Here is a 284,864-nt window from a genome sequence, read left to right on the forward strand (position 1 = left end):
CGACTTCGGGCGAAAGGCGGACTACACCCTGAACTGGTCGCCAGTTCAGGGTGTAGGGCACATATAGACACGGACAACCATTCGCACCCACATTCACACCGTCACTGAGTGGGAACTGAACCCACGCTGCCTGCACCAAAGTCAGGTAAGTGTACCACTACAACTATATATATACGTTATATTTTTAAACGATAAATTCCCAAACAAATATAAATGGGACAGTCTAAGACCAGGAGTCGCTGTATATAGTGGCACTGTGATAACTTGGTTTATAACCTTGGCTTAACTCAAATCATTCGTGTCTCAAATCATTATTGTAACATGTTTTTAAATGGAAGAAAAAAAAAACACTCTACAGCACAGGTGTCAAACTCAAGGCCCGGGGGCCAGATCTGACCCGCCCCATTATTTTATGCAGCCCGCTAAAGCACATCGTGTGCGTCAACTTCCATGATTCTTGCTCAATTTTGTACCAACATTTTAAATTGTCATATTTAATTAATTTAAATTGTAATAAACAACAATTTAGTAAAGAATGTTGAGATATTTCAAGCATGTTTTTTGTTATCAAGCTCCTTTTTACAGTAATTTGAACAGTAATTGAGCAAACTATCATCCTTGACTTGTCATTCCAAAAGTAGTTATGCATCAATTTGTTGTGCATATTTAATAATATGAGAGTATTTATATAATTTCACAGTCCTAACCGTAACTACAATGTGGTCCGTGACAAAAATGAGTATGACACCCCTGCTCAACAGTATTGTACTGTATACAAGCATACAGTAATAACATAATGAAATCAAATATAAATAATGGAGCAGTTTCAGCTCTATTCAGTGGACATTGTGCCACTCCTTCTGCTGTGTGCGCCTTAGCAACCAGAAACAGTATAATACAAACAGTATGTATAATGAGTGGCGGGCGGTGCATTTCCTTCAGTGGGAACCACTATCACAGCTACCACTACTACCACTATATGCCACCACTATCGTTTCATTTCATCATCATCAAATATTATGTCTTTATTTGTGTAAAACGTTGACTTTTTCACCTATTACGGCTTCTCGTCTTACAGCTTTTTTACAATAATACTTTGTTGTCATAATTTTCTTGTACTGGTAGTGATAACAGTATTTCTACAGCCTGAATAGTTCTTAGTAGAATGCAGCAAGAACCAAGTTAACTGGTGGCAGGATGGTTTGCAAACACAGCAATATTTAAAACAATCTTTAAAATGTATCCATTATGGTGAATGTCTCGTCAGCATTTAAGAAATAGTTGTACATCGTATGAAATATTTAATCACTCTCGATGCTATGCGGTCTAAACGTTCCACTATAGCTTGTGAAATGTGCTGCATCTTGCTGGTATTACGTTCTAAGCTATCAAACACCAAGCCTTTTTGGTTACGCTGATGGATTCTCACAAGTATTTTCATTTTTCATCATGTGTGCTTCATTTTTGTACCCTTTTGAGTCTGTTTGAAAGGGTACATTGATTTCATTGTATTTGTGAGGAAAATCCATCGGGTATGGTGCAAACAAAACAAGGTTAACAGAGGTGTGAATGCGAGGCGGTGCTCCACTAGCAGAACAAAGATCAACTTGTTATCTGCGTTATTCGCCACCGGCCTCTGCTGACTCCTGAAGCTTTCATCGACTCTCTTGATTATGTGCTATAACAGCCTGGTGCCTCTAAGACTGCAATCGATGGACTGATTTCAAAACTTCAGCTGACTGTCAGTCTCAGTGCATCCTCCAGAATACAACCATGACGATTTCTGTGTGAGGACAGAAAAACATTATGGCAGTCGGCAGTGGTTCACCAGTGAGTGGAAAGTGGGGATACTCTAAGGTAGAGTATGTTTTAGTAACATTCTAATCAATGTATAAAGACAAGAATGCATTATATGTATGTATGTATGTATGTATATTATATGTGTATGGGGACAACTGTACTAGTGCCCTAAGCATTTTGGGGGGCCCCAACCATTTAACACCGGTTTGAGTGCGTCCCCAATTATACGAGGGTGTACACACTTGTGCAAGCGCAGGTTATCGGTCACATTAATGGTGGGGGGAAAAAAAGTTTGAAAAGGATTTCACACTCCGGGTCCCACTTCCACAAGTAAGAGTTGCTAGCTTTGTCACAACTACCTAGGACTCAAAAGAGGTTGTGTTCTAAGATGCTTCACAAAATAGGCTGTGTGGCCCACTCCAAATGTTTACATTATCAAGAGTCCCGTATTATTTATTGCGTTGATTCATATTTACTGAAAAATGCGAATTTTAAAAAGCACAAAAGACTAGAGTACGGCTCTGTAGTTTCTTGATATCATGTAGCCCACGTACTGTAAAGTTTGGTTCCCGCACCATTTTTCCCCTGACATTGATTCATTGAGAACACATGGGGGGGAACAGTCATGGAGGCGGAGTTGCAATGGGACATGCAGGGGAAGCGGCTTCGACATTTGCAGATGCAGTATGGAGCAAGCCAGAAGTTGACAAGCAATTTAGCACGTTTAAGAAATGTTGTTGTTCAGATTACATATGCACTTGGACAGCCATGAAATCGGTGTACTTATCTTTTGTCTTTTTGAAAATAGGACTTCAATCATGGCTGTTTCAGCATGGGAGACATTTACACATTAAAGATATGTGCTGCAGTGGGGGGGGGGGGGGGGGGGGGGATTGCTAAATTAGAAAAATAATTTCTTACATGAAAATGACCCATACAACTTGCTGTCCAATATCACTCAACGTGCAAGTAAATGATTCTAACTCGGGTCTATGTACTATATCTCCTCCTTCCTTTCCACGTCTCTAGCATGCCAGTTCTTATGCCCTGTTGTTTTCCAACCGCCACGACACGTAGGAGTCTGAACACGTGTGTTGTTTATTGTTAAATTCCGCGAGGATGTGTGACGTGCGTTTGTGCACGTGTTGGGCAAGCGCAAGGGCGTGCACGTCGAAGCACGACGATGAAAGGAGTACTCCTCCCGCACAATGCAAATCACTGAGAGCCTCGAGTAGACAAGATCAAGATGCTCAGTAAATCCCTGTGTCATGGTGACACAGGAACATCCCCCACCTGCAATCCCGTCCATCATTTGAATTTACAGTGGAAACTGCAACGTCAAACGCAAGTTGTTCTAATTTCAAAACAACATTGGACAAAATGCAAAGTACAGTATTTGTGGGGGCAACTAGATTTGAAATTTGGCGCCGCAATGTTGCAAACATAACAGCCAGTCAAATGTCACGTGGTGTCACATGAGCTTCTACAGCAAAAATTACATTTCCAGCAATGAAGTGAGATCCGACCGGCCACTGCCAAGCCATACCAACACAATATACAGAGCTGCCAACCTATAGACATTCACTTCCAGAACAATTTGTCTACGTTTGCCTGAATTTCCATATTTTCTAAATGTTCTCAAGAATATTACCGTGGGACAGTAAATTACATTATATTATGTAATAGGATAAAAATAACTCGGCATACTGTTCAATTGCACCACATGATCATTACTCTATAATTGTATTCGTTCATAAATTATTGATTTTTATTATGGATGACATTTCCATTCATTTCAATGGGAAAATATGATTTGACATATGAATGCTTTGAGCTACGAGCATGGTCGCCGAACAAATTCAACTTGGTTAAAAAAAAAAGAAAAAGAAAAACAAGGCTAGTTGGTGTCTAAGTTTAGGTCTAAGGCACCACTGCACTTATAATTTCATATGTATATGTCTTTAAAAAGCAAAGCGACATGTACGAGTGCAATAAATGAATGGGGACAGTAAAAGCATAATTTTCATATAATTTAATCAATAACGGTAAAGCCCACTGAATTTTATTGATATGAGTATTTGAATTATTCGGGCGGCATGGTGGACAACTGCCTCACAGTTCTGAGGACCAGGGTTCAAATCCTGGTCCTACCTGTGTGGAGTTAGCATGTTCTCCCCGTGCCTGCGTGGGTTTTCTCCGGGTAGGTAGGTTGAGTGAAAACTCTAAATTGCCCGAAGGTGTGAATGTGTGTGCGAATGGTTGTTTGTTTCTATGTGCCCTGCGAGTGGCTGGGCACCCAGTTCAGGGAGTACCCCGCCTCTCGCCCGAACATAGCTGGGATATTATGATAGTCTAAATTTTGATATTATCAATAACTTTTTGGAACCAAGACTTGCAAGCGTGGCTTGTTTCAGCATGGGAGACATTTACACATCCTGTATAAAACCAAGGTGGCAAAAAGAAGAAAAATGCTAAATTATGGGGGAAAAACAGTTTTTTTTTTTAACAAGTGTCTTTACAGTTATTAATCAAATTACATGAAATTGACCCATAAATATAATGATCATTATTTGAGAACAGCACTACAATGGCTGGATTAATAATTAGTATTTCAATGAATGCCCTTTAATGGGTTAAAGCATATAATTTTCATAACATGCATGAATTTTCTTATTTTTCAAATACCCAACTATTTCTATTTCAAAGAGCATTACTTTTCATACATACGTGATTGCAACTGTAGATCTTGAAGAGATTATCATGGAAACTAGCATAGCAGGCAGCACGGTGAGCTAGTGGTGAGCGCATCTGTCTCACAGTTCTGAGGTTACTGGGTTGGAATCTCCACTCAGGGCTTCTTCCTGTGTGGCGTTGTTTATGTTCTGCCCGTCCTTGCATGTGTTTTCTCCTGGTACTCTCCGGCTTCCTCCCACACTGGAAATGTAATTGATTTTAAATTGTGTGTGTATGAGTGCAAATGGTTGTTTGTCTCCATATGCCCTGCGATTGGCTGATGAACAAATTGATAAATGGACTATAACCATAGCAGCATTTCTAACAGAACTTTCCTTAGCGTGTCCTTATTTGACAAGCAAATAACTCCACCGATGGCTTTTCTCAACGGACAGGATGTTTTTATGCAAACAACCCCCCCCCACCGAGGCCTTCTTGTCCCTAATGGCTGTGACTGTCCAAACGCTGTGTAAGCGACTAATGAGGTGAGCCCTTTTTATGGCGCGAACCATCTGCTTGTGTGTACAAGTAGCTGCAAATGAGCACAGTACTTGAGCACTTTGCCCACGGTCGCGGGACATACTTTGGTTAGCGCAGACGATTACAACATCATCTCCATGGCAACGGCAGCCTCCCACACTGAATCCGCCGGCCCTCAAGGCTCCCTCTGGCTTTGTGCAGTGGGGACGTACCGGTGGTAATGTGAGCACGAGGTTTTTAATTGACCTATTTTTCAGACAGTTGAATTGGCATGAAGGGAGAAGACGATTGGGTTTAGTAATGATAGCGCTGGGCAATTGTGCGCCGCTTCCTCCCCTAGCAGGACTCCTACTGCTGCCACTTCTATGACACTACCTGGGAGTCCTCAGCACAAGCACCTTCCCACTGTCTTCCTTTCTCTCCGTCTGATGTTTTGTCTCTTTCCAAATCTGAAGCTCTTCGCCCCGTATTATTATGGATGAGACAAGGCTCCTTTGTGTGTGTGTGTTGGGGGCTGTGTGCATTTAAGTGTGTGGCCCCCCATGGCAATGTGGAGGCGGTCAAGAAGTAAACGGACAGCCCAGAGCACTCCCACTTGTTAGGCTTTTCCACTGCAAAGCTGTCCGGGTGCTAATATTCTTTTCCAGCAGAATTATTCTAAGTCTCATCGATTCCTCTTCATTGCGTAACTCCAGCAACACAACAAGTGCCTACATTTTATTCTGCTTTTCTATTTGCTTTTCACAGTGTTTTAAAAAAAAAAAAAAGACAAAAAAATGTTGTTGTTCTTTTTCAAAATGCAATTATAATGGATTTCAATTATCTGAAGATTTTCGCTATTTGCAGTCTGGCGCAGTCCCGAACCTCCCGGTTCTAGGGGGAGGCCAGGTGGGACAGTGCCCCACTAAAACGTGCACAAAAAAAGAATAGTCTGCAGTTTCTGTGTGCTGCTGTGACCAAGGTTGGCTTTGCAGGGAGAATGTAGGTCAGGTGAGCCTTACACTTGAAATAGTTGAATGTGTTTGTGTGCCCCTCAATGTTTGCACATACAGTTAAGTGAATGGGATAAATAAAAGCAACAAAAAGGGTGTTCGTAAAATGCCATTAATTAAAGGACCAGTGGTTTTCAAACTTTTTACACCACGGACAACCTCAAAAAACTACAGTACCTCTCCAAGTACCCGTAAAACGACTAACATTAAAATACACATGAACATTTTGCTCCCGAAATCTTATCGTCAGCCTGGGTGTGGGCTGAGAGAAATTTTCGATTCCTGAAAATGGGATATTGTGGCCGAACAAAAGGAGGGGGACATCACGCACATTGGGGCACATGGGGTAAAAAGGTGAGGGGCCTCGTGCCCGCTCAGTTCCGCCGCTTCTGATCTAGCGGTTTTTTATAGCGATGGTGAGCTGGTGCCCGTCCCAGCGTCCTCACCAGCCAGTGAAAAGGCAGATATACTGTAGAGAAACAACAATTTACACTCCACACTGGAAGGCCAGAGGCGAGATTGAAACTCTTGACTTGTAGAACAGAATGGCGGACATGCTAACCACTACGACTACTGACCTGCCCGCTGTCAAAAAATAACAAATAAAAAAATAAAAGGATTCAAACAAAATTTACCAAATACAAGTACAGCGGTGCCTTGAAACACAAGTGACCCGACCTGTTTTTTTGAGATACGAGCTGTTGTTCGGCTGAATTTTTGCTTGCGAGCAAAAATTTGAGATAAGAGAGCTGTATGGTGGCAGTGAAGTCAAGTGAACTCATATCTCACCAAGCAAGTTTGGCAGATAGTGGGCAATTCTTCAAAGAAGAGGCTTCAAGCGGTTTATTGCCTCTCCCTGTTGCGGTTTCATGTCAAACGAAACAGAAAACAAAGAGAATTACACATATTTAAAACAACCAGACAGCTAAGCCTTAACGTTGTTAAAGTAATGCTGAGTCGTGGTGTTCTAACCCTGTAATGGACATGTTTGATCACAAATGATGGAGGAACACATTTAGATAGAAAATATAACAATACTCGTATATATTCATTATCCTCTGCAAAGGACTAATAGATATAGACTAATAGATTAGCTGAGTACATCTCCATGTACGGTATATTCGAATGCCTGTATTATACTGCCTCCAAGTGGCCAAGGTACACACACCGGAAGGAGCAGCACAATGTCCATTGAAGTGAATTGTAAGCCAAAGAATAAATAAACAAAATGTGGCCAAAACGGTTTACTTTCTTTACAAGCTATTTAATTTTATCATTACTGTATCTTTATAGAGCAAAATATTATAGGGTGCTATTTTTCTTATTAAAAAACACATTACAAAGTACAAACATTTTTGTTTTTTCAGGGAGGCTGAAATGACAATGGCATTTCCTTTCATGTCAGTGCGTGGCGATGATTTGAGAGATGACTGTTTTGTGTTACACTCGTGGTCACAGAACAAATTAAACTTGTATCTCGAGGCATCACTGTATACAAATGCAGTGTGTGTGTGTGTGTGTCACTTTGTTGAAGCAGACATGCGGTCAAGCGTGTCACAACATGCAACATATTAGTGTGGACACACTGAGATTTCTGACAAGGGCTCATTCACTGCGAGAGTCATCCAGCCATCAAGTATCAAGACTTTTGTTTTTCTGCTCTTTTGTATTAAGCTGCAGTGGACATATTTGTGTCACGAACCTTTTGTGTTTTGTGACAAATTAAGTTATTTAAAACATTGGGGTAATTCAATTAATTTTAAGAGTATAAAATGCATCATTTGGCAAGAAATAATAGTCTTACCTTTGACCGCATGGAGACATGTGTAGCAAACTTATTTAAAATTACTACTACGTTGGGTACGATCATGTTAAAGCCAACAACAATCAGCATTAAGAAAAACTGGCACAATGGTGATGTTTCAATAACCATCAATGATGAATATAGTAATATAGTAACTGATAAGAGTCAATCAAAACAGCATCATCTTTGTAGGGGTGCTTAAAAAAAAAAAAGCATCTCGTTTGTGATTGCATTTCATTAGGCTCCTACTTCATCACAAGAAACTGCTACCGAATCAGTTGAATGCAATCCAGACAAGGAAATAACTTGAATGAGTGACATGATCAACCAGTGGAGATTTAAATATGCATGAGGATTTTGGAAGTGCGAGGGGATGGAAACAGATGGAACGTAATCACAATCAGATTCAATATCAGCTATATTTATTTCATTTTCATTTGGTCAACGAACAGGACAGCAACATTAAACACTACAGCAACATGAAAAACTGCATGAGAGCATAATTCAAAATTTAGTTTACAATTTGAAATAAACGACTGAAATGGCCAAAACCAAGCCATTGAAGAATGTTCATGTTTTAAAAACCAGATTCCAGCAAATGATTTTGTGCAACTTTATAACTATTCCCAGAAAGCACATGCAAAAATAGCCCCAAAAATGTATTAGTATGTCTTAAGCAAGCCTATATCAAAACTCAAGACAGGTCCTCCTCTGAACCAACCAGGGCGAAAAGGAAAAAAAAGGCCAATGAACAAACAGAACGAAGGTTGCGACGTCCAAGTCAAATGTTGACTTAACTGTTGCATTAATTTGGCAGGTATTAAGTAATAGTCTTTAATGAATCATGCAAAGTGCTGTACACACCAACATGATTGGAGCAAGGAACTGTCATTTCCAAGTGGAGCCACAGTGCGTCTCCCTTTGCATTGTTATTTAGAGCAGCTTTTCTCAACTGCAATTTTCCTACTGTTGCAAAGTCACAACACACTTTCATAGAATGATTTTTTTTTTAAACCCTGTTTGCGTTTGTGACACCACCAAAGGCATAGCCATGCCAAGCCTTGATATGTCTGCCAGCCAAAGGCTGAGCTGCACTGTATTTGTTTACACAGTGGCTAGAGAACAAGGAAGTAACATTTCTTGTCACTTTCGTACTATGCTCCGTGTGGTAACTTGGTACACTTTTGTACTGTACGTGAAAAATCAGAATAGAAATACATGTAATTTTATTACTAGTCATCTGTGACACAGTCATTGGTCCTGACACACCAGTTGAGAATCACTGATTTAGAGGTTGCGCTGAGGGAGCTCTCTCATCCCCTCAACCTTTCACATTAATAGTTTTGCTAATCTGAACTCATTTTAGCAAGTACATACAAAGCACTTTGGCAATAATAAAGATTAAATGTATTGGGTTTAGTTTTTAAAACAATGATTAAATGACAGGCGTGTAGCAGTAAAGGTCAAACATCCCTGTTTAACTTGTGTCACACGCTCTTGCTTTCCTGGGCTCCATTGCTCGACGCCACAGCAACAGCGCTGAATGAAAAACGTTGGGTCATTTTCAACCGCGTCGCTCCGATCCAAGTTAGTGTTGTTTCCTTCTGAACGAACATCCTGGGAAGACACGGAGACACAGATAGACATTTAGTCTAATCAATAGTCAAATAAAAAACCTCAGTGGAACACTTACAAATAGCCCTCAGAACATTTCAAGAATAAATGTACAATGTGATTGCCTCTGGAGGACTTTGTAAGTCATTTCACCTTAAGATGCCTTTGAGACTTTCCCATTTCACCCCCAAACATACAGTACTTGAGATTTTTCACAGAACTTCATATTCACTGCAACACTATATTGCCAAAAGTATTCGCTCACCCATCCAAATAATCGGAACTAGGTGTTCCAATAACTTCCATGGCCACTGGTGTATAAAATCAAGCACCTAGGCATGCAGACTATTTTTACAAACATTGGTGAAAGAATGGTTCGTTCTCAGGTGCTCAGTGAATTCCAGCGTGGAATTGTGATTGGATGGCACCTGTGCAACAAGTACAGTCATTAGACTTCCTCGCACCTAAATATTCCACACTCGACTGGCAGCTCTCTTATGAGAATGTGGAAGTGTTTGTGAATGACAGCAACTCAACCACAAAGCTGTAGGCCGCATAAACCGACAGAGCGGGGTCAGCGGATGCTGACGCACATAGTGCGAAGAGGTCGCCAACTTTCTGCCAAACCAATCGCTACAGACCTCCAAACTTCATGTGGCCTTCAGATTACCACAAGAACAGTGCGTAAAGAGCAGTGGTGCAAAGCACGCCCGCCACTGGACTCCGGAGCAGTGGAGACGAGTTCTCTGGAGTGACGAATCACGCTTCTCCATCTGGCAACCCAAAAAGACTGTGCACCTGTGTACAAAGCAAGGTCCACTAAGACATAGATGACAGAGTCTGGTGTGGATGAATTTGACTGGCCTCCACAGAGTCCTGATCTCAACCCGATAGAACACCTTTGGGATGAATTAAGAGTTTAGATTGAGAGCCAGACCTTCTCTACCAACATCACTTTGTGACCTCACAAATGCGCTTCTGGAAGAATGATCCAAAATTCCCATTAAACACACTCCTAAACCTTGTGGGCAGCCTTCCTAGAAGAGTTGAAGCTGTTATAGCTGCAAAGGGTGGACTGACGTCATTATTGAAACCTATGGATTGGGAATGGGACGTCACTTAAATTCATGTGAGTCAAAGCAGGTGAGCGAATACTTTTAGCAATATAGAGTATAAATAGATGTTATGCTGTTAGAACTAATTGTTTGTCAAGCTCACATTTTTTAAATAAATTAACCACAGCAGACAATGCACATGCAAACAGCAAAATAAGTGACCTTCCTGACAGGGTGGACATTTTTGGTTGTTAGCATTTAATGAGGACACAGTGGACCTTCACTTCGCAAACAGGTTCCGAGGTAAACCAATTAGGAGGTTTTTTTTTTTTGTTTGTTTTGTTTTTTTTAATAGAGATCATCTCCTTTTAAGTTTTCACATTGTGGTCATGTGAAGACTGAATGTGATGCCCACTTTAAATTCCCCAAAGTCTGCGCACTTATTTGGTGTGCAAACTGTGTCACAGTATAAATCGATAACAGACACTAATTCAATCTACCCGATAAGAGTGACATCTAGACAAATGTGCTCTCTCCAGTGACTGGTCCACTTTCCAGAAAGGAAAGGGGCGCGTCAGGTGAACCATTACCGTCAACAAGTGCAGCTCACCGGGAAGGCCACGGTTTCCATGGCAGCAATACACTGACAAAGGGAGCCAGGATGCTCCAGTACAAACAAACCTGGATCTGTGGCTGTCTTGCAGTGTCAAGTGCTACAAAGCTTCTTCCGGTGCAGCCACATTTCTTTATAACCACCTTTACACACCATCAGCCTTCTGCTCTCCGCTCTCTTTCATCCACATAAAACCCACACCTTGTTTGTGCTTGCAGCTGAATGTGTTCGAAATGCATCGGTGATGATGAATTTCCACCACAGCTGCAAGAATCAATGTCTGCCTTAGTTGACACCCTTTTCACAACGGATGCAATGAAAGGGCAACACAAAGGCAATGATTTACGATGGACTGGGTATAGATCGGTTGTGTCACGCCGCCCAAACACATCATAGCAAAACACTGAAAGCTTCAGGGTGAAGTGAAGTTTCGATTCCTTTCGAAATTCTAAGGCCCTGTAATGCTTGTTTAAATTTGCATGTAAGCCCTTTGCAATACTGTTGTAAGCATCTTTAGTAAAAGGAACCCTGCTTTTTTTTTTTTTTTTTATTCCCGACCCCCCCTATAGTGCACAAACGTATTTTTTTTTAATCCATCAGCAGCAAACTAGTACTGCTAACACTAATAATAAATTGGAATGTCAAGATTTTTCTCACACACACACAAAACAAATGTCTCCAAAATGTTCTTGTACCCATGTCATTTAGAACACAATGTTTTAACATCTGAATAACATTGACGGTGGGTAACTAATCTTTACACTTGTATAGCAGTTAAGAATGTTATGCATTAAATACAGATTATTTTAAGCAATTTTTTTTAATCTTCATTCATCACAGTGGAAAAAATTTTTCACAGTTAGCCCTTTGAGCTTCCACTATATTTTACACTAAAGTTGGGTGATACACTTTCAACAAACCAGTGTCATAACTATATTAAAGGCCCAAAAGTAGTTTAATAGTGGGGTTTTTTTTTTTTTTTTTTAGACCTACAAGTGTGCGGTTGTGTGCAGACTGTACTTAAAATATTGCATACCTTCTGTCAGGCGAGCTTTACCACCTGTAGGCTGACAGAGGACCGTGGAGCAGCCGACACACAACACCACAGTCTGAGCGTGACTGAATACGGTGGTGATCTTGTAGCAACCTGAAAGCACAAGCCAGTATTACACTATCGTGTGTGTGTGTGTGTGTGTGTGTGTGCGCGCGCGTGTGCTCGTGCGCATGTGCTCGTGGGAGCACTTGCAAAGGAGTCATTTCAAACTCAATTCAGTGGCTGCCACGAGAGTCAGTGTGTGCCTTATCTGACACCCCCATCACGACACAGATCAATGAGAGGGCAACACATAAAGGCAAAGTATGTGTATCAAATATATGTTTGCTAAATACTTAATTTGCTCTCGACAGCAGTGATTCTGAAAATGTGGTACGGATACCACTAGTGGTACGCACTGAATCACTGCATTCAATGTTCAAACTGTTCATAATGTTACACAGGCTTACATTTTTTTTTAATTTCTTAAGCACAGTTCAGTTGTATTTAACTTATACATTTACATTTGTAAATGTATAAGTTATACAAATAATACATTTGTTATTTAATATTTGAGAACTTTATTATTAAACAGAGCTTTATTTTCAAACACTTATTGAGGTACAACTATTTAACTTGCAACACATTTTCAAGTTTTTGATTTTCCTATATTATTTAAGCACAGTGTTAATGTTCAAACTGTTCATGTTAGAGTGGAATACAATCACATCCAATGTAGTTTATAGGAACAAAACATTTATGAACACTTGAGACTTCTACACAACTGCATTTTTTAAATATACTGATCATGACGGTGGTACTTGGAGAGAAATATATTGTTAGGTGGTACATGATAGAAACCATGTTAACAAACAGACCTGGGCATTTGACGTCCATAAAATAGGAATTTGGACTCTGGACTAGACGTTTCTTCTTGTGTCTCCTCTTCTCCTCCTCAGAGGAGGGATGCAACAGATCCTTTGCAAGCTGCAAGTTCAAACAGATTTTTATTTTTTTCCCCCCAGCTAAATCAAGAGTAAATAACCACCATAATTATTGGACGTGAAAAGCCAACATGAAGATACTGTATGAAAGTTTAATTTTGGCAACCTGAAAAGAACAACTATGTTTGAGTAACGAAGCAATATAATCATGTTAAAATAATGTCTGTGTTACGGCTCAAGGACACGGACGCACACATCGCCAATCGACAACGCGTGCTGCTTTGTCGTCCACGTGTCTCGCCATATTGCGTCCTTTCTCGGCTCATTATTTGTGCATCACGCGCGGAGACTCGACGTAAATGGAAAAGAACAAAAACACACATTTATCCCGAAGTAATTCTAGCAGTTTACACACTTTTAAACGACGGACGACTACTTGCGTGATCGTAACGGCACTTACGGGCATGTCTGGACTTGTTTGGACTCGAGCCGGAAGAAGACACAAAATGACGCGCCGGAAGTTGTTAGCTAATGGGGCGGCATACTTCACGTGACCCCGGAACAATTATAAAAATGTTACTCTGGGTTTGGTATACTGTACTAAAGTTTGATATTTAAGAGGTACCTTATGTTTTAGTAATTATTATTATTATTCATATTGATATATATATTCATATTGACTAAATATATGACAATATATATTCATATTGACTAAAGCTAGAAGCCATTTACCTCTCGTGAGATATTTTAATGACTGAGAAATGATAGCATGTAAACTAGGTTAATCAACAAACTTGTTTTAGCTAGTTGCCAAACATTTATTGAAGGGAAATATTACCGATTTTTTTTTTTTTTTAATGGTTCTATACCAATAGTTGTCCAAAGAACCACGAGAATCCCAAGTTATCCAACTATTTCTGAAAATGTGTCACCCTCACAAGTGTCTCCACCGATGACTTGGCAGTCAGGCTCGCCAAAGTTCCAGAAAGAACCACTTTCACGCACACTCATCAAAGCCTAAGGGTAAGCAGAGCTGCAGTGTTATGCAAAGATCAGAGTAACCCTTACCACCATCCCTTTTTGGAACCGCTTACAGTCTTAACAGTGTTACGTGTTTGGCCCTCATAGATTAGCATTATAACAGCGTTAGTCCCTAATAAACGACAGTTCGTTGACCGGTGAATTGGTTGACAGGATGGCTTTGTAGGTTATAGGTGGTTGTGTTCGGTGATGTTTCCAATGCGCTACAAAAATGCTTTTATTATCTTTTATTATCTTTGATTTCCACACTTGCATGCAGCAGGCCAACACTTGCCACCAAGCGAAAGCCGAAACAACGGCGTGCAACTCACAGTCAGAGGAGGCAGACCACCTATGAGCCCACATATAATCTAGATTTATTTTACAGCAGTGGTGCAACGAGTGATTGGTTAACCGAAAACTAATCCACTATGAAATGAATCAGTAACTATTTTGATAAACGTTTAGAGACCTTGTTTAACTTAAAATGCAAATCCTCAGAATTTTAGCCTGTAGTCCTCCATGAAAGCACACTGATTATCTTCATGTTTAATCGAAATAAGACATCACAAAATCACAAAAACATCTGTTTTTACTTATGAAAACAGTGGTCAACATTTTTGCCTAATTTCTGACATTTTACTGACCAAAGGAGTAACCGAATCATGATACATTTATGCTTGTGCATTTTCTGCACTGTCAATTTGAAATAATTTTCAAATGTTTCTTTCTTTAAAAAATAACAGATTAATCGATTATTAAAAATAATCATTAGTTGCAGCCCAACTTTGCAGACTGCGTTATCTTTCTCTGCCTAATAATGTCCACATTTCAGCCTAAAAGAACTCACACTTTGAATTTAAGAAAACATGTTGCATTTTTTTTCTTTATGTAATCTCTGCCTGGTAGACAATATTGTACTGTTGTTTATAAGTGTGAAAAATAAATTAATTCACGACCATTTATTGTGGCAGAATTTTCCTTGATTTATGTGATTATACTAATATTTAGTTTTTGTTTTTTTTAGTTAGTGTTTTTGTTGGGCCATATCTGAAGTTGTGCATCCCTATTTTATAATTTAGTCATGTAAAAATAATGATAAATTGGAAGATACCAGTAACTGGGAAGGGGGAAGTCTGGGCATCCCTGCTAAAGCTACTGCCCCCGCGACCCGACCCGGATAAGCGGTATAAAATGGATGGATGGACCAGTAACTCAGTATTTATTATTATTATTTATTATGGCGGCATGGTGTACGACTGGTTAGCACCTCTGCCTCCAGTTCTGGGGACCGGGGTCAAATCCCCGGCCCCGCTTGTGTGAAGTTTGCATGTTCTCCCCGTGCCTGCGTGGGTTTTCTCCGGGCATTCCGGTTTCCTCCCACATCCCAAAAACATGCATGGTAGGTTGATTGGAGACTCTAAATTGCCCGTAGGTGTGAAGGTGAGTGCGAATGGTTGTTTGTTTGTATGTGCCCTGCGATTGACCAGTTCAGGGTGTACCCCGCCTCCTGCCCGAAAATAGCTGGGATAGGCTCCAGCATGCCCGCGACCCTAGTGAGGGGGTAATGTAATGCGTAATGGAAAATTTATGAATATTATTATTATTATTACTTTTTTTTTATTAAACTGACTACTTAATTGCTTTTACTCGAGAAATTATTTGGAAGACTTTTTTTTTCTAATTTTACTTTTCCAATATTATTCCGAAGGCTCTTACTTGAATGCAATTGTGGTTACTCTACATTATAAACACCTCATGTGTTTCCTACCAAGCTCTTATTGAAGCGATCCCCAAGTTAGTAGCCATTCAAATGACGCCATCTAGTGTATTTTGCAAGTAATGCGCGTCTGAGAGATACTCCCACGAAGCTCCCACCACGGAAGCTCTGGGCTGACTGTAAATTTTGTGTGTGTGTGTGTGTGTGCGTGTGTGTGTGTGTGTGTGGGAGGGGGGGGGGGGTAGGCAGAAAAAACACGTATACACTTTGGAATGTTTGCAAAGGGAGACAAAAGAGATTTTTGTTGAAAGTAAGGCGACTTTTGCGCGGTGATGTGTGCGGATGTGAAGTACTGGTCAACAACGCTGCTCAACCCAAACGGGACAGAAGAGAGGCGCTGAGGGGGATCCGAGTTTGCCGGCGTCAAGTTTGACAAGGGAGGGGAGCGGAGGCGAGGGGAGGGGGGAGTTTTGCAACAACAACAAAAAAGACGAAGGAATTCTGTTAACTTCTCAATTTGCAGGAGCTTCTCTAAACCATGGCGAAAAAGTATGATTTTCTGTTCAAGTTGCTGCTCATCGGGGACAGTGGAGTCGGCAAAACATGTCTGATCATTCGCTTTGCTGAGGACAATTTCAACTCCACCTACATCTCAACTATCGGTAGGTCTACAAAAATATTCTGTTTTTCTTTTAGTGTGTGCGCGTGTCACCTTTTACGATTGACACACTCCCGATCTACTTTTGTTGTTGTTGTTGTGTCTAGACTGGCCCGTGCCTTCTTTTTCACAATTTGTTCTTCTCCTGATTCATGATGTGAACTGACGCACGCACGCACGCGTACACGCAAATCCCATTCTTCCACCCACACTCATTCCAATCTTTCTAACCATCTCTCCCTGTGAGTTTGAACCAGTCTCCACCCATGCGGACTGTGACCTATATATGCTACACTGTGTACGTGTGTATGTGTGGGTGTGTTCAAATCTAAGGCATTTTACTGATTGTTTTGCCCCAACCACCCCACTCTCCACCCCCCACCCCCCACCCCTCTGCTCCCAGGCATCGACTTTAAAGTTAAAACGATTGAAGTGGACGGAAAGAAAGTGAAACTGCAAGTATGGTAAGGGATGATGCTGCGTTTTGACTGTTTTGAAATGTACATCACATGACACTTGTTTGGATTCTGTATATACACCGTCATGAGCACACGCGCAATAGTAAGACTTATTAAAATAGTTACAAATATATTATTAAATGTTAAAACGTCTGTCATTACATCGATAATAAAGCTAATCCAAGGGGCAGTCTTATATGATGTAGCGCAAATCTATACTTGAGTAAAAGAACAAGTATCTTAACAGAAAATAATTTTGGTAGAAGTTGAAGTCACATTGTAGAATAATATTCGAGTAAAAGTTTTAAGGTTTCCGACATTTGCTCTGCTGAAGTATAGATTTATTTTCCGATATTAGATGGACTCACCTAGTATTGGAAGTAAACAGAAATGTATTACAAAAAAAGTGAGTGGGTAGAATGTTTATTTTTTATTTTTTATTGCCTCTAGCACTACCCGATAGACCTCTATCCCTACCACATCAGACAGACAGTACTATTCTTCATCTTAGTTTTTTCCGGTTCAGCCATGACGTTCAACCAACAATTTCTTCAGATTTTATTTTGTCATAACGAGTAACAAAGATGGTTATGGGAAATGTATTGGAGTCAAATTATACATTTTATTTAGGAAATTTAGTGGAGTAGAAGTGGAAGTTGCCAGAAATATAAATGGCGAATTAAAGTACAGATACGTGAAATTCTACTTAAGTGCCAAATTATTTGTACTCCATTACATTACAAGCCTGTGGACGGGTATTAACCTGACACAGTGATCATTATTGTGGTTGTACTGGTATCCAACTACTGCACCATGAGAGCTATTTCTTGTATAATTCATGCATATTTTTATTCGATTTATTCAAATTGCAAAAAAATCTATTTTTCCCATTGAAAAGGGAAATAATCTTTTCTAGGGTGAACCTATCACTTTCACAAAACCTTTATTAACTGTACAGACAATGTTCAAAGAAACATTTTAAGATTGGTAACTGTCATAAAAGTGTAAAAATAAGAAGAATTGGATTGAGATGTACAACTGTAAGACAGATGTACAACTGTAAAACAGTTTTAACTTTAAAGACAATCTGAAAATTATTTATGCGGCATACCTCAAAGTCATCTAATCTTTTACAGTAAATACTGATTCATGTCAAATAAATGTGTTTCATCTTTGTAAAATAAAAAAAAGAATACAAAAAAAACTCTTAACTTGGCTAACAACAAAATGTCATGTACTGTATGCTGGACAGCTGGAGTCATAGCGCTTTCAATGTGACTCTGCTTACTTCACCTCACTTCCTCCATATTCTTCTTTTCTTACCTTCTTCTCTTAACACCCCTTGTTTGGGAGTGTTGCTTAGAAAGCCAAAGAAAAAGCAAAACACAGGCACAGAGTTAGTTCTTCAGTGCTCACTGAATTTGGCACTCTCATGAGGGGCGCTGAGGTTTTGCGAGATTCGATTGTGGAGTCTTCATTAGTGGTCCTAGCCAATTGCAAACCGTCCCTGCCTTTAACATTTTGTTTCTGAATTATTATTTTTTTTTAAACTTACGTCTTCTTTTTAAAAATCTAATGTCAGTTAATTAGCATGCTAATAAAAGATAGACATTACAAGGGGTCGTAGAGCACAGTGTGCCTAACACTAACATTAGAGGTTATTGAAGATTTGAAGTTGGAACCTCCCCTCGCCATAATATGACAACATACTATAGTCATTAAGAATAAAGCTGTCTTAATACCTGCATCATTTGCTTGTATCTCCTCTTCTTATTTTCTTTTACAATTTGAAGCCATCAGGTACTTTGACCTTTTTCTCTCCATGCTTCCAATATGTGTAACTTAAATTTGTCATCATTCCCCAAGACCCCCACCCAGCCGTGCATCTCTTCAACAGAGGAAGACTCCTCAAGGGGGTGCAAATTCCCCCTACACGTCAATGATTAACAGCATGCTATTACTCAAAAGAACGGAGCAATTTTTAAAAATTATTATTTTGTCGTGTGTCCCCCCCCCCCCCCCCCCCCCCCCCCAATGCCACCCTGTGCAGCCTCCCGAAATATACATGCCTGAAACCAACAATTGGATGTCATCCATGTCAGCAACTCTTCATTGGGAAATAAAGTGCCACAAAAAGCCAAACAAACACCCATATTTAATACTTTGGTGTGGTGCTCATGCACGACTGTGGTTCAAACACCGAAATTTAATGCGACTTTAGAGAGGTCAAATTCTGAATTCCTCAGTGGTTCCACTGTGCTTTATAATGACATGATTTCCTTTTCTGCTTGTAACCTCTCTGCTGCCACTTCAAGTCAGATTCATTGCTTGTGTCTGCACACATTCTTGGCAACACGATGACAGCCATTTTGTTCCCTGCCAAAATTTTAATAATGCACCCCGCAGATGCAAAGTGCAGCCCTGCTTTCTGTCCACTCTGTTTTGACCACTTTCGCCTCACGCAGGGACACGGCGGGGCAAGAGAGGTTTAAGACCATCACCACAGCCTACTACAGAGGAGCCATGGTAAGCCCTGGAGTTGCAGGCCTTTGTGTTCACAACATACTGTCAAGTAGATGACCTCTCTTACACTCTCTGCCAGGGCATCATCCTGGTGTACGACATCACAGACGAGAAATCCTTCGAAAACATCCAGAACTGGATGAAGAGCATCAAAGAAGTGAGGTTATTTCGCTTGCAGGAAACATATAAAAATAGTGCTTTCAGTGAGTAGCGTCCATGTTAGTCATGAGTGTCTGGCTTGACTCACTCCAAGTACTGCACTACTGTTAAAGAAACACTTCTGCTTTAGTTGAAATACTTTTAATGAAATATTCTAAACAAGTGGAGGTGTACGTCAAACAATACATGGATCACAAGACATTTGCGCTCACTGGGCTTCACAATTCATCAAATGAGATCCAATACAAGAGTTGTACAATATTCGGCATCACAATGAGTGGCATTGCAGATTGCAGCATTACTATTTGATTGACAGTTGACTATTGAGCAGGGCGTGGTTTCAACGCATTCAGCGGACACACCCACAGAGTTCGGAGCTGAGAGAATGGCTTGATTTCTCACGATTTTGAAGCCTTGTTTTTATTTTTTTTTCTATATCTGATGATTACTTGAATCAATTCCATTTGGCAGGGTTGTTAACAACACACTTCTCTGTGGTGTGTCAAATTTAAATATTTCTTTTCACTTTACAAGGTGTTTAAGCCCTGTACATGACGTGTGACTTTCGAAACAGATGCAAATCCACTCACCTTCTATCAAATGCTATCAGCAATCTAGCCTTCGAAATAAAAATTGGGATTGTGTTTGAAACATCCATCATCTTGTTTGTTTGTTGGCTTGCAATATCGGTACTGTCTGTTTCTCCCTTGAATGCAGCGCCCTGCCAACATCTGATGCAGCTGAACTCAGCCTAATCAATCTATTTCACCCCTTCTTTCCCAGAATGCATCCGCAGGGGTGAGTCGAATGTTGCTTGGTAATAAGTGTGACATTGAAGCAAAGCGCAAAGTTACCAAGGAGACAGGAGAAAAGGTGAGCTGACCCTGACAGAAATGGCCATTTGTGTGCAATTTCGTTTTGCTTTTTTTCTACATTTTTCAGTATGAGTGACATATATGAGAGCTTGTTGACAGTGATGATTACAGGGAGGGATTGTTTGCGTAACGTGCACGCATTTGGTAGCTCGCCGTTCTGTTTACTTGCGATAAGAAACGGGAAGCGATTACGATCTATATCCTGGCACTGCGTAATTATGCCATGCTTGTTGTTTACAGCTGGCTAAGGATCACGGCATCAGGTTCTTTGAAACCAGCGCCAAGTCCAGTATTAATGTTGAGGAGGTCAGCTGCAATGCAACAAACCTTAACCATATCGAGCTGTGTAAAAGACATTAACATTCATTTTTGTCTGTGTCTATTTCCATTTTGTAGTCCTTCTTGTCGTTGGCAAGAGACATACTTCACAAATCCAGCAAGAAACACGTAAGTCAAACATTACAGCAGGCGTGGGCAAAATTTTGTGCTCCAGGGTCACATTTGAATTTATGTAACGGACAGCTTTTACCTAATTCATAGATGAGGTAGAAAAAAACACATACCGTAATTTCTCGTGTATAATGCGCATTTCTTTCCCCCAAAAATGGTCAAAAGTCAATAGTGCGCATTATATATATAGTGGGAAAAAAAAGTATTTAGTCAGCCACCAATTGTGCGTTCTCCCACTTAAAAAGATGAGAGAGCTCTGTAATTTATATCAAAGGTATACCTCACCGGCGGCACGGTGGACAACTGGTTAGAGCGTCAGCCTCACAGTTCTGAGGACCGGGGTTCAATCCCCGGCCCCGCCTGTGTGGAGTTTGCATGTTCTCCCCGTGGCTGCGTGGGTTTTCTCCGGGCACTCCGGTTTCCTCCCACATCCCAAAAACATGCATGGTAGGTTAATTGAAAACTCTAAATTGCCCGTAGGTGTGAAGGTGAGTGCAAATGGTTGTTTGTTTGTATGTGCCCTGCGTTTGGCTGGCATCCAGTTCAGGGTGTACCCCGCCTCCTGCCCAATGATAGCTGGGATAGGCTCCAGCACGCCCGCGACCCTAGTGAGGGGAAGCGGCTCAGAAAATGGATGGATGGATGGTATACCTCACCAATGAGAGACAAAATAAGGAGAAAAAAAATCCCGAAAATCACATTGTCTGATTTTGAAATAATTTATTAGAAAATTAAGAAAATATGTATTTGGTCAATAACAAAAGTTCATCTCAATACTTTGTTATGTACCCTTTGTTGGCAATGACAGAGGTCAAACGTTTTCTGTAAGTCTTCCCAAGGTTTTCACACACTGTTGCTAGTATTTTGGCCCCTTCCTCCATGCAGATCTCCTCTAGAGCAGTGATGTTTTGGGGCTGTCGCTGGGCAACACAGACTTTCAACTCCCTCCAAAGATTTTCTATGGGGTTGAGATCTGTAGACTGGCTAGGCCACTCCAGGACCTTGAAATGCTTCTTACGAAGCCACTCCTTCGTTGCCCGGGCGGTGTGTTTGGGATCATTGTCATGCTGAAAGACCCACCCCCTTTTCATCTTCAATGCCCTTGCTGATGGAAGGCGATTTTCACTCCAAATCTCACGATACATGTCCCCATTCATTCTTTCCTTTACACGGATCAGTCGTCCTGGTCCCTTTGCAGAAAAACAGCCCCAAAGCATGATGTTTCCATGCCAATGCTTGACAGTAGGTATGGTGTTCTTTGGATGCAACTCGGCATTCATTCTCCTCCAAACACGACAAGTTGAGTTTTTACCAAAAAGTTCTATTTTGGTTTCATCTGACTATATGACATTCTCCCTGTCCTCTTCTAGATCATCCAAATGCCCTCTAGCAAACTTCAGATGGGCCTGGACTTGTACTAGCTTAAGCAGGGGGACACGTCTGGCACTGCAGGATTTGAGTCCCTGGCGGCGTAGTGTGTTACTGATGGTAGCCGTTGTTACTTTGGTCCCAGCTCTCTGCCGGTCATTCACTAGGCCCCCCACCCCCCCCCGGTTCGGGGATTTTTGCTCACTGTTCTTGTGATCATTTTGACCCCGCAGGGAGATCTTGCATGAGAGTCGCAGATCGAGGGAGATTATCAGTGGTCTTGTATGTGTTCCATTTTCTAATAATTGCTCCCACAGTTGATTTCTTCACACCAAACTGCTTACCTATTGCAGATTCAGTCTTCCCAGCCTGGTGCAGGTCTACAATTTTGTTTCTGGTTTCCTTTGACAGCTCTTTGGTCTTGGCCATAGTGGAGTTTGGAGTGTGACTGCTTGAGGTTGTGGACAGGTGTCTTTTATACTGATGAGTTCAAACAGGTGCCATTAATACAGCTAACAAGTGGAGGACAGAGGAGCCTCTTAAAGAAGAAGTTACAGGTCTGTGAGAGACAGAAATCTTGCTTGTTTGTAGGTGACCAAATAACTTATTGTTCACCATAATTTGCTAATAGATTCTTTAAAAATCAGACAATGTGATTTTCGGGATTTTTTTCTCATTTTTAGGCGAGGTATACCTATGATAAAAATTACAGGCCTCTCTCACAATTGGTGGCTGACTAAATACTTTTTTGCCCCACTGTAGGTATAGGAAAAGGAAAAAAAACTTTCACATTTTATAAATGTATGTATGTAAATGACGAGAAATTACCTGAAATTGATCAAATTTGGCCCGATTGTCGGTTTGTGTGTACCCTGCTTAACATTCATTTAAAAAAGCATCAAACAATAAAGAACATCAGATAAAAAAACAACAAGCAATATTTACAGATTACATTTTAAACAGGTGAATTTTGAGGGAGGAGTTGAGTAATTCTGAGCAGGTCCTTCATGTCCTTATTCTTTTTTACCTCTGTTCAAAAGGGTCCCACAGGCCGTGAGGTGAAGATCACCAGCAGCACACAGAAAAAAACTTCCAAATGTGCTCTTCTCTAGACACGGAACACACACACACACACACACACACACACACACACACACACACACACACACACACACACTGTGCCAGTTGCTTTTCAATTTAAAGGAACACATCATTATGAATCTGACACACAACTAGTCTCATGTCTCCATCTGCTGGCGAATGTCACCAATATGTATGGCACATTTCTTGATCTTTGCAGTGTCTCCACACAAGTGCATTGGATTCCATTTCCCATCATAAAACTGTAGGTGGCAAATCATTTCAACAAGGATTTTTAATCCGTTCCACACATTTCTACTTGTAGCCTGGGCAATATGTGTTACCACCCTATCACCAAATGCTAAAACAGAGGGCAAGTGAGTGTTTGTGAGATGCGATTGTGTTGTTTTTAAGACGCTCCCAATGTGGCCTCCAATATGCTCAACTCTTGATGTGGGCCTTGAGCATTTCATTCATTCATGTTACATGTTTAGAATCAAGCACAAGTAGCAAATAGAGGGAAGGTAAGACATCATGAAACTAAATATGTGAAAAAGTAAACATTATATGAAAAGACTGGTTATGTGGACGTTTGAGGCAGTCATAAGTGCAACATCGAAGATGTGAGGAGAGAGGATGGATGAAGCAAGTGAATGAGTCAGATGTGTGATTTGTGAGACCGTTTGAGCGCATTTCCCGTTCACTCAAAAGTACTGTGATGACAGCACCTCACCATTTTTCAAAAACACATCCTGCATCTTGGTAGGCTTCACTATATTTGGATTTGGTTTGTGGCCACACTTGTGGGATTAAAAAATTAACAAAAAATGAAGGCATTGGTATTTTTTTGTGTGTGATTTGAAAACAACTAACAAAAACGACTGCTTGATCAATACTCAACCGTTAGGGCTCTTTCCACTTTATTTTTCTAGACCCTTTATCCATTGTTCGGGAAGTGACATTTTTCACACAGATATGCAGCAAAGTGTAGCATTAGAGCCATATCCATCACCAAAATGATTCAAGCAATTAGAAATAAACAAGCTTCCATTGTTTTTTTTCTGTTGACACAGTCAGAAATAAAACTATAATATATATATATATATACACTATAGTGAATGGGCTGCATATGTGAGCCGCAGATCAATGAGGAGCACAACTCTCACAAGGACTCAACTAAATGCCCATCAGATATCAAAAGACTTTGAGGGAGAATTAATGACAGAGTGGGGAATTGTTGTTGTTGTTTTTTAAATGATGAGTGGAGAAACAAAATGGGCTCCAGCATAAAGAGCACTTTTTTTCATCCAGGGCAAAGGATGAAAAAAAGCATCACTGGAGCATCACTTGGGGGTCTATCTGTGCACGTGCCTGATGATCACACTGTGATTGAATGGCGAGCTGTCCAGGGTGTTGTTTTGTCACGCAATCGTCATATGCGTTAGCTGTAGTTCTTCTGCAACAAACTCTTGTCTTTGTGGACCTTATTTTGTGCACGGGGCATTATCATGCTGTATGCCAAGTATGGAACCCTAAAGCGTTACATTATTTGTAATTTTTTTTCTCGAAGCGACATTGGACATTTTGTTTTAATGGATATCCCCAAAACAAAACGATGATACTTTAATCATTTTGTTTAGTTTGGTGTTGCATATGCTGAAGCTTGTTGCGAGCCAACTATCGGCCGGGCCCTTCCTTCCTTCCATCCACCCTTCCTTTCTTCCTTGCTTCCTTCCTTCTTTCCTCCCTCTCTCCCTCCCAGCATCAGCACCCACCTCCTCTGCCGCATCTCACGCACGCTTTACGTGCCTTGTCATCACGCACTGGGACAGGTTCGGGCTTCCATCTCGCACGATGAGGCGGATCCACGCAAGAAAACACGTAGAGGCGTTTTTCAAACGTGGACTTAAGATGGTGATTTCAAGTGCGGCGCGTTGCTAAAAATGTATCCTGTGGACGGCGGAGGAGGGTGCAGTGAGCGAAACGTGAACGTGATGCCCGCGTGACTGCGGGGAGGCAAAGCGGCGGCACACCAGGCGGACTTGTCAGCGTTCGATCTCCGTGAGGTGTGCGTGGAGCGTCTACTTTGGTGCATTTTTTCCAATCGACGGAAAGCCGGTTCGCGGTGACGAGGTGAGAGATCGACGTGGTTTTTCTCTCAGTGGTCCAAACGGAAGGTCGGCTGATGCTCCGCACGGGAGGAGAACACACACAGTCGAGCGGCCCACAAGCTGAGAGAGATGCTCGTCTTTCCATTTTTCTCGTTTTTTCCCCTGTTTGACAACGCGAGGCCTGCTGCTGATTGCCGCAATGTCACCAGCGAGAGAGTGGAAGTAGGAGAAAGAAGGAAAGAAATTCAAATAAGCGAGTAAAAGTGTCAATATGAGCCACACAGAGGAGTCTCATTGCAGGAGGAGGTGCTGTGAGCTGTATTGACTTATGCAGCCATGGCCGAGACAGTCAAATGAGCTGTTCGTGTGCTTCATTCTCAACTTTCTGCTGACCGGGGTCAGAATGTTCCGCCAGCCTTGAACTTTGCCTCAAGAACTATAAATTGAATCCCAACCTCGTCCCATCACATCTCCGATATGCCCTCGCCGTCAGACTCCAGCAGCGTGGCGTCGGCTTCGGGGTCTCGGGGCTGGTCGGACAGCCGTCGGGGCATCTCGGGTCGAGGCCCCGGGGGAGCGCGGTTGCTCCTCTACCTGGGTCTGTGCCACCTGGGCCTGGGCGCCATGGTGCTGGCCTTCTCCTTCACCAGCATGGCCTTCACCTCATCTGCTCGTGTGAGGCAGTCCTGTCCCTTCTGGGCTGGATTTTTTGTAAGTCTAAAGCAACTCACTGCATCATTCTCTACAATGGAATCTCCAACTTGAACAGGTGACGCCGGTTGACTCAAACGACGAATGACGTAACCTGAATAAATCTGTTCTCGGGTCAAACTGTCACCGTCATAATACCTTTACAAGGGGTCCTTAGTTTATGAACGGCGAGCAACATAGTTTACACAGCGGTGTAATCGTATACGAATATGTTGTCATGGCCTACAAGTGTTTTTCATAAAAATACAGTTGTGCCTCTACATATATACTTTTAATTACGTTCCAACCTCCCAAAAAGACGAAAAGAATCTTTGTGTTTTCAGTCAGGAAAATAGCATTCTATTATATTGTATTTTACAAAAATATCTAGATAGAATGGTAGAATTGGTGCATCATGATTAACACTGGTGAACACAATTTTTGTCTGACAGCTTTTTTAAACAAATGTTTGGGTGTGGAATCCAAAACTGATCTCAGTTTTTCTCTATCACGTCAAGTGTTTGAACTATAGGATCCCCATTTTCTTAGAAAATATGCTAAATCTATGTAAATAAAACACTAAGATGGAATAGTTGCACGCTTTGAAAACTAAAAAAAACAGCATAAAAGCAAATAGAACTTACAACAGTATGCCTATGGTTACAAGGTTAAGCAAAAAGCCACCACAAATCCCCTTAATTCCTACTATGCTAGCTTTCTGTATGCAGATATCGATAGTAATAACCTATTGGGAGCTGCACACACCTCTCACCGCACTGTCTCAATTGTGACTGCACAAACAAGATGCCGCCTAGATGTAGATGAGTCCAATCGTAATCAACTGGCAAGTCTTACTACAGCTAATCTGGAGGGTACACTTGACGTGCTAGAAAAAAAAAATGGCTGCAATGTTGGAATCAGCGTGCGAATTTTAGTTTTAATCAGCATAAAACTGGAACTCAACAGAAAACAAATTTCAAATTGTTCCCCAGTGTAAGTCATTGTGGCTCCTCTTGGTGTGTGTGACATGGCCACCGGGGCCAGCATAATACCGTCATGCAGACAAAACGAAGATGTTCACCACCACTGGAAGTGACTCAGTAATCTGCAGTAATATTAGTTGTTTTTCACAGAGGATAAATAATATACGCCTGTGAGCATTGTAAGCTTGTCGGTCTACATGTGTTGACGCACCATTTGTATTCAAATATCCATTGCTTCAAGCATGAGAACACCGCCTCATAGATGCTATTCATTAGCCCGACTTTGGTGCTTCCCATTATCTGTTAACATCAAACTAGCAGACTTTTGAAGAATTTGTCAAACTGCAGCTTGTTGTGAAGTGAGTTGAGTTGCGTTCACTGCCACCATACTGCGCTTGTATCTCAAATTTCGGCACGCAAATGACAGCAAAAACTCAGCCGAACGACAGCTCGTATCTCGAAAAACCTGTCAGGTCACCCGTTTCTGCAGCCACTTATAGTATTGACTGTAATTATGACTTTACTGCTGCTTTACTGTAGACTATGTAGACTACATAGAATCTTTCCAAATTCGTGTTACAGCCGTAATGTCATAAAAGAACCCATATTAATATTTTTGTGCCATAATTTAACATTCCTAACTGTCATACAAGTGAAAAAGGAAAAAGTGAAACATTGTGGAGCACCTTATTTATGTTAGCTTGACGCGTTAGTTTCCGCAATCAGCAACATGCGCTCTGATGAGTAAAGAAAATCACGTGTAATAGACTAAGGAAGACGTAAGATGACAAGGCCGTAACATTTTTTTTTTCTGGGCCAGTTGGAAACGACTAATTTTTACCGCGCTATACAAGGGAAGCTCCTAAATTGACCATATGCTGCTATCTAATGCCGGTTGAGTGACTTGATAATGGGGATGAGCAGTGTTGTGTTTGCACCAAACATATCATAGTTCAACCTTGGTTTCATTAGACCACAACACATTTTCCCACATGTGTTTGGGAGATTTTGATCTAGTTTCGAAACCAAGGTTTGGTCATCATTCCAAAAGTTATGTTTGGCGCAAACACTACACTGCTCATCACCAAAAGAAAACGTTGCCCACGGGGAAGCAAGGTGGCGGCAGGATCGTGCTTTGCGACTGTTCTTTCTTCAGCTGGTCAGTCTGAGTCGAGGAGGAGGGAATTATGAACAGTTCCGAATATCAGTCAGCGTTAGCATAAAACCTTCAAACTTCTGCTAGGAAGTTAAACAAATAAATGGAAAACGTTAGGAAAAGTTTACGAGAACAACTGAACTTTATATGGGATTAATCAGAGGCCCCTTCAATAGTGGCATTTGTGTGCTGACTCCCATTTAACATCTGTTTGAATGTCATTTCTTAATTCTGAACACATCCACATCCCCAGTTTTCAGAAGGTGTGTACACTTGTGCAAGCACATTATGTCAGTTTTCTCTTTTCACTTGCCCTCTCATCAAGATTTCAGGTTTTACAGCTCACATTCGTGATGGACAAAGTTTTGAAATGACTTATTTTGGTCTCGTGTTTTTGATATGACAAAAATGTGGCAATTTAAACAGCGGTGTGTAGACTTTTTACATCCACTGTGGGTAAGGTGGTGGAGCGTGTGTTTATTTGTGTGTATCTTTGTTTATAGGTGGTGGCATCCGGAATAGTTGGCATTATCTCGTGGAGGAGACCTTTAACGCTGGTGGTATGTCTAGTTTCCTTTTGTACGTTGGAGAACAACTCTTTTCACAGAGATGTAAGACCACTTGCAGGGGTTCGAAGACCTTCGCATGCATTGGGAGAACATACGAGCGCCACCACGGGAGGGCCTGAGCTGAGATTCAAACCCGGTACCTCTTTCCTGCAAGGCAGATGTGCTAACCACGAGCCTGCCATGCTGCCAGGAGAAGAAAAATGTTATATTATTTGCAATGATAAATAAATGTGAAGTAATGTGACTCTTTAAGAAAGAAATGTACACCGGCTGATGCTATGATGCTAACAGAGTGAAAGTGTTAGCTCGGCTAACGGCTAACCACAGAACATTTTAAACATCTCTTTTCCGTCCAACACAATGAATCTGATGAGTCTGGAAAAGAAGCTCCAATAAGATGAAAACCAACTGTGAATATTCCCGTATGAAACATTGACTTAGCCAAGAGTGCTGATGCTATTGAAGCGGCCCGCTGGTGTCTTTGCAGTTGCCGGGTAATGAAATTGCAAACAAACTGACTGACACCCTGTCACAGTCTTAAGAAACAAGTTCGCCTTTTAGACGTAGGTCCACAAGAAACTCTTCTTCCACTGTTCCCATCCAGCCTTACCCTCCTTAAGGAGTAGCTCCACTTATCAACAGAACCACACGAAAAAGAAAAAGGATTCACCTCACATTACCTTAAAGGGGACATATTTTGCCAAACCAACTTTTTCTACTATTTGGAAAGTAAATACTGTCTCTACGGTGCCTCAGCAAACATGTGAAATATGAATTCAAATTGTCCACGCATTCCTGCGTTCCAAACCTTTTTCTTCCAAGAGGCCTGCAATCGGGTCACTCCAATTTTGCGAGCTTTTCTACGTAACTGGCGAAGAGCTCTGCCTACCTCTCCGCTCTCGAGCCAGCGCTGTCGACATAACAAACACGTGTGCTCTCACAAGTGGGTCTTCTACACAGAGGCAACCAATCAGAGGGAAAGGAGCGGTCTTAGCCAAATATGGACAAAGCGGATCCAAAACTGGGTCAAACAGAAAAAGCTGTCAGAGGGGTGTTTCCTGGACACCCATATGACAATACCAAGGTGTTTTTTTAAATGAAATTGGCACTTTTATAATAAGTCCATGTTAGAGAGTCACTCAATTGGTCGATTTCAGGGTTTTTGTGCACCCGGAGCCACCATTTTCTTCTATTCATCAGTTCTAAAGCGTCTTCTTTTCAACACTCATTATTTTCTGCTCCTTTGTCCGCCGTTGCCTTTTAGTGCCGGGTCGTTTTTGTCGCACAGTTGTGACGTTTGTCGCACTTTGATGACGTACGCGACGGATGCGCGTCCACGCTTCTTCTCTCGCGTCGGATACATATCCGATTTATAGCCACATATGAAAGAGGCATGGGTCGGATATGAAAAAAAATTGGAATTATACTGATCACATTGACATGAAAAATTCAGATACGTCACATTGGGCAAAGAAATCAGAATTGACCTGCAGTGCGAACATAGCCGTAGTCCCAAGGTGTGGGGTTCGAATCTCGGCTGCGACATGTTGCATGTTCTCCCCGTGCCTGTGTTGGTTTTACTCAGGCTCACTCCCACATTCAAAAACATGCATGTTATGTTCATTAAAGACACAAAATTGCCCATCGTTGTGAATGTGAGTGTGGAAGGTTGTTTGTCTAAATGTGGTTTGCGATTGGCTGGCGCCCAGTCCGGGATGTACCCCGCCTCTCGACCAAAGTCAGCAGGGTTATGGATAGACCCTAATGAATGGTATAGAAAATATATATATATATATATTTTTTTTAAATATAGCTAGAAGAGACAGTGGGGAAGTGGTTTGATTTCACAGGGAATAATCAACAGGGCACTTAGTCCTTCCGATGGATGTCATGCAACGGCACTTTTTTCTTTTTAATAGACACCATAAACAACAATTGAACGTGACAGTCCACACGAGGGGTCTTGTATAATTAATCGATCTGGCAACCCCTTGCAGATGGATCCTCTTGTAGCTGTAAATGATTGATACATTCCTGTAAAATATGCCTTACATATTTGCAAAGATATTCCAGGCTGGAAATGCATTTGTCTTAGCCCTGGAAGAATGCATGTGCTTTCATGACTATGTTAAATGGATAAAACATTCATGATAGCTTCAGTTTGGTCCATATTGACATTATGATGCTGCCTTATCCCCACCAAAAAAAGCAGGCAAAACAGGATGAAAGCTTTTTTTTTTTTTTTTTTTCCTGCATCAGCTACAGCCAACCTAGTACTGTATATAAATGAGAGACCTTTGATTCACCATGTGGACAAAAGTATTTAATTTGATGAATTGGGACACAACAAAAGTACTACAGGAAAATGGGCCCTAAATATTAAATTACGCTCCCTAGTTGCATCTACAGCAGCTTTCACTTATCTGAGAAGACTTTCTTCAGGACGACGTGGTGTCAGTGGGAATTTCTGTCCAGTTATGAGGGCTATGACATTTTTTCTTACGCCGGATGCGTCGCCATGCAAAAGTGCACATACCCCGTGTTGTGGGTTCTGTGTATGAGGCATGGCCTGACGAATGCCCAATCTTCTGTGAACGCTGCGGTGTTGCTATTTTGCAGGATTGCTGTGTGAAAGAGGCTTTAGTTCAGAAGTGGCCTGTCATTTGTGTGAAAGGGCAAAATAGATTTTTAAAAGTGACAGATGTGACTATTAGATGACGTAAAAGGGAAAAGAAAAAAGTATATGAATGTAAAACCGGTAAAATTGTTGATTTTAATAATACAATAACAGTCTTGCATTATTTGTGGTGTTTAATGGGGTTCTTTTGCACCAAATTCATCCAAGCATGCCTTTATAGACCTTGCAAATGAGTCCAAGGGGGAGAAAAAGTCATGGTAAGATCAAGAATTAAGATTCAGTGCCAAGACCTTTGTTCATATCAACTATCCTCATTATGAGTACCTCAAGCTCTGTAATTCTTTTAATGAATGTCAAAGCTTATGATGTGAAACTGTAGGCATTATGGTGTGGTAGCATTTATTGTCAGTCTTCAATATCATGTGAAACATACAGAGGGCTGAAATTACTTTTCCCAGAGGCCACTGGCACAAAAAAAACCCAATACATACAGCAAAAAAAACAAGACGAAAGAATAAAAGTCTGGCGGCGCGTCCTTCCACAGGTGTCTCTGTTCATGCTGCTGTCTGCAGTGTGCGTGATCCTCAGTCTGGCTGGCTCTATGCTCTCCTGTCAAAACGCACAGATGGTCAAGTCCATGCTCACATGTCAGGTACAAACACGACGCAAGGCTCATGCTAGAATGCCCTTCGAAACAGATGCGCCATGAAACATTCCAGGAATAGATTTGAGTTGGGGTCTGACAGTTCTGCCGTGCCTGACTTCACACTCTTTCTCTGTGTGTAGGTTGAGAATGGCCGATGCGTGTGTTGCGCACCCACTGAATCCTGCTCCAGCAAAGAGGATGGAACCCTCGTCCTCAACCTAAATTCGGACTGCCACTCAGTCAGACATCAACTGAAGGTAAGGGGGCGGGGGGGGATACAGCTCCCGATTGTGGTTGTTTTACACGTTCCAGCTAAAAATTGCTGAAAATGTTCTATACTGTTCTACAGGACTTGTTGTTTAGCGCATGTGGTCTTAGCATTCTTTCTACCATCATCTGCACTCTGTCCACGGTCACTTGCAGCATCCACATTTTCTCCCTGGACCTCGTGCACCTGGTGAGTGCACACGCAGACACTGAAGATAAGACCCAAATGATTCATATCCTGACCAAGTTTTGAGTATTTGGTCGATGACAGGTAATGGCGCAAGAAAGCGGCCTTTTACATTCAAAAGGATCCTTCTACTTTCTAGCAAAATCTCGATCGGGGAGTCTCAAAGTGTCGTACTGTTTGAAGTACCACCTCCCTCGAGTGGTACATGAAAGAATCACCAAGCAAGTACGGTTTCGTAGTATTTAACTTTTTGCTTCAATACATGCATTTAATCTGAAAGAACGGTTTGGTTTTAAGCTTTTATTTAGGTACAATTTGTATTTAACTTTTATGTGCAATATATTTGTATGAAATTGTTATCACCGGAGTAGTTTTATTTCCCGACTGTATATTCAAGCACAGTGTTCAAACTCTGCGCAATGTTGCAGCGGCTTGATATTAAATATGATTAAAAGCTTTTGTCAAGTTTTTTTATTAACTCTTAGGCCTAATATATTGTAATGTTGGTCGTAATGGTGGTACTTGGAGAGGCACATATGTTTTTAGGACCCCTGCTCAAGCTCAATCTAATTACCTACACATTTACAACATCTGGATGTACCAGTATTTATTGAGAAACAAGATGGATCATTTCGATTTATTTATATATTTTTATCTTGTTTTAGCTTTGTCCAAATTCAAAAAAAAAAAAAAAAAGAAAGAAAATGTCGTTCTAAAAAGTCTTATATTCTTTTGGCATGTTATTGTAAAATCTATTTTGGATTGGTTTTATTCTTCCCCCGATAATATTCAAACTTTATTCTCATAAGAAGACAAGTTTTTTTCATGTAATATTTATTGATTGTATTCTGATTTCATTCTTGGCTCCCCAAAAGGCTCGATGGGATAACAATAGAAGATATAATAGAGAGTGTGTAATACACTGTCGCTCCAAACAGAACATTGATCCTTTTTCACTTCCTTGTGTCATTTTCAGCTAAAAGATACGCATTCAACAAGGACAAATGCACTTTAACTCACAATTTGGCCAGGGTATGAACCCTGTTGCATATATGTTAAACATGCTTGCATGCATTACCCCCACCTAGCTGGCGCCTCATCGTTCTCGTTCCGTCAACCCGGAATGCACCACGCCTCAGGACGCCTTCCTGACCAACATCATGGACTTCGAAGAGTTTGTTCCACCCATTCCGCCACCCCCTTACTATCCTCCTGAGTACACTTGCAGCTCTGAGACAGACGCCCAAAGGTAATAATGGGAAAACAACAGACACTTTATTAGGAACACCTTTGATTGCGAGTCCGAGCCATGCTAATTTAACAATCAGATTATCATTGTGGTTGTAGTTTGCTGCGGTGTCGAAACTAAACATAAAGAGAATCGCATGTTGTGTATGTAACCAAACCAAATCTAAAGCAAGTCCGTTAGCTTCATGCTAAAACACCATGCAAAACTCTGTAGACAGGCTAAGGAAACTAGCATTGATGTTGCCATAGCTTAGTTATAACTGACTCTGGGCGAGAGGCGGGTTACACTTTGCACTGGTCACCAACCAATCGCAGGGCACATATAAATAAACAACCATTCGCACTCACATTCACACCTACGAGCAATTTAGAGTCTTCAATTAACCCACAACGCATGTTTTCTGTATGTGGGAGGAAACCGGAGTACTCGGAGAAAACCCACGCAGGCACGGGGAGAACATGCAAACTCCACACAGGCGAGGGTAGATTTGAACCCGGGTCCTGAGAACTGTGAGGCAGATGTGCTAACCCGTCACCCACTGTGCCACCTTAGTATAATATTGTAAAACGTGATTTTTCTCATTAAAATACACATGACATTTTTTGCTTGGTGTTTTATTGGGGTCTGGATCGTATTAATAGCATTTCCAATCATTTCAGTGGAGAATGGTGAGTTGAGAGTTGGTCTTATTCTAAGCGTGGTCATGGAGTGAATAAACTCGTAAGTCAAGGCACCACTATAGTGTTATTATTATCTTTCTAAAGGCACAATATTTGACACAGTTTATTTTATTCAGGTTTCCTTAATGTTGTGCCTGTTGAGCATTTATGCTGTCAATGTTATAGGAAAATACTGAATGGAATAAATAATTGAATATTTTTCATGTGGAGTATCACCTACAATGGCTCCATGGAGAGCCCCATTCCGCTCTACCCGACGGACTGTCCTCCTCCTTACGAGGCCGTGATGGGACAAAGAGCTGCCAGCCAGGTGAGCGTGACTGTGGATAGATATAGCTTTTATTATATATATTTTTATATACGTAAGTGGCACTTATAGTGGTGCTTTCGGTGACCCTTTTGTGTTTGTCAAGGCAACAATGTTCGACCAACACGGTGTTGAGCTGTCTGGGGAGCGAGTGACTTCGACAGCTTTTAGCGGAGAAGGTGAGCAATGATTAAGGACATATGGTATAAAATATAACAATACAATCAATTCATTGATCGTTAAGAAGTCTGTCAATTGAGTGTTGATTGATGGTCTCCTGAAGCAGTCGAGACAGGCAAAACAGTAAAGCGTTGTTGATTCATTCTCAACTGGTTTGCTTGTTTGAAGAAGTCAACTGGACATCAGCTATGGGATGTTGAGCTACAGCCAAGCTATGGCACAACATGTGTGGGCAGCATTGACATGGAAACAGGAGTTCAGAACATTCCCAGAGATATTCTTGCATCCCGTGTTTAAAAAATACAAATATATCAATTCATTGATTATTGATTTTCATCACAATTAATCAAGGAAATGTAGCCAAATGCTCATTTGTTGTTCGAGTAGCATTCCGGTGTTTCAAAACAGAGCTGAAACATTCGTGTTGGCAGCTACAGTAAATGAGCCTCTGTGCCTCTCACTCTTACACAGCTACTGATCCAGTTCTTCTACTGCTACACCTCAGTTTTGTAAAGGTCGGTAGTATTATGTTTCTGAGCAGTTAAAAACAAATAGCGGGGCATAGCAGTGATAGCAGCAATTTTCCAGCCCTTCGATTTCAGTACAGAAGAAGCAAGCAACAATTTTGAAAATGTGTTCAGAACAGGGGTGTTACGAGAGCAGATACGGAAAGGCAGGTCAGAATTCAGAGAGGTTATTTAGTTCAACAAGTGGCCGCAGGGTTAGGAGACTGCGACTCTGGCAGGTGGCAGTGTCTTGCGGTGGGAGTTCTGGGTCAGGTGACGATTTCAGGGGACAGGAGTGCAGGCAAGGAAAGAGGCGTGGAGATTCCGGACAGGAGTACTGGCAATGAAGGTTCTGGACAGGAAACAAAAGACTGATTAGGATACTGCGTACAGTAGTAGCGATCCGAGCGAGACGCGACTGACAGCGTGACTGCTAAAGTCGATCTGGCGACGAGGTGGAGTTCGGGACTGCCTTAAGTACACTGCTGATGATGATGCGTCGCAGCTCTCCAGCTCGTCTCCTCCCACTTGCACAGACACACACCAGACATAAAGTGTAGTTCAGGGTGCCGAGGCAGCAGCCCTGTCAAACTCATATTTAGTTCAGGAGCCACATTCATTGCAGTTTGATCGGAACTGGGGCAGAAATTCGTGGCCTAACAAGCTTTGAATAACGACTGTTCCAAAATGTTCCCATTGTTTTGGTGCAAATAATTACAAGTACATTCTGAAAATATTCACATTCATTGATTATTATCTTGTTGCAAATCATACGAGCAATTTAAAATTTCTTAACAAAGCTGATTGCAATTTCAACAATATTATGAACCATTTTTTTCATTTACACATGTGCTACTTATACATCACAGTTGATCTATACATGTTTTATTATGTACCTTTTATAAAACAAAATATCGAGGAATTAATTTAAATGTAGATACATTTTCATATCTATCTGGAAATCTTGACCACCTCAACTGACTGACAAAAGCGTTCCACGGACCCAACCTCATTTGAACTGAAGCTGTTGACTGACATTTTGCAATATTATTGTGTCTTAAAGTATTTCTACAGTAGGTATTCATTTTCACAGAAATAAAATTTAGCGTCTGTGCGACCTCCCCTGGAAAGAAATTTGACTAGAACAGACTACAATACACGAGACTAAAATAGAATCGAATAAAAGAGAGCAACGACAGTTACTTTTATTCAAAAATGTTCAGTTCATGTGTTAAGTTTGAAAAAAAAAGTATCCCCACAGGCCGGACCAGACCCCCTGACCGGCTAGATCTGGCCCGCGGGCTGTAGATTTGACACCCCTGTATTAGCATCGGCTAAATTTTAATTTTCATAGTTTTTGAAAGAATGCCTCACAGAGTTCGACACATAATATGTCCTTCATTCTTGTATTCAGTCTCCATGGACAGTGGATCTCTGCTCATGTCAGAGATCGTGGACATCCCAGATGATTCGTCCCCGTCCGAGGACTCCTGTCTGTTGGAGGTGGCGCTGAGGAATCAAGGCGGCAGGGCCAACAGGGCGGCCAGCAGGGGGGCAAGCGAGGCGAGCGACGGGCCGGACAGCGGAGCGGAGCGTCCCGGCCTCCGTGGTCCTCGCTCGCAGACACCGGAGAGCCCTCTGGCAGGAGGACCCAGAGCCAGACGTTTCCTCAGGGGAGAGAGGTCCAATTCTTGCTCTTCGCCCAGTACTGCAACCACCACGTACAGGTGGGCAGATGGCCATTTTATTTGGTACACCAGCAAGATCTAATGAGATCCAAATGCACAGCAGGCTTTTTTCACCATCGTTCAATCAGGAAGCTGCCTCGTTGAGCTTACTTTAGTCGTAGTAGCCTGCAAAAAAAAAAAAAATAATAATAATATATATATCCATAACAGACAACTTAAAACAATGATATTTCAAAATAAATTCCTTTTAAAAAATAATCCAAAATTAATTTGTCAAACATGTTATTACTAAAGTGGCACGGTAGTCGGCCGGTTAGCACATCTGCCTCACAGTTCTGAGGACCGGGGTTCGCATCCCGGCCCCACCTGTGTGGAGTTTGCATGTTCTCCCCGTGCCTGCGTGGGTTTTCTCCGGGCACTCCGGTTTCCTCCCACATCCCAAAAACGTGTAGACTTTTTTTTGTAGACTTTAAATTGCCGTAGGTGTGAATGTGAGTGCGAATGGTTGTTTGTTTGTATGCGCCCTGCGATTGGCTGGCGACCAGTTCAGGGTGTACCCCGCCTCTCTGCGACCCTAGTGAGGATAAGCAGAATGGAAGATGAATGAGTGAATGTTATTTCTAAATTTATGTGACTTCAAATATAATCAATTGATAAATAAAAGACCAATTCAATCAAATCAAACAGGAATAACTCAATAATAAAAGACATGATAAATTAGTCAAATTAATAAAAGAAGAAAATTGATTTAGCAAAGGTTTAATTAGCATTTGTTTTACATTTAAATGTAATAGTTTTTAATAGAATACTAATGCATTATATATGTATGCATACAGTATATTTATTTCATATATTTATTAATTTAGACTAATAAACAAACATGAACAATTAGTTCATCAATTATGATTTTCAAATTTTCTATAAATTTAAATGTAATCAAATATTTTTGTGTATTCACAAAACCCAATAATGCACTAAGACCTTTTCATCAAACATTCTATTACCTAATTTATATACAATGTATTTATTTATTTACCTATTCATTCATTCATTTATCAAAAGACAATGCAATAGATGTGTACTTATTCAGTCCCTACTCCTCAGTTTGGAGCCCCTGCATTTCGTTAGCCTAATAGCATATTTGTCCAAGTCATTGCCATAAACCAAAAAAAAATCTAACGAACAAGAGGAGTCAAGTTGCCTCAATTGAACCTTTGTGGATAACTGAGAATTTAACACAGACATACAGAAGAAATCACATTTTTAGCAAGCATGTTGGTATTTTTTATTGATATTGTAACAGTAACTTGAAAATGACCTAGGCAATACGGCTATTAGGCAAACAGATTTAGAATTTGAAGTGCAACGTGCAATGTTGTTGACCCAATTAGCGTATGCTAAAAAGAACATTTGCATTACTATACATAGAGTCGACGGTGTTATTGGCAGTGTTATTCGCTACTGTTTGCTCCTCCAGGTCTCCAGTGTTGCGGCGGCAGGCCTCGCTAGCTCGGAGCTGTTCCCAGCTGGAGGCCGTAGCGGGGTCCGCCGCGCGACAGAAAACATGCATACCGGACATCCGCGTTCGCCCCTCCACGCCTTTACACCAAGCAACTGCCCGTGACTCCTCCGCTCCCCTTAACAGCGAGCAGTGTGTGGGTCAGAGCGAAGGACCTCCATTACAGCGTCAGCCTCTGTACCTGCGACGGCGGGCCGGCAGGAATAACGGCGAGGGGGGCAGAAATGACAACGAAGACCTCCCACGCATCATGAGGTCACACAGTGAGCCAGGCCTCAGCTCCTCTACAGGTACAGGTAATTAAAGCATGGTGCTCCTAACATGTTCAACATTTTATTTCCACACGAGTTATTGTTAAGTGTCCTTCGCTCCCTTAAAAGGCACTGCATATATTGAAGCTAATTTAATTATTGTCATCATCAGCAGGAGTAGTAGCATTAATAATACTAATTGCAGCCACATTTGGTAGTTAAGTGGGCAGGGGCACAATACACACAATACACAATACAGAGATGTAGGTGTTTTAAACGTTTTAAAAGGTTTCAAAACCCACACATTTTGTCACAAATGCGGGAAATGTGGGCGTTTCAACAACCACACTTTTTTCAAACCTGCAAGGAATGTGGGAGTTTCAACAGCCTAACGTTTCCTGGTGAAAGATTTCAACAAACACCCACACTTTTTGTCACACATGCTGGTCATGTGGAAGTTTCAACACCCACACTTTGACAGGTGTAAAGTTTTAGCACGCACACTTTTCACTGTGAAAGGGTTCAACAGCCACACTTTTTGTCACACCTGTGGGGAATGCGGGGATTCAGCACCCAAATGATTCCCTGTGTAATGCTTCATCACCCACACTTTTCTTGGTGTAGGGCTTCAACAACCACACGTTTTGTTGCTTTTGTGGGGCCTGCAATAGTTTGAAAACCCACACTTATCCCTGTGAAAGGGTTCAACACCCACACTTTTCCCAGTCTCAGGGTTCAATACTCACAGTTTTTGTCATACTGTGGGGCAATGTGAAGGTTTCAGAACCCACATTTTTCCCGATGAAAGAGTTCACACCCAGAGTTTCCCTGGTGAAAGGTTTCAACACCCACACTTTCTGTATGTCACAGACACTGGGCACCAGGGAGTTTTCAATACCCACACTTTACGCTGTGAAAAGAGTTCAACACTCACACTTTCTTTTTTAAGTTCTTTTTTAACATCCCAAACATTTCACAGCCACAGGGAATGTGGAGGTTTCAACACCCACACTTTTACCTGTAAAAGATTTGAACACCCACAGTTTTTGTCACAACCACTGGGCATGTTGCAGTTTCAACACTCACAATTTTCCCACTGAAAGGATTCAACACCCACACTTTTCCTGGTGTAAGATTTTAACACTCACACTCTTTGTCACACCCGCAAGGAATGTGGGGTTTTAAACACCCGCACTTTTCTCACTGTGATTGCACTGTGAATAAGTTAGCAGTTATTGAAAAATCGTGATAACAAATTTAGAAACAGCATGGTGGACCTAGTGGTTAGCACATCTCCCTGACACTTGTAAGGTTCGGAGTTCTCATCTGGGCTTGAGTACCTTCCTTTGTAGAGTATGCATGTCTATTGTTTGTTTATCTATATGTACCCTGCGATTGCCTGGCAACCAGTTCAGGGTGTACTTCTTCAGTCTTATTTCTTAGATGTATTTATTTATTTATTTTTGTAAAATGATGGGTGCCCAATAAAAATGTGTCTTTTTGCCCTCTCCCCTCCAGCTGACTTGAGCTTTGGGTGCAGCAAAGCTTCTCCAGACATAGGTAACACTGGCTAAACGTATGCCACCTTTATAATGATCGTTTCAAATGTGCTAGCATGAGCAAACGACATTTTTCTGGATCTCTGGAAGATATTTAAGTCGGTTTCTGCCTAATGACAAAAATGAATAAATGTGAAGTTACTTGGTGTATTTGTGGGGGTTGACGGTAAAAAAAAAAAAAAAAAATTACTTTTGTTTTCTCCTAAGGTCCGTCCTCTGAGGCGTTGCTGGTGCCCCGTACATCTTTGCCTCCAGCTACCGCTTTGCCAAGAAAAGACAACATGACGTCCACAGATCCGGGTGTGCAAGTTCCCTCCAAAGCCCCACCTGTTTCCCCCCTCCGTTTACCCAGAGAATACCACCGCTCCCTCGGAGACCTTAAGGTTTGTCTGAAAGGCTTTCAAATATCTATACTCGTGCATACAGTTGAACCTTGTATATAAAGACATAATAAAACGTCTATAAAGCCCAGTTCAGATGTCAGGTTTTTCTGATAAAAAAAAATAAAAAATAGACCAACTTAAGAGGAAATAAAGACAAAACAACTGAGATCAAGTTGTTGCGCAAGTGCGCACACCCTCTTGTAATTGAGCCTGTGGCTGTGTTCGGAAATAATCACATTCACACTCATATTAAATATGTTAAACATCCCTGCCTCTGATGAACTCCAAATAAAGTTCAGATGTTCTAGTAAGCTTTTCCCGATGTTTTTTGTTTTCTATCAGAAGCATTGGTGTTTCGTACTAACACTGACTGGTATTTGGAGCTGTTCATAATTCCCTCCACCTTGACTAAGGCCCAGCTGAAGAAAAACAGCCTCAAAGCATGATGCTGCATTCAGCATGCTTCACTGTAGGTATGGTTTTCTTTTGGTGATGACCATTGTTGTGTTTGTGCCAAACATACTTATTATGGCCAGAAAGTTCATCCTTGGTTTCATCAGATCATAACACATGTTCCCACATGGATTTGGGAGGGTTCAACTTTTGTTTTTGCAAAATGTAACTGGGTTTGGATTGTCACATACAGTAAACTCTAAACAGCCAGTACTTGTTTTTTCATACATTTTGGAGGGATGTCCAGTTTTTCGTAAAGTCACTGTTCTGCCATGTTTTCTCCACTTGATGACTGTCTTCACTGTGTTTAATGGTCCATTTAATGTCTTGGAAATTCCTTTGTACCCTTGTCCTGACCGATACCTTTGAACAATGAGATACTGTACCTCTGATGTTGTGAAAGCTCTCTATGGACCATGACTACAAAAATGTCAGGAAAAGCCTTTATTTGGGGTTAAGCAGAGGCACTTTAAGTGGTGATAGGTGTGTGCTGACTGCCGTTTAACATGAGTTTAAATGTCATTGGTTAATTCTCAACACAGCCACATCCCCAGTTATAAGAGGGTGTGCACATATTATCTCAGTTTTTCTATTTTTAGTTCCCCTCTTGAACTGTCATCTTCGTAAAATGTTTAGTAACTGCACAGGCAATTTTAGGTAACGTTTTTTAATTGGTGATGAATTTTAAAATCTTGCATGACTACAGTCTATTTCACAGGTTCCACTGTACATGAAACTCCATGTGTCCCGGTTTAAGCTTTCATATTCATATTTCTGTACTGATCTTGTAACCTGTCTCCCGCAAGGTGACTCGAGTTCTGGTCGCTCGCTTCCTGCAGCGCTCCAAACGAAACCTGGCGCCATCCTCGGAGCACGCTGGGGGTGCAGGGCAGATACCTAAAAGGAGGGGAGGGGCCGAGGGCACCGCCACAAACCATCTGTCTTTGGAGCAAGTACGTCCACTCAATTACAGCCCACCTTATTCCCTCAAATTGTGGTCTCTCACCCTGTGACACGGTACCCAAAATAGGGGATATTGTTCTCACGGAGACATGAAAGGCTTCTTTATACTCGCGCGGGCGACGACTGCGCTGACGTCACTGTGGCAATCTCGCGTGTAGTTTGCCTTTATACTGCGCTGTTTTGAAAATGTGCTGCAGTTAAAATTTGAGATTTTTTCACGTTCCACTTTGAATGAGTTGCACAGTGTTCTGGCTGTCAACTATATTTAAAAGAAATTAAAAATGAAAGAGAGAATACTCTTATACTGTTCAACCTTGTCATGGTTTTTAAGATAGATTTGTATGGCTTTGGTCTTGTCTCGGTCTCGGCTTGTCTCAGTCTTGGTCTTGACTCGGTCTCGACTTCCAAAAGTCTCGGTCTTGTCTTGGTCTCGAGTTCTGGTCTCGGGCAAGTCTTGGTCTCAGATACTATGGTCTTGATCACAACACTAGTAAGCTTCAGCGAATGACGGCATGCATCTCGAAAAACACGCAAGTGGAGTCACTCATATCTCAAGGCACCACTGTATTAGGTTCACTGAAAATTCTAAATTATCCATAGGTCTGAATGTAGGTGTGAACAGCTGGTTGTTTGTGCCATGAGATTGGCTAACAACCAGTCCAGGGTGTACCCCACCTCTCACCCAAAGTAAACCGAGCCAAGTTCCTTCCCACCTGCAACCCAAATGAGAACAAGCACTATAGAAGACGCATTGGTAATGTTGTTCTATATTATTCCAAAAATGAATCTGATAAATGTCTACCCCTGATCTAAAACACTCCTTGGCCACTATTTGCGGAAATACGGTCATTCCAAACGTGACATTACTTTATATTAATCATAATAATAACCATGTTGTTTTTGTACATCCCTGCTTGAAAAAAATACCGTTCAGGTTTGGCGGGCTCCTTGGAGCACCAGTCGAGGTCAACCCAACCACCACACCCACCATCACTCCCACAGCGACAGCAGACACAACCGCAGGCACAGTGGCCGCGCCCTGGAGGGCATCCACCTGCGCAGCTGCGGGGATCTAAACTCCTCGTCCTCCGTGTCCGTACGCCGATTAGTGTCGCCTCACCTTCATCGTGGATCGTCGGGAGCACTCTACTCAGAGTCTGCACTGTGAGGAGGAGGAGGAGGTTGAAGAATTATTGAGTATCAGTCAGACATTTGAGACCTATCAACTCCAAAGTCTACTGGCCTGATTCAGTAGGTTCTGTACATCACTCTGAATAGCAGACTAGATGCTCGTCCGGCCTCATCAAAACATTGTTAGCCAAGACCGACTTTCCATTCTATTGCAGCTTTCCCAGTGGAAAGATCCCGGACACTGACAGGCCTTCAAGCAATCAACATAATGGATTGCAATATGCTAAAGGACCTTTTGTACATTGTAGTTCAACATAATGGGTTGGCAGGTTGAATGATGATTAAAACAATTATTTTGTCTTCCATGTAAAAAAAAAAAAAAAAAAAAAAAAAAAATGAAGAGTCTGACCATGCATATTTTGCTGAGTGTAATATATGATAAGCAAACATGTTGATTTTCTTTTTTTTTTTTTAGAAATTCTACACATCTGCTGCTCCTAACGCATTTGCCGGCATACATAATATGAATGCATGCCTTGTATTCTGTATGGCTGGCCCCTTTGAAACATAGTTTGGTGTTTCTGCATGTTTTGCGACCCCCACAAACATCAGACAGGGTATATCACGTTCTTGAAATGTCTTTATTTGCATGGGTTGACACTTTTGCCCTTCGTCCACACAAAACATACAGGAAGTGTTAAAGGACAGATACATACTTTATGTGTCTTATAAAGTGTTGCAAACAAATATGTCTATGCAGCACACTCGTTTTGGTGTGCAAGTATGTGCATATCTGATTGTGGCTTTAGCAGTCAGATTGTGTAAGACAAATACAAATTCATTGCACGGTGACTAACAAAATGAGTCTCTTGCAATAAATGTACATATTTGTAAGGACACTACAGTGTTGGGCTCACACTAAGGGCATCAATGTTTTTTATTTTCCCTTCAAAAAGTACCAAAGTGATGGTGACAATAATATCAACAACGGCCCATTTTGCATACTTATGAAATTAGTTTTCAATGTTATGTACTGTACAAGTATACACACACATACAGGCACTCGCCACCGAGATGTGTTTCTACCTCCTCTTGTCTTGCATTATGTCTTGCATTATTTATTTGGAGAAATGTTTATCTGTATGACAGGCTCTGCAGGATACAGTCTTAAAACCTGAATAAATTGTCTGTAAATATAAAACATATTTATTGGGCCCACTTTGTGAACTGCAGTTAGGAAAGTTGGGACTTAAAACACAGTGGCAAATAAAAAAATACATAAAAAAATTTCATATTTTTAAAAAGAAACCCAAATCGAACGCTTATATTTTCTTTATTCATGTTTTCGTGTTGTTGTTTTTTCCCCCAGTCTTCTTATTCTCTCGGTAAAACCAATGAAGGCTCACCATTTGGTTCACAGTCGCCCCACTCCACTTGAAACCCCTCCCCTTTTCAAATTCTATTGGCCAGTCTGTGTCAAAACCCATCCTGGTTCGATTCAATCGACCAATGAGAAAGCAGAGTGTCAAATCGTACCTTTGTATTCCCCGCCCATATCCACCCGCCGCAAGAGATGACGGGAACCTTAGTTTTGCTGCTTCGTAATAAAACGGCCGCAATCGTCAAGGGGAACTACAATCTGCACATCCTGAGACTATGAGACGTTCAGGGTCCTCGGTTTGACTAAAAGTGAAAAATCCGACGGGACGCAACTTCGGTGTGTTTTACGTTACAGTTTGGGAGACGAGGACAAAAGAAGTATGGTACGTGTAGGCGTGTGCGACAGTAGGAAAACATTCAATATGATGACTACGGCTCGCGTGGCTGACAAGCAGTTTGAAGAAAAACGATACCGGCTAGCGTCAGCCAACGTTACTTCTGACAAGAAAAGCTGCTGGCTAATAATAGCACTTTTCGCTCAATCCTTTGCTCTTGTTGTTTGTTTAGCTGTGTGAGTCTAGCTAACTTCACCCCAGTAAAAAACAGTAATTTGCCTTCAAAGTAACGAATGGCGAAGTGTTAAGTCTTACTTCTCACTGGGAAGGAGGGCACCTTATTTTTCCCCCTTAAGGGATGAGACACTTTTTCCGTTTGCCTATTAATGTCCGGAAAATGACCCGAATCATGCGGCCAGGCACGACTTCGCTTAAGCTACTACACCGAGCATCTCTGCTATCGTCTGCCCAGGGAGACGGCACCTGCAACGGCTGGCAAAACAAGACGACGCTGTTCTCGGACTCGCGGCTGTTCGAAGCTCAGTTCGAGGAGCTGGTTCGGGAGCTGACGGAGCAGGACCTCACCGACCCCGTACTGCTCGACGCCCTGAACCGACTCAAAGAGGTGACTTGGCGGCTACATTTTCACCAGAGTTGCGACCGCGTCGAGTGATTTCGAGGGTCGAGTGTACCTTGCGTTTGTCTGCTAGGTTTTGCTCTACAATGCCCCAGGAGGCAAAAGGAACCGCGGCCTGTCGGTGATTGGCTCCTTGCGGGAGCTCGTCCCACCGACTCGGCTCACGCAGGACGACGTGCAGCGGGCTCTGGTGGTCGGCTGGTGTATTGAACTGGTAAGCTGTGTCACAAACTGTGGACTGTTGTGGGGGATAAAATGCATTCTCCGTTAAGCCCCAAAAGATGAATACATTGAACAAATATTAGGTTGAAGTGAACGTGTTTGTTGAATTTTTTTAGTGTGATTGGAAATAACACAAGAAAGTGATGAAAGACTGAAAGGAGCGACGTTATTGAAGGGTCCACAAGTACCCGTAAAAGGATTAATCCAAACCTACACACTTGCTTTTCCTGAAACTTTGTGGTTATCACGTAGCGACGAAGAACCCATTTAGATCTGAATAAAAATGCAAATAGAATCCATTGTTACAATATGATTTGCCTCCTTTTTTGTCAGTGCACACGCTGCTGATTGCATGAAACGCAGCTTGCTGGAATTTTGTCAAACAAAAGCTGATAAGGGCGGCATGGTGGGCGACTGGTTAGCACAGCTGCCTCACAGTTCTGAGGACCTGAGGACCTGGGTTCAAATCCAGCCTCGCCTGTGTGCCGTTTGCATGTTCTCCCCGTGCCTGCGTGGGTTTTCTCCAGGTACTCCGGTTTCCTCCCACATCCCCAAAACATGCATGGTAGGTTAATTGAAGACTCTAAATTGTGTGGATGTGAGTGTTAATGGTTGTTTGTCTCTATGTACCCTGTGATGGTTGTTTGTCTCTATGTACCCTGTGATTGCCTGGTGACCAGTTCAGAGTGTACTCCGCCTCCAGCCCACAGTAAGCTGGGATAGGCTCCAGCACGCCCGCGACCCTAGTGGGGAAAAAGCGGTACGGAAAGTGAATGAATAAAAAACTGATAAGCTGCTCCACAGTTAGACCTTACGTTCTTAATTTCAGGGATAGAAATAAAACTTGTGTTGCTGTAGTTGAAATGAGAAAGCTCACAGTTTTAAAATGAAGAGCCAGCCTTGTAAACCACATGCATTTTAACATTTGTGTCCATCGAAGCTTGTATATGACTGAGATGTGACTACATATACAAACCATTATCTTAACGGGTGTTGTTTGCAGCTTCAGGCCTTTTTCCTTGTCGCCGATGACATCATGGATGCATCCGTGACCCGCAGAGGACAGCCATGCTGGTACAAGAAGGTGAGGCTTGATCCATTTGGAAAGGAATTGTCTTTATGGAGGCATTCCTCCTTTTTTCACCTGAATTCTTTTGCGTTTTGTTTTTACAGGACAGCATCGGTTTGGATGCTATCAATGATGCCTTCCTCTTGGAGGGCTCCATTTACAGGCTGCTCCGCAGACACTGCAGGGACCAGCCCTACTATGTACACCTACTAGAGCTATTCAATGAGGTATTTCTAGGTTTTATATTCTAATATATTGGAAGGTATGCAGGGGAGTTTAGCACTTCTGCCTCAGAGTTGAGAGGCCATTGATTAAAATCTTTCCTGCTGCATATAAAAAAACATGCATGTTAGTTTTTTTCAAGACTAAATTATCCGTAGCTGTGAGTGTGACTGGCTTTGTTTGTCAAATTGTGCCCTGCAATTGGCTGGCGACCAGTGCAGCAGAGTGTACCCTGCCTCTCGAAGTCAACAGGGTTACATAGAAGTACGTGGAGGGCGAAAATAAACTTGCAAAGGCGTGTGAATGAACTCATAATTTTGCAAATGTACAGTCTGAATGTTCAGAGAATAAAGCCCAAATATCTTGAGAAAAATGTTTTTAAGTTACCCAAATTAAGTCATAATACCAGTATTACAAAAAGATATGCAATTTGTTTTTTAGAAAAAAAAGTTGTATTGTGTGTGTATATGAGAGTATGAATATAAAATAAGGAATTACATGTCTTCAAAAACGACCACATCACTTTGCCAAAGGAAAGTCTGCTAGCTTTAACTCTTAAGATCCAATGCAAAACACCATAGATGGGCTAAAAATTAACATTCACTTTGTGGTATTCTAACACTTGATGCAACATATATATAAACAGAAACGGTGCAGCAACACACATAGACAAACAATAGAACAAACCTCAGAGGCATACATTCTTTATCCTTAAAAAACAACTAATATTACTGCAGCTTACTGAGCACTTTTTCATTCGTGTACGTCACGCACACCAGAAGGGACCACAATTAATGAATCCTTATGCACATTCTTTATTTAATGTGTTATTACTGTATGTTTTTATGAAGTATTATAGTATAGTGCTTTTTTTTTTCTTCTTTAAAACAAACATGTTACTAAATTTTTTGGGGGTGTGTTATGGAGGTCTGTAGCAAATTAGTGGAATTTCCATTCATTTCAGTGAGGAAAGGTGGTTTGGGTATGAGTGTTGTACATTATGACTCGAGCGTAGTTATGGATGTGTTTACTGTGCATTAATCTGGTAATATCATTGAAAATTTGTTAAAACACTGGCTAGCGACCAGTTCAGGTTTTACCCTGACTCTTTCCCAAAGACTGGGTCGGCGCCAGCTCAAGCGTGACCCTAATAAGGACATGCTATATAAAAAAAGGATGGATGGAAAGGCTGCACACAGGAATTTCACAGCATCGCTCTCCTTGCTGCAGACTTCCTTCCAGACAGAACTGGGCCAAGCCCTGGACCTCATGACGGCGCCCCCTGATCACATTGACCTCAACAGATTCACCATGGAGAGGCAAGTAGAGGACATAGAGGGAATGGAACCCCGAGAGCAGCGATTTCCAAACACTGTGCCACGAATATATCCAATTTCACTGAATCAGTTTGAAAATGTTTGTTTACTCCAAAACAATGTATATTTAGCTATCTAGGCCAGGCGGAACAATTAAAGGCTCTTCCACTATATGGCAGAATGTACAATTAATGTGTATCAACCTGTTGTCATTCGTACAGCAGAATACTACCTTAGTGTTCAACTAAACAGGCAGCCCAGCTTTCCCATTGAGTTTGTAAATGTGTCAGTAAATTGAGACGAGGTCATCGTTATTTCAGTATATATACATGGTGATTGAAAGGTAACTCCCTATTTTAAAATACTTCTAATTTATTCACAAGTTGTAATATTGTTCTCATTTTTGTGTGTGTATGTTCCATGATTAAAGGAGCAACTCTATTCTACCAAACCAACAACTTTGGAAGTCTTGCATCCCACAAGAGTTCCCTGTGAAGTCAGTTAATGCGTACAAGGTTTTGAAGTTTTTTTTTTTTTTTTTTTCCCAGGTACAAAGCTATTGTGAAATACAAGACTGCCTTCTACTCCTTCTACCTCCCGGTAGCAGCAGCGATGTACATGGTAAGCAAGGCAGTTGTTGAGCCTGCAGTTACGTAAAGACACTCACTCCTCCTGAAAACTCTTATCACATCTACATAGGCTGGAATCAAGGACGAAGGGGAGCACAAAAATGCTAAACTCATCTTACTGGAAATGGGAGAGTTCTTCCAAATACAGGTGAGTGTACTTGGTGTGGATATTGTTTTTAAATGGAGACACAAACAAACAAACAAACTTCGGGCTCCTGTTGCAGGACGATTACCTGGACTGTTACGGAGACCCTGCCGTGACGGGAAAGGTCGGCACGGACATCCAAGATAACAAGTGCAGTTGGCTTGTCGTCACGGCAATGGAGATCCTGACCCCTGAACAGAGAGCAGAGTTAGAGGTTAGTTTACTTTCAGTACAGCCAACAGCAACAGTTTTGTTTGTGTGTTATAATATATGTAAGGACTTTTCAGGTCACAGGGGTGTCAAACTCATACCGCTAACTGCAAAGATTGCCTGCTTTATTTCTCTCATTTGCATTTCACTCATTCTAAAAAAACACAGTCTTGTCCAAAGGTTTTAGTAACTTTATGAAGCAACAACTCTAACAAATATATCTATTAATCTAATCTATCTAAACCTAGCTACACCCTGAACTGGTCGTCAGCCAATCCTTAAGCCGTTTGCAAATAAATAGTGACCCATTGCTACACAGGCTAGATCAGATGAACTTCTCTCCCCGCCTCAACTGGTTAAAAGTTGTCGGTTCTCCCCCTCAGGCGTGTTATGGGCGCCACGACGGCGCCAGCATGGAAAAGGTCAAAGCGTTGTACGACGCCCTGCAGATGCCGAGCCTCTACCACAAGTACGAAGACGAGAGCTACCAGCGGTTGCAGAAACTCATTGCATGTCACGCTCAGAACCTTCCTCACGACGTATTCCTCAACTTTGCCAAGAAGATCTACAAGAGGAACAAGTGAGGAGGAACATGGGAAAATGTCAACGGACTTGAGACGCCAGGAGGGGTGGAAAGTTCTAAACCATGGAGGCAGTGGTTTAAATCTATTAACACGTCATCTTATTATCTATTTATTGCAGCATCCCCAGTCATTTCTCTGCTGAGTGATAGCTTTAGGTTTCAGTTGTGATGTATAGATGTATTAATTTTACTATACTGTATGAATGAGAGCTATACATCCAGGCAGACCTTCTTTCTTAATTCTGTATTTTCATATTTGTTGCTTTACGTATAGGCTGCCCTAGACTGATTGTTTATTGCCTAGATGTACTTATTATTTTGATCTCTGCCCTGACTTGTTGAAACAAGCACACAGTTACATTCACACCTATGGACAATTTGGAGCAGCGATTCCAAAGTGTGGTTGGTACATGACACACTTGACTACACTGGCTCCCTCTAGTGGTACAACAACCAAAATGATCTGCAAACTGCACAATGTTAACTGCCAATCATTTTTAAGCAGATGCAGTGTATTTGTTAGGTGCATTTCAGTTGTTTTTACCTTATAAGTAATATACATTGCATTTAATCTTATAGGATCGTTTGTTTGCAAACATTTTGGTACAATCTTTGTTTTCAGCAATCATTGAAGTAGTTTTTAGGTTCCTATATTGAAGCTCAGTGTTGACTGTATAATTTTACAGCAGCTTACAATATATTTTATGAACAAAGCCTCTGTCTTGTTTTTGTTGAATACACTTATGTAGGTCTTCCTACGACATAACGATTTTTGGGGGGGGAATCCGGTTGAAAGCCGGAGTACCCGGAGCAGCGTGCTGCCTTAATTCTCAGTGTTGCAGGAAACCGGAGGCTGTTGTTTCCCCACATCCATTTTTATCATTAATATTACCCGAAGAAACCCCACACAAGCACCGGGCGAACATGCAAACTCCACACTCAAACTCAGAACCTCTCCACTGTGAGGCACACGTGGCTACCACGAGAGTCCACCATGCTGGCCTAAAATGAACCTGCTCCTTCAATTTAAATAGGAAAAGTAACTCGTTGCAATTAAGTTCGAATGAAAGCCAGTTGGAGGGTTAGAAAGTCATTACTCCAAACAGAATGAGATGTTCTGACAAAACAAGTAGCCTGAAGAGGTATGGTCAGCGTGTCTCAACGGACCGCTACACCTCTTGCGGGAGTCACGTGACACACGGGGCGAGCAGTGCTGACCACGTGACTGAGCCCCGCCCTCCCTCCCTCCCTCTCTCTCTCTCTCTCTCTCTCTCTCTCTCTCTCTCTCTCTCCTCTTTCGGTCGTAGCGGTCCGCGGACTCTCGACGCTCGCGAGAGGACCTGGAGTCTGACGCTTTTCGCGTCCGGGAGAGAGCCACTCCGACACGGACTGAAGCGAACGAGATGGACGCCTTCTTCCTGGAGGTGAGTACTCAACTATGTCATGTTAATTCTACATTGTTTGTTGACTAGTGCATCTAAAATACCAGGATGGTCGTCGGGGTGGTGAATCCTTCTCTCACGAATCACATCCACCGCTTTAACGCTGTCATTAAAAAAAAAAAAAAAACGAAAAATGTAAATACCGTGACATTATTTTAGAGTGTACTGTAAATATGAGCACCATTAAAGCGGACGGGCCTTCATATGAGGGCGATGCGGATGGTACCTCCCCTCCTCTCTCCGTTCCTCTCTCTTCCTCCCAGTCTCCATCATGTCTATAGGATCAATAGATGCAGGCTCAATACAGTACACAGTCAGCAGAGTCAAATTACATGGCATTACTTCCTATTTTTCAAGGAGCTTGCGTTCTCTCTTTTGTTGTCCTCGACGTGACAATCAAGAATGAGGCGTGTGTGTGATTTATATTCCGGTGACGTGAAAAGGGGACAGTGCAGCAATGAGCAATAGCCTCGCTGCTCGCTGCTGCCTGATTATTTCATGCTCCACTTAAAGCAGCCCTTCATCGCTGTAAGGGATGCTGTGCTTCTCTTTTCTCTCTTTACAAGAAAAAAAAATTACATTCATATTCATTATCATATGAGCTGGGGAGGGTGGCTGCACAGACGGAGACGGGCAACACCAGCAGCGAGAAGGCCGAACAGATGATGATGATGATGATGATGATGATGATGATGAATAGCGTTAGGGTATAAATTGGATTGTAATTTTAATAAAGGAGGATTAGTTTAATCTTACCGGCTACAACATAAGTAACATTTATAATACCTTAAATCCTTCCTTTATTTAAGGAAAATTGAAGTAGTAGTTTAATTTTGTTTTATAATTTTTTTTTATGAACTGTATATTTCATATATTGTATGTATATTATTTATTGTGTTAATTATTCCTGCAATACGTTTTTTTTTTTTATCTCCTAGCTTTCTTAGGTGCTTTTCACATTCCAAAAACCTGCATGTTAGGTTCAGTGAAGACTCAAAATGATCCCTAGATGTGACTCTTCGTGTGAATGGTTGTTTGTGTATGTTTGTGTGATTGGCTGACGACCAGTGCAGGGTGTACTCATTTGTAGGTTACATTTTTCTTTTCATAACAGTTCTGAGGTTTTATTTATTTATATGGCACGCTGGATCAAATCCGCTTGCTCTATGGCACAGAACCTGGAGGTTGCCCACCCCTGCTGTAGATAATTGCTTAATCTTGAAAAGAGTGATGCAAAAACATCATATATTGCACATTATTAATATTCACCTTATGTCTGCTTTGATATTTCAGGGCCTTCGAAGTCAGTCCAAGATGTGACCATCACAATGCATCAGAATTCGGCTTGGCCCAGCGTTTGTTACAATAGCAGCCAAAACATCTTTTAAAAAAATCCCATTACCAGAATGCAGTCCTCCAGCCGCTCCTCTCAGCCCGCCAAACCGCGGCATTTCGATACCAGCAGGCGGGCCGCGACCCACGCTGGACCAAAGTCTCGCGTTGTTCAGAAGGAGGATAAAAACAAGAACACCATCGCTTCGTCCTCCCCCAGACAGGTGACTAAAGTTCCCGTCGCTCCCTCCAGGACCAGGCCGGCGGTGCAGCCTCGAGCACCGTTCAGTCAAAGCCGGTTTGGTGCACAAAAACAGAACTCTGTTCCCTTTAAATCAGCTAAGCCCAAACCGAAGAGTGTCCGTACGGTGGCAGCGGCGACCAAAATCTCATCTCCCCTTTCCCCAGCTCCTTCCCTTCTCCCTCTTGACCCCAATTGCAACGAGCCGAGCCTGCCGTGCTTGTGCTGTGATGGCCGTTCGCCGCAGGACAACAACAGCATGTTCAACCATAACCACAACAACAACAACACTATTTCTCTCAGGCACCAACTGCAGCTTCCTCCTCCGCCTCCGGTCGTGGCGCCCCAGAGGGAAGATGAGACGGGGGCCAAGGAGCAGCCTCGGGCATCCTCTCAAGTGAAGCCGGAGCCTCCTCCCCAACTCGCCGCCAATGAAGAGATGTTAGAAAAAGCAGATCTCGATGACAAGAAAGATATCAAATCAGAGGAAGAGGATGATGAGAGCAGCAGCGGGGACATTGATATCGATGACGAAGACGACGACGATGGCGACCACGATGACGAGGATGACGACGACACCCTGGTGCCCTCGTGCTGCGATTGCCCTCCCTCCCTGCTGGAGTTCTCGCTTTCCTCCTCTACCTCATCCTCCTCCACTTCCATTAGCTCCTGCTCCGATCTGGAGTCGGACTGCACCGATCAATACACTCCCCAACACCAAGAGCATTTGTCGGTGTCAATCAAAGAGTCTTCTTCGCAATGTCAGCCGCCTGCACGTTCTCTCCCTTCCTTACCAATCAGGCGCATTCCCTTCACTTTGACGTCACACACCCCCATTTCATCCCCAGATGAGGGCTATCCCTCAGCCTTGGACACCCCTTCTCCAGACTACTTGGGAGTCAAAGATGATCCAGAAGTCACAAAGCTGGGTTTGCTTGACTTCCTGGAATCAGTCGGGGAGTTTGGGAAAATGGAGCGTTTCAGTCAGTTGATCCAAGTGGCCCGTTGGGATTTGGAGGGCGAGCAGAATTGGGATGTCTTGAGGGATCGCTTGGACCATCTGGATCACTTGGAGAAGGTCAACAGGGAGATCAAACTGGCGTACGTAGCCAGACTCCATGAGAAGGGGCTTGATCTTGGCGATCTGGAGGAGCAGAACCTCGCTGACATCATGGATGAAATGGGGAGCGTTGGCATGGGCTGGAAGCTGTACAAGAGCAGCGGGGGATTCATGGGAGAATCTCAGGAGTTTTCAGACGCCGGCGTGGACCTGAGCGCGCCGTCAGACTGTGACGATCCTCTTGCTCCGGACTCCCACACCCCATCCCCCGCGGAGCTACCTCCTCGCCCACCGAAGCCTCCGACCCGTCACGCCAGCGTCAACTCCGACCTCCACACCTACATCAACATCAGCCGGGAGACCACATCCATGGCTGTCTCCACCTCACCCATCTTGTCAACCTTCACGCCCAACTCTTCCTCTCCCACGTTCACCACCTTTCGCTGCGAGAAACCTTTGCCCCCATCTCCGCCATCCATCCCTCCCCTCCCCACCTCCAAACCTGTCCCGTACCTCACCCTTTACACCACCTCCTCTCCATCCATCCCCACCCCGACTCCTCCCATTCCTCCACCTCGGAGGCGACACCTGGCCAGGAAGGAGGCCCAACGCCTTGCCGTCCTTCAAGCAGAACAGGAAAAGACTCCCCTCTCCTTACCGCCTCCTACCACACGCCCACCACCTTTGCCTCCTCCGCCTGTTATCTCCTCCGCCCTGCCCCCTCCAGGTGTACCCCCACCACTGCCACCAACACTGCCTCCTCCTCCTCCTTCCTTCCACGCTCTGGATGTGGAGATCCGCAAGTTGTTGATGCTCGCAGGGTTGACCCAAGCTGAGCTCCTCAAACTGAGCCCAGAGCTTGGCGACTGCGTTGGGACGTTGGAGGAGGAAGATGGAGAGTTCAGAATACACGGAGAGGAGAAGGAATGTGATCCTGAATTAATGGGAAAAGATGCATATAGCAGCAGAGCCACGTTGGCAGGGGATAGAAGGGCAGATATACCCAGGGAGTGTCAGACAGAGGAGGGCAAAGAGGCCCAGAGAACCACCTCATTCTCAGAGATGGCTCGAAGACGGAAGAAGAGCAGCATTATGACATCGGACACTTATTACAGCACCACCTTAAGTCACACGCAGGACACTAAGGCAAAAATAAGCTTCGAGTCCCGCCTCTATCCATGTGAGGCACTAGATTCACCTCCCCCTCCTCCTCCACCTCGCCCCTTACCCCCAATCCCGCCAAGCGTGCCACCTCTTAGAGTCAGCACCCTCCTGGCTAACTCCGCACGGCCCGAGCGCTTCGATTGGCTCATAGCATTCACGCCCGACGCTGATCTCCTGCCGCAGCCCACTCAATTAAGAAAATCGCACATGGAAATGGTGAAAAAGAGCTCCCCAGTTCCAAAGGTCACCAGTTTCAAAGAGCTGCGTTACCGCAACAAGAGCGGCGCACCTACAACGAAGGTGATCACCGACCCTGACCCCGACCCCTCAGTTACCACCCCGGACCCCGACATACTGTACAACTTGAAGTGGAGACGGGCGAAGGAGGGCAGCGAAGGCAGCCAGTGGGAGTATACCTCTCAGGCCCAAGCCCTGTTCATGCAGCCGCCGCCAGCGCTCACCTCCATGGCGGCGCTGAAGGAGATGCTGCAGAGGGTGGACGAGGCGAGTGGAAGAGGCGACAAGATGGGCTCCTCACTCAGTGACAGCAGCCTGTGGATGACTGGCAAAGAGTGGGAGCGTGAAGACATGGTGAAGATGGAGGACAAGGAGAAGCGGGAAGAAGAGGAGGCGGAGGTGCGAGGACAGGCCGATGGAGGGAAGACACGTGAACCCAGAACCGCTGGTGAGAAGCCATTTTCATGGTATAGTCTTATATTTAAGGATTATGTGTGTACAATGGTGAAGGACAGATCGTGTGTGACTGACTATACAGGGGATCCTCGGTTTACATACATGGTCCTGAGATGACGAGTAGCAAGTATTCAAACACACGACAAATATTGAATCAATCAGGAGTTGGCCCGATACTTTTGTCCATATACTGTATTGTATCTTTGTACTGCGTTGCACAAACACTCAGTATAATAAAACAGCACAGAAGAGTTGTCAAGTACAATTAGAATAATTCAATAAAACACCAGAGAAGGAAGTGTGGTTAAGCACTTATGCATTACAGTTTTGAATGTTCTGGGTCCGAATCTCAGCTTGAGCCTTCCTGTGTGGAGTTTGAATGTTCTCATACTTACGTGCGTGTTCAGTATTTCATCCATCCGGAAATGTTCTTGAGCACTTGTTCTCGTAAGGTTGAGCTGAATCTTTATCCCGGCTGATTTATGGCGAGAGGTCAACTACAACTACCTGGTCGCCACTTTATCGCAGGGCACATACAGATAAACAGCCATTCACACTCACGTTCAAAAATATGGTCAATTTAGAATTTTCAATTCATCAAACATGCATGTTTTTGGGATGCTGGCGAACATGCAAATTCCACACAGTGGGGCCTGAGCTGAGATTTTAACTCGAGATCGCTGAACTGTGAGGCAGATGTGCTAACCACTATTTCACTTTTCTGCCGAGGGTGTATTCACATGGTCCCCATTTTAAGACTCATTTTGAGACTGACAATATAATTTAAGGTAACAGTTAAGAACATATTGGAGGGAACAGGAGTGGTAAGATGGAGGATGAGCATGAGTCACAGAATGGCATGCTGCACTATGCTTAAAGATAGTGAGGGGACAAACTGTGAGGGATGACTGTGTGTGTGAAAAGGGGATGGATGCTGGAGGTAATATGAGGAGAAGGTTGGAAAGTCTCCAGTTCCTGGTTATCTGAGTGTGATGTCATCACTGTCTCATTCAATTATTCATTGCCTCTGGCGGCCAAGAGAAGGAAGAAGGTGGAAAGTCTTCCGGTAAAGTCACCACATTTCTTTTACCTCCCTTTAAAAAACTATAATGTGTGTTATCTCGTTTGCTGCCAATCATTGTTACCACAATTACTGAGTCATTTAAACTGAGAATCTAATATGTTTTAAGGCTAATTTGCAGCATATACGTGTCCACATGATTTGAACCTTTTTAGGTGTGTACATCTTTAAGTTTTGTACGGGCGGGGCTTAGAATCTCGACCAATTACCGACAACTTCGCCCCGAAACAGGAAGTGTTGCGTGTTTAATTTCAAATAACCTGAGTCAAAACGAGGTACTGTATTGTTAAACTTGTTCTTGCTCTTTCTTTCAGAACCGCTAGTTATTGAGTAGAATTACATGGTTAACTTGTGGTGTCATTTACTCGTGTTCTGTAGGGACGTTTACTGTTAATTGAGACGGATTAGACTCGTGAACGTTGCTGTCCTAGCTGACGTCTGACTCAGCGTGTGGAGGAACTCAAAATGCAAGTGGAGGGAGGGAAGGACACGAGAAGTACTCATTAGAATCCTTGTTTTATTTTTATTTTTGCTGCTTGTGCTTAACATACAATAGGCAAATATGAAAAGTGCAACCGAGAGCTGTAGCTTGTTTGTTGATTGACACATGGACTAGTTCGCCTGTAGTTTGCGTGTCGTCTTTTGTCGTGTCCAGCCAGCTAAAATGCAAATGTCCCGCTTTTCATGAATCACTGTAACTGTTGAAATGATGTGAAGACTGTGTCTTTTCTGCTGTGTTACACTCATAAGTGTGCATTTTTCTCTCAACAGACACTAACATTATCTGCATCTCTCTCCTTCCCGTTTGTTTACCACTTTTTTTTTTTTTTTTTTTGCTTCTTCCTATCCAATCCCATTCTGATGTCTCCATTGTTTGTACACTGTGCTCCTGCATTCCTCCTGCACCTTTGCATTAAGCAGTTTCCTCCCCCCCACTGTCCCTTACCCGGCCTCCCGAGCCCTACTTCCTCCACGCTGCCCCTACTTCCTGTCAAGAGAGGCACTTGCATATAAATTCCAGGCCGCAAGCCCACATCGGCCGAGAGTCTTCAGAGACGCAAGGAGCCCCGCAGTGGGCTCATTCTGGTGCTGTGTTTAGCTACCAGTCCAGGGTTGGTTTTGGCTCTCCCAACCCTGGGAAGAAAGTAAGGCAAAATACAGCAACTCAATTTCCCAGTGGTAGCAGAATCGATGACAGTTTGGGCTCTCAGTGTAATTCGGACTCGCTATACTGCAGTGACAGGCAGAGTATTGCGGATGCTTCAGAATGCACCACCCCTTATAAGAACATAGATGTCATGATGACGAATCCATGCGCTCAAAAAAAGCAAACAGACCGTAACGCTAACAACACCAAGACGTCCAAAGAGCTGCCCCCTCTGCCCACTTATTACCTACACCGCTCCAAGCACTGCCCACTGCACGGGGGCTCGCCTCCTCGCCTCTCCCCTATTGGAGCCCTTTCGCCTCCCCAACGCACGGGGGCGCTACCTCCTGGCGTGGCGGGCTCCGGCCTAAGCTCTCCCCTTTTCCCCCGCTCTCACACTCTGCCTGCCCTTGCCGCCCCGCCCTACTACCCGCACCTGTACCCTGCAATACCCCTCTGTGCTCCCCCTCTACCCCCAAAACTCTACCAGTCTTCTCAGCAGCCGCGCGTGGCCAGTAAGATCTTTCTTTCTCTTCTTCCGCCTTCTGCCATGTCTGTTGTTCTCTCCTTAGTTAATTGTCCTTATTCCCTACTGTGTCGTGATTGCAATCAGAAATCAATGTTAAAGAATATCAATGAGTCGTCTTATGTCGCGTCCTTTTTAAAGCTGCAAAAATAGGCTTCCGAGGGTTGACATCTGCTTCTGTCAGATTGATTGGGTACCGCCACTCACTGTCCCTTTTCTGTCCATCTGTCTTCTGTGTGACTCGTCTGTTCTGTTAGAGTCCTGAGTTGTGGCAGGGTTGTGTATTCAGAACACAGGCAAGACAAATGTTGTTAAAACAATAACAACCCTCAGCTTTTTTGCTCCATATTTCCTGAATGTTCACATATTACAGTACATTACTGCTCACAACAAAATTAGGGATATGCGGCTTTTGGGGGAAATTTTAGCATGAACTTTAAATGCACTATTACCTCGAAAGGTGACGTTAATTTGACCTCTAAACATTTGAATGCACATGTCCACCTGTTCAATGTTCCAGTACTTTTCGCACAACTTGATGTTCGCTAATCAGGAGCTGATTTCACAACAGGTATTTGATTCATGAATCAACTAATAAATGTCATGATTCAATTCGAATTGAAATTTAAATTGTCCTCTTCATCATGCTGTTCACATTTTAACATCATGAGATCAAAACAACATCTAAAAATGGATCAACAGTACCTTGGCAGTGGCCGCAGAGCTGAGAGTATCACAGTGTCATCAGCGGGTTGCAACAAAGAGACTGGAAGAGTCACAGAAAGGTATGGATGTGGACGTCCTAGGAAATGTTTAGGTGGAAAGTCAAGTTGTTCAAAAAGTACTGAAATATTGGCCAGTCGGGCATGTGCCTTCAAAAGTTAAAAGGAGGTCAATTAACTTCACCTGTAAAAGATTATTGTGCCTGTTAGGTTCATCATGAAATTTCACCCAAAAGCCAAATCCACCCCCAACCTGCACTGTGGAGTGTATACAAGAGTAACACTGCCTCTTTGTCTGTTGCTGACGTTCTGCACAATTAACAGCAACATGACGACCCCTCTGTATGCTTTGCTTCCCAAACAACAAAAAAACAAAAACAACAAATAGCCAATTGTGCGACACACTCTACCAAATGGCAGACATTACCGAAAATATTGTGAGTTTTCTATCGTTTAAAATTAATTCGGGGTTTAGGGCATACTAGAGTGGAACCTCTTAGGGTTGAATTGGTTAACCTCCAATTTGCTCATATTTGGAAACTATTTTTCCTCAAAGAATGAATGGAAATAGAAATCTGTGGTATAACGTCATGCATGTTGACCGTGATGGCACCACATATTTGGTTACATTTTGAGGTGTATGTTTCCCGAAAGTTAACACCCCCCCCCCCCCCATTTGTTTTCAAACTCTGAGGTTCCACTGTATTTTGCCACCAAACCCTGTAGTTAGAGCCGCACTGTAATTTCAATCCCAGTACTGTAGTTACGTTTAGTTAGTGTAGGTTTAATTCCATAATTTTTTTTTTTATTAGGGTTTGATTGACATAGTAAAACAAAGTTTAGATATTCCCCAGTTTTATTTATATCAGATCCTATTTTTTGTGAAAACAGATTGTCAGAATCTATTGTATACCTATATATACACTAATATAATACAAGAAGAACCATATAATGGAGAACTATGCTATGCTATGACTCACTCCCTCTTCTAATCATCTGTAGTACCATCTGCTTTTTTTCTGACTCCTCTTCATCGCTGAGGACACCTAGTAACATTTTTAGTTATGAAATTTCTCTCTGCCATAGCTTCTTTTGCGCATGTTAAATTTGAGTTTTTATTCCTCTAAGTCATTCCTCATTTATTTATTTATTTGTTACCGCTGCCAGCTGTTCGCAGTGCGTCGTTCGCTGGAGCCGTGCAGAGAGGTGACGCGGTCTGGATGGGCGAAGATGTGCTGCATCCAATGACGGGATACCGCCTCTCCTCTCTGCACCTGCTGGAAAAGAGAGGTATTGGTGTTACACTTTTGTGTGTGTTTGTGATTTTGCAGTGTCAACCTCTTTGTGTTTTTACTGTACACTGATACTCCTGTTCCAGCTCTCGTCAGTGCGGTCGGTGTGGCGGTGGAAGCCGTCTTGGCCCAGTTCAGTTCTTCGCGGACACTAGTTCAGAAGGTGAGCCACTGCGCTGTTTTAGAGTCTCGTGTGTCTCAACATGCTGACTAAAATGTCACTCAATAAAGCACACACCTTCACCAGGAACAAAAAAAAAAAACAATTGTGGCGTGATGTCATATTTGTGTTAGCACTCAAGTTGCAACAATTAATCGATTCATTGACAACTCATTGATTATCAAATGAACAATGAACATTTTGGCCTGTTTTCTGACATGTTATAGACCAAACCAGTCACTGAATCACCATTATTATGAAAAAGAAAGTCATAGTTTAATCTATTTAGAAAATAAATATTATTTGCAGCCATAGTATAAAGAACCTGTAATTGACATGTAGTTGAACCTGAAGCAGCTTCAGAAGTGTTTAGCAAGCTAGAAGCCGTTTGCATTAATCGGTTTGAAAAAGGCTGGCTGGTACCACATCGCTCCCTCTTGTGTGATATTGCTTAACTGTTGTTTATTTGTTTTTTTTGTAATCCGTAAACTATACCAAATAAACAATAATGAGTTAATAAACCGCAATTTGACAAAACATTATTTTGAAATTAAAATTTGCAAAAATGTTTATCCGATTACTCGATTAAGCGATCAAATAATCAGTAGAATAATCGATTCTAGATATATTTTCTAGCTGCAGCCCTAGTTAGCGCCTTCTTAGTTCAAGGATGGGTCATACCATTATGCTTCGAAGGGTTTATCAGTGCAATTGATGCCACTATGATGCTGGAGCTTCTTTAAAGCTGTGATGTGTCTGTTTTGTGTGATTTATTTGTAAAAGAGGCTACTGATTGCTGTACAAAAAGGTCATTAAAACAACTTTTCCGCGTGCATTCCATCTCAAAGCAAATGATGCATTGGATTTGCCGTATCTTGCGTGCTTTCTCCTCCCATCAACTAACGTATTGTCCTCCTCCCCTCCTGTCTCCAGGCTTTATCAGGAGACAGCACAGTAAATCCATCGCTGGGCCGTCTGGTGCTGCAGTGCCTCTGCCCCGCCCTCCACAGCCTGCTGACGGACGGTCTAAAGCCTCACCAGAGTGATCTGATTGCAGGCAGGAGGCCAAATTCAGCCTGGAATTTGGTTCTGGCTTCAACACGGCCAGGTTGGAGAATGCATAAGTGAAATAGAGCTGCACAGTATATTCAGCTATAATTCTCACTATAAATGGCCTGAGAGTTTGTTGTTTCTTTTTCCCCACACACAAGAGCAATTATACTGTTCCCCTCCTTCTGTCTTTTATGCACTCGATCCATTTCTCCCGATCATTCAGGTCCTAAAACGCAAGCCCTTTTCAATCTTCAAGTTCGAGTTGGCGAACTGCCTCAGCTGAAACAGAGCAAACACCGCTTCAATGCCTTCGTCCTTGGATTACTCAAGTGCGTGCTTTGTTTTTTACAGAAATAAATGGTGTCTTTATTTAGATCTATCAATCAGTCTCTTGTTTTTTTTTTCTAGTTCAAAGCAGCTTGATTTCTGGGTGTCTCACCTTCAGTCTAGCAGCGGTAAGTGCATTTGTTGTTTTAATGGCATTTTTCCCCACAGTCATTTTGACACTGGGAAACACTAAAGAGTAGTACAAATACAGGCCTTAACAATGACGTTATTTAGGCTTCAATTCCATTTCGGTTTGAGGTAGCCGCAACATCCATCCATCCATCCAGTTTCTGAGCCGCTTCTCCTCACAAGGGTCGCGGGCGTGCTGGAGCCTATCCCAGCTATCATCGGGCAGGAGGCGGGCTACACCCTGAACTGGTTGCCAGCCAATCGCAGGGCACATACAAACAAGCAACCATTCGCACTCACATTCACACCTATGGGCAATTTAGAGTCTCCAATGCATGCATGCATGTTTTTGGGATGTGGGAGGAAACCGGAGTGCCCGGAGAAAACCCACGCAGGCACGGGGAGAACATGCAAACTCCACACGGGCGGAACCGGGGATTGAACCCCGGTCCTCAGAACTGTGAGGCTGACGCTCTAACCAGTCGGCCACCGTGCCGCGTAGCCGCAACATAGTTGTGCAATTTGATATTCAATTGTTTTATTTTGCTTGTAAATTACAGTATAGTCACCTTTGTCACGCAGACAAGAGTGATCCGGCCGAACAGTCATGCAGTGTTCGGGGTTCTGCAACTAGTTTTCACAGGTAACCTATTGATTCGCAGATGTGTTGGACGCGTACTACCGTCCGTCCTCCTTCATGCATCTGTCGCTGAGCGCCTGCCAGCACCTGTTCGACGAGCTGCTGCTCATGCTGCAGCCTCTCAGCCTGCTCACCTTCAACCTCGACCTGCTCTTCCAGCACCACCACCTGGAGCCCCACAACCCCGCCCCACAGGTGCGCAGTCCCCCCGTTCAGGATTCGGGTCAATCGACAAAGGCGACCCGGTCTGAAAAGAGAGGTGGCAGACACGTGGAACGTCTCTCGGAGGTAGACTTTACGGGTCCTGGACATCTGGCAGCCGAAGAGGGTCAAACTACTCCTAGTAATGCAGGGTGGTCACTCACTCTGGGCCACACAAGTCCCCAGCTCCGGTGGGTCCAGGACAAGAGGATTGGGGAACTACCTCCTCCGAACATGGAGGAGGACAGCTTCGCTCAGCAGGCTGGACAGGTACTCGCATCCTGACAGTCATGCATGACTATTCAGAGCTCACATTTGTCTTCAAAATCCCAGGTGATCCAGCAGGGTTGGGGTGCTGTGATGCGGTGGGGAGGACGATTGAGCCAGAACTTGGCCGAGCTCAACCTGGCCACCGGGAAAACTGAAGAGGCGAGGACCAGTCTGCAGGATCACCAGGCCCAGACAGAGAGCGACTTCGCCCCAGTTAATTCTGTCGCACAGGTGCCCTGGAGTCTGGGTCGCCTCTTTGGCTCTACTTCTTCAAAAAGCCCCAATACTCCAGTGGCTCAAGGACCACTGAGCAAGTGAGTCCATTTTATTGTTCTGGGTGGGTTCCACAGATGAGATATCATTTCTATCTGTACATGCAACCATCCAGGCGTCCCTCGCAGTGGTTGGCTCCTGGTGTCACGGCGCTGACCCGAATGGTGAGCACCACTTCGTTCCCGGTTTTAAGGGCGACCCCAGAACCAATGGAAGAAAGTCACACTGTGTCAGAACGTGCGGCTGATACTCCAGAGACGACAGACAAACCACACAGGTACTTTTTTACACCAGGTCTTTTACTTTATCAACCAACCAAAATGCAGCTTTTCTATTGCACCTTTGAATCGCACATTTATTTAATTTTCAATAGCCAAGTAAAAAAACATGTTAGTATTCAGTTGACCGCATATTTGCGGTTTGGCAATTTTTTTTCCCCCCTGTGATTGCCGGAAAACCCCGCTTATTTGTGGGTTTTTTTCCCCCCAATCCCCCACTTATTGAAGTTTTTTCGGAATTGTATTTTTTTTCAGGACGTTCTAAGGGAGCATTAATTATTCTCAGATTTTCGCTTGTCGCGGTCAGGCTCGGTCCCTATCCCCCTGCGAATAGCGGGGCTTAAATGTATATGAAAAAAAATGTCAACAAATGAAGAATACTGATTATTTTGCCGCAATACTATTTCTATTTTAGTCACAAATTTTAAACTGCTATGTGACAACATTATTATTTCATATGCTTCTTAATTCAGACTATTAGCAGTTGGCAGGGAGGGAGTGGAACACAATGTTGAAAAATTGCAGCATGAGTTTTGTTTTTTGCCTTTTTGGTCTTTATTTTATGACACAGATTTCAAAAGAACAAGCAGCCACAAGGGATGATGAGACTGTGAGAAGAATAAAATCTCCTTTGCACATTATAAATCTGATTCCAAGTGTTGCACTGAGGCGACTGGTCATTTATTTCAACAAATGTAAAACACACTTTTGTTTGCCGCCGCCGTTGGGCACAAACAAGCACGTGTTTGTGCGCGTTCTTTGTTGGTTTACGCCGCCACTTTTTCGCGGCTGGAGGACTAGGCATCGAAACTGGGAACCGAAATGTTTCAATTTGAACGGTTGAGGGAGAACCGGAACGTTAGTCGTGGTTCCAATCGGTTCTCGATTCTCCATGCCCAACCCTATACATGATTGACTGTTAGTAATGTTAACATGTTACTTAATATTAGGGCTAAAAACTAACAATTAGTAATCAATTAATCATTTTTTTTTTTTTTTTTTTTTTTTTTTCAATGAGTCATAAAAATATTTTTATTTTCCATCCATTTTTTCAAAAACAGGACGTTATTCCAAATTGACAGTGCAGAAAATGCACAAAAATAGATTATGATTCAGTTGCTGGTTTGGTCTGTCAGAAAATAGCCAAAAATGTAGTAAGTAAGTAAAAGCAGATTTTTACAAATGTCTCATTTTGATTAAATACAAAGAACATCAATTTGAATGCCAGTGCTAAAGTTAGTGAAATATTCGAAACAAAGGAAAAATAATCAGCAACAAATAAAATATAACATAATATTGTCCACCACTCTTTTTTTGCTGAATATAATTCAAGGTCAAGTCAGTAAGGTTATCAAACTTGTCATGGTAAAATAACATCACCAGCACATACAATTGAAATCTAAACTGTATGTAAGCTTTTCACTGTTGCAATACAGTAGTTTTGTTTCCATAAAACTACGAACCAAGTGGCGCTCTGTGTACTTTTGGAAATGTTGCAATATTTTTGAGTCACTCCACAAATGAAATGCTCGCCTCCCCCAGCCTCAGGTTAGAATTTTATAGCCTCCGGTAATAGGGATGATGTCATTGCCTGCATTTGTTTGGCTCACACGGCGCCTCTGGCCGCTCCTCAGGTCTGTGCGAACGCTGTGCGACCACGCCGGAGCGGGCTCCGAGCTCAGCTTCCGCAAGGGCGAGGAGCTCGTAGTCTTGGAGGGCGTCGGCCAAGACTGGATCCGCTGTCGTCAGGGAGACCGAGAGGGCCTGGTACCGATTGGCTACACCTCGCTCATCATGTGACGCCGCAACAGCTGGACTCCGTGAATTAAGGATGAAAAACAAAACATTCAAAAAATACCTATTCTTGGGCAAATACTGATAGAGGTTCGCACGAGGTTCCAGTACTCTTAGAGGGATATTTCACCATAAAGTGAGTCAAATCACGACTTTTGAGTAAAATATCACGTTAAATGCCCTTCCCGCGTTGTCCGCTTTCCTCGGCAGCCGCTGATCTAAGGGCACTTAATCACTCGCGGATCAGCGACCGCCACCTGGTCGACAGTACGGGGGCGGTCACGTTGGGAGTACTGACCCAGAACCTCCTGTTGCATACGTGATCATGTAGTGAACTGTAGCTGTGTGTACATGTGTGTTGTATTGCCCTTACACCCCCTCATTTACCTTTTCCCCCCTTCGGTTCACACGTGTTTGACATTTTACTGCTGTATAAATATAGATATATATAAAGCATATAAATACATATATAAATATCCCTGTCTATATATATAAAGTGATATTGATATTGCATTAAACACAAAGCGCAAACGTAACGCTGTTGCTACAGCGACGATACAGGTGGAATCGTTCTCGAGCGGTCGTCATGCAAACAACGAGGTGTACGTGTTTGAAATCCAATATCTTCCTTCCTGCGTGCGTCACGTCTTGAAATCACTTCAAAACGCATCTTCCGCATTTCCTCAAATAGTGGCCTCCGCCCCAATCGACGCCGGGCCTCAATGAATCTTCGTCATCCAGCCGTTTTCTCCAGCGCTTAGACCCGGAGCCTATCCTGGCTGACTTTGGGCGAGAGAGGCCCTGGACTGGTTGCCAGTCGTCCTCATTCCCAAAAAAAACAAAAAACAAAAAAAAAACCACCTCCTTTTTTTCAGGTGACACAGTAAATGCTGCCTCAAATTGACGTGACGCAAAAGAAGAAACTGCAACGATACTATTGTGAAGCAGCTACACAGCCTATTCCTCGTCGAACAATCAGTGGACAAGCGTAAAGGCCTCTTCCGTCAAATAAAGGTCGAGTACTCTCTGCAGTTGAGCCTATGGCTGCTATTTGAGGAAATATAATAGCACCCTCCGATTATCACAAAGTTATTAAGGCTAACTAATTTCCTACTGGTTCAACCTGGCATGGGCTCATTAATCTTTGCGCTCTCACTATCTGAAGTGAATGCAGCAGGCAAACCGCCTCATGTATGTTGGCGCTGATGATGATGATGATAATGTCTGCTGGTTTGTTGGCTTATGCATCCACTTTTAACCCGTGAAGCTGCCATATTTTAAGCGCGCACCCCCCCCACACTTCATCGATATTAGCTACAGTGGTAGTAGAAAATGCTCATGCGGTGGCAGCGGTTATGTTCATACACAGTACTTTGCCGTCTTTTAGTCATTATTCTCATGTTTAGAATTGGCGAGGCATAAAACGTCGGTTAATACAGTTGAGTTGTTCAGTTTGCTGGAAAGTCGTCGGTTGCAGCCCCTGCAGGGTTGAGGGCTCAATCGTTTCATTTCAGGTTGAAAGAAAAGAGTGAGAGAGAGAGAGAGATGGAGTGAAATGTTTACCAATGAGGGAATGTTTTATTTGTATCTCTTACTGATCAAATCAGGGAACACTTTTGTTTCGGTGTCGAATGGCAGTGTAGCATTACTGTCCCCGTGGCAACAGTAGCATTAAGTTAGACCGGTGCTCCTCACTGACGACTCACGTTGTTGCCGTCATATGGACGAGTTGGCAAGAAATAATCCGTCTCGCTAGAACATGAAACGACACGTTTATGATTTTGCCATTATCCCAATGTGAGGTAATGAGCGCCATGCATTCGTTTGCACGTTATTTCTTTCTTGGATGTACTATTTATTGCTCTTTCTGAGTCCAATTCCTGGGTTGTGAAAGCTGTGAGGGTACGTGTTCATGTCAGGGAAAGCACAGCCTGTGGGAGTGCAACCATGGGTAGTAAGTCAGTAGCTCCCCCCTCCTCGTCTCTGGTGTCATGTAGCCTGTAGACCTGCCCTGTGTCCTATTACTATGATTGCTGCACAATAGTGTCCCTGTCACTGTCCACTTCCTGCATGTGCTTGTTTGTAAATACACCAAATAAAACTAGTATCCGTATGAACCAAACTTGTTGGTCTGTCATTTTTAAAATGTATTATTTTATTTTTATTTTTTTCAAAATCGAATCATTCTCCGTACCGCTTATCCTCACTAGGGTCGAATAATTTTGAAATGAAAAATAGTCAATGCCGTAGAAAATAAAGTCAGTCACCGCACTCGTCTGCCATTGGTTAAATCCACGTCACATGGGTTAGGGATGCCAAGTTGCCAACCAGGGTCCTGGCATGGGCAAGTGTTATGGCCTTTTTAAAATGGGATCTTTGGGGGCGGGGATGTTTTGGTGTGTGCCTCTACAGCTGCTGCAGTTACACAGCGAGAGAAATGTGTAACAAATTACCATGATATAGCAAACAAAAGATGTTTGTTTGTTTGTTTGTTTGTTTTTCAATCTGTTTGCTGTAGTAGTTGGCAATGGGAGTCCATTGCTGACAACAGGTCAAACGTTGCTGATATTTAGCATTTTGATTAAACTGTGTGCAATTAATTGTCAAAAATATTTACTAAAAATCATGAATAACACTTTTCTCAACAAATCACCATTATAGCAAACAAAATATGTTTGCTTTGTTTGTTTGTTTGTTTTTTCAATCTGTTTGCTGCAGTAGTTGGCAATGGGAGTCCACTACTTAACTGCAGGTCAAATTTTGCGGATATCTTGCATTTTTGTTAAACTGTGTGCAATAAAAAAATAAAAAAATATATCATCACAAATACACACCAAAAATCAATAAAAGCACTTTTTTCCTCATTTCGATTGCTGTAGTAGTTGGTAATGGACGTTCACTACTTACTTACTACAGGTCAAACTTTGCGGATATTTTGCGTTGTCGAGATACTGTGCAATTAATTGTCTAAAATATTTACAGTATTTATTCTTTTTTGGGGTGGCACGGTGTGCAACTGGTTAGAGCGTTTGCCTCACAGTTCTGAGGACAGGGGTTCAATCCCCGGCCCCGCCCGTGTGGAGTTTGCATGTTCTCCCCGTGCCTGCTTGGGTTTTCTCCGGGCACTCCGGTTTCCTCCCACATCCCAAAAACATGCATGAATTGGAGACTCTAAATTGCCCGTGTGAATGGTTGTTTGTTCATATGTGCCCTGCGATTGGTTGGTGACCAGTTTACACTGCCTCTCGCGCGAAGATAGCTGGGATAGGCTCCAGCATGCTCGCGACCCTTGTGAGGATGAAGCGGTACAGAAAATGGATGGATGGATGGATATTCCTTTTTTTTTTTTTTTAATTTATAAACCTGTCCTGTTCAGCTGCATTGCCATGCAGAATGGTGGCTCTGTATTCCTTTCGTGCTGTAGCCGTTTTGCTGTGCAAGAGGGGAGTTTAAAATATTGCCTCTGCTTATTTTGTTATTATTTTTGTAATAATAATAATAGTTTTTTTTTTTTATAGGGGGGCGGTACGCTCCTCGCCTTCTTTACCCCTATGGTCATTTTGCAAATACTGTACAGTGGTTAACGCGTTCTATTGCGTCACATAGGACGTCACTGTGCGGTCTTTTTTCGACGACTGCGACGTTCATTCTTTTTGGGAGAGGCGCCCTCAGCATAAAATCTAAAGTTGTCTCCCGCCAAAGCTGTTTTGACGGCGACATTTACGCGCATGCGCACAGCCTGTCACGGTGGTAACTGGAGCGCCGTCGTTTTTAAAAGCGTCGAACATTTCCACCCATTTTTTTTTTTTTTTTTTTTTACAAACAAATATTTTGCCTCCTCCGGCTTCCAAACGACGATATTGTATCTGTTTCGTCACTAAGCCGGTGCTTTCGAAGACGAGAGGACGCTTGGAAAACACAACGCCCTTTGAAATGTCCTCGGGAGGGTTCTGCGCTATAAATAGTGGCCATGGTTGTTTTTGAAGGGCAGAAGAGGAGAAACGATTCCCGAGAGCGATCCGCAGCCCTCCCCCACACCTTACAGCTATGATCACACATCCTCTTATTATGGGTCATTATGGAGGACAAACACTGCCCAAGCAACGTAAACACCGCTAGGTGCCGCTGTTAGGCCGAAATGGAATCTTTCCCCGTCGAGCCATTGCATGGTGTTAACCCATACACCAAGAGAGTTGGCAGGGTTTTCAGTTGGTAGACATAAAATGCTTTTTATTATTAGATATATAAGCAAAAACAAAATACAAATCTGATCGTACTTTCTATGACGTTTTTTTCTTTCTTTTTTTCCCCCCAGATGCACATCGTTAGAGGCAACAGGCAAAGGTTACAAGTCATGCAAACTAGATAACTCTTTTTAAATGTACCTTTGCTATAAAGTTTATAATACACTTGCAGCGATGCACTTTAAAAAAAAAAAAAAAGATGAAAGAGGGGAGGGGGGGGGTATATATGTAGGGTATGTAAACAGTCAAAGAAATTGCACTTTCTTGGCTTTTTTTTTAAGCCACAAAACTTAAAAATCACTGACCAATAAAACCATGCTTGTTAAAAAAAACATTACAAATAAAAAAGGTATACAATCATAGTCTAATGTATTGGTCAGCTGTAAAAAAAAAAAAAAAAAAAACTCGGATGATTAACTCTTGTGTGTAAGTCATATAGTATTGTTATGTACATAAAACTAAATGTTATGTATTGTACATACTGAGCAAATACCCATAAAGTGAGAACAACCTATGAACAATCTGTACACAAAAATTACTAATTTAACATGATGTGATAATGTATCATATAGTGCTTATTAGGAGAGATATTGCTTGGACACAAGACAGCATGGCACTTCTACTTAGCATTTCATGTTTGCCATCTTTTTCTTTTTGTTGTTGTTGTTTAAAACAGCTTGGGACATTCTGATTGTCAATGAAACATTCTCAAAGGCAGTCTGAAGTACACGAAGACAAATTTGACCCTCCCTTCTTCCCAGGAAGCGATACTTGAAGAAAATAGTTCACAATAAACATTCCTAGTGTTCGTAGATTTCTTTAGCACGCAAAAAATAACATCTTTCTTAAAACCTTATTAGAAATTCTTTTGCAGCAGTGCCAAAATTCCTCTAATCATTCCGACCCCCCCCCCCTTTATTTTCCTATTCACTGGCTTGTCACGTGAAGAAAAGCCAAACAAGTGCTTTTAGAGCTGAAGCGCTTCCTCCCTTTTCCAAAAGGTTAGCACTCCCCGCCCGAAGCCCAAGAACCTACCATGGGTCTGTGTTCCTTCCCCAGTTTGCTTTAAGGTGCCCAAGGAGGAGCAATCCAAGTGTGTGTTGTTGTTTTTTCTGGGGGGGGGCACACACACTTGTTTAGTGTCTTTACTGTGCTCGGGCACTAGTGCAAATTAATTTCAGCTGGTCTGTTTCAGTTGATCCTCCCTCATCTCGCAATCACGCTCTCTTTTTTTTCTCTCTCTTTCATCCCAGGACAAAAGATGTGTTGCCATGGTTTCATCCTTGGTGTGATGCCCTTCAGCGCGCTCGGTTCAGTGGCTGTCAGAGCGCGCAGTGATGTCTTTCTCGTGGTTTGAAATTCTCCTCCTCACTCCTCTCTGCCGTGTTGTTGTTGTTGTTGTTGTTTTCCGATTCAAAAGCAGCACCTGCCCGTGTCCTGCGGCGAGCCTGGTCCCTTTTCCTCTTGAGTGCTCCTTCCTACACAGAGGGGAGATACTGTCAATTAATCTGTGCACGCACAGTGGGTATTAGGGGGTTGAACCGATTAGTCGACAAGTCGATTCTACTACTTCGACGTCGTTTTAACAGTTGAAATCGCTAATTACGTTTTTGGCAACTTGTCCTTCAATCAGCCAATTTACAGAGCACTTTCGACTCGCCCATCTACTGCTGTCGCCTGAGGTATAAACACATAAACTTACAAACGTCTGACCAACAAGGCGAAACGGTCTTCATACGTTGCGATGGTCAGAGAGTATGAAAATAAGATGGGTGTGGATGAGAAAAGCGGTTGGCCTTCACAAGCTTCAATTATTCCAATTGCAGCTAGTCCTAAAAGATTCCGAAGAGTGGTACCTTGGGACTGGTGCCGAGGAACGACGTAAGTAGTGCAAAGTGAAACTCCATCTTCATCGTCAAAATATTATGTCTCATATTAATTGCAACAAATACAATTATCATAATGGTGACTTGCATTTTTAATCATTTGTTTTTATTTGTGTCTATGCAGGTCTGTCGAAATATGTCTTTATGTGAAACCGGTCTGTGGTGTAAAAATGATTGGGGACCGCTCTGATATGCTGATAAAATATCAATGATATCAACTCGACATTCGTCACATTATAGTTGAGTGCAAAAAAATCGTTTGTCATTCAAGCCCTAGTGCAGGGGTCACCAATGTGGTAGAAGTGATCCTTTGAAAACAAACACTTGCAGAGATTAATAGAAATGGGACTATTACTGTTGTTGATATGACTGCTGTTACGCTCATTGTTCGCGCTCGATGAATATTAATAATATAATGTAATTTGAGACAATGTGTTATTTCAGAAGTGTGTATGACACTCGGCAAAGTAGTTCAGAGCATACCGGGCAAAGAGAGTAGTGATTGGTGTAGATTGTAATCGGCATGTTGGTAAAGGAAACGGGGGTGATGAAGAAGTGATGGGTAAGTTTGGCATCCAGGAACAGAACTTGGAGGGACAGACAGCGGTAGACTTTGCCAAAAGGATGGAAATGGCTGAAGTGAACACTTTCTTCCAGAAGAGGCAGGAACATAGGGTGACCCACAAGAGCGGTGGTAGAAGCACGCAGGCGGGTTACATCTTATGCAGACGATGTAACCTGAAGGAGGTTACTGACTGCAAGGTAGGGGAGCGTGTGGCTAGACAGCATAGGATGGTGGTGTGTAAGATGACTCTGGTGGTGGGGAGGAAGATTAAAAAGACAAAGGCAGAGCAGAAAACCGTGCAGTGGAAGCTGAGAAAGGAAGAGTTTTGTGCGGATTTTCGAGAAGATGTGAGACAGGTTCTTGGTGGGCAGAAGAAGCTTCCAGACGACTTCACCACTATAGCCAAGGTGATTAGAGAGACAGGCAGGAGAGTACTTGGTGTATCTTCTGGTAGGAAAGGGGAGAAGGGGACTTGGTGGTAAAACCTTAAAGTGCAGGAAAGCATACAAGGAAAGAGGTTAGCTAAGAAGTGGGACACTGAGAGGACTGAGGAGAGGAGAAAGGAATACATGGAGATGTGACGTAGGGCAAAGGTAGCGGTGGCAAAGGCCAAACAAGAGGCATATGCACAGTGGGGCAAAAAAGTATTTAGTCATCCACCAATTGTGCAAGTTCTCACACTTAAAAAGATGAGAGAGGCCTGTAATTTTCATCATAGGTATACCTCACCTGTGAGAGACAAAATGAGAGAAAAATTTTTTAAAAAAAAATCTAGAAACTCACATTGTCTGATTTTTAAAGAATGTGTCATTAAATTATGGTGGAAATAAGTATTTGATCACCGAGAAACAAGCAAGACTTCTGCCTCTCACAGACCTGTAACTTCTTCTTTAAGAGGCTCCTCTGTCCTCCACTTGTTACCTGTATTAATGGCACCTGTTTGAACTCATCAGTATAAAAGACACCTGCCCACAACCTCAAGCAGTCACACTCCAAACTCCACTTTGGCCAAGACCAAAGAGCTGTCAAAGGACACCAGAAACACAATTGTAGACCTGCACCAGGCTGGGAAGACTGAATCTGCAATAGGTAAGTCGCTCGGTGTGAATGACCTGCAGAGAGCTGAGACTAAAGTAACAAAGGCTACCATCAGTAACACACTACGCCGAAGAGGATTGGGAGAATGTCATATGGTCAGATGAAACCAAAATAGAACTTTTTTTTTTTTTTTTTTTTTTTTTAAACTCAACTTGTCGTGTTTGGAGGAGAAAGAATGGCGAGTTGCATCCAAAGAACACCGTACCTACTGTGAAGCATGGGGGTGGAAACATCATGCTTTGGGGCTGTTTTTCTGCAAAGGGACAAGGACGACTGATCCGTCCGTGTATAGGAAAAACTGAATGGTGGCATGTATCGTGAGATTTGGAGTGAAAACCTCCTTCCATCAGCAAGGGCATTGAAGATGAAACGTGGCTGGGTCTTTCGGCATGACAATGATCCCAAACACACACCCCCGGCAACGAAAGAGTGGCTTCGTAGGAAGCATTTCGAGGTCCTGGAGTGGCCTAGCCAGTCTCCAGATCTCAACCCCACAGAAAATCTTTGGAGGGAGTTGAAAGTCTGTGTTGCCCAGCGACAGCCCCAAAACATCACTGCCTCTAGAGGAGATCTGCATGGAGGAATGGGCCAAAATACTAGCAACAGTGTGTGAAAACCTTGGGAAGACTTACGGAAAATGATCCGTGCCCTGCAGTTCCTCCTTTGGAGCTTGGGTGGCACTTTGCGCCTTGCCTCTCTCTCTCTCGCTCTCTCTCCCTCTCTCTCCCCAGCAATCACCATCACCTTGAGCACGCACCTGTCTTCAATCAGCACTCATTATTGCTTATAAGCCAGCCAGATCCAGGATTCCACCGCAAGAGTATTATCACTCAATTGTTGTACACAGGCCGACTCTCGCACTCTTGTAAGTTACTCGACTTCCTGGAATCGCACTTACCTCCTTGTGTTCTTCTTCGTCTCCAGTTTGTAACGATAACATAGCTGTGGCGGTATGGGAGCATCGAGGCGAGGTGGCTGTGGAGTTTTTGATCAGCTCTTTCAACGGAATTTTAGCGGGTGAGAAGATGCCTGTGGAATGGAGGAAAAGTGTGCTGGTGCCCAATTTTAAGCACAAGGGTGATGTGCAGAGTTGTAGGAAATATAGAAGAATAAAGCCGATGAGCCGCACAATGAAGTTATGGGAAAGAGTAGTGGAGGCTAGATTCAGGACAGAAGTGAGTATTTGCGAGCAACAGTATGGTAAAGTCAGAAGGAGCTACATTGTGTGTTTGTAGATCTAGAGAAAGCCTAACGACAGAGTACCCATTTTCACTGACCACACCCAAGCCTGATTATCAGACTCTGTAACAGATAAAAAAAAATCTTTTAAGGTTTGAAAAATCCTTACGTGTACCAGGCCTATGGGCAGTTTAGAGTTTTCAATGACCCTAACATGCATGTTTTGGGAATGTTTGAGGAAGCTGGAGTATGTGGAGGAAACCCACGCAAGCACGGGGACGGATGTGATTTAAAACCAAGATCTTCTTGACTGGAGTCTTGCCACATGCTTTGGCAAGACCAGATATTTTTGATTGTTTTTTGCAAAAGTTGCCAGAAAAGGATGGCATGGCATACAGTATGTTTTAAACGTTTTAAAGTTCCACGTACAGTATCAGTAAGGTTTAGCCCAAAAGAGGAATTCCATATTTCAGCATGACATCGAGCCAAAGCATACAGTATATCCAAATCAACAAAAGAATGACTTTGCCAGGAGAAAATTCTAGTTTTGGAATGTCCAAGCCAGAGCACAGATCTAAATCCAACTGCGGGGTGATTACAAGGTTTTCAACTGTGTACCAAGCCCAAAATGACTGAATGTCGTCATTAAAGCAAAACGTGCTTCAACATATCATAGTATCAGGTGTAAAAGTATAACAGGCTGATTGCATAAATGTGCCACCAAACAGTTACGCAATCAGCCTGTTATACTTTTACACCCCCTCTAAACTGAGTTATTTCCTTCAATTGAATTCTACGTTATAGTTTTTTGAAAACGTTTTTGAAAAGATTTTTTTTTTGTACCTGCTACTTTCACAAGGCCGTGTTGATTTTGTACAACCACTACAACGTTTCCCATTACGTCTCCCGCGCCACTTGCCTTTATGGGTGTGTTAGCTTATGAATGCTGCAGGGTCAAAAGTAAATCGTTCAGCCGCTTTCTCCTCTGCTCTCTGCTGCATTCTCCCACTTTGCCTTCCTCGCCCTCCTCCTCATCATCATCTTCATCATCTTCTTCTCTGTTCTGGCTCTCTGTGGGCTGCAATGAACAAGACCACTTGGATAAACAACTACGACCCATGGATACAAATTGGAAAATTGATCGTATAAATCATCTACTTCGCATGTGTGTAATCACTTACGCGGGGGCTCGCGGTGAGCGAGTGGGGGGTGTCGTGACCGCCCGGGTGGGGGTCACTGCTGGAAATAGTCACCTCCACCACCCCCACTGGTATATCTGGTAAGAGAATAGAGAGAAGTAGTACAGTATTTTAGTCCAGGCGATCCAGGAAGGAAGGAATTTTGATGACATAAGACTGGACAAAAGATTAGGTACACCTTACAGCTAATGCTCTGTTGTGATTGACACTGTCAGAGAGGTATTAATTTATGTGTGCATTATTGTGGTTGTACTTTGAAGTGTCGCAAAACTGCACCGCATCATACTGAGAGCTGCCTCTAATACTTTGATTGCCATTTCCAACAAAGTTTAAGGACTGTTGGACTGTGTGTTCAATGTTAACAGTGCACCAGGCGATTTATTGGGGCATGGCATCAATTAAATAATTCCTCAAAAGGAGGGAAATTGCTAGCACAACTTTGTCTCACCATTCTGCGTGGATGCCATTTATACAGAACAGCGACATGGGAAAAGCTAGAAAATGGCAGTCACAGACAGTGTGAAAGAGGCTTTTGAAACAATAGAGCTCTTGTATTAAATATAATTCTCTTGAAGTGGTGTACCTAAACTTGTCATCCTTATTTGCTCTTCATTGCAAGCTCTCGCAGGGAGACTTTGGTGCAAAACTTGGGGAAAGCCCGCCGGCTCGCTTCTTCACAGCGGATGACGGAGACGGAGAGAGTTTTCTGCGCGCTTAAGCATTCTGTGGTTGGAAAAGCACTTAAGTTTGTGCTGCAGCCCGTGATGTAGCGAGCCAACAATGAGGATGGTGGGCTGTGAGAGCAGCACACGAGCATGCTTTTAAAGGAAAAGGCACAGGACACCCACATCTACATCCACATCTCATGAACCCTATCCTATACGCATAGTACCAGGCAAAAGTTTGGACACACTTTCTCATTAATAGCATGGGAAAGTGTCCAAATCCTGTATAGAACCTCCATCATCATAAGGGACGTCATGCAAGACCGAAGAGTTTTTGTAGTGTCAACACAAAAGGGCACCCGTTTTGGTAGAGGGAAAATTTGATGATAACTATATGACCAAAACTGTCACTGTGATGTATTGATGATAATAGTAGACGTGTCTCTGTTGTAGCCGATCAGTAAAAAATGGCTAAAGTGGCAATAAATCCTAATAAAGTCAGCTATATTTAGTCTTTATGTGACAGGACTCCCCTCCCAGGCTTTACGCCATAATCCTCCATCTGCACGTAACCAAATCACATCGTCAGTTAATGGTGAGTACCCAATTTAAGATTTTTAAGTTTTATGACATAGCGGTTAACTTCTTTTCCCACTTGTATGACAGTTAAAACGCATGATGCAAGCCTTCAACAAGCCTCCCTTCCTGATTAATTATCAAAGGGTGAGTAGTTTTATTTGATTCCCCTTTTATTTAGTTTATTTGAGGGCTAGGCGATTAATCGATTTTCCACAATCGTTTACAAAAGCAGTCAGTGTTGATGGTCACTAAATTTAGCAAATTTTCCAACCCCTATTGTGACTGTTTATCATAAAAGCGACTTGCAACTTTAATTCTCACAAAATAACAGACAACATGAGCGGTATGGGTTTCGCATTGTTTAGTATATGATAAGAAAGGAGCCCAGTGGAAGGCAGTCAGACTCAAAAAGAGCTGAACTTTGCCAATGACATAGTTAGACCATTTATTGTGATTTACCGACATCTTGGAACCGTTTGACCCAAAGATGATCTTCCAAGCAGCATTTTGCGGAGGCCGCCTTGCCTCACCTGTACAACTCTACATAAGAAAAGACCGCCAGAGAGCTGGAAGGGGTGCGACGTAACTCTTTCTCTTGCAAATGGACTAGCTGAGCCCTGCAGTTTGATGATTCCTTTTTTTATGTTAAATTGCAAATTTATTAGGGATCGTTTGTAAATACCCTCTGACTCAAGCGGACATTTGTTTCAAGAGGAACCACTTTCCTTATCTGTAAAGAAAAACAATATGTATTTCTATTTCTGTGGAAGTTGGTGCAAGTTAATGATCGGAAAATAAGCAAAATGGAGGAAATTGATAAAAATCGGAAATTCAATTTTTGGGGGCAAAACATTTTGAGATTTTATTTTAAGGCCATATCGCCCAGCCTAGTTTATTTATAAGGTTATAAGGTATCTTTTACCATAATTTCCGATTGGAAAATTTGTTTTGACATATGAACAAATTGGTCGGCCAGTGTCCCTGAACAACCTGTATATCTAAATGTAGAAAGGAAGCATGTACTGAGCGTGTGACACCTACAGAAACAAAAACTAACACACACACTTGCTTCATGGACCTGACTTGATGTGGCTATCGTCCCCACTGGCTCCGTCCCCGCACACGACACGCCAGTCCCTCTCCTCCGCCTCGCTGTCCCCCTCTCGCCTCCCCTCCATCCTCAGTCGGATCTGTCGCTCCCTCACCAGTTCCCAGTTCCTCACCAGGAACACGCGATGTGTCACCACGAAGCTCCTGACCCACATTGCAACACATCAGCCATGAGTGAGTAACATGGCATCAGATAGCGCTTGCCGAAATGCGGGTTGCTGTTTGATTCCCGTACCGCTCACTGTTGCTCAAAGGGTCCATGTCGAGGTGAGGAAAGAGGCTGGCCAAGTCACTCGAGCTCTCCTCCTGAGTGAGGAAAAAAAGGGAAGTGTTGAGGTTGCATCCTATACAATTATGAAAAAACTTGTCATTGACTCTCACCGCAGTGTGCTGGGAGGGAAATGTCCTCTCCTTCAGTCGGCCTGTGTGTGACACGTTCACAGTGAAATTTTATTTGAGTCCATTCATTTGAAAACATACAGTACATAGTTCTCCAGTACTCACAGTAGCGCCGTTTCCTCTTCAGCGGGAAAGCAGGTTGCCTCTGAAGCTATTGGGGAAATAACATGATTCAAAATTGAAGTTGCAGCAGAAGTTGTGACTGCTGAGGTGCAGTCACGATAAAAGACATGAATTGTTGACATCACAGCATATACAGGCTGGCCTCCGTTTATGTCAGAATTCCATTCCTATGAGCGTGTAACCCAAATTTGGACATAAGTCGGGAACCCGCCATAGTCTTACATTAACCTATGCTAACGCAGTGGTTTATAAAAACTTTATCCATTCATTTTCTATACCACATTACTCACTAGGGTCGTGGGTGACTTGGAGCCTATCCCCGCTGACTTTAGCCAAAAGCGGGCCACATGCAGACTGGTTGCTAGCCAATCACAGGGCACAAATAGCAAAACAACAATTTACACTCACATTCGCACCCATAGACAACGTATAGTCATCAGTTAACCTAATATGGATCTTTTTGGAGTGCAGGAGGAAGCCGGTGTACCCAGAGTAAACCCGCTGGGAGAAAATGAAAACTCCACACAGGAATGCCGGATTGGAAACCCCAACCTCAGAACTATGAGCCGAATGTGCTAACCACTCATCAATCAGATATGAAAACAAGCAAATGAAAAACTGTAAGTACGGTGGCATGGTAACTGAGAGTACAAAACAGTTGTGCACCATTCATAACCTCGAAAGTGTGTATGTCTGGACCGTCAACCTGGCAATCCCCAGATACCATGTGAATATGGTCCCTACCGGCTGTGATATTTAGAAACTGAAATGTTAGGACGGAGAAAAGTAATAGCTCACCCACCCCGATTGACCCTCACGTTTGTTCTTTGATCGAGTTTAAATCCATTGAGTAATGACAACACCATTTCGTGACATTCAAATGTCAGACAGAAATAACCAGAAACTGCAGTCTTCTCTGGCGCAAATGTTGGAAAAAAATCAGTCACAGAGCGGGAATTCCAAATAAATGAATTGAGCACCATAAACGCTGCTTAATCAATCACACAAATTGTGTCCCTGATCTCACCTTTCATATTCTTGCAGAAAGAAAGAGTGAGTGTTAGGACTAAGAAATGTTTTATAACTCACCACATTTTGTTGTTTGTGTCAAGTTGCAATCCGATGGGAAATGACAACGATATTATTACCAGCAATCTCAGTTGTTGAGCAAAAATAACCACAAACCGCAATCCTATCGGAAATGACGAGCAAGGGCTACCAATTGCATCACGGTATAGCATGGCAGAAAAATTCCAATATTTCGGTTCTTATCACATGGAAAAGTAATCATTTTGTTCTTTAAATCAGTTTGAATCTGTTGACAAACGATAAGGTTATTAACGCACCATTAAAGAAATAACAAGAAACATTGTAAACACTGAAGAAATAAAGAACTTACGGTATTTCCTGTCATATCATGTGTAATTGTGTGTTGGTACAACAAATACATTCCTTGAACAGACGACTATAACACTGCTTAATACATCACAGCGTATCATAGTTATCCCCAGATGCACAATGAAACGCCCTGCCAAGCTGAGGATTTAAATTTGGTTCAGTGTGCTGGAGTTGCGTTTGTACCTGATTGTGCTGCCAAAGCCACATGACATCATAGGGTAACTGGAAATGTATTCTCTTCATCCTCAAGTACTTCCCTGTAGGACACTGAGCATGAGCGTTTGAATGAATGGTCATGCTGACACTGAACCCCAATCACCTCATCTTCTCCTCCACTCTTGTCTAGACTCACCAACATGAATGGGTGCTGGTAAAAGGCTGTAGTCCCGCTCACCTGGTTGGTACTCTGCGCTCGCTCTGGAGGAGAGCTGCGACTGGGAGGGGGGACTGAAAACAAAAGTTGAACAAATGAACACAATTAGAGCATTGCGGAACCTCCAAGGGGCTCGACCAGTTCGGAATTTGACCAAAATCTGCAAAATGATGCTAATGATGCTAAACTTGCAGAAAAACAGAACGACAAGAACTCGGTTTAGTGCAGTGGTGTCAAACATACGGCCTGCGGGCCAGAACCGGGACGTCAGGGGGTCCAATCCGGCCCGTGGGGATGGAGAACACAGTCACAGCTATTTTTCAATAAAAGTAACTTTTGTTGCTAATTTTGTCCATTGGAGCGTGCACTGACAACACTTAAATGACATTGATGCACTTGTGAAGACCAAACAATGCAAAGTTTCAGGAGCACACTAATATAAAATGGTGTGCCATGTTCACACTGTGAAAATAAATACCTCCTGTAGCAATGTTTTAAGACATTGAATATTACAAAATTTCAGTCAAGAGAGGTTGGTTTGTTGGAACTTTGTTTTTTTTCCCTTGGACTGCCACAACTTCAATTTTTATGTACACATTTACAAAGGATGCATAACTGAATGGTGCACGCTCACTGACTCATAATACTGTTGAAATAATCTTTGTCTAAAAATTTCAAACTGCTCATTTGATTTGCACCAAAATTTGCAACAAGATAATAATGAATAAATGTGAATATTTTCCGAAAGCACTTGTAATTATTTGCACCAAAACAATGAGGAAGATTTTGAATAGCTGTTATTTATGGATTTTGAAGCCACAAATATTGTGGTCCGCCCCGCTTAACATCTAATTAGGGGGTAAATGTGGCCCACAAACTAAAATGAGTTTGACACCCCTGGTTTAGTGAGTATCAAAAGATTAACTTTTAAGTTTCTTTGGCTTTTTTTCCCCGTTAAAGGTAAGGTAGTGTTTTGTTATCTTTGCATTTTACTTATTTTTACACTTGTTTGACTTAAGTGAAATTGGATACTTTCCCGCAGCACGCTCGATGGTCTCTCACAGCACAGTGGTTGGGAATCGATGCCCTAATTCAATCATGCATGTAAATGGACCGATAGCACTGGGTTACAAAAAAATCTTTTGTAAGTTTTCTGTTTTTTCAACTGATTTAGGAAAAATTTGCATCGCTGAATTTGAGAATGACATCAGTTTCTCTTGTTCAGGGCCGGCTTTGATGCCAAGTTGTTGACAGTTTATTAATCAAATGTTATAAACTTTGCTTACTGTAAATTCAATAGTAGACGATGGTAAAAGTAAGTACCTGTAAATTGAATGTTCCGTCATTGTACAAAATTCAGGGCATGAACCTCTTAACCTACCTAAAATACCTGTACATAGAAAAAAATAAAATAAAATAAAATAAAAGAATACCTTGGCCATAGATCAAAAAGTTGACCTGAGTGAGCAACATCAATGTGATATTTGGATTAAGCACATCAAAAGCTAACTAAATCAGCTAAAAACTCTTAGACAATACATTTGTCATTAAAATCGAAATTGGGAACTTGGGCCTGCAGTCTGACTCCATCCAGCCTGAATCTAAGAGTGATTAACTTTTACACATGCATGACAGTTAACATTGCTATTTAAACTTTGCCTGTATAACTAAAGGTTTCCTTATGGTGAGCGTTAGACCCTGGAATGGATTATTTCTTACAGTATGTGCACAAGCATCACAGAACCAATTGTGTTGAATCATACAAGTTCCCCTGTATAAAGGTCATAAAAGAAATGAGCTGTGGGCTTACTCTATCGTTTTGTAATCATCAGAGTAAAGACCGGCCCTCAAAAACGTTTTCCTGGCAGGACCGTCTTCGCTCCTGTCTCTTTGGACATCGGCTGGTTGGGATGCGGGCTGCTCGGCGGCCGATTGGCCGGAACGTTCGGCGGGCGTGTCGCAGGACAACAGCTCGTCCTCGGCGACACTAAAGGGAAAGCATGAAGCGAGAGATAGAGCGACAGGGAGGAAAAAAGAGAAAGAAGAGGCACTGGTTTAGCACACAGTGCTGAAATGTGGCCGGTTAATATGGGAGTATGTTACATACACAGCAATGAGAGGCTGAATTGTGAGAGAAAAGGTGTTTGGGAGTGGGTAGTGTTTACCTCTGATGGCAGGGAGAAGCGTCATGTTTTCTCTTCCGTCCTCGCTTCCTCTTGGCCTGCAGCTCCGAATCTGTCGCCTGCGGCACCGAGCCGACACCCGCCACATCTTGGTCCAACCCCACTCTCCAGCCTACGTTATTATTGCTGCGCCCTCGCAGAAGGTCGGGTGACGACACAGAGGAAGGCAAAGTGGAGGGCAGAGGCCGTTTCCTGGGTCGACCGGGTCGTCTTTTGTTTTTCCCATCAGCGGCGTGTGTCTTTGTCACACCTTTGAGCTGCCCGCGGCTTCTTGGGTCACCTTGTAAAGCTGAAGTCAGTGTAATGGAGAATGGAGAGGAGGGGGGGCATAATCAGTGGCAGGGAGGAAATGAGACGTGGATCAGTGATGAGGCCAGCAGGAGGTGTAAGGTAAGGCCACTCTAGGCTGACTCATGCAGATGGGCCACAGATTAAATGAGTCACAGCACTTCCTCAGCCCCCGTTACTTCTGGGAAAGTGATTTATATACGCACGCACACTCACACACAAATCCAGCTCGCTTTTATTTTTCTTAATGTGTACATGCAGTAGTAAAAAGATCCACCGATGGCTCTGTGGTGAAAAACAAACTCATCTACTAAAAAAAATAAAGAAACGATTTCCTGAAAAATGCTCCTATTTACTACTGTCTGAAAATGCTATTTTCGCACAGCCATTGATAAGGCATTAGCGAAGTGCCGATACAGTGGTCCCTTGAGATAAAGCGAACAAGTTTTAACAGATACCTGCTGTCATTCAGCCAACGTTTTGCATTGACTTGGTGCAAAGATTTGAGATACCAGCACTGTACGATGGCAGTGAACTCACCTCAACACACTTCAAAACAAGCAGCAATTTGTCAGATCATAAACAATTGCATATTTCCATATTTTCAAAATGTTGCCATTTCCGTGCGACAGTCATAATCATAATCGTTAATAAATTATTGCTTCAATATTTGTCATTTGAATCTTTTACTGCATCAACCTTATAAAGGTGGACGCAGTTGCAGCCTGAATCAAAGTACCAGTACATTAGATTTGGATGTTCCATCATCAAAAATATCTGTGTCTATGGATTAATTCACCTTTGCCAATTCTGTTTTCAACCCTCGTAACAAAAAAAAAAACGCGAGTTTATTAAAGTAGATTAATCAGATCTCAGACGTCAAAATTGAAACGATATTGCAAATGAACTGGATTGGGTAGTAGTAATAGTTTTGGTTTCTCTTTTCTGTAATGTGCAATGTATTTCTACGCATACAATAAGTACATGTAAAAAGAATAAATGTAATTATGTTTTCTTTTGCATGTTATTTATATCACATATTTATATTTCCTATTTCCACAGTTGCTGGTGAAACGATGCACATTTTCCCATTGTGGGACTAATAAAGGTTATCTTATATTACACATTTTTATTCATAATAATAATATACTTGTCCCTTCGTGACACTTTTGTAAGAAGCATGGTAAGAAGTGTAGCTTATTCGCTACCATGGAGGCGATGTTCAGTGACTTGGAATGCATTGACACTGGACGCAAAGACAACTTTCGCCTCCGCGGCGTGGCAGCCAGGGGCTGTAGTAAAATAGCGTGCACCAAGCAGCTGTTCAATGTGGACGCTGTATTTTTTCCCCCCCAATATCCGGAACAATCAATGTTACGGGCCGTAACGAGTTTCCGAAACAAAATACAGACGTTCAGTAACATTTGGCAGCTCTGCAGACAATACTGACATGCATATATTCTTTATCCTCTGCGAAGAACGAATACTATTATTACAGCCTACTGAATTATGACCACCGACTCCATGTATGTCCGTATGCCTGTATTATACTGCTTCCAGGTGTCAAAGGTGCACAGACCATTTTAAATTATGTCACTATTGTATATTTTTATCAAGTGCAAAATTTTAGAGTGAGGAAAATGTTTCCAGTCTGTTGGGAGGAGGCTGCGATGGATTAATGGCATTGCCATTCATTTCAATGGGGAAGCTGATTTGAGATACACGTGTGTTGAGCGTGGTCACAGAACAAATTAAACTTGTATCTCAAGGCACCACTGTAAAGGTCACTGCGTACATGTGCACACATCGTTTGTACAATTGTCTAATCTGGAACATATTCCCAAAGGAACGCACAGACCGCGTGTGCGTGCTGTCTCTCCAAATACACGTGCATTTAGTTTTGATGTCCGTGTTCTCTCCTAAACATGTTCCACTCAGACGTTCCGTCTTAGCAACCCCACACTGACCTGCTAATCCTTCATCAATCATTGCAGAGCTCCTCTTTCCTCTTTCTTGCCATCTTTCCACAGCCTCGGACAAGGCCGACTACTTTTTTCTTATTGAATCTGTCCAAGTCAAATACGCCCCGTCGGCCGCCGGCCCGTTCTTAAATAGCCAATATTGTGGTTAACTAATGACTGTGCTCTCTGGGTAGCCTTGGGCTCAAACATCATGCGGTTTGGGACAGCCCCGAGGACGATTTGCTGGCTGGATCTCATTAAGACACTGCTCTTATGCCATAATATTTTTGGAAAAAAAAATTCCAATAGAAAGCGGTTGCCGAGTGGTTATGTGTGTGTAAAACACATCCGCTGCTCAGCAGAAGGAGGCTATAAAAAGACAAGTCTGATCTCGTCTCAATCGGTCTCCAGGCTTTTTAATGTGTGCCTAAAAAAAAATCTGGAAAAAAGCAACGTCACATTTTTTTCTGGTAAACTATGCAGGAACAAAATCAAAATCTACAGTATATCACAGAGCAAATAAAAATAAACTAACTCAAAGGCCTAATCTATCACTCATATGGTTCCCACGGGATATTCGGATAATTTCCTAGATTTAGATTTTCCTAGATCCTAGCAATTACTTTTTGTAATAGTATGGGCGGAGCCATGGTAAGGGTCAACGAATGCAACACGCTTAGATTTACATGCCATACACATGATGTGAGAGAAAAAAAGCCCCAAAACATTTAACCAACAAACAGTCATGTATAAGGTATATGTTATGTATAATAAACATTTAATTGTTATGTCATATTTGTTAATAAATTTAGTATGGCCCTCGGAGAACTTAAATGGTGCCTGAATGGGAAAAGGTTCCCCACTCTTAATTCAAACACCCGCAGATAGGTTATGTTTTAATTGGCATGGGGTTTGCTTATTTTTTATGTGACTTCCTGTCCACAATCTTTATATTTTCATTCATACGTAGAACTATTTTTCTAAGGATGTCCATATTAAATGATGTTAAATTAATTAAATTAAAAATTTATAATGCTTATGCTTTTTGAGCAAAGTTTGCCACGTGAATGCACGGTCAAAAGCTGTACACTCAAACAAGAGTTCACCGAGTTCTGACCCATTTGAGCGCAATTTGAATCTAACATGGAAAATACACTTGTATAGTGTATGTTTTAAATCTCATCAAATCAGGTTGTAATTTATTTTTATCGTTATGTAGGGATCTGGATAAAATGTTGACAGAAACTAGATGAACATTGTAATCGATTAATTGATCAGAAGGAATTTGCTTGATTGTGCTCGATTGAAGTTGGAGCCACATTCATGTTATACGAACTCCTCCAGACAGTATCATTTGTGACGACACTAGCATGGAAACAGGAGTCAAGAACATTTATAATTTAAGATATAATAATTTCAGCAGTTGGGTAATTGAAGGTTAATTTCTAATCAACGCCAAATGCCCATCATCTCTTATAGAAACCTCCTGATCAAGGTCACTGTTCTTTATTGATTAATTTAGCAGCATCTCACCTGCTTCTCTCCTCTCTGTCCAAGCTGGCTCGTCCGTCCTCCATGACCTCTCTCCACTTCCAGGATTCCGACTGGCCAACCCGCTCTTCAAGCCATGACCCCCCGTTGGCACGCCAATCGACGTGAACAGGTTGGTGTGCGTCGGCGACGGGGGCGTCCTGCTTGGATGGGGTAGATGAATGTCTTCGCTGTCGTCATCCTCCGGGTCAGAGGGAATCATCGGGCCTGTGCGTCCAGCAGAGGATCCCCAGCTGTTGTTTGGGAACCCCGCACCCTGAAGTTTGGTCCAACTCTGGCCCAGGCCGCCCCAGCCCCCTCCGAACGAAGACAAGTGAGAGGAGCCCAGCCCCACAGAGAAGAGAGATGCATGTTTTGATCTTTCTGCCAAAGATGATGATGTGGCAGCAGAGAACGAATTATTTGCATTCTCACGTAACCAAGGTGACTCTTTGGACAGCACGCCCCCCATTCCTCTTGTGCCCTTCCGCCCTCCTCCTTGCCCCAAAATGAACCTTGACTTTGAAGTGGAGAAAGCCTCTCTCGCCACCACATCCTCCTGCTCCTCATGCTCATGTAACATTGCCTCGTCTTCAACGTTGCGTTGGCAGAGCCTTTGTCTGTGTTTATGTTTGTGACCACAGTCACACGAGAGGCTTGACGTATACCCTAAATTGAGGCTTCCTCCATTCCCTTCAATCTCCCCTCCGAGAGCGCCCTCCCTCAGCAGCCTGCTCCGCCGCCTGTGAAACCTGGCGGGGTTTAGAAGAATGTGGGTATGGTGGGGCTGTTGCGAGGCATAGTGGTGAGGAGAGGGAAGTGGGTATGAGCCGGGAAGGTGGTGGTAAAGCGTTGTGGCTGGTGGATAGCTGCTGTAGAAGCCCATGTTGTCAATGGTCTCCTGGAACTTTGATGGACAGCCACACTGCCTTCGTTCCGGTTTTCTGTTACAATGCAACGTCTGGCAGGGGTAGAGAGCCTGAGGGGAGAAGGAGGAATTAGCAGCGTAAGACGGAGGGTGAGGTGAATAGAAGCCATTCAGATTGATTTTGAAGATATTGGAGCGGTGAGAATGCGAGGAGTGGTGGCGCCTGCCCCCATCAAAAGCCTGCCCCGGCTCCGACCTGGCCCAGCCTCGCCGACCGATGTGAACTTCACTGAATTGACCGATGAGCTCTTCCAGTTCAGATAGAAACTCTGGATCCTGCATTAGCAGTTGCTGGTGTTTCTTTTTATGTTTGTTTTTCTGTCTCTTCAGTATGTTGTGACCAATGCAAGGGAAGTAATCTGAATGAGTGCACTTGTTGTGTCCAGGGCAGGGACACAGGCAACTACAAGAAGAGGGGCAGTTGTAATCCCGCCGCCTGTGCCGATGTCGGTGCCGCTCTACGGAGGTTGAGTTGCCAATCGGGTTCTTGTGTCTGGTGAGAAGAGGGTCCGCAAGAGAGGATAGTTTTGGACCCCCGAGAATCCCTCCAGACCCTTGACCCAACCTGAGCATGCCTCTAGCACCCCTCATTTCCACTCGCTCGCAGACACTGTTGTTATCGGTTCCAATCCCGCTATCACTGGGCAACGTCTCTTCACTGTGCGATTCACTCCTAGGTGAGGGGGTAGCGTCTTTCAGGTGGCCAGGTGAGCCGGGCGTGGGATGGAGTGGACCATTGGGAGAGGAGAGCTTACATGATGACTGGTGAAAGGGAAAGTGGTGCCTGCCCTGGCATGGACAACTTTTCTTCACAAAGGGGGAGAGGGAGGAGCAGGACGGCGGACGGGGTGAAGTGCAGGAGGACGACGGGGACGGGAGGGAGAACGGGGGAGGAAAAAGCAAAGTCGATGTTGGCTCTGTAACACTTCCTTCACTGTAAGGGCTCTGGGCCCCACTGGAGTGTGTAAGGGACGGGGAGGGAAATGGGTGGGCTGCAGGAGCCTGGAGCTGGTTGGACATGAAGAGAGATGTTTCAGTGGGCTGGCCAAACAATGACGCTTGAGTGTAGCTGTGGGAATTCAGACGAGCTGTTTGGGATTTGGGCTTGCGCCCTCTCCTCTTGCCCATGTAAATGGTTCCTCTCTTGCTCACATTGATCTGAGGGCCCAGCTTGGTCCCAAAGGAGGACGACAAGTCAGAAAGCGTGGGCACAGTCGGCGGTTCAATGGACTTGTATGTTCTCTGAGAACTCTTGACACCTTTAACCCTCTTGCTCTCCTTTCCTACATTGCCAGATGTCATTACCTTGTGAAGTCTCTTCTTCTTCCTTTTCTTCATTTCATTAATCAGCCTCCTGATTTTTAGCTGCCTGTTTCCCTTTTCAGGAGGAGGAGGATTTATGTTCTTATCTGTGATGTCTGTTTGATTCAGTGATTGCTTGCGAGGACGGCCGCGCTTCTTCGGGCTCGAGTCCAGCACAGGGCTTTTCTGAACGTCGTCACACTCCAGAAAGGCAACCTCCTCGGGGGAAAGTCTCAGAAGAGGTTCATTAAAGATTATGGTATGTGACTTGGGGCGGCCCCTTTTTCGGCCTGGAGTGGAAGGGCTTGTGGAAGCAGACGGTTTCAGATCTGATATGATGGGGTTCTGTTTCGGAGATGATGGTTTTGTTATGGAGGAGGACGGGGAGCAAGAGGGAGGTGAGTGAATAGACAACTTTTGAGAGAAACTCTGTTGAGAATCTGCTTCCTGATTTTCCACCCTCTGAGTCCGGTGCACCAGCTTTGTCCAGCTGGGCCTTCGAGCTTTACGTTTCTTAAGCGGCCTGCTGTCCTGCTCTTGGTTGGAGGATGGTGGAGAAAGAGGGGGCAGGGTAGAATATGACGCTGGATGTTTTGGCGGCACTGTTGAATACCTGACAATTTCATTGTCTTTTGACTTAATGCTGTCAGCAGACGTTGCTTGCAGCTCAGCTTGTTTGATATGATCTCTCATGCTCCCCTCTTCAGATCTCCCTTGGTCTGCTACTTTATATGGTTTATCTAATTTACTCATGCCGCCCAAGTTAGTGTCTTCTTTTCTGTGTTTCTCTGTGTTGATCTTGTTTTTCTCAGTCTTTTTTCCAGTCTTCAGTTCATCACTACTTTTATGGTCTTTACCCTGTCGCAATTTGCCATCCTTTCCTTTGTCTTTTTTCTTCTTTATGAATTCTTCTTTTCTCTTATCACTCTTTACTCTCTCTGTTTCCAGTCCCTCTCCCTTTGCCTTTCTCTCTTTTCGTTTCTCCTTCTTTACCTTCCGCTCTTTATCTCTCTTTTTGTCATTTAAGCGCTTCAATGAAGCTTCCTGAACCTGTGCAGGAGACATATCCAGAGTAGGGGAGGATTTAGATTTAGCGGTAACAGAGGAGGAGTTACTCTTTTGCGCCACGCAAAGCTCTGTTTTAGAAGAACACGGAGGTATGGCGTCCACAGAAGAAACAGAGTTGATGTGTTTTGCAGTTTTGATTGATTGTGTATCTCCAAGTTTGTCCTCAGAGCATTTCCCGTTCGAAAGTCCCTTCTGTTTCTTGGTCTGCACCACACCATTGTGTTTCTTGTTGATTTCCCTTTCAGGCAGCGTTTCGGTGCACAGCCTCAAGGGGGTAGCTGATGCTTCCTGATGGGCGGTGGGTGAGCACGGTTTCAGAACTGCAGGGAGCGGCTGCTCATGGACACCTAGAGTCTTCTCTTTCTTCCCTCTCTCCGATGATCCAGCGGACGTCACCACTGCGTTACCATCCAGTTTGAGAGGAACCTGGGAAGTGTAAATACGCATCTCTATCATGCACTGCAATGATCGGCACATCCAATACGTCTGCTGTTGACAACAGTTTAACTGACAACAGTGGTGGGGAAAGACAATAACAGAAATGCTTTTGTTTTTGTCCACCCATTAAAGTCCAGACTGAGGACAAAGTGACTCAATCAGGCAGAGAAAGGAGGGCACAGAGAGTGAGGTGACGGAAACGGGAATGGAGGGGGGTGACACAGAAAGGAGAGACACAACGCATGAGACAGGAAGAGGGTGCTACGGGGGACAGAATGGGAGTGAAAGATAAATGAGAGCAGGTAGAGAAATGAGGGGATGTAAAAATAGAAGAGTTGGACCAATATACAGTGTCGGGCAGCAAGCGAAAGCTGCGCTATTGGTCGCTATAAATTGCCACTAATACAGATGAGGAGGCCTGACATTTTGTACTTGTCCTGTAATTTTGGTAGGTGGCAGCTTGAGTGGCGTTTGTGCAGTTAAAGCAATAAGCTTTCCCTCGGGCCATCGTCAGAAGGACTGATAGACCAATGCCTGTATTGGCCAAGTGGTTGCTGTGCCGCTGTCCTATTTATAGGCCCCGTTTAGTTAAATGTGCTGCTTGCTTATAAGGATTGAGACAATCGCTCATTTGACCTTATGATGACGCACCACATTGCTAAGTGATGTGAGGACTCCTGGTGGTTAGCAACAAAAAAAAAACTAAGCACAGCTACTATACATATGTGTCATTAATAATATATAAGTATAGTTTTGGATCTACCTGCAGCTATACTTCACTGTTTACTTACCTTCCATCTATTTTCTGTAGCACTTACCCTGACTAGGCCAAACTGAAATTCCCTCAGAAAAGATGAATGCTCTCAAGGAGCTGAACTATAACATACAAGGAGGCTTCGGTTTTCACCACGAGTTCCGTTCTTACGGCAGTGACTCAACCCAAATTTACACGCACTATGGAATGCGCCGTAGTGTATCATTAGCGAGAATATAGGACTTTGTTGATGTCATGTTCTTCTTTAGACCACAAAAAAGCGAGCTTGAGCAGCTGAGTAGTGCACTCCATTTTGATGCAAGAAAAAAGGCTAAATGTGATTAATCAACAATCGATTGACAGAATTAAAAAGATGCATTATCGATTCATCCATCCCTAATCCTATGATATAACAAAATTGTGTAACTCATCCAAACAAACTGCACATTTTGTCATTTGCTTTTAAATCAGTTGAGAATTGACCCTGCGACTTTATACTTGCTGTCACAACAGGAGGCAGCTACTTTGACGCTAGTTTCCCAGCATTCAGACACAATACTAGTTTTAATGCCAGCAGCTGACAGAGTTGTATGTGCGTGCCCTTGTGAACAAGCAAGGATCACTCGTAGAGACGAACCTAAAGAGAATTATCACCCGTCTCTGTGGCTCCCATCAGCTTTACTGAGCTTTAATAGTGAGTTACGGAGACAACAGTTTTATTGTCCCCGCTCTTATGGCGCGGTTTTAACAGCCCTGTTTCAGTACTGATGAGACACATGAATGAACGTGTCCCAAGAATGCTGGATGTATTAATAAGCAACAGTTTGCACCTATGGTCAGTATATTGTAAATAGCAAATATTTTGTTTGCAGTTTGTTTATGGCATTAAAACAGGTTTAACTCACCTGTTTGGCAGACTTGGTCCCTGGGTTGGCGATGGCTGAGGCTATTGTGGAAACGATAGCATTTTCTGGTGTTGAAGATTGCGCCGCTGATGATGATGGTGGTGTTGATAATGACGGCAAAGTGGCAGATGCCGTTTGTTTGCATGTGGTTTGGACGCCATTCGAGCCTGAGCGGTTCTCTCTGCTCCCGTCGTCAGGGTTGGTGGCAGTTCTGGTTGGCAGCGCCCCCCCTCGGCCCTGCTGCCTCTGATAGGTTCTGATGGTGGGTTTGCAAACGTAGCTTTCCAAAATCTTGGGCGGCTTCTTGGTGCGCTTGGCTTGCACTCCGATGCGGAGTCGCACATTCCCGTCAGGGCAGCTGGTCTCTCTGCTACATATCTGAAGCTGTTGCTGCCCAGTACCCCCACAGCGCCCCTCAATGAGCAACTCCAGCACCGCCCCCTTGTCCCCTTCCCTCTTCTTCCCTCGTCTGTCTTCCTTCTTCCCCACGTCCGAATCCTCCGTCTCGAGACGCTTTCTTTTCTCTTGGTCCTGCTCAAAATCCTCAGGTGCTGGGGAGGCATCCAGAGTGGAGTCTGTCATTAGAGGGGTGCCCCCCTTCATTCTCTGGTCCATCAGAGAAGTCAGGGGGGAGGAGAAGATGGCTGAATAGTTCCCAATATACCAGTGAAAGAGTTGGAGGTGATGGTTTGAAGAAAAAACACTCCGTTGAGCTTGTTCATCCAGCAAAGACGGATCTTGTCCTTTGGGCTTGAGCTGACAAAATGCCTGTTAAGACAGCAAGAGAGGAAAATAGAATCCAGTGATTAGTCACTTCAGTGAGCACAGATGCTGAGCAGCAGCAGCAACAGCAGCGGCACAGGAACGGAGAGGAAAGTCCCCTTCCAAGCGGGCAGCTGCAGAGGCGCTACAGTGTGAGTCCAACAGAGATGATCTCATCACACAGAAGACCCGAGGGGCTAACCAACACAGCCCAATTCCCAGAAGTGCCTGCACTCAACTGACTGGAAGCAAGATGTAGTCACTTTATTTAAAAAAATAAATAAATAAATAAAAAATTAAAAAATACAAAACTACGGAAAACTTAAGGCAGCGAAAAACTTTCACTTTTAAGCCCCTCAATATCAGACAACTTGCTGATTCAACCCCTAGATCCACACTGCACTCCCCCTCTCGCCGCCATCTTTGTGCCTTCTGTTCTCAGCTACTCCTTCTTCCCTTCCCGGCGCTGGGCTGTACTTTCTTTTCTCCCTGAAAAACTCCCCGTCTCATTTTTGCCAGTAAGCTTTCGCATGCATTCTCTATTAGCCCGCTCCTCTCTCTCTCTCTCTCACTCTCTCTCTTTCTCTCTCTGTCCCTCCCTCCATTCCTCCCTCCCTCGCTCCCTCCCTAAGTAGACCACACAGCTTAATGGTCAACTCAAACATTATATTCCTGTTAATCAAAACTATATTTCCTCCTGCAGTTCATTCTTTTCCTCCTTTTCACCTAAATCCCTCCATTCACAGTAGTCAACTATTCCCCCTCCCTTTCCCTTTCAGTCATGGTAACACCGCGTCGGGAAAAGGGGGGAAACTTATTTTTGGAAAGGAGCACAAATTCCTTCTCCTCCCATTGCTTCCTCTGAGTGAAGTAAGCTTTTCATTGACCCCATTGTAAATGGATGTCTAATGTGACATTACAGCTAGTAACGCCCTAAAACAACATTCTCCCCACCAAAACAAACTCACTCTTGGTTCAGCCCAAATTAGGACCCCAGCACGGCAAATGGATGCAGCCTTCGACCGTCCTTCAAAACGTTCGCACTCGCATCCAGGGAGGCATTCATTTCACAATAAAAAACACACCTTGCAAAGCATTCTTGCGCCTCTCATGACATCCACTCAAGCGCCTCAGGACGATTCTCGATAATGTTTTCATTTAGATAGCCCCCGAACCACTCACCCACCCACACACACGCACACATCCACAAAAACCATTTGCTCGAATCAGACGAGGGAAGCTCAAATCAACATTAGTTCCAGTAAGAGACATTACGCAAGACCTTTGGAAAGTATTTCCACCGCCAAACCCTGCAATGAAATTAGAATAAAGTACGCTGTTAAAGATCTTCATCAATGACCTTCTCATATATTTCATAAGGAGGTACAGTAGTACACAGGGAATAGGGACAGAGACCTGCAGCGAATAGCGAAAAACGCAAGTAATGACATGACCCTGTGTATGTAAAATGTTTAGAATTGCCTATATAACTCGTTTAAATTATAAATATACCACAAACTAACAAGCAACCATTTCAAACTGATATGAAAAAATGGCTTACTGATTTGATTTAGATAAAAATGTACTCGCAGTGTGCATGTTTCGCAGCCAATAAAAATAGAAATTGTGAAGCAATAACAAGACCTCTGTCGTATGTTAGCTCGGGTTTTTAATAGCCACTCAGCGGACCAACTCCCCACCTTTGCTAGTAACTCAAGCTAAACTTAACTCCTCCCCAACATATGAAGAGCTTACAACAGTTGAGATACATCACTTCAACATACTGCCTTGACACCAATTACTACTATTCTATTAACCCGGGCTTTGGTGTCATCTTATGGGATCTTACGGCATTACAGAAAAAAACGAAAATACGCCGAGGGGTGTGAACAGGTGAGCTTTTTAGCGACTAGCTGATTGACAGAAAAAAAAAATGAATACAATGCCACAGCTCACACCCAGACACTTACCACGCAGACTCACTGACGTCACAGGCCGATCAACCAGGCCCCGCCTCTTAAAGGTATGCACATATACACAGACACTACAATACGTACAGTATCTTCTATAAATTTTAAACTTGGAATTTGTTTTCGGTGCTGAAATATTTTTACAATGTGTTTAAAAAGTGTGTTTTAATAGGGTTTGTGTGTTTTAATCTATTTAAATTTGTTTAAAGCACGTGGGAGGGGTAAAACTACACTGTATAAAATATCTCACGGGTATTCACCTTAGTGTGGGCGGGTCTGGAACATATCGTCCGCAATAAACAGGGGTTCACTGTAGGTGAATTTGTAACTAGCATATATCGCAAAGTAACTTATGCACTTATAGGTAAGCATGGCAGGTCCCCCAATTTAGGAGAAGTCCATTCTGCGTGTGTTTTAACAGTCTTTTATACTCTCCGGACTCTTCCGCCCAAACATAACCCTAAATTATCCCAACATTGGACCGGCAGCTATTTCCCGTGACAGGATGATGGGTGGACCTGACACACAGAATGAGGTTGGGCTCCTCGGCAGCGCTGAGGCGACGATTAAATCATGATAATGGCCCCCGCCGTCTTTCCGGCATCCAATGGTGGCAGCGGCGTTATCATCATCGATAACTGCGAGCATCTGCCTGACAACAGCACCGCGGCGGGAGCTCAGTTGGATGTCAGGATGCAGTGTTAAAAAAGCCTCAGGCGCCTCTGGTGCCTCACCGATGCATGCAAGTTGATTACGACAAACAGAAAAAGGGCAACAACAAGGGGGCATTTCCATACCGCATTTGCCCAATTTTGTTATTCCTCGGTATTCCAATTTGTAAATGGGTCAATGGAACAAAAGTGATACTTTAAAACAGTGGTTCTCAAACTGTGGTCCTCTGCCCCCTGGGGTTCCGCGAGCCGTGGCTTATAATGCGCAAAAAAAATTATTGTCGTACCATTTAAAAAAGTGCATACCTACAGATAGATAATTTAAACCAATTATATTTCTCTATCCTAGCTTTGGGCCAATTGATTGTGACGTACAAGTATCATCACATAAATCTGACATCCCACATGCACACAGCATTTCTAGCGAGCTAGAATAAATAAATTACATTGGGTTAACTTACTTTCCCTGCGATTGGCTGGCGACCAGTTCAGGGTGTACCCCGCATCTCGCCCAGAGTCAGCTGGGATAGGCTCCAGCACGCCCACGACCCACGTGAGGATCAGCGGTTCAGAAAATGGATGGATGGATAACTTATTTCTATTAAACAGGTTCTATTAAAAATTAATGTTCTGAACTCCTTTTTCCACTACAGGTATGCAGCGTCCCTCTTGTGGTATGTGAAAGAATCACAGCCTAAGTAAAGTTCAGTTGTATTTAACTTTCAAGTTAAATATATTTGCATTTAATCTTTAAGAACAGCTTGTTTTTAAACATTCAAGTCCAATTTTGCAATCAACAGAAACCATCAATTAATCTATTATTTCGCCCATCCGTATGTTTGGGGTAAATTTCTCTGTTGTAGAGATTGTCAGGCTGCACTGCAGGTGTTCATCAGTGAGGCGACTCTTGTGTGATGTTTTGTTCATTTTTATCACAAAGAAACAACTGCTCACACACATATGTGCTACCAAAGATACACACTTTCGAGCCACATGCAGCCAGAGCTCCGGAATGAGTAGACGAGTAGACTATCGTTCAGTAAGGCAGGAGTTGCAGCATAGCATTATGGCATTTGGAGTTCGTGTGTCATCAGCGCTTAACATTGCGCCGTTAAAAATATTTTGTGGTGTGTTGGGGAATTGGAGGATCTGTTTCCCAGCATGCTTTGCTATAGTCACAATTATCATGTTTGACCGTGCTACATGTCTCTTAATGTGTTATTTTGTACAGACGTGAAAGTTGAAGTGGTATCATTTGTACTCATGCGCATGTAAATTATTGCTACTTTTGGTGGCGGTGAATCTGGCACCCTGATTTTCCATGCCAGTGCAATTAATGACACTTTGGTTGACAATTTATTTGCAGCCTGTAGTCATGCTGCGCTGGCTAATTTCACGCTATTCAACAAATTATTCCACAGGCCAGACATTTGACACTATCTACAATAATGTCTCTTACAGTGCTAAATATTGGACTAAAATGTAACCAGCCAAAGGCTAGTTTCCAAGTTGGGGAAGTTATAATAACAATATGGGCATAATAATTGATTGGTTCATCACTAAGAATTTGGTCGATTGCGTAGAATTTATTGTTCATTATTAATGTCTTGAAGGAATTGAAAAAATTGAGTGCACAACTTGGCTGGCTGTTCATTTCAACTAGTTTCCTGTATGACGACAGCTATGGAAGTTGAGCTATATTATTCCATTTCAGAACATTCAGGGAGAGATAGTCCCATCCCATTAAAATACATTCTTAAATAACAATCATTTTTTAAATTTCCTTCATAGTCGATAAAGGAAATGTAGACATTTGCCCATTCAAAACTTTGAGGGTCCAACCCCAGTGACCCCCATATGGTTTATTATAGCCCAAGGTAACCACTTCCAGGGTAAAGTTTCAGGGGTTACAAAAGCAGGACCTTTGAGGGTACCACCCCAATCACAATTCATTTGACCCCTAAGGTAAAACATTAATGTACAGGACTTCCTCAGTTTACGACTGTACTGAGATACGACATTCTGAAGTTACAAACGGCAAATCATGAACTAGTTTGTGCAGTGACGGAAGAATACGTCATAATGAAGCAGAAGAAGGCGGCACGGTGGACGACTGGTTAGCACATCTGCCTCACAGTTCTGAGGATTGGGGTTCAAATCCTTACCCCGCCTGTGTGGAATTAGCATGTTCTCCCCGTGCCTGCGTGGGTTTTTTCCGGGTACTCCGGTTTACTCCCACATCCCAAAAACATGCGTGGTAGCTTAATTGAAGACTCTAAATTTCCCGTAGGTGTGAATGTGAGTGCAAATGGTTGTTTGTTTTTATGTGCCCTGCGATTGGCTGGCAACCAGTTCAGGGTGCACCCCACCTCTCACCCGAAGATAACTGGAATAGGCTCCAGCACGCCCGTGACACTCGTGAGGATAAGCGGTACAGAAAATGGATGGATGGATGAAGCAGAAGGCACGTTCAGTTACCACCATTTTTCATATGGTTGTGTTACATTTATGGCCAAAAGGTGTTTTTCATACAAATGTTCACTGTAATTCCGATTTCCATACAAATTCGGATTATAGCCCCGCCATAACGATGGAACTCTGTCGTAAAAACTAAGCCCCTCCTATGCTTCAGATGGTAACTGCACTTTCCAAAAGGTGCAATTATGTTTCCATAATTGCAAAAGTCCTGTGTTAAATGTACAAAAGTGGAACCTTTAAGGTACCAACACAGTGACGAGCCACAGCAGCTACATTAATGTACCTCATGCGGTTAATTATTGGACTTAAATGTACTTTTCTCAGAGCCAGAAGGTCAATGGTACCATAAATCTACATTCATGTAACCCTCCCATAGAGCTCTTTTATTATTATCTTCCCACATGTAACTAAGGCCGGATTTCCACTGCATGGACACCATTCTGATTTTTTGCTCTCAAGTAGCACAATTGGGATATACGTCATAGGAGCATGAGTAGAAAAACAACATGTGGAATCGATGATCTTTAGACCGGAATCAGGCCTCTCCTAAATGTGGATAAAAATCCGTTATGTATCTGTTTTCTGCTAAAGTGAGTGCAGCATATTAGAAGTGAAACAATTAATCAATTAATCAAAAACAAATCGGTCATCAAATTAATCGACAACTGATAGGCTCCGGTACGCCCACGACCCTAGTGAGGAGAAGCGGCTCAGAAAATGGATGGATGGATATTTTGATCATTAATTTATCATTTGGCGTCATTGTTTTACTTAAAATTGTCCACATCCTCTGATTTCAGCCTCTCATGAGAGAACATTGTCTGATTTCTGTAGTCCTGCTTGAAAGCAGACTGATTTTCTGTCTTTTAATCAAAATAAGACATTTGCAAACCAAGTACTGATATTTGATAATGCCATTATTTCTTACAATTGTGATGCAAATAATTTGTTTTTGTCCAAAATATTTCCAAAACACTCGCTTTTTTTTTTTTTTTTTACCCGTTTCACTATAAATATAACACTTGTTAGAATAATAACTTGTCATTACTGACATTTTAACATTCAACTGCCTGTTTTCCTAACACTCTTGCCACACGTTTCACTTGGAAATGTAGCCTGTAACACAAGGCATTCCAGGTATGCGGCGTCTCAGTCAACCGTGGAACAGTGCCTGCTGGAACAAACGGACCGAGATGACCAGATGATGCTTATAATTATATTGCAAAATCGATCAAGAAGGTGGCGGCATAGGTGGTATATGCGGCGCAGTAGCTGAGTACATCATCACAGCATGTGACCAAAACGGACCAATTATGAGAGATCATCTCCGCGGCATTCTGCGCGCGGTAAAAATTTATGCTGTGTGCATAGGGGCAGCGCAGCCCAATGCGTCAGTCACGTGTTGCAATGCGGGTGCTGTCGCCCGCGCGAGTGCGGGAGAATGAAGAGGCCTTTCGTCATTGCGACTCCTTCTGATGTGTGCGACTTGGCCACCGGGGGCAGTATAATAAAGCCCATCCATCCATTTTCTGTACCGCTTATCCTCACTAGGGTCGTGGGCATTCTGGAGCCCATCCCGGCTATCTTCGGGCCTGAACGGGTCGCCAGCCAATCGCAGGGCACATATAAACAAACAACCATTCGCACTCACATTCACACCTACGGGAAATTTAGAGTCTTCAATCAACGCCTGCTTTTGGGATGTGGGAAGAAACCGGAGTGCCCGGAGAAAACTATCTCATGTTTGTGCTCACAAGTCAGAGCAGAAATTCGGTCAGACAACGGCTCGCATCCCGAAAAAAAACTCCTAAGTAGGGTCACTCGTACCGCATGAAGGCACCGCTGTACGGTATACTGTATGTCAGGTTGGTAAAATGGTATCAGTGTCGTAATATCAAAGCATTTTTTCCGAGTATGAGTCCAGTACAGACATACAGTATAATACTGGTTTTGGTATTGATGCTCCTTACTAAAAACTGATGTGGAGCCTGTTTTTGTTCCCGTGCCTCAGTTTGGGAACCACATAGCTGAGCCACTGTATCAATGAAGGTACCATCCTCCACTTGTTGTCTGAGTGCTACACACACAAAAGTGTATCCTTGTGAGTGTGTCAGGCGTACATTGTGTACCCAGATGGCAGCTGCGTAGGCTCGCTGACATTTCCACTGGCGCTACCTCCAGTGTGGCCAGCGGGTGTGTTGCAGCACTATCCTGTCAGTTGTCACCGCAGAGCGTCCACGCACGAAAATCACAACACATCACGCCTGACTGCAACAACAACAACAACAATAAAAACAACAACACACACAGACACACGCACGCACGCACGCACGCGGCTACGCTGCGTGGCGCTAACAGGCCCACGCAGCGTAGCCGTGACAATGTGGAATAAAAACTACGTAGGCTACTTACCTAACAACCCCGAAAAAGCAGCAGCAGCGAGCGCGTCCTGGAACAAACTGCGTTTCAGAAGGTTAAGGTGTTGCTGCCTCCGTCGTAGCCAACAGTACCTCCACCTCCGCCGCCCACCCGTGTGGCGACTCACTGCTCCCTCGCGCGTGAATGGCGTGACGTGGTTTGACGAGTAAAAAGGTTAGAAAAAAAACACTGTTCCAACGGTGTGAGCTTCGGTACATTGGCGGGAGTGTTTTCATAATCATTCAGTCGGCAGTTTTAAGTCCGCCGTAAGGGGGCGCTCTGGTTGCTCTGTCCTCTTTTTTTTTTTTTTCTGGCCTGAAAAGTTGCGTCGTTTCCCGCCAGTCAGAATGAGTCGCGTAGTGCCCCACGGGCCATGAACGCGCCACTACCTTGTATGTGTGTGTGCGGGGGGTTGAGGAAACTCTTACATAAGCCCTTAATAAGAGACGACAGGGCGGGGGGTTTGTTATTAAAACGTTAGATCAGGGGTGGGCAAACCACTGAGCTCAAGCGCATCGTTTGATTTTTAGGCAGATGGGGCCGGTCATAAAAAAAGAAGTGAAAATGTGTATGTAAGGTCTTTATTTTAATATTTTAAGATATTTAAAAATTCATTCTCATTATAAAATTATATAATTGATAATTTATTTAATTAAATTATTTCGTAAAATAAAACAATCATTTCTCTTTGACTTACTTATAATTTATTTCTTTATATTAATTAACCACATATGTAATTAAATACATGTAAAATATATGCATATATTTTTTTTTTATTTCACTAATATTTTTTTATCTTCTTATGATTATAATCGACTTTATGCGGAACAACCACATGACCTACCCGGAAAACAGGTTAGCGGACTCCGACGTGCTGTGTATGTAGGGGCTGATGACATGATGATTTGGACCTGAGCTTGCTAAAATTTAGTTTTCTTTATGAGTGGTGTCTTCAAAAGTTAAGTGCATGTGGATCATTTATTTATGTTGATGAGTCCATATTTTTTCCCACCTCAATATGTTGAATCATTCATTATAGTAATAAAGCTATTGGTAAACTCCCTCACAGTTCTGAGGTTCTGGGTTTGAATCTTGGCTCAGGCCTTCCTGTGTGAAATTTGCACGTTCTCCCTGTGCATGTGTGGGGTATCTCCAGGTACTAAGTCTTGAATGTGACTAATACATTTTAGAAATAAAATATACAGATAAACACAGTCTCGTGGTTAGCACGTCTTACAGTCAAGATGTCCTGAATAGATAATCTGTTCCAAGGTCTGTTGATGTCATAAAACCTTTATTTACTGTACAGACACATTTGAAAGTAACATTTTTAACATTCTTGACTGCTACACACATGTAGAATAAGTTAACCACTGTTAATATTCTAAATAACGAGACGCTCAGTCTAAACTTTAATGACAAAGGTGTAATGTTGAGGCTGGTCCTAGTTTGTGTCGCAGTAAAAAGTCAACCCTTTCCTTTTACTCACTGAACTGTGGTGTAGTGAGGTACAGTATGCCGAGGTCACACGCGTGACGACCGTTCCAAGTATTGTGCCATTTGGAGTCATATTTTCATTAATATTGTGGTCAAATTTTAAATTGAAGAGGCCCAACGGTTAAGCAAAACCCAAATCATCAGTTTAACTAGTGCTACAGCATGCACCAATTTGGCTTCGGGGATCAATAAGCCCCATCTCATTCTGAGTAATGCGATACAATTATTGTTTATAATCATAAAAGTAAGTGATCAGAGCCGAAAGCCTCCCCAATCCCTCAGCAGACAATGCAGGACATTATTGCTCAATTGTTATCACTGATGGTGATATTGTGCTCTTGTGGGTAGATATGTATTAATTTGATGACTGCAAAATATGCCGACTCGGGGCTCTGGTATCTGGGGCAGTTTTCCTTTCTTGGCCAGGTTGGTAATCAAGCTTTGCATCGAGGATTAACTAACGATTCAGGAGGCCCTGGAGCAACATTAGCTTTTTTATGCTTTATCTTCATCCATCGACTCCCACCTTTTGTGCTTGCTACTCTTTCAATTACAGTGCACTGACACCAAAACATTCAGCAAACAACAGTGTCTACACTACTTATGGATTGTAACCTTTTAAAACAGATTTTTACAAATGTATACAGCTTTAACCATGTAAGGCACTCCAGAGGATATAAAAAGTCTACACACCCGTATTCAAATGCCACATTTTTGTGATATGAAAAAATGAGACCAATAAATCCTTTCAAAATGTTTTCGACCATGAATGTGACCTACAACCTGTACACACACAATTGAGAAAAAGTTTTTTTGAGAGGGAAGTAAAAATCAACTACTGAGATAATGTAATTGCACAAATGAGCACACCTTCACAACTGGGGATGTGACCGTGTACAGAATTTACCTCTCACATTGAAACTTAAGTTAAATGGGATTCAGCACACATCTGCAACTGTTTAATGTGCCTCTGATTAACACCAAATACAGTTAAGATATTCGAGTAGGCTTTTCACAAGATTTTTTGCTTTCTAGCAGAAGACTGAAGTTTTTGTGCTAACACTGACTGGTATTTGTAACTGTTCATAATTCTCTCACTTTCACTAAGGCTGTAGAAAAGTAACCCCAAAGCTGTGATGAGCAGTGTTGTTGTTTTTTTATCCAAACATACCTGTTGGAATTATGACCAAAAAGTTAAACCTTGGTTTCAGCGGACATATATTTGTCACATTTCAAGTGTGTTTTTTCAAAATTTTAAATAAAACCTAGGTAGAACGTTTTGGCCATCTTTCCAAAAAGTATGGATGGCGCAAACACAACACCGCTCATCAGCAAAAGAACATCATACCTACAGAGACGCATGGTGGTGGCAGCATCATGCTTTGGGACTGGTTTTATTCAGCTGGAACTGGGACCTTAGTCAAGGTGGAGGGAATTATGAACACTTCCAAATAACAGTCAGTGTTAGCACAACATCTTTCTACTGGAAAGAAAAAATTGTCAGTAAAACCCTACTAGAATTACTGAAATTTATTTGGGGTTAAACAGAGGCACTTTAAATGGTGGCAGGTGTGTGCTGACCCCATTTAACATGAATTACAATGTAATTAGTTAATTCTGAACACAGCCTCATCCCCAGTTATAAGCGTGCGTGGACACTTGTGCACCCACATTATCTCAGTTGTTTATTTTTCCTCCCCTTCTTGAAAAGGTACATTATTCAATTGAGTTGCACAGGATATATAAATCAATGGTGGATTTTTTATTTTATTTTTTCTATTCACAAAAACCTGGGATTTTAACTGCGTGTACAGTAGATGTCTTATATCAACTGTATATACTGTAAGAGCTTCCAAGTGATTAACAAGTTGTTTTTTTATATCAATGAAAGCCCCCAAAAAGGATGCAAACAAGTTTCCGAACATTTTTATTTCATGGTTTACAAGCTGCCTACAAGCATAAAAGCAATGTTGGAGCATGCTGTGTTATAGATTTCACCACAGGCAAATTAAAGAGAAAAGGCAGCAATTAACAAGGAAAGACAGGCATATTATGGCTCGTAAAAACATAAGAATTTGGAAAGAAAGCCAAAGAAGTCAGCGAGTAGTTTCTTATAGAAACATGAGGAGTCGATTATGTGCAGTATCAGGCACGTGCACAGACATTCTTGGGTCCAGGTGCTCAAGCCAAAAAAGAATATTGCCAAAATTATTCATACAATTAGGAACGGTAGTATGTATATATTTATTTCTTTTAACACAATCAACACAGTAAATAATACAACTTTTAACAAAGGAGGTGACTATTAGCACACGTCAGGTTTTTGTGATATTGAAAAATGAGACCAAGATAAAACATTAAAAGACATTTCACTATTAGTTAATCTATAACTGTAAAACTCAAGTGAAAAAAAATAGAGAGGGGAAGTAACAATAAACAACTGAGATAATGTGGTCCCACAAGTGCACAGACCGCGTGTGTGTGTTGGGGGTATGTTTAAATTATTTTATAACACTTATTATGTCGCAAATAAACCCAAAAGTACTTGGCCAGAAATCAATGTAAATAAATTGGAAATGTGCGACCAAAACCTTCAAACTTCAAACTTCACAGAAAACATGAATAGCTATGATATCACGTCCATACAGTTTTCAATCGTTTCCGAGTCCTATTAATGTGTGATTTTGGATGCTGAAATTAAGGGATATTTTCATGTCAAAACCACAGAAAATCATATCTTAATCAAAAATTAGGTGGTAAAAGTAGGGTCTATCCCGACAACGTTATCGGAAAAGAACAAGGACTACCTTGCGCGAAACAATGAGAAAACGCAGTTTTGGTGGACCTCTGCTAAATCCAAGTGCCAGAAAGCCGGCACAGCTAAATGGAAAGAAAATGATGGCCGGTTTTCTAACATAACTACATGGGGGTATTTTGATGAAAGCAAGCCATAGACGTGATATTTAGACATTTAGTAACTGTTTTAAAATGTGAAAAAAATGTGACACTCCTCCTTTTGTTTATTAATAGAGGAAAAAAATATTCTTCTTAAAGCTTTATCAAGACATCCAAACAAATCATTTTTGTTCTACAGTACAGAGAAAAGTCTTGACTTGTATTGGAATTTTGCACATGTAGGAAGAGCGACCACTCCATTTTACTGTTGTTGAGCCTGATGCGACCTGATTGGCGGTTCCTGGAAACGTCACTTCCTGTGATCCTGTCAGGCAGGCTGCGTGATGGCGGCCACCACGACGTCGCTGGCACATTGACTTCTACCGAGAAGTGCGTGCGGGTTGTCCTCCACGTTATCCTTGACTGTAAACCAGTGGATGGCATTATTATAAAATTTAAAAAAAATTAATACTGAGCGTGCCGGTAAATGTATTTGTGTGCTTGCAATTGGTAAAATATTAGTGTTTTCTGTAACTTGCTAGCCTCCTAGCTCTCTAGCTGCTACGTGTTTACCTAAGGTGAAAGGACGCTGCCCTAAAAAGTGCTTTTACGCATTTAGGGATGACGCTTGGATTAACTTTCATTATATCTTCGATTTTGCAGAAGATGGCTCTTCATAGAATGTCCCTCAGGCTTCGACAAACGGTAAGCTTGGAAGAAAGGAAGGGGTTCTCTTGACCGCTTCAAACATATATAATCATAAACCACTGTAACTTGTCTATCTGTACATTGACACTGCGCATACTTATAAGATAAATGTACTTAAATGATTCAATTAAAATCTATTGCACGTAAATTAATAAATTGTACCTTAACAAATGTTTAACAACGGAACTGTACTTAAAAATGCACTGTACGTCAGAAGCAAAAATATTACTGTATTGTACATTTATTTGATTAAAAAAGTTAAAACCGGCTGCATGCATAGCTGCGAGCTTCATTCTAGTGTTTGATTGTATTTCATGGGTAATTTCTAACATAACTCTATCTACAGTGTTGCCTTGAGATACAAGTGATCCGACTTACGAGTTTCCCGAGCCGTCGTTAGTCTGATTTTATTGCTTTGATTTGCAAGCAAAAATCGTACATGTGATTGCCGTATGGTAGCAGTGAATTCAACCCACATCACAAGTAGCCGCAGTTTGGCAGATAGTGAACAATTCTTCAAAAAAGGTTGCTTCCAGCTGTTTAATGGCCACTCCTAAATCAGAAGCATCTTTATTTGCAAAGTATGTCCAAAGAAACACACTAGGAATTTGTCTCCGGTAGTTGGCGCCGCTCTAGTACGACAACAGACAGTCAATTGACAGAGAACACTTTTGTGACATAAAGACATTGACAAAAAAAAAAAAAAAAACAGTCACTGAGCAATAAAGGGTTGCTAGTTGTCTGGTAATGCCGGTAATTTTTTTATTTTTTTTTAAACTGTCAAACTAAACAGAACAAAGATAATTAGACTTTGTGGATTTAAAACAACCACATAGCTTTGCTTTAGGAAAGTCTTAGTTTAATGCTAACAATGTAAAACACTATACCAACGAATAGCGTCTATGTGGCAGTGTTATAATCCTCCAAGCAACAAATATTTGAACACAAATGGTTCATCAACACTGAGACAGACAGTAAGACAATAATTACAGTACTGCATTCTTTATCCTCTGGAAAAAAAAGACTAATATTAATGCATCTTATTGAGGCACTTACAGTAGTTGTAAAACTCTTCTATGTTTGTGTCTATGACGGTGTTATACTGCTCCCTGGTGGCCAAGTCACACACACAAGAAAGACCAGCAATTAACTCATCGAGATGTGCGAACTGCTGAATTAGTTACATTCTATTATGTCATTACTATAAGTACAATGTTATACTGCTATTTTGCCTTACAAACATTTTTATTGGGTTTTTGGGTGAGGCTGGAGCTGATTAATGGCATTTCCATTCATTTCAAGGGTGAAAGATGATTTGAGAAACAAATGTTTTGAGTTATTTGTGTGGTCACGTAGGACACTAAACTTGTATCTCAAGGCACCACTGCATCTGTCACTCACTGTGTATATCTCTATATTGATATTTTCTCTCAGGTTACACATGTTCGGTGGCTTCATACAAGTGGATCGGGCCAGCAGCAGGAGGCCTTGGCGGTTGAGACAGAACCTGAACCCTTCTCAGTTTTCAGAACACAGGAGAATGATCCAGTGAGTAAAGCTGCTTCTCGTCAGCGTTCAGCATAAACGTGTGGTGTTAAATATCATATTTTTTCTGTAGGTGAATTTGCATGATTTTGCTCAGTAAGACTTGTCTTTTGTCTCGTGTTAGGCTTGTCAGTCAGAGAAACATATTGGACAGTTTTACAATATACTGTCTGCGCACATCCGCACCCTCTTCCCTCATGGCCTCCCCCGACGTTATCAGCAGCAGGTTGGTTCTTTAACGCATCCAATGATTTTGTTAGTTTTTATTTTTACTGGTTACAGAAGTCTTAACTTAACACTGTGTGCAGGTGAAGACGTTCACCGAAGCCGCAGTGATGGTGAGGCAGCCCGCGCTGGAGGTCATCTCCTACCTAAAGGAAATGGACATGAGCAAACCTGCACAGCGATATATGTTCTGTATCCTTGACAAATCCATCCCACAACCAAAGACAGTCTCCAGCTTTTCATGAACCTTATCGATTTGTTCAGACGGATTAAAGGGCGGCGGCAAGACGATGTCTCTGTGTCACGCCGTCCACTTTTGCTACACGCAGGGATGGCTGGTGCTGCATATACCTGATGGTGAGATATTTAAAAAAATTCTGACAGCTATATAGATTGATGAAAACATAAATAAAGGTAAATTCACCAACAATGGAAATGTGAAGTTGGCATGGACTTTATAATCAATTGGATGATTAATTGATTGATTTAGATTTTTAATTTGATTGCTGATTAATCCTAGCTTTATTTCATTCACAGCCAGCCTTCCCAGTTAACATGGATATTTGACTTCTAAAGCTGTCAATGGCAGTGATTAAAGACCTTCCAAAGAGGCCAAAATAGTCATTTTTTTTGACACACCACAGAGAAGTGTTTTCAAAAAGCCTGCCAAATTTAAATGAATTTTTAAAAAAAACGTATGTAAATTAAGGCTCTGAAATCATGAAAAATAAGCCTCGTTCTTGAGCTGCAGGACTGTGTGGGCGTGTCCGCTGAAGGTGCTGCAGACAGCCCTCCACTTGTCAATCAAATGCATTCACTCATGGTATGGGTTCAGTGTCTGTAGTCAGCTACTGGCTGAATAACGTGTGCCGCTGTGGTTATGGTTAATAAACAGTTATTCCTTCCTTCATTCCTTCAAAATGTTTCGAAGCTTTTCATTGGCTCGTAGTCTTTCAGTGTGTGTCATTGGCTCATGGCATTTCATTTATTCTTTGGGCATATCTGGAATGTGTTTTAGAGTATGGGCGAGAACATCTGCATATTTTATTGTAATGACGATATAATAGTTATTTGCTATAAATGATACTTGAATGACCATACAGAGTTTTCTGAACTTTGATTGCGGTCATGGGAAACAGTGCCAGTGCTTCAGCTGTGCTCTTTAGAAGTTGCTATGGCTTCAGTTGTCCACCAGATGTCACCTTGAAGCTTTGAACCTTTTTCGGCACAATTGTTAGGAAAGCCTCAGTGCTTCATGAGGCTTCACTTGCCCACCACTACCTTGGTGCTAGTGGCAGCTCCACTTCGCAGTGGAGCTGTCCACTGTGGGCCAACTTAACGTCAGTTCGCTGCGTGAGCTGTGTGTGGATCACCACAACAGAGACACTAGCCCAAATAACACAACACTTCAGGAAAAATGCATTTTTCGGGTTGTAGGCATAATTTGATGGCTAACTGGACCATGCAGTGTGATAGAAATGGGCCAAGCTATTATTACTAAATAACTTGCAATTCTGGCAAATAGCCATAGAAAAGGCGCATGTTAGTTATATAGTGGGGGAGGGCCGACTCACCGGCTGTCTGAAATCACTCGCTTGACTTCACGTTACGCAAATTTGTAGTGGTGTCTGAATGCTTAGTGATCAAATTCAGCGCCCTATATAGTGCACTCAAAATTTCCCACAAAGCATAGCAAAACGTAGTGACCAACCGATGGTCATTCACCAAGTCGTGATATACCATAATGCATTGCGTCTTCAGCAAAGAAGTAGAAGAATGGCAGGAATAGATGCTTCACAGACGGAAGGAGTGAATTTTTTGTATAAACGTAACTTTTCAACAAAGGAAAAAAACAATGCATACTTGTTTACAAAATCCTCTCATTTTAATAAGGTGCAGCAATCTTTTTTGTATTTTTAAAATTATTTACCGACTGCAACAGCCTACTTCGTTTTTGTGCGACAGCTGTGACGTCATTAAGAGAGCGGTGTGTAGTGTCCAAAAGCTGTTATGAATGAGCTCACTATAATATTCCACAATATGCTGCAACCCTACATGGGGAATAGGGAATGAGTGAACAATTTCGGACAAAGCCTGTTCCCTGGTGACGTCAGCGCGACCCAGTTTTAGAAAAAAATCCACGCAGCTGAGATGGTGACAAAGATTTTTAAGCTATGTCTCAACAATTAAGTTCTGTCGTGGCACATTTTCAGCACTTACCTTCAGACATTTAACGTATTTAGAAACAAAACACGACTGACTTCAAAAAGAAACTTTGAGTCAAAAAGGAGTGCAATTCTGCAGTTGAGTCGCTGAGAACTAGAACTATTTTTTTTTTTTTTTTTTTTTTTTTTTAAAGAAGAAAACCGTAACATTACAAGAATAAAGTCGTATGTTTCGGAGAAAAAAAGTAGTATACTTTCAACATTAAAGTCGTAATATTACAAGAATGAAGTTGTATTTTTTACAAAGGAAGAATATCAGAGTAACTATTTGTTGCTTGCGGAAGGATAAGCAATACAGGGGATTTAATCAAATTATACAGTTAGTATTTTCACTGGAAACGATTAGAATGAAGATGAAGATTTTGAATGCTGAGGGAGAGTAATTGCAGTGAATTTCCGGCAGCGGCTATACAACGTCATAAGCATGAACGTTATGTGGCAGTGATTCCTAAACTTTTTACGCTAAGTACGACCTAAAAAAAAATACTCAGCTGAGCTCTCCAATTGTGTAGTATGCCTAAGGGTTTGGCAGAAACAAGACAGGTTTTATTTCAAAATGTATAGCCATGTATAGCCACTGAACACCACAGCCACACCCCCATGTAACACTAAAGGGAGTCCGCGTACCACTTGGGGTGCTCGTACTGTTTAGAATGACTGCTCTATGGCATTGTGATTCATATGATAAATTTCAACCATAAAGTTTTGCAATTAATGGCTGCATTGATGGAATTAGTCACTGTGTATTGTGGACAGAAGACTATTTTACCAACTGAGTTAAGTGGGGACTGGGAGGCTCTCCACAGCAACATCCATATGATAGCCCTGTGATTGTTTTTTCACGGAACACACTCACTCATTAACTATTGACGCAATCACTTCAAAGTCCTTACATTGATGATAGTCTGATGTTGTTGTGACAAAATACTTCATATTTAATTATCATTCTCATAATATTGGGACTTTACGTTTGAGAATACACCAAATTTATCTTGAACACATACAACTTCTTTTTATTCTCTTACATTTCCAACATGAATCTTGAAAATATGCCTTTTTAAAAAAATAGAAATAAAATAAAATACTACTTTTCCTTAAATATCAAACTTTTATTTCAAATACAGGCCTTTACCTAAAAAAAAAAAAATATACTCCCGGTATTTTTTTCTCATAACTTTTTCTCTTGAAAATATGCTACTTTTCCTCCTCAAATAACGCAAATATACGGCTTCACCTCAAATATACAATTTTCTCAAAACTGGCGACCAGTTCTGGGTGTACCCTGCCTCTCGCCCGAAGATAGCTGGGAAAGGCTCCAGCACGCCTGCGACCCTAGTGAGGATAAGCGGGACAGAAAATTGATTCATTGTTAGTCAAATAAATGACTTTTGTGTGTTCTCCATGTAGCTCACAGCTGGGTTAAGAACTGCAAGGAGCTGCTGCCTTCATCTTTTAATGCCTCTCGCTTCGACCAGCCTTTACAAGCCACCGAGTGGTTGCGCAACTTCAAAATCACCAACGAACCCTTCCTGTCCAAGGTAGAAGTGAAATGTTACATTAAATAGCTGTATGATTAACAAGACAGCATTCACATCAATCAGTAACAAGGCAGGTGTAGACAATAAATGAGGCTTCATTGTGTCGTCACGGCAGGTCGCGGTACATGCCGATGCACATAAAGCAGCAGGCGCTTGCCAGCAACTGCAAGGCACAAATATTTAATGGAAGTTATTATGCTTTGGCGTTTATTAATCTACTTGGCTAAATTAAAATATAATCATTGACGACATACAGACAATGTGTTAAATTTATAATCAGCAGAAACTTGCATTAGGTACACCTACGATACAGAGCTGCAACTAACGATTTTAAAATTCATCCCTTTAATCAGATTTATTAAACAACATTACCCAGTATTTCAAATTGACAGTGCAGAAAATGCACAAACAGAATTGATTATGATTCAGCTACTGGTTTGGTGTTTAATGTGTCCAAAAATAGGGAAAAATATTGATCATTGTTTTCCAAAGTAAAAGCAGATGTTTGCAAATGTCTTTATTTTGATTAAACACAAAGACAATCAGTCTGCTTGTATGGATGACTACAGAAAGCAGATATTTACTGTACAGAGGCCTGCAATTCTGAGGATTTGGACAATTTTAATTTGTGAGTTAAAAATGGCTCGAATTGATTATCAAATATTTGTTGATTAATTTGATAAATGGATAGTTCTCGATTAATCAATTCATTGTTCCACCTCCACTGCAATACCGAATGGAATTCAATAAAGGAACTGTATCAAAAATTCTTACTATCAAATGTTCTGTCTTAATTAAGGTATTCATTTAACAGTGGGTATTATTCTTGAAATTTAAACTCAAAATCATTTTTATTTTATTCAAATTTTTTTATTTTTGAGGAAACTTTTTTTATTAAACTTTGGGAGTATTACAGTCTGCTTTTGCTGCTAAAAGAGAGATGACAACAATTCGCTTTCACGCAAAAAGATATTTTACAAATGTATTTTTGTAAGGTAAAATACAAAGAAAAGGCATTTTTGTTGTTTTTCAACAGGCACTAAAACACAAGTAGGTACTGTAAATGCTTTTCAATAGATAGCAAAGGTACAGATACAGCATGTTGTTTTATAACACCAATTCAGGTGTAAAGTTTTTGTTTTAACAGCTGATGTAACCTGACACAAATGTTTTGTGGAAAAAGTCAAATTAAAATCTTGAATCAAACCTTCCCTATTTCTCCTTCAGATAAAGACAAGGCAACGCTATGTGTGGACGAAAAGAGAGCTCACAGAGCAGGGAAGCCCTCTTGGCGAGCTGGTGGATCAGGTTGTTATTTTTTTTAGCCTCTCAAACAAAATGTCATCACCAAAGCGCGTATTGAGCGCATTTCAAGCATGAAAACCTTTCTAATAGACATATAGTGATCCTCTTTTCATTGCGGGAGTTATGCTCCAGCCCCACTCGTGGTAGGTGAAGCACGGATTACAAATATTTATGTATGGATGGATGGCTTATTCATCCACAAGGGAAATTCACTGTTTCACGAGTCTGCGCGATGAAAACAACACAAAGCAAAGCAGGCATCTACAGTATATGAAAAATATTAAACATATACGGTATAAAAGATATTAAATATATGATAAATATTACATAAACATAGTACCTAGAAGTCATTTTATTTTTTGAATACAGAAATAAAAACATTATCTTCACCCTGTTGCCTACTGTATAACTTAATTAAAAACATTTTTTTAAATAACTTTGAGTGGGAAAGTTAAACATAAACAACTGAGATAATGTAGTTGTACAAATGTGCACATCTGCCTGTAACTGGTTATGTGGCTGTGTTCAGAATTAATTATTAATCACATTCAAACTCATGTTAATTGGGAGTCAGCACACACCTGTCACCATTTAAAGCGCCTCTGATTCACCCCAAATAAAGTTAAGATGTTCTTGGAGGCTTAGCCTGACATTTTTGTAGCCAGATCTTACAGTAAATAAAGGGATCTCATTGGTGTCAAAGGTATCAATTAGGAGAAGGGTACAAAGTTGGTGTGTACACTTTGGCAACCACATTCTCAGTTATTTTTCCTACTCCTCTTAAAAAGTTTTTTTGTAATTAATTAAGTAATTTTGTTTTTGACAGTTGAGTTCTACAGGTTATAGGTCATTATTGGTGAGAAAAGTTTTGAAATGATTTATGTCGGGGTGTGTAGAGTTTTTCTAGTCACTGCAGCAGGAGATTGCTGTGCTCAAATGGTATGTTTCTCTACGTCAGGGCATCACACGCGTGAAGAGCAGCAGTGATGTGGTGGGGGCACTGATGAAGGAGCTGAGGCAGCAGAGCGGGCAGCCGGACTGTGACTTCCGCCTGGTCGTGGCCGTGGACGGCGTCAACGCCTTGTGGGGCAAGTCCAGCATCCAAAAGGAGGACAAAAGTGCGGTGAGGAGGCGTCTATCTGTAAAGGTTCATGCTGCTTATGCTGCTAGATCCTCATGTGCTCCTGTTTGTCACCAGGTGGATCCAGATGAGCTCACGCTGATATATAACCTGAGGAAGTTGATGAGGAACGACTGGGTAAGAAGAACTCGCAAAACCTGTTGCTTGCTTATTTTTACCTCTGCTTTAACATTATTATTGTTTCAGACGGGAGGCGCCATCATCACCACTCTCTCTCACACGGGGGCTGTGTACCCGCCCAAATTGGCCTACTTGCCTCAGGAGCTGCTGGGAGAGGTCAGAGCTCGCCAGTCTGATTCTTTGCCAACTGAAAACATCACCCAAAAAGTTGCCTGCTAATTTAAGGCGCTTACACGCTGCACTTTTCGTGGCACCTGACTGCAGTAAAAGTCGCCGGATTGCTGATCGATCAAGAAGTAGCCCGGTCCCTTTGTCCGCTGGCTTGGGCATAAAGTAGGCCTCAACTTGGCAATACTTAGGATGTATCTGTCACCATGCCAACTGAAAGCCTTCACTTTGCTGAAAATAAGGAGGTGGAGGGGGAGAACGAGCAGCAGCTAAAAGAAGTATATGGGTTTATCCGATGCTGATGGCACAGCAGGATCTTGGGGAGTTTAGGCTTGTCTGTGAGTCTCCATGTAGACTGCTTCGAGGTGTGCTTCCTGCCGAGCAGGGAGCAGTTCCTTTTTTACCACGTCACGGTACTTCATCTGTCTTGTGTCCGTAAGCTTGTGACACTGGGACACTGCATGAATTATTGGCAGCAGGCACCCACATCATGCTCCGCCAGCCTCCGTGGGATGCAGCTGTGCCTCAGCAGCACATACACCGTGAATAAATTGTGCCGCTTTTGCATTACAATTTCCAGAACGGCCTGGCCCCGCTCTGCCCCGGCCTCGCTTGTCCCGGCCTGGCCTCCGTTGCTTTTCCATTTCAACAGGCACCACGTAAAAAGATTGATTAATAGTTAAGGAAGAACCGGGTTGTGAAAGAGAGAGGGTCTTGGTGAGAATAAAAGCGAGAGTGTGGATATTTGAAAGGAGGCTCACTGACTCCATTCATTTGAAGGTACCCAGCGTGTACGTTCGTAGATTTTGGTCACAAGCATTGCGTTTTTGGAATGTATCCATGGGTACATTATATATTATGAATATAGTTAAGTATTGATGTAAAACACAATATTTGATGCTTTATATACTATTTATATGGCTTGCTAAACCCGGAATGTGTTTTCCCCGTGAGGGAAAGCTTATCTGCGGGGGCGTTAAGACGGCAATTCAAATTTTGAATAGCGGCCAAACCAGTGGCATACTCATCGGCCATTTATGAAAACAGTCGGCTAATCACGCACACTACGCAACAGTTCAGTCATGTTCGGCAAGAATTAAGAGAAAATAATGTAAATTTACAAGACAAAATGTTTTGCTAAAATGAAGTCATACTATTCCAAATTTTGTCCCCCCCATTTGTTTAGAATAGTCATAATATGAGGGAAAAAGGCATCAACTCATTAATACAATTGTAGCAGTTTTACAAGAATTAAGATGAGGAAAAGAATTGTTTTGAGAATAAAGTTGTCATTTTACTTGAATAAAGTCATCATAATTGCTAGAAAATGTAGTAATTTACAAGAACAAAGGTATATAAGGGAAAAGAGTTGTAAATCTATAGAAAGGTTTTTTTATAAATTACTAGAATAAAATGGTAATATTGCGAGATTAAAGTTGCAGTTCTGTTAGATTAAAGTCAGAATATAATGAGAAAAAAAAGAGTACAAAAGTTTTAATTTTACAAGAACAAATTATATAATGCAACAACAAAAAATTGAATGTTATGAGAGTAAAGCTGTAATATCGGAAAAAGGTATGGTCATTTTAAATGACAAAAAGTTAGTCTGTGAAAAAAAGTAGACATTTTACAAGAATCAATTTGTAATTTTGCAATATTAAACCCATAATGTGATGAGAATAAAGATGTAATAGTAGGAGAACATTTTTTTTAAATTTGACAAGAAAAAAGATGTACCATTCTGAACAGAGAACAAAGTCATAATGTGAGAAAAAAGCTGTAATAAAAACCAAAACTTCAAGTGAATCAAGTTATATTACAACTATGATTGTGTACCTACAAGAAGAGGACTGTTGTGGATGCTGTCCAGTTCCGCAACGATTTCTCACATCATCTCACTCTGTGATTGTTCAAACATTTGTGTCCCAGAGTGTTTTCAACCAATATTTAAGGATGTTACTTGTTAGTCTACGTCTCAGTCTTTGTTGCATTTACACTTATGTGGGAATTTGAACATGTACTTCAAGAAGGTCAATGTTCTGGTCAAAGATATGAGGTCTGTCATGCCTAAATCCTGCCCATGTGTCCATCAGAGGGGCTTTGACAACATGGACCCATTTGTCCCGGTGTCTGTGCCCTACTACAGCGAGAAGGAGTTTGAGAGCTGCTATCTCTACTACATGGAGCGCAACTGGCTGCAGCATCCAAAGAGTAAGAGTGCGGTGTACGGTTCCTCTGAATTACCAATATGTGTGCATGTCATGCTCATTCGACTTTTCCTCCTCAGGCCGAACAGAAGAGGGCAAGAAAGAGCTCATCTTCATGACGGACAGGAATCCATCGTTAATGGACAGAATTTGTGCATTCCTATGAAGTGTCAGACATCAACCACTCACGTCACACAGAAGTATCTGCGTCCTAGAAATGCAGAAACTCAATATTCATGTCTATAATGTGTATCTCTAAATTATTCAATCACCATGTTTGCTAATAAAATGTTTAAAAAGCCATGTTTTCTTTTGTATGGAAGATGTTGATCATGCTGATCTAATCACGCTCAGTTTGATTTGATTTTATTGTATGTTATTTGTAGAAAAATGCCAGGTTACTTACAAAACACTGTAGTTTAATGATAGAAACCACCACACATTGTAAAAACTAGTTTATGAACAAGTTTATCTTTAACAAAGATTGCATTAGGGCTGCAACTAACAATTATTTTAATCATTCTGTCATTTTTTCCCCCAATGAACTGATGAATCGAGGTATTTTGTTGCATCTTTAAGATTTTTTGGCCAACTTAATTTTGTCAGACAAATTCTATTGAAGTGATTTCTTGATTGAACAGGTGTGGAGGTAATCAGGCTTGGGTGTGGTCAGTGAAAATGAACTGATGATTTTGACAATGACCTTTCCACACAGGGCCAGGTAGTTCTGTACAGTTGTTTTTCTTCAATAAATGAAATCAGCATTCAAAAACTGCATTTCACTTCAGCCACTATGCAGAAAAACAAGACGAATATGAGAAGTGGGCAAAGAACTGTGGCTATGTCTTTCTACGATTTCCGGCGATGTACAACAGCACTCCCTCGTGGGACATCTTGGTCACTGCAAAACACGTGAAAGGTCACATGACTTGCTCTCCAAAAAACAAACCGAACGCACCCGACAGGCCAACGTTTCAGCCATTTCAAGCGAAGAAAGCGCCTCTCAAGTTCACTCAATGAAACAGTGATGAATGTGCGGTTAAGTTAACTCGTAAACTTGTATTACGTAATTCCCGGAGAGGTAGAAAGTTTCCCCACTCGAAAATGTTTCTGTCATATCATTGCGCTGTTTTGCTCGCAGCCATTGCCCGCCTAACAACGACGACCTTCTCCACAGGTAACATGCGCAAGGTGCTTTTAAGCTGTGCTAAATGTCACCCCTTTCTTCTTTCCTCTCCTTAGCAGAACGCAGCGAGTGTGCTGCCAGAAGCTTTGGCCACGACTCGGTGGCGTGTGAGTGCAACTCCACGTACTGCGACACCGTAGGCGTCGTGTCTGTCCCCCCGCTGGGTCACCACATCTCCTACCTGAGCAGCATGTCTGGAAACCGGCTGGAGGAAAACCGAGGTCCGGTCCGAGCCAACAGCACCGGAGCTGGTGAGTCTCCAGGGGCCCTATGTAGTCATACGGGGCCCCGAGACAAATACTGTTACGGGCCCCTCCATATGCGGCTCCTGCAAAGATTTTGAATAGTAGTGTTCATCACCAACTAAAAAGTGCAAACTTTATTTACTGAGCTAGATGAAATCCTTCTTGAGGTTTATTATCTAACAAGTGAATCATCTCGGTGTTTTGTACTGTCCCGCTTTAGTACTAACATCTTTGGGATGCGTCACTCATGTCGTTCACCGCTTGAACGCATCCTCCTCGGCTGACACCGTCAGCAGCGCTATAGCTGCTGGCAAGAGTGTCTGGCTCCACTTTTGTAGGAAATGAAGCATGTTAGAATTGTGCCTGTGTTTCGTCTGGATACTCCAGCTTCGTCCCACATTGCAAAAACATGCATTCGAGCTTCATTGAAAACTCTAAACTGTCCGTGAGGTGAATGTGAGTGTGATCGGTCGATACGCGCCCTGCGATTGACTCGTGACGAGTCCGGGGCGTACCTAGCCCCTCGCCGGTCAGTCGGGATCGGCTCCAGCTCACCCGAGACCCCGAGGAGGACAAGCGCTTTGGAAAATGGATGGATTGATAAAATGCCTAACGAATGACTTGCATCTTCATGAGAGATGTTTCAAGAGTGTTTGGCTCCACTGGGATAACTCCAGTGCATTTTCGTCACAACTTGCCAACACATTTGGTTTCCTGAACGAAGCCTGCACATACATGCGCAGTAAGGAGATGGAATAGTCCATTTGCGTGAGTTGGGAGGTGGGACGGTCGAAGAAATCATGTTTCACTAAACATTTTGATGTGTTTCAAATGAAGACAACAATTATTGCTTGAAATTGAAGAGCTTTTTACTAATTTCTTCGCAGGTGTTTTTGCATGATACTGACCGATACGATTCGCTTTGCGGCATTTTAGAAATCTGTCCCTAAGTAAGTAAACCCGAATCCACACGTACCCTTAAACACCATTTATATATCAGATGTCACATGTTTTAACATGAAAACACACTGAGTGACATCACGCCTCATCATCGTTGCTGCTGTAATAATGTCTGTTCCGTATCAGTCACTCAAAATCCACCCAGTGAAGGTACAGTTATCCTGTGCGGGAAAGCGTGACTTAGTTAGGAACACAAGTCCGAGAGAAATGAGTAATGGCAAATGAGTGACGTGAATTGAGGGGGATTTGACTTTTGTAATATGTTACTTGAAACACTGGTATCCTCGCCCTACTGGCTTCAACGTTAGGTACTATTTATTAACACAAGAGTTGTCGTCATCAAGGCCTCTATTAATTGATTTGAAATACCTTTTCGGTACTTGCCTTCTATTTTAATACAGGCAGGTGGTGCCCATCACACGTTTTGTCACGTGTCTTCCTCAGGCCTCAGACTGACTCTCCTTCCATTCAAGAAGTACCAGAAGATGAGAGGATTCGGTGGCGCCATGACAGACGCAGCAGCGCTGAACATCCTGTCGCTTTCTGCTGGAGCACAAGATCAACTGCTGAGACAGTACTTCTCCAAGGAAGGTACATGTTGCATTACGCTTCATTAGGTACGCCTGCACAGTGCACACATTTAAGTCTTGATTGACACTGTTGGAGGGGTATTCATGTAACAGAGGTAATGAAACTATTACAAACACCTCCCAGTAGGTAACAACAACAAAAAAGAAGAAAGAAAAAAAACAATGTAATTACTGTGTGTTTGTCAGGTATAGGTTACACAGTGGTGCGTGTGCCCATGGCCAGCTGTGACTTCTCCACACGTCTGTACACATACGCTGACACACGGGACGACTACGGCCTGCACAAGTTTGCCCTGGCCCCTGAAGATGTACACATGAAGGTTGGGACGCGCACACACGCGCACACAGAGAATGACAGAGACAGAGAAAAGAGGGAGCGAGACAGGCGATAGGAAATTGTTGTCGTTGTGTGCTAAACAGGCAGTACATGCTAGAAATTCCTGCAGCTCTCTCAATCTTGGCGGCTCAATCTTTTTTATTTTTTATAAATTTGTTATTTTTTTTTTAATCAATTTTTGAAGGGACATCCGGTTCTTGGTCGTGTCACTATTGTTCCATACTTTCTCCACTTGATGATGACTGTCTTCACCGTGCTCCATGGTATATTTAGTGCCTCGGAAAAGCCAGGTCATGGCTTGTGCTGTAAGATGTGATGACAAAAATAACAGGAAAAGCCCACTAGAACAGCTGAACATGATCTGGGGTTAATCAGAGGTACTTTAAAGACCCTGTAAAGTGAACTCGGAGAGTTTGTTTCAAAGTACGTTATACATGTTTGACAATAATGAAAATGTGCCACGACTGCGAACTATGTAGTACTCAATTGTGATGCTATTGTGTTAAACTGTTTTACACCATTTCACTTTTTCAGCTTATTTTTTTTTTTGGGGTGTGTGTGGCTAAAACGGCACCGTGTGACACACTTTGGAGTCTGAAATGAGTCGGCCCTTCCCCACTAAATGAGAACTTGAGCACCATCATTGTCTGCCTTGAGTGCACCCAGACACTTGATCGCACAGACAAAGGCATAATAGCGATGGGGAGGGGGGAAAAAAAGTCCAACTTGAGAGCCAGCGTGTGGACAGGGGCGTCATACTGACATGGCTGCTTGAGAACGTCTCGTTGTTGGCTGTGAGTTGGCGCACGTCACGTAGAGAAGGCGACGCCTCATTGTCGATGGGACGTATTCCAGCCAGTAGGGGCTTGATTTTTCATCATTTAAAACCTCCTCTTATATAGTTGGCGACGCACACACCGTAGTGTATGTGTGGATGCCCTCTGACCTGTTGCGTTGTTATCAGATCCCTCTGCTGCAGAGAGCCCAGGCCATGTCTCCTCAACCCTTGTCTCTGCTGGCTAGTGCCTGGAGCGCCCCCGCCTGGATGAAGACAAACAATGCACTCATAGGAAAAGGCTCACTGAAGGGAAAACCTGGTGGAAAGGAGCATCAAAGTTGGGCTCAGTACTACATTAGGTGATTCACGTACATACAGTACGTTGGGATTAAAGTATTTAATAATGTTGTCTGATTGATATTATTTGTCCTTCTCAGATTCCTTGAGGAATATGCCAAGTATAATTTGACATTTTGGGCCGTGACCACAGGGAATGAACCCGCAGCAGGGCAAATGACAAACTACAGGTGTCCTCTCTCACACAGGATATTAAGGTTAGAATATCAACACATTTACAGCATGTTTGTCTACCTGCAGTTTCCAGGCGCTGGGTTTTAGTCCCGAGGAGCAGCGGGACTGGGTGGCCTTGGACCTGGGCCCCGCCCTCCACGCCTCATCTTTCCCGCACACTCATGTCCTCATGCTGGACGACAACCGCCTGCTGGTGCCTCACTGGGCCAAAGTGGTGAGTGCGCCACAGCGGACACGTTTTATCCCTCCTCAACATGCCTTAGTGCTGTTGTAGCAGATAGCTAGTGCCATCGGGAAAGATCAAGTTTACTATGCTGTGTGCAACATGAAACAATACTCTAGTGTTGCTGTACAAAAATAGCAGGGCTTTCAGAATGTTTAGATTTCTTTTTAATTTGAAATACAAAGGGCGGGACGGCGCGCAGCTGGTTAGCACATCTGCCTCACAGTTCTGGGGACCCGGGTTCAAATCCCGGCCCCGCCTGTGTGGAGTTTGCATGCTCTCCCCGTGGCTGCGTGGGTTTTCTCCAGGTACTCCAGTTTCCTCCCACATCCCAAAAACATGCCTTGTAGGTAAATTGAAGACTCAAAATTGCCCGTAGGTGTGAATGTGAGCGTGAAGGGTTGTTTGTTTATATGTGCCCTGCCATTGGCGGATTGAGGATAAGCGGCTCAGAAAATAGATGGATGGATGTTGCAATTAAAAAATATTCAATCACTGTCACATTAATGAGAAATCTGAAAAGACGATCAAATAAATATTTTATGAAGATACTGCCCATTTTATTTGTCAGTGGAGTCTTTTTTTCAGTGTCAATACATGTTCGTCTATCACACCAAAATATATGTTCAGTGCCAAAACGTTCGATGTAACTCCCTCCAGGTGCTGAGTGACATCCACGCAGGCCGGTACATCCACGGCGTGGCGGTGCACTGGTACCTGGACAGTATGTTCCCTGCAGGGCCCACCCTTGGAACGACCCACGAGCTGTACCCGGAGTATTACCTGTTCGGCACGGAGGCCTGCGCTGGCTGGAGCCCGCTGGACCGGGGGGTGAAGCTAGGCAGCTGGCAGAGGGCCGAACAATACGCGCATGATATCTTAGAGGTAGGATGGTTGGGTGTTCCGGGAGCGTGCGTCAGCAGGCCCGTAGGCTTTTAACGCAAGCTGGGCCTAGCTTTTGACGTCTTCATGTTCAGGACTTAAATCATTATGTGACGGGCTGGACCGACTGGAACCTGGCGCTGGATCAGAGCGGTGGGCCCAACTGGGCGAAGAACTTTGTGGACAGCCCTGTCATCGTGGACGGCGGGCGTGACGTCTTCTACAAGCAACCAACCTTCTACAGCATGGCCCACTTCAGGTCGTAAGGCGGAATGTAATCATTACATATATTTAGGCAGCTGTCTAAGTCGTCTTTTGTACTTTAATTTGGGCGTAGTAAATTCCTGTGTGAGGGTTCTCAGCGAGTCGGCGTGTCTGCAAGTGGAGAAACGAACCTCGAATTCTCTGCCTTCATCCGGCCGGACGGCTCAGTGGTGCTCATTATACTCAACAGGTTGTATGCGTGAATGAGATAGTTAGTTAGTTAGTTTTTTTTTGGGGGGGGGGGGGGGGGGGAGACACACACCTAAGATCCATTATTCACTGAAAATCTCATCTATCCGCTGTTTTTGTGTTTAGGCCAAAGCAATAGTACTATTTGTCGCCATCCGGTGGAATTGCTGGTGTTTAGTTTAATTCGATAGTATTTTTTCGTCTGTGTTTGAGGCGTCTCGTTTTGTTGGCAGCCCTTAAATGCACCTTGTGCACCTTCAAAAGTGAAACTGAAAGTATGTTATCGTCACTGTCGGGAAGATTGCTCGCATCTCTAAAATTAAAAACTGCCATTTTGCTTGAGCTGCCAAACACAGCATTGTTCAAGTTGGTATTATACCTTATAATGCTAACCATTGGCCACTAATATCAACACACCACCACCCCAAAATCATGTTCTATTGCTCATTTATTACGCTGTCACTGATTAAAATGGTAAAATTATTACAGCGATCCGTTCTTAACAAAACTTGCTCAAATGTATCTAACCTAGCTATTTATTCGTTTGTTATTGTCAACAAAAATATCCAGATTTTTAATCTCGTGGTGACATAATACCCCATAGCTCCCGCAGAGTGAGGGAAGTTAGCGAACTTCTCAGACAGTTGATGTTCAAGAGAGGTACTGGAAATAGATTTGTTCACAACACTTTAGATTGGTTAATAATGCGTAAAAATAACAGACGAGGTGGGGACAAACCAAAAGTATTGATTGGGGAAAAAATATGAACTTGACCACATTCGGACATTCGAGGGTTCTGCCTCGTAGCGAATGAATAAATCAACTCGGAAGTCAACCAGTGTCACAGAACAGTTCGTGATCAACTTTGGAGGTTCCACTGTACGAGCGTGCGTGAGTGAGTGAGACTTGCATGACTCTAATGAAGTGTTATTTTTGTTGTTGTTTAGGTCATCATCAGCCATACAGTTTGAAGTGTGGGACCAAGTGGTCGGCTACATCCCCTCCACAGCGCCGCCTCATTCCATACTCACGCTCGCTTGGTACACACTGGGATTAAATACGTAATATGTTTTTGTTGTTCATATGCCGGTAAGCCTTAATTGCAGCATTTTTATTATTGTTTTACCTACTAGGCAAGGCAATTTATAAAGCACATTTCATCTACAAAGTAGTAACTTAATGTGCTTGACATGATGGAAAGCATTTAAAAACAAAAACAGTGGGAAAAAAACATCTTACTACAATTACTAAAAGAAGATACAGTGCAAGAAAGATTATTATTATTATTATTTTTTTAAATAAAATGAAAATACTCAATCATAAGCATGACACATGACACTTGGGGCTAACTTCACTTCTGTTGGCAGCTTATTCCATTTGTGTGCAGCATAACAGCTAAATGCTGCTTCACCACGTTTGCTTTGGATTCTTTACTCCACTATTTGACCTCAGTCTGTAGATCTTAGCATTTTTTTCATGTATTCAGGAACGAAAGCATTTTCTGATTAATAGACCAGTTGTATAACTTAATTAATTCTAGATAACTTTTAATATGTACTCTCAAACTTCCTACAAGAAGTTATATTTATTAGGGGCACACTGAAAACGCATGGTACTACTAGAATAACATTTAGGTTTGACATAGCAAAACTATTCAGAATTCAGAAAAAACAAACAAAATTTTACGTCACGTTTACGTTACGTTTTTCTGACAACCAGAATCTCGCATGAAAAAGTTTATAGGATTAAAATATTAACTTTTAAAGGAAAAAAAGGTTGAAATTTTGTGAGAAAACTGAATTTTACATCAATAAGGTTGTAATTTTGTGTGTAGTTATGAGAATAAGAAAAAAATCTAAATATGTGAACTTTTTAATTTAGCGAGAATGTGCTTTAAGTTGTAAATTTGTAATATTACAAAAAGTGTAAATGAGTGGTTGTAATTTTGCAAGACAAATGTACTAATCATTTGTAAGAAAATGTTTAAATATTATGAAGTCATGATTTTGCGACAAAATGTTGGGATGTGAGAATAATTGAGGAAAAGGCCCTCAAAAAATGAGAATAAAGTTGTTATATTACAAGTGCAAAGGTGACAATGAAAGTCATGTTGCAACATTATCAGAATATTCTCTGACTTTGAGAATCGTATTTTCTGTCTTTTCAGTGTGGCCTTAATTCTATTTAAAAACACATTACATTTGAAGATGGTGAAATCTAAAGTTGCTCACATTTCCAGTGCTTGTTGGAACATTTTTATTGCCCAACAAATTCCTGTGTTTGTGAATTTGCTCCAAGGATTCCTTTGGCATGCAAATGCAATTTTGCATACAGGACTATTTAGTTCTTTTCACGTCGCCGCGTTGGACAAGCTCTTTTGTACATAATGAAATGTGTTGCTATTTGATTTCAAATAAAGAGAAAAATAGTACTGCTCAAACTGAGTTGACTTTGTGGGAGACAAATTGAGAAGGAAACCCATTTTTGTCACTTTATTAATACATCATAGACATTTTTATTTCAATTATATAATACAGTTTGTTAACCATGTATGTCATTCACATTTGCGTCTCCATTCTCAATGTTTTTCTTTGCAAACTTTTTTGTTTTTGGACTACAATTATTTACATTAAAAAAAGTGGTAAAAATGTGATCATACAATGAGGACTACTGACAGATGACAAATTATAATATGTACACCAGCAGGAGTAGGTGGAGTTTGGAAAAAGTGGGGCCAGCAATGACGACTTCATTTAATTGATGCGATGGTTTTAAGATGTAATTTCCCTTTTATGAACCCTTAAAACAACATTAAGCAAAAGAAATACACTCGTGGACCATCATAACAATAAATAATAGTGTTTATGAATATGTTTACAGCAACGTGGCGACTTTGAGAGACAAATGTTGACATTTACCCAAAATAGTGATTAAAGGGGGAAGTGGCTTAAGGGACAAACATGGATGGGCCTCAACTGGAGCAGAAAGGAGACCTTAAAGGAGACATATTATGAACTTGACTTGCAAATTGATATTAAGGTGAGAAGTGACACATTTGCATTAGACAGAACACACCAGCCAAAACTGTCCTGTTGTTTTGACTAAAGCATGTCACAAAATTTGTGAAAACATTTATATGTCTCCTTTAAGACGTGTGTGTGTGTGTACATGGTTCAGGGGAAAAGACAAACAGAAAATTACAAAAAAGTGATTATGACGGCAACGGAGGCGTAGGGGAGCAAGAAGTCTCTTCTTGTGTGTTGTTTCCTTGTCTTCAGAAGGACCATCTCTCCTGTGTGCGGGGGTCCATGGAGAGGGAGGGGGGATCTGACGGGGGCTGGCTGCTGCTGTCTTCGCCGTTCAAACTCTTCCGACAAACTGGACACGTGTCGTGCTGCAGAACAACGCGCCAGCTCGCTTTTATTGGAACGACAATACAGGCTTGTGTTGGTGTTTGTGGTGACTCACCATCTCCAGCCATGGTACTATACAGGCTGAATGGAAGAAGTGGTTACAGGGGAGCTGTCGGACGGCCTCGCCCACCTCAAAGTCCTCTTTGCACACTGGACATTCCATACAACAGTCTGGACACAAGTGTTCCACTCATTTCATTACTTTGGAATGGAAATAACCAGTCGAACAATGGTGTGGAATTGATTGTTGAATGATCAAACTGAGGCAAAATGGAGTGTTAATTTCTTATAACAAGCGATGCCCCGATCACGTTTTTTTGCACCAGAGTTAGTGTCAAGTCAAATGACGCGAGTATCAGCCGATATCAAGTCCTACCTGATACCTCGGCAATGCATTAGGGGGCTCGAAGCAGATATCCGTATTTTGTTTCTAAATACATTATGTTTGAAGATAAGTGCTGAAAACATATGCAAAGACATAACAATATAGTGCTGAATTGTTGAGCTATAGCTTAAGCATCTTTTTCTCTGTTTGAATGTTACTGATTTTGTGGGCGCGGCTAAAACCCAGCCCCGTGATGGGGCGTATACTTTCTAGCATGACTTCCCTCCCCCACTATATAAGGACAAAGTGACGTCATTTCGTTCGGCTGCTCAGTTGAGTGTTAGCTGTGCTTAGCTTCCATAACAAGCCCCATTTACCACTGCAGCATGCAGTTAGCAAGCTAACGATGGCTACACCGTGAAAACGCGTTGTCACTCGATGCCTGAATTTACAGAACAGCTCGGTGACATTTTTTTAAACTCCCAAAAAATGAGGAAATAAAAAAGCGATTGACTTTTTAAAGACACACGGATGGCGAGCTGAACATCAACACCACCGGTCGAATCTGCATTGCGCATTTCACGATGGATAGTTTTGTAAACTTTCACCAGAGACAACATGGCTTTGTGGGTAACCTGATAGTAGTGAATAAAAAAAGGGATGGATTGACTTTTTGAAGACACGCGGATGGCGGCCTGAACATCAACACCACCACCAGCCGACTCTGCAGTGTGCATTTTATGACGGATAGTTTTGTAATCTTTCACCAGAGACAACATAGCTTTGTGGGTAACTTGACACTAATAAATGGGGCAGTGCCAACTGTCGAACTACCTGGGCTTCCTCCTACCGTGCCGCTGTCGTCAGGTGCCGTGTTCGGCTGTGACATTATGTCACCAACAACGAGGGTAAGTTGACTTGTGTGCTTATTTTTATGATTATAGTCCACAATAGCCATTCAATTTTGAAGTTGAGACTCCTCATGTGATTTTACATTGTATAAGCTATCACCCCCTCAGCAAGTTTGCTTCCTTTTGGCGCATCCATTTGATACACCCACAGCATCTGAGAGCTGACAGGTGGCCCTTATTATTCAAGTTTTGAAAGCTGATTTTATATACTTGGCGATTTGTTTTATTGGCTAACTCGTCGAAGTCGGCCATTGGTCGACGCAAACATTTCTGCCTTAAGGCAATAAAAAAATATGAAAAGCATATTTGCACCACCCAGAACCAATTTGGCTTGTTGTTCATGTTTATCGCACGGACATTTCTGTTGGGCCTATGAAAAACATTGCCAGAAATGACAGAGCATCATTTTTAAGACACTTTTAGATGTGTAATGTACATATAACATGATGTATGAGCGAGCCGAATGGTTGTTGGAGGTTTTTTTTTTAAAGCTAAAATGGTAATCGGGAGCGTTCTAATGCTAATTGTGTATGCTAACCATTTAGCAATGCCTGATTTTGTTGTTCCAAATTCTGTAGAGTTTAGACCATACACTCAGTACCAACATATGTAGTTTAAGGATAGCAATAAAAAGCCCCCAGAAAAAAGAATAAAATGCCTACTAGTAGTTAAAAACAATTTTTTTTTTGTGGGGTGGGTGGGTGATTACTCGACGAAATATCTATAGGATAATCGATTCTAAAAAGATTCAATAGTGATGGCTCTAGTGTAGTGTTGGCTGTTGTCTCAGGATAGCGAATGGCTGTTAGTGAGTGCTTCTGGGCGTCAGTTGTGGCCATGCAGGTAGTGTATGAATGTGCTTGTTACGTGTTGATTTTGTTACCCTTTGTTCAATAAAGTGAAAGTGCACCAGCGGCTGTCTATCCTTAACCACCTATGAATGGATTACAACTACAGCAGCGCCTAGGCAATGTCCACACACCGGCTATCAAGTTGACCTCCCTCCTCCCCGCTCGTCTGCCTTCTTTCCGTGACGTGCGCACACTTATGGCAGACAACGAGGGGCTCTAAAGCACCCACGCCAATGGACTATCCAAAAGGAAGATGCATTCAGGGTAGCTGCTAAATGCACATTGCAATTGCGCTGGATAACCGCTGACGCGAACGAAGACGCGCAAGTTCTTCTATAGAGGGAGAGCGGTGACTCATGGTGAAGGACGTCAGTAGGCCTCATTGTAGCCATGCCGGGGGAAAAAAAGAAATTCAGTAAAACTAAAATGATGAAAACAGTTCAACGCTATATTTCCACAATTTAGTATTACACAGTTCTCAGTCTTTGCAGGTTTTCAGCACTGATCTTCAAAGATGTACAATGTATTTAGAAACAAATCTCTGAATTCACTTTATAGGGTCTTTAATCATTTGACTTGTTCAATTCCAACATACGGCGGTGGGTATTTATTGAGCTGTGCAAATTAGTAGTGACAGAATTTTAAATGGAACTTGTAGAGTGTTCAAATGTACAAGGTGTCAATTTACTCCCCACTTAACAGGTTTGGGAACGAATGAGGTGTATTAAATGGGGGGCTTCCAATATCTACACCTAATTTTGGAATAATTGTCACAGAGTTGTCAAGTCATTTTCTTTTCCAATAAATCTGGTAAGCTATACAGAGACTTTAAGGATCCCACTGTAGTTTTGTACAAGAGAAACAATATGCAAGTCTGACCTGCTTGTTCCTGAGTAATATTTACAAAGGGGAGAGAAGAGATCCTCTCTTTCTCTGCTGGAGGAGGCCCTGTGTTCTCCAGCTGACCTAGTAACTACACACGCGCACACACACACACACACACACACACACACACACACACACAAACAAAATGATCAGTATCAAGGCGAAGAAAGAAAAACCTTCACAGGTATGAAGTAAGTGGTTCTTACTTGTGTTATGACAGCATCCAGGCCCCCCTGTCCCCACGCGTAGTCCCCTGGATTAGAATGCAGCATCCCTGTCCTGGAGAAGAAAAAGGCACCAGTTGTTGATGGTGATATCACAATATAAAACGACAGAAAAATCACATTCAGTTGTGGGGGCATCTCACCATGACAGCGGCGGCGAGCCAGAGACTCCAGAGTTGGCGAAGAGGCCGGCGAGGAACTGTTGTACAATCCTGAGTGACGGACATTGAAAGTTCAATACATTATTTCTCAACCTTTATTGAGCCAAGCTAACAAAGATAGACGAACAAAGATACATAACGTAGTAAATAAAGTATAATTTTAAGAAATTGATCATTTGTAGGTATTCAGGTGATGCTAACACACCCTTCGACAGCAGGCGAGCGGTCGGGCCTGCTGCTGACTCTGGACCTGTATCTCCTCTGGGTGTGTAGGCGTGGGGGGCGTGCTGGGCCCCAGTGGTCGCCGGTGCCTAACGAACCCCCCATGGCCCCCCCGAGGCCAGCGGGGACAGAGCCCCCGATGGGTCCGCTTCCGAACCCCCCCAAGTCGCTGAGCCCGCCCAAGCGCCCTCCGGGGAGCCGAGGTTCCGAGTCGGGGTTGTCGATGGAAAATGGTCGCTCCATTAAGAGCAGGTGCCAAAGCTGCGTGGGTGACAAAAACACAACGCAGGTGCTTAGTTGAATGAACTTGGGCTGCAACTACTGAATTTTCAGAATTTATTATCCTACCAATTAATCAGATCAAAGTTTATTTTTGCATTGTAAAACAAGCGCAGTGAAGTACGGGTATTATTGTGGTCCATTTGGGGTTGCCATCAAGTTCCACACTATGATATCTGTGAGTTTGAGTGTGTGTGGCTTCAAAAGGTGGGGCCTGGCCTGGTGAGTGGCATAGGAGTCTGTAAAGGAGCTTGAAGAATTGGCTATTGTGTGCTCAGGTTTGCTTGTTGTTAACTGGCTAACAGTTAGTGAGTCTGCGGTTGGTCAGTTGTGGCCATAGCCTCTTGTGTATGAATGTGCTTATTACGTGTTACTATTTATTCTGTAAAACAATTGAAAGTGATCACAAATTTTAGACATCTTTCCTCCTAGCTTGTCGCTATCACACCAACTCATTTCTACACGCAGTGGTGCGTGAGTCTGCAATAACATTAGTCTGTGTGGGAAAACTAACTGCGACCCTTCAAGGCAGAGATTTTGCTTCAACGTTTTATTTTTTTTTTGCAGTTGAATTTCTAAAATTATTTGATTACCCATTTCAGCTGTCACTCAGGTAAGAAACATACCTCTGCAAACTGACTGGTTGCGTCATCTAGTCCATTGGCGCCGCTCTCTAAGAGGCTGCTGGAATTACAGACAAAAATAAATAAATAATTAAAATAAATAATAAGAATCAAAGCTTGTCCTGAGATGAAACCCATCGAATGAGTCATGGCTCTTACCTGGAATCCTCTGTCACTTCTTCGATGAAGCCTGAGTCACAGCGAGGACAGATGTACTCCTGGAATGAGTCAAGTGACAGCACACACTTAGACATTGACTAAACACTCCAGACGGAAATAAGAAAACTATTATTAGATATTGAATCGCAACTGAAGATGAGGACTTTGATGGATTTGTGGATGAGGATTGATCAAACAATTACGTGAGTAAATTGTTAAATACTTCAATAAAGTACAACCGAACTCAGTTTTGCTCCTGCTGCCTTTTTAAAAACATTGCTTTAGCATGCATGCATGCTACCGTATGTTTTAAGCTAGCCTATGTTTTACCATGCCTGTGCCCAATAATACGGTCCGCCTTATGTGTGTGTTAAATGCAGAACTAGACCACGTAAGTGACACTGCGCCTTTTAATACGATGCGCCTTATGGCCGTGAAAATACGGTAACAGATTCCCCCCCCCTAAACTTGGTTAGTTAAAATACATTTATCTAATTAAATAATGTGTAAAAAGAGTTAAGTGAGCATGAATTATTATTATTTTTTTCTTACATATGGCCACACTGTGAACGACTGGTTAGAGCGTCTGGCTCACAGTTCTGAAGACCAGGGTTCAAATCCGGCCTTGCCTGTTTGGAGTTTCCATGTTCTCCCCGTGCCTGCGTGAGTTTTGTCAGGGTACTCCAGTATCTTCCAGTATCCCAAAAACATACATGGTAGGTTAAGCGAAGACTCTAAATTGTCCCTAGGTGTGCATATCAGTGTCAATGGTTGTTTGTTTGTTTGTTTGTTTGTTTGTATGTGCCCAGCGATTTGCTGGCAACCAGTTCAGGGTGTACCCCGCCTCTCGTCCAAAGATAGCTGGGATACGCTCCAGCACGCCCACGACCTTTGTGAGGATAAGCGGTACGGGAAATGGATGGATATTTTACACATACATTTCAAACCCCCCCCCCCCCCCCCCACCTCCTCCCCCATCCAAACCCCTTTTTTAAATTATGATGTTGTTTTTTAAATACATTTTTTGAACAATACATTTTCTTGACTGTTCTTAACTCCTACAAAAGGGTGAGGATTAAATGTGACCGAAGAGGTAGAGCTGGTCCGCCAACCACACCTAACGGGCGTTCGACTCTATGACAGAGCTCACATGATATTTGACACGTAAAACTCAGCTCCTTGACCAGATTGTTTGGACGTCCTCATAGTAAACCATTTACACTATTATTGAACAATGACAGGGGGACATGGATGTCACTTGGCTTGGAAAGGAGGAAATGCCACAGGTTCCAGCCAGGAGTGTTCGTGTGAGACATGCAGGCTGGAATTACCCTCTGCCAGGCCAAATACGCAGCAATTTAGTCAGAGCAGAAGCTTAGATTCAATGTGTCTACAATGTATTTAGATCATCGCACAGAAAAACCGCTGAAATCAGACCCTTTAAATAATCAGGAATTTCAGCATACTTCACAAGAAATCTGTTCAGCGAGGCTCAACTTTCTGAATATTTTCATGTATCTGTTAATAATTCTACATCAGTACTAGAACAAAACAAAAAGTTACATTTTGTAATATAAAACAAAGCTATTAATGTTCCATTTGGCATTATCTTTGTACCTTTGCATTATTGTATCCCTTGGTAACCTTTAAAATGTTAAGCTAATAGATAAAACCGATCTTTCTCACCTGATCTCTAGCAAATCAAAATCACGTGATCGCCCCCGAATTTCGATCATTTCGCTGTGACGCTGTGTCAATCATTGTTATGAATTCCATTTGAGTTAAAAGCGACCCGTTGCAATATGATTGGCTGGCTGCTGCAACATAATTGACTGCTTCTTCCAGATAGGACACACTATTATCCACAGCATTGTTGCATACACGCACCCCACATACGCCCTTCACAGACGGGCCAGTACGCCGTTGTCTCTGGCTAGTGGCTACTTATCATTTTAAATGACAAGTGTGAGCAGTAAACTCATCTGGACTACTGGTGTGCAAGCTTGCTAGCCTGCACCTACCTTGTAAAGTCCGGTAAGCCAGTAAACTCACCTACACCTTTTCTTTGTACACACAACATTATCAATACTGCTAAATTTGTCACCAAAAAAAAAAAAAAAAGTTGTTTTCCCCGAGCGACTTCACATATGATTGTCTCAAAATTACTTGCGCGAGCGTGTGTGTGGGTTGTGGGTGTGTGTGGTCCACCATCCGGCGCAATTTTGTTTCTGGTGCATATTTGTACCAAAACTAAAAAAAAAAAAAGAAAGAATAGAAATAATTACTTAAGATATATTAAAATCCATTAATATTGCTCTACAGTTGTAAGCCTCTTTCTCCCCGCCAGGTGTAAGCGGAGTTCCCTAATACCACTGCGAGAGTCAAACGAAGTCATTATGCAAATGGAGGTAGTGGCAGCTGATTCTGGTTGAGCAACAACACAAGCCCAAGCATGTCCCTCTTCTTTTTCTCCCCATTCGGGTAAAGTGTTTCACCATTTGTGAATCTTACAGCACTAAGATGCTGTTTGGCTCCTAACATAAACTTCCCCAACAGCTCTTTAAACCAATTAGAGAGGTAAAACATGGCATATCTGGTACGAATCCATTTATAGTGTTTTGTTTTTAAGGGGGCGGCACGGTGGGCGACCGGTTAGAGCGTCAGCCTCACAGTTCTGAGGAGGAATTTCGGGTTCAATCCCCGGCCCCGCCTGTGTGGCGTTTGCATGTTCTCCCCGTGCCTGCGTGGGTTTTCTCCGGGCACTCCGGTTTCCTCCCACATCCCACAAACATGCATTCATTGGAGACTCTAAATTGCCCGTCGGTGTGAATGGGAGTGTGCATGGTTGTTTGTTTGTATGTGCCCTGCGATTGGCTGGCAACCAGTTCAGGGTGTACCCCGCCTCCTGCCCGATGACAGAAGGGATAGGCTCCAGCACGCCCGCGACCCCAGTGAGGAGAAGCAGCTCAGAAAATGGATGGATGGATGGATGTTTTTAAAGGAGATAATTCTGGTGTCATTATTAGCTACTATTTCTCCCTTAACCTGCATTTTACACTGTAAATATACTTGGCCCATTCATTTCCAAATTTAACTAATTTGAATTAGGGCAATTAACCAATTAGTCATTTTGTTCGATTAACTGGTGTTTCTTTGTCAGTATGAAGTTTTTTTTTAGCAGCTTCTATAATTCTAAACGCAAATTAGAGTAACGCTAGTTTACAAGGACAGAGTCAGTGTTGCCAAATTAGCCACATTATTGATATGTCATGCAACTTTTCTTACCCCTCTAGCAACAATTTTTCCAAAAAGCAACTTTTGATTCCTTCTAAGAAACAGACAACATTAGAATAGTTTTGTGTACGACAAGAAAGGAGCCTTGTGGAAAGCAATCGCGGAATCAATCGTGCTGAACATTGCCAACGACAAGGTGCGCTTTTGTAGTGATGAGGGATGCACTGATACCTTTTTTTTTAATAGACGGAGTACAAGTACTTACATTTGAGTACGTGCCAATAACAAGTACCAATACCTAAATGCCATTCTGTCATCTGTTTAACCACTTGTTGTCCAAAAACACAAAACACTAACTTTTCCTGAACGTGGCATAAATTTGACTCAAATAAAACAGTATTTCGAGAAATAACTTATCATTCATTACAACAACTCGAGGGACGTCCGAGAAGAGCATAATTTGTAGTCGGCTAAATGCTTTGCCATTTGTGTTTATCTTAAAATACATATCTCCACACGGCTGACATGGCCGCTACCCGGAAAATATGTGTCGGGCCGGTGAAGTGGTATCGGTGTCAGACTATCGGTGCATTTTTACGAATACGAGTACAAACATAAAGCATCCCTAATTGTGATTTATCGACAAATAGGGAACTTTTGACCCAAGGTATGTGCTTCCATGTTGCAGATATTTTGCAGATGTAGCCTTGCTTCACCTATAAAACTTTACATGAGAAAAGACAGTGAGACAGCCAACCTGACAACTAATTTTATGATGTTAAATTGTCAAACATTTTAGGTGTTAAATTAGTAAGTATCCTGTTTACATACAAGACCAGTCATAAGTTTGGACACACTTTCCCATGCCACTGAATGAGAAAGTGTTGAAACCTTTGATGTGTAGTGTACATCTTTTGACAAAAGGGACATTGTTTTTTTCTGTTAAGAAAAAATATTAGGATTACTTCTACAGCTGTTAATGAACTGGGAAAAAAATACTGAGAAAACATGTTATCAGGTGAAATAAAGCATCCCAGAAGGAGGACAAAAACAGAGTGCAAAACCTTTAGTTTAATTTCGGCTAAGCCAGTGGTTCTCAAGCTTTTTATACCACCTACAAAATACTCCAAGTACCAACATCATGACTAACATAAAGTATGCTTAAGTAGGCCTATGTGTTGATCAAAATATGAGACAGTGGTTTATTTCCAAAACGTACACAGTATAAAATATTATTATAAGTAAGGATGGTACCGATACCAGGTGTAGCATTGGGGTGATGTGGTTCTTATTTCTGTTTTGAGTACTTGCGAAGGCTGCCGACACCAGCCTACTATACTTATGTTTTGGGTACATGCAAAGGCTGCCGATTTCAGCCACCGACTGACCGATACTTAAGACCTTCTACCTGGTAGTTGGCGCTACACGGCCGGGGGGTTTGACATCAGTGAAACATTATGTGCGGCAGAAAGAAGGAAAGGTCTTGGTTCACAATTATCTGTCACCGTTTTAATTGAAGCGCCACGGTGGGAGACTGGTTAGAGCGTCTGCCTCACAGTTCTGAGGACCGGGGTTCAATCCCCGGCTCCGCCTGTGTGGAGTTTGCATGTTCTCCCCGTGCCTACGTGGGTTTTCTCCGGGCACTCCGGTTTCCTATCACATCCCAAAAACATGCATGGTAGGTTAATTGAAGTCTCTAAATTGCCCCTAGGTGTGAATGTGAGTGCGAATGGTTGTTTGTTTGTGTGTGCCCTGCGATTGGTTGGCAACCAGTTCACGGTGTACCCCGCCTTGGAAAATGGATGGATGTTTTAATTGAAATTTGATGTATCAAAACTACTAGTGTTGTTGGTAGTTGGTATCGGACAGTACTCAAGAGTGAAAACTGGAATCGGTCTTGGAAAAACAAAGTGGTATTGAACATCCCTAATTATAAGCTCCTGCAAAGATTTTATGCAGTTTGAACATAAAACTGCTCTTCAATGTAAGGTATAAAAAATGCATTTAAAAAAATATTCTATTAAAATGTATTACACATAAAACTAAAGGTTTAAAAACAAACAGTTCTTAAAAATTAAATGCAAATGTATGGACTGTACTTGGGCAGTGACTCTTTCATCAGTAGAGTGTGTCTGCGTACCGATCCAACCATTTGGGGGTTAATGTTTGTGGGCTTTCCTCGTAAGTATTTATTTATTTTTATTTTTTGGTACGTTTGTGTGAAAGACTTAATATTCTTATTTAAAAACAAAAAGTCACCAGTCATTATCCCGTGTGCTCAAATGCTTCTCCTCTGTTTCCATTTCAAATCGAAACGCAAAAGTATTTATGAATGCGAAATTCCCCTACTTAGACAAAGACAACTATTTATTATCATATTATGAGGGGGATACTGAAAGTGAAAGTAATTAAAATAGTATTCTATACGTCCTTCTTCCGTTCAACATTGTATGTTTTAGTGCAAAACACGACACCCAAGGCAGCAAAATCAAGGTTTTAAGCAAACTCTTCGGGTAGGAGTGTCTTCCACGAGCAATATAAACAAAAACAGACCGGCCGACTGGCTGAAATGTGCATTATTTGACAAACACGTTTGCAATTATTAGCGGTTAACTGAGAGTGTTAACAACGACAACAAACGCCGCTGACTGCTAGCAGGCTGGTTAGCTATTTTTTTGCTAAGGAAGGCAAGCAGAAGACACGGTAATCGGCCAACTTGTCAACAGAGCAAATACCGACCACGGAAAGCTGAGAGTAAAAACAAAACGTCTTACCGGGAGTTTCGGGTTTACTTCTCCCTTACAACAGTGACAGAAAAAGCGATGCGGGGGAACAGCCGCAGCCTCCGCCATCTTCCCCAGAGCGAGCACACAAACAGTGACGTCACCCCTCCACTAAGCTCCTTCCCGGCAGGCACCTCGTCGTGGACTGGCGAATCACAGCGAGGAGAAAAGACCCGGATGCGGAAGTTTTCGTCTGTTGATAACACGCACCTAGACGCGTTTCCTCTTCACTTGTGAGAGGCACATTTTTAACTTTAACAGCAGCCGAATAATAAGGTTGGTGAGGATAATTCACAAAAGTTTACTGAAAATCATATGTAGAGTGTCATCCGTTATTAATTGTGTGGTTTTTTTTCAAAATAATGTTTGGTTTTATTGGGTTGCTCGGTGTATCCAGATGACTTCCCAGGAGGTGCGCCTGTGCGGTCTTCTACTTCGGGAGCACTTTGGAGAAGTGGTAGAGAAAGTTGGAACGAATCTGCTCAGAGGTGGAGGACAAAATCTCAGGAGCATCATTCAAGAAACCGGCGTCTCTCTGGACTTGGTACCGCTCTTACGTGTATTGTTATTTGTGTCCCTCCTAGTTATGATTTTTTTTTTAAGCACTCCCATATGACCCTTGTTAAGGTCAAGGGTGAGCCCGAGCCTGTCCTTGCTCAGTGTACAGTCAGGTCCATCGATACAATTCTCACCTTTTTTTTGGCTCTAAACACTACCACAACGGATTTAAAATGAAACAAACAAGATGTGCTTTAATTAGAGAATTTTAGCTTTAATTTGAGGGTATTTGCATCCAAATCAGGTGAACGGCGGGTGTAGGAATTATAGTAGTTTGTTTATATGCCTCCCATTTTATAAGGGAGCACAAATTAACGATCACAAATCAAACTTTCACTTTTTTCAAACACTTCTGAATTCATCCTGCTGCTTTTGTCGGCAGTCACATCATCACTAAATACAAGGGAACCTTTCCATCGGCAGCCATACATGCCCACGCCATAACATTACCACCGCCATGCTTCACTCAAAAACAGCATGGCCAGATTAGAGTTTGCCAAACATCATCTAAAAAACCTTTGCAGTTCTGGAACAACATCCTTTGGACAGATGAGACCAATATCAACTTGTACCCAAGTGATGAAAAGAGAAGAGTATGGAGAAGGATAGAAACTGCTCATGAGCCTTTATTGCTCAATGACTGTTTTTGTCAATGTCTTTATGTCTCAAAAGTGTTCTCTGTCAATTGACTGTCTGTTGTCGTACTAGAGCGGCTCCAAGTACCGGAGACAAATTTCATGTGTTTTTTTTTGGACATACTTGGCAAATAAAGGTGATTCTGATGAGCCAAAACATACCACCACATCAATGAGGCATGGTGCAAGTAGTGTCATGGCTTGTATTTATTTTGAATTTGTTTTAATTTACAATGATGAGGATGCAAATTTTCATAGCCATCTTCTGTTTCTATCGCCAGGTGAAAAGGTCCCTGTGTGTGCTCATGCAACACGGAACTTGCATGTTCAGCCCGGGCCGCAAAGGACCAGGCAGCCCCACCGAGTATCACATCAGCTGCGATCTCATTCTGAAGATCCTCCGCTACCCGCGCTACATCTACACCGCCAAGACGCTGTACGGCGACACCGGAGAGCTCATCATAGAGGAATTGCTGCAGAGAGGTCATGTGACCATGAGCAACATTGTTAAAGTAGTCGCGGATCGCCTCACTCAGACCATGGAGGGTCAGTAAATTTGACTGAGAAGACTAGATGATATAATTTTAAAATCTACCTGTCTCATCTTCTTTGCGTTTGGTTTCACAGAGGGCCGCAGCATGGATTACAAGGAAGTGTCATCTGCCTTTTCCAACCTGGTGGAGACTCATTTTCTACAACGCTGCCCCCCGATGGCAAGTGCTGCAACCAAGGACAATCCAGCTACTACTGAAGCTCCTATTAGCACCGAGCTGCTGGCTCCAGAGAGTTTCCCCGACTGCTACATGGTGCCACAAGTGACTCTCGTGGGACGTGGTAAGAGGCAGCTTGAGGATCCAGAGGACCAAAGCGTTGCAAAGAAGGCCAGGATGGAATCGGTGGTGGGTGTTACACTTCATAATGATATATATTAAATATAATTACTGACAGGCTTGGGGAGTAACGGAATACATACAACTGGATTATGTAATCAGAATACAAAAAAAGGTAACTGAATTGATTCTGTTAGAGAACAAAAAACAATCAGATTTATTAAAATTTAAGATTTATTATCTTGCAAGACTACAAATTTAATGCGGGGAGAAGCTGGTTGTTGATTTTGAGCCCCAACCCTTCCCTGTTAGCAGCGCATCATTGTGTCATAAAGTGTGTGTGTGTGTGTGTGTGTGTGTGTAGTGTGTGTGTGTGTGTGTGTGTCAGTGTCAGTGGGGGAAGAGGCGAGGTTGAAATACTCCTAACTGTAAAGGTTGCCTTCATAACTTGCCCTCTTTCTTCTCTACACACAGAGTCATGTGGATAGGTTTTAAAAACTTTCTTATGAAGCTGGGCAGCACGGTAAACAAGAGATTAGCAGCAGCACATCTGTCTCACAGTTCTGAGGTTTTGGATTTGAGTCCTGGGAGCTCCGTGTTCCGCCCGCTCCCGCATTCCAAAAACATGCATGTCAAACATTTTACAGAACAAGAATGAATATATGAATATATATTTTATTGCCATTGAATTTATTTTGTCCATAGGTACGAATGCGTGTCTGTGCGTGTGTGCGTTTGACAACGCGGGTGCTCGGGTACACGAAGCTAAGTTTTCTGATGGCGAGGCGGTAGCTGCACAGTTAATGGAATTAATAGAATTAGTTCCAAAGCCTAACTCCACCGCGACGATGTGGGAACATTTTGGATTCAAGGCAGATGAACGCGGCCATCCCGTATTGATATTGGTCTGTAGTTGGTGAATTGAGGTTTTTGTAGGTTGTTATTACTTTAGCTATTATATGATTATTGTAACAACAATAACAACTTAATGTAAATAAATCATGTCAACGAAACGATATGACGGTAAACAAAAAAAAAATGGTTCTACATTATTTGTGAATGGTGACTGTCATTGAACAATAAAATATAATGAATAAATCAAATATATTACCTTGAATCACCCATCACAATTTCGAAAAATATTTTTAGAAATGATCTGTGCTTGTAATGGACAAATAGGGGGTGTAGCTTTACAGTCCTACTGTCCAGCATGTAGAAATTGTTATTTTGAATAAAATTCAAAATAGATTATGAAATGTGTTTGTTTTTTTTCTACTACTATTATGTTTTCAATTACAGGCAAACCTGAAAATTTGTACCTTATTCCTGTAAATTCCCATAGATTCCTGCCAATTCCCATGAAACGTTTCCAACTTTTACCTTGTCGGGCCAATTGTCTTTGTGTTATAGCTGCTGCTTCTTGAACATGTCCGCCTTTGTGTTCAGGCTCTTGGCGACGAGGGCATTTACTGGCAGGTGAACTTTGACAGGTTCCATCTCCATTTCCGAGACCAAGCTATCATCAGCGCTGTGGCCAACAAGCTTGACCAGGTCGTTTGATAGCAAACTGAAATTGTGCGTCATGAAATATAAATGTTTTGTGTCCGTGTTTACCTATCAGACCAGCAGTGAGATCGTACGGACCATGCTGAGGATGAGCGAGGTGACCACTTCGCCCACGGCCGCCTACACAAAGCCCCTCTCGGCCAACGAGATCTTCAGATCCCTGCCGGCCACCTACAACATTCCCAGACAAGTGTTAGACCAGTACCTCTCTCTGCTGGTCGATGACCCAGTATGGCATCTTCCCATTGCTTTTTATATGTCTGCTTTTTACTCACAGGAAACATTTTTATCATCTACTTTTTTTCTAGATGGAGTTTGTGGGCAAAGCTGGTGAGAGTGGAGGCGGGATGTATGTTGTCAGTATCTTTTTCTTTAAAAAAAAAAATGCTTTTATTTGTCATCTTATCTAGGGGCATATTTAGTCATTTGGGGGCCCGAGGCAAACCCAGTCGTGTGGCCCCCCACATCCATGTACTGCAAAGATTTAGAATATTATTGTTTGTCATCAAGTCAAAAGTGTGAATTTTAGAACATTTTCCTATTTCCTGAGCTAGGTGATGTCCTTAAAATCCTTCTTGAGAGTGTTTAGCTAACAAGTAAATCATCTCAATGCTTTTACTGTAACTGATTAGAACACTAATCAACATTTAATATAGTTTACAATTTTGGCCTCTTTAATGCTCGCATCTTCGTGAAGAAAAGCGTCACTTGTGTGACTTTCCACCTCATCTCTTCTGCATCCTGCTCAGCCGACACTGACAGCAGTGCTACTGTGACTGGCAAGAGCGTCTGCCTCTTGCTTTTGACGGTTCTACGCATTTAGTGTCAACCATGAAAAAGGTAGCAATCTTAGGTAGTTTTGACAAAAACTGTTTTCCTCTTGCCTTCCCCTCTTCTCCGCTCCACTGGGATAACTCTGCTTCATTTTCCTCCCAAGTTTGTAACTTTGTTTTGCTACCCTCTTCCTGAATCAAGTCTGCTCATGCGCAGGGAGAAGATGGCGGAGTCCATTGCATGAGAAGAGAGGGGGAAGTGAAAGCAATCATGTTAGATTAAGCATTTTGATGTTATTTAAACACATTCATCAAGACTAAAACATTAACAATTGCTTAAAATATAAGAGAACTTTTTTCATCGTTTTTTATTAGACGTTTGGGGGCCCTGTAAATCTCGGGGCCCAAGGCAGTTGCCTGTGTTTGCCTAGTGGTAAGTCTACCCATTATTTTATCCACACATTCAGTTCTCAGTCATTGACATTGTGAATGTGAGTGTGAATGATTGTTGTTATGTGCCCTGCAATTGAGTGTAATGCGCCTTTGACCTGAAGTTTACTGGGATAGGCTCCAGCTCACCCGTGACCCTGTACAGGATAAGGGTTATAGAAAATAGATGGATGGATCTTATCAACACAAGATGTGGATTATTTCCTTGATTTACTGTGTCAGATTTGCATAGAACACTTACCAATCTAGCACGGGCCACGCTAGAGTCTGTAGTCCAGGAGAGGTGAGCTTGTGTTTTAATCTTTCTACTCTACGTTAAGGTCCTTTTCATGCAAGCTGTACTTCTAATAACGTTTTGTCAGATTTGGATCCCGATCGGCGCGCATCTTCCGCCTTTTGCTAAAGAAGAAACACCTAGAACAGAAGCAGGTGGAGGATTTTGCCATGATTCCCGCCAAGGAGGCTAAAGACATGCTCTACACGCTTCTCTCGCAGAACCTGGTCCAGCTGCAGGTAGACCTGTGATTTCGTGTTCTCTGTACAGGGTTCCTCGGTTCATGAAAACAAGTCTCGCCCAGCTTGACAGACCCCAGTAGACCGCAGCATTGCATTGCCTTGGATTTGTGTTCAGCACAGCTTTTGAGTTGAAGATGAAAATTAGGGGGTGATTCTCAGTTTGTGTCATCAATTATGAGGGACAGAAATGCCAACACATTGAAAGCCGGGCAAGTTTATGCACATCACAATTACACAGATTAGGTATACATATGGCATAAACAAAGTCGTGTCGCAGTAGTGAGTGGAAAGTACATGTTTCGATCGTGACAAAATATGATGTGACACAGTTCATGGCGTGAATGAGAAACGGCATATAAAAAAGCCACTGACGTTCAACGTCAAGTCATACGATGAGTCCGTGTAGCGTTGGCATCAAAAGCCCTTTCTCCGACTTGTTTTTGTTGTTTTCTGTTTTGAGGTGCAAAAACAAAAGCAAAAAATGTTGGCATCAAAGTCACTCTTCTTGACAAGTTTCTTTTGTTTTTGGGGTAAAACAAGACCAAGTGCCACTGCTTATTATTAAAGAAGCGAATAAGATAGCAACAAACTTTTTTTCTCTCGTGAAAGAAGAGAGACTAATCTCTCGTTTGGTAGGTTTGGTACTTCTGTTGTCGCAGAACACAATATTATGAGGGACAAGTCAAAATGCTCTAAAACAGCTGGCTATATGGGGAACGCTACTTTGAAAACAGCTGTCAATGAGTTCATCGTTTCGACTTCTAATATACCACAAACTATGATTCCAAAACAGTTTAATATCATTTCAAACTTATCTGACAGTATTATCCTTAAAAAAACAAATGCCTTCAAGACGCTTGAGCATTTTTATAGCCACTCAGCAGAGCAAAGACTCCGTAACTTCGTTAACAACCTGCTCCAAACTTAGTTCCTCTCCAACATACAAAGATCTTCTCTCAATCAAGACTAACACATCAACATACTCCCTTGACACCAGTTACTACTAATTACTACTTTCCTATTGTAAGGGCTCTGGGTCTATCATGTGACATTTGAGGATGTTACAGAAAGAGCACAAAAAACTTGAATAGGGGAGGTTTTCAGAAAATAACTGAGGATAAGTTCCACAGAAAAAAACGCAAACAGGTGAAACATTTGTGAATTGGGAACCGCAAATATGTGGGGGTTTATTGTAATGCGCTACACCAGACGACCACCGTCTTGTCTCGGCGCAATATGTAACTGTTTCACCAGTTACAGTATATATTTGCTTTTCTTTTCATACAGAGTGCGAAATGTTCGTACCTTGTCCCAACTCTGTCCGTATGCTTAAACCTTCATATTCCCTCCAGGAAATCCCAAAGACTCCAGACTTTGCTCCGTCTCGCACCTTTTATCTTTACACCGTCAACCAGCTCTCTACTGCGAGGATGCTGCTTCAGAACTGCTACAAGGTCAACTACTGAGCCCTGATAGATATATACAGCTCTGGAAAAAAACAGGGATTTAAAAAAAAAAAAAAAAAAAAAAAAAACAGCACTGGACCTTTTTGGTATTTTGACTATTGTTTATTTTCTGTCAAATAAATGAAATGACAATATTTGTATTTGGAATTCGGGAGTTGTCAGCAGTTTATAGAATAAAACAAAAATGTTCATTTTAATCAAACATATACCTATAAATAGCAAAATCTGAGAAACGGATAATTTTGCAATTGTCTCTTAATTTTTTTCCAGACCTCTATATACAGTATAGTTCTCTCACTGTCTATTTTAAGGCTTTTTTTTTAACTGTGTGCGCGCAGACAGTGGCAAACCTTATACACAGACGTCTATTTGAGACATCAAACAGCAAGTAAGTGCGTTGCGGTGATTCTGCGCGATGTGTAGCAGTCTTAATGGTGTTGTGTTTGATTGACAGGCGTCTGCTGGAGAAGTCTCAGCGCATAGAGGCCATCCTGGCGTCCCTGCAGGCCGGCGGGGCGGAGCCAGAGCAGCTGACGGAGGTGGAAGAGATGATCACAGCTCCTGAAAAGCAACAGCTGGAGTCTCTGCGGCTTCATATTAACAAGTAGGGGTGGTAGCCAAGTAACCAAGTGTGCTTTGTTTAGTGCCCTTAATGTCCTCCTTTTTTCGGTTTCGTTCAAGGTTGGATTCAGCGGAGAACCAAGTAGATGAAACCATCTTTCTGCTCGAATCTTACATCCACGCCACTGCCACTTCCTCAAGTTGAGTAAGACTTTATAGTACTTACGAACTATGTAAATAATGCCAAGAATGGTTGTTTTATAGATGATTTGAGTCTGTTGTTATTTTTTTTGTCCAATTTGACAATGTTTTTCCAATAAAATCTGAACGGAATTTGTTTTTTTCCCCTCTTTAAAATGCATTCTTAATGTAGAATGACATTTATTAGATTGCAGACCTCAACCACGGCCAAGAAAACATCCATGTCCTTTATTTATTGATTTATTTTTATTACAAATCATGACGCAGGTGATATTGTTCCACTCAAGTCCTGTGGGTGGCAGTACTGTACATTACAGTGTGGTTTTCAGTTGCCACAGAGTGCAACAATGACACTTTCTACTTTTAGTTGAAAGTTTGCTACCTAACAGACAAATCTAAATAAGTAAGTCAATTAAAACTTATATCGTTTACCACACGGACCTTTTGTTTTGTCCCCCTGTTATCCGTTTTTTGATTCTCTCTGGTTGTGAGTCCCTTTGGCTTCGTACGTCTCGCCATCACATGCTCTTTCGTTGAATTAAAATTGTTTTTGGACCTTTTACCGAGTCTATTTTTGCGATCTGCTCTTACGGCATTGCCGTCCACGACACCAACATGGCATCTTACCATGAAATCACAAAAGTTTTTTTTTAAAGACTGCGTAAAGTGAATTCAGAGATTAGTTTTTTTAAATTCACTGTACATCTTTGAAGAGAATTTTTGAAAATGTGCAACATGACATCCCACATGTTGACAGGAGCTTCGCACTTGGTGGATGGCCAGTCAGGGTCTTGAACTTAGGTCACCCACGGTGGCAGGCGATGATCTTAACCATTGGGCCACGGCTGCCCACGGCTGCCCACGGCTTTCCTCATCCTCTGCATGTCTTTCAGCATTAGAGGTGCTCTGCATCTCATCCATTGATCCTATGGATTATGATGATGATGATGATAATGGATGATCGGCATTACCACATTACTTGTAACCCTTATTGCTCAGATGATGATTTTATGTTTTTATGTCTCAAAAGTATTTTCTGTCAAATGGCTGTCTGTTGTCGTGCAAGAGCGGCTCCAACTACCGGAGACAAATTCCTTGGCAAATAAAGATAATTCTGATTCTGATATTCTGGCCACCAGAGGCTTAAAGAGGATATGTTTTTGTGGTTCAAACATGTGGGTATGTGTAGGCGTAAAAAAGATGTGCAGTAGCTAATTGACAGTTGTTTCGAAGCATTCAGCAGACACACCCACAGCGTTTGAAAGTGCTTGATTTTCACAATTTTGAAGCCTCATTTCATACACTTGCTGATTTTTTTTTTCAATCATTCAAATTTGGCAGGGTTGTTAACAACACTATTCTGTGGTGTGTCGACTTTACAAGACATATTCTTTTCACCTTACAGGGACTAAAAAACAAGCATACTTCAGTAACAAATTCTATCCTGGTACAAGGAGGATGATGGGACTTGCCATTTTTCTTGGGCAGGTAATGCCATCCATTGTAATTCATTTGGCAAAAAGAGAAAATAATTTCCTCTATTAGCATTTCCAACTGGATTTGCACCCCTCCACAAAGTTTCATGAAAATTGGTTGTGTAGTTTTTGGGGATACCTCCCACCCTCGCACCTTATGTGCTTAGTGGGTGGGGACAATTATTTTCATCACAGTTTTGAGAAGCAATGATTGAAATGTGAAACCAAGACCGTGTCTGTTTATTAAATAGAAGAAATTTGAGACACTTCCAAATACAAAAAAAAAGACTATTTACATAAGTTCTCTGAGCCCTGGAACTAGTGGGTAGTGCATTTCTCTTGTAGGGCTGAGAAACTTCCTTTGGCCATTGAGGGACACCTGATGCTTTTTGTCTTTGGGCCTGCTTGGAGGTGGAATGACTGACATTAGCCTACAGATTGCCTTGCAAGTGTTGGTTTCAGTCTTCTTGGTTCTCATCTTCTCTGTGTTTGCGTGCGAAGAAGCCAAGCTGTTGAGAAGTGACACCGAATTAGACTGTGAACTCTACAATGAAGCAAGTTTACTTGATGAACAGAAATATACATGCATACTTTCCATAGTATGAAGATGATGAGCGCCAGTAGCAGCAAACCACCAATGATGCTCCCAATAAGAATCCAGAGTGAGATGGGAATGGCTCTTCCCTTCAGCACCTCCAGTACAGTCTTTAGGCAAGGGGACATATTAGAGAAGGTTCTTATCATTGGGATGGTTTGTAACATGCTGCTTTTACCTCTCGCCACACTGTTCCTGTTGCCAGGGTGATGAGGTTGGTCTCGTGAGGCGCGATCTGATACAAGCTGACGATCCTTGCTGACTTATATTTGGCCTGCAGGCAAAAAGACACAAGGCGAGAGGTAAATTGCTTGTGCCAAAAGTTGGAGTTGGGGTGGAAATGACATACGAAGGACCTTGGGAGAATAATTCTGGGTGGCGTTGGTCAAAGCCATCTGAAAAACAACTGAAAATTATAGAATATGCATTCCAGGCCAGTAGTTGGCGATGTCACTTTGTCAAGAAATGTGTCTTCTCGGTATCTTCTTTTTTAAATGGGACATTTATTTGTATATGAAGAGCTCTTTTCCAAAATGCTATACATCCGTTCTGATTATCCATCCAAACTTCACCCATCCATTTTCTATACTGCTTGTCCTCATTAGGGTCTGCGCTAAGTTTACACAATAACTGGCATGGCAAGATTGATCATTTTAAAATGTTGTCTTTTACCCAATTCCGAAAAGAGCTCACCATATATTTGATGTAAGTAATTCAACTCCGCTGGACCAAATAGCGGTCTAGTAAGTGTACACTAGAGAACCGTTCTACGCCCAAACAAAAGCACTGCTGTGTTCTGCCCATTTCTGTTTTTGGCTATAATGACATACTCATGCCCAACACTTAACACGAGTTGTATAGCCTACGCTTTCAAAGACGATAGTAAAGGTTTAATTTTTTTATTTTTTTTAAAAAGTCCACTCCTCTTAAAAACTAAAAAGCTGTCATGGAAATGAATGCCCAAAATATAATTGTTTGTATGCTTTAATTTCATAACAGAAAAGGCCCCAAAAATCTTCCACCGAGGATACGTTTACAGCCGGCCCAGTGGACGACTGATTAGCACATCTGCCTCGCAGTTCTGGGAACTGGGGTTCAAATCCCGGCCCCGCCTGTGTGGAGTTTGCATGTTCTCCCCATGCCTGCGTGGGTTTTCTCTGGGCACTCCGGTTTCCTCCCACATCTCAAAAACATGCACGGTAGGTTAACTGAAGACTGTAAATTGCCCGAAGGTGTGAATGTGAGTGTGAATGGTTGTTTGTTTCTCTGTGCCCTGCGATTGGCCGGCGACCGGTTCGGGGGATACCCCTCCTCCCGCCCGAAGTTAGCTGGGATAGGCTCCGGTGGCCCACGACCCTAGTGAGGATAAGCGGTAAAGATAATGGAAGGATGGATGGATGGATGGATGGATACATACGTTTACACAAAAACGATCTTGTAAAAACTGGTTTAGTTCTTTGCATTTTAGAAGTTTCATATATTGTTAGCATTTTTCCCATTCACAGTGACCAGCATGCCAGGCCAGCAGGTGGTGATGACATTTTGTCAATAAACACAAATGCTTGTCCTCCAAAACAAAGTCACTGTAATGTGACTCAGCTGGATACATTAGTACAGGAGAAACGTTACACTGTTAGACATTTCATAGGGTTTCTACAGTAACTTAGTAAGTTACCGTAAATTTGAATTTACCACACTATTGTCAGTAAGTTACTGTAAAAAAAATAAAATTAAAAAACATGGGAGGTGAGTAGCCTGAATTGGATTGTGGAGTCATGTGTCCCTTGATACATACAGTAGTACTGCACAAGCTGTGAATCATTATTTGCTCAGTACTAATTGATTAGCTTACCTGAATCAGGTGACACCCTGCAAAAGCAGCAATTAGCTCCGATCTCTTGACCTCTACAACGAGCTTCCTCCAATGGAAATATACTGCTACTACCAAACCCACATGTATATAATAGAAGCATATACAGCAATACTGTTCTGCAATGATGTCACGTTGTTAGTGTTGAATATTTCTACACAATAGATTTTTATGAAGCCAGGACCTGCGATGTTACTCTGTAAAACACTACAACTGCTTGGTGGATGTTTAATAGTCTACAGAACGTTTCTTTGGGTTGTCAAATTCAATTATGGGCATTCTGTGTCTCTGTTGGTCACAGTAAGTGTTCACTTTGCTGGAGAAGTGCAGTCACAGCCCTGTGTTCTGCTAGGGATGTTTTGTATACTCATACGTGTGCACGTCCTACATTTTGTTTTTTTATGTGTTAAATATCTTTAATGATGTAGTTGTTTTACACGTGGAGAATTGTTTTTAAAAGTTTGAATTTTCAGTTTTCTAAACCTGTGTTTCCCAACTTTTTACGTTGGAAAAATCTCACGGCACAGCTAAACAAAAATGTAACAAAAAGTATACAGTACTTGCTGAAATTATTATCTTGTGTCAATTTACAAATTTACTTAGCCAGTATGAAATCTGTGCCTATAGTTAAGTGGCTACTCACCTGTCTGAAAAAGTCGTCGTGGACTCTGCGACTAAGGCGAATGAGTTCAGCTTGTCCTTTCAGGAGTTGCTGGACTTGACATGTAACTTCTATGCACCATGATCTGCTGCAGTTCTAAGTGAAGATACCAACACAAAAACACATTTAAAACAAAAAAAAATTGAAATGACCAACATGCTCGATCTCGGCTTTGCTGCAAGGGGCTCACCAGGACATCATCCTGCATCATGTCTTCGGGGTGGAGGGGGCGCACGTCTCTCTGCCGACCCTTCAGCTGGGCCAAATCGCTTAGCACGCTGCAATTCACAGCTGTCGCCTGGGAGACAACTCGGAGTGGGTTAAAGGGGCAGAAAGACGAGGAGGGCACTAGTAAACGAGGGGACGACTCACATTGTGCGAGGAGATGTCTGTTACGGTCACGAAGACTCTGTCTTCCGCAGCCACGGCGGGCAGAAGCAGCCTCAGCTCCAGATTACTCACCGGATAACAACCCAAGTTCTGGAGCTACCAAATAGAAAAAAACATACGTTGCTTCTTCTTATCAAAGTCAGTCTTTTTTGGGTAGAACTTGGAAATCTTACAGTGGCGGGCTGTGCATTTGGTACCTGGGCCTTCAGTAGGTACTCACCTGACTTAATCCACATCTTAAGACCACCAATATCACGTCGCAGTTATAAAAAAACCCAAACATATTTTCTACACAAATATCAAATATAACATCACACAACTGTGATGCAAACAATATCTAGAGCAGTTTTCTAGTTCAATATTTAACTAATATAACTGTGATCAACGAGATATTACCGTAATGTGGGCAGATCACTACAGACGTGTTTTGCTAGTAGAACTGAGCTGTAACAAGTTTTGCTCTGACCAACCAACCAGAGGATGGCAGATGTTGATGTCATTAAGGGGCTTTGCAAACTCTGGCCCTGTGAGGATGAAATGAATATCTGATTTCTAATATAGTTTCACTTACATGGCCTAGGCTTACTACTGATTCTACAGGTTCTGGGCAAGCGGATTAGATTGACATGGCAGGTCTTGTGAGTGTACCTTAAAGTGCGTGTAGAACTCCGGTCCAATGGCTTCCGATATTGTCCGTGTGGGATGCACTTCATATCGGTTTAAATTAGAGTCGCTGCAGGAGGAGCAGGAGAGAAAAAGCATGTGAAGACCCAATCATAGGATACCAAAAGGAGACTGGAAGACTTCTAATGCTGCATGTATGTATACCTGCTGACAAACAGGTCGGGCTCGTACTGAACAAAACTTTGCAGCTGAACACTGTTGTCCCCTAAAGTGTCCGGTCGTTCCACGCTGTCGCTGGCTGCGTTCAGCTTCATTTGGACTCGACTGTGCAGAGTGGTGCAGCTGAATTCAAACTCCAGCATGAAGTTCACCTTTAGTCGTAAAGAACACAAGTGACACATTACACCTGGACCGAGAGGGAGGGTATACGTGTGAAGTCGGATGCGGTTGTTCCCGCAGGTACCTTGGACTGGGAGCGAAACACCGGGTAGCTGACGTTACACGAGTAGCTGTTGGAGCCCAGACCTGTACACTCGATCTTGAAGTTGGCGTCCTCCTATAACAGAAATGATGAATGTTAAACAGCGCGGAATTCTTTAGGAAATACGTACAACAGTGTAAGCACCCTATTACATTCATCACTAAGACTATTCTGCTCCAATCGATGTAGTGCCCCAATGAATCTGCAAAAATACAAATAGATATGTCCAAATAAAAGCCTTAACCCTATGAGATACCTGGTACTCCCGGCAGTGGAGGGCATAGACGCCCCCAATCACTTGTTGTTGTAGTAACTTTCGGCTTGTTCTGTCAGGGGTCGCCCCCGCAGATGCCCTTTTAGACACAACCTACCCAGTTTTGGACCGGCAGTTGCTGGGTATTGAGGCACTGACCTGTGTCATCTGCACAAAAGCAGCTACCTGTGCTCAATGCCCCCAATCACCACACGAGGAAATACAGTCCAGTATTTCCCACAAAATGACAGGCAAGTCCAGTGTGTCTACTATAATTTTCCACATAATCGCACATTTTCCACATAATCGCAAATCTAATCGCATTAGTAGTTCAGGCGTTTAAAATACATATTAATCTCTTTTGGGTCAATGTTTTTTTTTAAAATGAAAAAAACATCTTAGATAACAGCAACACAGACAACAAATCATTTCAATACAATTTTATCTATCCAGGTGGCGCTGAGAAAAATCTAAATAAATAAAAAAAAAAACCTGGTTTAATCACATTTGCACTCAATAGGAATGACGCAATCGTAACTGAAAAATTAGGAACAAACACAGTGTCATCTGCTAAATCTGGTGCTGTGGATGGTGTATGTTTGATGTTTAGGGGGATATCATGTTTAGGAAAGAATATTATTTTTGTACAAAACCCTACTCGCTGTAAGTTGTGATGTTGGGTCGTACCCTAATACTGAGGCTGGAGAAATGCAGGTTTCGTGAATAGTGCAGTGTCAGACTTGTGTTGTAGGCGTTTTCCAGTCTGTTCTCCAGCTGAACTTCCACTGACATACGCCTACGAGGACTGCGAATCACATAAGGCTTATGTCTGTGGAGGAAACAGGAGAACTTTGACTCACTAGAATTTAAACGACTGAATTGTCACGTTCTGAATATATGTGTACACAACCCTACCTGGTCCCAGAGATGTCCATCTGGGCCTGCAGCACCAAGTCAGTGGTGCACACGTCATCTTCTCCACAGTCTTTAAAGAAGGGGATCTGCTCAGGGACACATGGAAAGAACATCATGTTTTCCGAAGGAAATAAACAGGAAAGGTGAGGCGAGCAATTTTCGCGCACATATTTCTTGACGGACGTCGGCCAGCCCTCGTCCAACACGGGACCGCTCTCTGTGTTGTTGATCTTAAAGCGCAGCGAGAAGCTGATCGGGCGGATGTAGTCTGCCGTGTCCTGTCAAAAATGGACAGATTAAGGATGAAAACGAGGTGCGCTGGTTCCCGCTTGTGAGCTTGGGCCTGAAATGCTCACATAGACGTGGAAGGGCAGCTTGTAGCACAAAGTCTGTCCCGTGTGAGCTCGCACCGCCAGCTGGGTCAGCCTGTGGGAGCTGTCGTCAAAAAGCGCCCGAGCTGACAACTTCCTGTCATCCAACATGGCTGCTACCCACAAGTCTGTGTAAGAGAACAGTTAGTGTTAACAGACGGAATAGGGCTGGAAAGATGACACATGCATCTTTTCACACTGGAATTGTTTGGAAACTAGAGCCAAAATGAGCGCCGGTTCTTTGGTTGACTGCAAGACGGCCAACAGACTACCACCAACTCTGTGCCGGTCCAGCGAGACGACTCCTATGGACGCACAGGTGCCTGGTGTGAACTTTCAGCCGCCATTTCATGGCAAGAGGCAGGAAAACTCTCGTCACACGCTTCTTTACGAACAGAGATGTATACTACAATGGCTGGATGTTATTGGTGGTAAATTAATGTAGGTTTGGATTGGCTCTGACAGTGCGCAAGTACAGCGGGTCCTCTGTTTATGATGGTCCTGGCATAGGAGGTGTGTCGGAAAAGTAACAAAAGATTTATTTTCCCTTGTTCCTAAGCTCAAGGGGGTCATCAAGGGGATCCATTTTATAGAGGCGAACGACACTAAGATAGCAACGGAGCTGTGGAGGATCTCGGAAGAATCCTTCCTGGAATGCATGAAGGTGTAGCAGAGAAGGCTGGGAAAATGTGCTAGACTCCAGCGGGGTATCTTTGAAGGGGTAAACTTGCAAATTAGTAAAGTACCAAAGCCATTGCTGCGTGACCCAGGAGAACGTGACACGGCTGTGAAACAGGCATTCGCGTCAAGGCAGGCGGACTCTCGGCCACCGCGCTGGCACGTCTTTTGGATGACGTTGATGGAGTGCGGCTGGAAGGACAGACTGACGTTGATCTGCACGATGCTTCGTGATCTGCGAAACAGAAGGAATCCTATGTGAGCAGATACTTGTTGTTCTTTCCTGTTTTAGTTCTTTTCTTTTGTCCCCCCCCTGGTTTTAGTCAGCGGAACTATCGACAGCGACCTGAATCCAATCCATAATCCAGGAAATAGCCTTCTAACTGACGGGCAAACAAACAGTCCCTGGTTCTTCGGGCTCACCTGAGCAGCACAGCACTGCCGTGGGCCCCAACCGCCAAGTCAATCAGCCCGTCTCCATCCAAGTCCAACCTGGCGCTGATACTGCGGCCAAAATACTGCAAGGACGGGGACACTGACACCCCCGGAATACGCTGAAAGTCAAGAAATCACTGCGATTGGATTCTGGAGTAACTTTGTGAGCTCATAAATGATGAAGGATGGAGAGTACCTGCTTATAGTTGTGGATGATGTAAATATTTTGGCCGTGGTACATGTAGACAGCTCCTCGGTGGTCATCCTCCAATGGGGCACCCACGAGCAGGTCAGTGAATCCGTCGTGGTTTAGGTCTGGCGCGATGGCCATGGCATAGCCAAACCTGGAATCTTGGGATTTTTCGTCTGATTTCAGGGTACCATTTGAGACGAACACCTCTTCCTGGGAGAGAGGCAAAAACATGGACTACTTATTGCATAATAGTGCAGGAGGGTAAGGATAATAAGGAGCATTTCCTTTGGCATAAATGTGATTTAGAATGGTTATTTGTGATATATGCCCTGCCACTGGCTGTCAAGTGGTCTAGGGTGTACCCCAGTCATCTGACATTGGCTCCAGATCACCCACAACCCTAATATGGACAAGTGGTAAAGAAAATGGATAGATAATTATGATCGACAGTATGTGCATCCTTACCCCACTTAGAGTGTAGATGTAGACTCTACCGGCCTCCTTGTTCCCGGAGCCCAGGTACATGGGAGCTGCAACTAGGAGCACATCAGTGATTCCGTCCTGGTCGACATCTAGACCACACAGCTCACTTCCATAGTAAGAACCAATCTAGGGAGAGAGACGTGTTCTTTCAGTTTCCTGACAACAGGGGGTGGTGTTGCATCAATCTTTGAAGCGTGGCGGAGCTCCACCTGTTCTCCATTGAGGGCCTGCACAATGTTGACGTCGCCGTAGTTGCTGAGCTCGAATAGGACGACTTTGCCTTTGTGCTTGAAGCGTGGAGCGCCCGCCACATACAGCCTCTTCCAGTCTCCGACCACCACAGACGACACTGTGTAGCCTGCACAAAAACATCAGTTTAAAACATCCTTAAAGAGAGACAGACTCATCACGTTCTTGCATTTGAACTCTGGAAGACCCATCACTTTACACGTGTTCTGTCAGCTCTTGACTGGAAAGCTGACAACAATGATCTCGGCCAGATGTGCAGAACTAAAAGCTCTTCATCCACTCAAGGCCACCAAGGGCATTGACTACAATACCTGCAGTTTTAGCTGATTTCATGCTCTTATTTATGATCTAGTTCCGAAATGCGGCTCATTGCTTGCTTTTGATGTTCCCTAAATGGTTTAAGCTCTCGCTCAAATAAAGGGCACGTGTGCCGAAGTAGAAGCGTGACATCATAGACCAGCAGTTGTCAAACTGGGGTCTTTGGATTTTTAAAAAGTGCATACCAACATTTGGGGACTGGCTCGCCAGTAGAACAAACACTAAACCAATTGCTCCTCCCTTGCTTAGCTTTGGGCTAATTTTCAATTTTTATTGAACAACAATGATTTGAAGCTGTAACATATTGAAAGAAACGACAACAACAGTCGTCTTTGTGCTTGCAATGTGTGTGATGGGTTTACCGAGATAAGCAGCATGATTTTTGAGCTCCAGGGGGAACTCGCTCTCAAAGGCTTCCCTGGCGGGCATAATTCTCCCATTGGTGCCCTCCTTCAGCACGCCGCCATCCCAGTCGTAAGCGCCGACGATCCCGAACAGAATTCCGTCCTAAACGCACCGAGAGCCCAGATGACACACGCCATCAGAACATGAGCTGCATAATGTGTGATTAACAACGTTTACTTACATCCAGCATGTGTGTGGAAAAGCCGATCTGGGACATCTCCATGTGGAAGGAGCTCTGGTTGCCCAGTGTCCCTGAGTGTGGACGAAGAGTACAGGTCAGCGCTCCTCATCATCTTGTTGCTCTACACATGTCCTCCCTCCCTCCCTTCCTTCCTTCCTCCTCTTCAGCACTCTCATATACGCCAAACTCCACGGGTGACACAAAAGCCTCACCCTTTTCCTTTCCTCTTTGATTTTTTCCCCCACTTTTTTGGTGGCATCACTTTTCATCAGGCTTCCTCTCTTGATACCTGAACTATTGCTACATTCCCTCCTCGCCTTCCTTCACATCAGCTCATTTATTCATAGGATGGAGTTTCACTTCTTTTGTACTCACCGCAGTGCTTTACATCTCATGTTTCCAATGTTTTCCTTGACGCAATTTGATACTCCTGTGTTTACTTTCTGATGATCTGATGTTTACTGCTGGTCAATATCAAATTCAGTGGAGTTGAAAAAAATCATCTTTCACTCAGGAAATCCATAACCAAGACAATACGAGCTTTGTTTTTTGGTTTGAAAAAATAAAATAAAAAATAGTATTGAATAAAATCACTGTCATTCTTGCTAAATTGCTGAACACAATCCCTGCACCCAATCTGACATTTTAAATTAGCTTCTGTAAAAAAAAAATATTGTATGTATTGCTTTGAAGACAATGTTCTTGAACCTTCAATTATAATATCGATAAAGAATCGTGGCGCATTGAAAGGCAACAGATGCAAATGTTATAAACAGGTTTACAGAATACAAATATTTTTCGTATTATTTAAAATGAATAAAATATTTTTTGCTCAAACAAAAAAATAAAAACAAATACAAATCATTGTAACGTTGCAACATATTGGGTTAAAAATCTAATTAAAAAAAACAAATAAAAAAAGATATAAAAAATAACATGTTAAATGTGTTTTGAAGTCAACAAGATTATGTGTCTGGGAGTTGAAAAAGAAGTACTGTCGGTATCGTAGGTGGTAGCTTAGCCTAATTAAAAATAATGACAACACGTATTCCAAAGTGAACCAATAATTAGTGGTATCATTCTGACTATCCCAGTATGTGACAGGGATCATTAGTTCATTCATCCTCTTTGCTCCAATTGTGCACACCTTCAAGTGAGAAGATACGGTCTCCCAGAGCGTCCACGATGTCGTTGAGCGCCGCCTCGTCCGTCACGTTAAAGAAGTACTTGTCGTCGGGGTCGCTGGCGATGTACTTGATCTCGTTGATAAAGGTGTCAGGGTTCTGCTGCCTCCGGTGGTAGTGGCCAAGGACCTGAAGAGTGTTGGGACAAAGTCGCTATTTTTTCCCGTGAAAAAAAAAACTAAGTGGTAAAACACCCACGGGGGGAGGAATGTGGAAATAGCAGAGAGAATAAACATCAATGCTGGCGTTGATCAGAGCTAAGGACGGCCCCTTCCTAATGAGGGAGGCAAAAGGGATTGGATCACATCTCCTTAAGTATATAAGCTTCGACTGGTCGAACGCAAGCACGAGGAGAACATCCACAGGAAAGCTGAAGTTCTGATTCAAAGCGCAAACTGTACCAGTAACCAGTAGGCCCACTGTGCTGCCCCAAAAGTATGGCACATTTTTAAACATAAATACAGTGGTACCTTGACATATGAGTTCAATTCATTCCGTGACCTATCTCAATTTACTCACAGCTCACTTGTCTCCATTGAAATGAATTGAAATTACCTTAATTGAAAATACCTTAATTTAAAACAAAAAGCACTATATTGTTAAATATAACCACAGTAAAACATGATAAGAGAATGTAAAGTTAAGGGAAGAGAAAATATGAGTGAGTGAGATATGAATGAAATATGAATGAGGTGAAGTGATCCCTTACGCCAAAAACCACACACACACAGGTATATTCTGGACCAATCAGTGGTCTGAAACATACAAAAACATATAATTGCAATGTTCATTGTTGCACTGTGGGCAACAATTGTGGGACATGTAACTGTAAATGACTCTCTGGCTGTGTGATGAGTCTTGCGTGTTGTTGTGTGCTTCCAGGCAAAAGGTAGCGAGCGTGCTTATTCTTGTGGCGACGGGAGGGGTTTGCGGGCCTCGCTAGCAACAAGCGTCTCCGATTGCCTCTTGTCGGGCTGAGTTGGACAGGAAAAGATTATTCACCCGGCTGGGTTATTTCAGTGCAACCAAAGGGCTCATTTGGCAATTTGAAGACACTATTTTGGGGTCTGCGGCGTCGCGTGGTACTGTGTGATTACTAGAGGGCGTGTATAGCCATGGAAGCAAACTGTGTGAGGAATGTCAGGGATGCTTCATACACACATGCCGTCAGTGTTGAGCGGTATAGGGAGTCACACACTGGGATTCAAAGTGTATCCTCCCATCTACAGCCATGTCTACACGAACGTGGATGGTGGCTTTGTTGGCTGTAAATGGGCTTTGTGTTTCCTTTTCAGGAAATTCCAAAACCGCCATCTTGCTTGAGTCACCAAACACTGCATCGTTCTAATTACTATTATTACCCGATATTTCTATCATATACTGTTGTGTACCATGCCAAAATCATCGTCAGTTGCAAATGTAATTAGCTAAAAAAATTGCGCTGCCATGTATTAGAATGGTACGGACACGTCACTGCTGTCAGCTGTCTTTGCTCACATCCACCCCCGCACCAGGAAAAAAAAGGTTTTAATACTTCACAAAAGCAAAGGACTATGGTTACATCATATTTCTAAACTCTTTCGCAAACGTCTCAGAGCCATCAGTGATGAACTAAATAAAATGATGAGCTGACTAAGCGGTATAATAGGTGGAAATCTGCACACACTTACCTTCGTGGCTAACCATATCTTTTTTTTTTTTTTTTTTTTTTTTTTTTTTTTTACAAAACAGGCTTATTCAAATGTATCTAGCCCAACTATTTTCCCTTGTTGATGACTAAAAAACATCCACACTTTCAATTTTGAGGCGAAACTCTTTTTTTTAACTGTAAGCCATTCTACTCGCCGCGCGAGTCACTTAATACCACCAAACAGGGACAAAATTAAAATTGCGAAGGTTATGGTTAAAACAGTGAAGAAGTGGACCAATGACACAAAGATAGAACTTCAAAGCTGTTTAGACTGCGCAGACGGGAGTGTCTTTGAAACGTCAATTGGCATCCTGGATGAATATACGGACACTGTTACATCCGATATCAGTTTCTGTGAAGATGTGTGTGTGTGTGTGTGTACCAACAAAGACATTTCACAATATGTGAAATATAATAATAATAATAATAACAATAATAACAACCCGTGGTTCACTGCTAAACTTCAGCAACTTCGCCAGGCCAAAGAGGACGCCTATCGAAGTGGGGACAGACCCTGTACAATCTCGCTAGAAATCAGCTGACAAAAGAAATTAACATTGCAACGAGAAATTATGCAGAAAAGATGGAAAAACAGTTTACTGCCAACGACTCTAAATCAGTCCGGCGAGGATTATAATCGCTAACCAAGTACAAGTGACCCCCCCCCCCCCCCAAGCGGAGAACAATAAAGGACGAGCTGACGACTTGAACACCTTCTACTGCAGATTTGAAAAGGACACTTTCACATGTTTTTGGGATGTGGGAGGAAACCGGAGTGCCCGGAGAATACCCACGCAGGCACGGGGAGAACATGCACACACCACACAGGCGGGGCCGGGAATTGAACTGTGAGGCTGACGCTCTAAGCAGTCGGCCACCGATGGTTTGGAGGGGTTGGCTTACCACTTTGGAAACTACGAAAACAACAATGAAGATAAATGAGGCTCTCCTGCATTTACTTCTCAGCACAAATTTTCTTCTCAGCACAAACTGCGGAGTATAATAACGCAGTATGCAGAGCAAAGGCACGACAACGGGGTATGCTATCGTTTTCATGTGCGTTTATTTTTTTGTCATTTCTCCAGTCAAGTATATTCAAATGTTAATATTATTTCATTGTAAGAAATGGGCATTCTTGGAAACCAGGCTGACCGGGTACTAGAAATAATACTTGGTTTTGCCAATGGAAAAGTGTCAATTGCAGCAGAAAAGAGGCGTACGCATGCAAACAGATTGGGCTCGTGATGTACTCACAGCTATGGCGTATCTGGTGATGTTCCTGGTCTCACACTCCAGCAGAGCGTCGGGCAGCTCCTCGCCGTCGTGCGACTCTCCGTCCGTTACCACGATCATCACCTTGGTGGCCCCCTCCCTTGACCCTCGCTCGGCACTGAAAGCCTCAGTGCTGCATGCACACACGAAAAGGCATTTTATTCACAAAAGGAGACATCAAGTTAAGTCCTGGAGTGAAAGGGCCTGAGGGAGTCGACCTGTGCATAATACAGTACTGTATATGTCCCGTTTTAGCTTTCGAACTGACCCGCCGTGCAATTCAAACCACAAATGAACTGCATCATATTTATTCATAGGTTCCCCACTCTATCGAATCATACACCATTAAAGTGGATAGGCATTGTATTGGAGCACCAATCCCATCGAACAGAATGGTGCGGATCTCAAGCGGACCACACTTTAGTCATACTTGACACAAATCACGTATCCACCGTTTGACTCAAAAGTGGTCAACGTGTGCTATGTGCATACTGAATGTGTGTGTGTCTGTGTATGTGTGTGTCTCAGGGCATCTGTGCATTCCTTTGCAATGGTGCCACGATGGAGAGGAAGCTTACACGACCAACACACGCACAGACTGACCAGAAGCCGCACCCTGTTTGTCTGCATGAAACTTGCACTCAGTGGGACCTGCTTGCGCTTGGTAAACCGCACACACACACACACACACACGCACACAAGCCCTGTTGACGAGAGCGGGAAGCGTAGTCACTCGAGTCATTTTCTCGCTCCAAACCCTCGGCTAAATTTAACATTGTGGTCACCAGTACCGAACTGCAAAAGTTAAAAACAACCGTTTTCTTCCCTCCATCAAGCAGTGTGCAAATGACATAGGGTGCGGACGCGAGGAAGCAAAAGAAGGAAAACAGAGGGGAAGAACAGACAAAAGAGTGAGAGAATGGGGTCCAGAGGCAGAAGAGAGAGAGAAAAGGCACACAGTAACATTAATCAAATTAACACTGTCGCTGTAAAATAAAACATGTAAAGAAACATCCATCATTTTTTGTAGCGCTTGACCTCATGAGGGTCACTGGTGAGCTGGAACTATCTGAGCTGGACACCCTGGACTGGTCACCAGCCAATCACAGGCCACATATAGACAGGCATTCACACTAACATTCAAACCTATGGACCATTTAGAGTCTTCAGTGATCCTAATGTGCATGTTTTTGGAATGTGGGAGGAAGCCAGAGTACCCAGGGAGAAAAACCCAGAACCTCTGAATACGAGGCAGATGTGCTAATCAGTAACCACGGCTGACTGATTTGAAAAGTGCAAGTTGTCCTCGTGCGAACTAAACAGCACAATAAAAGGGGAGTAAACATAAGGAAAAGGGAACATGTGATGAAACCAAAACCAGCATCCAAATTAAGAGTGTGAAGGGGAGGTGAAAGATGAGTTAATTTGCAGCCTACCAAGTGTTTACATGCTGTTTTTTAGAGCCGCAGCTGTGCGCTAGTGACATACGGCCGTGTGATCTGCGTGGACAAACGAACGCATCGAAGACAGGTGGAACTAAATAAAAGGAGTGACTGATCCAATGGGAAGCTTCTGCTTGATGTTGACGCTTCACTTTGTCATCACTACCTTGTTTCCTTCTGCTGATGGAACTTTGGAATTTCTTTCATCATTGATTGATTTCAGTATATTCTTACATAACTGTAAATCTCACATAATGTACTCGCAAAAAAAAAATAGGGATAAAGGGATGTTTGAATAAATGTGTTATTTGTACAGCTCGTTCTCCAAGGAGCTGAACAGCTAAATTCACCACTGATTTTCTTTTCCCTCAAGGATGTCCACTTGTATACCTTTCTGTGACTCTTCCAGTCTCTCTGTATCTCTGTTGCAACCTGCTGATGACAGTCTGTGACACGAATCTTAGTGGTCCCCTGCCTTTGAGAACATCCTGTTGTCAGGTTTCATGTTGGTCTCATGAACCAGGAAATGTAGTGGGCCATTCGTGGATCAAACACCTGTTGTTGAATTTTGCCATTCAGCTGTTTGTTAGAGAACAGCAAGTTGGGCAAAAAGTACTGAACCATTGAACAGGTGGACACTTAAAAGTTTAGAGAAGGTCAACTTAAGTTCATTTGTCAAGGTTAAAGTGCATTTTTAGGTTCCCTCTGAAATGTCATCTGGAAGAAGAGAGGAAGACATTTTTTGTGAGGAGTCAATGTGACCTAAATGACAAATGACTGGTTAGACTGTTGAGTATGTTTGTGGTTGGGGGAATAGTTCCTGTTTGATTAAATCAAAGGATGATAAAGTCAGACAAAACCATCTTCCTGGGATAAGGGAAAACTGGCTAGATCACAGTACATATTTAGTGATGTTAATGGGGCATGACTTACACAGGTGTCAAAGAGAAGCTCTAGAGAAGTAGTCTTTGAACAAGCAATGTATAAACTACTTTTATTGTATGGCTGTCGTTCCTTCATGCAAGGATGTTACATCATCTTTAAGCTTATCCAGGTTCCTTTGTCATTTTAGAGCAAATGAAAATGAAAATACTGGTTTTGGCACACGTGTGCAATCTTAGACATAAAAAGATTGAAGTATTTGCGGCACAGTCAAGCGCTCTCGAGTTTAACATCCTCCTCGAAGAGTAGTCTACATCAGCGACTTGTCACACAGAGTACTCCGCAAATCCATGTGGGAAAGAGATGACAGAAACTGTTTGGAAAATGCAGCAGTGTGGCTGTGGATTGGACGAGTGTTATGTGTCAGGTCCTTTAAGGGGCCTATCAGTATTTGTAGGTTGTTCGGGCAGTTCCTGTTCATGCAGACCTGCGGAAATTACTCAGAAGAAACACCGTCATATACATGCTAGAACAGTAGGCGGCGATGTCACTTTCACGCCGGATGTCATTCCTGCCCTGTTGCGTCGAAAGCAATCGTTGCTGTCCGAGAAGTAGTTTAAAAGTCACCTGAGACGCTGGCTGAGGTCATCTAATTAGGTGACTTTGCTGTGTGCAAGTGTCCACATTTGCAGCAGTTGCTGTGTAAACTAGGCAAGTGTCTAGCGCATACAACACAATAATAGCTTTTTGTTCCGCTAAACACGCCCAGATTTCATTCTAAGTACATTTGTCAGTAAATTAAGATAAAATGGTCATAATCATAATTCAGTGGTACTGTACCTTTTCTAGAAAACGTCCTTGGGTTAAAGCAAGATGAAAAGGGGTTTTCCTTTCAAACAGGAAAAGACAAACTCAAATTAATTGGACTCCACTTTTACTAAACGATGTCATCACGTGACGGTAAGTATTGGTAACATAAATCTCGAGCGTGAAACTGCGGTAAGCTCCGTCAGTGGATTGTTGCTTTAATTACTGCTGTCGTAAGGCATTATGTGTAACATCCAGTTTCATTTCGTAAAGGTTGGTCAGGAGTGACATTTCCTCAGCGTGGGTTAAAGGTCACATCTTGGCTCATAAGCATTTTTTCAGTCATCTCGCTTGGATAGGAAAGGAAAGGCAAGTTCCTAAACAAAAAGAAATTGAATCCGAAGAGCCCCTCGGCTTGATTACACTTAAATAAAAGCAGGTTATTTCTTTACATTCTCTTTTAATAAGTTTTCATATTTTACAATACAGTGCTTGTTTTCTTCATATTAAAAACAACAACAAAAATGGTGGTGTTTTTTGGGGGCTGGGACAGCTTAATGGTATTTCACTTCATTTTCATGGGGAAAAATGATTTGATATAATTCAGTTATGAGCTTGATCACAGAACAAGTAAACTGTACTGTATATACTGTCTATATGACATTTTTGTTCGGTATTGTGCCGTGAGATTTTTCAAATGTAAAATACTGTATGTACCTTGGCTCAATAAAGGTTGGGAAACAGATCTCAGTTATCTAATGTATGTTGCTTTATCTAAATGCCACAGGGGTGGTGATTTCGGCGAGTCATTTTTCGAAAGAAAAAAATGATTTGTCATCATCTCTCGCCTTCTTCCTCGTGTTCATTTTGTATTTAGGAATTTTCAATGATCTTTTATGGTCTATTCTAGCTCAGAAGTTTATTATTGGGACAAGGTTGAGGACCTGGCGTGTCCGATTTGAGGTGCAAGGAGATCAGTGAGTCAGTGCAGTCGATGAGAAGACATGAAGTTTGTGCGTGCGTGCGTGCGTGCGTGTCGATGTATTTTGACAGCTGCGGGAGTGCAGCTTCGCTGACCAGGCGCTGCCACACCTGCAGCCGTGCTGAGCCAGCAGCCAGCGACTCCTGTTTGCTTGCCTCAGTGCCAACCCTGCTATCACTGGCTATATGTCTGTGTGTGTGTGTGTGTGTGTGTGTGTGTGTGTGAGTGAGTGTGTGGATACCAAACAAAGGCAGCTCCAGCGCGATATTTGAGGTCAACACCCCGTTACAGGCCAGACAAACACATTGCCTGATTGTTTAATAGCCTTCAAAGCAGGGTGGTCCCCACAGTTACACATCAGTTATCTCACAGTACCTCAAAACCAGAATGTATGTGTGTGTTGGTACTCGTATTCAAACTACAGTGGTGCCTTGAAATACAGGTTTAATTCATTCTGATCGCGCTCATAACTCAAATCACTTGTATCGCATATCTTTACCCAATAATCCATTCCTGGTTTCCCTGAAAAAAACAAACAAACAAACAACAAATATTGTAACGTGTTTTAAATGATAAAAATAGCACACTTATAATATTGTACTTTATAAAAACATACAGTAATGACATAATCCGCCTTGGCCACCTGGGGGCAGTATAAGAAAGACAGACTGTCCATGGAGACACAGCTCCCCTCAGCTCGTCTCAGCTCCTCTCAGAGGATAAAGAATATATGATTTAGTCTGTCTACATGTGTTGCTGCAGTGTCCTACATTTCAAAAAGTCATTTCAAGTTTAAAAACAAACAAAAAAAAACTGGGAAAGTAAAATTCATTCGTTTTGTCCGAAACATCGATGAATCCTTTTTTTTTTATAGCACTTATTCATGTTAGGGTCGCATGTGAGCTGGAGCCTATCCCACTTGACTTGATGGGCGAGGCTGGGAAAACCCTTGGCTGGTCACCTGCCAATCGCAGGGCACCAATAGACAAAGAACCACTCACACACACGTTCCCCCCCTATGGACAATATAGTCTCAAATGAAGGAACATGCATATTTTTACAAAGTGGAAAGAAGCCAGAATACAAGCAGGAGGAGAGCGTACAATTCCACATAGGGAGGCCGAAGCTGAGCTTTGAACCCAAAACGTCAGGACTCTGAGGCAGACACGCTGACCACTGCTCCGCCCTTTTCTAAACATGCATTCTACAAAATGTAACCACAATGGCGCAGTTGGCACCTTTTCCCACACCAATAGGAGGGTCCTTTTGGTCACAGACCACCACTCACCCACGAGTGCCCCCAAAAAGGTTTCCTGTCACTGGTGTTTTAAAGGCACAGTTGCACTACAATATTTTACGGCATTCATTTTCTACTCACTACTGCTTCAGCTTGTATTTAAAAATAGAGCACAAAATAGGAACTCTCCAATTACTTGTGTGTGTTTGCGTGTGCACGTGTGCTAGCGTGCGTCACAGCAGTCCGAGGGTGGGGTCCCCTATACGCGGGTAAGACGTTAATAAAGCAAGAATTTGATTTTGACTAGAGAAAAAAAGGGTTATTTTAAGGACTGCGGTTTGAGCCTATAGAGAGCCGTTTGTTTAGGCTTGGTTTAGCAGATCATCTGGCTCCACCCCCCTTCGCCATATTTCGTTCTGAGAGTGATGAAGTTTCTGGAGCAAATTAAAGGAGCATGTTGCATATAAATTGTCATGAGAGAGAGGCTTTCACTACATCTTCTTTTAATAACTTCCAATTTAAGCCTTTGTAGGGCACTTGTGGAAATAGTTTGAAGCACTTAATCTAAATTATAACAAAATCCGATATAGGATAGAAATGAATCTTTTTCTGAATTATAATTACATAATAATAATAATTTACATAATTACTGTATATTGGATTACAATAGGCGGCACGGTGGACGACTGGTTAGAGCGTCAGCCTCACAGTTCTGAGGACCCGGCTTCAATCCCCGGTCCCGCCTGTGTGGAGTTTGCATGTTCTCCCCGTGCCTGCGTGAGTTTTCTCCGGGCACTCCGGTTTCCTCCCACATCCCAAAAACATGCATGAATTGGAGACTCTAAATTACCCGTAGGCGTGACTGTGAGTGCGAATGGTTGTCTGTTTGTATGTGCTCTGCGATTGGCTGGCAACCAGTTCAGGGTGTACCCCGCCTCCCGCCCGATGATGGCTGGGATAGGCTCCAGCACGCCCGCGACCCTGGTGAGGAGAAGCGGCTCAGAAAATGGATGGATGGATTACAATAATATATCATGAATGGATATTTGATTCTTCTTTTGATTCTTTTATAAGTGGGCATGTAGTAAAAGTAGAAGTAGACTAAATGGAAGTGGGCATGGTGGTGGAGGTATTGGAAGTAGATGTAGACGTGGAAATATTGATGTATTATTTATGTATCTATTTTAAATAGTGAATTGTATAAGTCTAAATATATGTGATAATATATACAGTATATTTAATTTTGGATACTTTGTTATTACAATAATGTCTTCATTTATTGGTTGGCAGAAAAGTAAACCACACAATTCTACTTTCTAATGGTGAGGTGTTAAGGGTCCCTTTTGAACATCCACTTAAGTTACCAAATATGGTTCCTTTCCCAATATTAATAACACGTCTGGGTTTGTCTTCCTTGAACAACTATTCCACTTGACCATAGTCATTTTGCAGGAAAACCCCCGAAAGCAACAGGCTGCACGTTTGGTGTTACATGTCTGCTGATCGCATTTATTACTCAACACGGTTGTTTCCCCATTATGGGATTGCTGTGCAGTATTATTAATTGGAGGAAATCCTTGTGTGAAGGCCTAAGCATCTTTCTAAGGCTTTAGTCCACTGGCATACACATTACACAGAGACTGAATGAGAGAAAACACAATGGGGAATGTTAGGGAAAAGCCAAAAGTAATAGTCCAAAACAAGACCTACCAGGCCATGTTGATGGCGTATGCGGTGCGTGTCTCTCGTCCCTCCTGGCGGCTGATGTTCTTGGCCGCCTCCACCACCTCCTGTGTGGTCTGGTAGTCTTTCAGGGACCACTCGTGGACCGCCACCTCACCATACTGCAGGATTCCCACCTCAATGCACACACACACAGACACACATGCAATCGTATTACCTTTGTAATGTGTAATTGATGAAGGTGACTGTCATCCCAACCCTTAAAGGCCAGTTTTAATCTTTTCGATCTAATGTCTCACACGGCACATAACATAGCGGACCCCACGACTACAGTGGACGTCTGACGTCAGAAAAAAAAACCTAGCCTTACATTTAGCTTGAAAACACAATTAGTTGTAATAGAGGAAAAAAAAAACCCAGTAATAAAACAAACCACAAGAGCTCCCCATTTAAAGCAAACAGCAAATTGGTGGAATTTTGGACTTCATTGAGAAACCAGAGCTATTTCCTTTACACCCCACATTGCCTGTTTCTCTTATACACCCCCTCCCCAACCGCCCTCCATTTCTCCACCGCCTCAAGTTGGCCTCCTTTTGCCCCTTGATGTCACAGCAGCAATCCATGTGTCCCATATTTGCCAAATTGTTTCTCTGTACGTGAGCATGCTTTGGCTCAATTAGCTTGTCTCGCAGCTTTCCATTTTCAAATGGCCCTCAAGTGGTACAATTTGGAGCGCTACCAAAATGTTTCGAGCTAAAAAAAAAAAAAAAAAAAAAAAAAACTTCATCTAAAGGATTCAATTCACAAGTGTGTTTTGCTTTTTGTTTTGTTTTGTTTTGTGATGCTACCGTAGAAGGGTACCTGTGATGGCAAAGAAGTATGGTAATACAAGCATTGCAACAATTAATAGACTAATTGACAACTCATCTATTATCAAATGAATCGACAACTACTTTGAAAATGTATTCATTGTTTGGAGACATGTGCCCTGCGACTGACTGGCGACCAGTTCAGGGTGTAGTCCACCTTTCGCCCGAAGTCAGCTGAGATAGGCTCCAGCGCCCCGTGACACTGAACAGGACAAGCGGTGTTGAGAATGGATGGATGGATGGATGTTTGGAGACATTGTTTAACATAAAAATGTCCAAATCCTTCCGATTTCAGCTTCTCCATATAAATATTCTGAAATTTCTGTAGACCTCCATGAAAGCAGAAAGCATGAAAGCATCTTTGTGTTTAATGAAAATAACACGTTTGCAAAAAACAGTGAGTGTGCAAGGTTGTTTTTTTTGGCTGCGATAGGCTGGCAACCAGTTCAGGGTGTACCCCGCCTCCTGCCCGATGACAGCTGGGATAGGCTCCAGCACGCCCGCGACCCTAGTGAGGGAAAATGGATGGATGGATGAGTACACAATTTGTTGTTACGTTAGATATTTACGTCAGTGATAACTGACGTAAATACTGATGAGTGGGTGAGTGGTTTTATTTTATGCATTGGTTTTATTTCGCTGTCTGATGAAGTTGTTCTTTTTTCACACTTCTGATGGTTAAGTATTTGAAAAAGTACAGTGCATGAAGTTGACTCGCCTTTCCCTTCCTTTTCCTTTCCACTCGTCACCTCCCAAAGTGCTTTTTGTCTGTCATGCACCATCGGAGGGTGAATAGTTTTGTTTAATTTTAGTTTTATCTTCTACTGAAATATATACTGCTTGACTTTTTAGATTTCTGTCTTTTTTTTTTGAATGTTAAGGAGGAGTGCAATGGTTGAAATTAAGGGGTCTTCCGTGAGCGTGCTGCCTTCGTCATCAAAGGGTGAGGACAGCACAAGCCCTAGCCTGAGTGTTGGTGAGGAAACTCCTTGTCAAGACAAGCAGAACAACATCATATACTATGCTCAAAATCTTTTATCAAATTTACACATCACGGAGCAGATGGTTTTCAACTTTGGAGTTTGGACCGTGCTCGGTCAAACTTGGGTTTTACCTGCATTTGGTCTGCGCTGATGTGGAACTTGCTGAGGATGTTGCTGAGAAAGCTCTGAACCTCATACCAGGGGTAGATGCTGTTGGAGCCATCCAGCACGATCACAATGTCCATGTATGTTGTACACCCTGGAAGACATTATTTCGTTTAGTCTGAGCGGTGTAGTTCTGAATGTGGCAATGTGTCTGCGCGTGATTACGTTGCGCTGTCGGAGCAATGGTCTCTCTTGGCTCGAGGTCGTCGCTGACAGAGGCGCAGATGCCGGTGCTGAACATGGACGTTCCGCACTCCTGAGACCACAGTGGTGCGCACGCCTGCCAAAAGCACACATATTAAACATCTCTACTAGCTCGACACTCTATTTGACCGGTTTTCACTTCAATTCCTTTAAAGCAAGGTGGGGAGGGGGGGGGGGGGTGTCTGATGGTGTCTAATGGTGTTCTCGTTCCAGAAATTGTCAACTGGGGGAGGGGGTTGTTGGCCCCTTGCCAACAGGCAGAAGTGTAGCAAGAAGTGTAATTAAGATGAAAGTGCAACACACACACATTGGAGTATATCGGTGTGTTACGCCTTTAAATCTCGTGGCCTAGAGGGGGCAGTGTAGCTCTCTCTCTCACTCGCTCTCTCTTGGTCTCTTTTTTTCCCAAAACAGTTGTTTCAAACCAAAATGGCTGACGTCCTGTTCAATTTCTTGTATGGGTCCTTGAGCCTATTTTGTGTATCCTATCATAATAAATATGTACACCAAATATCATGACGGCCTGTGAAATTGGCGCCGGGGGCATTTAAAATTTTTTTTTTTTTTTAAATAACTTTCCAAGGAGTGCTAATGAGTGAGTTTTGGGGGGGATGTGTTAGGAACCCCTAAAATACATACATTTTCACCAGAATACATGCGCTTGTAAAAACTGGTGAGTATTTTAACACGTTGAAGCCCCCAAAAGGCGATGCATTGGAGGAATAATAATAAACAATGATTACAAGGTTACTCATTTTAATGTATAGCATGCATTATAATGAATTCCCAATATTTTCTTGTCAACGACTTACCATCAAATACATGAAAAAATTATACCATTCTATATCATTGTCCATAAATATTTCTTGTTGGCAATGATTGTGTATTTTGAACAACGCAAATACCTGAAAATAGAAAGTTATAATAACAAAAGCTATTATAGAAACACACCCACTAGCTCCACTTGCAAAGCTGCTCTGACTAAACCGTTTGATTAGCTGAGTCGTGTCATGTTGGAGGAGTTACAATACACACGACTTGTCTGTCCATTTCCTGTGTGCGTACATTTACTACTGTGATGTCCAGAAAATCTGCACGGCGTCCAAATAAGACTACCGTAAATCCCGTAGAAGTTGAGCAGGTGTCATCAAAGTTAATGTCTGGAGTCCACCTATTAAGGAACTTTGTCCTAAGGTATCCTGCTGGTTGTTTGGTTGCGATCAAAAGGGTCGAACGTGCACAGATATGGTGTTTCGCTGAAAAGTGACTAAATAAGGGCAGGCAGTGAGCAACAACAATCGTGAGAGGGAGTCAGTCATGGAAAGATCACAATCGTGTGGTTTGGGGGACAGAACATGGAGGCAGAGAAAGAAGGGGCGGACTATTGTTGTCATCTTGGCAGCGCTGAAACACCAGACCAGTGAGGCAATTTGGATCTAATTGAGCTGAGGGATAACTGGGGAGTGAGGGAGAGGGTTACTCGCACACATCAGAGACAAGTAAAAAGTAGGGGTGAAAGGGCAGGCGGAATAGGAGAAAGAGAAATATCCTGTCTTATTTTTTTGCCCTGTTATTACGGAAAGTGCGAGGAGTTTAAAAGATGAAGAAAATCAACAGAGGTGCTATGGCTTTTTGTAGGTCTGTCATTAACAAAAGGCCGGAGACACATTCTGAGCCTGTTATAGACCTGACCACTGGCCTTAAGAAAAACCCGAACAAACACGCACACACAGACACACACACACACACACACACACACACGCAAGTGGTAGTGCTGGCCATCTTTTCATGGACTATAAATGACCGATCTTCCAACAGCAGCAGTGAGTTGGCGGACGTCTGCAGACACACTGGCTTAACTTGACGCGCATAACACTGCACAGTGATTCAAACCCGGCGAGGGTCGTTGACACACAAAATTACACGCCTGCAAGCTTTAGTCGTCGGTCCTGTGTGAGCCAGCGGTCTCATATCTTGAACCAGGCTTTAAAGCAAAGGTTTTAGCACATTCAGCAGAACCTCCCAGTGTTTGAGAGCGGTGACAATGACGGGATCATTCAGGATTTTGAAGTTGTCTGTTGGTGATTTTTGTTTTTGTTTTTGTTTTGTTTTTTTAAATCATTCAAATTTGAAATGGTTGTTAACAATACTCCTCTGTGTGGTTTTAATTTTGAAGACATACAGTATTTATTTTTGCTTTACAGGGAATTTAGGTTACAAGTTAGAGGTGTCTGTGATTGGCTGGTGACCAGTTCGGGGTGCACCCTGCCTCTTGTCCACAGTCAGCTGGCATTGGATCCATCACGCCTGCGACCCTAGTGAGCATAAGTGTTATGGAAAATGGATGGATGGAATTGGAGGTGTTGTTCTCAAATTCAACTGTCACAAAGGAAATTTAGAACAGGCAGAAAAAAAAGATAGTTGTATTTTATTCTATTTTATCCGGTATGTAATTTTTTTAAATATACACTATCTTGCAAAAGTCTTAGGTCACCACTAGTTTTGTTTTTACAATGACCCTTTTGCATAGCAGTCAAAATCCATTCAGTCGTCCTTTCACTTTCGAAAGCGGTTGGCCTCATTAAAGTGAGCTGGAGCCTATTCCAACTGACTTCAGGCAAGAGAAATGGTATCTCTTGAACTGGTCGTCAGACAAACGCAGTGCACAAACAGATGCACTCACATTCACACATATGGACAATTTAAAGTCTTCAATTGACTTAAAATGCAAGCCGGAGTGCCTGGAGAAAACCCATGGAAGGCCTGAGCGGTGATTCAAACCCTGCGGCTGATGTGGCATTCGGAGCACCAAAACTGAAGTACAACAAGGGTTAGGGACAGACATACCAAGAGGCCATCGGGGGAGTCTGGAGTGAGGGTCATTCCCAGATGAGCGTTCTTCAGGTTTTTGGATATGTTCTGGAAGGCCACCTCCCCTGCGATGAATAGAACCAACAGTTCAGACCAGCAATCCTCCTCTCGGCATTCATGTCAAGGATGTTGGCTCTCACCTAAATTTAATTTGCTGCAGTTGGAGTTACTGTCCTCTCCCATGGCGCATTTGTACACGTCTCCTTTCCTGTTGTTGGGAGGCCCGTCCCAAGGAGCGCCGACCAGCATTCTGCATGTGACACATTTGGAATGTCAGTTATCACCTGAGAGCACTATATTGTCTGTCCCGCATTCACAAACTCACAATTTCTCTCCCTCAATTTCATGCTGTAACACGGAAAAACCGAAGAGAGCGTCATCTGGGCCACTGAAGATCCGTGGATGTGTGACGTCAATGTTGAAGCACTGACAAAAGCCTGTTGGACAAAACACAGGTGATGAATGCACAGGGAACTCCAACCAAGCCAAGTATTGACCATTACTACTTAGCAAGGGTTCTCAAATTTTTTGGGCCCAGTGATGCCTATAAAAGCGGAGATTTTTTTTCTTAGGACCCTCTCATAATCCTAATACTAATTAAAGAGGAGTAGCATGTGCACCCCTAACTGCCATAGGATTTAAATTTCTGGAAAAAAAAGTTGAAAAACTATGAGAATAAGTAAGAAGTTTGAGAACCATTGGTATTATGTATGAGCGTGCATACATAGATATTAGTATACTGTAAACAGTGCCGCACATTTTCGATACCCTGTTGTTGTAGCGATTTTGGGCTAGTCTCCCACCAGATCCAGTTGTGACATAGCATCATGTATTTTATATTTAATACAGAGCAGTGAGCCAAGTGCAAAAAATAAAAATACTGTATTTAACTTCATCCTTATAGTGGTGTTTACAGTAAATGTGTGTTTCTTTGTGACTTCGACTGTTTCCCACCGCGACTCCCTGTCCTTTCTCTGCCCTGTGAGGCAGCTGAATGATCTTTTGCCAAGAAAGCAAATGATTGGGCCCCCCGAGTTCTGTTAAAACAAGGTCATCTACATTGCAGTACGATCTGGCGGGATAAAATTGTATTGAAATGATCAACTTTTACAATGAATCACATTAAGGAACTGTTTGTTGAGTGATGTAGGACGTTTCCATTGGAAAATAAAGTGTAAGAAAAATAACACATCAGACAGTAAGGGAGAGGAATGTTTTCTTTACCAGCTGTTTTTTTTTCATATATAAAAACACACAAACACCACTGCCACACCACAACTGACTAGAGGCTTTGTATGCATATGCGCTGCAGCCCAACTAAAAGCATTAGAATGCAAGTTATGTTTGTATAAAATACATGCTGTGTTATGGTCTGCCCTGAAGTGTCCTAATAGGAACAAAATACATGTTCTTTTAAGCTCAGTGAAAAAAATGTGCAGTTGGAAGCCGTGAATAAACAAATAAAGCATACTGTAGTATATTATTTTTTTTGTCTTGACTCTGGGGAGAGAAGGCTGGCAAAGAGTGGTGGGAGGAAGAGGAGGAGAACGATGGATAAACACGGTGACCAGTAGCAGCCTCTGAGGGGAAAAAGGGAGTTCAGTCAGGAGGTGAGGAAGGAAAGAGGGGGCAAAGCAGGGCAAGCGTGTGTTGGTTGAAAACGTTGAGGAGTATAGTGAGCCCCCTGTTGAGAAGCACAAGTCTGGCCTTCATTCACGCTGAGAGAAGACAGAGAGCAGCAAGATGGAGGACAGCTCGCTGGGTTTAAGTGAATAACTGGGTCATGAAAACGTCAAACTTTCAACCACTAAAACTATATATATAAAAAAATAGACTATATCATTTCACCATACAGGGAAAGTAATATGTACAGTGGTGCTTTGACTTAGCCAACCTCTTAATAACACCACTATCACGTCGCAATTTTAGAAACCATCAATATTTTTCAACAAACACAATATAACAGCATGAGACTGTGCCATGATCATCATTTGGAGAAGTTCACAGTCAATATTGTATTTAATAACATGACAAAAACACAGAACATTTTCAATCAAATACGTCATACTCATCAGAGATGGTGATTATGAACTGTATTAATGTGTGCAGATCGCTACAGATTCAGACGAGTTTTGCAAGTGGGACTTGGCTTCCTCTGTTCAACCAATCAGAGAACGGAAAAATGTTCTTTTACGGCACGTTGCTGGCCCTCTGAAGTTTACTTGCAATCTGATTGGTAAAAGAAACAGTCCTATTGCTCATATAGGTGACGTTATATCAGACAGAGCTACTGATTCTGGAGGCAGATTAGACTGTCATGGCAGCTGAAATTTGATTGGACCAAAATCTAACATGCACAAGTACATACTGGTAGCAGTGTAGCCAAGAGAAATGCTACAAAATGAAGAGAATAGACTGTTGGGAATAAATTAATACAATTTCATGGAACAAATATTAGAATTTAGGTTGTAAATGTAGGTCAGTGTTCCTGGTAGTGTTTAGGCCAGCAGAGAAGGACTTGCTGGCCCTGACCGTTCACCACTGGTATACGATGAAGTCTTCACCCACAGTGGATATAAAAAGTCTCAACACCCCTCTTCTAAAGGCAAGTTTTTGTGATATAAAAAAAATGAGAAAAAGCCTACTAACTAACAGCTGACCTTGATTTAGGTTTAATCAGAGGCAATTTAAATGTGCCGACTCCCATTGAACATGGTTTTGAAGGTGACTCTCAATACAGCCACATCTCCATTTATAAGACGGTGTGCACACTTGTGCAACCACAATATCTCAGTTGTTTATTTTCACTGCCGCTCTTTAAAAGATTAGTTTTTTTCCCAGTGTTGTACATGTTATAGGTCACATTAAGGATGATTTTTTTTTTTTTAAGGATTTATTGTGGACCCATATTTTTTTTATATCACAAAGGTCTGGCATTTGAAGAGGCGTGTGCAGACCTTTTATATCCACTGTACAAGTCTTGGACCAGATCAACTGTAGATTGTGCATGTGTACCTAATGAATGTTTGCCACTTGTGGTTTTGCAGCATCCGGGACCATACATGACATGCCCGACTGTATATGTAACCGTGATCCCAATGAAGAAGACCAGAATGCCGTTGCGGTGATTATACAGTGCAGTACGTCACGCAGCGCGGCCGCATGCCCACAAACACACACACATTCCAATCAGGACGGGGAAACTGGATATGTCACTACGCTCCATCTCCACTCATGTCTTTCTCGTACCTGCTCATTACACTTTATCGCCCGTTGGGCTATTTTTCTTCTGAAATATCGGCCCATTTTCATGACTGTGCTGCGGGCCAGCTTTCAGTAACCGAGTGTGGGTTCCAACTCGCGCTCCGCTGCTTGTACTTGTCCAAACCTCAAGTGACTTGGATGGGCCGCAGCCATCCTTGTGATTCCACACAGATGTTCCAAAGTGTTCACCAATGGGAACACCAGGGTGGAATCTTCCCTTTATGTGCCTTTCTTTAGTTTATATTTTAACAGATTATTCCCTTCAATTCTCCCTGCACTTTTCTTGTGGCTGCATCCACACCCAACTTTCCACAATAAGCGTCCCTGTTGTCTCCTTGATCCTCCTGCTCCGTTCACAAGCTATAAATGACCTCTTTTTGTATGTCTCCCCATGCAATACCACAAGAGCCCCCTTGCCTTACAGTACACCACCCCATCACTCTCCATATTCACCCCCCCCATGGTTTATTTTGAGTTTACATATGACAGTGAACCACAGCCTGTCTGACCATCCATCACCATGACGACTGGCTGCAAACATTTATCAAGTCAAACCGGGTCCAGATTCTTTGCAACCACACGTTCAGCTCCGGGCGCTATTGTAGAGTGTGTATGGTTGTAATTGAATCTCTCTCTCGTGTGTGTGAGTGTGTGTGTGTGCGCGTGTGCGTGTGCGTGTGTGTGTGTGTGTGTGTGCATAGACTTTGACATGAGTGTGTTTGGACACATGCAAGAACATACAGTGGATCCCCCAAAGTCCAACGCTTCTCGTGGTACAATTTGGAGTTCATCCAAAATTGTACGGAAAAATATGTACAAAAATTTGAATCTCAAATCGGAATCTCGGGTGACGTCACGCCAAACTTTGGCAAACAACTAAAGCAGGGGTTGGCAACGTGTGACGCATGGACCGCATACGGCTGCGGCCCGCCGAGCATTTACATTATCAAGAGTCTGGTATTTTGTCGCATTAATTTACTCTCTCTAATTGGTTAATTAAAATGTATGTATTCAGTGTTTTATTAATCTCACTGAATAATTTTGTAATTGATTTATGTTAATATTTGTTTTTTTTCCATATGCAGTGGCGCCTTGCGATATGAGTGACCCGATATACAGGTTACTGTCTGGTTTTGTAAAGTACAATAATACAGTGGAATTTTTCTCATTAAAAACATTACAAAATCTTGACGTCACCATGGAAGGGTATACCTACCAGTGATTCTGTTACCGTTGAGAATGAAAAACAAATTTAGTTTTCTATTTGCTTTAGTCCATTTTTTAATACAGCATAACTTTTGACACTTTAATGACAATTCATATTTTTTAAATGTTACTTTCAACATGACCTGTAGAGGTTCCACTGTGCTGCATGTTGTTGTCACTTAGAGGGAGTTTTAAAGTTCACGCTCCCCTCTTTCTCTCCTGTCTCTTGATGTCTTTTTAATTTAAGCCCTAGTGAGGTGTATGATTCCTCGATTAAAATACGCTTGCATTTCTCGTCCAGCCACAGATTGTCTCTCCATTATCTTGATTGTTTTATTCTCATCTGTCACCCTCTCGTGGGGAATGGGGGTTGAAAGAGGGGGCGGGGGGTCCATGGGAATGAAAGTCAGCTAGATTAAAACAACCGGAATTTATGAATGGCCACAGTGAGGCACACACACACACACACACACACACACATAGGACATTTCTGTAAAGGAAAAGAGAGCGTGCCTGCTTCAAGCATCATGGGAGCTCTGTTGAAAGCATTAGCATGATGCGCATACTTGCTCACCTACAGTATGCTCCTGTGTGACACACACACACATGCAAGAACACTTAAATTAAAGCGCAGGTTATGAAAACAGTATCCTCAAAAAGAGTTAACTTGATGCATCAAGTGTAGAAGCGGAGGAGCTGTTTTTTTATAAAAAAATTGGTTCAACTCATGCAATGTTATTAAATCATATCAAACATCTCTATCTACAGTGCAGGTCCATGTGACGAGCCTGTGTGTGTGAGTGTGTCTACATGTGTGTGCAGACAGGTAGCACGCCTTGCTCAACATAATTTGTCAGTATTATCGACGCAAGCTTTAGTGCCTGATGCCTTATCGGCTGCGTCGCTTTTTGGAGACAACAATGGTCTGTTTCTTTGCTTTCCCGCTTTGGGTGCGGGAGTGGGCCAACAAGGTGTGCGTGGTTGCTAGAGAGCAAGAGTGGAGTTTCATGATGTTCAACATGTGTCAATTTAGCTGGGGCATAATAATGGATTGGACCAATTCTGTTTGTGTGCCATTGAAAATGAAAGATGATTAATCGATTGTTGGCAGCTCATTGCCCTATTGGTTAGCACTTCTGCTTCACCATTCTTAGGTTCTGCGTTCAAAACTCTGCTCAGGCTTTCTGTGTCATTTGCATGTTGTCATTGTTCTTGCGTGGGTTTTCTCCAGGTTCTCCGGCTTCCTCCCACATTCCAAAAACCAGCATGTTAGGCTCGTTTAAGACTATAAATTGTCCATAGGTGTGAATGGGAGTGTGAATGCTTGTTTGTGTATACAGTATGTGCCCTGCGATTGACTGGCGACCATAACATTGTGTACTCTGCATATTTCCCGAAGTCAGCTGGGATCGGCACCAGCTCACCCACGGCCCAAATTAGGACAAGCACTACAGAAAATGGATGGACGGATAATTGATTGTTATTTTTGAATAGATGTGAGAATCTCTCTCTGCATGTTCTGAACTCCTATTTGGGAGTTACGAGTGTCAACAAACTACCGTTCGAGGCAGTTGTGATATCGGGGAGGTCTGCGTGGATATAGCTCATCGTCCAATAAATGACAAATGCAAAAATGCTGAAAAATTTTAAAATTAGCCCAGATCATTGGTATGTGTGTACACTGCTTAAGGCCTACATAAATGCAGACATTCGCAATAGAACGCCCTCTACTACTCAATCCGACACTGGACTGGAAACAGGAGTTCAGAGTTCAGAGAGAGTCGAGAGAAATTTTCCCTACCGTTGATTGCAACCGTACAAATTGATGGCTTTAAATAGACTGAGGCAGGTCAGCTCTATCAATGCAAACCAGTTAATTGAGTTGACACAGGCTATCGAAGTTGGTATCTTAAAAAACAAGATTCGGCCATCCAGAATGTACCCGATGATAACACAGTGGTACCTTGACTTACAAGGTCAATTCTTTCCATGACCAATTCCATTCATCTGTTCCAGCCTCCCAAAAAACAACACATTGTGTAATTTACAGAAGAATATCACTCTACAATATTGTACTTCATAAAAACATACGGTAATGACAATATTAATTAGAAAGTAAAGAATTAAACCATTTTTTGACACTTCAATGACCATTGTGCCGATCCTTCTGGTGTGCATGCCTTGGCCACCAGGGGGCAGTATAATACGTTCATCCATCCATTTTCTGAGCCGCTTCTCCTCACTAGGGTCGCGGGCGTGCTGGAGCCTATCCCACCTATCATCATCGGGCAGGAGGCGGGGTACACCCTGAACTGGTTGCCAGCCAATCGCAGGGCACACACAAACAAACAACCATTCGCACTCACATTCACACTTACGGGCAATTTAGAGTTGTCAATTATGTTGCATGTTTTTGGGATGTGGGAGGAAACCGGAGCTTAAAGTGTTATGACACTGCAATACCGATGCTATTTATTACCTATTTATTATCTTCATTAGCATTAAGCTAAACAGACTTAATTAAGCAAAGCAATATGTTTGTTTCAAATGCATGTAATTGTTTTTGTTCTATGTTTAGTTTGACAATAAAATGCAATGGTCGGAGTGGCAATAAACTTTCTTTTTTTTTTTTTAAATTGTTCACTATCTGCCAAACTGTTGCATGTTGTGAAGTGAGTAGAGTTGACTACACAGCCCACCATACAGTATCTTAAAACTTTTGCTCACAAATTGGAGCAAAAAAAATCGTCCGAACAACGGCTTGTATCTCGAAACTCGTAAGTTGGGTCACTCGTACCACAAGGCACTGCTGTATGATGATGGTTTCCCCCCCCCCCCCCCCTCATCGTGCATTAATATTTTAATAGAAGTATGAATTAAAGTGGTGAAGGGTGTTACCTTTAAGAAGGATGATGCACCGCAAGCACAGCAGATATGTACGCAGCTCCATTTAGAACAACCAACGAGTCTCCTACAATGTCTTTATGTGTTTAAAAGTTAGCATGGGCTGCCGGAAAGGCAGTGCATGTAAGTCCACCCTAAATAAATTCACGTTTCAGTGCTCTCCTCAGTGCAGGGATGCGTAAATTCCAGTGAAAATGCGCTGCGGTGGAATCTCGGTTGGCATTTCAGGTAATAGTGGAGGGGCTGGAGTTAGGGGGAATAATGTGCACTTCAGTGACCCATAATAATAATAAACTCCATGGAGCGCTCGTATCCAGTGAACGTGGTTAAACGACTAACACCTCCCCGAAGTGTCAATCAGTCAGTCATTGTTCGTCCGGAGCGCGCCTGTCAATCCACAAGTGTGCGTCAACTTGTGCGCTGGTCCTCTGAACAGGTCCTCGACAGGGCCATGATCTTCCTGCCGATTAACTTGCTAATGCTAATCACACACACACACACACACACACACACACAAAACAGCCCCCAGTGTCAGTGTGGGCTGCAGTTACGAACTTGTCACTGGTGTGGGGGAAAGAAAGAACGCATTTATCCTGCCCTTCCTTCCACACACCACACTCGTCGTCTCTGCAGAGCGCCAATTCATTCATGATGGCCAACCTCAACGTCTCTCTCTCTCTCCACCCCTCTCTCTCTCTCTCTCGTTTGCCTTGCCTTCGCCACTTGTGGCTTGCTTAAATATACGTGTAAAAGAAGAGCGTTTTTTTTCCCCTGGGAAACTGTTTATGCGAAGAAGGGAGGATTTTAAACAACCGGGGGAACCCCAACTTTAAGCTAAATCTATCTATCTATCTATCTATCTATCTATCTATCTATCTATCTATCTATCTATCTATCTATCTATCTATCTATCTATCTATCTATCTATCTATCTATCTATCTATCTATCTATCTATCTATCTATCTATCTATCTATCTATCATCTGTCCATCCGTCCACCCACCCATCTGTGTAGACTGCCGTTGTGTCAACTTGCACTGTAATTGATAATAAAAAATAACGTTTGTCAATTGCGCCATCTAGGGGATATAAGGGGTACTGTGTCACAAGTGGAAATTTGTTGTCAACGGTATTTGGACAATTTTCCGGTTTCCTCCCACATCCCAAAATTTTGCATGGTGGGTTAAATGAAAACTCAAAATTGCCCGTAGATGTGAATGGTTCTTTGTTTATATGTGGGCCCTGCGACTGGCTGGCGACCAGTTCAGGGTGTCCCGGAGGTAGCACAAACATAGAGCAAAGAATCAATTTGAAATTCCTGCTTGAGTTGGGGAAAGGCCACAACTGAGTGTCTCAAACTTCTCCAAGACAAACGCTTCAAAGGTGGCCACGAGGAGGTGGGGGATGGCGCCAAGTCAATACAGCCTACGGCGATGAAGATGGCTGAGAACAGACAGAGAGGAGTGCAGCAGTAGCTGGTGCAGAGTGATTGCAGATTGAATTTCCAATTGATTTTGTGCTCCATGTTTGTGCCACCAGCTGCGTGAGAAGCACAGAGTGAGAGATTGACAAAGCATGACAGCAGCGAGCAATGCTACGCACCCCCGTGACATAAGCAGGTACCCCAGTTAGCGCTGAGTCACGAAAGTAGCTGCCATAGTCTTGTTTCTTTATTGTCACAGTTAATCACACCATCATTTTTACTGCAGTGGTGCCTTGCCTTACAATCCGTACTGTGACCACAGTCTTAACTCAAAACACACATTTCAAATCATATCACCCCATTGAAATGACTGGCAATGCCATACTTGAATCTGTTCCTTCTGGTGTACCCATCTTGGCCACCCAGGCGCAGTATAATACAGTCATACGGCCATAACCTAAGTAATATTGGTAAATTTTCGCTGAGAATTAAAACTATATGTATGTGTTTGAGTATTGTTATATTGTCTGTCTACATGAGTTGCGACACCATTTGTGTTTGATGCCATTTGTTAGCTGGTCTATGGCATTTTGTATTGCATATTACCATTAAGCGGGCAAATATTCAAAGTGATGTCATTTTTTAATATATGCAATGTGTAGTTCTCTTTGTTTAACATTTAGTTTGACAGTAAACTTCAACTGGGAGCAGCAATAAACATCTTGTAGCTTTTTTATTTTTTAAATAATTGTTTATTATCTGCGCAACTGCTGCTTGTTATGAAATAAGTTAAGTTTGCTGCCACCATCTGGCGCTGATATCTCAAATTTATGCTAAGTCAAAGCAAAAAAAATTGGCCTCTTGTGGGATGCAATGTTTCACATCACATTGATTTCAAGGAGTGAGTTTGTCAGTACAGGATTATTCTCCAAATACATGCAACTCATCATCGAAATGGTTTTGTTTGCTATGGTAACCGTGCGGGGTTGCCGTTGAACTCAATATTTCTGCTGGCAACCTGAGCAGTGAGCGGAACACAATACGATATGTCGCTATCTGCTTTTGAAGGAAGCCAAACCAAACCACCATGCTAACCCAGCTGGAAAAATTTTATTTATTATTATTGGGTGTCCAGTATGACCCAGTTGTTCTGTTGTATGCAAACATTTCTTCCCCATAAACTTTATATTCAATGCTTGATTGAATAGGGCCTTCGCTTGACTTGTGACAACAAGTATGACAGCAGGAGTTGGCCCGTTATCAGCTGCGTGGCTATTGACTCAGAATAGCTAATTTATGCAGTTAATTAGAAATGTGTGCAGAGCATGGATACAGACTAGCAGGATCTTTATACATTCCCGAGGAGTCTTGTCACTTTACTCTCCGCATACAGTGTTTTTACATCAAACAGCCAACCACTCCCTTTGAAGCCAACAAAGCCCTTTAACCCATTCATCTCCCGCCCGTCCCTTTGACTTACACGTTCCTGGTGAATGTCTCCCTCTTGTGGGTCACCACAAAACTATATTAAATCTTGATTAATATTTTTGTTAATTACAGTAAACGCATTGACATTATTCACCTGTTAGATACAACTCCTCAAGAAGGATTTGAAAGAAGAAGAAGGATTTTATTTAGCTCAGGAAATTGGAGAATCTTTACAAATGCTCACTTTTTACTTGATGCTCAACATTATTAACACTGCCAACCTTCCCAGTTAACATGGATATTTGACTTCGAAAGCCGTCAATGGCAGTGTTTAATATTGATGTGGAGTGCCCCATGACTGGGTTTGGCTTAGGCCCCTAAATGACAAAATACACCATATAGTTAAATTAAATTTAAGAAATTGTATGCAGGCGGCACGGTTGGCCGACTGGTTAGAGCGTCAGCCTCACAGTTCTGAGGACGCGGGTTCCATACCCGGCCCCGTCTGTGTGGAGTTTGCATGTTCTCCCCGTGCCTGCGTGGGTTTTCTCCGGGCACTCCGGTTTCCTCCCACATCCCAAAAACATGCATGAATTGGAGACTCTAAATTGCCCGTAGGCATGACTGTGAGTGCGAATGGTTGTTTGTTTCTATGTGCCGTGCGATTGGCTGGCAACCAGTTCAGGGTGTACCCCGCCTCCCGCCCGACGACAGCTGGGATAGGCTCCAGCACGCCCGTGACCCTAGTGAAGAGAAGCGGCTCAGAAAATGGATGGAAAGTGTATGCAATATTTTATAACAATATCTGGGAGGATTTCGTAAATTCATAAATCTAACTTTACGTCTGGCCAAGTTATTCATTTATGTTATTCTGTTTTAATGAAGGAATATGAGTTTTATTTCATTTTCTGAAAATGTGAAAAAGCATTAAATCATAAATATTAAAAAAGCGTTTTCCTATTTGTTTTTTCTCGTTTTCCCGAATGTATGCATTTCCCAAATCTATTGTGGCATAGTGTTGACGTTACGTTGCTATTTCCAGTGTTCAATTTGACGTCACCAACGAGGAAATAGCCGACCAGGTGCATCATCAGAAAGCAGGTTTTAGAAAAAACAACAACCACAAAAACAACCTTTTACGGGTGGGAATATGCGAACTTTTCCTATACAAGGACAAGGTAAACGAATGTTTTAAGTTTTATATCACTTTTGTGTGAAGTGAAATTTTTTGCTGCATGTCGTCTGTTTTGCTAACCGATGAGTTTACTAGCTAGAAGCTAACCGCCTTAAATGTGAATGTTACAAGGCCTGCATTAGAACTTGTTCAATGCGTTTTGTTCATCGTTTGTTACGTCTTTCAAATTTGTAAATAACTATGTTGCAGAGGTGATGGAAATAATATTTGGGGAGTTTAATGAAGAAATTACAGTACTGTAGTTCACTTTTGTCCACTTGAGGGTGCTATTGCTTTTTCAAGCCTGGCTTGTACCTGAGCTCCAGGTCAGCTGTTCAGAGCAGATGACCTATATTTCTCCCTTTTAGCTCATTGCAAGATCACTGAGGGCTAAGTTCTTTCTATTTGACTCATGATGGTCACCTGATGTCAGAGTCATAATTTTTCCTTCCCGCAATTTGTTGCAGTGCGGTTGAACGCCGTCTTCAGGCAGCTTTGCCGGCAAGGCTCATCATGTGCTGATGGATTTGTGCCAACTTGTAGGGTGAACTTCATTAGCTATGACTTTTGTGTCCAGCAAAAGGGGAGAAGGATGATTATTGCATGAGTCACCTCAGGCTCTCTCTCATTGTCCTTCACATTATTGCTTAATTGACACTGTTGTCATCAGTGTCCTTGCCTTAATTGTTGTACATCTTCTCCGTCCATCCCCTATGTGGGGTTTCCAGTTGTCCTGCCTGATGTGCTTTCATAACCGCCTGCTCGAGGTATTTCATTGTACTTTGCAGTCGGGCTGGGCGATGTGATATTTTCACAAATTTTTTTTTCTTTACAGGTAATATGTAAATTCATGCTTCCTTTTGGGAAAAATGCCCCTTTTGTCAAAACATGTATATAACATGATCCCTAATAAATTTAACGTAATAAAATGAGGCAAAATTAAAGGGCTTGGCTGCTCCATTTATTGAAGAGTAACACAGCACTCACTTTAGCTCGTAGAAGAGGTGTATAAGTGTAGTAAGGCGACATAGGGAAATATTTTCAGCTTGGAAGCGCATACTTCGAGTTAAAAATTTCCAACATGTTGATAAATGGTCCCTGCTTTCCCACCATGTCTTCGGCATTGTTTAGTGAAATTGTGTCTGTAATTGCCTTCCACTGGGCTCCTTTCTTGTTATAGGCAAAACTAGCTAAAAGTGATTCCGCTCATGTTGTTCTTTTCTTAGCGGGAATTAAAGTCGCTTTTTTGAAAAATAATCGTCACAGATCAGAAACGTTGCCAACTTGGCAACTCTGTGTTTTTGTAAATGAGCTCCTTGCTGTTCGCAACCATGTTGTTTGTGTTAGTAGTGCACAAAAGCGTGAATGATGGCGCGAAAAGAAATGGTTTTTAAGAATAAAATCGATGAATCGCCCAGCCTTACTTTGCAGTGACTGACTTTATATTTTATACAGTACTTTAGTGCAGGCTTTTGTTACTGTTAGCTGGCAGCCCTCTGCGTTCCATTTCTTGGACCGAAACTGAGCCAGTGTTGGCGCATGAACACACAGCTCTGCATGCAACCCAGTTCCTGCCACAGGAGCCCATTATTGCTGGACCTCACGGCTGCTGGAAGAACACCATCTAAATCAATGCAATCAATACACTTTGAAAGTCTGTGTCTGGCATAAGGCGGAATATTGGATACAGATGGACATTGTACTTGCCCAAGCATCTTATAAATGCAGTGGAACTTCCAATTTTTGAGCTGCTTGACTTCCAATTTGTTTTCATTTCAAGGAAATGATTTAAAATTATTTAATAAAACTTTATTTACTGCAGAGCCAATGTTCTAAATAACAGTTTAACCTTCCTAAATGTCACACATCTTAACAAAATAAGTTATAACCACTGTATGATATAACTTAAGAAAATGAAAATAATGTAGAACTACTCACCCTTAAAAATATTATTGAGAGACATAGAGAGGGAATAGCAAGATGTTTGTTGAGCGATACGGGCGTCAACTACATTTTTACACAAGTTGGAATGCGCTGTAGTCTATTGCTACCCTACGCTAACGCAGTAGTAAAGTCCTAATTGCAGTAAATATTTGTAGTATGTACGGCGGTAACCTTGTTTTCCTTCTTGTGCTGCGTGGTCATATCCTTTGGCTGCTGTGTAAACTCCTTCATTGCGCGCTGTTCATAACCTTGCAAATATCACGTCAATATTAGGGCGAGGAAAACTCTTTTTTTAATAGCTCAGCAAAGCCGATTTAAAAAAAATAGGGCTGTACAAAATGTATCCCTCAGAGCTCTGCTGGGACCACAAACAAAAAAAAAAAGTTCCGCTCGGAACCATGTTTGCGCTGCCGCAACCCATATTTCACACGGAGATTTATTGCAGACATGTTGGGCTGATGGTAAACCTTCCCAGAAACGACAAAGGAGCATGTCTATATGATTTCCAAGACACCTTTAGATGTGTAATGTACATAAAACCTCATTTATGTGTGAGCTCAATGGTAGTTAGCGTTTTTCTACCTAAAATGATCATCACTAGCGCGCTAATGCTTATTGCGTTTGCTAACCCTTTAGCATTTAACTGTCTCAAATTCTGTACACCAAATTTATACCATACACTCAGTACCAACATATGCAGTTTAAAAATTGAAGGCCATCCCTCATAAATAAGAAAACAATGCATGGTAGTGGTAATTATATATATATATCTGTGTGGGTTTTCTCTGGGTACTCCGGTTTCCCCTCACATACTAAAAGCATGCATGATAGGTTAATCGAAGACTCTAAATTGCCTATAGGTGTGAACGTGAGTGCGAATGGTTGTTTGTTTGTATGTGCCCTGCGATTGGCTGGGGACCAGTTCAGGGTGTATCCCACCTCTCACCCGAATGTAGCTGGGATGGACTCCAACACGCCCACAACCCTAGTGAGGATAAGCGGTACAGCGAGAGAGAAATATTTTTTATTTATTTATTTACTCGAGTACTCGATGAAATAACTATAGGAAAAACGATTTGATAGTGACAGCGCTAAATGAATCCCACACAAGATACCAAAATCCTAATAATTGATTATTTGATTATTATGCCCATTCCTCATCGCTAAGCTTAGTTTAGTTTCATTGTTGTATTTCTCCTCTTTACAATTACCTTATCACTGGAGTTCATGTTTTAGAATTAAAAAAAAAAAAAAAAGATTTGCTAAGCTCTCACGATACATGTCGAAGTCTGGCTTGATGTTGACAATGGCAGTTCAGTTTTGTGTGACTTTTCCTAAAAACTTGAGGACTGTGACTATGACAAATGTGGAGGCTCCACTGTACATCAACAGAAAATGTTCTGCATTACTTGCCCAGACAGTTGTACTCAAACAATGCACAACTTTTGGAGGTTGGGGGTGTAAATGAAATGCTAACTGGGCACCAGGACTTGGCATGTCCCTGGGATATTTATTTTTGAGATATCAGTAAATCAACATGGGACCTGGCAGTGAAGCTGGATTTCTGCAAAAGACCATATTACACTTGTGTGTTACATATTATCCGTCTAGAGCTTTAGTGGACAAGTCAGGTTGGTGAGAGTCAAGTGTTAGCAGACGAGAAGACTGTCCGTCACCAGGTGCTCCTGAGACGTCACTTTGGCTGGATTGGACATGAGCTGTCCACGTTTTCTGTTGCCAAAGTAAATGCATATTACTCACATGCGTACCGAAACTTGTGGATGGCAGCAATAGTATAGGTCAGGTTGTGTTGAGTTATATTCTCAAGTACAAATTAAGGCTGGTTTGCAGATGGACAGAAATCAAAAGGGCACAGTGCTTGATTCATTCATTCAAAGGTGTAACACAGGCTAAGTGTGTGTCGCTGTGGGAATGCACGCACCAGCCATTTTTAACAATTTTTAAAAATTTTTACAAGGTGTGCTTCCTCCACCCACGCTTGTCCAAATCACAGTCCTCTGCAACCAATCCAACAACACCACACTGCACCTCAGCTAGGCTTATGCCTCAAACATGCTTGTCTCAGCTATGCTTTGGCTGGGCCATCATCTGGAATTAGTCAAAAGAGGAAAGACAAGGGGGAGGCAGGGGGGGAGGCGAGCGGGAGAGGCTGGCAAGTTCAAGCTCATGTAAGCGGGAATCAAACGTCATGCATGGCAGGGTTACACAGGTGAAAACTCACTCTCTGAGTCTCTAATACTGTGTTGCGTCTCTCTGGCCCCTGTCTATCCTCAGTCAGTTACTGAGTCTGTAATTAGATTCATCATCATTACATTCTTCATCCCTACAAAGACCTAATTCAAGACTAGTATACTGTAAGACCCCATTGTTTCACAAAAGGGGGGGGTGATAAAGGTTTGGATATACTCTTGTTTGATGATGTCTGGCGTTAAGCGGATGAGTCACCATGTAAGGAAGTTTAAAAACCTCATTCCACCTCCTTCAGTCTGACTCAAACTCTCCACAGCTATCATCTTTCATTTGTTTTTTTTCTCCTGAGGAAGTTTGTTTCTTCCCAGACATTAGATATAATTGAAGCAGGGTTGGTTTGAATGTCCAGGGTGGGGCCATGCACCAAAGTGTATGAATTCCATTTCCAGGCTTACCCGCTGCATATTATCTTCCACTTGTTAATGGACCTCAATGAAAGAAATGGTCTGATTTTGAGATAATTCAATATCCTTAATAATTATGAATGTCAAAATATAGGTTTGACATCCCATAAGTTTACATATGCACTGGAACCGCCAAACTGTCACAATACAGGACATCAGCACACTTCTAGACGTCATTTCAGTCAGCATCAAAGAATTTCACTGCGTGTGTGTGTTTAGTTGTTTCCTTTGGCTTTTTGTGATCTCCTGTGTGTTTATAAAGAATGCACACCTGTAACTATTGTGCTGTATTTTATAATTGTGTGGCAGTTTACAAGTGTGAGGTGAGGTGCATTAGCAACGCAACTTTAATTAACATTCCTCCTTCGTTAAAGACTGTTTTATTTAATTTAGAATGATTAACTTCCACTTACACTGGTACGATAATGACTAATGTTAAAATCTTACTTAAAAAAATTCTTCTACAATTTGTGGTTTTATAATGCTAGCAGTTCGGACTCATGAATAAATTATTCCTTATCAAATTGATATAAATGAGAAATTTCGTTTTGAATGTTGACCAACCAAAATGTTGATTGCCGTCACAGTACAATACCACTGTACGCAATATGAATACAATTAAGCTCTTGGGTGGTTCAGTTTGGATTTCCACTGGTGATGGATGCGTTGCGTCCAAACATTTGAAATGCGCATCACTTGTGTAAGAGAATACATTAATGTAATGGACAGAGATAATGTTCAGTCTGAGAATGTTGTCATCACCATTGTGCGGGTGCTTTATATGATTGAGAAGTGAAACAGGCCCCCTCTTTACCCATCATGCTCCATGCATTTGTCCCCAGAGGGTCTTATTTCATGAGCCCTTCCACTTTTTACTAGCTAGCGCAGATTGAACTTGACCTGTGCCGCAATTATTGCTTCAGTCAGACCACAAATCACCCACCTTGCCTTTTGTGACATGTCCTGAAGTTTGCAGAAGTATACACACACCTCTCCCCCTTGAAAGGAAGCCATCGATCAAACCCACACTTGACAGTGGCCCCCCCGGGTACCCGAACTAACTTCTCTCCCCAAGGTTTGTTTCTGTTCTCTTGACATCATTATACTGTAGATGTTCTGCTTTGACATGTATGTTTTTCATGGATATGTTCCAACAATGCTATCTCTTAAGGGTCTTTGTGTCTATCTACTGTAGTAGTGGTTCACTGACTAAAGGAGGTTGGTTTGTAGTCGACTATAATGTGATGAAAGTTGATTTAAGGTCGATTAATTGATGACATTGATATTTTTTGGCACAGTACACTATTTTTTGGCACAGTACACTCGGTCCTCAACCTTTTTTGCACTATGGACCGGTTTCACATAAAGATGGCAGAGAAACAAAAAAAACTTGTACAGAAGAATGTACAGTAGTAGATTAGTGGGATTGGGAGCCCTTTAGGGCTGCAACTAATAATTATTTTATTTTAATAATTGAATAATCTCTCAATTATTATTAGTATTATTATTATCCATCCATTTTCTGTACTGCTTAGTTTCACTAGAGTCACGGGCGTGCTGGCGCCTATCTCAACTAACTCTGGGCGAGAGGCGGGGTACACACTGAACTGGTCCCCAGACAATTGAAGGGCACATATAGACAAACAATCATTCACAGTCACATTCACACCTATGGGCAATTTAGAGTCTTCAATTACCCTACCATGCATGTTTTGGGAATGTTGGAGGAAACCGGAGTACCTGGAGAAAACCCATGCAGGCACAGGGAAAACATGCAAAGTCCACACAGGCGAAGCCGGATTTGAATCCAGGTCCTCAGAACTGTGAGGCAGATTTGCTAACCAGTCGGCCCTAAAGTTTTCTATTGTAGTTTTCCAAAATTTTTATATCATTGAAATGTGAATGTTTTTGTTTTTGTTAACCAGTTGTCCACTGTGCGGCCTTTTTAAAAATAATTAGTTTGTATGTGCCCTGCGATTGGCTGGCAACCAGTTCAGGGTGTCGATGATAGCTGGGATAGGCTCCAGCACGCCCGTGACCCTAGTGAGGAGAAGCGGCTCAGAAAATGGATGGATATTATTATTTTTATTGTTGTTGTTGTTGTTATTATACCATTATTATTTCAATAAATATTTTAAAAATAATAATACATTTTCCTCATATTTGAAACTGAGAAATTCCTATGACTAGTTTTTACGTTTTACAACATCTTTTTACACTTGTGTAACACTCAAGAATGCTAAAAAGAGAGATGTATGAGGCACATCAACATAGCATTACACCCCTGTCTGTCGTCATTTACAGTAACTTCTGATGTTTTTAAGTTAGGGTATTGATAGTGACTAATTTTATTTTGCACACATGACTTTAAGGAATGTTAAAAAGTTACTTTAAATGGCCTGCGCATGTTTGGTGATGGCAACAGTTTCTGATCGTAGTTTCAGATTCTGGAGCTGATTTTCTCTTGTCTCTTGAAGGTATTTTCCTCTCGATGTTGCCAAACTGTTCAGTCCTAATGGATGCGAGCAGCAGAGAGCATGTTTTCACTTTGTTCTTGTTTTTGCAGACATTCTTATATGAACTTTCCCAGGTATTGGTACACTGTGCTGTCTGGTCACCTTTTGGGTGAGCCACTTCGGTGTTTTACGAGCTGTGCGTACACTGCGAGTGTTTGATGGTATACGTGTTAAGGGTTCTCAGAATGTGTGTGCGTTTTTTTTGTTTTTGTTTTGTGTGTACGTGTTATACGGGGTCTGGTGTAAGTCAGGGATTTTGAAGCGAGACGTGACAGCTGCCTTTTACTGCCCCAGGGGATAATAAACAGCTAGGGAGGGATAGTTATTTATCCCTTTTATTAGGGCAGGAGGTAGTGGGGGGGCTTTATTGGGGTCACACTGTAACTGCACACAGCTGTAGGGCAAAAAGGAGGAATAAAGAAGATAGTTTGTAAGAGGAAGGGAAGCTGTTTTACCATCACTAAATTCCTCGATAACAACCCCCCCCCCCACAACACTTCTTCTTGTGTTTGGTGTCATGAGACCTCCAAGTGATCCATCATTCTTCGCAACCCGTTTTCCTCTTCCATGTCCCTTGACGACCTTCTCCTTGTTAAGCACATCTGCTCTCAATCAGCTGTACTTTGTAATCCCCTTGGCATTTCCTGCCATTGGGGATACGCCCACTTGACCTTGACTCTCCGACCACTTGACCAAAGAGTTCCCCCAAACTGATATCCACTTGTATGAAGTCACCTACCTCAGTTACCATTTCATCAGGTACAAGTGAAAGCAAAAGCCGACAAGCGGTAAAGCCTGCAAGCGCCATTTAGACAAAAATAGAGCCACGCCTCCAGGCCGACTGCCCATCACGGCATTGTTCGATGTCAAATTTTATAAACTTACAATACCAAACTCCTATGAAAAACTTGTTGAAAATAAGTTTTATTTCAGAAACTGACATGTGCCATACACATTTTACTGCAGTTCGCGTCATCACTATTGAAGCCAGTCACAAGCCCATGTGTATTTAAATCATTACTAACTCACCACCCGTTGCACCATGTGTTTGCCTATTTTTTTCTTATTAACTTGCTGCTAATACAGCTTTGATTGTGCTTGAAAGTGAGTGTAAAATATAATTGCGTGAAACAGCCCGAGAGAGATGATGTCATGAAACTCCTCAGATTGGTGAGATTGGTGTTAGTAATGAGGTCCGCAAATTCTACGAGCAAGCCTTCGCCAATGTTGATCTTAATGGAGCTGGTTGACAGGATCTTGATGATAGCAGCAGCAAAGAAGGTTGCTGACTGTGCACTCAGTGTGACTTGTCTCTCCCTTTTGAAAGGCTAGGATTAAGAATTAGTTCAAGAGACTGTAGTTCTCGTACACTCACCTGTTATGAATTTAGCATAATGTAATACTAAATACTGCTATTATAATAATACAATTTCAGTGAAATTTTAAGTTATCTGGTTTTCCAATGCAATGAAATCAAATAACTTTTTCAATAAAATGTGTATTTTTCCAAATTAGCCTCCTAATTGCTTAATTCATATTAATTTATATTCCCCTCAATAGAAAATATGAGCTTGAACCTTGAACAATAATAATAATAATAATTTTATTAAAATGCCTTTTGTGTTTGAACTCTGGGCTCTATTTTTGTAGACGACGCAGATCCAGCTGGGCACAAATGCTGGCTTATCCTGATTTTTGTGCAAGCGCAAGGCTCGTTACGCTTGTTTGCCCATTTGGCAGACCGGTCTACACCAAGCTGGGTGTTCCAGCGCAGTGAGAGCGTGTCCTTTGACAATCGACCGGTGGAGTGACAATTTGGTGTCACAAAGTTGGTCTAAAGCTATGCCTGGTGAGACCACGTCTAAGTCCTGGCGCAGCTGGTCTAACGCGATTGAATTCGATCGGAGCGCAGGCAGACATACGTGAGCTCCTCAGACGTGTGGTGGATGTCAGACATATTTCATTCGTAAATATTATGTGAATAGCGGGCGTCAAACCCTCTGAGTCATTGTTGAAAATTAGTAAATTATGGCTATTTTGAATTTTTTGTTTTTTGATTGGTATCGTCACACAACACAGAAAAAATGCAGAAACTGACAACATATAATAAATCATATTAATCATTCTTAATTAATTCCAAAGTTAAATGAGACAATGTTGCACAAAACAAAAAAAAGCAGAGAATGACCAAACAATACATACGTTGTTCAAATACATGGTAGTAAGGAATGAATATAGCACAGCAGAGGCATTTGCCGTTGAGTAAATTCATGAAATTAGCATTGCAAGCAACATAAAATATATGAGCCACGCCGATCAGAGTTACATCACAAGCAATCACGCCAGCGGTGTGTGTGCGAATTTATCAATTTAAATCACATTTGCACTAGCAAAATCACAGAAAAATATATCCTCAATCAGATTATCGTAGGGATTTCAAAGAATATCTGCATGAAACCTCAAATATACTAGGAAATGCGAGCGGACCGCCGCGCCGAGTTTTACGCCACCCGCCGCGCCAGATTTACGCCAGTCACGAAAATAGATTCGTACAAGTCTGACCTTGATTGGTTGAGTTTGTGATTACTGTACCTCAACAGGGTGTTACAGATGAGTTCAGTGATTCTTAACCAGGGCGGTGTGTGAAATTATCCAATTACACTTAATTTGTCCAAAAATTATTATTTGGTCATTACATCTACTGTATTTGTTTGTTAATCTGTCAATGCCAGCGACACATAGTGACAGGCAGAACAATTCAATGCTCTTCCATTTGATGGCAGAAGGTACAACTAATCTGTGTAGCCACCTGTTGCCATTCATACAACAGATTAAGTCATGGCTTCCACATTTATATCAGCTTTGTGCTCAATTAAACTCGCCCAGATTTCACACTGTCATTTTGTGAGTAAATTGAGATGATATCATCATTATTTCAGTATTCATACTTTTTCTCGAATATTTGTTTGGTGGAGTGCTGTGACATTTTTCTAATGCAAAATGTGTGATTTGGCTCAATAAATGGGAAACACTGGATACACACCTCTTTAATGAGGCAGTTGATACAGACTCCATCCATCCATCCATTTTCTGAGCCGCTTCTCCTCACTAGGGTCGCAGGTGTGCTGGAGCCTATCCCAGCTGTCATCGGGCAGGAGGCGGGGTACACCCTGAACTGGTTGCCAGCCAATCGCATGATACAGACTCACAGAAGTTAATGTCTCCTCTCAGTTCCTTGCAAGTGGTTGTTAGGTTGTTTGTACACATTGGCTTTATCTGAATGACAACAACCTAATAAATATACAGGATCTTGTTAGCTAATTGGCTATAGAGTTGCTCTTAAGCAGAACTAGAGTTTAGACCATCTGGACGTGTTTAGAAGCGGACTTAAGAGGACAAGGGGTCACACATTGTGAGAAGCTTACCTAAATTCTGTCTCCCCTGCAGCAAGATTCCTTTCCGGTGTTCTTGAAGCTTTTTCCTCCATAAATTTTGTGTTAATAAAAATAAGTATCAAACATAATCTGTTACTTTTAGCTCCTGTGGAACTTCCAAAGTCCAAAACAATCCATTCAGTGATATTGGCCAATTGAACTGCCGCAAAAACTGTCAGAAAGCATTTTACAACGGTACAGGCAATGTTTTCAATACCATTTAACATTATTTACCGTCATTTAAATATAAGCAGATGTTAGCCATTTGTTGGATATATTGTAGAAGTTATCATTTATTTGCTTAGCTTGCATTAGTATTATGGACAATTTTTAGAAAGAAAGATGTCTCGCCTTCAAGAAGATGACTCAGCAGGAATCATCTGAGAGAAGGACGTGGCCGGGACGTGGCAGGTGTTGGTGCCATGTTTTCACCTTGAAACCCTACCCTTAGTGTGTTGTGTCTTGTAGCTTAGTACGTTATGTCTTGTAAACTTAGAAACCTTCCTATTTTCAAATAAATGCAGGAGCGACGGGAGAGATTGTTTAGAGCGTTTTGAGAGGCTGTAATCTGAACAATCTCCCATGCGCCCTCCTCATGAGAAAAAGAAACCAGCGTCTTCATTCCTTTTGTGTCTATTTTTTATAATGTTGGGCAAGATAAATCCAACACCATTCTAATATGAATTCATCAAAAACAACTAAACACTAGGCTCTGTAGTCATAGTGCTTCTTCTTTGTACCACTGTCCTTATTTCCAAAATGTTGCAAAAAATCCAGAAAACACGCGGCATATTTCACCCTTGGATGCTCGCTGAAACGAGGTTGAGTGACAGCTTGTGTAATATGCTAATGTCATGCTTTGTGATGTCCAAAATCTGACATTCCAAACCATAATTTTCCAGAAAATGTGGGTCAAACTAAAAAATTTTTTTCTAATGCATTCATCTTTGGAGGTTCCACTGTAATTTTAACCTTTCATTCTGCACTGACCATTTCTAACAGCTTATTGAGGCTGTCACCCGGTTTCTTATTTCTTCTGCGCAAATCAAAACTGTTCCTTTGGAGCAAGCATACTTTCCACTGAAATGTGAATGTAACCAAATGTTAAATGCCATGTTGTTTCCTGGCAGTAACTTAGGACCCACAGAGATCTGCCGGATGACCAGGTCTGTATGAAATGTGTGATGAGCGAGTGAAGACGGAGGGGGGGAAGTGAAATGGAAATATTTGCCTACTTGAAACGCGCCAAGGGAGATGATTGACAGAGTGTAAAAGGAGGGTACAGGCAAGTTATTCTATTTGTGGACAGCTGACTGAAAGCCTAAAATAAGATGGAGTCCTCCAATGTGGACAAATTCTGCAACTACTTCAGTCTTAAGTCAAAGTTGCTGCTTTATTGTTTTCCCATAAGAAAGGTTGCTTCAAAGGATCACATCATATAAGTGAGACACAAAGTAAAAACCTTGGCAGTACTGTAGTGTGGTAATAAATATCAGATGATATAGAAAACGTTAGCGAGGGCCAAAGAAACAAAGTGTAAAAATAAGCTCATGAATACAATTGGCAACAAGCATCCACACATGGCGAATAAAAGAGCCGCACGTCAGTCATACAATGCATTTACATATTTTAAATTCGTAACATTTTGATGAGAGCCAGAAAAATGGTAAAAGAGTGCAGGGCTAAGACACAAGAGAGAATGCAGTTATTACACTAATTACACGGTGCAGCAATTGGAATAGGAAAAAAAAGTCAAGGCTGCCATCTCCCGCTGGTGGAGTCTTGCGTGGTGACGCAGGAGACGTGGAAGAACCAAAAGTGCTCTTGTTCATTGCCGCTCGTATACTCTGGTGCACACCACGTCATCTGCTCTCATGGTCTGAAAAGAGACGAAAGTGGTGAAATAATACTGTTAATCAATTCCTGTGAATCCCAGAAGAAAAAGTCCGAAAGTGTTTTTCTTCCCACTCTCTTTACCAGGATCAGCTTGCCATCGTTGGTTATCTCCCGGGTCCAGGAGGTTTTAGGCCCCTCCCCTTTCTGCAGAGTCTGCTCGCAGCTGATCTTGCTGTCCGTCTCCCAACGAGGAGAACTCTGAGCAATGAGAGAGACAAACACAAGACGTCTTGATAAGGTAACTGGAGATCACAAGATTAATGTACAGTATGAATGTACAGTGGTTCCTCCAAAGTCCAGCTCCTTAACTTAAAGATCATAAAAAGTGGAGTTCAACCAAAATCATAGCAATAATGTTTACTTATAGATAAATTTTGGACATTAAATGTAATTATATGAGGATAAGAATATATCGTAAGCTGCAGCATACCTCACTAATTGTTATTGATCTCATGATCTAGATTTCTCCCCACTGAAAACCAGTTGTCAATTGGGAGATGGGGTAGGGGTGTGTGAATGGAATTGTTCCCGTTCTTCCTTGGAGTCTAATGGCTCTTTCGGAATGAAACAAAACAGTCTGGCATGTCCGCAGCCCCCCCTGGCCACCCTGTGGCTCCGCCCCCGTTTAATTTGTTCCACAACTGAGCTTGTAACTTAATTTACTCATCCAAAATGGTGCGTGGGAAGCAGGATGCCGTACGGCATATCTGAAGCTCACTCGTAGCCTATCTTAAATTTTGGGTTGCAACATAAAGGAACAAAAAGATCGACCAAGCAGTGCCTCATAACTCGGAAAACTCGTAATTTAGTGCACTTATAAGTCAACATACCACTGTATTTGAAAAGAAAGAGCGCAGAGTGAAGTTGTATAGTGCTATGTTAGCTTCTTATGCTAGCTAGCTAGCGCCTGACTGGTTAGCTGCTTCATGTTTGTCACTTATGACATTTAAGAATGTTAAAATGTTGATTAAACAATGCCGGTATGATGTAAAAAGATTTTACTATGGTGGCAGTTTGGACTTTTACCAGATGGAATTGATCACAATGGGAAAAATGTAGACTGCTATGTTGGCTTATTCTGATAGCTAGTTAGCTACTGACTGGTTTGCTGCTTTATGTTTGTTGCTTGTAACATTGAAGAATGTTAAAACGTTCATTAAAACACTGCCTGTATGGTTAATAAAGGTTTTATGATTGTGACAGTTTGGACTTTTTTCAAAAATAATTGAACTCAATGTGAACTTTTCCTTCTGAGTGATCATCAATGCATTGTGGTCAGTTCTGTGAGATGCCAGTGTATAAGAGTGAGTCAGAAGTGGGAGCCAGGGGGATTATGAGTGTTGGCTAATAGAGACACACAGAGGAACAAGAAGGGCGCTGTTACATGATAGCTTTCGATGCACTCATTGTTACCAGAGTGACACAAACACTGATTGTGTGTATGCCTTGGAGACAAACAAACAGAGGCCACCTATGGGAAAACTAGGAGAGTAAAGGGAGAAACTGGAGTGAGACGGGGGAAAGAGGGGGAACCATGGGTTGACGGCAAGTTAAAAGGGTTCGTAGAGTCCGAGCCGTGATAGGCCTTCAGAGACCGAGGGATGGGTGGAGATATGCTATCAGGCCAAATCAAACAGATTGATGTAATGTGGACAGCTCTGTTTCCACACGCCCATCACCGCTGTGATTTGATGGGAAGAGAATGTAGGAATGTTCTCATCTATCTCGTGTACCGTGCAAGGACGTCCGTCCACTGTGCTCTCATTGAACTCCTGTCCCACAGTGAAAGTGATGTGGGTGTTTCGGACAGTGGTGGAGGTCTTAATGGACAGGGTCTCGCCGTCCTGCGTGATCTCCACAAAGGGCCTGGACGCCGCCTTCACTGCGATCTTGCGCAGCATCACATTTACACCTGCAACACACACAAGACAAAAGTTAGCCTTTTTATTGAACCCAATTAATATGACGATGGAATTGTAGACTGTCAAGGGAAAACTGTTAACCCCTTAGTAGACAAGAGACAGGACAAGCATTTAGAGAATAATGAGAGGTACAATTTCATAAAAACCTTGCATGCTAGGAGACATTTCAGATACAACATGATGGCTTCTTTCTAAGAAGTGTAAATTTCTCCTTAGAAGAGGTCATACATAAACACATGAACAAGCAGTCATCATCTGCCTCATGCAACTGCCACAGACATAATGCTTTGTCTCACAGGAAAGTGAGAATACAATATGAGAGAGCGAAAGGAACAAGGTTTACCTTCATATCCTCTTACTAAAACAAAAGATTATGAGGTTATGAGGCATAGAATACAGTGCACTTCAGAGGTGCAAAGAAATCTATTTCTCTAACAGAGACAAATGAATTACCATCTCCTGAGTGTGTCTTGTTTTCCCATTCACTTTAGTCATCTTGATTTCAAAATTCAGGTTCAAACAAAGGCTAAAACCTGCAAAGTAAATACTTGCGTAACCAGTGCAACTGTGAATGAATATTCTCATTCAGACTCTTCCAAACAAGCGTGCACTCGGGTCAAGAGAACAGATGACTTCTGTGTCACACCAAGACTGCTGCGGATTAAACAAACCTCATGTTGCACAGTGTGTGGGCCAAAACTTTCTAACATTTTATCCATTAATGATGAGAGAGGTAACAATGAGGTCATATGACAAAGCGTTGCCAGCACATCTGCATTCGGCCTAGACTTAATCATCTTTGCACGCACAAACAGATGCAGTTTCTGCGGTAACACCCAAACGGTTTCTTACCACGGGTATTTTTCTCCACATCTGTGGTGTGCTTACATTTAGACAAAATAAGTAAAAACTGACTTAATGAGAGAAGGTAATGAATGACACAGCACAGGAAGACAGCAAGAGCTCATACAGTATCTGTGCTTGTGCCTGTATGTGTGTGCTTCAAAATCTGTATCCAAGTGCGAAGGGAAGTGTATGCACATTGTCGTGTGTATGTCTGCCCGCCTTCCAGTTGGGTTTCCCAGGTCTCACACATTCCCACCTGTCAACAAGAGTAAATATATACACGCCGAAAAATGCCCAGTCATTCACAGTGCACCAGGATATCGACACTGCATGTACAGTATGTGTATTGTCACTTTGTCATTTGGAGTTTTCTGCTTTTTTTTTCTTGTTTATCGAGCATGTGCTTACCTTACTTTTAGAATTGTAGCTCCACTTTAATAATAATAATGATGATAATAATCAATTTAATACAGAATTATGTATGTCAATTAATTGCTATCTGACCTCTATTTTGACTTGTAATAATCAAAGAGGTATCTACATACAATGTTCAGAGTTCAGACAGAATTGTTTGGAAATATCCTGTCTCAAAAGTCATACCAAACCACAGTTCTAACCATTACGTGTAAGCAAATCATACCAGACTTCAGCTCAGTGAGCATCTAAAGCAGCGTTCTTTTCACACAAAGAACCACTTAAAAAAAACAAAAAAACTTAATTAACCAAATACGACCGTGATGGCCAACCTTAAAATCCAGTAGCGTAGTAAGTCAAGGTTTCATAAAAAACAAGACAGAGCTTTCATTCCTAAAAGGTATATAACATATTTTTTTAAGCCTTGTAACATTATGCAGTTTGTAAAATAACACTGCATTTAAATATAGGAATATTTTTAAAAAATAGTTAAATAATGATTCAATTAAAATGTATACCACATAAAACAAAAATTGTACCTGAATAAAAAATTTTAAAACAAATTTCTAAATGATTAAATGCAACTGTATTGTATAAACAAGATAAATACAACTGACTATACTTTACTACGGTGGCCTGGAAGTGTAAAACAATATAACAAATTGTGAAACACTAACATTTCAGAAAACACAATAACGAAACACTTTAACATTTCAGAAAACAAAAACAAAACACGAAACACTTTAACATATCAGAGATCACAAAAACAAAAGACGAAACACTTTAACATATCAGAGAACACAAAAACGAAACACTAAAGGTCTCTTTATACTCCCGCGGTCGCACGGCTGACAATGCCCGCATTGCATCACGTGACCAACGAATTGCCCTGCGCAGCACCTCTGCGTAGCTTGCCACGCACCCGACAAAAATAGTTGCTGCGCGTCGAACGCTGCGGAGAACGCTCATCTAGGTCCATTTGTTCTGTCGCCGTCGCCATTGTTGTTGCTTTGTTCCTTGTTACTGAAAGGAAAGTAAAAACGGCTACCGGAAATGGCAAAAAAAAAAAAATGCCGCAGTGACGTCTGCGCGGTCGCCGTCCGCGCCAGTATAAAGAAGCCTTAACATTTCAGAAAACACAAAAACTGGTCACAAGCTATGCTTTTTCATCGACAGGCACATTATACATTATGAGTATAGTTTAGCATTGATGTTAAACAACATTTGATGCTTTACGTACTATGGCTTGAGGTGAGGCAACGTGACGGCACGGCTCGCAAATCCGAAAATTTATTTTCACCGTAGGGGAAAGCTTCTGTGCATTTGTAATTTGTGTAGTCTTTTTGCAAGAGTGTTTCAGTTTCGTGTTTTGTTTTTGGGTTTTCTGAAATGTTAGTGTTTCATCTTTTGTTTTTGTTTCCTGAAATGTTAGTGTTTCGTCTTTTGTTTTTGTGTTTTCTGAAATGTTAGTGTTTCACAATTTGAGTGAGTGGTTTTTCTTTATTTTATTTAGTTAATTTGATTTAGTATAGTGGTTAACCTATGTTTTGCACTTGTAAGATGAAGAATATTTAAATGTTACACGAATCATCACCTGAAGGTTTTATGACAGCAATAGTTTGAGTAAGGAATGTATTAAATTACTTTCCATTATTTCATAGGGGACAAATTGATCCACAGATGTACTATATATATATATATATATATATATATATATATATATATATATATATATATATATATATATATATGCTCTTTTAGACTGTGCGTCCTGCCAGTCATGTCAAGATTCATATAAAGTTAACAGCTCAAGTAAGATGTCTCTTTCCTGACAATGTGGGTTTATTTCAAGCAGGAAGCTGAGCTGCAAACATGAACTGACCCCCTATTTCTCTGTGTCTACCTAAAAGCCAAGTGGGGGGCCTTTTGGGAGGCACCTGGGAGACCCAAAGCTTCTCAAGTAACTGCTCCAGATTACATACGAGCTGACTTTTAGACACCCAGAAGGCTTGAACGCAAACAGATCTGGCCTGGCCAGACTGCACGCTTGCCAAGCGACCAAGGGAAGGGTCAGAGATCAGGGAGCAGAGGAAGCCTTTGGGTTGAGGAGAGGCAGTGAGGGAAGCGGGGCCGCGGTGGGTGCTGACAGGTCGCATCCAGCTGCGCTTCACCCTGAGATGGAGATGCGTGTGTGTTGGGGGGGAGGGGGGGCTCACCTTCGTGCTCAAGGTGGACCTCCATTGAACATGCGCCATGAAGATACATGCTCATTATTGTTGATTGAGGTTATTTTGGAGTTCATGAGTAAAAGGTCAAATTGGTATTTTGGTTAGATCTTGGTTTGGGTTAGGATTACATACTCAACCAAGAGTGGTGAACCTGTGAGGTGCATTTGATCCACTCTGCCAACAAATCTCAGAGAAACTGTTTTTTAAAAAACACCAAAACATTCAACACATACAGTTTCATAATAAGTAACATGTTTTCAATCATTGCATCATATATTTTTTTTAAATACGTGTGGCCACGACGGGTGAGCTGGAGCCTATCCCAGCTGACTAGGGACAACCTGGACTACAGGTCGCCAGTCAATTGCAAGACACAAACAAAAACACTTTTCACACCTATGAGTCTCCAATGAATATAAGGATTAGAAAGGTTTGAACCCCGACCCTCAGAACTGCGAAGCAGGCAGCCGAACCACTATACACCGTGCGTCCCATCCATCCAACCATCCATTTTCTACCGCTTATCCGGGTCGGGTCGCGGGGGCAGTAGCTTTAGCAGGGACGCCCAGACTTCCCTCTCCCCAGCCACTTCATCCAGCTCTTCCGAGGGGATCCCGAGGGGTTCCCAGGCCAGACGAAGGACGTAGTCTCTCCAGCGTGTCCTGGGTTGTCCCCGGGGTCTCCTCCCGGTGGGACGTGCCCGGAACACCTCACCAGGGAGGCGTCCGGGAGACATCCGAATCAGATGCCCCAGCCACTTCATCTATCTCCTCTCAATGCGGAGGAGCAGCGGCTCTACTCTGAGATCCTCCCGGATGACCGAGCTTCTCACCCTATCTCTAAAGGAGAGCCCGGACACCCTGCGGAGGAAACTCATTTCGGCCGCTTGTATCCGGGATCTTGTTCTTTCGGTCACGACCCACAGCTCATGACCATAGGTGAGGGTAGGAACGAAGATCGACCGGTAAATTGAGAACCGTGCGCCCCCCCCCCCCCCCCCCCCAAGCTATTGTCAGTGAAAATAATAATAAAAAGTGGACTTGACATTTTTTTCCCCTGGTTTTTCCCTGCATTCTTCATCCATTTCCTCATCCACAAGCCATGCGCACAAGTAATTGAAGACGCATGCACAAACGCGCGCATCGTCAATCTCCTCTTCAGTAACTACAATGGACGCGGTATGAAACACGTCCGCACTCCCACACTGCACCACGCTGACTCAGACAAAACCTTGCGAACAGCAGGTGTTCCCCCCCCGGCCCCCTCGCTGTCCGCGACTGTCACTTTAGATCACGTCGAGACTGTCCTGCACTGTATACGCGTCATGGCGCGCCTATTCAACGGGCGCACACGCACGCAGTCCGAGGCCTGCAAGTGGCACAGACAGATGTGCCGCCGTTTGTCTCTATTGTGTTACGGCTGCCCAACCGGGAGGGGGGGAGGTTTGGGTGGTCGGTGACGCTGGCTGGGGGCCAAAGCACTTGCATTTTTTTGCCGGCTACAGAATGACAAAGACCCCCTGCCCGCGCGTAAAAGAGGCTGATGCTCGGTTGGTGCACAGAGATAATTAAGAAAAAAAACTGACGGAGACAGATCATCGCGAACTCTTTGAAGTGTAACGATTTTCTCTCACTTACCCAACACTTTTAAGAGCTCCTCAAAGTTCTCAGAACTCTTCATCTCCCAAGTGCCGGAGAAGTCCGGGATTTTGCGCTCCATCTTCGGATATGGTGTCGTTTAGGGTTGGAATGGGTAAAGTGTCTGTCACGTCCTCTTCTGCTGGACCACCGCTGCGTCCGCACCTCAAATGAGACAGTCAGAACACTCCGGTGTATTGTGCTCGTCCTCTTCACTTCTTCCCTGCGGCTTTTAGTGGTCCCCTGACTGTGTTCCTGCGCAAATAAAATGCAGTTGCGCTGCGGGGGAAAAGGCGGATACTCGTGGAGGTTCATGACCACGCCCGTTATTAGTACGGTCACGCCCCGTGGACACGCAGATTCCAGGCGTGGGTCCACTGTGCGTTAATAGGTTCGCGCCCCCTGCAGGCCGCAGGCAACAATCGCCTATGTTGTTGTTTTTTTTAATTTGCAATATATAAAAATGTAGTCTCTATAAATACTGTATTCATAGCATGGTTAAATCTGGATGTGGTGAACATGCGGTAATACGGAAGAGGCAGACAGAGGGAGCCTGCTTGAGTGGCACTGAGGCCAAGTTCACCCCCCCAAACCTCCCGAGCTTCATGCTGCTGCCATAAAAATAAAAGCGCCGGTAATGGGATACAGCTTCTGACCTGCACGCTGGAATATCCATTTAACATGGGGTCGCTGGAGGGGGAAATTAAAAAAAAAAAAAAAAAACGCGCTGGGATTGGCGCAGGTCGACGATGGCGTTGCCCCCCGCCCCCCAACCCACCCGCTGCGTGAACGGAAGAGAGCCGAGATGGGGGAGGAGGAGACGTGCCTGTGGGGCAGGGTCAGGGCCCCGCGGTGTGGGAGGCAGGCCGACCAGGAACACACACACACACACAGACACACACATTCAGCCGTGCATGCGCACACATGCACGCAGATGACGGATGGCGACGATCAAAGCCGACGTTAACTATTGACTTTTGATGGATGATCCCATCAGCTGCATGGCGAATTAGCGCGGGGTAACCCGGGCGACTTTGAGGAGGGGAAATTGGAAAGGGGGCTGCGGCCGGGGCGTTATGGTTCCCCACTACAAATACGCAATGGCTCCGTGTCAGTCCACACACGCAAGGAGTAATAAAGAAGAGTTAGATAGGTAATTGGATAACTGAAGACATGCGCCTTTACGCACAGACGTGTCCAAATTCCAGCAGCGTTGCACCGTGATCGGCGGCTTTGTTCGACGTGAACCAGATTGCACGCGTTGCTGGCATGCACGGTCGCTTTGAAGGACGGCCACACAAATAATGTGACACTCCGAAAATATTACAAGAATAATGACGCATTGATACGAGAATATTAAGAGAAAAATCACGGCATAAACGTTAAGATGTTTAGTACTACTGCTTAGTTTACTCTGGAAAAAACGTGCAATGAAATCAACTCCTTGTGCTTTTCTTGTCCCCCCAAACTCTTACATTTGTGTGCAAATTAATCTCAAATCACTTTTTTTTCTTGTCATATGTCGTTTTTTCTCATATCAAACCATTCTTCAAAAAACATTACAGGTTTTATCTTGTAATATTACAGCTTTTTTGCCATTGATGTTTTAATATTGTAGCTGTTTTCTAAATAAAAAAATGAAGACGCTCAAACATTTTGACGTTATTTTCGGAACATTGCGTTATGCTCTAACATGACAATTTATTACTTGTAACGTTACAACTTTAACTCCGATCATTACATTTTACCCCTAAAATTAAAGCTTTCTATACCCAAATGTGCTTTTGGGTACTATTTAGCACCCATTTTAGGTGTTTCTATTGAACCAGCCATTATCCAGTAGTTCTACATAGCAACAAAGGAGAACCAAATGTTTCTTTGATATTAATCCTAATATATTCATGTAGGAACTCCATGGTGCTATATACTGTAGAATAATGGATGTACGACTATTCCCGTATATGAACCCCTAAAGTACACCAATGGTTTACAATGGTGCAATATGGAACCAGGGGTGCTGTATAGAACCAAGAGTGCGATATAGAACTGACATAGATGCGGGTTTTCATGGTGTTGGTGTAGAGGCAAAAGTGGAGGACCTAAGCACAGGGAGGCAAGGCCAGGGGTGCAGCATGTACTCAAAAATATTTATTAGAAAAAAGGCAAAACAAAGAGTCCTACTGCATGAAAGAATACTGAATTAAAAGTACAAAAACCATTATACAGGGTAACATGACAAAACATGACAACACGACAGCAACAATGATCCCACACAGACTGCAAGACACCAAAGAACTTAATACAATCAAACTGATGAGACAACAAGGCACACCTGGACAAGACACGAGTGGGTGGAGGGAGCTGATTGGCTGACACAAGTAACAGGGCTGAGGAGAACAGGTGGAGAAGGAAACCTAACGAGAACATGAAACAAAACTAAATCTCATCTAAACAAAGTTGATAAAAACACAGATCATGACAAAAACCTCTGAAGCACTTTTGTTTTTCAGTGTATTTTCAAAAATTATGAATTTTTTTTGATCAATTGATCGATTCGTTGATTGATTAATAATTTTATTTGGTTGTTGCATAGTGTTAGCAAACAATAGAATACAGTGCCGTGAAAAACTAATGGCCCCCTTCTCAAATTCTAATATTATACCATAGTTTCCCCACTTGAATGTTTAAGCTCATCAAGCAAATGTAAATATCAGTTAAATATAACCCAAGTGATCTTAAAATGCTGTTTTAAAATGGTGATTTCATTTATTAAGGAAATAAAACTATTCAGTTACCTAGCCTTGTGTGAAAAAAAAATGCCCGCCTAAACCTAATAACTGGTTGGCCCACCCTGAGTAGCAACAACTGAAATCAAGCGTTTTCTACAACTGGCAATGAGTCTTTCACATCTCTGTGGAGATATTTTTGCAATTCACTGAGCGTAGAATAGCGGGCGCCAGTGTCGACAATCATGGAGAGACGATGTCCAGCTACAATCACCGGAATGCACGGGTCTGCCAAACCCTGCACATCGAGGCATCCCAGGTACCCCTATTGGTGAGTGGTGTACTGGGCAGGTAGGCATTTGGTGGCTGGTGGGGCATCGCAGGGTGCGGAGTTGCCCTGGTCCATTAAGGTTGGCGGGAGGATTCGTTTGACAAAGCAAGCGGAGGCACTGTGGCGAGCACTTATCCAACTCAACACTGCGAGAGTCCCTCGCCCAGTGACCCCACATTACGCAGTTATAACACGACCCACCCAGCCCCCCTGGTCTCACTCCACCCTTACCTTTCGCTCCTTGTCCACGCCCTCGCTGATTGGCCTGGCGTGGCGGTCCCAATTGGTAATGGTGTGCCTTAGTTGGAGTCTGAGCCGGAGCAGGTGGAGCGGCGGTGGTGGTCCTCTACTGCACCAATTGTTCCTTCTTTTTTTGTGTTTACACGTTTTACCTCCTGGACCTGTAGATGTAATATTTCTTTTTTAGTAAGGCATCCTTTTCTGTATTAACTTTTTTTTCTTTTTCAATATGTCTGGCTAAGTGATATAAAAAGTGTGTTTTCCACTCAGCCGGTGTCGCCGTTGTCATGGCTAGGTTGTCTCTCATAGCCTCCGCCACTTGGGGGGGGCGCTGCTCGGAGCACCGCCTCTCGGTAAAGTTGAGTCATTAACAGACTAGCTGATGGATCACTTTCCGACGCTTCTGACCAATCTCGGCGCATACGTGACAAATAAGCAAGACCAGTTTCTCTGTTGGCCATCTGAAAGACACAGTTAGACAAAACCCCAAGTGGAGTGGGGAACATTTCCTTCTTTGCCTCCAACGTCAACGTGCTCCCTTTGTTGAATAAAGTCTCAAACCTGCATCTTCTGTTGTTTTGTTTTGGGTTCCAAATATGTGTTTGATGCAGTCGTAACATATTTCAGCCGCTGTGTGTGTGTGTGTGTGTGTGTGTGTCCTTAATGAGCTCATAGTAATGTTACAAGTAGTTGTGCGTCGTAGAGGACTAGGCTTTATTACAATTTATTTTACAGTCTGCTGCCTTAAGTTACCTTTGAAACACAAGAGGCTTTCCCACCGCAGGAACCTTTGCAGGAACCTCCCTAGCTACCCTCGTAGCTTGAGTTCCCGTGTCCTGTGTCCTCAACCGAAATAAACTACCATGGTACGGAAGGTTCCCCCTGGGTTATTTCAGTCCTCTTGGCGGGTAGGGTCTTCTGAGAGCTACCAGGAACACTTTGAGGGGCCGGGCTGTGCTGACAAACGCTGATTGGTTGACAGACCTCTGTAGGCGTTTACTTTTTCATTCAGAGAGTGGTCATTACTGAATGCGGCGTTATGCAAGGCTAGAACTGAGAGTATTAAAATACATTGAGAAGCAAAACTTCCAAAGACCGATCTTTACGTTTTCCCACTGAGCAGCAGTTAGTGGACAAGGAGCAGGCTGGACAAACCTTGTGCTCGCCGAGCATACGTCGCCAGGCGGAACGAAGCCTGGCTCAGCGGCGAGTCATGGCGGCAGACTCAGTGGCGAAGTCCGCCGCCAAATACATATACAAACTGTACAATGTGATATAGTAACAAGTTAAATATTACTTTACATTTTAGCACAAGGTGAATAAAAGGTCCATAAAAAGCATGTGAGCGTATGTTCTCTAAAGCTGGAGAACTTGCATGAAGAAAAATGTAATTGCCTGAATGCAAAGACAGAGAGACTTTTTAAAATAAATCTATAAATACATATAGAATCCTGTAGCTGACTATAGATGGGATTTATTGTTCTCAAATTTGTAGTATGTATTTAACTTTTATCTGAAGACCCCAACCAGAAAGAAAACAAAATTTTAGCAAGTTGGGGTTGAAACCAACATGTCATCAGCCCATAGTTCCACCAGTTCAGAATCAGAATCAGAATCATCTTTATTTGCCAAGTATGTCCAAAACACACAAGGAATGTCTCTCTGGTAGTTGGAGCCGTTCTAGTACAACAGACAGTCAATTTACAGAACACTTTGGGGACATAAAGACATTGACAAAAAACAATTGTGCAAAAAGATGCAGAGTCCTCTAGCACTTAGAGCAGTTCGAACGACTAATATTGCAATCGTCCGGTGCAATGACCATTGTGCAAAGGGCGCTGAGACTTCAAGGGGTGTATGCGGTTTAAAGTGACGAGTAGTGCGATCATCTGGGACAATGTTGGTTGTGCAAATGTTACAGATACTCCTCAATCAGTGTGCAAATGGAGCAGATGCTACTCTGGCATGAGTGGCCAGTATATGCAAATAGTGCAGCATGGCGAGACAACTACAGTGAGTGCACGAGTAATACATAATTGGCCCCACAGAAATGTGACAACGAACTCAAGTCAAAAAATTGCCAGCTTGTTGTAATGGAATTATAGGTTAGGTGTTTAAGAAGTTGATCGCAAGAGGGAAGAAGCTGTTGGAATGTCTACTAGTTCTAGTTTGCGTTGATCGGTAGCGCCTACCTGAGTAGTTATCGCAGCATACACAGGAAGTCCGCTAACCAGTTTTCCGGGTTTGGTCACGTGGCGTTCCACATATAGCGGATTAAAACCTTTTACTCCTAACAAAACAACGTTTTACTTTTATCAGTAACATTACTTTTTTTGTGTAATTGTCCAATTATTTTTGCTTTTTTTGGGGGCCCTCATACTCCTTCACACAAATTGGTCCAAACATCAAGTGTTAAGCCAAAACAGAGCTACAATTTCCCCATCAAGCCATTTCCTCTTTTGTATCACTCACTGCCTGTGTCCACCTTGCAGTTGAGTTTATTCGGACAATATTGGAATAATAAGCCTGAGTGAACGTATGCTTCTATTTAACGCTTGGTTGGCCCCATTTATATCCAGCCCAGCATCATTCTGCCTCTCTGCTGCTATGGTGGTCTATCACACGGCCTCTGTTCCCAAAGTTAGGATTGATCTTTGAAAGTGACTGATGCAGTCACAAAAGTTACAATGCGCAACTGTCCGCATTTGGGAAGGTTCACCCTGCCTGGCTAAGTATTAGCATATGACCGTGACATGCCAACAGATGCATCAAAAAACGGGTGGATTGTAGCACACATCCCTGAAATGTGTGTGTGATGCTGCATGTCAGCACGTGATGACAAAGGGCCGCTCCGCATTCAGGTGCACTCAGCCATGAGCTGCACCCCTCAACCTTTCCCTCATTCTCTCTCTCTTTCTCTCTCTCTCTCAATTCCTCCCTCTCCTTTACCTCATGCAACTTTCTCTCTGCCCCCCTCCTTTGCCACTTTTCTATTCTTCCTCCTCCCCATCAAGCTTTTGTTCTTTTGTGCCGCTCTGACACATTCCTCAAGCATGTTTAGAAGGGTAAAACCAAAGGGGAGAGGACCCAAAGCAGATGACTTAAAGAAGAGCAAGAACATTGAAAACTGTCCGCATGTTCTACCACATTGTTGTGGCGTAAATGATGTGAGAGTGTGTCAGCAAAGAGAGGGAGATCAAACACTTGGTGACAGAGATGGAGAGGTTGACAAACCGCCAAAGATATGGAAAAGAGAGATTCTCTTTGTGGGAAAGCCAAACGCATTTCTCCCGTCTTTCAGTTTCCCTTTAAATGATCTTTGCCTCCATCAAAACTTCACAACATTACCTTTGTCAAGTCCCAACTTTGGCCACCGCCCAGCTCACACTGCACCCGACCCCTATGGCCCCTCCCACAGGTGGTGAGCCCATGGGAAGGGGAATCCACGTTACCGTTTCGGGCTGTGCCACCAGGCACTCGCCTTCGAGCCCCACCTCCAGGCCTGGCTCCAGAGGGGGGCCACGGTGACCCGCGCCCGGGCAAGGGAAACCTAGATCCATATATTTTGTTCGTCATAGGGGTTTTTGGAGCCATACCTATGGTCACGAGCTGTGTGTCGTGACCGAAAGAACAAGTTTCGCCCGCAGGATGTCCGGGCTCTCCCTTAGAGATACGTCTCTTGGTTTGCCTTGGAACGCCTCGGGATCCCCTCGGAAGAGCTAGAGGAAGTGGCTGGGGAGAGGGAAGTCTGGGCTTCCCTGCTGAGGCTGCTGCCTCCGTGACCCGACCTCGAATAAGCGGAAGACGGATGGATGGAAGTCCCAACTTTTGATCCAGCTCTCTTATTGGTTCTCATTAGACTGTGGCGGTGTAGCCATTGCTGTGACTGACAAATGCAGTTTCACATAATTCAGTACATATTCGAGTGAGGATTTGCTGTCTTTGTTGGCAGGCAACCAGTCAAGGAAGTAACCTATCCCAAAGTCAGCTGGGATGGGCTTCAGCTCATCCACAATCCTAAGAAAAGCGCCATAGACAATGGATAGATTAATTGAATTGCAGTGAGGTTTATGGCCGGTGAGGCACTGACATGAAAGTCAGATAACCACCTCAACAAGTTTTTTTTTCGTCTTTCTGAATCAAGTCTGCACAGGTGCATTAAAAAGATGGAGTAGTCCATTGCATGAGAAGGAAGGGGGAGTGGTTGTAACGATCATGATAGATCAGGGGTTTCACACTCATTTTTGTCAACGGCCACACTGTCGGTACACTTTCCCTGAGAGGCTTGTTATGACCGCCAAACCATCTAAATATTTCATCGCCTGATCATGGTATTATATATATACACAACAAAATGATGGATAACTAGTTTCCAAACCAGAAGTCAAGGATAATAGTTTCTTCAACTATTGTTCAAGTTACTGTAAAAAGGGGTTTGGTAACCAAAAAAAAGCTTGCTATATCTCAGGGTTATTATTTATTACTAGTGTTGGGTATCGAGAAACAAGAACCGATTGGAACTGGGACTAATGTTCCGGTTCTCCCGGAACTGTTCAAATTTAAATATTGCAGTTCCCAGTTTCAATGCCAAGACCTCCAGCTGCGAAGAAGTGTCGAAAAGCAACGAAAAAGCGGCGTAAACCAACGAATTGCCCCAATTCATTGTGATGTAAAGTTGCTACGGTGAAGTTTTAGCCCAATGTTAAGCTTTTTTTTTTTTTTTTTTTTTTTTTTTTTTTTTTGTCATTGGTGCATACGTTGGTTTGAAGATTAAAATAAACACTAAAAACCATCAGTGCAAAAGTGCAAGCAACCGTTTACCTTGTTATCTGTCTCAATGGTAGCATAGATGTATTTTATTGTTTCACTCACCCAGTTGACTGAGAGTTGACTTCACCGAAGCTCCACGCGGTTAGGCTGAGACTTGGAGCGCGTCAGACGATACACATCGGAAAAAACTCCTTTGCACAATATAATCTTATTCCAAATGTTGCACTGAGGTGACTGGTCATTCATTTTAACAAATTTAAGACACACTTTTGTTCGCCGCCGCTGCCGTCAATATCCAAAGTAATTTGGCATATGATCGCGAGCACTTACTGAAATTGCGATCATCCAGTGAGTTTGAGTGCGTAACTACGACGGTCGCTTTTGAGCTAAGCTAGCTAGCTTGAAACAACAAACAATGGCGGCATGCGCTCGAGCCATTTAATATTCCGGGTCACACTGTGAGAGCAAGTGCATCGTCAGATTTACTGTACTTCAAACTTCGTAGAAAACAAGTACAATCATGAATATGAATCACGTCCATATAATTTTCTATTGTGTCCAAAGCCTATAAACGTGTGATTTTTCCATGCCGAAAACACTTTTTGCAGTCAGATTCACATTGTAACAACCACAAGGAACATTTACATCTTTATCAAAACTTTGAACGAAAAGAAACGTAACCTAGATAACGTTACTGAAAACTCATCCCATAAGAATCTGAAAAGTATTCCTGTAGACGTCATTGCCTCCGATCAAATAAGATCTTTTCGTCGTCGTTGTTCACCAGTCACTTTCACTTTCACTTTTTGCAGTCAGATTTGGCTGACACAACCACGTCTTCTTCGGCAATGTGTCTTCATTCAATCGACAACAAACAGAGCTTCCAAAATCGGCAGTAACAGTTACTCGTACTTAAAATGCACAAGCGGATGCATAAGTAGCCATGTGGCTCCTTTGAAACTGGTACGTGATTGGCCGACTGTCGTATCCCCACACCCCCAACACTAGTTCATACAAGTAAGAAGACGCTGCTCATGGAATTACGTACACGTTTGCCTGATCAGTGCTGTTGTGCGGGCCAATGTCATGCTGATTTAAAATTTATCCCGCGGGCGGGATGAAATTGCTGCGCGGGCCGAGAGCTTGACATGTCTGTGATAGATTAAGCATCTTGATTTATTTTTAGGCATGTGAATTAAAAATAAAACATTAATAGTTGCTTTAAATGGAAGAAGGCTCTATAAACACATTTTTATGAGACATTTTGGCCCCCTGGATGTATCAGGCAGCAGGCAATTTGCCTGTGTTTGCACAATGGTAAGTTTGCTTTTATGATGCAGAGTTTCTGTCTCTTCTCGCACTTTAGCTGCCGTTTTATGCAATCAGCAAAACTAAATATATGATATACAAATGTTAAATACATCAGGATGACTGTAAAACTAGAGTGCATATTACAAGTCTGGACAGAGACGGAAACAGGCACTTGCCAATAGCCTCCTGTTGTAAGTACAGTAATTATACCTTTTTATTTTTGTCAGTAACTGTTAAAAAAGTTTAAAATGAGATAAAAATGACTATTATGGAGAAATGACTGGTTAGAAGGTTAAAATCGCATAGCTCACCGGAACATAAACATGGATGCACAACATTGTGCAGTTCACTGCACTGCGCTGCACTGTTGTTAAAGATGCAGTCTCCACATAATGTAACATTGCTTTAACAATGTGGACAGTCTCCACGCTTCACCTGAAATACTGTTTGCATGCTTCGGTAGGTGCTGCTACTTTGGTTAGCAACGGAGTTCATATGGCCTGGCTCAGCAGTTCACTCTTTAATGTTTGTGTGTGAACAATATAGTCCATGAACTGAGATGATTACAAATACGATCTGTTTCTTTTTTTCGGACGTGGAAATATTTATATGCAGGAAAAACTCTGGGCGCTGTCTCCTTGGACTGGACTTTACTAAATCTTGGTGGATTTTGAGCAAGTGGAAATCCAATAAATAAAGGAAAACTCATTGCAATCGAGTGACATCACTGAAGGGTGAAGATTGGAGCTCGAGTTGTATCAAGCTGTTCATGTCCGTGACAAAGTGGAGACAGTTCCCGCCAGAATAAAAGAAAATTACGTGTATCAGGCCAAATGTGAATGGAACTTTAAGCATGTTGCTGGAAAATGGTCAACTTCAAATACAGCATCGTGCTTAACCTTTTGAATGTTCTCATGAGGTCCTGTTGCAAAAGTGAGAGTGGGAAAGCCCACTTTGGAGCCTCGAATCAGCACTCTCACAGGGATAAAATGTCCCGTTTTCCCTCTCCTGCTTCCTCTTGTATAGCATATCATTTCCTATTTCCTCTCCTCGGCCGAATGTCTCACAATTTCCCCTTCACAGACCGAGTGAACTCTTCCTTATCTAGGCCCAAAATGACATGACCTTCAGCGTACCTCGTTCATCGTCGACAGTGGAAGTTCTCTATCACTGTCCTGATGCGTCCCTTATCACAGCCGCGTTGTAGTCAGACATCCCAGCAAATCCGAACCCTGTGCGTGTAAATGGGAGTAATCAGCTGCTGGTAAAGTCACACTTTCGTGGCATTCTTCACTTTATCATGCAGCTGACTTCTAATAAAACCACTCAACCCAATAACCCAGATGTGACCGTGACCCTGCCTATACTGCCAACTCCTGGAAATCATTATCAGTGGCATTTTGGCCTCACAGGAAACCACTGGGCTGATTTTCCTGGCAGACAACACAAGCAAGAATGAATGACTGTATCTTTGTTGTGTGATTTACACATGGACCAGTGGGTGGGGGGGTCTTGAAGTCCTCCAGGAGTTGTAAGACAATCCTGAGATCATTAGCTGGAAAAGAACAATCAGTAATTTGCCCCTTTGTTGTGCAGGAAAGTGATCACTTATGGACAATGAGATGAGGTGCTTGCAGGAGGAAGTTTCATTTTCACAGTTTAATTTCTGTTTAAAGTGATACCACAGCCCTGGTGGGTGACCTTCCTCATCATCTGGCTTGGATCATAGCAGTATGCAACTACAATGTGGGGAAAATGATAAAGAACTGGAGGCTTTGATTTTGGAAATGATGTGGATAAAAAAAAAAAAAAAATCAGATCAGTGCACAGTGCCCCTCCTTGAGCAGTCATCCTTGTCGTGGTGGAGGGGTTTGTGTGTCCCAGTGATCCTAGGAGCTAAGTTGTCTGGGGCTTTATGCCCCTGGCAGGGTCACCAATGACAAACAGCTCCTAGGTGAGGGACCAGACAAAGCACGGCTCAAAGACCCCTAATGATGACGACAAACAATGGACTTCGTTTTCCCTTGCCCGGACGCGGGTCACCGGGGCCCCCCACTGGAGCCAGGCCTGGTGGTGGGGCTCGAAGGCGAGCACCTGGTGGCCGGGCCTGCACCCATGGGGCCCGGCCGGGCACAGCCCGAAAGGGTAACGTGGGTCCCCCTTCCCATGGGCTCACCACCTGTGGGAGGGGCCATAGGGGTCGGGTGCAGTGTGAGCTGGGCGGTGGCCGAAGGCGGGGACCTTGGCGATCCGATCCCCGGCTACAGAAGCTGGCTCTAGGGACGTGGAATGTCACCTCTCTGGCAGGGAAGGAGCCCTAGCTGGTGTGTGAGGTCGAGAAGTTCCGACTAGATATAGTCGGACTCGCCTCCACACGCAGCTTGGGCTCTGGTACCAGTCCTCTCGAGAGGGGTTGGACTCTCTTCCACTCTGGAGTTGCCCACGGTGAGAGGCGCCGAGCAGGTGTGGGTATACTTATTGCCCCCCGGCTCGGCGCTTGTACGTTGGGGTTCACCCCGGTGGACGAGAGGGTAGCCTCCCTCCGCCTTCGGGTGGGGGGACGGGTCCTGACTGTTGTTTGTGCCTATGCACCAAACAGCAGTTCAGAGTACCCACCCTTTTTGGAGTCCTTGGAGGGGGTGCTGGAGAGCGCTCGCGCTGGGGATTCCATTGTTCTGTTGGGGGACTTCAATGCTCACGTGGGCAATGACAGTGAGACCTGGAAGGGCGTGATTGGGAGGAACTGCCCCCCCGATCAGAACCCGAGCGGTGTTCTGTTATTGGACTTCTGTGCTCGTCATGGATTGTCCATAACGAACACCATGTTCAAGCATAAGGGTGTCCACACGTGCACTTGGCACCAGGACACCCTAGGTCGCAGTTCGGTGATCGACTTTGTGGTCGTGTCATCGGACTTGCGGCCGCATGTCTTGGACACTCGGGTGAAGAGAGGGGCGGAGCTGTCAACTGATCACCACCTGGTGGCGAGTTGGCTCCGATGGTGGGGGAAGATTCCGGTCCGACGTGGCAGGCCCAAACGTATTGTGAGGGTCTGCTGGGAACGTCTTGAAGAATCCCCTGTCAGAAAGGAGTTTCAACTCTCGCCTCCGACAGAACTTTGCTCATGTTCCGGGGGAGGAGGGGGACATCGAGTCCGAGTGGACCATGTTCCACGCCTCCATTGCTGAGGCGGCCGACCGGAGCTGTGGCCGTAAGGTGGTCGGTGCCTGTCGTGGCGGCAATCCCCGAACCCGTTGGTGGACACCAACGGTGAGGGATACCATCAAGCTGAAGAAGGAGTCCTATTGGGCCTTTTTGGCCTGTGGGACTCCTGAGGCAGCTGATGGGTACCGGCTGGCCAAGCGGAATGCAGCTCTGGTGGTCGCTGAAGCAAAAACTCTGGTATGGGAGGAGTTCGGTGAGGCCATGGAGAAAGACTTCCGGACGGCTTCGAGGATATTCTGGTCCACCATCCGACGTCTCAGGAGAGGAAAGCAGTGCACCACTAACACTGTGTATAGTGGGGATGGGGCGCTGCTGACCTCGACTCGGGACGTTGTGAGTCGGTGGGGAGAATACTTCGAAGACCTCCTCAATTCCACCGACACGCCTTCCCATGAGGAAGCAGAGTGTGGGTTCTCTGAGGCGGGCTCTCCTATCTCTGGGTTTGAGGTCACCGAGGTAGTTAAAAAGCTCCTCGGTGGCAGAGCCCCGGGGGTGGATGACATTCGCCCGGAGTTCCTAAAGGCTCTGGATCTTGTGGGGCTGTCCTGGTTGACACGCCTCTGCAACATCACGTGGACATCGGGGACAGTGCCTCTGGATTGGCAGACTGGGGTGGTGGTCCCCCTTTTTAAGAAGGGGGACCGGAGGGTGTATTCCAACTACAGGGGGATCACACTGCTCAGCCTCACTGGTAAGGACTATTCAGGGGTGCTGGAGAGGAGGGTCCGTCGGGAAGTCGAATCTCAGATTCAGGAGGAGCAGTGTCGTTTTCGTCCTGGCCGTGGAACAGTGGACCAGCTCTACACCCTCGGCAGGGTCCTAGAGGGTGCATGGGAGTTCGCCCAACCAGTCTACATGTGTTTTGTGGACTTAGAGAAGGCGTTCGACCGTGTCCGTCGGGGAGTCCTGTGGAGGGTGCTTCAGGAGTATGGGGTACCGAACCCCCTGATACGGGCTGTTGGGTCCCTGTACGACCGGAGTCAGAGTTTGGTCCGCATATCCGGCAGTAAGTCGGACTCGTTCCCGGTGAGGGTTGGACTCCGCCAAGGCTGCCCTTTGTCGCCGATTCTGTTCATAACTTTTATGGACAGAATTTCTAGGCGCAGCCAAGGCGTAGAGGGGGTCCGGTTTGGTGGCCTCAGTATTGCATCTCTGCTTTTTGCTGATGATGTGGTTCTGTTGGCTTCATCAAACCGTGAGCTCCAACTCTCACTGGAGCAGTTCGCAGCCGAGTGTGAAGCGGCTGGGATTAGAATCAGCACCTCCAAATCTGAGACCATGGTCCTCAGTCGGAAAAGGGTGGCGTGCCCTCTCCAGGTCGGGGATGAGATCCTGCCCCAAGTGGAGGAGTTCAAGTATCTTGGGGTCCTGTTCACGAGTGAGGGAAGAATGGAACGGGAGTTCGACAGACGGATCGGTGCAGCGTCTGCAGTGATTGTATCGGTCCGTTGTGGTAAAGAAGGAGCTAAGCCGAAAGGCGAAGCTCTCAATTTACCGGTCGATCTTCGTTCCTACCCTCACCTATGGTCATGAGCTGTGGGTCGTGACCGAAAGAACGAGATCCCGGATACAAGCGGCCGAAATGAGTTTCCTTCGCAGGGTGTCCGGGCTCTCCCTTAGAGATAGGGTGAGAAGCTCGGTCATCCGGGAGGATCTCAGAGTAGAGCCGCTGCTCCTCCGCATTGAGAGGAGCCAGATGAGGTGGCTGGGGCATCTGATTCGGATGCCTCCCGGACGCCTCCCTGGTGAGGTGTTCCGGGCACGTCCCACCGGGAGGAGACCCCGGGGACGACCCAGGACACGCTGGAGAGACTACGTCCTTCGGCTGGCCTGGGAACGCCTCGGGATCCCTCCAGAAGAGCTGGATGAAGTGGCTGGGGAGAGGGAAGTCTGGGCGTCCCTGCTAAAGCTACTGCCCCCGCGACCCGACCCGGATAAGCGGTAGAAAATGGATGGATGGATGGACAGTGCACAGTGCAGTCGAAACAGACATGTAATTGAAATAGGCCAATTGAATAAACTTTGAGATGCATAGATGTTAAAATTGCTCTCATCAGTACAGTAATAGCGGGGTTATCTGCTATTTGAGTCTAGAGTGGATATAAAAAGGTGGTTCACTGCTGTTCAAATGCCAAATTTTTGTGATACCGTATAAAAAAATAAGACCAAGATAAATCATTGAAAAACCTTTGCCACCAATAATGTGACCTCTAACCTATACAACTCAACTGAAAAAAGGAAAACTTTTCCAGAGTGGATGGGGGGGTACAAACAAGATAATGTGGTTACACAAGTGTGCACACCCTCTTATAACTGGGGATATGGCTGTGTACAGAATAAACCAATCACATTAAAACTTTTGTTAAATGGGAGTCAGCAAACACCTGCCACTATTTAAAGTGCCTCTGATTAACCTCAAATGAAGTTCAATTGTTCGAGTGGGCTTTTCATGACATTTTCTTGCTTACCAGCAGAACCTGAAGGTTTTGTGCTAACACTGACTGCTTTTTAGAACTGTTCATAATTCCCTCCACCTTGACTAAGGCCCCAGCTCTAGCTAAATAAAAAGATTTGCAAATCTTTTTTTTTTTTTTTTTTATTGTAGGCATGGTATTCTTTTGTTGATGAGCAGTGTTGTGTTTGGAATTATGGCTAAAAAGTTGGTTTCATCACACCTTAACACATTTCCCCACGTGTGTCTGGGAGATTTCAACAGAGGTCACGCTTACAAGCTCAGAAACTCAATTCTTTCCCAATCCTCAATTCTCAATTCAATGTTGTTTGTATCCGGTTTGCAAAATAAAAAAACTTTAAAGTAACATTACTGATGCATTCATTTTATGTTAATTGATCTTACAGAGTGAAGAACTGTATGTCTTATTCTGAGGATGCAAAATGATGAATGCTGAACCACACAGCAATACTTGGCTTGCGGAGAATAGCATTGACTAGCAGATAGAATCTGAAGAGACGATGACAGCCAGAACCACTTGTGCTAAGATTTTGTAAAGAAGTGCTGCGGTTGAACGTTAGCATTTAGTCAATAAGAGGATATGCACCGTTTTGTATTTTTACTTACACTGTGTAAAACATATATATATATATATATATATATATATATATATATATATAATATCAGGCCATTTAAAGTGATGGAGCCGGCCAGACCTGGTCTCAAGGCTTTAAGTTTGACAACTGTAACATAAATAATTGATCTCTGAAAACAAACATAGTATAATCAGCAGCACACCAATCCTAGAATAGGACACTGGACCTTGAATTGTTATTTATAGATGTCAACGGATCACGTCTCGCCATGAGTGCACCTCTGTCATGTGGACAGGGTTATCTAAGGCAGCTATGCATGGAGTTGGCAAACCCCTCCCCCTGACGCTCCCAGACAGGAAATGTGCGACGACCTGACGACAGAAAGCTCCTGTATCTGTAGCGTTCAGGGTAGTTTACAGCTAACCAGAAGCTTTCTCTATTGCTAAAACAAGGTATGGTGATTTTTGCACCGCAAAGTGGTTTCCCACGTCATCTTTTTTTTTATGTAGAGAGGAAACGCTGACAGCTGTGGGTTTCGTACACTGTTTACTTGTGTGGAGCAGGAGCAGCAAGCTGAGACACTGCTGTCCTTTTTGATGAAGTTGGAGGGCTGTAAAATCCACAGTTTGTTCTCGCTGATGTGAAAGCATTTGTTTCACTCTAGGGGCTGCTGGGTAATGGCCGCTCTCGGGTTTGGATTCATTCTGGCCGCCTGTATCCTGTTGGATCATCAGACGCAGGCACGAAACGAGGCTCCCTGCCAGCGGTCCAAATGGAACAACGGCTACAACACGTTCGTCAAGCGTCACATCCGCACGGGGCTCCCTACCTCTCTGGATGTGGACGAGTGGAGGAGCTACATCAAGAACAACGGCGGCTGTGATAGACCAACCCAGTCCTTCCTGCACCCAAACGACTTGGACAGGGTGAGGGCCGTGTGCTCTAACAGTGGGGGGAAGACGTTCAAGGACAACCTGTGCATCAGCCAGGAGCCCTTCTCCTTTGTCACGGTGAGGAGTGAGCAGGGGACCTGCGGAATCAGGAAGATCGTCCAGGAAAGCAAACATCTGATCCTGGCCTGTGAGGTGCTGGAAAACCAGTGCCTGCCAGTCCACTTTGAGGGAAACGCCATAAGCGCAAAGCCCAACAACAATGCCAAAGGGTGCCAGGATCCAGATATTAAAGGGCACGCGCCCGACTTTAAAACAACATGGCTGTGGTTGCTGTCAGCCGTGTTAGTTGTTATGTTTGCCTAATTTGAGGGACTGAATAAGTCATTGAAGATTTGATCATTTCAACATTATGGAATTCTCCTGCTCATGCATGTGCCCATTTATGACTGTGCTTTTTAGATACAAAGATGACTTCCTATGAGAAGACTTCACTGGTATTGTATGTAATTAAGTGACAAATTAAAAAGGGAAATGGGGTTGACTTTGGTGCCCCCTGCAACTAAACTCTGCAGCAGCCCTCATCTTTTCATAGTCTTCATGTGAAAGATTTTAGTTTCCCCAACTCGGTTGTTACAACTTCAAACAGCTGCTGGAGGTTCTCACCTCCACACACAGAAGACCTATGTATTTATATCTTTATTATATGGATATCTGAAAGTGAATACCTACAGTATATTCCACTCTCTGCACAAATTGTCTGTTCTCCATATAGCTTCTTAACCAATGCAGCCCTGCCTCTCTAATCCCATATATTTCCATTTTTCAAACAGAATCTCATGATCAGATGTGTCGAAAGCTTTCTTTAAGTCTGTAAAAATTGTTAATGCAAACTTCTTAACATCAATTTAATCTATTCATCATGGCATGTTATAACCATTGGAAAGGTCAAATACACTTTGTAAAGGAGAAGGACGGATAGAGGTGTTTGTGAATGCGAGGCTGATCCAGAGTTTTTCTTGAGATACATTACAGGTTACATGGTTACACAACAGCTTTTCACTGATGAGTCAGCAAACACACTGTTCAAGCCTCTTAAGGCTCAGTCTGAAACCTGACACCGCCCATCAACCACCACAAGATGGCAGGAGAGTGCTTTTAATTCCATCTATCCATTTCTGAACTGCTTATCCTCACTCGGGTGGCGGCTGTCTCTCAGCTGACTTCGAGCGAGAAGAGGGGTAACACCCTGAACTGGTGGCCAGTTGCTATTTGGTGGTGGTGCCTCTTCATCGTTTTGGAAAGTTTTGCAGCCCTCCTCTTCCTCAACTTTCCATTCTGCCACACTGCATCATTAAATGATGTTACTTTACTGTCTGTCTGCGTTCCTCCTCATGCTCCCTCATTAGTCTTACTGTCATGTCGTTTGCATTGAAACACGATTTGCAGCGATGCGGAGAAAACAACCCGTCGGATGCTCGTTTTCTTTGGGTGACTGATGCGAGGACAGTGCATTTAAAGACCCACCACGTCCAGCCTAATGCATACAGTGGTGAAATGCCATTAATCCATTCCAGCCCCACGAACACAGTTTGTGTTGGAATATCCATTGCTGAAAGGGTTATAACTATTGCAAGATGCTCGTTTCGTTAGTCCTGTCTATGGCGTTTTGCATTGTGTGATAGCATTAAGCTAGTGGACTTTCATAAGTTATGTGGTTTAATTATATATTCAAGATGTAATTCTCTTAATCTTCTTTTTAAACCTTAGCTGGGAATAATGAGAAACAGCTTGAAGTAAGCTCTCGTCCCCTTTTTTTAAAGAATTGTTCACTACCACACCTACCTCAAATGTTTTTGTACTTTAAGACGAAAAATTGTCTCTGTGAAAATCTTGAAAAACAAGTCAAGTGCCACTGTAATTTTTTTCCACTAATCTCAGCGGCATCATGGATGTGACCAGCGCTTGACCGTCTGATTAGGCATACCTGACCCCTCATACAATGTAGACATACAGACATTATAAATATGTCACAAATATGTTGAGGAAGAAGTAAAAGTGTACGACAATTATCGAGGAATAGCAAAAGGAGAAAAAAAGAATGAGTGCTGAGTGAGAAACAAGGCGGCGGGTGGGGGTCAGAACAGTAGGACATAAGAAGAAAAGGAGTGCCGACACAATGAAAAGCAGCCATGCACTTTTAATGAACTAAGGAGGTTTCAGAAAAACAAACTGAGGCACAAACTATGGGAAAAGGCGCTTTCGTTTCTTCTCAGCTTTCTCGCTCTCCTCCTATCCTCTGCTATTTCCTTTCTTTACACATTTGACCTCTACAATCTCAAGGACCCATTGGGTTATTAAACTGCTAAGAATCATCTGAATGGCATGCAGGTATTGACACACTAAAGTGGTGATTGGTTGCAAGTCTAACCTCTATTTGCAGTTGTTCTGCTTTTGTAGAGCGGCGTATAATAAATGAGCACATTAATTAAAACCACAAAGTGCAAAAGGGCTTTCCAGAGGGTGGGGGGGCTGCAGGACAAAAGGAGTGTGTGTAATTCGGCATCTTTGTGCTTCTGCTGGATGGACGCAGCTTGAGTCATAGAAACGCTGACCATGCTGAGGTATTCTTTTTACCCAAGCACTCTTTCCGATAAAAGGAAAGCGATGTTCTAAATGTGGGGGCTGGACCAACAAAAGATAAGATCATTTTTTTTATGGTGGCCCATAAATGTGAGGATGTGCAAATGTACGTACGTTTTAGATACACTGCGCCACACGTCCATCATCAGAGTTGGTGGTGCATGCATGTTTGTCTTTAAATTTTAACTTCTTTTTACACTTGTATAAGAGTTAAAAGAGTTAAATTCCTAAAGTAAATGGACCTTCACCAAGCCTCTTTCTACTTTACTGTAGGCTAGTCGGGGGACGTTTTTATTTTAGTTGCATCATACAGTGGTAAATTTATGTGTAAAAACACTTAAACATTTTAAATATTACTTAAAATATTGCCTGTACAGTTGAGGTTAATGATGGTCGCTCTGGAACAAGAATTTCATCAATTCCTATGGTGATGATTTCTAAATTTGAGGGAATTCCAAAGGGATTCTGTTTGACCTTAAAGGATCTTCTGCACAACACTGTGAATGACAACTAAGCAGAGGTATCACATGATCGAAGGTCACGGGCATTCAATGTTGGTTTTTGGCCTTGCCGCTTACATGCAGTGATTTCTCCAGATTATCTGAACCTTTTGATGATATTATGGACCGTAGATGATGAAATTCCTAAATTCCTTGCAATTGTACGTCGAGGAACATTTTCCTTAAACTGTTCGACTATTTTCTCGCACACTTGTTCACAAAGAGGTGAACCTCGCCCCATCTTTGCTTGTGAATGACTGAGCAATTCAGGGAAGCTCCTTTTATACCCAATCATGGCACCCACCTGTTCTCAATTAGCCTGTTCACCTGTGGGATGTTCCAAACAGGTCTTTGATGAGCATTCCTCAACTTTCTCAGTCTTTTTTGCCACCTGTCCCAGCTTTTTTGGAACGTGTTGCAACCATAAAATTCTAAGTTAATTATTATTTGATAAAAACAATCAAGTTTATCAGTTTGAACATTAAATATCTTGTCTTTGTCCTGTGTTCAATTAAATATAGGTTGAACATGATTTGCAAATCATTGTATTCAGTTTTTATTTATGTTTAACACAACGTCGCAACTTCATTGGGATTGTACTTCCATCAGGATCAACTTTAATATTTAATGAAAGCAAATGAGATCAAGTGCTTTTTAGGTTTTATTGTGTTGCACATACTGAAAATACATTAACATTAAAACTGAAAAGACAATACTGACGAAATATTGCACCTGAAGTCATTTTCTTGCAGTAACAGTATACAGTAACTTTATTTGTACTTAAATGAGCCGACTGGACCGAGTCAGCAGTTCTGATCCTGCATCTCCGCAGACATTGCTCACTGACATTGAATTAACCTCGTTAGGCTTTCTCTGCAGCCAAGGGGAGCCATTTTGCTTCAATGCTCAAATTCCTGAGCAAAGTAATACAATAATACATTGGGTATAAATGTCACACATTTCATTCAGTGCAGTGTGTGCTTGTGCTTGAAGGCAGGATGGATATGATGAAAAACAGCTGAATCAAAAAGAAAAAAATACTGTACAAAGTATTTGCACGAACAATTCATGCATGTCAGACATTGCAATCATACAACACAATGAACACAAAAGCCAGCCAAAGTGACATATATAAGTGCTTTGCGTGCAAACTCGATAAAAGTCTGCCACCATCATTCAATGTAGGCGTTCATGACTTCATCCACATTATTTCCTTCCTGCAGTTTCATACAAAACTGGATTTTCCTGTAACGGGTGAGTTGCAACATGTGTTTGTCCTCTGTAGTTGTGTCCGGCTATGGCTTGGTTTATGGCGACAGACGCTCTTCTCTCTTTTCTGCTTGAGAAGTGGAGTTGAGAACCATCTCTTGTTGTTTCTCTATCGCTTTCTCTGGCTCTTTCATCCTGAAATAGCAAGAGAAGAGTCACTTCCATCTCTGTGTCAGAGTAGTTTGAAAGTGTAGCCAGCAGATGTCCCTATTTATCAAATAATACAAGGAGAGGTTGTGTATGTACAGTAGAGCTATACTGTACATAGTGTATACCAGTGGTTCTCAACTGGTGGGTCAGGATCCAAAAGTGGCCTCTGGGACCATTTTGAGTGAGTCACGGACAGGTAGTTTGCAATTACAAGGGGTGTTCTGTTTATGATGGTACCGACATACGATGTTTTGCTAATGTCGTGCAATGAACTAGTTTGTGATGAGGGCCAAGATATAAGTGAACTTTTGTGGCCATATCTTGTGCATTTATGATATTAAATTTTACTCGATGCATGTTTGTATGCACCATTGTCATGTTTACCTTCTTAATATGGTGCCCCAAAAGAGACTTTGAATATGTTAGCACCTGTAGTAATGTTTAAAAATATGATATGTGAACCACGACCTATTTCTGATTCACTATTAACAAATTTACCTATTTGTATTTTTTTTCTGACAACCTATATTGTTTGCTACACACTGAAAAATCTCTCCTATTCAATTTTTGTGCTAGTTCTATAACACTCTAAGATGGCGCCAAAGCCCTGACAAATAGTAAAGTAATAATTGGGTTCAAGGAAATATGTTGAAGTGATACAGCTCGAGATTAATGAGGTTATGTCAGGGAAGAGCTAAGTTTAGCCTGGGTTGTTAGTGGAAGTTACAGAGAGTCTTCGCTGCATCTGCATGTACATGTGTTTTTCTGTGAATCTTCTTTTCAAATAAGACCATCAGTAAGCCATTCATTTTTTAAGGGTAATATTGTAATGAGTGTTTTGGGATCACAGTGGTATATTTAAGGTTTAAACTATTAACATAGGCAATGAGAAAAAAAAATTCGGGGGGGCGTCAATTTCTTGTGTTTTTTTGTTGTTGGGGGTTTACTGTACAAATGTTCATTATTGTTTTTCTGGAAAAGTGCTTCACGACTTGACAACAATAGAAAAGTCCAAGGGTGACAACAGTTGAGAAGCACTGCTGTATATAGTACTGCCATATAATGGACATTATTTAATGGAAGAGAAAATGAGTGATGATTAGAGATTAGTGAGCCAATGAGTCCAGTGAAGAAAACTAGGAAAGAAAAGACGTGTTAATAATTATTTTTATTACAGATTTTTTTTCCATCAAGCTATCATAAAGAAATTAAAGAATGACATTAAGGTATGTTTGAAGTGACATTTTCGTCATGGTTAACAGATGTTTCCTGAACCCAAATGGGTTCTGTTAGAGGTGGGGAACCTATGGATTCATGAGAGCATCTAAAGGTTATGAGGAACTGTAATTTTAAAAAACAACAGAAACAAAACAAAAAACGTATTTTTAGTATGGCAGTTAGTTTTAAAACTGTATTTAAAATTAAATAACATTTAAAATGAAATACAATATAAAAGGAATTTAGGTGCCACGGTGGACGACTGGTTAGCACAGCTGCCTCACAGTTCTGAGGACTGGGGCTCAAATCCCGACCCTGCCTGTGTGGATTTTGCATGTTCTCATGTTCTGGTAGGTTGATTTAATACTGTAAAATTGCTCATAGGTGTGAATGTGAGTGCGAATGGTTGCTTGTTTATATGTGCCCTTCGATTGGCTGGCTACCAGTTCAGGGTGCACCCCGCCTCTCGCCCAAAGATAGCTGGGATAGGCTCCAGCACGCCCGCGACCCTAGTGAGGAGATGCGGTACGGAAAATGGATGGATGGATAAAATGAATTTAGATACAGAAAGCCATTTTACTTGTGACTGTTTTCCTGACTTGATTTCTCCTAATCCTCCTAAACGTCCTACCATCGATGGATGAGCGTCCTCCTTAAATGAAATGCGTATGTCAGGTGCTTGCAAAAACAAGTATAGCACATTTAAGATACCTGATGTTAAAAAATAAAAATAAAAACAGAGGCATGTAAAATGTGCTGTTTAGAGTCCCACATTAACCACATCATAACTTACTGGTGGCTAAGTATCTAAGTTATTTTTTTATTCGTTTGGAAACTAGGTCAGCCTAAAGAGCCAAATTATGTACTCATGGGTTTCTAGCTAGTTAGATGTGTGGTTAGATTATTTCAAGATTAGGGATGGGTTTACTAAAGTTTGCCATGGATTGGAGGCCCTGTGAAAAAAAATATCACTTTGGGCTCCTCCGCTCCAGTACTGGAAATTGAAACTACAGTGAAGGGTGTGTTATTTAGGCTAGTATGCTTGCTAATACTGATGAGCCTAATGTTAATGTGATTTGTTTGTGTTGAATTATTAAACTATTGAATGTAGTTGTTTATGTAACGTGTTCCTAATTGTGTACATGCTAGATGTATTTTTTATGTTACGATCCATTTCAGATGTTTAGCCATCTTGTGTTCAAATCCTTCTTTTGGGGGGCGAGGAGAGCATCAATTCTTTGTGGATTTTGGCTATTCGTGGCAGGGCTCGGTCCCTTTCACTTGTGACTAGCGGGGGTTCACTGTACTATTTACATCCATTGATTACCTCTAGGATTGTTCCATCCCAAACATGCTATGGGTGGTATTAGCCAAAAAAAAGAGGAATCAAAGTTAATAGGTGGTTAAAGCAAAGTGAAGTGTCAAGAAGAATTTGAGTTGAAAGGGAAACATTTTGACTGTTTTCGTCAACCTTTGCATCGGAGCTGGCCGGTTATTGGTAAGGACGTCCCAGCTAGAGGTAGAGCTGTCATGAGATCAGAAAACACAATCACAGAAAACACAGTGCAAAATCATTGATTTGATCGAAGTATTATAAGTTATTATAAGTCACAATTGATTGTATGAGATCGTAGGTGATATTTTGTCATGTAGGGAGATTTAGTTATCTGAAGGACAGTAGTTCCCAAGGATTGTCAGTACATTTAAGGCTGAAGAGTGAGTCAGTGTTGTATTTGAAGTACAATTAACTCCAAGGGCACTTTGGGGATAATTTATGACTACAGAGGAAAGGTACAATCAGCTTCTGAAGCAATTTTGATTAAATCCTCCACAAGCACCATGGGGGCACGTACAAAGGAATCACGCCGCTTGTTTTCATTCAAAGCAATAATTAGGAGAGCAAGTCATAAGTATTGGACAAGAGTGGTGTTATTGCAGCAGAGCAAAGAGGATCGGATTATCTCCAGTGCTAATCTCAAGATCAGTTTCTCTTGTTTTTCACTTTCATGGTTAAATCCCACCGAGCAGATTACAAATTGACTGAATTTATTTATAAGAGCCCAACCAACGCAAAGAATTTCATCCCACATTAGCATTTGTTGGATCGTACAGCCCATTACGCGTTTTTTTTTTTTTGGGGGGGGGGGGGGGGGGTTTGGCGCAGGTGTAAACGACAATGTCTGTGAAATGCACACTATCAAAGTGCTGAAAGTAGCTTAGTTGAATGGAATGCAGCAGTCATTAGTGTGAGAGATTCCTCGTGCTCCAGCTTTGACAGGTCAAACGTCCGTTGTGGATAGCACCGTTATACAACCACTAAATAAACGGCATGAGTAAATAACACTTGCATGAATAACCATTCAATACAGTCACACAGATGTTGTTCGCCACTCACTTATATTCACTGTTGTTTTCTATATTTATACCAATGTCAACCTTCATTTTGTGTATTGCGCTTGCGAGGAGAACGCTTCCTCGAATAACAATTTAGTCGAATTCAAGCAGTGTCCCAATTTAGGCTGCATCCAATTACAATTTGAAATCTCATTTTTTTCACACTGCTATACTTTGCGGAAGCACACATGCCAAGATTCTTTGCTCACCACGCCTCGGTTTTAGATAAATACTGTATTTAATCAAAGTAGCAGAAAGTGCAATGTAATATTTCAATATATATATGAATTGTTTAATTGATCGTTAACTGTCCCCATCAATGTTCATCCTGAGTTTCACCTAGGAGCCAAGCACTTTAGAGCTACTCAACTTTTTGGGTCCAGGGACCCTTACAAAGGAGAAATTGTCGCATAATTCCCCTCACAGTCCTAATGCCAAAAAAACATAACTACCATGTGGGCCTATGAATGCCGTAGGAATTATAAAATATACCTCTTTTTGAGAAAGAAAAGTTATAATATTACAGTAAATTTTTATTTTTTAGAGAAAAAAAATGGTTATGAAAATGAAGTCCTATTTTTCTTTTTCTGGGGACTCCATCGTTCTGCTGGGGGACTTCAATGCTCACGTGGGCAATGACAGTGAGACCTGGAAGGGAGTGATTGGGAGGAACGGCCCCCCCGATCAGAACCTGAGCGGTGTTCTGTTATTGGACTTTTGTGCTCATTAGGGATTGTCCATAACGAACACCAAGTTCTAGCATAAGGGTGTCCACATGTGCACTTGGCACCAGGACACCCGAGGTCGCAGTTCGATGATCGACTTTGTGGTCGTGTCTTCGGACTTGCGGCCGCATGTCTTGGACACTCGGGTGAAGTGCGGGGCGGAGCTGTCAACTGATCACCACCTGGTGGTGAGTTTGCTCCGATGGTGGGGTAAGATGCCGGTCCGACGTGGCAGGCCCAAACGTATTGTGAGGGTCTGCTGGGAACGTCTGGAAGAATCCCCTGTCAGAAGGAGTTTCAACTCTCGCCTCCGACAGAACTTTGCTCATGTTCCGGGGGAGGAGGGGGACATCGAGTCCGAGTGGACCATGTTCTGCGCCTCCATTGCTGTGGCGGCCGACCGGAGCTGTGGTCGGTGCCTGTCGTGGCGGCAATCCCTGAACCCGTTGGTGGACACCAGCGGTGAGGGATGCCGTCAAGCTGAAGGAGTCCTATCGGGCCTTTTTGGCCTGTGGAACTCCTGAGGCAGCTGATGGGTACCGGCTGGCCAAGCAGAATGCAGCTTTGGTGGTCGCTGATGCAAAAACTCTGGTATGTGCACCATCAACACTGTGGTGAACAACTGGTTAGCACATCTGCCTCACAATATCAAAAATAAATAACGATGTGCTTGCTAAAAGTTGTTTATTTCTTTGTCTGTGTATATTCTCCATCATCCAGGTAATGGTAATCTGCAAAGGTTGAATCGAGGCAAGTGGGCTCTTCTTGTTGTGGGTGTTGTTGTTGTGCACCAAAAGGTCACCAAAAGGTACAGTCCCCGGAAATCAGACAGACAGAGCTATTGAATGGTTAGTAGCCTAAATCACCAGAAATTTCATTCATGCCCATGTATGTGGTTGGGATCTAATTGTCACGATTATACGGTATTCGCAGTTTCCTTGGTAGATTGTTTAATTCCGCGCATTTTAGAACAACGCTCAAAGACATTTCTCAATCCAAAAGGGGATGTTACAAACAACACAGTTAATAAGCGCTAGTCGTGTCCTTGTCGGCGATGAGTGCCACCTGTTTACAGCAACTGTTTCGTGGTGGAGGAGAGTGAAAAATCTGCCGAGAGACAGGAGAGTTAAAGCAGTCGCACCAAAACGGCAGCAAACTGGTGGTCAGCCATTTTCAGGATAGATCCAGAGTCGGGAACTGACCTAGCTAAGCGTCTTACCGTATGGTCTTGATGATGAAGCGGACAATGACGGCCAGGCCTACACAGCCGCACATTATGCCTATCACGATGGCGGTGACCTCACCTATGAGCAACAAGTCATCAAAACCTCACGGAGAGGAAAGCACGAAGCACAGTGATGTCGGACTTACCCGAAGTGAGCTCCTTGCCTGACTCTACAACAGACAAAGAACAGAATGAATCATTAGTGTCACACACGTCACCATGATGGGAGGCTTTATCTGATCAGAGTGCCGCGGCCTCTCTGCCTTCGACAGCATTGCTGATGTATCAGGCCTTCCAGTTCAATCACTCTCCACAATGAGCACTTTACACAAATTATTTCTCCTTTTGTCTTTTTCTACAACTCGGCCTCCCCCTTTCCCGTCTCCCTGTCCCCCTTTTCCTCTCCCGTTTTCTCAGTTAGGAAAACAATGAAGTCAGTGTTTCGCTTTTGCAAAATCCTTTCTTTTTTTGTCTAATCGGCTCGCAAACAAACACTGCTCTTCTTGCTGGCTTTTCGAACCCTCCTCTCTACTTCTGTCATCCCTCACTCAGAAGTCTTTAATATTCCGATATCTCTCCCCACATTCTCCTTTTTGCTTGCTGCGTGTAGTGCTAATTTTGCGCTTTCATTTATATGGTCCCCTACTGTGATGGTATTGTTGATTACCAGCAGAATACTAGAAAGCAGGACTAAGTGTCAAGTAGCAATAGCTTCTTGCACGCAGAGATCCTGCAAAATTGCCAAATCATAGTTGTAACAGAAGATGCGGCATGCATTCACCAGTGCAATCCAGATAAGTGAGATATTCCCATAACAGTGTGTGTGATTTTTATGAAATTATCAATGTTCATTTATGGTCAATTTTAGGCCATGTCGTAATGAGCAGCCAGGACTGGGATGTGTGTACCGCTTTCAGACTTTGCAACAATTTCCCGATCCGGTTCTATGTTCATTAGAACAGTGACACAGGAAAATTTACAGGCACTGTGAAAGAACAAAACAAGAATAGTATCAAAAATGTTACTTAAGATTATTAAAATGGCACGCATTAGAACCAGGAGGCCTCAGCCAAGGCTAACTAACAATGTTTGTCTGGCTTGGTTGATGAAAACAAAACCATATATGGTGGCCCATACCTTGAGATCCCAGTAATGCAAGTGAAATAAAGTTCTATTATCTGGATCTGCACCAACATTGAATGTGTTCCTCCTTGGTAAGCGCCACCTCAACAAGAAATATATTAGATTGTGGTGGTGTATTTAATGTTGTGGACATATTAAACTATACACATATCCAATAAAATACTGCATACATACTAATTCAGAGTTAACTTTAAATAATCTCAGAGCCATATAAAAATGATCATGTTGAAGTACTTTTATTCAAATAATTTTTAAAAAATGACAATTTAGATCATTTGGATGTGCTCTTTGTTTTTCTTCTTAATCTATTGCCAAGGTATTGGACCGGGACTCATTATCAGCAGATACTCAATGTCAAGTAACTCGGACTCCGGTGCGAAAAAATGTAAACGGGATATTTCTACATGTCAACGGGTTAAATATGGAGTGAAATACCTGCTAATTAAACAATCTAGCCGTTTCTTACCTGCAGTGAAGGAGGCAAAGACGGCCCTGTGGTTGAGCGGCTGCGTGGCGCGGTAGTTGTCCTGCAGCAGCATCCGGTCTGGATCTCCAGCTTTGCTGGAGAACAATATGGTCTCCATCTTCAGCAACTGCAGAGGACAAAGGGAGGGACGGATGGAACCTCCTGCTGCACTACAACAATAAAGTGAGTTTCTTGTTTTGCCGATAGAAGATGTCACCAGGGCAGGTTAAGGCAGATGTTATTTTGTTCTTATTTTTATCAGGAAAAAAATATTGTATACGGTGTATAATGGTGATGCATGTTCTTTGTTATTGTACACTGACATTCTGTATTCTACTATTCTACTGGCTGGTAATTTCATGTACTGAAAGTATATATATGTACAGTATTTCATGTACAGTATCCTGTACTGTAGATGTGTACCGTGTTGAAAATTCTTTTGGATATTTTATGTCACAAATCTACAAAAAAAAGGTCAAACTAAAGCTCAGCACTATAATTGTGAGGTTAAATATCGTAAATGTGGTGCAGATAATCACACAAACGATCACTGGTGGGGATGTGAATACATGACTTCTGCGGACATGTTGAAGTCACCAGCGGTTTTCACCTGCTCGTTCTGTATTTCCAGTAATTAGGGTACCCACTAACATTGTATGATGCCACACCGCCCAAGAGAATCGCTGCAATTACGGAAGGTGCTCTTCTGCATTTGGAGTCGTCTCCGTGCGAGACAATTCACTTTTTTAAAATACGCTGGCTGCGGGCGTCCACCAAATTACGAAAACCTGGTCTAACACGCCTTCTGTGCAGAGTTACGTTCAATGCCCAATCGTCACGAAAACAGAGCGCTCTGAGTTTTCTTTCGTAACCTTTTTTTTTTCAATTTGGCCCTAATCCTGTTTTGTAATATTCGGAGGTGTCTCGTGTTAAATATTAATTTTAGAATACGCCAGAGGCCAATACAAATAATATTTGCGAGCTGGAAATGAATTTGGGTACCCTGCTTTAGAACAATTGCCCTTTTGTATCACATGAAAACTGAAACCGTTCTTGCTCGGGTGGGGATTGTTTCTGTTTGAAAAGTGCTTTTGAGATAACTGTAGTGGATGTGTGCAGGTGTCAGCCCCACCTGAGCCTTGGAGATTTGAACCCTCTCATTGAACAGCGACCAGATTACGCTCTGGTAGCAGGGTGGTGTCGTCAGGGAGCCATTGTAGCGATAATAGCGTCCTAAATCCTCAGGGAGCAGAGACTGCACGTCAAAGGCTGGTATGAACACTTTCTGGTCTATTGGTAGAAAAGCAAAAACAATGTTATTTTTAATTAATAAGTAATTAACCTCCACCAAAAATGTTTATAATTGCCTCTACTAGTAGTTTAAATTGTCAATATACTGGAAACTATTATCCCAAAACAATTATTGTTTTAAACCCATCTTACAATATCCATCCATTCATTTTCTGCGCCGCTTCCCCTCACTAGGGTCGCGGGAGTGCTGGATTCTATCCCAGCTATCATCGGGCAGGAGGCGTGGTACACCCTGAACTGGTTGCCAGCCAATCGCAGGGCACATAGAAACAAACAACCATTCGCACTCACATTCACACCTACGGGCAATTTAGAGTCTCCAATTCATGCATGTTTTTGGGATGTGGGAGGAAACTGGAGTGCCCGGAGAAAACCCACGTAGGCACGGAGGGAACATGCAAACTCCACACAGGCGGGGCCGGGGATTGAACCCCGGTCCTCAGAACTGTGAGGCTGCCGCGCTAACCAGTTGACCACCATGCTGCCTCTTACAATATTACCCTTAAAAAAAATTATAATTTACAGAGTATTTTAGTTTGAAAAATGCATTAGAATTGTGCATGTACACTACATGCACATGGAAAAGACAATGTAACTTCCACTAACAATCCTGGCTAAATTTAGCTCCTCCCAGACATGTAAATTTTGTTCTTCAGTTGAGATGTACCACTTCAACATACTTCCTTGACACCAATTTCTATTTAGACAGGGCTTTGATGGCATCTTGTGGCATCCTAGGGAATTTCAGGAATAGTACAAAAAGCTCAAATAGATGCGTTTCTTCAGCAAATAGCTGAACAGGTGAATTTGTCAACAGTGAACCGCAAATATGCGGTGATTTCTGCTTAACCTATTTTACATACTGTATTTTCTGTTACAGTTACTAAATAACTGTATAGCCTCAATTATACAGACAGCGGTCCCTTGAAATAAGAGTGACCTGACTAACGGGTTTTCCGTGATATGAGCCATTGTTCAGCTGTGACTTAATACGTGTGCTGTACGGTGGGCAGTGAACTCAACTCATTTCACAACAATCAGCAGTTTATAGTGAACAATTCTTCAAAAACAAGGTTTCAAGCTGTTTATTTCCAATCCCAGATGAAGTTTATAATGCAAAATGGCATTATGGGCAAACTAACAGCATCGTAACACAATGTAACATTACATTGTTGTAAAGCACTTTAAGCAACAGATATTTGCGCACAAACGCTGGGGCAAGACATGTAGCAGTCTAATATAACAATTCTCACAGGCATATTTTCTTTATTCTGTGTGAAATATAACTAATATTACTGTAGTTTACAGAGGAGCTGTGACAATCTCTATGTATTTCTGGATGTCTATAATTTACTGCCCCCAGGTGGCCAAGGTGCACACACCAGAAGAAGCAACACAAAGTCCACTGAATACCAAAATGTGGAAAAAACGTTTTAATTCTCTAGACTGTATTTAGTCATGCGGCACGGTGGACGACTGGTTAGAGCGTCTGCCTCACAGTTCTGAAGACCTGGGTTCAAATCCCCCCCCCCCCCCCCCCGTGTGGAGTTTGCATGTTCTCCCTGTGCCTGCGTGGGTTTTCTCCAGGCACTCCGGTTTCCTCCCACATCCCAAAAACATGCGTGGTAGGTTGATTGAAGACTCTAAATTGCCCGTAGGTCTGAATGTGAGTGTGAATGGTTGTTTGTTTGTACGTGCCCTGCGATTGGCTGGCAACCAGTTCAGGGTGTACCCCGCCCCCTGCCCGAAGATAGCTGGGATAGGCTCCAGCACTCCGCGACCCTTGTGAGGAGAAGCGGCTCAGAAAATGGATGGATGGATGTATTTAGTCATGTCATTATTCTTTTAAAGTTCAATATTATATAGTGCTATTTTTCTCATAAAAAAAGCACATTATAGACATTTTTGTTGTTTTTTTGTGAGGCTGGAATGGATTAATGTCATTTCCATTCATTTGAATGAAGAAGTTACAAGCATGGTCACAGAACAAATTAGCTCGTATCTTAAGGCACCACTGTATATCAATGGTCTAAACACAACAGTACAGTTTCTGGACATACTTGCATGTCTGATGCGGCTCAGGTAGTTGATGATGTTGTTAAATGCCGGGTTGGTCTCCTCACCTGTCTGAAGAACATATAACTTGACAATCCCCAAAACAATACATGTCAAATTTGCATCAACATATGTTGAGTGTTGTTTTGACGTTACCACAATGAGAATTCCTAGGACAGCTAGGCCGTCCCTTTGCGTCATAGCAGCAGACATGTTGGGGTAGAGCTCAGAGTTGTAGTGCAGCACGTGGAGCTGTAGAGTGGAGGGAATAGCACTGTTAGTTTCTCCTTTTTCACACTATTGGTTGGGGCTCCTGACACCCGAGGGTTGAAAACAGGCTTCATTATTTGTCTACCCATTCATTTGATTTGCAATGTTTTCATGCCTGAGTTTCACCTGCTCACCACTGAGGAAATTGTAGTTGGCCTGCCAGCGACCGATGGATAGGAAGTACCCTGACTAAATGGCCTAACGATGATTTGATTTGCGAAAAAATGCATCAGAAGTGCACGTGTGTAAGCCACGAATCATCAATGCTAGCGGTATCATAATTAATTGATTAATCGACAACTAATCGATCATCATATTACTCAAGTGTTTTGATAATCAATTAATCGTTTAGAGCCATTTTTTAACTTGAAATCGTCCAAAGCCTCTGATTTCAGCCTCTCAGTATTTTCTGATTTCTGTAGTCCTGCAAGAACGCAGACTGATTATCACTGGGTTTAATCAAAATAAGACATTTGTAAACATCTGCTTGTCACGATACGTATCCGTTTTAACTGGACCTAGTAACAAGCGGAGGCTGAGAAGATTGTAGTGAATGGTTTATTGAAAAGGAAGTGGGAATTGGATCTCTGAGGCATGTGGCGGGTCGTCGAGACGGGACGTGCGGCAGGTGGTAGCATGAGCAGGTGCATGGCTTGGTGGCGTGGGGGAAGAAGTCAGCAAGGTGGGGAACACAGAAGGAGCACTGAGGAAGAGGAAGAACATGGAAGTCAGACTAATACAATACGAAGTCAGACTAATACAATACTATAATATAATACTGGTAGCCCCTGCCCCTGGGCCTCACATCAACGATGCGAGAGACGGTGAAAAGCCGTCAATCCCACATCTGTTCAGCTAAAAAGCTGAACAGATGTGGGATTGATGATTTTGGCGGTAGGGAAGGGACCAATAAAGCGCGGAGTGAGTTTACGAGATTTGGTTTGGAGTGGGAGGAAAGCCAAACCATCTGACCCATCAGGCGGGGGAGAGCGATGAAAATCTATCAGCCGCTTATTCTTCTCGGCAGACCGAGTCAGAGCCGCCCTGACGTCCTTCCATACTGACTGGACCCGTCGCAGGTGATCCCTCACCGCGGGAACCGCCACCGTATAATCCTGTTCCTTAAACAACGGAGGTTGGAAACTGTAACATGTCATGAAAGGAGACATACCTGTGGCGGAGCTGTTGAGGGAGTTGTGAGCATGTTCAATCCACGAGAGAAAGGTGCTCCAGGAGGTGGGAGCAATGCAGCGAAGAGCCCACTCCAGATTCAGATTTGCCCGTTCCGTCTGGCCGTTGGATTGTGGATGGTAATCAGAAGACAGACTGGTTGCTGGATGGGGGCTGAGTACATGCGGGAAAAGGGCGTCAGGCTTGCTGTTGCAAGAACCAGGACGGAAGGAGAGGTTTAAATTGAAGCGGCTCAAGAAGAGGGCCCAGCAAGGTTGTCGGGGATTGAGACACTTGGCAGAACGGAGGTATGCCAGGTTTTTGCGATCGATCCAAATGATAAATGGAGACTCAGCCCCCTCCAGCCAATGCCTCCACTCATCCGAAGCCCAGATGATAGCCAGCAACTCACAGTTGGCCAACATCATAGTTGCTTTCGGCAGGGGACAGATGACAGGAAAAAAAATTAAGACACAGGGATGAAGATTTTGGGAGGTGGGATCCCGCTGCGAGAGGACGGCCCCCGCTCCAGTGTCCGAGGCGTCAACTTCCCCCACGAACTGGGGTCAGGGTGGCGTAGGATGGGAGCACTGGTGAACAGGGTCTTTAGCTGGTCGAAGGTTTGGGATGCGGCCGGGGTCCACTGGAAAGGGGAGCTGGTGGAGGTGAGGCTGATGAGAGGAGTCGCGACTTGACTGTAATTGCGGATGAAGCGGTGATAGAAGTTGGTGAATCACAGGAAACGTTGTAGTTCTTTGCGGGTGGTGGGAGTGGGCCAGTTGACAACTGCTTGGATCTCGGCTGGGTCTGGTTGTAATTGACCTTTGGCAATGATATAGCCCAGGAAGTGTACGGAGGACAGGTAAAATTCCCACTTTTCCGGTTTGACATACAGGTGGTTCTCAAGGAGGGGCTGGAGGTCTTGGCGGACATGACTGCGGTGTTCTTCGGGTGAGTGGGAGAATATGAGGATGACAAACCGCTTCAGCATGTCGCGGAGGACGTCATTAATGAAAGTTTGGAAGACTCCGAGGGCGATGGTTAATCCGAACGGCTTGACCAGATATTCGAAGTGTCCGAGGGGGGTATTGAAAGGTATTTGTCTCCCTCTCTGATACGGATGAGATGATAGGCATTGCGTAAAACCAATTTGATGAATATCTGGGCGTCACAGAGGTGTTCAAATGAGGGGTCAATGAGGGGTAGTGGAGATTTGTTTTTAACAATGATTTCGTTTAGTCCCCGGTAGTCGATGCAGGGGCGGAGTGTGGTGTCTTTTTGCTCAACAAAGAAAAAAACGGAGAGAAGAAGGCCGAATGTTTCCAGAAGCCAGGGAGTCACGGATATAATCTATAATCTTATAATCTTGATGTTTGGTGGGTGACAGGGGAGATGAGTTGCCCATCCAGGGCAGTGACCTTTTTGGGTGACTGGAGTGGTTCGAGAGGGAGTTGGAGCTGATGTGCCAATCCCACGCAAATAAAATTATCATCTGCGCCGGAGTCAATGGGGGGGCAATAACGGGTGTGTTGTGAACGGAACCAAGAATACATGCGGGAACGGTTATACGGGAGAGAGAGCTTGTGGAAGTGGTGGTTTGGCTCACCACTGTGCTCTCGGGTCACGGTGAGTCTGGTCTTTTGGTCTCAAGGGACATGTTATTGATCAAGAAAATCAAGAAAACAATGATCAAGATTAATAACAACTCTATTTTCTGACATGATTCGGACCAAACTGGTAACTGAGTCATAATTAATTCATGGAAACAAATAATAATCAAGTTAAATGTACGATGAAAATAATGGTTATTTGCAGCCGTAGTATGAATAACCTATCATTAACATGTAGTTGAACCTGAAACAGCCTTAGATGTGTATGTCAAACTAGGAGCCCGTCACGTCAGAACCAAAGACGTAGCTCTCAGTTTCAAAAAGGTTGGTGACTACATCACTCCCTGTCATGTGATATTGCTTAATTGTTGTGTATTTGGTTTTGTTTAATCTTTCAACAAAACCAAATAAACAACAATAATCGGTTAATACACAGTAGTAGGAAAAAAGATATTTTGCAATTAACTTTAAATGGATTTTTTTTTTTTTTTTTTTATCCGCTGTGATTACTGGATGGAATAATCAAGAGAATAATCCATTCTAAAAACATTCAATACTGACAGCCCTAAATCATATGGATCAGTATATGGATCAGCTGCATCAGCTGCACTGATTGGTCTTTTGAACAACCTTTTTTTATTTAATAAAGACACATTATATCAGAAACAATTGGAGGATGTCTTGTGGGATGCATTGTGTTCACCTCCAACCATGTATTTAAGTATAGTATTAACAGTAATACATCATAATAATACAGAGTAAGTAAACGTCGTTTGACATCTTGTTTACAACATGCAGATAATATATAGACATACATTCTGAGGATTCTGCGAGAACAACCCCTGGTAGGTGCTGCTGCTTAGGTTAGCAACTGAGTTTTTGTGAACTCAGAAGCTCTTTAATGTCAGCGTTTGAATAATAGAATCACTGCCAATTTTCGGATGGGGAAAGGAAAGCATTTATTTGAAAGATAACACTTATTGTCTTCAGTGGAAGAAACACCAGGCGACTATTAAAGAGATGACCACAAACCCACCCAGGCACGGGGAGAACATGCAAACTCCACACAGGCGGGTCCGGGATTTGAACTCCGGTTCCCAGAACTGTGAGGCAGATGTGCTATATGTTCAATATGATTATGAAATTAGAATATACTGTATACGATCGGAATGACTTCCATCCATCCATTTTCTGTACCGCTTATCCTCAATAGGCTCACATTCACACCTACGGGCAATTTATAGTCTTCAATCAATCTACCACGCATGTTTTTGGGATGTGGGAGGAAACCGGAGTGCCCGGAGAAAACCCTGTTTTTTTGTGAGGCAGATGTGCTAACCAGTCGGTCACCGTGCCGCCATTAAGAATGACTTGTTTGATCTAATTACTTGTTGTGGACAATAACCATTAAAAGAAAATACTAATAAATAAATAAGTTGTTATTTAACCACTTATTACTCACACTGTATTTAGAAAATAAAAGTTATGAAATGAAGGAAACACATTTTAAGAGATTTATCATTATATTGGTATGTGTGCAAATGTTTGGCCACTTATAATAAAACCTCAGAATTGCATCAATCTGCTACATTTTCATGATGACGGAGTGATTCTGATGAGGACACCAAAGAGACTTCATAGTCACATTGACCATGTTTGTTTATTTTCTTTGGATGAAAAGTTTTTGCTGAAATGTTGACATTTAAACATTTAGATAATATTTTCCCCTTCAAAAGTAATACAAGTATCCCTCAGGCCCGGTAATGGTATTATTTCCCAACTCTAGCACATACCTCTGCCTCTGCACTTTGGCCGTTGATGGTGTGTTCACTGCCCCCGTAACTCGGGCCGCCGTTGCCCCAGTGAAGGTGCATTTGTACGGCTGAGAAGAGCCAGGGAAGCCCACCCAGGCTCATCCAGTCCGGCAGCTCGATCACAGCTGGTGGTGAATTGCATTTAAGCAAAGCATTTAACCAGACGCTAGCTTAATAAGTGAGTTTTAAAGTTCACTCATGTCTTGAAAAACAGTTGAAAACTTTGCAATGAATCAGTTGCTGAGCTGCGATTAAATGCTGCAGCATGAGCACAGGTGATGCTGTTCGGTTGCCCGAGGGAAGAAAAAAAACCGCTACCATGGTTACCTGTGTGTCCATTATTGTACAGCGTGAATGGTTGGTTGCCGTGCTGACTGTAGCCCAGCGGAGTGAGGGGAGTCAGAGCGGGGTCATATTTAGTTTGGGTGGTCACCACATCAACAGGAGACTGAGAAGTACCACCACACTCGGGGTAATGTTCCGACCACTCAGACTGACCCACCATGCCTTCATGAGGAAACACAGAACTGATGGTGAGGTTAATCATTCTGTGTAATGAGCTACATAGGCCTTAGTGTGGTTTAATTAACAAAATATAGATCTAGAAATATACAGTATGTTTAAAACATCATAAAGAGATTTAAAGAATAGGTTCGTGGCCACATGGGACATACCGGTAAGATTCTGCACTTATGTTCTTCTGCAATACACTCAACAGTCATGACAACAAACGAGCAACAAATGCCTTGTATTAGACATAATTCCATTGGCATCTTGAGACAATAAAAAAACATTTTTATTGTCCATTTAAGTAATGAAAACAATTTGGTCTAACCAAGCAGTAGTTTTAGAAGAATTAAATTGCAGCAAGTCTCGATTAAAGACATAACACTTACTAACAGTACTGAGTTTTCATAGTAAATAAAATTAAACATGTTACAGCCGATAATGAAAACATTTGTTTCATTGTCATTCAAATAGTGTTATAATAACAAAAGTATATTTATTTTATATTTGAAAAATTTGAAAGTGAATCTCAATGTCTTCTCCAAAAAAATAATAATTACTGCACAAATTCTTCATTCCATTTTCTAAACATTCCCAATATTTGTTACAAGGTTGCATTCTTTAATTATTTTGTGTGTGTGTGTGTGTGTGTGTACATTAATAATTTCTTAAATATATATTACAAATACCAATTTGTAGATTATTACAAAATACAATAAAACCCTACTATAAAAAGATTAAATCTATTTTCTTTGTGCCTGATTTCAAGACTTTTTTTTTTTTTTTTTTGCTGTTCAAGACTCAGTTTAATTTTTATGTCTGTGTCCTGCCTCAAAATTTTTTTTTTTTATTTCATTTTGTGCGTGTGATGTGTTTACCTCCCACATCTCTTTTATTCAACTGTCTCCACTCATTCATACCCTTATGTTCTCCGATTGTTTTTATTTTTTTTACTATCTCATCCTTGTGTTTGGTTCTGCTCCCTGCTGGACTGCTTTTAATTGTTACTTGATATTTTTGCAAAATTTCTGTAGATTAGGATTAACTAAGCAATAGACATCAGAGAACAAAATTGGAGAACGCCTCTCATAAGGTGCAAGACCTAAGACAATACTGACTATTTTTTACTCCGAGAATAATGCAAGCAGGCTTGTTGAAATATAAATATAGCATCTAACTTTTACATTTAAAATACATAGAATAGCTTGATAGCTACATTTATAAATGATGGAAAAATATGGGCAGAAATAAGAGCGGGAGTGCACAGAGTGAAAATGAGACAGACTGGGCGTGTCTAATTGCATGTTAAGAGAAAGAATAGAGAGGGAGTGAGAGATGGAGACATGTGAAGCAAAGAATCTGAATTACAATTGCAAGGGGGAGGAATGTGTTACAAAAACCCCACTGACAGTGCAACATACTGTACATATAAAATATCCTGGAAGCGTTTGCATCTTTTTTTTTTGCACAGAAACTGTATTTCTAGGACTTATTGTCATACATGTGGTTGTATTTTGGGTTGAATACTATTTTTCAAAGACACATGAAACAATGTAGCGACATGCTGGTGGTTAGCACATCGCCTTCACGGTTCTGAGGTCAGGAGTCTGAATCTGGCCTTCCTGTGGGGCGAGAGTTTGCATGTTCTCTCCGTACTTGTGTGGGTTTTCTTCGGGTACTCCGGTTTCCCCCCATATTCCAAAAACATTCATGCAGTGGCGGTCCGAGTGTGCATGCCCCCCTGTGCGAAATCCCCCTTTCGCGCACCTAACAGGAACAATTTAAATGCACATTGACGACTTTTACTGTTCAATTTTTAGTAAACCTACACACTAACCCAAAAAACTTTCTAAGAATATAGTACTCACATACTCTTACTTTGATATAATGTAAATTAATTTAAAATGGAAAAAGGAGAGAACATTGCAACTTGCGATTGTCGACTGTTGGCCCATAACGAGACCTCGGTCGCTGGTTAGCTTGCGTTTTTAATGAACCACTTGACAAAGCAAATACATACACATGCGGCCATGGCACGTTCTACTAACAACAAGCTAACCGTAGCTCTCCCACCAAATACAGTAAGCTTTGAACAATGAAGTCAGACTTCCTTGACATTGATAACCTTTTACTTCGTTTATTAGCAAAACCCATGGAAGACCGCTGATAATGTCTCCACAAGGAAATGGAAATTCCCCATTAAAAAAAATATCACCAATGATTTACATGTCATGATGCTAATAGAAAATCATTTAATGTAGCATTTTTTTCTTTGCAGAAATGCCGCCCTGTGCAGTACACGTGTTGCACATACCAGAAACCAGCATTGCATGCATGTTAGGTGCATTGAAGACTCTAAATTGTCCATAGGTGTGAGTGGTTGTTTGTGCCCTCTGATTGCCTGGCGACCAGTCCAGGGTGTACCCCACCTCTTGCCCGAAGGCAGCTGGAATAACTCGTAATAGAAGATGGATGGATGGACATTAAACAAAGTAGGCCCGGCTCATCCAATCAACATCACTCACATGCACAACACGAGGACCACAACCGTTAATGAAGTAAACAAGCAACCCCCAACCTCCCCAACCACACTGTAGTTTTAATCAAGCCCCTATTTGCCTCCCACCCCCCAAACCCCCCACAACAGCAAGGTTGACGCAACTTCAAAAATGAGCCCCGCCGCACCGCCACTTGTCGTCATGGAGGTCTCTATGGTAACCAGAGGCCGACAATTCTGAGCCACTGTGCTGGTCCACCTCTCTGAACACCCTGAATGCATCAACAACAAAAGCACACACACAGGGTTTCACGTACGCAAATAACAGATAACGGATAGCCTCCACATATTTCCCATCTCTCTTCTATCGTCAAACATGACTCTGCGCTTCCTTGTGATAAAATGCGATTCTTTTCTTCTGTTTTGTGGAAACCAACTTTCCACTTCAGCTAACAGCCAAGTGCAGGGCCTCATCATGCAATGTTGACACACAACCTCACACACGAACAAACAATCACATGTCATAACAAGGCCCTAAATCCTCAATTAAAGTGGTCCGGATGGGGAAATGTCTTAAAGCTGTGCTCCAGAATGTATAATATGCACTATAACGCACTCCTAAATATTTTGGCCTCACCAAAAAGATACAATTTTATGACATCACGCAAATCTTGTCAGACTTCATTGAAAGCAGTGATTCTCAAAGTGTGGTACCATGGGTGCCCTCAAGTGGTATTCAAAGCAATCCCAAAGTGCAGTTTAGTTGTATTTAACTTTCTAATGTTTCACTGTTTGTTTGTTTTTAAAAATGTTTTTAGGTTTAATTTTTATTTAATGCCACACTGATTACAGTCTAGCCTTCCTCACAATAATTCCCTCTAACCTAATTCACAAACTGCAGCGTTTTGATCTGTGTGAAGCTGTTTGTGAATGGATTTTTATTTTTATGAACTTTGAGATCCCAGATAGTCAGAATTGGTGATTCAATGACCAAATAACTTCTTTTAAGCAGTGGCTTCCCACAGGGCCGCATCCTTAGTCCAATGTTTTTTATCTCTCCGAACATATACAGTCATTATTCTGCCTCTCAACAGATTCATCGAATTGCTAAACATGCTGATGTCACACTGAATGTATACAGTCCAACGACAAATATCATTACAGATCTGAGGTGCTAAATCTAGTCGAGTGGAGCGTGACCAACGTTCTGCACCGAGGTCGAGATGGTGTGTAGTTTTAAATTTTCTAAATGTTAATTTTTTAAATGTTCTAAGCTCTTAAACACGAGTATTATTGTGACAAGGTCACACTGGGCCTCATTCACTAATAAATGCATAGAAATGTTCTCACGCTGCGCAAATGTTGAGCATATACATAAAGTCACCGTCAGATTGATGACACGTGCACACAGGCCAATAACGAGTTTGTGCCCGCGGTGCTGCAATCTGCATAAACCACGCCTCTATTTTTTAGATATATGGACGTCCATCTGTCGCATCTCAGGCTACGTGGGAAAGTTTAAAGTCACGAGATTGAAAAAAAATTAAATTCACAAGAGATGTCTCCAAATCATTAATAATGTTCTTAATCTTTATCCTTTTTTCAAAAACTTGGCATCATCGGAAGGCTTTCTAAACACCGAAACTGACAGCATATAATGTTAATCATTTTTAATTAATTCCAAAGTTCAATTAGAGAAGGTGGTACAAAACATGATACAAAAAATATATATATATATTTAAGAGCAGAGAATGAAAAAACACTGCATAAGTTCTTCAAATTCACAGTAGTAAGGAATAAACATAGCACAGCAAAGAGGCTTTTGTAGTTGATAAAATTCATGATCTTAGCGTTGAAAGCAACGGAAAATTTACGAGCCAATTGCCGATCGGAGTGTGTCACGATTCAACCACGCCAGCGGCGATGTGCGTGAAACTCAATTTATGTACGTCATATTTGCACACGCAGAATCACAGAAAATATATATAAATCAGATTGTCGTAGAAAGAATGCTGAGGCCTTGAACAAACTAGGAAATGCGGCAGTCCGCTCGCATTGGTTGCTGGTCGATTGCCTACGCCGGACTGCGCGCAGACAGTCGCTGCGGGGTACAAACATAAATAAAAAAATATCTACTATATATAATATAATCGATATATAATAACACTGTGCAAGCACTTGAATCAAATGAGTGTAAAAGTGATGCAGTGTCCATTGAATTGTTATATTGGACAGTCAACCCATGAGCAAATTCCCGGTTTGAGTTATTATCGTTACAATTATTAGGATTGTTTTTATACAAGATGAAGTTGAAGTTTTTGGGGAAAGCTGATCCTGCATTATGTGTGCGTATGCATGGTCTGAGGAGGTTCTAAATTTGTTTGTCGAGTACGAATACATATATGAATCACAGATTTGTGCGTCAAACATACGTACGAATGATTTAAGCACAAATCTGTGCATAAGCACAGTTAGTGAATGAGACCCATTGTTTTTTTTTCCTCCATAAACTGAAGGAATGCACTCTGAATCATCATATTTTACATAACTCTATTTGACGTGGAATCAAGAGCATCCTGTCCAGCGCAACCATTGTGTGGTTCGGTAGCTTAACTGTGAAGGATCAGAAATCCCTCGACACAGTTGTACGCCTCACACGCAGAATGATTGGCACCAATCTGCCCCGAACTGAATGACATATACTGTACCATGCCAGGCTTTGGTCTTGGGCCTTAAGTATTGTAAATTACCCTACAGGTCATCTGGCTGCCAGCCTTTTTGTTCTTCCCTCTTTAGGCAAACGTTTCCATTCTAGTCAATGTTCAATTTCTCATTTTGCTAAGAGCTTGTTCCCCTGTGCCGTGCACAGCCTGAACAACTCAAAGCTAATTCCAAATGATGTGCCTATTGTTTGGCGCTGTATAGTATTTTGCACCTTTTCTCCACTGTTGAGTCAGGTAAGCCTGAGTGTATTTGTAGTCTTTTTGGTCATTTATTCTGGACAGTAATTTCTTTCTTTATACTTGTTACACTATTGTGACAGTGAAAAACCTTGTAAAGTGAATTCAGAGATTTGTTTCTAAATACATTACAACAGAGGTCGGCAACCTGCGGCCCACGGGCCATAAATGGCCCACCGTCAATTATTTCTGTCCCGCCAGCTGACGTTTGTCAAGGCACGATAAAGAGACAGGCTGCTCCAGTGCAGTGGGGGGGGGGGGGCTGCTACAGCGCTTCACTTCACTTCCTTGTTACAGATGTAGGAATTGAAACATGAACATCAACAGTTTGAGCCTGAAACGAATGCCCTTTACATTATTTCCGATGGGAAGAATAATCATAAATCAATTTTAAAACGTTTCACACCTTTGAAAAACGTATAACGCATAAACAGCTTTATTTCCCTTCGTGTTTTTGAAACCAAATCACATTATCTGTTTACACCGAACTTTCTTCCGCAATTACACACCCACTCGTTCCACTCGCAAAGATGCAAGGAATGAACCGTTTGATTGGCCGAGTTGTGTCACGTGGGAGTAGTTGCAGTTCAATTGGTCTGTGAATTTCCTGTATGCATACATGTAATGCCATAATAACCAACTTGAATAGACACCAGTTAGTGTCTGGTACTGTATCTCCAATGTATGCCATGTGCACGGGTGCTTCACTCCCTGAATACATGCCGGGTGTGCGCCCCATTCATGCCCACTGTGCCATTGTCCGTAGCATAGGCACGGTCAGTGTGGGTCTGCAGCACAATAACCTGTGTGTTTATTGTGCTGCGCAACAATACAGGACACAATTTGGTATGCTTCAGGCCGTCCCATCTCCCTGTCCCCCCAACCCTCCACCCCTCTCTCTCTCTCTCTCTCTCTCTCTCTCTCTCTCTCTCTCTCAGTGGCCTGTCACTGTCATCCTTTTACACTTGCCTCTCTCACTTGCCTTTTTTCCCTGCACTCTTCCTCCTCGCTACCTCCCTTCCAGCCCTCCATCATCTCTGTGTGACCACTGTGCTCACGCCAGCTTGCCCAACTGTAACTAATACACACAGAGAGGCAAGGAGAGGGGAAACAGAGGGAGAAAAGGCCAGGATAATGACACACGAAAAAAGCCTTCACAATGTGCAGAAACGTTTTGGATCGTACTTGGATGTAAGCGTTTGCACTGTATCTTCCCATTTGAAGACTTAAAACAAGTATTGTATGGTTAATGTGTAAAATACAGGTGAGGAACCTACAGCCTGTGGACCATATATCCTCCGTGTGTGGGCATTTAATAAGTCCCGCCATTCAATTCTAAAAATAAATCAAACCTCAGAGGAACTGTCCGTATTAATGTAATATGTTGTATGTTGTAAAATGTCATCATTTTTTTTTCATAACGTCAGTATAGTATTAGTGTGATTAGTAAGGTTCACCGCCACTGCTGTTGTGCTTTAGTTGTTTGTCCAAAATATTTGTGTGCATGTTTTTTAAATAAAAAAAAATCAAAAATCACTTGTTTTAAAATTCCTAACCTGGGTTAAAAACTAAATTCTTGAACCAACAATTTAACTACCTTGTCTAAACTGTACCAGCACAAACAATCATGTCCCACATGACCCCATCAAATAAACAAATACACTTCATAACTTACCGGTGTAAGTCCAGCTGGTCTCCTCTGGGTAAAAAAAAACAAAAAAAACAACAGAAGAGTGAGAACTCCTTTAAACCTGGATTAAATTCGTAATACAGAGAAATCCCAACAAAAACTACTCAAACCTGATGACAAATTTTACTGCTGTCCTGTTGCTATTGTACTGTACATCTTTCAGCGACACATCTTTTATATAATGCAAAAAAAAAAAAAAAACTCACCCAGCATTGATTAATATGTTAATGAAATTCTTACCAGCAGCTGTCCAATGAAGACCGGGAAGAAAAAGGAGCATAAAAAGAGCCACACAGTCCATGTCAGTCTTCCTTGCCCACACACACAACACAGTGAAACGCACAACAGTGGACGGAGGGATGAGGAGTAAAGTGAGAGCGTGAGGGGGGCAGAAAGGGACACGGAGTGAGAGACCAAGAGAGAGAGTGAAGAGGGAGACCAGCCGGGTACAGTGACCCCACCTGCCACAGCTCAGTTGAGTAGGTAGTGGGTGAACGCTGTGCTTTTTGTCTCCATAGAACAGGTGCTGAAGTGAGGGAGGAGAAAGAAGGAGACTCACAAGCACAAAGCAGTAAAAGAGAATTAACCCTGTTGAGTCAAGAGTTTGGGGGGAAAAAAAGATGCTCACAATTGAAGACACATAAAGTGAATTCAGAGTTTTGTTTCTAAATCCATTGGACTGTACGTTTGAAGATAATTGCTGAAAACGTGAAAAGACTGACAACTATTATATGTCGTGCTCAATTGTGGAGATATAGCGTTAAACTATTTTTTATCATTTCAGTTTTCCTGATTTATTTTATTTATTTATTTAAATTTTGGGGGGCAATGAGCGCCCAGTGACGCACAACAGCATCCGGCATGAGTCCCGCCCATCCCCACTATTTAAGACCCTTAGCCTTAAGTTAATTCGCATCAGTGGTTAGTTAGTTCGTTATTATTACGAGACCCTTCTACCACTACTGTTTGGAATTAGCTATACCTACACTGTGAAAATGTAACTTGCCTGAGCCTCAAAATTTACACCATTTCAAAACATCCCACTTTTATGGGTTGGTTGCCAGGGATGGCAAAGAGGGTAAATAAAATGATATACACAGAACAGGAAATTTTACTTCCTGCAATGTGTCACGCTGCTCAGTAAAATATTAGCAGTGCAACCGATTAAATATCAATTACACACACAAATTATAAGAAAATGCTAAATAGTTTGTAGCTGAAAAGCATAATTGCTAGCAAGCCCTGCTTGGAATTGACGAGTTTTGTTTTTTTTACAGTGGCAAACTCTTTACACTTGTATGACATGATGAGAATGTCATCCATCCACATTCTACCCTGTTTATCCTCACCTGCTGGAGCACAGCTGACTTCCGGCGAGAGGCTGGGTACACTCTGGACTGGTCGCCAGGCAATTGGAGGGCGCGTATAGACCAAAAGGCATTTATTCTCACATCCCCGCCAATGGACAATTTAAATTTAGGGTCTGCAGTAAACCTACCATGCATGTTTTTCAAATGTGGAGGGAAGCTAGCGTACCCGGAGAAAAACCACGCAAGCATGGGGGGAACGTGCAAAAGTGCACTGATTCGAACCCCCAACCTTAAAACTGTGAGACGGATGTGCTAACCACTCTTCAACCCTTCCACCGTGTTGAGAATGTTAAAATATTTTTTTGTTTCGTTTTCCCATGTACCAGGCTTCAAATAAAAGATCATCTTTACGTTATTTTAGTTTTTATTTACAGCGGCAAAGTCTTTACACGTAAATGCATGCATGTTAAAATGTCACTTAAAACGTTGCCTGGAGAATTGTTAAATGTTTTATGATGGCAACAGTTTGAGATGTGTATTTTAGTATTTTATTTCACATTTCCACTGTGCCACTGTAATTTATTAACCTAACAGTTTTAATATATAATTTTATACTATCCAATTTACATTGGAAACCTGAATAATTCAAACTGTATACAAAAACCACTGAACATCCTGTACATTACACACTCATACACTATTAAGTACACCTGTATAATGAGGTCCAATCTTTAAAAAAAATCGTAAAAATCTTCAATTCTGCTGAATGCTCTATTGAATATCATCATCAGAGAGGTATTCATGTATTATCGTGGTTTGCAACTGCATTGCATCAAGCTGAGCACTGTTTCTAATATTTTGCTTACTTTTTTACATAAGTTAAACTCTTTAAGGCCATCATAAGATTATCTTATTGCATAAACTCGCGTGTTTTTAAGGCGTGGGTGTGTGTGTGTGTGTGTGTGTGTGCGTGCGCGCGCGCGCGTGTCGTTCCTTGTCTTGAGCATGCTTCTGCAGGGATGTGCACTTAGGGAACATTACATAAACTAATGCCAGCCACTCCGTTGATTGGTTGTGTCGCTCTCTGCCACTAGGGGGTGCTCTCTCCACGTTACACCACTATGCTCGATTTCAGGTAGTTTTAAAAAAAATTATATCCCTAACGACCTTTTAAACGATTTGTTTCATCATTTTTGCTTTGTAAATCTGTCAAAATTGTCAGGTAGAACCAATAGGGGTTAATATGAAATGATATGTCCAAAGACAAACAGCCTGCTTAATATAAATGATATTCATAGTTGAAATAATTCATGTCATCACGTGTGTCCTCGTCCACGCCCCCGTTGTTGTTCGGCTTGCGTGCGCCTGCGTGGAGCGACCGGGCCGTTGAAACGTGAAGCGCTTCAGCCAAATTATACAACAGCGATAACCTCTGCCAGCCTCCCATTGGTCGCTCGGATCTCCGTTTTGGGGCGTGGAAATCGTGTCTCGACATGCTATTGGCCAGCTCCTGGGAGGGGGCGCGCCCACTGGTTTCATTCATAAAATCGGCCGAGGCAGCTTCTCGCCAACATGTGCAAGCTCCTTGTGTTTCCATTGCAGAACGGCAAAAACGCCATGGGACATTCTGAATATAGTTATGACTTATCATCATAACCATATACGTTCTCATTTCCATACGTAATCATGGTAATCGTTGGAACGAAGAGGAGCTCTGTTGAAAGCGTTATGAAAGTGGTGCTGCTCACCAACTCAAATTTTTAAGGCTTGTGTGCAAAAATTCGAATTTGTCTGTTTACTTCGAAATTAACTGCAAAAAGGTGCTTGAAAACCTTGAGCAAAGTGGAGAAAAGGCTTTTACAAATGTTATAGAAATAGATCATTCTGAGAATGTGTGCATACTATTTGTGTGGACGTATTTAGTCCATTTGGAGCCCAAGGCAAAACCAGTCATGGAGCCCTCTTTCTTGATTATTGTTTTGTCAATTATCATCAAGTAAATAGTGAAATTGAAAAAAAAAAAAAAAAAAATCAATTCCTGGGCTAGATAAAGTCCTTAAAATCCTTGTTGAGGATTATTATCTCGCAAGTGAATCATCTCAACACTTTTACTGTAATTGATAAGAACATTCAGCAACATTGAATATAGTTGACCATTACAACCACTTTAATACATCTTGGTGATGAAAAGCGTCACTCGTATCACTCTCCACTTCATATCTACTGCATCCTCCTCGGCTGCCACTGACAGCAGTGCTACTGCTCAGTTTTTATGTGATGTTTGGAGCCCCTGAAAATCTTGCTTCATGGTAAGTCTGGCCCTGATGACTTGATCTTGAATGAATTTGACCTTGGAAAAGCTCTGAAGAATTGGCCCAGCTGTCTCTTGTCTGATGCTTTTTACTAAATATGAGTATTTTTTCTTGGGCTTCTTTTGGTGTTTCTGTATACAGTATGTGTATGTGTCAATATTTGTTTTATATTGTCTATCTACACCTGTAGGTGAAGCTGGTTCAATAAGGTTTTAAACTGTAAGCATACACACAAGGCTGTAAGGCTATACAAAAAACTTGTACTTGTGCACAGGATGAAGACAAACAGGAAGTCCGATGCGGTTCAGACAGTACACAGCAAAGCAGTTAACCTCGCCCGTCACGGTTTCCAGGTGCAACCTGATACAGTATTGTGCAGCAACAGCTCACAGTCTCAGTTTAGTCTCGTCTTTAGGTCTCTGCGGCCTTTCTTTTTAGCCATATCACATTTCTGTTGTTTCACTCTCACAGCTGGTCGTGCATTTGACTTCCCCCACATGCTTTCACCTGAATAACCCCCGCAGTGGAATCGCCAATGTCAATTCTGGGATGCTGGTTAGCCGCCGTTGGATCAGATTCAAACAGAATTTCCTTTTGAGATAAATTTGGAATCAGTTTAATCACTCTTATAATAACTTTATTGAGTTTGGCCAGGCGGCACGGTGGCCGACTGGTTAGAGCGTCTGCCTCACAGTTCTGAGTTTGCATGTTCTCCCCGTGCCTGCGTGGTTTTTTTTCCGGGCACTCCGGTTTCCTCCCACATCCCAAAAACATGCATGGTAGGTTAATTGCCAACTCTAAATTGCCCGTAGGTGTGAATGTGAGTGCGGATGGTTGTTTGTTTGTATGTGCCCTGCAATTGGCTGGCAACCAGTTCAGGGTGTACCCCGCCTCTCGCCCGAAGGTAGCTGGGACAGGCTCTAGCAGACCCAAGATTCAAGTGAAGATAAGCGGTACAGAAAATGGATGGCTGAAATCTTGTCGCCTGCTTTTCCACCAGTGGCCTGTTGGTGGTCTCGAGGTGTATCAAGTGGAGGTCAGATTCCCCACAGGAGGAAGGGAAGAAGAGCCGTACGCTTCCTTCACATTGACATGCAGGAGGTCCAGAGTTGTATTGCCTCTGGTTGCACAGTCTACATATGTAAAGTTGTTAGTAGATGAGAGAGAGGAACATGACTGAAGTCTCCACTGATCAGTATACATTGCATTACACAAATACAACAGTAAAGCAATCACTAATGTAATGGAAAATGTTCAACCATAACACAACATTTTTTTTTTAAAATCTCAAGTTACAAACATATTACAGCTAATTGTCTGGTGGGAGAAGCTCACTTAGCTGTCATCATTACATCTTCACTCAGTGCTGCTCGTCAAAGAGCACAACGAGACAGACGCAAATAAAAAAAAGTTGGTAAATATTTGCTGCTATCTGCTTGTCTTACATAGCTCCTGTTGAAAAAGCAAAACACACACAGAGTTAATCCTTTAATGTTGACTGGAATGAGATCTAGTGAGGTGTGCGGATAGCTCGCGAGCCACGCTGCTATCACGTATGATGACAGTTCAAAGTCCAAAAGTTGTATGCAGTGTTTGTGCATCTAAATAAATTAAAACATGGGACAAAGTTTCATTTATGTCTTAGTTTAATTCAAAAGTGAAACTCATATGTTAAATAGATTCATTAATCCCATGGAAAAATACTTTTGAGAAGACCAATTCCTACCGAATTTCTATATTAAACATCATTTAGTTTGTTTCTTTGTTCTGTAATATTCTAATTTCTTCTAATAGTGAATTTAGGGAATTGTTAGCTGTGAGCTACAATCATCAAAATTATAGAAAATATATTAATGAGCTATCCCTGTTTGTAGTAAATAAAGTTTTATTCGAAATGCTAATTTATTGAGATGCACCTGTATTTTTCCCAGAGAATTTGGGCCAAACTCTAAATTGTACCACTTTTGAGCTGTTTTCCTTTGGAGGTTTGCATATTACAGAGTTGCTCGTCCAACGTATTTAGCTTGAAAACACAAGCATGAGCAGCGTCTCAACACACTATTTACGCATTACTGTGACTTCAAGGGCCACTCGTGACTTAATTCCAACTGAGCATAATCTCATTTCCACTACAACCCCTCAGAGGCTCTCTTGTGAATCATTACACTCATCATTTTGCTTGTTTTGTGTGTGCTGCATGTACATATGTAGAAAAGCAATATCCACAGGCTGTGGCTTAACTGGTCTCTCTTGTTGTAGGGGACAATATTGATGGTGAAGAAGCGCACATACATGCAGAAAGCAGGTGGGGGATGGGAGGATGGGGGAAGGGGAACTGCAGAGATGGAAATGGTGGGGGTGGTCTTCAGAACCCGTGAACTACAAGCAGGTTCACTGGGTTCATGTGTTGCTAAGGAATGTAGGAGGGACATGGGAGGCTTTTTTCTGCTATTGACCTGCTCAGTGTATACACAAACAGACCCCCTGCCCCCTTTCTCAGGTTTACCATAAGTAAAGGTTAACTATACGGTTGCTGACACTACTTGAGTCTGCATTGCTTGTGTTATTCGTGTCACTGGGTGACCCTACCCCCATGCTCATGATCAGTGGCAGGTATTGTCAATACCACGAGGACACAGCACCACAGTGTATGTATGCGCCATTAGGACAGGGTCAGAGAGTTCATATGTATGCTGTGTGTGCGTGTGTGTATGTAGTGGGGGTGGGTGACCTGCCCCATTTCACAACCCAGCACTCTTCACTCATTCTCTATCCCTGCATTGCATGTGAGCAACACTTACAAATAAAGCCACCATAATGACAGGATTACTACTAGAGGAGGGGAAATGTCAATGGACTATATGCAGAGCATGTGATGTGTTGCCAGTGAGCATGAGTTAGATTGATAAAATCTTAACTAAACCTGTGAGGGAAATAAAATAATTAGATCCTATACAGAAGCTGTATCTAAAATTATCACACCTTCAAAATTGCAGCGGTAAGATGAGGCATAAAACTGACAATAAATTGGAATTCCATCAAACATCGAATGAACTTAACTCGACAGGAAGTTGACATTTTGTTTTTTAAAACTTTATTGAAATCACCTAATGCCTGGATCAGACTACAAGAAAGATTTGCTCGCTCACGATGGCACTATGTCAGACGACTGCCATAAAATCCGGTCAGAACACTGGCAACGCTACACGATATCTATTACAATATCGCCATATCCCGTCTTGTGTGATCATTGGGCGGAAAAGTGGTCAACGCGAACGGATATAAGCGTTAATATATAGCGGCAGCAACAACAATCATGGAGGATGAGGTGCTAGTTTTGTTTGTTGTGTTGGAAAAAAAAGAAGGAAAAAAAATGTGATGGTGTCTCTGGGTGCTCTGGAGAGGACGGTTTGAGCTGTCGATTCTTCAAGCAGAGCTTGAGGTACTTTTTTTAGGTCAAGTACTTTTAATACCGCTAGCAAGAAGGCAACACAACCTTATGTAGCTACCTAGATAGCTAGCTATTGCTAGCGGGAACATTTGTACGTAAACATTAAGCCAGCCTTCTAAGGTTTAACACTGGCAACCAAGGGAGGCGGGGTGCTGTTGCAAGACACAATCCTATTGGTCGAAATCAAGGTGCTATGTCGCAGGGATCTCATTGATATGTCACACTACACGAAAGATATCCCCAAAAAATCAAACATGTTGGCGTTTTCATTTTGGCATCGTAGGGCTTCTCCGGTGCCAAATAGTTGATCGGGGATTATGTCACACACTACTACAGTTTTGTCGTTCCTGACAAAATATAGCAGGCCCGATCTGGAAAATTGGCCACAATAGCAAATAGGGTCAATAATAGGGCTAAAATCTTGTAATCTGATCCAGGCATAAATATTCCATGCATAGAGCCAGAGCTAGGATATGACCAGCTCGGGACACTGGAATGTTGCACCCCGCCTTGGTCCGGTAGCTTTCATTGAAGAGAAGCTACTGTGCATGTGAAAGTTTTGACAAAAGTCAATGGGTAAAGATTTGTGCACCCCAGAGTGGAATTGCGTCACTCATCAGACAAGACACATGAGCGAAACAACTTTACTCATCATTAACGAAATGCTAATTATCCTGCTTATCGAAAAATGTAAATGCATACATTTCATAACATTTTTATTTTATTGCTAAGAAAAAAAAATGTGTCTTCAAGATAAGAAATGTGGTGACCGTGCTTGGTGGGGCAGCATCCTCGTGCCCTCATTTGACCGGGCGCCACGGATGGATGGATGGATCTTTGTTCATCCTGTGAAGGAAATTAGAAATATGTATAATAGAGGAGAGTAGATATCATTACAATATATATGACAAGCTTGTGAGAGGTTGCCATTGAGCGTGTGAGATGTCACATGCTGCGGTGTTGGAACCAGGGAGGGGGTTGTCAAGTACACGCTTTAGTAACCTCCAGTAAGCGCCAACGTGGCTATGAATCACTGGCCGGACAAGCCTTCACATTAGGCTCTAATCGATGTCACTTACACCTATTGACGTATTGCTGATCGTGACTGAGAATGATAGGCTGTGAACGGTTAGCATTCAATGGGAAGTCAAGTCACATGTCTGATGCTTGATCTTACCTTTGAAGCATTCTAAACTACAAGAAGAGAAGAGTGTTATTGTTTTAATGGTCACACTGGCATTGAATTGAACCGTGAGCAATGTTGCCTGGAGATTGACACGGCAACGTTCATGCAAAGAGAGCTCTTTTACTCACAGTATAGAATGTACTGCGTGAAGACATACACTGGTGTGGCTGCTGTGCATGTTTTTATACTGGACCTGATGGATACTTAAAATGATAAAAGATGGATGAATAAATGGATGGGTAAAAGAATATACAAAGGTCTATACACCCGACTTCCGGTATGGACCACACGGAGTAGATGTGTGTTAAGTAGGCTCCCACAAAGGGGTTGGGTTGGCCAACTTTACCATTCCACATTCTCAAGCAGGGCTAAGGGGGTGGGGGCATTCCTTATACATAAATCCATTCCTTTCTCAACGTGGACGGTTATATCGCATCCTAACGGCCGATATGTAATTTTCACAGGGAGCATTGGTATAGTAACAACTTCACTCTGCCTAATATATACTGTATGGTCCTAACTGCTATAATGAAGACTTCATTAAAAAGTTTTTTCTTTCGTCTTAACTTAAACACTAGTCACTGTATTCTTGGGGGCAATCTAAATTGGTTCCATCGCCATCTTCGGCTAACTCTTCTTCTAGACCCTCCCATCTTTCAAAATCAGCTCGAGCCATTCATACCTTCATGGAGTAGTATGCCATTTCGGACATTTGACACTTACTTAACCCCCAATGACAGGCAGTTTCCTTTCTTCTATCTCGTGCATGGTACATTCTCTCGAATCGACCTATTTCTCATTGACAATAGAATACTCTCTTCTGTCTGTTCATGCTCTTATGGTCCAATAGTTATCACTGATCATGCAACAGTTGTCGTCGACATAGCTCTCCTGGGCAAGCCATTGTACCGATCACACTGGTGCTTCAGCGCTCTGCTACTAAGTGAATCAGATTTGATCAGTTCCATTAATAACAGTATCGACTTGTTTACTTAAAGCCAATGTGAGTGCAGAAGTGTCAGCCTCCGCAATCTGGGAGGCATGCAAGGCGTTTCTCCATGGGCAAGTCATTTCCTATTCTGCCTATAACAGAAAAAATACATGAAAAGAAAGGTCACCTGTCCAAAAGTATTGCGGAACTGGGAGATAGATGTGCAATTTCACCTGATGCTGGTTTATTTAAGAATTACTCACCATGAAAGCAGAATTTGACATCATGACACTGGATGAGGCAGCAGCAGCATTACTTAAAAAACGCTCAAATTTGTATTAATCTGGAGACAAACGTTAAATAGTTTTCAAATTTGGTAACTTCCAGGCACATTACACAGATAGACACTGGGGCTGGGATATTCGATGACCCCGTAACTATAACCAATTTAAGAGCTACTATAAAGCCATATACTCCTCTGAGAGTATGTGCGATGAGTCTTTTTACCATACGTTTTTTTTAGGTTGCTAGAAATCCCATTCTTTGAGTCTGAAATATCTGCCAAGCTGGATAAACCTATCACTCCTGAAGAACATAAGTCCGCCTTGAGGTCAATGAATAGCGGAAAATGTCCAGGCCCTGACGGATTTCCTGCTGAATTTTACAAAACATTTGTTGACAAACACTCCACTCTTGTTGAACATGTACAATGAAGCCTTCCAGTATGGTATCCTCCCTCCCACATTGGGACAGGCTACTCTATTACTTACTCTAAAGAAGGACAGACATCTTCTTCTCTGCAGTGACTATTATCCTATAGGCCTTTTCACACCGCACTTGCTCAATGTGAAAGGACCGCGCGTCACAGTGACAATGACCAAAGTGCAGCGTGCCCAATTTTGGAAGTGCTGATGGAGATGCCTACGAGGAGGTAACAGGAAAGTAGACCACACCTCTGCAACTTCAGCAAGATGTATTTGTTTTTGGCAAAATAAAGCCGTGGCATTGGTCATTTTAGCGAGGAGGAGAAAAACAAGGAAATGGGCTCACCCTATAGTAACCTCAGAGAGTTTAGGTTTGTTCGTTTCCCTAGTACAAGTCCGCCAAAAAAAGCACACGGAAATCACTCCTACAGCCCCTCTCCCATTGGAGGGCCATTCTGACAGTCACCCCAATATTGCTTTCGAAATAGAACTTCTTTCTGTTCTGTTTGCCTTCTATATAGTCACCCCGCTCTGCAAGATGGCAAAACATGCTGTCGTCCCCACAGCACATACACAATGAATGAAAAAGTCACGGGCATCAATCGCATCACCAAGTGCGGTGTGCAAAGGCCTTATTTCTTTACTTTGTGTGTCAGATGCCTTTTGAACATCTTGTTTCTACTTCATCTTCTCCTATTCCAGAAGGGGTCATCTCAATGGTTGCTGAGAAGGCATTTGATCGAGTAGAATTACCTTTTTTATTTATTTATTTATTTTAAACATTAAACATTTGGTTTTGGTAGCAAATGTATATCATTCATCAAACTTCTGCATAGATCACCTTTTGCCAGAGTCCAAACAAACAACGACTGCTCTCCCCATAGCCGTGAAACTTGTCAGGGTGCCCCCTCTCCCCCCTATTGTTTGATATTGCAATGAACCACTGGCAAGATGAGGATGATAAGATGAGGACAGGTACATGAGCTTTTGTTGTATCCAGATGACCTCTTACTATTCATGTCTGACACAGACAGATCTATTCCCCCAGTGACTACCTTACTGGAGAGTTCGAGAAAACATCAGGCTATAAGCTAAATATTCAAAAGAGTGAATTTTGCCTGTTTATGCCACAATATATGCCCTTTCAGACCTTCCTTTCAAACTATCAAAAGACAACTTCATATATTTGGGCATCTGTGTCGCCCAAAAAGTTACTGACCTAGTAGACCACAACTTCTCGCCCCTCATATGTAGAATAAATGGGGACTTCCTGCTTTGGATTCTTCTTTATTTGTCTCTTGCTGGCAGAATTAACTACATTGAAATGAATCTTCTCCAAAAAATTCTTAAACCTGTAATCATCCCAAAACGCTTCTTTCATGGCCTTGACAGATTAATCCCAAAGTTTATTTGGAACAATAAGACTCCTAGGATTCGAAAAAAAGAATATATATATATATATATATATATATATACACACACACACACACACACACACACAGTGGGTACGGAAAGTATTCAGACCCCCTTTAAATTTATATTGCAGCTAAAATCATTTAAGATAAATGTTTTCCTTAATCTACAAACAGCACCCCATATTAACAGAAAAAAAACGAATTGTTGAAATTTTTGCAGATTTATTAAAAAAGGAAAACTGAAATATCACACAGCCATAAGTATTCAGACAACCTTGCTCAGTATTTAGTAGAAGCACCCTTTTGAGCTAATGCAGCCATGAGTCTTTTTGAGAATGATGCAAAAAGTTTTTCACACCTGGATTTGGGGATCCTCTGTCATTCCTCCTTGCAGATCCTCTCCAGTTCTGTCAGGTTGGATGGTGAACGTTGGTGGACAGCCATTTTCAGGTCTCTCCGGAGATCCTCAATTGGGTTTAAGTCAGGGCTCTTGCTGGGCCATTCAAGAATAGTCACTGAGTTGTTCTGAAGCCACTCCTTCGTTATTTTAGCTGTGTGCTGAGGGTCATTGTCTTGTTGGAAGGTGAACCTTCGGCCCAGTCTGAGGTCCTGAGGACTTTGGAGAAGGTTTTGTTCCAAGATATCCCTATGCTTGGCCGCGTTCATCTTTCCTTCAATTGCAACCAGTCGTCCTGTCCCGGCAGCTGAAAAACACCCCCACAGCATGATGGTGTCACCACCATGCTTCACTGTTGTAACTGTATTGGACAGGTGATGAGCAGTGCCTGGTTTTCTCCACACATACCACTTAGAATTAAGGCCAAAAAGTTCTATCTTGGTCTCATCAGACCAGAGAATCTTATTTCTCACCATCTTGGAGTCCTTCAGGTGTTTTTTTTTAGCAAATTCCATGCGGGCTTTCATTTGTCTTGCACTGAGGAGAGGCTTCCGTCGGGCCACTGTGCCATATAGCCCCGACTGGTGGAGGGCTGCAGTGATGGTTGACTTTCTAGAACGTTCTCCCATCTCCCGACAGCATCGCTGTAGCTCGGCCACAGTGATCTTTAGGTTCTTCTTTACCTCTCTCACCAAGGCTCTGCTCACCCGATTGCTCAGTTTGGCCGTACGGCCAGCTCTAGGACATCTGCCATTTGAATACTGAATGTATGATATTTCAGTTTTTCTTTTTTTCATAAATCTGCAAAAATTTCAACAATTCCATTTTTTTCTGTCAATATGAGGTGCTTGCTTGTACATTAATGAGGGAAAAAAAGAACTTAAATTATTTTAGCAAATGGCTGCAATATAACAAAGAATGACAAATGTAAGGGGGTCTGAATACTTTCCGTACCCACCGTGTGTGTGTGTGTGTGTGTGTGTGTATATATATATATATATATATATATATACATACATACATACATACATACTGTGTGTAAATATCTATATATCCAGAACCTATATATATCCAGAAGCTTAGGTGGAGCTCTGTCAAATTTAGCACTGCTAGCACTTACTGGGCTGTAAACACTGCAGCATGTTGCTCTGGTGCCATATTAGTGACCAGTCACCATGGTGACTGCAAGTTGAGGAGGCTTCCTTTAACTCCTCTACTTTAAGATCTAGTTTGTGTTTCTCTCAGACTTTTCTCACCTCTAGCATACACTGGCAATGGAATTGTTTAAAACTCTTAAAATCTGGGCTCAATTTAAACGGTATTTCGGATTTAACTGTATACCCTTCTCATTTCCTATCCTTTTAAACCCTTTGTTGCCGGGATGCAGTCAGTTGATGATTTCTACATTAACAGAATGTTTGCTTCTTTTGACCAGCTGACCTTCAAATTTATCCTTGACAGAAAGCAACTTTATACATTTTTGCAAGTCAGGGACTTCGCCCAAAAGCACTTCCCTGGCTTTCCTAATATTCCATCTACAACTATGATACACTCTATACTTAAGCTCAACCCATTTTCCAAGGGAAATATCTCCAAATTATATACAGCCATTCTTACACACCGTTCTGTGGCGAGTGACTTACATAGGACTTGGGTTTTGGCCCTCAACATGGACATAGATACAGACACCTGGCAGTTAATTTTGAAACAGACCCCTCCTCTTCAATTTGTGCTAGATGCAATGCATGGTGGTGCACAGACTCCGCTGGTCAAGGAGCAAACTGGCTCCTATCTTTCACGAGTTAGATCCAACTTGTGATAAATGTCATCAAGGGACAGCTGATGTTACCCATATGTTTTGGACCTGTCCCGCTCTGTCATAGTTTTGGAACTTAGTGTTCCTTTCACTTTTGGCTTACCTCTGTCCAAATTAGTCTCTCACCCATTGTGGCTTTTTTGTGTGTGTGATACCCACAAACCTTTCATTGATGTCCTATATCGCTGACTTTGTGGCCTTTCTCAGCTTGCTTGCAAGGAGGGTTATTCTAATGCACTGGAAAATCCTTGCCCCGCCTCTCACTAAATTTGGATAAGGGATGATATTTTTTTAATGAAGTTAGAAAAGATTAGGCACTGCCTCCGGGGTTCCGACACAAGGCTTACCACAATATGGCAGGCATTTCAGGAACATGTTGGTTCCCTTCAAGTGGACATTGCCCCTGCTGTGGGGCACTCCCCCTAAATCAACCCACTTTTTTCAGTTCATTGGCTAGACAAACTCTACGGCATCGTATTAGTGCACAATTATTACTGACACATTATGACAACCATGTTTATTGTGTTTTATTCTTACTTTATACTTATAACTATTATTGATAAAATGGAAAGTTTTGTTGTTGTTTTTTTACCTTGTTGGTGTTGTTTTTCTGCTAGCCTTTACATTATTATTGTATGAATGTATACTGCTGTATTTGTAATGCTGACATTTAAAACTGTAAATATAGAAATTTATATTTTTTAAAAAGTCAAACCATTCCTGTTCAAATGCCATTTTTTGTGACATAAAATAAATGAGACCAAGATAAATCATTTCAAAACTTTTTCCATCATTAATGCGACCTACGACCTGTATCTTTAGCATGGTGTGGTAAGGTATATTTGACGCAAACACAAAACTGCTCATAACCAAAAGAATACGATACCTACAGTAAAGCCAAGGTGAAGAAAAGTGGTAGCAGCATCATGCTGAGGGACTTCTTTTCTTCAGCTGGAACCTTAGTTTAATTTTAATTTGTCAAGGTGGATGGAATTATCAGTAGTTCTAAATATCAGTCAGTGTAAGCAAATAACCTCCAAGCTTCTGCTTGAAGGCAGGAAAAAAAGTCAGAAATTTAAATGTATACTAGAACAACTAAACTTTATTTGGGGTTAATCAGAGGCACTTAAATGGTGTCACGTGTGTGCTGACTCCCATTTAACATGAGCTTAAATTGAATTGGTTTAATTTTGAACACAACCACATTCCCCGTTATAAGGGGGTGTGCGGACTTTTGCAACCACATTATCTCAGTTGTTTATTTTTCACTTACCCTCTCGAATAGATATGTTTTTTTAAACATCCAATTGCGTTGTACAGTTTTTAAGTCGCATCCATGGTGGAAATTTTTGGGGGAAATGATTTACCTTGGTCTCATTTTTTCCATCATAAAAAACCTGGGGTCTTGTTCACAAGTGAGGGAAGAATGGAACGGTAGATCGACTGGGTGCAGCGTCTGCAGTGATGCGGACTTTGTATCGGTCCGTTGTGGTAAAGAAGGAGCTAAGTCGAAAGGCGAAGCTCTCAATTTACCGGTCAATCTACGTTCCTACCCTCACCTATGGTCACGAGCTATGGGTCCTGACCGAAAGAACAAGATCCCGGATACAAGCGGCCGAAATGAGTTTTCTCCGCAGGGTCTCCGGGCTCTCCCTTAGAGATAGGGTGAGAAGCTCGGTCATCCGGGAGGATCTCAGAGTAGAGCCGCTGCTCCTTCACATCGAGAGGAGCCAGATGAGGTGGCTGGGGATGCCTCCTGGACGTCTCCCTGGTGAGGTGTTCCGGGCACGTCCCACCGGGAGGAGACCCCGGGGACGACCCAGGGCACGCTGGCGAGACTACGTCCTTCGGCTGGCCTGGGAACGCCTCGAGATCCCCCCAGAAGAGATGGATGAATTGGCTGGGGAGAGGGAAGTCTGGGCGTCCCTGCTAAAGCTACTGCCCCCGCGACCCAACCCGGATAAGCGGTAGAAAATGGATGGATGGAAAAAACCTGGTATTTGAACAGGGGTGTGTAGACTTTTTATAACCACTGTAAATGGATCAGTTAGGCCTGGTAAACATGTAAAGATAATCGGACTGTTTTTGTCACAATTTTGTTGGAACACGTGCAGAATGTGGTTTCGCATTGTCTTGCTGAAATAAGCAGGGGCGTCCATGAAAAAGATGTTGCTTGGATGGCAACATATGTTTCTCCAAAACCTGTATATACCTTTCAGCATTAATGGTGCCTTCACAGATGTGTAAGTTATCCATGCCATTGGCACTAACACAGCCCCATACCATCACAGATGCTGCCTTTTGAACTTTGCATCCATAACACTCCGGATGGTTCTTGTCCTCTTTGGCCCGGAGGAAACGACTTCCACAATTTCCAAAAACAATTTGAAATGTGGACCCGTCGGACCACAGAACACTTTTCCACTTTGCATCAGTCTATCTTAGATGAGCTCAGGCCCAGAGAAGCCAGCGGCGTTTCTGGGTGTTGTTGATAAATGGGTTTTGCTTTGCATAGTAGAGTTTCAAGTTGCACTTACGGATGTAGCGCCCTAATGTATTTACTGACATTGGTTTTCTGAAGTGTTCCTGAGCCCATGTGGTGATATCCTTTACACATTGATGTCGGTTTTTGATGCAGTACCGCCTGAGGGATCGAAGGTCACGGGCATTCAATGTTGGTTTTCGGCCTTGCCGCTTACATGCAGTGATTTCTCCAGATTCTCTGAACCTTTTGATGATATTATGGACCGTAGAGGATGAAATCCCTAAATTCCTTGCAATTGTACGTTGAGGTACATTGTCCTTAAACTGTTCGACTATTTTCTCGCGCACTTGTTCATAAAGAGGTGAACCTCGCCCGTCTTTGCTTGTGAATGACTGAGCAATTCAGGGAAGCTATTTATTTCTTTTTATTTTCACACATTTTCGATCGGTTTGCAGAGTGAAAAGACACATACATGCTGTGGGGATCTTCTCCTCTTGTCCCTGTGTTTGCTGTTCCGGAGTCTGCGGGGGCGGGACTATTTTTCACTCCTTCCTAATCTCGGGGGTGGGGGGAAACACTGGGGTGACCTCCTGGGGAGTAATTGTGGTGTGATGGTGACTCGCCCATGTTCCGTGGGTGATGGGGCAGTGCCGGCTGACACCCGCCTGGTTCCCCCGCTCTGGCCATGGTGGGGGCGGTGGGGCTCCACTCTCGCTCCCCGGGCCTGCTTCCTCCTCTTCTCTCCGTTCCTTGCGTCCCGCTGCGGTCGCCTCCAGCACTATATATATAAATATATTCAGATATATTTAGATATATTTAGATATATATAGATAGATATAGATATATATCCATACATCCATCCATTTTCAGAGCCGCTTCTCCTCACAAGGGTCGCGGGAGTGCTGAAGCCTATCCCAGTTATCTTCGGGCGGGGTACACCCTGAACTGGTCGCCAGCCAATCGCAGGGCACATACAAACAAACAACCATTTGCACTCACATTCACACCTCCGGGCAATTTAGAGTTGTCAATTAACCTGCCATGCATGTGGGAGGAAACCGAAGTGCCCGGAGAAAACCCATGCAGGCACGGGGAGAACATGCAAACTCCACACAGGTGGGGCCGGGGATTGAACCCCGGTCCTCAGAACTGTGAGGCAGACGCTCTAACCAGTCGTCCACCGTGCCGCCCATATACATACATACACACACGCACACACACACACACACACACACACACACACACACACACACACACACACACACACACACATATATATATATATATATATATATATATATATATATATATATATATATATACATATAAGATAAGTAAATTGATGGATAGATACAGAGGTCGGTAAAAAGACAGATGGATAAATGACAGATGGATCAATGGGTAGTAAAAAGACTGTCAATTTAAAATGAAATAAACCGGCCAATAAGTTTTGTATGTATGTACCTCTATATAAATTAAATTTAATGTTGATGTTGCATAAGGTTTTTTCCTGTCAGTGCTTCCGAGCGTGTGTGATGCAGACGTTCGTTTAGTTATTTATTTTTTTAAATTTTATTATTATTATTTTTTGTTTTTTTAAGAGTGGGCGGGGAGTGCACGCGTGTGTTTACACCCGCTCGCTGTAGTAGAAGCAAAAGCCACCACAAGGAAACACGGGCGACACATGAGTGGGCGGGTCCACGGGTGCCCGCGCCCTCGTCCAATCGGCGCCGAGCAAACCAATCACTGGCTGCTCAAGTCGGCCAATGGCGCGCAGCCCTCTGGACGCCCTGCGCCAATGAGCTACACCCATGACGTGGGCACGTGTATCCCAGCACATGTTGACGCTCGTAAAGTGTGGCGAGAAAGAGAAAGAGCGAGCAAACACACACGCACACACACACACACACACACACACACACACAAGGTGTCGCGCGGCGGCCGGGAGTGGACGTGGACGACGTGTGAGTGTGTGAGTCTGTCAAAGTCGACGCCGCTCGCTCCTTGCATACTGACGGAACCAACTCGGACACAGAACCGGACGTTGTGGCAGCTACTATTGTGTTTTTTTGTGTATATATATATCGCGAATACAGTCAGTGGGTGAGCAACGTCATTTCTCTCTCTCTCTCTCTCTCGCTATATATATATATATATATATATATATATATATATATATATATATATATATATATATATATGTATGTATGTATGTGTGTATGTATGTATGTATGTGTGTGTATGCAAATGTGTGTATATATATATATATATATATATATATATATATATATATATATATATATATGTATGCATATGTATGTATATATATATATATATGTATATGTATGTATGTGTGTGTGTGTGTGTATATATATATATATATATATATATATATATATATATATATATATATATATATATATATATGTATGCATATGTATGTATATATATATATATATGTATATGTATGTATGTGTGTGTGTGTGTGTATATATATATATATATATATATATATATATATATATATATATATAAAATGCATGTGTGTGTGTGTGTATGTGTGTGGCTTCCCGAAGTTGGCCAGCAAGCTGCATCCAGTTGTACGCCTACTAGAACCTCAGATAGATAGATGGATGTTATTCATGTTGTTCAAGTTCCCCCCGGGATGACGGCAGGAAATTGGCCTATCTATCAATCTATCGTAGGCGTATGTACCTAACACTATAAGTGTATAATGCCTTTTAATGACCTTGTTTTATGTGCATAGCATTTGAATTGGGGCTGCAACTCACACTTCTTTTAATACTTGATTAATCTGTCAATTATTTTTCGATTAATCGATGATTGCGAATTTTTCATTTTCACATGTATTAAAAACCAGGACATTATTTCTCATGAACTGCAAATAATTCACAAACATAAATTATGATTCAGTTACTGGTTTGGTCCTTCACATGTCAGTCAGTCTGCTTTCATGGAGGACTATGGAAATCTGAGAGTATTTACTGTTGAGTGGCTGAAATTCTGAGGATTTGGACAAGTTTAAGTTAAACAAGGTCTCTAAACAATTAATCAATTATCAAAATACTTGTCGATTCATTTGATAATCGATTAGTTATCGATTAATTGTTGCACCTCCAGTTTGAATTATTCTGTTTTCTTATCTCTTGTTTTTTTGTTTTTTTTTTATAATGTGATTGCACATGCCTTGTTTTTTTCTTCTGGTACATGGAATATATTTGGGGATTCTTTAACCATAGGTTATGGAGGCCGCCATGTCTATGTGGCTCTATACCTGTCATTACAAACTGTTAAATTGGTATTGTTTAAATGAACTTGTGATGAATGAACAATCTTTTAAGGTAAGGGCGTGAAGTGCATTTTCTTGCTATAAAACCAAACCGACAGACTGAAAATGCCCCTCTTTTCATGTGGGAGTAAAAGTGAGTATGCTTGTGACCTCCCCCAGGGCTCAGGGTCCAGCAGGGATTACTCCCAGGGAAAGGAATGGATCGGGGGGGTGGGGAACCTATGTGAGAGCATTTTGTCCGGGCCCACCATACAGTTCGAAAATTACTAAAGCCCTCAGAGGAACTATTATAGGAAGCCTTAGAACATTTAACCTACAAAATCTCATAATATGTAAACCTGGTTTCATATGTTTTCATAAATCGCATTGAAGGAAGTGGTGGAAGGAAGAAGGAGAGACGAGTGGCATGCTCGAGTGTGTAAGCAAGAGGATGAGGAAGACGAGATGAGAGGCGTGCAGAAATGCACCCAGAGTAGAAAGAGAGGAGTTTGTGTGTGTGTGAGGGGGAGGTAGGAGGATGGTGGTGGTCTTGTGGTGTGGAAGGGGGGTTAGGATGGAGCTCCAGCAAGCCAGCCAGCCCGAGCCAGGCAAGGGCGGTGCAATAAGCTGAGCACTGGAGGCAGTGGAAGAACGAGACTGCCTATTCTGATTCCACTACTATACGCTACGCTCAAGCTCCCATCCCCCCTCTCACATTTTTACTCTCTTCCGTCTCCCAATCTCTTCAATGGGAGCTAGACATGCGCTACCATTGTGTGCCGACTGGCCACCGCCCCCACCCACCCCGCGCCCCCCTCCCCCCGTGCCATGTTAAAGTAGGACACCCACCATTTTGTGAAGCAAGAAGTTAACACACGAGCATTTGGATATAACTGAATATATTTCTTTACCCCCTTGCACAGAGATGCAGTCCCAGGGCAGCACGTCCTCCCAACCCTCATTCGACTCCCTGAGCTCCAGCGACAGCCTCCTGTTCAGCGACTCGGACGACACAGACGTCTTCCTGACCGACGCCTCCTCCTCGGCCCTCCTGGACGCCGCGGGGGCCCCGTCGGCCGCCGGCGCCGGCCGGGCGTCGGTCAGCCCCGGGTCGCAGTGGGCGTGCGACGGCTTCACCGACAAAGAGGAAGAAGAGGACGGCTACGGCTCGGGCGGCAAGGCGCCTCCAGAGGTTCCCAAGTCGGCAGGTGACCTGCTGTTTGCTCAGAAGGTGAGCCTCAGTCTATCTCTGAAGACCCTGCCAGGACAGCTTGTAGTAATCAATTTCTCTGTCACTTCCTGTCACAGTGTGCTGAGCTACAGGGTTTTATCAGGCCCCTGCTGGAGCTGCTCAATGGGCTGAAGAAAGGCCGATTTGACCGCGGTAAGCTTTCCTCCATCGCTGCTTCTAGCTCAGTGTTTCCCAACCTTTATTGAGCCAAGGCGCATATTTTACATGAGAAAAATCTCACAGTGCACATCCATTTTCTTCCGCTTGTTCGGGGTCGGGTCGCGGGGGCAGGAGCCCAGACTTCCCTCTCCCTAGCCACTTTGTGCAGGTCTTCCGGGGAATCCCGAGGCGTTCCCAGGCCAGCCGAAAGACTTGGTCTCTCCAATGTGTCTTGGGTCTTCCCAGGGGTCTCCTCCCGGTGGGACGTTATTGGAACACCTGCTGCTGCTCTGCGATTATAGAGAGTGAATATTTTTTTAAAAAATGGTGGGGTTTAGCCTTGAAATATACCTTCCATACACTTTAAAGAAATGTAAACTTATTTAAACATACAGTACTTTTTAAACGCCTTCAAAAGGTTTTTTGAACATACAAAGAAATTCCAAGAATAAAACGCATAGAAAATATTGCATATTATAATATTTGGCTAAAAAAAACATGTTTTGTGCTGTAACTAACACTTATTTTACTAATTAATCTAAGTTATTTTTTTCGAGTAATTGGGTTTTTTTTTTAAATGCCACCCCTTTATTCAGAAACAGGACATTATTTCAAACTTACAGTGCAGAAAATCCACAAACATCAATTGATTTTGATTCAGTTGCTGGTTTGGTCTGTAACATGTCAGAAAATGTTTTCCAGATAAAAGCAGATATTTGCAAATGCCTTATTTTGATAAAAGACAAAGATAATCAGTCTGCTTTCTTGGAGGACTACAGAAATCTGAGAATTTGCTGTTGAGAGGCTGAAATTCTGAGGTTTTTTGACAATTTTAAGTTAAAGAATGTCTGTAAATGATTAATCGATCATCAAAATATTTGTTGACTATTTTGATAATCGATTAGTTGTCTAACCCTAACCCAATTAATCATTTAATAGTTGGACCTCTAATTAGAATCTAAGCTTTGAAGTAAGCCTACCCCTCCCACTTGCTGTAACCGCATTATCATTTTAAACTTTTTCAAACACACTTTTCAACAAATTTTAAACACATTAAAACACACATTAAACACAAAAAATGCAAGCACAAAATGTGTCGTAAATATTGTATGTAAAAATATAGAAACATTTGTTTTATACTTTAAGCCATTAAATATCCATCACACATGCTGTAATCAAATTGAAACTTATTCAAACACTTTTTAAACACGTTAAAAAGAAGTTATTTGAACACAAGAAAAAAAATTCATTCATAAAAATGCATCAAATATGTAATACTACAAATGTTTTTAATTCTATTATCGTTCAAGCCAGTGTTTCTTTTTACACCAAGTACCACTTAAAAAGATATTTAGCTCTCCAAGTACCACCATCTTGACCAACATTGAAATACAGTTGCAAAATATATTTTTTCCTAAAAGTATATATAATATTATTGTAAGCCACTATAACATTATGCAGTTTACACATTAACACTGTACTTGAATATAGGAAATTATATATTTTTAATTTGCACTTAATGATTCAATCAAATTGTATTACAAATAAAAGTTAAATAAAAAAATATGTACCTACGTCAAATTTTAAAAACAAACTGTTCTTCAAGATTAAATGTAAATGTTTTGTACGAAAAGGTTAAATACAACTGAACTGAACTTTATTTAGGCAGTGATTATTTTGCTTACCACTCGTGGGAGTCTGCATACCACTAGTGGTGCTAGTACCACAGTTTGAGAATTACTGGTTTAAGCCTTAAAATATCCCTCCCAGATGCTGTAATCCAATTGAAACCTATTTAAACACACTTTTTTTTTTAAACGCATTGTTAACGTATGTGAACATTTAAAAAAAAAAAAAAAAAAATGGATATGTTTAACAGAAAGATCCGTGGTAGATGAATGGCAATATACTGTGGTGGGGGGTTACTGTACATACAGTACTTAAAAAAATGATGGATACAATGGTAAAGTGGAAGCGCATTTCATTGTTCAGCCTATCATGATATTTCGCTAGCATAGTTAGATGAGGCGGCACGGTGGCCGACTGGTTAGAGCGTCAGCCTCACATTTCTGAGGTGCGGGGTTCAATCCCCGTCCCCGCCTGTGTGGAGTTTGCATGTTCTCCCCGTGCCTGCGTGGGTTTTCTCCGGGCACTCCGGTTTCCTCCCACATCCCAAAAACATGCATTATTTGGAGACTCTAAATTGCCCGTAGGCATGACTGTGAGTGCAAATGGTTGTAGGTTTCTATGTGCCCTGCGATTGGCTGGTAACCAGTTCGGGGTGTGCCCCGCCTCCTGCCCGATGACGGCTGGGATGGGCTCCAGCACGCCCGCGACCCTGGTGAGGAGAAGCGGCTCAGAAAATGGATGGATGGATAGTTAGATGAGCAAACATATATTATTTGTGGTAATGAAAGAATTTTCTGACCAGGTAAGTGAAATTGCATAGTTCCCTGTTACACACCTGGTGAGCTCTCATGTCACCGCGGCACACTGTTTGGGAGTCTCTGTTGTGTCTTAACTCTCCTGAGCCCTGGTCTACACTCTCTTACCGTCTGTAAACCATACACTCTATTGATCCCGTGCGGCAGACTCATTGCCTCATTCGGGGCAACCGACCGTGGCTTCGCTGCGTCATGACCGTGATGTCTTGGTGCGAACGCTGACGCAGGGTTATGTTTGTGATTGACAGGTCTGAGTAGTTTCCAGCAAAGCGTCGCTATGGATCGCATCCAACGGATCGTGGGTGTTTTACAGAAACCAAACAGCGGGTAAGATGTAACCCCAAACCCTAACATGCTTTGTTTCAAGTTAGATACTACTACTTCTATATTTGTTGCTATACAGTACTGTGCCAAAGTCTTGGGCATCCTCCAAGAACCAGGAAGTAGCCTCCAGTATGGACAAACAAACACAAATTCAAAGATCTGTGTTTTGTTTTTGATTTTTCACTTTTGTTAACAGTTCAGCTTTGGTAAAGGTCTGTCCTCAGTGGTTTTGTAATAATGTACAGTATGAGCATTACAACATTGCTAATATAACAAATCTATTGGAAGCCTAAATGTTTTCCACAGTGCTTTACATTTATTTGCCATTTCATGGGGCGCACTTGCACAATCTGTTACGATCCAATAAGTTTATAGGTATTTATTTAATATGTATATTATTGCAGTTGTAGTTTGCAGCAGTCACGCTGCTCTGCATCATACTGATAATATAATATACAGTGGGTACGGAAAGTGGAACGGTGGTCGACTGTTTAGAGCGTCTGCCTCACAGTTCTGAGGACCGGGGTTCAAATCCCGGCCCCGCCTGTGTGGAGTTTGCATGTTCTCCCCGTGCCTGCGTGGGTTTTCTCCGGGCACTCCGGTTTCCTCCCACATGCATGGTCGGTTAATTGACGACTCTAAATTGCCCGTAGGTGTGAATGTGAGTGCGAATGGTTGTTTGTTTGTATGTGCCCTGCGATTGGCTAGCAACCAGTTCAGGGTGTACCCCGCCTCCTGCCCGAAGATAGCTGGGATAGGCTCCAGCACGACCGCGACCGTAGTGAGGAGAAGCGGCTCAGAAAATGGATGGGTACGGAAAGTATTCCGTTTTTTTTCTTATTTTTGCAGAAACGCCAGCCAAAAGTGAGCATTTTGTCAAGGCTTATTTTTTTGACACAGCTATTTGGAGGTTTTTGCAACAGTTCCTCTGAGGTTTTACATGTTTTTGTTGGAGCAAATGTTCTCACAGACAGTATATGGCCCACAGGCCGTATGTTATCTACCCTTGTTTTAGATTGTACCTAAAAAAAAAAAAAAAAAAATTCCAGTGAGTGTGATGTAGGACTTTAAACATCCAGATGCTCCCTCGCTGAACGTACGTGTGGATGTCTTGTTCCAGGGAGAAGTATCTCAACACGCTCCTCCAGGTGGAGATGATGCTGAAGCTGTGGTTTCCTCAGATCTCCACTCTCCCAACGTCGGCTGCCTCCAGCATGGCCCCATCACCCACCCGCATCCTCCAAGACACACCGGGCGGCACGCCGGGCACCACGCCACCGCACAAGCACAGGGATCAGCTGCATATCCCGGTGAAGGTGAGCATGCGCCTCCGCGGTGCACTTTGAATCAGTAATCCCAGATCAAGCGTCTACAGCGCAGGGTCTGTCAGCTATCTAAACAACACAGGTACACAGCATGTCATTTCCCAATTGATTACACATTATGCAACAGAGTACCTAAAATGAGAAACACAACTTTTAATTCATCTCCATGTAATATGATGTAATACTGGGCAGCTAATTTGTTTCCAACATTCAGTAAGTCTCCACTCTTGAATTCCCCTGAGAGACTGTTAACATGCTTGCTGTTGTTGTGGTGGTGAGCAACAGAGTTCGAATGTGCTCAGCAGTCAACCTCGTTGTCCTTTTGTGATCAATACAGTTGGAACTGAAATTACTATAGCTACAGACATGGAAAAAACATATTTTTTGTTCATTTTAATGCCTGATACCACTAAAGGTATATTACCTGAAGAATACAATGAACACCACAAAAATGCAGCTGATTCCATAATACTTTGTCGTGTTTGACATGCATAAGATTATTTCCTCACTCGTGAACAAGACCCCGAAATACTTGAACTCCTCCACTTGGGACAGGATCTCATCCCCAACCTGGAGAGGGCACGCCACCCTTTCCCGAATGAGGACCATGGTCTCAAATTTGGAGGTGCTGATTTTCATCCCAGCCGCTTCACACTCGGCTGCAAACTGCTCAAGTGAGAGTTGGAGATTAGTGCTTGATGAAGCCAACAGAACCACATCATCTGCAAAAAGCAGGCATGCAATACTGAGGCCACCAAACCGGACCCCCTCTACGCCTCGGCTGCGCCTAGAAATACTGTCCATAAAAGTTATGAACAGAATCGGTGCTCTAGTACAACAGACAGTCAATTTACCGAACACTTTGGAGACATAAGACATTGACAAAAAACAATTGTGCAAAAAGATGCAGAGTCCTCTAGCACCTAGAGCAGTTCGAATGACTAATATTGCAATAGTCCGGTGCGATGACCATTGTGCAAAGGGCGCTGAGACTTCAAGGAGTATATGCGGTATAAAGTGACGAGCAGTGCGATAATCTGGGACAATGTTGGTTGTGCAAGTACAGGGAACGAACAGACTAGATCAGGTGCCCGAAGCACCTCCCACAGGACTCTCCGAGGGACACGGTCGAACGCCTTCTCCGAGTCCACAAAACACATGTAGACTGGTTGGGCGAACTCCCATGCACCCTCGAGGACCCTGCTGAGGGTGTAGAGCCGGTCCACTGTTCCACGGCCAGGACAAAAAAACCACACTGTCCCTACTGAATCTGAGATTTGACTTCCCGGCCGACCCTCCTCTCCAGCACCACTGAATAGACCTTACCAGGGAGGCTGAGGACTGTGATTCCACCCTCACCTCTGATCACGAGCTGTGGGTCGTGACAGCAAGAACAAGATCCCGGGTGCAAGCGGCAGTAATGGGTTTCCTCGGCAGGGTGTCCGTGCTTTCTCTTACAGATAGGGTGAGGAGCTCGGTCATCTGGGAGGGGCTCAGACTCGAGCCGCTGCTCCTCCGCATTGAGAAGAGCTAGATGAGGTGGTTCGGGCAATCTGGTTATGCCTCCTGGACCCCTCCTTGGGGAGGTGTTCTGAGCATGTGCCACTTGGAGAAGGCCCCGGGGACAACCCAGGACAAGCCGGAGTGACTATGTCTCCCGGCTGGCCTGGGAATGCCTCGGGATACCCCCGGAAGAGCTGGATGAAGTGGCTGGGTAGAGGGAAGTCTGGGCTTCCCTGGTAAAGCTACTGCCCCCACTACTAGACCTCGGATAAGCAGAAGAAAATGGATGGATGGAAACTTATTTCCACTAGTTTTGTTTATTATCAAGAAAACCATGGAAAATTACAAGATGTCAGCTCTTTATTAAAACTCTTATAAGCTATTTTTGTTGTCATCATTATATTTGTTCAAACAAATGTACTTGTAGTTGTAACAGGCATTAAAAATGGACAAGAAACTAAATAAACAAAGGTGGTCTTATAATTTGACTATAGTTTTTTTATTTTTTTACCCTGATGCAGAAAAGGGAGTCTCGGGGGAGGTGTTTTAACTGTACAGTGCACTGGGCAACTAATTGGGGTATGGCTATAAGAGGGACGATGTGAAAACTCCCACTACAGCGGCAGCTTGGAGTTTTCAAAATCACAAGATGTTCCTCAGCCAATTATTTTTGTTTTGCGTTGCGAGCTAAAATTTGATGTGAGTTCTCATACGCCACAACATGCATCACACTCACATTTTGAGGTATGAGTAAATAAATTTAGTTTTTCCCCATTTGCATTTTGTTTGTTTTTCTTTTTGTCAAATGTATTTTTGTTTTATTTTAGTTGATTTATTTTATTTTGTTAATTGTATTTTTAGCTCATTAAAATGTTCAGTTCTTATTTATTTCAGTCTAACTTTATTTTTAATGGATTTTATTTTTCTTTGTTTTGTATTTCTTAATTCAATTAAAATTTTCTCTTCAATTTATTTTTTTGTTTTTAATTCTTATTTTATTTTTTATTTCATTTGTATTTGTTTTTTTTATTATTTTTATTTCTTAATTCATGTTCTCTTTTTGTCTAGTTGTATTTTTTATTCTATTATTTCTGGTCTAATTTTTAATTTATCCTATTTTGTGTTTCTTAATTTAATTTGAATTTTAGTTTTTATTGTATTTTATATTTTTGTAATTATTTATTTTAACGTATTTATTTTATATTTTATTTGTGTATTTTTTCAATTATATTGCTTTTCATTTTTTTGTAAAATTAAATTTTCATGTTTCTTTTTTTAATTTTTCTTATTTTTATTTATTTTCTTTTTTACATTTTTTGTCAAATTTAATTCTTTTTTTTTTAAAATTTATTTTGATCAAGAGTAACACTAAAACTAATAAAATGCATACTTATGTGTCTTTTTTTTTTTTTTTTTTTTGGTTTTTTTCTCCCCCATTACTGAATGTTAAATGACTTAGCTGTTTATTTTTGCAGAAACGGCGACTCAGCTGGACAGGAACTGACTCTCCTACGCCGTCTCCGGGCCTCTTGAAGTGCCCTCGCCTCAGTTCACAAGAGAAGAAGAAGCAAGATGACAGTGATGAAGAAGGAGGAGAAAAAGACGAAGCCAGACCCCGCACTCCTCCGTCATCGTCTTCACACCAAATTTCTGCAAATGCGAGTGTCTGTGCAAAGGGAAACGACTGCGACGAGTCGGGTAAGCCGTCAGAGTACAAAACGGGTCGGGGGTCCGAGCCTAGCCTCACGTGGGTGCACGTCGCGCCCATCCTGTCACCGCGGAAGACGGGCACAATGACAACGGCGGCTAGCGGCAACGAGAACAGGACGAGCCCGGCAACGCAGGACAGCGCCGTCTCCTCCACCACGCCTTCCAAGCACAGCAGAAATTTTAAGAAACCCGCACGCTGCCAAAGCAAAGCTGCCACAGGTGAGCAGGGCAACAGCCGGGTGGGCCGCGCTCCCTCGGAGACCTGAGAGGAAAAACGGGACAAAACTGGAGGAAGTGAGGAACGCCACGAGAGGAAAATCAAACGCGTGTTGATAATCACAAATAGTGTAAAAAAAGAAATGCAAAGTGCAAAGAAATCATGGAGGAAGATCGCAAGTAAACTCTTAAGGCTCGAAAAAAGATGACTGAATGGACCACTTCCTGTCACGAGAGGAAGTCGCTGGTGATGTAAACTTGTACGGGTTGTAGATATACAGAAAGAAAAAAGGAAATCCAGTGCACACATGGACGCATCCACCAGTGGTGCATTTCAAGACATTGGAGATTGTTGGAAGAAAAGAAACAATGTCATCAACTCACGAATGTAACTCAAGAACAAGTAGCTGCGCTCCGGGAGGATCACTGGAACTGCTCCCACCGTTAATTTATTCATCTGTTGAGCTGACACTGCATTTATTTATTATTCTTCGTATTTATTTATTGGGCAGTTGAGGAAAACACAGCGAGGAAGTCAACCTATTTTTATGACATTGTTGACAAGTGGGTTTTCCTTTCCATCATCAACCAGAAGGAAGTTTTGAACTGTCGGACTACTGTGCCTTTTACCAAATAGGATGTGTTTGTTTTTGTTTTTCAAAAGAAACAATTGGTGCTTGAGTGCATTTTTACTACATTTTGATTGTTTGCTTTCACACAAAAAAAACAACACATCTTGACAGTAGTCACCTGTACTTTTCTTCAAACACAGCGGCATCACGCTTTATCGTTACCCTAATCGCATAATTGCCTCGGTCATGTTTTCAGAAAGCAAGAAAAAAAACTCTGGCTGCAAGTAACGATTAACTTTAATAATCGATGATTTTTCTTTGATTGAGGGGGGGGAAAAAAAGATAATTACAAACATTTTTAATTTCCATTCCTTTATTTAAAAAAGCCCCACAACATTCTTTAAAATGGACAGTGTTGAAAATGCAAAAACATAAACTGATTATGATTCGGTCACTGGTTTGTTCCATAACCTCAGAAAATAAAAAGAATGATCAACATTTTCGCCTAAGTAAAAGTAGATGCTCGCAAATGTTTTATTTGGATTAAAAACAAAAAGATAATCAGTCTCCTTTCTTGGAGGACTGCAGAAATCTGAAAATCTACTGCTGAAAGGGTACAAATTACGAGGATTTGGACAATTTTAAGTTCAACAGTAGCTCTAAATGATCATCACAGTAGATTCATTGATTAATTTGATAATCGATTAGTTGTCGATTAAGCGATTTACAGTCTTGTTTCACCTCTGGAATTTAGCTTTTTTCGATAGATATCTTCACAGTAAGTTAAAAATGAATTCAGCAATTTTCCTATCAGGCTTTTAGCTTGATTGCATGCTTGCCAAGTCATTTTGAAACGTTTTTGGAAAACAAAAAAATGAAGATGACTGAAAATGATGACACAGACAAAGAGCAAAGCAAGCGTGTTGAAATGACTTGGGCCAATGCTCCTGAAACTTTTTGCACCAAGTACCATCTCGAAGACTACTTGGCTCTCCAAGTTCCACCACCCGTACTTCAATAATAATTCAAGTAATAGTTAAAATGCAAAGTTAAATGCAACTAAACTTAAACGGACTGTACTGGATTAAAATAATCTTGAAGCCACTGTGACATTATGTGTAGTGTGACCATTTAATTCAGTGATTCTTTTGTGTACCACTGGTGGCACTCGTACCACACTTTTGAGAATGAATGACGTAGGCAACGATGCTCTTAGGCTAACAAATTCTGCCAATCAAACGCAGTCTCCAAGTGTATTCCGTAAACATGCCTCCATCTTGTCAGCAGGGGCTCTTCTGCTAGCCTTTTCTTTTTTTTCTTTCGGCTCCCACCCGAATCGAGGGACCGAAGGCTGGTGCACTGAGAAACTTGAAATGCTACAAAAATGTCAACATTAAGGAGGAACTCGTCTCGACTTGCACCAACCCTTCCTCTGCTGCTATTCTGCATCGGAAGCACAGAGTAGTATGATCGCAGAGGAGGGGTGTCAGCAAAATGACCAATTAATGCAAACGTGTTGTAAATATTTCTACTAAGCTATTTTTCAAACTATTTCCATTGAGCGAGGATGTAGCAGCTTCCAGAGTCACAGACAGCCTCCATTTCCAACCGCCTTTATTTGACTTAGATTATTTTGATTTCATTTTTCATTTGGATGGTTTTTAATCAGATTTTTGTTTCATTTTACGTTTGTTGTTTTTTTGTAATACTTTTTCTTTGAATTGATCTTTCATTTTTGTTTAATATTTTTGTGCTGTTTTTTATAGACTGAAATTTTCTTTAGTTTTTTTTCATTTCGTTTTAATTTTTCCTTTTTTTGTTTGTTTATTTTAATGATTTTGTTTTATTTCTAATAGATGTTTTATGTTACTCGGTTTTATTTTGTTTTTTGTTTTTCATTTTTTACATTTATTTCTTTGTTCTATTTATTGACAGTATTGTAGTTTTCCCCTTATGTTTCTTTTTTGATTTGAGTATTTATTTGAATTTGCATTGTTTTTTTGTTTATTTTTCTTTCATTTTAATCATTTTCATTTTTGTTTATTGTTTTCATTGTACTGTAGGTCTATTTGTTGATTATTGCTTAATTTATTTAGATTTTTTTTTTTCACGTTCCTTTTTGTATTTGATCGCAGCGAGGCGTCGTCAAAGCCTTACGAGTCTGAGAAAGACCTTCCGTGTCTCCATTTGGCGCTCTAGACTCCTCATCAGAGTCTTGTGTGTGTGTGTGTGTGTGTGTGTGTGAGGGAGTGGGTGTGTGATTTTTTTTTTTTTTTCCTACGGCCATGGTGTGACCGATTGCACTTACTTTTTCATGTACGTTTTTCTATTTCATCGACGACCGGTTGGGAAAGATTTGGGAATCTTGTAGCCTTTCTTCTTCTTCACGACTTGTACTGTCCTCCTTCACCCAGCACCAGGCTGTCCTCGCCCTCCCTTCTTCATCTCCCTCAATCTTGTTAGTTTTCTTGTCTTTAGCTCACCTTCACTCTTAATCTTACTCTGGCTATATTTTTTCAACAACCACCTGGAAAAAAAGGAACGTTTTTTGAATAAATGACATTTTTTAAAAGCTGAAATGTTGCACTGGATTTTCTAAAAATGACGTTTCTATTGTTGGGATGGAAGCAATGTGACAGATGTGACTCAGTGGGGTTGCAGATTTAGAGGATGTACATTTTGGGGAGGGGCGACGGGGGCGGAGGCAGCGTGTGAGACTTCAGCCTCACTAATCTGACGGGCACAAGAAGGGGGGTGTTGTGTGTTTGAGTCGCCTACCAGCTGCTAAAACAGCACAAACACAACACTCGCATGTGTGTGTGTCTTCAAATACGTCACGTTTGCGTGCAACGTGGAGGTATCTTGCACAGTGGGGGGTGGGACATTAAAAGACGAGCAGGGCAACAGTCAAAAGCTCTTTCACAAAAAAAATCATAATTACATTTTAAAAAACAGTCATAAAAGGAAGTAAAATTAAACAAAAATACAAGTGAAAAAAATCAAATAAAGAAATAAAACAAGATCAATAAATAAAAAATAAAATCCAACAAAAAACTATTATTCAAAACAAATACAGTCAAGGAATAGAAAGACAAAAATGAACAATTAACACAAAACAAAAAGTACATTTAAACTAAAACAAAATGAAAGTGAACAAAATATAATTCAAAATAAAAAACTCAATTAAACAAGAAAATAAATACAAATCAATAAAGGAAAAACACATCCAAATAATTCAATTAAACAAAAACTCCACTTGAAATTAAATACAAAAAAATCCGAAATGGGAAAAATCTACAAAATAAAAGAGAACAAAAATAATACTCAAACAATAAGATAAAGAAATCAAATAAAAAAGCCAACCATAAATTAATAAAATAATAATCATGGCTTTACATGTTTAAATTCTCTTTTATATAAGAAAAACAGACGATAGATGTTTTTTATATATCTGCTATAACCCTGTACTAAGTACAGTTAAGTGTCTGAGTGTTGAGAAAAGCACTTTACAAATAAAATTATTATGATTTATTATTATTAAGAATTTTCAAAAATGAAAAAGACATTCAAATAAAACAAACACGACCAAACAAAAATAATGACAAGTAAAATGACTATATAAATCAAATTGCAAGTAAAACAAAAATACAATTTGAAAAAACAAAAACAAATTAAAAAGAAAAAAGAAATAATAAAAGTTAAATATAGGGTTACTACAGTGCGTATTTCCCAACCTTTTTTTTTTTTTTTTTGAGCCAAGGCACTTACTTATTGGACATTAGAAAATTCTGACGGCACTCTGGCTTCTGAGTTTTTGACCGAAGCTACACCCCTCACTGACGTGCACGAGTGCGACTCACAAACACGGCCATTCACAATGGCATGAGATGATGGAAGTGCGTAGCCATCTTCATTAGTCACAGAGAACGCACATTCACCTTCAACAAAATAGCAGAGCTAGCAAGCCGATGTTAGCCACGGCTGTTACGTTGGTAGCATGACTCTCATTGGCTCTATTTTTTGTAGACGGCGCATCTGCAAGGCTCGCGGTGCGTATTTGCCAATTTCTTGCAGAGCGGTCTGCGCCGAGCTGGGCGTTCCGGCGCAGCGAGGGTGTGTCCTTTGAGATGTCTGGCAGAAAGTCGGGCTAAACTTACGCCTGCTCAGACCACATTCAAACTGTCGGCGCAGCTGCTCTAACGTGATTTGGGTGAATTTGATTGGGGCGCAGGTAGACAGATACTGAGGTCCGCAGACATATTTTAAGTCGCCAGCGGTTATCACCAGCTTATTCAGTATTTGATGAGGTTGCCCGCTCGCATTATCTGTTGCCACACCAGCCAAGAGCAGTGACAATGCTCCAGTCACGCACAGATCGCTGCGATTACGAATCGTCCTCTTCCGCACATAGAAGTCTTGGTTTTTCTTAACAGTACGGGACTGTTAATGCCACCTTACAGGAATTGTCCTTCATTCTGATATTTATCAGTACTATTTATGAGGAAGCATCATATTTTGTATGGGGAATGTTTTGAATGAAATCAGAGCTCTGACATGCTCTCTGTTTTCTCCTCACTGGTAGGTGCGAGCATGCATGCGGGCACGGGAGTGGCACATTTTCAGAGGGTGTGGTTTAATGCACCCTCCCCCTCCTCGCTCTGGGTGAAACCAGCCATGCCTCATATGCACACACACACACACACACACACACACACACACACACACACAGAGAAACACATTTATAAAGTCCCAACCAAATCCACTAATGTTGCCCTCACATGCACACATACTGTACAGTACAGTGGCTTGATGCGGTGATGGGCCACTCATGTGACAAAACAGAGAGGACTGTCCAACCCCCTCTCTGCCCCCCCTCCCCCCTTGTATCCATGCAGTTTTTAGCAGAGAAGCCCCTGCCCTCGCCGATGCTGCCCCCCACCCCTTCCCCCGTCTGGAGGCTGAAAACGAGGAGGAGGAGGAGGAGGAGGGCGAGGGAGGGAGGGAGGAGGCCTGCTTTCACTTCACTTTTGGGAAAGACGACAGAGGACATGGGTGCGCCCCCCCCCCCCACCCCACCCCACCCCCACACACACACTAACGCATTTGACTTCATGTCTATGTAATTGTGTATAGCCAACAAAGAGGGTGTTAACTTATTTAGCATGCGCACCAACAGGATTGTCCATAATGAACTTAGCGGCCCTCTTATCCCGTCCTGTTCTGTAGCTTTTAACTGCAATGCCCTTCATTAGTATTAACAACTTAATGATTTAAGCGAGGCTGGCCTGCATGTGGACGAGCAAATGCACCAGACGGTCAAGAGCCATGTTTTGATTTTTAAAATGGAAGGACGGGCCAGGTCATTTGCTGATGAAGTTAAAAAATATATGCAGCATATTTTTTAAACTATGCAGTATTTAATGTTCTCCCTGTGCCTGCGTAAGTTTTCTCCGGGCACTCCGGTTTCCTCCCACATCCCAAAAACATGCATGGTAGCTTAATTGAGGACTCTAAATTGCCCGTAGGTGTGAATGTGATTGCGAATAGTTGTTTGTTTGTATGTGCCCTGCGATTGCCAGAAGATAGCTGGGATAGGTTCCAGCACGCCTACGACCCTAGTGACGATAAGCGGCAAAGAAAATGGATGGATGGATAATGTACACACAGCACCCCATATTGACAGAAAAAAACTGAATTGTTGAATTTCTTTTCAGATTTATTCAAAAAGAAAAAGTTTTTCACGCCTGGATTTGAGGATCATCTAGATGCCATCGTGCGTGTCTACATTAATGAGGAGGGGGGGGGGGGGGGGAAAGAACTTAAATGATTTTAGCAAACGCCTGCAATACAACAAAGAGTGAAAAATGTAAGGGGTTCTGAATACTTTCCGTACACCCTGTATACGTAATGACTATCATTAATTCATCAATTATTTGTTGTTGTTATTGTTTACTGGTGTTACACAGAAGATACGATTTTTCTTCACTTCAGACCGGGCGCGTGACTTGCGTCTTTGCCACTGATGTGCAGATCGACACTGAAATATCGATACCTCTGATACTCGATCTTTATGTTCTAAAACCAATTCTCAAATCAAAATATTGATACTTTTAATACTCCAGTCATTTGAGGTAATGTACAGGAAGACAGTGGAGACTAATTTAAGTGTTCAATGTTGTCTGTTAGTATTCTTGGATTGGAAAGGAAATCGGTTTTCTTTACTTCTCAGGGTGAGCACTGTTACTTTTTAACTGTTTTAGTTGCATAACTGTAAATAAGAAATTCTCACTACACTTAACAAATAGTTTGTGATGGCCAAAGTTTGACTGCAAAAGATTAATTCCATTCACATTATTTCCTATGGGATTTTTTTTAAAGATAATAAATACAATACAATCAGTACAATATGTGATGTACATGTAAAAAAAAAAAAAAACATTAATAAATAATAATAATTAAAAATTGTATGGCACCGCAAAGAGAATGAAGGCTTTCAGACTGCCTTCCACTGAGGTCACGGGTCTTCGCCGCGTGGCGCTCGCCGTGCTGAAGATCTCCCACTTTTCAAGGGCGCGCATGTGCGTCTCGTGACTTTCGGGGGCGATAATTGGGGCGACGGGACGCTGGAGGGGCGAATGATAACATCATCTGTTTCTTTGGCCCGCTTGTGTTCTGCGGATGACGCCATATTTCACTGATGAGCATTAATTATTCACACCCTGAGAGGGGAAAGACCAAGCAGTGATTTAAAAAAAAAAAAAAAAAAAAAGCTTTGGCTATGAATGAAAGAGGCCAGCAGTCGTTATCATTGGTGTTCTAATTGTGGCCTCTCCTCTAAGAAACAACTCGACCCAAATTCAGTGCCTCACCCGCTTGACCAAATTACCCTCAAACAAATGCAACCAATTTTTCAAATAGGTAAAGGTAGAGTGTTCAGCTCCAACCATACAATTGTACAAATAAAGGCCTCACCTCAAATAAATGCCTCCAACGCCATTCGCACAGGTGTCTTTCTGCAAATATGACATAAGATCTCCTTTAGTGATTCCCAGAAGAAAAATTCAAGCATTACGACATTTAAATAAATAAATACATAAATCTTTTTCTTTTTTTTCCATAATTCAATTTCAAGTAAATGTTTCATATCAAACATGTGCCTTCATTAGTTTTGTTTTCATTTGTATTTTTTTATTGTGAAGCATTAATAATTACGAGAGACAAATACACATTCTTTATTCAATCAAAGAACAGCAATTTGTCTCGTTCCTGCCACGCACAATGTTTTATAAAAAAATAATAATAAAAGGCTCCCCTCAAATAAACATCTTACTTCAAATCAATGCCTCATCTCAAACTGACGGCCCATTTTTTCAATCAACACACAACCGCATGTCTATCAGCAGACAGCAGTTTGTTAAGCTCCGCCTATACACAAAAACGTGTACAAATAAAAGCCTCACCTCAAATCGGGGTCTTATCTCAAGTTGAAAAGTAAATGCCCCACTACAAATGGACGCCTACTTATTTTCAATCAGTTAGCAGTATGGTGAGCTGCACTCACACGGGATTTTGTTTTTTTTAAAAAGTAAACCAAAGTACAGTAATTGCCTCAACTCAAAAAGAAACTTCCTTTTTTCCACCAACAGACAGCAGTGCCTGTATATCCAGTATCACCCCTTACATGAGATTTTGTAAAAGTAATAGCTTCCTCTCAAACATTTGACTTAAAATAAATGCCTTGCCTCAATTAAATGCCTTTTTTTTTTTTTTTAACCAACAGACTGCGGTACTGTATATCTAGTTCCACTCGCACATGAGATTTTTGTATAAGGTCTCGCCTCTCAAATAAATGTACTACTTCAAATAAATGCCTCACCTCAAATAGACACCTCCTTTACAATCAAAATATCAGTTTATGTAGCTCCACCCACACACAAAAGAATGTGTACAAATAAAAGCCTTCCCTCAAATGAAAGTACGACCATCAAATTGACAAATAAATGCCTCATTAAAAATAGACGCCTCCTTCTTTTCAGCTAACGAGCTCGCCTCAAACATTTGACTTAAAATAAATGCCTCGCCTCAAATAAACACCTCTTTTTTTCAACCAACAGACAGTAGTGTGTTTAGCTCCAGCCATGCACTCAATTGGACAAATAAAAGCCTTTCACATAATGGCTTACTTCAAATAAAGGCCTCAAATCAACGAGACGCATCCTTTTAGTTTTGTCTGTATGATGAGTTCCCTTCCGTACAAATAAAAGCCTCATCCTTAAATAAAGACCTGCTGCTTTATAACTCAAGAGAAAGTGATTAAAAATTCCCCCACAACTTCTAACAGATTAAGGGGGGAGAGGGGCGGGGCCGGGTGGATGGGCGGCTGCAAAGGAGAGAGGCCGAATTTGAGCATGTTCACGTGCGCGACGCCGTAACGCGTGTCGAGGTCGCAGAGGTCCTTGTGTGAACGTAAAGACAGCAGAGGTCCTCGGAGACAGGATGATTTACTGCCTCTGTCACATACGCTCACGCCGAAGTGGGTCAGCATGATAAAACACAGCATAAAACACAATTAGCCAGACAATAAAGATGCACTCTGAGGCTGCCAGTGGTTTGTCATAAATGATGCTCTTATGTAACACGCTGTACATATGCAGCATACCAATGAGGCTGTTAATGCTTTATTGTGCCGTTAAGGGCAACATTGTGAGTAAACCGATGGCGCGTGGATTGGGATGAACTGGAGGGGGGATAGTTGAAATAATAATTCAGTTCTCTGTTGTATTACAGGAAAGTACAAGTGTGTATTGTGGTGAGGAGCATGTGTGTGTCCATGTGAGCCTCCCGTGTGTATGTGTGTGTGTGTGTGTGTGTGTGTGTGTATGGAACCCAGTGCGGTATTGTCATTTTATGTGCACAAGCTTCATTACATAATAGGCCGGTTGGAAAAGGGGTAGGAGGGATGAGGGAGTGCTTGGGGTACACACAGACAGTACATGTGTCTATCACAAAGAGAGGGCATGACGTCTACTATTTAGGCCTCCTCTCAAATAAATACCACACCTCAAATGCAGTAGAGACCACCTTTCAATCAACAAACAACGACATGTCTGTCAACAGAAAGCAGCTTGTCGAGAATTGATTTTGACATCTCAAGTAATGACTCAGTCAGTCAACAGACTTGTCCAGCTTTAGACCCACAGATTTTGTGTTTTTTGTTTTAAATAAACGCCTCCTGTCCATTAAATGACTTACTTCAAATAAACACATTCTCTTAAATAGGCATCTCATTCTTTCAATCAGCGATTAACAGTTTGTTGTGCTCCACCCACTCACAAAAATGTGTTCAAATAAACGCTTCACCTCAACTAAAGGCCTCATTTCGAATACACACCCCTTTTTTTTCCAAACAAATGGCTCACGACGAACAGACACCTCCTCTTTTTCAATCAATGAACACCAGGTTGCTTGGCTCCTGATACACGTATTTATACAAATAAAGGCCTCCTCTCCCATAAATACCACACCTCAAATAGATGCCTCATTTTTTTCAATTAATGAACAACTGCATGTCTATCAACAGACAACAGTTTATAAATGTTTGGACAAATAAAAGCCTAACTTCCAAAAATGGATCACTGCAAAGAGATGCCTTCTTTTTTCCATCCAACGACCGACAGCATGTCTACCGAGAGCGTATACATGAGAATGTGTCAAAAAAAAGACCTCCTCCCAAATAAATGACACCACTCAAAGAGACACCTTGTCAGGTCCGCTGTCTCAAGGCTTCTTTATACCCGCGCGGGCGGCGACCGCTCTGACGTTACTGCGGCTATCCCGCGCGCAGTTTGCCTTTATACTCGAACGAACCCACGCGTGGTTTTGAAAATGTGCTGCAGTTCTCTTCCAAGTCGGGGGTGTTGCTACGGCTGTTATTGGCTAGGACACCACAGGGTGGCGTTTCCTCTGCATTTTATGGCCATTTCCGGTAGCCGTTTTAACTTTACTTTCCGGAACAAGGAACAAAGCAACAACAATAGCGACCGTGGAACACTGTCTGCTCAAAATAAATGGACCTCGATGAGCAGATGATACGGTTAATTATACTGCAAAATCGATCAAGAAGGTGGAGGCGTAGGTGGTGTGTGGAACCAAGGGGAACGCTGAGTATGTCATCACAGCATGTGACTATAATGGACCAATCACGGGAGATGATCTCTGCGACATTCTATTTTTGCCGTGT

At 42.4% G+C, this 284,864-nt stretch overlaps 15 protein-coding genes and 1 non-coding gene across 45 annotated transcripts; 9 read left to right on the top strand and 7 right to left on the bottom strand.

Annotated features, from left to right (window-relative positions):
- Window positions 1–8,209: 8,209 nt before the first annotated feature.
- Window positions 8,210–13,574, bottom strand: rps27.2 (ribosomal protein S27, isoform 2). Of its 3 annotated transcripts, none has more exons than XM_061674171.1 (4): window positions 13,529–13,574; window positions 13,003–13,111; window positions 12,128–12,238; window positions 8,210–9,426 (listed from the first exon to the last, which is right to left on the bottom strand). In XM_061674171.1, exons 1-4 carry the CDS (start codon window positions 13,532–13,534, stop codon window positions 9,398–9,400), a joined length of 255 nt encoding a protein of 84 aa, XP_061530155.1. In that variant the 5' UTR covers window positions 13,535–13,574; the 3' UTR covers window positions 8,210–9,397. The 3 variants fall into 3 exon arrangements, with proteins under 3 accessions (XP_061530155.1, XP_061530154.1, XP_061530153.1); XM_061674170.1 differs by having other exon boundaries at window positions 13,484–13,536; XM_061674169.1 differs by lacking the exon at window positions 13,529–13,574 and adding an exon at window positions 13,322–13,477.
- LOC133402226 (small nucleolar RNA SNORA13) lies at window positions 11,296–11,428 on the bottom strand. The gene has a single exon (XR_009768502.1). It is a non-coding gene; the product is annotated as a small nucleolar RNA SNORA13 (small nucleolar RNA).
- A 2,446-nt stretch (window positions 13,575–16,020) lies between the features above and the next one.
- Window positions 16,021–24,207, top strand: rab13 (RAB13, member RAS oncogene family). The gene is made up of 8 exons (XM_061674185.1): window positions 16,021–16,470; window positions 16,870–16,930; window positions 19,390–19,450; window positions 19,527–19,604; window positions 20,390–20,479; window positions 20,722–20,787; window positions 20,878–20,928; window positions 23,340–24,207. The coding sequence occupies exons 1-8, from the start codon at window positions 16,347–16,349 to the stop codon at window positions 23,409–23,411; spliced, it is 603 nt and encodes a 200-aa protein (XP_061530169.1). The 5' UTR covers window positions 16,021–16,346; the 3' UTR covers window positions 23,412–24,207.
- A 953-nt stretch (window positions 24,208–25,160) lies between these two features.
- On the top strand, window positions 25,161–44,727 carry fam189b (family with sequence similarity 189 member B). The gene is made up of 14 exons (XM_061674182.1): window positions 25,161–26,201; window positions 28,823–28,879; window positions 32,071–32,178; window positions 32,313–32,429; window positions 32,522–32,629; window positions 33,715–33,875; window positions 34,766–34,865; window positions 34,969–35,041; window positions 36,963–37,275; window positions 38,714–39,051; window positions 40,525–40,566; window positions 40,773–40,948; window positions 42,208–42,354; window positions 43,299–44,727. The coding sequence occupies exons 1-14, from the start codon at window positions 25,968–25,970 to the stop codon at window positions 43,530–43,532; spliced, it is 2,208 nt and encodes a 735-aa protein (XP_061530166.1). The 5' UTR covers window positions 25,161–25,967; the 3' UTR covers window positions 43,533–44,727.
- A 341-nt stretch (window positions 44,728–45,068) lies between these two features.
- On the top strand, window positions 45,069–50,928 carry fdps (farnesyl diphosphate synthase (farnesyl pyrophosphate synthetase, dimethylallyltranstransferase, geranyltranstransferase)). Of its 2 annotated transcripts, XM_061674184.1 has the most exons (10): window positions 45,069–45,258; window positions 45,683–45,835; window positions 45,921–46,061; window positions 47,073–47,153; window positions 47,243–47,365; window positions 48,591–48,679; window positions 49,225–49,297; window positions 49,376–49,453; window positions 49,530–49,664; window positions 50,044–50,928. In XM_061674184.1, exons 1-10 carry the CDS (start codon window positions 45,256–45,258, stop codon window positions 50,242–50,244), a joined length of 1,077 nt encoding a protein of 358 aa, XP_061530168.1. In that variant the 5' UTR covers window positions 45,069–45,255; the 3' UTR covers window positions 50,245–50,928. The 2 variants fall into 2 exon arrangements, with proteins under 2 accessions (XP_061530168.1, XP_061530167.1); XM_061674183.1 differs by lacking the exon at window positions 45,069–45,258 and having other exon boundaries at window positions 45,361–45,835.
- Window positions 50,929–51,551: 623 nt separating this feature from the next.
- Window positions 51,552–68,198, top strand: rusc1 (RUN and SH3 domain containing 1). Of its 3 annotated transcripts, none has more exons than XM_061674179.1 (12): window positions 51,552–51,667; window positions 52,979–56,167; window positions 58,175–58,918; window positions 60,819–60,941; window positions 61,030–61,106; window positions 62,037–62,211; window positions 62,380–62,485; window positions 62,565–62,611; window positions 63,275–63,723; window positions 63,787–64,037; window positions 64,112–64,273; window positions 65,909–68,198. In XM_061674179.1, the coding sequence occupies exons 2-12, from the start codon at window positions 53,092–53,094 to the stop codon at window positions 66,072–66,074; spliced, it is 5,376 nt and encodes a 1,791-aa protein (XP_061530163.1). In that variant the 5' UTR covers window positions 51,552–51,667; window positions 52,979–53,091; the 3' UTR covers window positions 66,075–68,198. The 3 variants fall into 3 exon arrangements, with proteins under 3 accessions (XP_061530163.1, XP_061530164.1, XP_061530165.1); XM_061674180.1 differs by having other exon boundaries at window positions 58,178–58,918; XM_061674181.1 differs by lacking the exon at window positions 58,175–58,918.
- Window positions 67,862–100,807, bottom strand: LOC133401323 (histone-lysine N-methyltransferase ASH1L-like). 10 transcript variants are annotated; one of them, XR_009768404.1, is made up of 16 exons: window positions 94,091–94,174; window positions 92,244–93,011; window positions 86,852–90,572; window positions 83,052–83,358; window positions 82,697–82,873; window positions 80,866–80,960; window positions 80,697–80,770; window positions 79,098–79,143; window positions 78,975–79,015; window positions 78,829–78,899; window positions 78,562–78,737; window positions 76,222–76,316; window positions 75,960–76,118; window positions 74,760–74,890; window positions 74,494–74,618; window positions 67,862–71,790 (listed from the first exon to the last, which is right to left on the bottom strand). XR_009768404.1 is itself a non-coding variant. In XM_061674175.1 (15 exons), the coding sequence occupies exons 3-14, from the start codon at window positions 92,856–92,858 to the stop codon at window positions 75,978–75,980; spliced, it is 5,559 nt and encodes a 1,852-aa protein (XP_061530159.1). In that variant the 5' UTR covers window positions 92,859–93,011; window positions 100,245–100,392; window positions 100,537–100,807; the 3' UTR covers window positions 67,862–71,790; window positions 75,960–75,977. The 10 variants fall into 10 exon arrangements, 6 of the variants coding, with proteins under 6 accessions (XP_061530159.1, XP_061530157.1, XP_061530156.1 ...); XR_009768406.1 differs by having other exon boundaries at window positions 67,862–71,786; window positions 74,494–74,622; XR_009768403.1 differs by having other exon boundaries at window positions 74,494–74,622.
- Window positions 100,808–105,255: 4,448 nt separating this feature from the next.
- dap3 (death associated protein 3) lies at window positions 105,256–116,840 on the top strand. 2 transcript variants are annotated; one of them, XM_061675612.1, is made up of 13 exons: window positions 105,256–105,324; window positions 105,598–105,639; window positions 107,077–107,190; window positions 107,312–107,413; window positions 107,496–107,604; window positions 107,677–107,769; window positions 111,045–111,175; window positions 112,403–112,483; window positions 113,439–113,603; window positions 113,679–113,738; window positions 113,808–113,897; window positions 116,003–116,120; window positions 116,197–116,840. In XM_061675612.1, exons 2-13 carry the CDS (start codon window positions 105,601–105,603, stop codon window positions 116,280–116,282), a joined length of 1,188 nt encoding a protein of 395 aa, XP_061531596.1. In that variant the 5' UTR covers window positions 105,256–105,324; window positions 105,598–105,600; the 3' UTR covers window positions 116,283–116,840. The 2 variants fall into 2 exon arrangements, with proteins under 2 accessions (XP_061531596.1, XP_061531595.1); XM_061675611.1 differs by having other exon boundaries at window positions 105,267–105,512.
- Window positions 116,841–117,059: 219 nt separating this feature from the next.
- gba1 (glucosylceramidase beta 1) lies at window positions 117,060–124,730 on the top strand. Of its 4 annotated transcripts, none has more exons than XM_061674192.1 (11): window positions 117,060–117,293; window positions 117,359–117,553; window positions 118,952–119,098; window positions 119,284–119,417; window positions 120,399–120,571; window positions 120,650–120,739; window positions 120,810–120,957; window positions 121,627–121,851; window positions 121,944–122,107; window positions 122,186–122,302; window positions 123,249–124,730. In XM_061674192.1, the coding sequence occupies exons 1-11, from the start codon at window positions 117,221–117,223 to the stop codon at window positions 123,364–123,366; spliced, it is 1,584 nt and encodes a 527-aa protein (XP_061530176.1). In that variant the 5' UTR covers window positions 117,060–117,220; the 3' UTR covers window positions 123,367–124,730. The 4 variants fall into 4 exon arrangements, with proteins under 4 accessions (XP_061530176.1, XP_061530177.1, XP_061530178.1 ...); XM_061674193.1 differs by having other exon boundaries at window positions 117,362–117,553; XM_061674194.1 differs by having other exon boundaries at window positions 117,065–117,149; window positions 117,362–117,553.
- Window positions 124,731–124,779: 49 nt separating this feature from the next.
- rnf115a (ring finger protein 115a) lies at window positions 124,780–136,475 on the bottom strand. 2 transcript variants are annotated; one of them, XM_061674198.1, is made up of 9 exons: window positions 136,363–136,475; window positions 130,355–130,413; window positions 130,199–130,253; window positions 129,277–129,554; window positions 129,054–129,122; window positions 128,893–128,965; window positions 128,681–128,774; window positions 125,770–125,885; window positions 124,780–125,695 (listed from the first exon to the last, which is right to left on the bottom strand). In XM_061674198.1, exons 1-9 carry the CDS (start codon window positions 136,438–136,440, stop codon window positions 125,576–125,578), a joined length of 942 nt encoding a protein of 313 aa, XP_061530182.1. In that variant the 5' UTR covers window positions 136,441–136,475; the 3' UTR covers window positions 124,780–125,575. The 2 variants fall into 2 exon arrangements, with proteins under 2 accessions (XP_061530182.1, XP_061530180.1); XM_061674196.1 differs by having other exon boundaries at window positions 130,199–130,256.
- Window positions 136,476–136,556: 81 nt separating this feature from the next.
- On the top strand, window positions 136,557–160,364 carry polr3c (polymerase (RNA) III (DNA directed) polypeptide C). 7 transcript variants are annotated; one of them, XR_009768408.1, is made up of 18 exons: window positions 136,557–136,647; window positions 136,769–136,915; window positions 137,846–138,110; window positions 138,192–138,463; window positions 139,841–139,945; window positions 140,016–140,189; window positions 140,269–140,320; window positions 141,406–141,466; window positions 141,546–141,696; window positions 143,052–143,153; window positions 143,504–143,553; window positions 143,620–143,769; window positions 143,847–143,931; window positions 145,333–145,415; window positions 146,003–146,299; window positions 146,997–147,196; window positions 159,179–159,314; window positions 160,112–160,359. XR_009768408.1 is itself a non-coding variant. In XM_061674188.1 (14 exons), the coding sequence occupies exons 2-13, from the start codon at window positions 136,769–136,771 to the stop codon at window positions 143,929–143,931; spliced, it is 1,614 nt and encodes a 537-aa protein (XP_061530172.1). In that variant the 5' UTR covers window positions 136,557–136,647; the 3' UTR covers window positions 144,685–145,242. The 7 variants fall into 7 exon arrangements, 5 of the variants coding, with proteins under 5 accessions (XP_061530172.1, XP_061530170.1, XP_061530174.1 ...); XR_009768407.1 differs by having other exon boundaries at window positions 145,333–146,299; window positions 160,112–160,364; XM_061674188.1 differs by lacking the exons at window positions 145,333–145,415; window positions 146,003–146,299; window positions 146,997–147,196; window positions 159,179–159,314; window positions 160,112–160,359 and adding an exon at window positions 144,685–145,242.
- On the bottom strand, window positions 145,877–171,275 carry itga10 (integrin, alpha 10). The gene is made up of 28 exons (XM_061675455.1): window positions 171,257–171,275; window positions 171,101–171,212; window positions 170,916–171,025; window positions 170,752–170,840; window positions 167,866–167,980; window positions 167,667–167,794; window positions 165,711–165,859; window positions 158,633–158,783; window positions 155,652–155,817; window positions 154,505–154,575; window positions 154,281–154,425; window positions 153,561–153,709; window positions 153,334–153,477; window positions 152,872–153,078; window positions 152,664–152,794; window positions 152,309–152,475; window positions 151,548–151,690; window positions 151,359–151,469; window positions 151,192–151,277; window positions 150,964–151,105; window positions 150,006–150,098; window positions 149,739–149,913; window positions 149,567–149,676; window positions 148,901–149,014; window positions 148,719–148,826; window positions 148,511–148,624; window positions 146,176–146,271; window positions 145,877–146,107 (listed from the first exon to the last, which is right to left on the bottom strand). The coding sequence occupies exons 1-28, from the start codon at window positions 171,273–171,275 to the stop codon at window positions 145,877–145,879; spliced, it is 3,576 nt and encodes a 1,191-aa protein (XP_061531439.1).
- Window positions 171,276–194,117: 22,842 nt separating this feature from the next.
- crabp2a (cellular retinoic acid binding protein 2, a) lies at window positions 194,118–201,964 on the bottom strand. Its single transcript, XM_061675613.1, has 4 exons — window positions 201,687–201,964; window positions 196,373–196,551; window positions 194,721–194,837; window positions 194,118–194,622 (listed from the first exon to the last, which is right to left on the bottom strand). Exons 1-4 carry the CDS (start codon window positions 201,766–201,768, stop codon window positions 194,572–194,574), a joined length of 429 nt encoding a protein of 142 aa, XP_061531597.1. The 5' UTR covers window positions 201,769–201,964; the 3' UTR covers window positions 194,118–194,571.
- A 15,730-nt stretch (window positions 201,965–217,694) lies between these two features.
- LOC133402047 (uncharacterized) lies at window positions 217,695–218,794 on the top strand. Its single transcript, XM_061675614.1, has 2 exons — window positions 217,695–217,789; window positions 218,002–218,794. Exon 2 carries the CDS (start codon window positions 218,015–218,017, stop codon window positions 218,591–218,593), a length of 579 nt encoding a protein of 192 aa, XP_061531598.1. The 5' UTR covers window positions 217,695–217,789; window positions 218,002–218,014; the 3' UTR covers window positions 218,594–218,794.
- Window positions 218,795–222,044: 3,250 nt separating this feature from the next.
- On the bottom strand, window positions 222,045–246,202 carry ca14 (carbonic anhydrase XIV). 5 transcript variants are annotated; one of them, XM_061674201.1, is made up of 12 exons: window positions 246,085–246,202; window positions 245,830–245,853; window positions 238,518–238,697; window positions 238,170–238,315; window positions 233,483–233,578; window positions 233,332–233,398; window positions 231,093–231,250; window positions 229,961–230,087; window positions 228,498–228,521; window positions 228,346–228,406; window positions 225,479–225,532; window positions 222,045–222,774 (listed from the first exon to the last, which is right to left on the bottom strand). In XM_061674201.1, the coding sequence occupies exons 1-12, from the start codon at window positions 246,143–246,145 to the stop codon at window positions 222,678–222,680; spliced, it is 1,095 nt and encodes a 364-aa protein (XP_061530185.1). In that variant the 5' UTR covers window positions 246,146–246,202; the 3' UTR covers window positions 222,045–222,677. The 5 variants fall into 5 exon arrangements, with proteins under 5 accessions (XP_061530185.1, XP_061530183.1, XP_061530187.1 ...); XM_061674199.1 differs by having other exon boundaries at window positions 228,346–228,430; XM_061674203.1 differs by lacking the exon at window positions 225,479–225,532 and having other exon boundaries at window positions 228,346–228,430.
- Window positions 246,203–263,784: 17,582 nt separating this feature from the next.
- Window positions 263,785–277,194, top strand: LOC133402048 (uncharacterized). Its single transcript, XM_061675616.1, has 6 exons — window positions 263,785–263,954; window positions 266,064–266,371; window positions 266,449–266,524; window positions 269,223–269,301; window positions 270,419–270,614; window positions 273,602–277,194. The coding sequence occupies exons 2-6, from the start codon at window positions 266,066–266,068 to the stop codon at window positions 274,100–274,102; spliced, it is 1,158 nt and encodes a 385-aa protein (XP_061531600.1). The 5' UTR covers window positions 263,785–263,954; window positions 266,064–266,065; the 3' UTR covers window positions 274,103–277,194.
- The last annotated feature ends 7,670 nt before the right edge of the window (window positions 277,195–284,864 follow it).

This window comes from Phycodurus eques, chromosome 4 (genome assembly GCF_024500275.1).
Source record: "Phycodurus eques isolate BA_2022a chromosome 4, UOR_Pequ_1.1, whole genome shotgun sequence".
In the NCBI taxonomy this organism is placed as follows: domain Eukaryota; kingdom Metazoa; phylum Chordata; class Actinopteri; order Syngnathiformes; family Syngnathidae; genus Phycodurus; species Phycodurus eques.

What these genes read in the sequence shown, in the direction of transcription:
- rusc1 (XM_061674179.1), top strand. Translation starts at nt 53,092, where the DNA reads ATGCAGTCCTCCAGCCGCTCCTCTCAGCCCGCCAAACCGCGGCATTTC. An exon ending in TCAGCAGCCGCGCGTGGCCA is followed by an intron (nt 58,919 to 60,818) that starts GTAAGATCTTTC and finishes TACCGCTGCCAG; the next exon opens with CTGTTCGCAGTGCGTCGTTC. An exon ending in TTCGTCCTTGGATTACTCAA is followed by an intron (nt 62,486 to 62,564) that starts GTGCGTGCTTTG and finishes TTTTTTTTCTAG; the next exon opens with TTCAAAGCAGCTTGATTTCT.
- LOC133402047 (XM_061675614.1), top strand. Translation starts at nt 218,015, where the DNA reads ATGGCCGCTCTCGGGTTTGGATTCATTCTGGCCGCCTGTATCCTGTTG.
- gba1 (XM_061674192.1), top strand. Translation starts at nt 117,221, where the DNA reads ATGTTTCTGTCATATCATTGCGCTGTTTTGCTCGCAGCCATTGCCCGC. An exon ending in TGGGCTCAGTACTACATTAG is followed by an intron (nt 120,572 to 120,649) that starts GTGATTCACGTA and finishes TGTCCTTCTCAG; the next exon opens with ATTCCTTGAGGAATATGCCA. An exon ending in GTGCTCATTATACTCAACAG is followed by an intron (nt 122,303 to 123,248) that starts GTTGTATGCGTG and finishes GTTGTTGTTTAG; the next exon opens with GTCATCATCAGCCATACAGT.
- rps27.2 (XM_061674170.1), bottom strand. Translation starts at nt 13,534, where the DNA reads ATGCCCGTAAGTGCCGTTACGATCACGCAAGTAGTCGTCCGTCGTTTA. An exon ending in TAGTCGTCCGTCGTTTAAAA is followed by an intron (nt 13,112 to 13,483) that starts GTGTGTAAACTG and finishes TTGAACTTGCAG; the next exon opens with CTTGCAAAGGATCTGTTGCA. An exon ending in TATGGACGTCAAATGCCCAG is followed by an intron (nt 12,239 to 13,002) that starts GTCTGTTTGTTA and finishes TTGTGCTTTCAG; the next exon opens with GTTGCTACAAGATCACCACC.
- polr3c (XM_061674188.1), top strand. Translation starts at nt 136,769, where the DNA reads ATGACTTCCCAGGAGGTGCGCCTGTGCGGTCTTCTACTTCGGGAGCAC. An exon ending in GAGTCTGTAGTCCAGGAGAG is followed by an intron (nt 141,467 to 141,545) that starts GTGAGCTTGTGT and finishes ACGTTTTGTCAG; the next exon opens with ATTTGGATCCCGATCGGCGC. An exon ending in TGCTTCAGAACTGCTACAAG is followed by an intron (nt 143,154 to 143,503) that starts GTCAACTACTGA and finishes GTGTGCGCGCAG; the next exon opens with ACAGTGGCAAACCTTATACA.
- fam189b (XM_061674182.1), top strand. Translation starts at nt 25,968, where the DNA reads ATGCCCTCGCCGTCAGACTCCAGCAGCGTGGCGTCGGCTTCGGGGTCT. An exon ending in CCCTGGACCTCGTGCACCTG is followed by an intron (nt 32,630 to 33,714) that starts GTGAGTGCACAC and finishes ACCCCCACCTAG; the next exon opens with CTGGCGCCTCATCGTTCTCG. An exon ending in CAGCTCCTCTACAGGTACAG is followed by an intron (nt 39,052 to 40,524) that starts GTAATTAAAGCA and finishes TCTCCCCTCCAG; the next exon opens with CTGACTTGAGCTTTGGGTGC.
- dap3 (XM_061675612.1), top strand. Translation starts at nt 105,601, where the DNA reads ATGGCTCTTCATAGAATGTCCCTCAGGCTTCGACAAACG. An exon ending in CCCTCAGGCTTCGACAAACG is followed by an intron (nt 105,640 to 107,076) that starts GTAAGCTTGGAA and finishes ATTTTCTCTCAG; the next exon opens with GTTACACATGTTCGGTGGCT. An exon ending in AGTTGATGAGGAACGACTGG is followed by an intron (nt 113,739 to 113,807) that starts GTAAGAAGAACT and finishes TTATTGTTTCAG; the next exon opens with ACGGGAGGCGCCATCATCAC.
- crabp2a (XM_061675613.1), bottom strand. Translation starts at nt 201,768, where the DNA reads ATGGAGCGCAAAATCCCGGACTTCTCCGGCACTTGGGAGATGAAGAGT. An exon ending in GGAGCTCTTAAAAGTGTTGG is followed by an intron (nt 196,552 to 201,686) that starts GTAAGTGAGAGA and finishes TGTGTGTTGCAG; the next exon opens with GTGTAAATGTGATGCTGCGC. An exon ending in TGGACGGACGTCCTTGCACG is followed by an intron (nt 194,838 to 196,372) that starts GTACACGAGATA and finishes CTCATTGCTCAG; the next exon opens with AGTTCTCCTCGTTGGGAGAC.
- rab13 (XM_061674185.1), top strand. Translation starts at nt 16,347, where the DNA reads ATGGCGAAAAAGTATGATTTTCTGTTCAAGTTGCTGCTCATCGGGGAC. An exon ending in CCAAGGAGACAGGAGAAAAG is followed by an intron (nt 20,480 to 20,721) that starts GTGAGCTGACCC and finishes TGTTGTTTACAG; the next exon opens with CTGGCTAAGGATCACGGCAT. An exon ending in ACAAATCCAGCAAGAAACAC is followed by an intron (nt 20,929 to 23,339) that starts GTAAGTCAAACA and finishes TCTGTTCAAAAG; the next exon opens with GGTCCCACAGGCCGTGAGGT.
- ca14 (XM_061674199.1), bottom strand. Translation starts at nt 246,145, where the DNA reads ATGGACTGTGTGGCTCTTTTTATGCTCCTTTTTCTTCCCGGTCTTCAT. An exon ending in GCCAAAGTGCAGAGGCAGAG is followed by an intron (nt 233,579 to 238,169) that starts GTATGTGCTAGA and finishes TCCACTCTACAG; the next exon opens with CTCCACGTGCTGCACTACAA. An exon ending in TTCATCATCAAGACCATACG is followed by an intron (nt 225,533 to 228,345) that starts GTAAGACGCTTA and finishes ATCTCATGACAG; the next exon opens with CTCTACCTCTAGCTGGGACG.
- fdps (XM_061674183.1), top strand. Translation starts at nt 45,569, where the DNA reads ATGAGACACTTTTTCCGTTTGCCTATTAATGTCCGGAAAATGACCCGA. An exon ending in AACAGATTCACCATGGAGAG is followed by an intron (nt 48,680 to 49,224) that starts GCAAGTAGAGGA and finishes TTTTTTTCCCAG; the next exon opens with GTACAAAGCTATTGTGAAAT. An exon ending in TAGCAGCAGCGATGTACATG is followed by an intron (nt 49,298 to 49,375) that starts GTAAGCAAGGCA and finishes ACATCTACATAG; the next exon opens with GCTGGAATCAAGGACGAAGG.
- itga10 (XM_061675455.1), bottom strand. An exon ending in CTGCAGCAAATTAAATTTAG is followed by an intron (nt 170,841 to 170,915) that starts GTGAGAGCCAAC and finishes TATTCATCGCAG; the next exon opens with GGGAGGTGGCCTTCCAGAAC. An exon ending in CAGACATCTCCTCGCACAAT is followed by an intron (nt 148,827 to 148,900) that starts GTGAGTCGTCCC and finishes GTTGTCTCCCAG; the next exon opens with GCGACAGCTGTGAATTGCAG.
- LOC133402048 (XM_061675616.1), top strand. Translation starts at nt 266,066, where the DNA reads ATGCAGTCCCAGGGCAGCACGTCCTCCCAACCCTCATTCGACTCCCTG. An exon ending in GAAAGGCCGATTTGACCGCG is followed by an intron (nt 266,525 to 269,222) that starts GTAAGCTTTCCT and finishes TGTGATTGACAG; the next exon opens with GTCTGAGTAGTTTCCAGCAA. An exon ending in TTACAGAAACCAAACAGCGG is followed by an intron (nt 269,302 to 270,418) that starts GTAAGATGTAAC and finishes GTCTTGTTCCAG; the next exon opens with GGAGAAGTATCTCAACACGC.
- rnf115a (XM_061674196.1), bottom strand. Translation starts at nt 136,440, where the DNA reads ATGGCGGAGGCTGCGGCTGTTCCCCCGCATCGCTTTTTCTGTCACTGT. An exon ending in TATTACTCAGGAACAAGCAG is followed by an intron (nt 125,886 to 128,680) that starts GTCAGACTTGCA and finishes ACTTGTGTCCAG; the next exon opens with ACTGTTGTATGGAATGTCCA. An exon ending in TAGTACCATGGCTGGAGATG is followed by an intron (nt 125,696 to 125,769) that starts GTGAGTCACCAC and finishes GTTGTTCTGCAG; the next exon opens with CACGACACGTGTCCAGTTTG.
- LOC133401323 (XM_061674172.1), bottom strand. Translation starts at nt 94,117, where the DNA reads ATGAGAGGCGCAAGAATGCTTTGCAAG. An exon ending in CCTTTGAGCAACAGTGAGCG is followed by an intron (nt 78,738 to 78,828) that starts GTACGGGAATCA and finishes AATGTGGGTCAG; the next exon opens with GAGCTTCGTGGTGACACATC. An exon ending in CGCTCACCGCGAGCCCCCGC is followed by an intron (nt 76,119 to 76,221) that starts GTAAGTGATTAC and finishes TGTTCATTGCAG; the next exon opens with CCCACAGAGAGCCAGAACAG.